The 288,358-nt window shown below is 37.1% G+C and overlaps 2 protein-coding genes across 2 annotated transcripts; both read right to left on the bottom strand.

The window, feature by feature from the left end:
- Window positions 1-9,316: 9,316 nt before the first annotated feature.
- LOC150095963 (fatty-acid amide hydrolase 2-B-like) lies at window positions 9,317-90,729 on the bottom strand. The gene is made up of 8 exons (XM_090408951.1): window positions 90,603-90,729; window positions 70,656-70,897; window positions 56,995-57,214; window positions 36,306-36,515; window positions 27,330-27,449; window positions 19,167-19,321; window positions 18,926-19,027; window positions 9,317-10,544 (listed from the first exon to the last, which is right to left on the bottom strand). The coding sequence occupies exons 2-8, from the start codon at window positions 70,836-70,838 to the stop codon at window positions 9,951-9,953; spliced, it is 1,584 nt and encodes a 527-aa protein (XP_090265077.1). The 5' UTR covers window positions 70,839-70,897; window positions 90,603-90,729; the 3' UTR covers window positions 9,317-9,950.
- Window positions 90,730-127,337: 36,608 nt separating this feature from the next.
- LOC150095962 (fatty-acid amide hydrolase 2-like) lies at window positions 127,338-245,363 on the bottom strand. Its single transcript, XM_090408965.1, has 8 exons — window positions 245,248-245,363; window positions 234,639-234,879; window positions 220,342-220,558; window positions 188,647-188,856; window positions 171,149-171,268; window positions 162,171-162,325; window positions 145,395-145,493; window positions 127,338-128,446 (listed from the first exon to the last, which is right to left on the bottom strand). Exons 2-8 carry the CDS (start codon window positions 234,816-234,818, stop codon window positions 127,853-127,855), a joined length of 1,575 nt encoding a protein of 524 aa, XP_090265091.1. The 5' UTR covers window positions 234,819-234,879; window positions 245,248-245,363; the 3' UTR covers window positions 127,338-127,852.
- Between the last annotated feature and the right edge of the window lie 42,995 nt (window positions 245,364-288,358).

Raw genomic sequence — 288,358 nt, 5'->3', positions numbered from 1 at the left:
CATCAGCTTGTTCGAGGTTCCGAAGCAGAATTGAAGCTGTGATCGATGCTAATGGTGGTTATTTTGAGTAAATCTTGTTGATAGTATTGTAATTAACTCTGCCTGTAATGTTTTTTTGTCAATTCATTAAATTTAATAGATACAAAGAAGATTTTCTTTTTCCTTACGAAACTGTCAAATTTATCCCGAACACCCTGTAATTGCTTGCTACCATAAACAGACACTTTATTTTTCCATAGTGGTTTATCCAGGTAAGTCAATTAAAATTACAAGGGCGATACGCTAGGCCTACTGCCAATAGTATCGCCATTGTTTTATATCTTGTAATCATAAGCAACTGTCTATTTGCTATCGTGACATTTATTGCTGGTAGACACCTAAGAGTGTCTACGGGATTTGCTAGTGGACCCTCAAAAGTCCACAGGATTATCTTTACCTGCTCGGGACACCCGAGCAATCTCTACTCTTTCTCCATCTGTGTCTTAACACATTTCTAAATTATTGTCATGGCAAAACTTCTGAATGAGGCCAAATTCGATGAAGTATACATGGAATTCCTCAGAGGAAAGCTGCTGAGTGAAAATTGGCCAGGAAAAGTCAAGCTCTTTGACACCCCCCCCCCCCCCCACACACACACAGCAGTCACAGAGGACAATATGGATGACATAAGTGAAGAGCCCATAACTCTGACACAATCAGATTCTGCCCACTTCCCAAGTATGGAAGATGCTACATCTCAAGACAGCAGTTATCATACCTTGGAAACAGGTACAGAGTTCCAAATCGTCAAAAAGAAGAGGAAAATCTCCACCAATGTGGTAGAACCCAAAACAACAGGGATAGAAGCACCCAATGGTCCTAAAGAAAAGATACCACCAGTCATATTAAGGGATAAAGAAAAATGGATCCCTGTCTCATCAGCCCTCAGAGAACAAAACATCTCATTCTCATGGGCCAAAAACTCAGATGAGGGAGTTAAAATACAACCCACTACTGTCTCGGATTACAGAGATATGACCAGATTTATGAACAATGCTAACGTCCCATATCACACCTTCACTTTACCCAGCGAAAAGAACCTGAAGGTAGTTCTTCGTGGGATAGCTGAAGGTATCACTCCTGAAGATGTGAGCACTGATCTCTCCAGACAGGGCCTGTCCCCAGTAAAAGTGAGCAGGATGCTCAGATCTGATAAACGACCAATGCCTTTGGAAATAAGCAACACACAAAAGCAGATCTATGAATGAACTGACTGTAGTATGTGGACTCAAGATTGCAAATGAGCCACTTAGGAAAAGAGCATCTGCAGGTCAGTGTCATTGATGCCAAAGGTTTGGACATGCCCAAAAATTATGTAAGGCAGCCTTCAGGTGCTTGAAGTGCGGTGACACCAGACCATCACATGCACCAAACCATGCACAACTCCAGCATGCTGTGCAAACTGCAGAGGACCTCACCCTGCCAACTACAAGGGATGCCTTTCCAATCCAAAAAATCGCGGATCAACAAAAGTCAGTCTTGCTCCTCCACATAACAACGTTTTAAGCAACCAAACAAATTGTCCTCCAGTCCAGAACACCTCACCTTCAACCTCACAGGAAGAAACAACCATGACCAAAACATATGCTAAGGCTGCAAGAACTAAGCCTCCTGCATCTCTCAAGCTAGAAAGCTCCAGCATAACACCCATTTTAACAGCTTCACTTGCCACTATGCTGCAGGAATTCAGCAAGACATGCCCCTCAACATCTTCCAGAAAGATTCCTCCAAGGCACTCAAAACATTATAACAGCCATCTGTCATGAGTAATAAATTCAAACCAAAAGCTCTTAAGATAATTGCATGGAATGCAAATGGATTGATGAACAAGGTTTTGGAACTTCACGAATTTGCAACTCGTCTTAGTGCTGATATCATCTTGATTGGTGAAACACACCTAAGACCAGCTAATAACCCAAAAATCCGTGGATATACTATGTACAGAATCAACAGAAATGGTACAAGAGGTGGAGGCACAGCCATATATATTAAGAGTTATTTGAATCATAATACAATAGACAAGCCCACAACAGTAAACCTGGAGGTGACCAGTGTGGAGGTACATACCTTCAATGCTGGGAGTCTCAAGATCTATGCTGCTTATAACCCACTGAGCATTCCTCTGCTGACAACAGATCTGGACTCCATACTTGGTCCAAATGACTCCATAATAATAGCAGGAGATCTCAACTCAAAACACAGCTTAGTACAGCTCATCTAACACCAAAGGCCACACACTTTTCAACTTTGCAACGCTCAACTCTGTTGTTGTGGCCGGCCCTACCGAGCCCACCCACTTCAGCCCTTAGGTAATTCGGATGTACTAGACATTGTTATCTTTAAAAATTTAAGATACCAATTCAAATTGGAATCAGTCAACGAATTATCTTCTGACCACAGTCCCATAGTGCTTAATTTAGGTTCATCAGATCAATTCTCTTCTCTGCACACATTCATACCATGGGACAAGTTAGCCAAGGTTCTTCCTAATCATATTGGTCCGGTGCCCAATATCAGTAAAAAGGAAGAGATTGACACAGCAATAAATAACTTAATCATACAAATTCAGAAAGCAATAGAATCAATCAGACAATCCACTGTCTTCCACCCAACCAACCATATCCCTGAAGAAATCATGGAGCTAATCAGAGCAAAAAATAAAGCCAGAAAGAGCTACCACAATACCAGAGCCCCACAAGATAAAACAGTATTGAATTATCTAAACAGGCAGGTCCGGGAAGCTCTTCAAAAACTCAGAAACCATCAACGGGAAACCAAATTGGCTAACATCAATACTGAAGATCATTCTGTATGGAAATTCTTAAGAGCAATCCGCACCAAAAAGCAACTCATATCCCCTATACAAACCAAGAAAAAGACAGTTCACAAAGATGAAAAGAAAGCTGAAGCACTAGTAGATAATCTAGAATCTCAGTGCAATCCATCTTATACAAATCTAAATATCAACCTTATGTACAAGATTCATCGTCATAGGACAACGTTAAGACAGAAAACTGTTAACTCCGAACATATCACTCCTACAAATCTGCGAAATGATAAATATCCTCTCCTATCTAAACAGTAAAAATGCTCCAGGACCGGATGGCATAACTAACAGAAGAGTAAAACTACTTCCAGGAAAGGCCATAGTCCATCTCATCAACATTACAAATGCCATCTTTAGATTCCAGCATTTCCCTACTACATGGAAAACATCCACCATCATGCCACTGAAGAAGCCAGGAAAAAATTCTCACCTTCCTGAAAGCTACAGACCCATAAGCCTATTGTCCAGCCTCGGAAAGTGACAGAGAAAGTGATCCTCTCAAGATTTCAAGCAGAAACAGATAAGTTAGGAATTTTGCCTAGTGAACAGTTCGGCTTCCATAAGGCCCATAGTACAGTTCAACAAGTGCACCGACTGGTAGAAATCATTACTAAAGGTTTTAACTGGAAACTCAACATGGCTGCCATCTTCATCGACACAGAGAAGGTGTTTGACAAAGTATGGCATCAAGGCCTTCTCTACAAACTGATAAAATTTAACTTGCCAGTCAAGTTAATAAAAATAATATATTCTTACCTGAGAGACAGATATATGCAGGTCAGGGTCGGCGAAACAGTTTCGACCAGACGCAGGATCTCAGCAGATGTACCTCAGGGATCTCTTCTGGCACCTCTCCTGTTCTCAATCTATGTAGCAGACATCCCTCTGAACCCAAGAACAACATTCACTGCATTATATGCAGATGATACTGCACTGATGGCAAGATCACTGAGCCCAAAACTGGCAACTAAAAGACTACAAACCAGCATACACATTTTAGAAAAGTGGATGGCAGACTCAAGGATCCAAGTTACCCCCCAGAAAAGCTCAGCTATATTCTTTACTAGAAAGAAAATCAATCCATACAATGGAGGATATTTATTTATTGGGAGTAAAGATTCCATGGCACACTGAAGTTAAATATCTTGGAGTGATTCTTGATAGTAAACTCCTATTCAGCAAACATATTAGTTACATTACCTCAAAGACATCCAAAGTCTGAGCACAGCTCTACCCTATGATCAACAGACAAAGTAAACTGGACATGCAAATAAAATTAATAATTTAGAAGATGGTAATTCGACCGGTCATCACTTACGCATCCCAAGCGTGGAGCCACACTGTGAATTCAAACATTCTAAAACTTCAGAGATTACAGAATAAGTGCCTGAGGATGATTCTGGATGCCCCTTGGTTTATAAGAAACACCCAGATCCACAGAAAAGTTAATATCCCTTATATCTCTTCCCTTCTACTAAATCTAGCTGAGAAGACAAGACAAGTAACCATCCAAACCCGTTAATCAAGGAAGCCTCAGAATATAACGAAGCAGAAATTAACAAATATAAAAGACCAAAGTCTATCTTAAGTTTAGCCGAACACAACTAACTTCACTGCCCTCAATGGGCAAGCATATAGCTCACAAACACTCCATTCAAAGTTCTTTCATTACAAGACAAAGAGGAATATGAAAAGCAATTTTGCTTCACCCATCTAGCCAGAAATGTTAATTAATGTCAAGTCCTCTTAGAAGAGGACTTTTCTAAAGTTCATTCCCAAATTAGAATTTGTGATATATAAGTTTTTTTTTTTTAAATGGAGAGAAGACATCCCAGTTATCTAGAAGTGGTACTTTTTGTCATTTCATTGTCTTTTATGGAGAATATCTTTTAACCAGTTTACCCACCATGTCTGAATAATATTAAAGTAATATTACTTTAATATTATTCAGTTAAAACAAACATGTGATCTTCACACTGGGTAGTTCTGGCGAAGTCATTCAGTGTAAAAGAAATATGCCTTGCATATTCAAACAGTGAAGTAGCTAGGGGGGTTGCAGAGGGGAAAGTCCGCCCCAGGCAGCACTTTGAACCTTTTTGAACTTTTGCAGTTAATTCTAAAATACAGTCTCAAGAACTCAGTTCCAAATATTGTAATACTACTACTATGAATTTTCCTCACAATTGCTGTAAGTGTTGCTAGTTGTGAAAGGAGTTTTTCTAAATAAAATTTGATTAAGAATGACCTACATTACTATGAAATAGACTTTGCCAATGTCATCGACGATTTTGCTACCAGAAAAAGCAAGAAAAAAAAATTTTAGAATGTTGAAATTAAAGTTTTCCTTCAAAAATAAACATAGTGTTTTAATTTATTTCTCTATATGTCGTTTTCACTTTTTGTAGTAATTTTGCTATGTACTGAGAAGGGCGGAAAACTCAGGGACTGCCCCGGGAGATAACAGCTCTAGCTACGCCACTGTATTCAAGGCATATTTCTTTTCTTTTCTTTTCTTTTTTTTTTTTTTTTTGCTGAATAGCTTTAATAGAACATGTGTACTAGATATTAAAGTAGGTTTCATGGCTCATACATCTAACAAAATTATGTAGAATTTATTCCATTATTCATATATTTTGTCCGATATCCACGTAATGTTAAATGAAATATATTAGTTTTTGAATAAATTCTATATAATTTTTGTTACATATGTAAGCCAGGAAACTTATTATTTCGTTTTGACATTTGATATATTCTGTTCACCCAAAGATTGTCAGAATAAGTGAGACATGGTTGGAAGAGGATGACATCCTGACAGGAATAGAGATGGAAGGGTATGATGTGTTTCATGAGGACAGAAGGGGTAAAAAGGGAGGGGGGGGGGAGTGCTATTGATGATAGAGAAAGAGTTACTTCCATATAAAGTAGAAATGCAAGAGGGAAATAGTGCCAGTGGTTTTGAGGCAGTATGGTGTGAGATAGAGGTGAATGGAATCAAATACTTGGTGGGATGTTGTTATAGACCAGGTAATGTGGATGGTGGTGATAGTGAAATGTATAGTCAAATTAGCCAAGCAAATAAGAAAAGGGTGATCATTATGGGTGATTTTAATTATGGCAATATAGACTGGAATGATGAGATAGCAACTGGAAGTAAAGAAAATGAGTTTCTTGAGTTTTTGAGGGATAACTACCTCAGACAGTATGTAACAGAGGGCACATGAGGATTGGGGGTCTTGGATTTGGTCATTTCATCAGAGGATGTAATTATCAATGAGGTGTCAAATCATCCACCAATTGGTGAGAGTGACCATGAGGTGATTACCTGGGTGGTTGCCAGCAGTGCGAGGACCTCTGTGAGAAAAGGGTATGTGTGGAACTACAAGGGGGGGGGGTGATTATCAAGAGCTCAGGAGACAGCTTGCGGGTGTAGCGTGGAATGAGGAGTTAGCTGGAAAAGAGATCAATGCAGCTTGGGGGATTTTTAAAAACTATTTAGTAGATGCAATGTCTAAATGTATGCCACGGGTGAGAAGGTTAAATAAGGTAGGTGTGAGATGGATGAATAAAGAGATTAAGCATGCGATACAGAGAAAAAGGGCATTGTGGAGGCAGCATAAGAGAAGTGGAAATAACCAATTCCATGAGGTCTACAAAGACCAAGCAAGGAGGGTGACTTGGTTGCTGAGGGTAGCTAAAGAGAGATATGAACAGCAGTTGGCTAAAGAAGCCAAAAATTGATTGGAGAAAATAGTATAAAGACAACTGATGCAGAATGTGTGGTGGAGATACTTAATGAGCAGTTCATAAAGATCTTTCAGTCTTGTCAATGTGACTTCATGGAGGGATTGAGAGCAGTTGATGATGGGGAGGAGAGACTGATTGTAGGTGAGCAAGAGGTGTATGTGGAGTTGAGTAAACTAGATGTTAATAAGGCTGTGGGACTTGATAATATATCACCACGTATTCTGAAAGAATGTGCCAGGGAGTTGACACCTGCCTTGAGATATTTTTTTAATATGAGTCTTGCACTCGGTCAAGTTCCTAAGGAGCGGAAGGAGGGCAAGATTCTGCCACTTCATAAAGGAGGTGATCGAACTCAAGCATCAAACTATAGGCCTATCTGTGTATCAGGTGTTGTGGTTAAGTTGTTGGAGAAGCTTGTGAGAACTAGGATCCAGAGTTGGGTTGATAACAATGGTATTATCTTTGATGGACAGCATGGATTTGCTAAAGGGAGGTCATGTTTTAGTAATCTACTTACTTACTTATAATAAAGTGACTGCTTCCCTGGACAGAGGAAAAGGATACACAGTAATATATTTGGATTAGCAAAGGCTTTTGATAGAGTACCTCATGATAGGTTGACAGTCAAACTAGAGCAGATGGGGGTTTATTATTAGATTGGTGCATTGGATTGGAGACTGGCTATCTGATAGGCATCAACAAGTTGTATATGGAGGAGTGATATCCAGGAAAAGGAAAGTCACTAGTGGAGTGCCTCAGGGAAGAACTGTTTTAGGTCCATTGCTGTTTAACTTGTATATTAATGATATAGGTGAAGATTTGGATGGAGATATTCAGTTGTTTGCAGATGATGCGAAGTTGGGACGAACCATGAAGTGTAGTGAAGATGTTTTGGCCTTACAGGAAGACTTGAATAGATTGAGTGATTGGGCACAGAAATGGGGATGTGAGTTCAATGTTGCAAAATGTAAGGTTTTAAAATTTGGAAAACAAAGATGGGATGCAGAATTTATGCTTGGTGAGAATATATTGTTGGAGGTAGAGGAAATAAGAGATCTGGGGATGATAATGGATAAGGATCTAAAATTATGGGGACACATCGCCAAAAAAATTGAAGACAACACAAAGGCTTCTGTGAATGATGCAGAGGATGCTGATGTGTAGAAGTAGGGAGATTCTTGTTCCGTTGTATAAGGCTTTGATTAGGCCACACATGGACTATTGTGCCCAGATTTGGTCGTCGGGTTTTCAGAATGTTGGAAAGGGTCCAAAGGCAATTGACTAAGGTAGTTTCTGACCTCTGGAATGTCGAGTATGAGGAAAGATTGAGAAGATGTAATTTGCAGAGTCTGGTGGACAGGAGGAAGAAGGGAGATATGATAGAGACCTACAAGTTGGTAAGGGGTTGTTATAGGATCAATGTTGGAGAAGTTTTTCAGAGAATAGTGGAAGATCAGGGGAGAACCAGAGGTCATCCCTGGAAACTGTATAAAGAGGGTGTGAGTAGGGGAGTGAGAGGCAGGTTTTTTCGTGCAGAGTTGTGAATAATTGGAATGCCTTGCCTGAGAATGTGGTGTCTGCAAAGAGTTTGAATGTGTTTAAAACATGGTATAATGAGCTGTGTGTGTGATAAAAGGACCTCCCAGATGAGTATTTGACTCCATGAGGTGAGGTCTTGGGGTGGTAATAAAAATAATAATATATCTAATACCATAATCGCACATTTTGTCTTCACTTGGAACTTGAAACTTTAAGATGAACCTCTCTACATCGAGTCCTTCCAGTCAGCATTTAAATGCATCTCACTAGGTGCATATCGGACACAGGTGGCATATTGTGTGAGAGTGGAATTGTCATTCTAGAAGGATAATTAATTTTCGTAGCGATCAGTAACATTACCTTATTGTAGTTTTTGTTTTTAACGGATGTAATTGACTGAGTTAGTTAAATGGTAAGTAAGTGTTGTATTTTTTTATTATTGTTATGTTAGGCGAGTGACTAAGACAATATCAAGACTTCGGACTGCTGGCTATGGAGTGAAATTAAAAAAATGTGGATTGCAGAGTTTGGTGGATAGGAGATAAAGAGGTGATATGACAGAGATATTTAAGTTAGTGGGAGGGTTTTATCAGATTAAGTTAGATGAGATTATAAAAACAGTAGAAGGTGTGAGGGGAAAATCCAGAGGTCGTCCCTGGAAGTTATTATTATTATACGGGCACCTCCATGGAGTCTGAAGATTCATCATGGGAGATCCAGTCTATCCACACAATCTATTGTACCTCTTCTTAAACCCATTAACAGACAAAGCACTATAATGTAATATAAAGCATTATGTAAGAGTGTGGTGAAGAAGGATGTGAGGAGTACATTTTTTACATGGAGAATTATCAGTGAATGGAACACATTACCAGAATGTGTTGTTAAACTAAAGAGTGTTAAGGATTTTAATATTCTGTATGATAAATATGTTGTCAGTTGAATGAACATCCTGCAATGCCAGCTCCATAAAGTGTGCAATAATAATATCCTTATGGCTCCTTCATATAGCGATTTCTGACTTACGACCCTTTCAAACTGAAACAGGATCATTATAATGGACCCTGTTGTAAGTCAAAGTAATGGCAAAAGGACTGACTGTATTTGTAAAATTATTGTAGATAGTGTCAATATACATTCAGTAAACTAAATTGACAAAACATCAGATATCAGTAATCATTTAATTTATTTTTGTTCATTCTATAATATGTATATAGACATCTGTAAATGTCTTCAAAAATGCCACACATGCATCACTTTTACATAACTAATATACCTGCTAGTAGTTATTTTGTTAACATAGTAAATGTTAGCAATGCTCTTAAAAAAATGTCTCTTTAAGGGTATTGAAAAATTAATTTTGAATGGTCCACAATTGTTTATTTAATCAACTATAGTTGCTTGCATTAAAAACAACAACCTTAAAAATTTTAAAGAAAGGCAACTGATGAAAATGATTCCAAGACACAAAGTTCTAATAATTTATCCACACACACACACACACACACACACACTAGAATAAAAAAAAATATATGTATTTCATGTTAGTGATTCAAGTAGCCAGGTTAGCACATGTATCGCATTTTATACTAATAAAATAAAGATATGATATATTGCTGCACATGGTCAGTTTGTTGTTTAAAATAGTTTAATGATATTATATTTACAAATCTTTGATAATGGACATGAAATCAATATTCATCCATTTCACCATCTACCTAAAAACCTGATTTAACTTATATAAGAATTTAAATATCAATAGGTATACTTTTTATATTTATTCCTCCCCCTCCCCACATTTTTATAGCACAGGACCAGGAAGAACCCAACCTCCAAATGCTTTCTCTAGTTCCACAGCTACAGCCAATGTCAGGTGATCATTATTCATAGCTGCTATAGCTTGAATGCCAATAGGAAGATTCTTAGAAGAAAGACCTACTGGACAATTAGTTGATGGAAGCCCTAATACATTGAAAATACCTGTAAAACCGACATCTGCAAGTTTATAAAGAGTCTGATTGTGATACAGACCCAAAACTGGCTGAGTAGGATAGAGAAAGATGCTGTTCTCATCAAGCATTTCATTAAATTTTTTTTGTATCTGATCATACATCTCCAGACACTGAACACTGTACTCAGAGTCTTTTGGACTACTAAATCTTTCAAATATTGCAAATAATAGAGCTTGAGGAGAATGATCAGAATAACCAAACAAACATTTTACTATTTCCAAGGGCAGATTTATACTTCTTTTCCCATTTGTAAGTATCATACTAAAAGAACCTTCAGATGCCAAGCATATCTTATGAAGCCAAACACTAAATGCATATTTTAATTCCTTGATATTGACTTTTTGAGTGGTGCATCCATACGTTTCTTGAAAATATTTGGCAGCCTGTAAAAAAATAAATATCTTAACTTGACTTCACAGAATTTTTTCAAATAAATTTTATTAAGTTGAATGGAAAAAAACATATATAGAAATAATAATTACTAATTAAATTTATTTAGCTAATACATTGCTATGCAATATTTTGCCTAGTTTATCAAGGCATCTTCATGAGCACAGAGAATAAAAGTAAACACATACATGCAAGTACACTAGCAGGACGGCAAACATTGATTATGAAAGGCAGAATCCTATAGTCCTAGCTGGCATCATCTATGGGTGCAGTGCTGGACACTCACTGAAGGTCTAGAATAATGGCATCCTATATTTTAGGTAAAGTAAGGCAGCTGAAGTTGTTCAGATTTCATGAATGCTATGGAAAATTATAGGAATAATTTCTCTGATTTATATTTGTTCCTTTATAAAATGGAGGTTCTCCCCCCCCTCCCCATCAGTTCCGGCAATGCATATCTATGGAATGGTCTGCTATTCCAGAGTGATTGTAGTCTAGGTAATGGACATAGTTTCTATATTCTTTCAGATGGATGTTAATGGTTCTTCCTATTTGTCCAAAATAGGATGGCTTGTAGGGAGCAAGGGATGCTGTAAACTCCAGGATAGTTTAGATCAGTGGTCTCCAAAGTGGGGTACGGGAGTCGATACGTGGGGGTACGTCAAAAAAGTTTTATATTGATAGGGAAAAAATTAAGTAATTAATTACAGATAAAGAATATTACTTTCTTTCATCAATTAAACATATATCTAATATAGATAAAGACGTTATAAAGATCCTGTAGACTTAAATTTGCGAGTAGCGCACATTGGGCAACTTTGCACACACAATTGTCCGTGGCAAAGCTGTCATGTTTTTTAAAACTAGGGAGTAAATCTCTTACTTCTTATCATTGCCATTGTTTGTAGAGCATCCTAGTGTTGACAAGCCCAACTAGAGAAGCAAAATTGCTTAGTTATCCTGCTATCTACAGATGACACCACAGTTGTATTAATTATTTGACTATTAGTAGTAAGTTTAACGATTTTTAGTATATATTGTTTCTGTGCAATTCCAACGCCTTTTTGTGCTTACTTTTACGTTTACACTAGAAATAGTGAATTAATATTATCAAAATTTGCTTACATTTTTTAAAAGTGTTTGATATTATCAATAGTAAATGAATTATATTTAAATTTTACAAATTAACCCTCACAAAATGGATAAATGGTTAAAAAAATTTCCTCTAAAGAAACCGCAAATTGAAGATAATTATGATAGTACTTCTACATCAGACGAACAACAAGGAAAAGATAAGATCGATTCTTCTATTCAAACAAGTTCATTATCAGTCAAATTAAGTGATAAAACAGTAATCTGAAACTTAACAAAACCTTGCCCAAAAAGTTCGAAATTATCAAGAAGACTACTTGAAATGGGGATTTACATCGACGATAGTCAACAATGAACCTCGTCCTATGTATTGTGTCATGAGACGCTATGTAATGGAAGTATGAAACTATCATTATTAAAAAACTAAATATCGAAATAAATTAAACTTGGAACCAGACCTTCGTATCGCAGTATCAGAATCCATCAAACCAAAATTTCAAGAAATTATGAAAGAAATGCAAGGCCATTGTTCACATTAAATATTGTAATAAATATGTTTGTAAGCTGTTAATAATAAAAATAATGTGTAAAAATATCTAGCTTGTTTAATTATTATATGATGATACAAGGCATATTTCCTCTTTATAATACTTATTACAATAGATTTTTGCTCAATAAATTGGGGTACGCGCTATTTATTTTTTCTGTCTTGGGGGTACGCAATCAAAAAAGTTTGGAGACCACTGGTCTAGATGATGGAAAAGATCTTTTTGGTAAGCAGGTGAGGGTAAGTATGGCTTGAAGGCAGTTTCTGTGTTGTACCTCTTTAAAACTCCACATTTTTTTTCCTAGGTGCCCTAGATGTAGGAAATGACAACTGATTTGTGTGTGTGTGTGTGTGTGCGTGTGTGCACGTGCGTATTCTGAATTTGGAGGTTGGGTTTGGGGGATGGACAGAAGTGCCATTGTTTGTGAATTGGAAAGGCATTGCTAAAAAGTGTCGCAGATGTAATTGATTTCTGTGGATAGACTAATGTGGTCCAAGCAATTGGTTCTAGCTCAATTAGCTAAGGTTTTGATAATACTAAGTTTCTGGGAGGGATGGAGATATGACAGGTGATGTATGTACCCTCCAATGTGGGTAGGTTTTCTGTAGACAGATGAGAATCTGTCAGGTAGTTCGGGTGTGACCACTGTCATTTTTCTCTTCTATGGTGAAATGGGTCCTTGGGTGTTGGCTGTTGAGATGTGGTAAAAACGTTTATAACATATCCCAGACATGTGGCAAAATGAAGAACACACTGTCTCCATAGAATTACATAGACTTATTGTGGGCTTAAGAGGTGCACTGTTTAGGGCTGTGTTTTCAAAATGTTTCATGAACAGATTGGCGAGGTGGTGGGGAGAGGATCTATAGCTGTGCCTTAAATCTGCTTTCAGATTTTCCCTTGCCACATAAAGTAGCCTGAGTTCATGGTAAAACTGAATTATGCAGCTATCAGAGGTAAAGAGTGTGTCTCAATAAATTCTCAGGTTTCTGTTAAGGGTACGTTTTTGAATAAAGAAACTATGTCAAAACTGACAACATTTCTGTCTTTAATGATCAAGTCTAATAAACAGGATTTATTATTATTATTGTTGTTAGGCCTCCATGGAGTCAAATGACTCATCACAGGGAGGTCTAGTCTTTCTCTCTCTCAATCTCTCTCTCTCACACATACACACACAGCTCATCATAATATGACTAAATGCATTCAATGTATCCACTCACCACACTTTCAGGCAATGTATACCAACTACCTATCACTGTCTATGCAATAAAACCTACTAAAAACAACTTCCAGAGATGACCTTTTGTTCTCCCCTTGTCTACACCCATTCAATGAAAAATCTCATCCACATTAGTCCAGGGAATGCAATTAATCTCTATATATATTACTAATCTCTGTCTACAGTCAACATTCCAGAGACCTGAAACAACCTTAGTCAATCAAGTATCAACCATCTCCAACATGTCTTCTTCCTTTTGAAAACCAGGTGACAAATCTGTAAAAAGTAATCCATATGAAATCTGATCAAAGCCTTGCACAATGAAATAATAACAAATTTACTTATGAAAGATGCCAAGAAATTATATTCTTGGATTAATCCCTTATTCAAGTGTAAGCAAACAAAGTTTGTGCATGAAGTATCTTCACGACTGAGCTACTTGTACATGGAGGTTAATGACTTCATATCCATTGCCATAGTATTCCATAATGTAAACACATTCCTCCTCCACTTCAGACATGTATAATGCTATGCATTGTGGGAAGCTGTTTAAGTAAAGGCCCTCTCCAAAAACTCGGACATCCCTCAGGTCACCCAACTTCAATGCGTGACCCAAAGGATCAAATCTCACTGAGTGACATAAAGAATCACTACTAAACTCATCACTCCAGGACAAGAAACTCAGCGACAGCAAAAACTTGCCACCAAGTAGAACCACTCTACTACTCAGTAAGCAAGCAAATGCAAAGATGAACATTACTGTTCAAGTGTGGGCATTCTTCAAAACTTGGGCAATTCCTCAGATCACCAAATCAATGAGTGACCTGAAGGATCATTTAACTCATTATTCAGCAGTCACAGGTTTACCCTACTACTGAGAAGAACCTTTCTTACTGAGCCATTCTAAAGGATCACTCCTCAAAATTATCACTACTCCCAGGAAGCAAGCAAGTTCCATGACAAGCATTATTAAACATCATCAGTGGAAGCAAGAAGAGATACAAAGTTTGAAGTAATGCAGAAATTATATTTTCTATATACAAGTAGTGAAAAGGTGTATCACCTCATTACTAAAATACTCTGAATCAGAGATAGATGTTTAAAGTTTTTTCACTTGGTTATACTATAAATGAAGAGCCTCCGTAGCTCAGTCAGTATACACAAAGCCCTTTGGTCGGAAAGACCTGGGTCAGTGGCATGACAAATCTTTATCTGCCCTTTTTCGATTCAAGGTTAGTTAGCTGGTCTCATATGGAGGTAAGGGATTTTTTTTTCCACCTGGAAACTCCATTTTTTCATCTCCCAGAACAGGAAAACCAGCCCCGTGAACACACAAGGATTACAGTCATGAATACGTCCCAGCCATAAGCCAGTCGCAAGCTTGGATAAAATTGTGGTATCGAGGAAAGCAATGGTGAGCTACAATGTAAAAAATTTCACCCGGGACACTTTTGTGGGCAATGCCTACAAAGTCACCTAGGGTCGGAAAAGACTGAAGGGGAAAAAACCAACCATACTATAAATGAAAGATGCCAAGAAATTATATTCTTGGTTTAATCCTTTATTTATGCATAAGCAAAGTGCAAAATGCATGTGCATCATCCAGGTTTATAAAGCATAGCATTAGACATTTCTGAAAGTCATTGTGCTTTGCATTATGGGGTACTAAGGCAATTGATGTGAAGTCATTAGCATCTATATACAAGTAGCCAAGTCGTGAAAATATTTCAAGTGCAAACTTTTATTTGCTTAGACTTGGATAAAGGTTTAAACCAAGAATATAATTTCCTGGCATCTTTCATTTATAGTATAACCAAGTAAAAAAACTTCCAACATTACTACATGTGAGTGTCCTCTGTGTCATTGCAGTTATCTGCTATGCCGCTCTCAAAATTTTAGTGAAATTTCCCTGAAATTTCAGGTTGTTATTTACCATCACCCCTGGATCTTTCATCTCCTCCACTTCTGCTAAGATAGGATTTCCTAAACTGTGAGTGTACCTCCATTGGGAAGGTACAGACAGAGTCCAGGGGAGGTGTGTAGAACCTTTTGGTTGTACACTGTTATAATAAATCTGTCTTTTCCAAAACACTAGTTTCAAGTGAGTAATATGGCAGTGGAGGAGGCACAAACATTGCTTTCGCTTAGTGCCAGCCTGTCAAAGTCATAAAACCACAAATCAAATCAATTTGTATTTGATGGATGATGCTGATTGAAGTACAGAGCAAATTTTTGCTCTGTACTTCAAGACGTAGTTTCCTTCTGATTATTTTCTGGATCAGGTATTCTTTTGGTTGTATTTGTCTGTAGATTCCTCATTGTTCACTTTCTGTATCCAGCTTATTCTCAAGATCTTTCTTTAGCACTTCCTCTGAAATGCCAATATCTTCTTTTCAGATTCTCTCAGGAGTACCAAGGCCTCGCATCCATAGAGCATGCTGCTGAAGATACAGGTTTCTACAATGCGCGGTTTAGTTTGCATCTTTATAGCTCGGCTCTTCCATATTTTGTCCATGGCTTTTAAAATAGTTGTTGCTCTGGCTATTCTAATTTTTATCTCTTTTTGGGGTCCTAGTCATGCATCATGTGGCATCCAAGATATGTGAAGTGTTTCACATTTTCCAGTTGAAATCTGTCTATTGTAACTCTGTTCAGAAAACTCCTGTTGTTCAAATATCATTGTTTTAGTTTTTTCGAAGTTGACATTTAGTCCATATCTTTTTCCTTCTGTGTATAGTGTTTGCAATGTCTGTTCTAGCCTTGCTGCGTCTTCTTCAATCAGGATGATGTCATCTGCAAAGCAGAGGTAGTTTATTCTCATGCCATTTATTGAAATGCCTCCACCTTCTTCTTTAATCTTATTTAGTGTTCTTCCCAGATGTATGATGAAGATGATTGGTGATATTTGGTCCCCTTTGTCTTGTGCCTTGACTAGTGGCAAAGCAAGCTACAGTCTCACCTGCTATTCTGATTTTTGCTTGTGCTTGGCTGTTTATATCTTTCAGCAGGCAGATCAATTTATTGTCCACACCATAGGATTCCTAGACAGCCCATGTTATATTTTGGTTAATATTATCAAATGCTTTTTGGAAGTCCACGAAACAGCAATATATCTTTTTGTTCTTTCTTCGAGCTTTCTCTGCTATTAGTCTTAGTGCGAGTATTTGTTGCACTGAACTTCGGTCTTGTTGAAATCTGGCTTGCTCATCCAGAAGATGTGCCTCTATGCCCCTTCAGGCATTCTGTTAGTATTTTCATCAGCACTTTGCCAAGATGACTCATTAATACAAGAATTCTGTAATTGGTGCATTCTAAAGTATTGCCTTTCTTATGAAGAACAACCAAGACCGATTTTTCTCTACTCTTCCGGAGGGGCATACCCTGATATCCATATTTCATTACATAGCTTATGTATTTCTTTTACAACTGATTCTCTCCCCCCCCCCACATTTTAGCATCTTGCCTATTATGTTGTCATTTCCAGGACTTTTATTGTTGTTGAGATATTTTATAGCCTTATTCACCTCCTCTTCCAAGATGTCATTTTCAAAGATCTCTGCTGGTGGAGAGATTGCTTTTAGTTCTTTGATTACTTCTGTTCCAGTATCATTTAGTTGATTTTTATATAGTTCGCTGCAATATCTTGTCCATCAATACTTTACCATTTTCATCTTTGACTGCTACTGATCTTGTTTGTCACTTCATTCACTCTCCTAAACTCAGTATTCATGTCTTCCATCTCCTTTCTTAGCTTGCTTTCAATGGACATTCACATAAACAATTGTGGTCATTAGATAAACTGTCTCCCATTTCCACAGTGCCTAATATCAAATCCATTTCACATTCTTTTTGCTCTCTAACATGCAAAAAAAATCATTCATGACAAGATTTGAACTTGTATGGGAATAGCCCAATGAAGTTTAAGTCCATCGCCTTAACCAATCAGCCATGACTGCACACACATAATCCTATGAAATAATTTCCCCATATCTATCTAATTCTGGTTGGCTTCTTTCATCAACTTATTTGTCTCGATCATATCAAACCATCACATCTCATCTTCTGAGTTCTGAAGAGCATGTTTTTCCTCATATTCAGCAATTTGCAGTCTAAGAGTTTTTGCTGGGTTCAAATATTTCTTCCTTACCTTTTCATCCATCTTTTAGGATGGGTAGAGTCTCCTAAATGAGGGGTTTATGATAAGTTAATGCAGCCAGCTTGTCACTCCTCTGCTGCATTCCCTAAGGGCAAGTATTCATGACTGTAGATTTGTGTGTGTTCACGAAGCCAGTTTTGAGGGACAAAAAATGCAAGTTTCCAGGTGAAAAAACCTCTACCTCCATATGAAACTGGCTAACTCACCTTTAGTCTAAAGAGACAAGATAAAGGTTCCTCATATCATGGATGGGAATCAAACCCAGGTCTTTCTGGCCAAAGGACTCTGTCTATACTGACTGAGCTATGGAGATAACACTACTGATATGTTGGCATATAAGATGATATTTGAAATTAAAATAAAAATTGCTGAAATAAGTGGTTGTCCTACAATTTATTTGTAAAATCTGAACATGTGAATTTGGAAATGGAAAACATTATCAAGTGATCATCTAACTTCTGCAGTAAGTGCCTCCGAAGCACAATTAGAAGAACAGTGGTACATTGTGTCCTTCACTTGGAAAAGAACTGAGGTTGATTCTCGTCAAGATGAGAAAAATCTTTCTACGGACTTGAAGGCGAGTTAACCAATCTCGTATGTAGGTAGTAGGGGATTTTCTCCCAGGAACTCAAATTTTTTTATCCCACATACAGGCAAATGAGCAAGGAGAAATATAGACAATATATACTAGTGGTAGTGAGCAGCAGATAGCACTCTGTGCTGATGATGGTAGTGTTGTGTAGTTGGGGGATTAAGTAAGGGAGACAGTGAATTGTAGTAGAGTAGTGTGAACTCCCACAATGAGTCCTTGGAGTCAGTAGAATGAGCAAGTAGTTTAATGAAACCTTACTGGCATGATCACATGAATTACAATACATAAAAACCAAAGAATCATATAAACATAACAAACAATTTCACTGAAAATGTGATGTGATTTTTATGCCTACATTATATTAAAGTAAAAGTAACGTATAATAGGCAGTCAGCAGAAGTGTAAAATTTGTGGTTGTATTATAGGCAAATATAGCACAAAATAAGGTTATTTTGTGCTATATTTATATTTATAAGGTAGTTGGAAGGGGATCAATCGTTCGATGCTGTTGGCACTCTCCCTCGATGAGTCTTTGGACTCCCTGGAGGTGTCACATAATAATAATAAACATTTTAAAAAGAAATTTTGAGGGCTGTCTTATATACTGAGTTAGCTTGTATGCCAACATATGTGATTACTTCCAGTGGACTCTTCACAATCAGCCTTGTAACATCATGTAAGTCAAGTAATTTTCAAAATAATAATAATATTTATTATTTATCATACTTTAATAATTTGGATCAAATAACATCAACAATTCTCACCTTAATTACTTTTTGATTGATTTCTGGATGAACAGGACTAGAGAATGGATTTTTTGAATCATTGTCATCCATATAATATATTTTTAATTTGCTGTAGTCTACCTAATATTTAAATATGAAAAAAAAATATAAAATTGAAAATCACATATTAGAATAACAGTCTTTTTAAATACACGGGTAAAAAAAAGAATTAATTTATTAATCTTAATAACTATTTTTTTTTTAGAATTTTTATACTGACACTAGAATCCAATTCCAACTTGTTCACATTATTTCCAGCCAGAACTCTCAACATTGGTTTCAAATCAGTAGCGAATCGGCACATTGGTCCCATGGTGCAATAATTCTGAAAATCCCCTTCATTAGGAGGGAAGTGGCCTTCACCAGAAACAATTCCTGACATGAAAACAAAATTCTCACATGATTAGCTAATCAACTATGGTTAAAAATAATAATAATAAAAATAATTATGGAAGTCTAGTAAGTCAGACAGCATCCACATTGCATCAGCAACTTAATATTTGGGTTGTACTCCAGTCATCTATACTATAACTGATCCTGCTAATGACAGCTGTGTTAAACCAATTGGATATTGGTTTAACGCAACTACAGTATATGCAAGGTTTTGAACGTTTGGGATCCATAAATGGAAGACTAAATACTCTGTAAGAAATAAAAGAAGCAAGGGATCTGTAGAAACCGTTATAAAATCAGTTACAGGTCCCATATAAGCTCTGTATGTTGTATAGTTGTATGCACCTACCATGGTTGATGTGAACTCTATTTAGGGAGATCCATATTTTTTGAGGTAGGTCAAACCCTGATGGAGGGATGTTTGGGTTAATGACAGTCCATTCCATCCGCCATGTTATTGGTGGATCCTAGCCCTCAGTGACAATTCAATTGTGCCATTACAATAGGCGAGTGTCTTGACTTAAGTCTCTGTGATGTAAAGCTGTCAATATCAAAGTGTATAGGAAGCACTGGATTCAAGCAAATTTTGTTATATTTGCAAATCAGGTTGTCTTGGCATTGTAGTTGCAGCAGTTGTCTGTGACTCAGAACTGGTAACCAATATGATGGAGTAGTCTTTATTGTTCCAGAAATGACACACATTGTCTGATGGTGTCGATTAGTTTAACGTGTGCACTGTTCAGCCAGACAGTGAAGCAGTATTCAGCAGTTGAGTAAACAAGGCCCAGAGCAGATGTCCTTAATGTGGGAGCACAAGCCCCTCCAGGTTGTTCCAGTAAGTTTATGCAGTATGTTATTTCTAGTCCTGAGTTTGGCAGCAATATTGGAGAGATGTCTATTAAAGGAGAGGGTTATGCCCATATACTTTGGATTAAAATTGTGCGGTAGTATGTTCCCATTTAGTGGCACTCTTAAGATGTCACATGCCATGCTATTGTTCAAATGGAAACAGCATATTTCTGTCTTGGTAGTGCTTAGAATAAGATGCCACTTCTCAAAGAAGTGGTTTAGCTTTTCTAGGTCACTAGTTAGTATATAGTACAGAAGTTCTGGTGTTGGAATGTGATGCATAGATCATCAGCATGTGCAAATTTTTTCTAGATATTGTCCTTGGAAGGTCAGAAATATAATTGAATAGAAGAGGGGCCCCTTGTGGGAGTCCACTGTTAAGTGTTCTTGGCTTGCTTATATCATCATCTATAACTACCTGTATTGTTCTATTAGACAGAATAGCATCGATCAGATGAGTCATTTTTCTACATTTCAGTATTTTAAGGAGTTGAATGGGGATAATGAGGGAGACTAGTGGAGTGCCTCATGGTTCTGTTAGGGCCAAAACTTGATCTCACAGTTGCATCCATGGGAGACACAATTGAGACATAAGTTGGTAAGGGGTAATTACATATTAGTGTAGATGAGGTTCTCACTTTATCTTCAGACTTCAGATAATAGAATATCTGGAGATGGATGAGAACTAGAAGCCATCCCACCATCCCTGGAAGCTGTTTAAGAGGTGGGTGTGAGCAAGAGAATGAGGAGTAGATTTCTTTGCATGGAGAGTGGTGGGTGATTGGAATGCATTGCCTAAGAGTGTGGTGAGTGCAGGGATACTGAATGCATTTAAGTCAAGGTATAATGAGCTGTATATCTGAGAATGGGACCCCCATGATAAGTCTCTTGACTCCATGGAGGCTGTTGATAATAATAGTAGAATGAGGGGAAAGAAGAACAAGGGTCTATCTGTGAATGTAGCAAAAGAAATTGGTAAGTAAGAGGGTAAGAAGTGATTTTTTTTTTGCTTGGAGAGTGGTAGAAGCATGCAGTGCATTGCTTGAGAGGGTATTGAGCTTGTACACAATGAATGAGTTTAAGGAGTAGTATGATAGACTTTGTTATTGTCTAAGATGGGCCTCCCATGGTGAGTGTTATGATTCCACGGAATTTGATAAGGAAAATGGCTACACACACTATGATACTGCTAAATTTTGCAAAGGCATTTGACAGAATATCTCATGGAAAACTATTATAAAAATTGGAGGAAATGGTTATGAAGCTGGTAGGATGGATAGGGGAAGTGGCTGATGGACACCCACCAGAGAGCAGCACTGTATATGGTGGAGTGGAATCTAGAATAATAAGGGAGCCTAGTGAAGTGCCTCACGGTTCTGTACTAGGACTACTACTCCTTAATTTGTATATTAATTTTTTTTGTTGATGATGCAATCAGATGAGTAATAATTGATAAAGATGATATATTCTGCAGGATGATTTAAATAAATTGGCATTGTGGAAGAAGGATAATGATTGTCAGTTTAATGTTCAAAATGTAAGTTTCTGCACTTTGGGTTTAAAAGGTTACATACTGTGTATCACATTAATGGAACTGGATTGCAGGAAACTGTTGAGGCTAGGGACTTTGGAGTAATGGTGGAAGGGAGTTGAAGTTCACAGGGCATACGAGGGTGGTCTGAAAAGTTCTCGGCCTAACAATGAAAAAATGAATTTATAATTTCAAAATTATTTTTAGTTTTCAACATAACCTCCCTTAAGACTAATACCTTATTCCAGTGATGCTCCAGCACCATTATCCCATCCCTGTAATGGTTCTCAGTAAGATCTGCAGAATACCCCATTATACCCTCTCTGCACCCGCAATTCACATCTTGATTTGAAGAAAAACGCTGACCAGCAAGGAAGAGTTTTAGTTTCGGGAAGAGACTGAAGTCAGAGGGAGCCAAATCTCAGGAATAGGGTGGATGTTTCAACAATTCATAGTGCAGATCCCTTAATTTTCCAAAACATCTTTGTGGGCAGGTGCATTGTCCTGATGAAAGATGATTTTTTTCTTCTAGTCTGGTTAAAAGATCTGAATAATATTCCCCAGTTATTGTTTAACCCTTTTCAAGAATTTTCAAGATAATAAGCAAAATGCCTTTAGCATGCCAAAACACTGATGCCATGACCTTTCTTGCTGATCGAACCGACATTGTCTTCTTGGCACTGAACAACCAGCTTCTGTCCACTGTTTTGACTGCTGTTTGAATTCTGGTGTGTAATGGTGAATCCAAGTCTCATCCATAGTAACAAATCGATGCAAAAAATCAGTTTTATTCTTGTTAAAACGCCCCAAGCACTGTTCAGAGATTTTCATGCGAGTGCATTTTTGATCTGCTATGAGCAAGTGCACCTCCCGTCTTGCACAAAGCTTTTCATTTGCAATTCTTCATGCATAATATATCCTACATGTTCTTTTGAAATGCCTATAGTCTCAGCAATTTCAAGCACTTACTGCACTTGATCAATGATTTCTGGTATTGTTCATCTTCAAGCCTTGTATGGCCATGTTTAAACTTGGCAGCCCATTTCTTAATTGTCAAAAATGAAGGAGAAGAGTGCCCATATACTTTTATGAACTTCGAATGAATTTCTTTTACAAAGAATTTTATAACCACACGATACTCAATTTTATCCATTTCAAGGGATACAGACAACATTTTTGCTTCAGACAGTATAAAACAAACTATTTGATAGAATTACTTGCAATTTCACACGGATGCTTATGACAACTGTACCAACTTAGGTAAAAAAAAAACTGGCCGATAGTGTTGCCATCTATAGTCAAGGCCGAGAACTTTTCAGACCACCCTCATATTGCAAAAGTTAATTGTGTAAAATATCTCAAAAGATTGCTCTAAGAAGTAAAGATAAGGAAATTGTTGTCTTTTTCTATAAGGCTATGATTTGGTTGCATTTTGACTACTGTACACATATTTTGTCACCTAGTTTTCTTATGTATCAGAAGTCGAGATGATTCAGAGACAAGTGACTAAGCTGGTGACAGATCTGACTATGAGGATAGGTTGAAGGTGTGTGAGTTGCAAAGTTTAGTTGATAGGTGGAAAAGAGGGGAGATGACAGAAACTTGTCATCTCCCCTCTTTTCCTTGTATGGAAAATCAGTATTCAGAATACATCCTCTTCATTCACTTTTAACACTTCAATCGTGACACTTTTAACACTTGAATCGGAAAATTGTCAATTCATGACAAATAGAGAGAGAGAACTAGAGATCACCCCTGGAATTTGTATAGGAGTGTGTTTAGTAAGGAAGTGCAGAGTAGTTTTGTTGCTTAGAGAGTGGTCAATTAGTGGAATGAGTTGCCAGTATTTGTTGCGAGTGCCCTAATAGTGAGCAAGTTTAAGGAGAGGTATGATAGGTATTGTGTGTATAAAGGTTAGTGTAGATCTCCCACTATGAGTTTTCTGACTCCATGAAGATACTCATGTAATAATAAGTGGATTACAGGATAATGTGCAGTTATTTGTAGATGATGCAAAGCTGGAAAAGAGCTATCAGAAGTTGCACTAATGTAGTGACTCTTCAAGAGGATTTCAGTATGAAAGATGAACAGATGGATAGAGATGTCTGTGTAATATGACAGCATCATATATATATATCACCATGCTGTTTTCAGGAGTGTGCAAAATAGTTGACCATGAAGAAATGTTCCAAAGAAAAGAGAAAAAATAGTGCCTTAATATGAAATTGGCAATATAGACCAGTCTACAATTTTGATGCAATGCTTTATTAGAGTGTTCAATGAAAATTGCAGTATTAGAAGTGAATATATGTGCAATGTCACGATTGAAGTGTTAAAAGTGAATGAAGAGGATGTATTCTGAATACTGAGTACAGCAATCCCTCGATTAATGCGCCCCCGATTAGTGCATTTTTGATTAGTGCGTCATTTTTTTTCGATACCCAAATTCGATTAGTGCGTCTATATACATGTTACAAATAAATGTTACAGATTTAAGAAATTTTCTATCTATACATTTTTATGGCTAACTATTTTAAAAAATCACTCACCAGAATGAAATAATTTAGTTACCGATCTAAAACATTTTACAAAGTTATTTTTAATGGCATACTACACTACTTCCATTTACACTATGTATACTATGTTCCAAATTTTTATCACCAAAATTTATGTCGTCTGCTATAGTACACCCACAGATTCGAGACCCTTCAACACTTCTGCACATGTCACAAAAAGAAGAATTCATTCTGATAATAGGGTAATCAATCCGTCTTTTGGGATGAGTTGTTTATTATTACATGTTGGAAAATTAACTTCTCTTTTATGATCATTATAGTTTTTAAAGTGGTAACTATTTTGCTTGTATAACAGTTGGGAAATTTTATTTATAAAGCACGTGATTTTGAGTGTTGGTGGCGAATTCGTACGTCCTTCATTTTTTTCTCCCCTTCAACGATAACGTCCAAGAGTTAATTAAATCTCATTCTGAAGAATTGAGTGATTCCGAGCTGCTAAATTTAGATGCACAATGGGAAGATCCCGAAGAATATGAAGAAAATTTAACTACTGATAGTCAGCCAAAAGAGATTTCACAGAAACAATTTGAAAATATTTTTCGTACAATCGAAGTTTTTAAGCAGCAATGCTTAGAGGCTGACCCTGATGAAGAGAGAAGTAGATTTTGCAGAATTTTGCAGTAAAATTTGCAGAAGAGGCAATAGGGCCATACCATCGGTTGTATGAAAAAAAGAAACAAAATGCCTGCCAAACTACATTAGTTCAATTCTTTGTTAAGAAGTAGAATAATAAAATTTATATTCAAAATATGTTTTATTGTATTTCAGCCTCATGGTTTTCCTTTAACTAGGCCCTGAGACATACCTTAATTCTTTTATAAAAAAATTAAGGTTCAAAAAATAAATTTGAGGAACGAATTATACTTTTTCCCATAGGTTATTATATTCGATTAGTGCATTTTCGATTAATGCACCTGTTTTAAAGAACGCATTGGATGCACTAATCGAGAGATTGCTGTATGCCACATGTCAGCAAGGAACATGGTAGTTTTCCATGTTTTAAGGGAATGTGTTGTGGAGCTGACTATGCCATTAACCTGTTTAATGAAAGTCATGCAATAGGACATGTTTCTGGAACATGGAAGGAAGGTAAGATAGCAAGTATAAAGCTGGTTGTAGAATGGAGATATCAAACTCCATTCTACATCATTAAAGACCAGTTTACATCATTAAGATTTTGTTAAAACTGGTAATAACTAGTATACAGAATTGCATAGACGAAGGCAATATATGAAGTCCAGCATGGATTTGTAAAGGGACTCTCTTGTTTTTTCAGTTATACAGTTACCTTTTACAATATAGTAACAAGACTTTTGGATGAGTGTAAATGCCTTAGGCATGCACTGTCATTTTTTTGGATTCTGCAAAGGCATTCGACAGACTGGCACACAACAAGTTGATTTTTAAGTTGCAACATATGGATTTGGATAGCATGTTAGTAGAGTAGATTGCTAACTGGCTCTGATATATATCAGAGAGTTATATATGTAAGGTTACAAGTGGAGTTTCACAGGATTCATTCAGTACTGGGACATTTACTGTTCAATCTATATGTTAATGATATTGTCACAGGATTTTAGGGAGATATTCAGTTGTTTGCAGCTGATCTGAAACTTCTTTGGAGGATTATTAGTAATAGTGCCGATATTTTTGCTCTTTAAGAGGATTTGAATAAGCTGGAAAAGGTTACAAATGAATGGGGATATAAGTTTAATCAACTATGTGCCGTGTCTACAGTGTAGTATTCTTCATACTGGAGGAAGTGGGGGATGTGGAGGATATAAAAGATCTTGTGGTGACTGTAGATAGAAATTTGAGAGGTAGTATGTCCTCCTCCTTTGATTAGACCACATCCAGATTTTTGTGCTCAGATCTGATTCACAGGGATTTAAAGGGGATGAAGTAACTTTTGAAATGATGCAAAGCCAGATAACAGAAATTATATCAATTCTGTACAATGTTGGTTATGAGGACAAACTGTGGATATGCAGACTGTAGAGTTTGGTGGATAGAAGACAAAGTGGGGTAGGGGGATATGATTGAGACATTTAAGCTGTTGAATGGTTATCAACTTGACACTGGAGAGATTTTTCTTATGGTAGAACAAGAGGTAGGAACAAGGATAAAGGCCATCAGTGGAAATTACAAAAGGAAGTAATGAGTAAAAGAGGTAAGAAGTAAGTTTTTTTTTTTGCATTGGGATGGTAGCAGCAAGTGCAAACAGTGGATGTGTGAAGGGTGGTACAATACACTTTGTGTTGACTAGTGTTGATCTCCCATGATGAGGTTTGTAATCCCATGGAGGTCAGGAAAATAATAATAATAATAAAAGTTAACACTTTTCAAAAACTGTCATCACTCACTCATCACACAGTCTATTCTAACATATTAGGGGGATAAACTGTTTGGCAACAATATCTACTCTACTTCTCATGGTTCTCTTCAATTTTCCAGCTGCAAATTACTGCATATCCCCATTTAATCTACTTTAAATATAACTAGCATATTAAATGTTAATATAAGTGTCTTAATACGTTAGTATTGTAAGTAATTGTTAGTATTCTAATAAATTAAACTAACATATTAAGATATTGCCCATTTGTACACAGCTTACTTATCTACTTATCAGATAGCACCAATCAACTATTCAACTTGCTAATCTATTTCTGTTATCAAACACCATCTATTTCAGTTTAATTACCAACTTATAATGTGGCAACTTGTCATAGGTCTGTGCAACATTTAAATATACAATTGCATATGCATTTGTGACTTTGTTGTAATAGAGTACCTAAGTACAGTATTAAAAATGCCTCATATTAATTTGTTAAATTTCCCTTTAACAAATAGATGCTGACCATCAATGAACACTACTGTTATCAACAATCTCTCTAGCATCTTTATCACAAGACATAACATGGGCCTATAATTTGAACCCTTAATTTGATAGTGAGGATTTATCTCAACAGTCTTTATGATTCCATCTAGGTCTAGTGATAAGAATAAAATTCAAAAAATTTTAATTGCAACTCACCTGCAGAAGGTTTGTGGCCAAAAATTCCATTAAAGTATGAAGGCAAACGAATGCTACCGCCCAGATCACTACCAATTCCAAATATAGATCCTGCAGCAGTTTGTATGGCACCCTCACCACCTAAAAACATGAAAAAAAAAAAAAAGTTAAAAGTTTAGATATTTTGTAAACATGCATATCTATATGAACACATATATAAATATAATATTTTTGCTCCTATTCTGAAATATAAGATTTGGGTGTTATAGCAGTGAGTGGTGCTTTGTCTTTCAGGCAATTTTATCTTTTAACCTACCTGACTAATTCTGATGAAAATTTTTATACGCAGTCCATACTAAAATTTCTATCAATTGGAAGATAGCACTAACATTGCACATGAGAGTAGTGGCGCTATAAATTGTATATGAACATCTTTTTTTTTCTTTTAGTAAACATGCCAGCCTGGTTGGCCGAGTGGTTAGCGTATCTGCTCTCTAGCCAAAAGGCTGCAGGTTTGAATCCTGCCATGGGCATAGTTGTTTGTGATTGTCTGTGAAAATACCATTGGTGGTAGTTGGTGGTAGATGGCATTGGTGTAGTTGTAGTTCGTTATAGCTGGTGGATTGAGTGGTGGAGATGGAGAGTCCTTGGACTCCCTGGAGGTGTCATGTAATAATAATAATTTTATACTTTATTATTGGTAGTATTTTACTTACTTTAGAGTGTGTAGCTGAGTATGTTTGTTTGCAAATTTTATTATGCAATATGATGGGAAGCAGTCAATGGGTGTTTGAAGAATGCAGTATCTGAATGTATACTTAGTCAGAAGGATAAATCAGGTAGGAGTTAGATGGATGAACAGCTTCATCAAACAGGAGGTGCACGCAAAGAAAAGGTTGTGGAAGGATTATAAAGAAAAGTGTAATCAGCATTACCGTGAGCAATATAAGATGCATGCAAGAAGGGTGACCAGTATGGTAAGGAAGGCTAATGCTAATTATGAGAGAAAATGAGCTGATGAGGCCAAAAGAAACCCTGAAGAGTTCTTTTGCTATGTAGCAAGTAAAAGGAGGAATGATTATGGAAGGATGACTTTAAAAAGTGCTGATGTTGAAGAGATAACAGAACAATACCAAATAGTTGAATTACTGAGTGAGCATTTTGCAGGGGTGTACTATCTACGTGGTGACATTGACATTGCAATGCTAGATGGCATAACAGCCCATGTATTCCAAGAATGTGCAAGGCAGTTATCACCTCCTCTGACCAAGTTGTTTAATTTAAGCCTCAATAATGGGAAGGTGCCAATGGAGTGGAAAGAGGGCAAACTAGTCCCATTGCATAAAGGAGACTCCAAGACAGAGGTAGCAAATTATAGACCAGTCAGCATCTCAGGACTGGTGGTGATATTAGAGAAATTGATGAAAGACAGAATTCAGGATGATAGGGATATGATACTCTATAATGAACAACATGATTTTGTGAAGGCTAGGTCGCCTTAGTAATTTGCTTACTTTCTTTTATGATCAAGTAAAAATGGAGTTTGATAAGGGAAATGGCTATTCAGTAATATTGCTAGACTTTGCAAAAGCATTTGACAAGATTCCACATACTCTATTGCATAAATTTGAGCAAATGGGGATGGATATGAATCTGGTGATTGGGATTAGAGAGTGGTTAATGGGCAGATATCAAAGAGTGGTTTATGGAGGAGCTGAGCCAGGAGAAGGCAAATGACACCAGTTGTGTACTGCAGGCCTCAGTACTTGGTCCTCTGTTGTTTAATTTCTATATCAATGATATAGGAAATGATCTGGCAGAAAATATTCAGTTGTTTGCTGACAATGCTAAACTGGGATGAGCAAATGGTAAATAAAGGTGATGCAGAGATCCTGTAGGAAGATTTAAACAGACTAGGTAAATGGCTGCCAGTTTAATGTGGCCAAGTGTAAGGTGATGCACTTTGGGAAGAGATCAGAAGCTGTGTACTATACTAATAGAACTGAACTGCAGGAAACTGATGATGCTGAGAACTTGGGTGTAATTATGGACAGAGAAAGTTGAAGTACAGAGGGCATATTACAAAGAATAACCAAAACAAAACATCAGATTATGTGGCTGTTTTGAAGAACAACCAGGGATAGAGGTTATTGTTCCCCTATATAAGGCTTTAATAATGCTACATCTGGATTACTGTACACATATCTGGACTCCTGGATTCCATGGCGATAAAGTGATGGAGAAAATCCAGAGGTGAGTGACAAAGATTATGGCAGGTCTGTGGAATACTCCTCATAGGCTTCAAAAATTAGCTGATAGGCAAAAAAAAGGAGACATCATAGAAGCATTTAAGTTATTAAAAGGCTTTTATAGGATTGATGCTGAAGACTTTTTCCAGTACATGGCAAGAAGGAAGAGAATAAGGGGTCACCACAGTGGAAATTGTGTAAGAAAATGGTTAGCAATGGTGCTAGGACTGCATTTTGCTTGGAGGGTAGTGTTATGTCTTTTACTTCTCTTTTATTTTGGTTCTTACTTTTCTATCTAGCGTGTTATCTCTTACTTGTACCAGGAGTTAGTTCCGGCAAATTTATTTAATTTTAAACGACTGTGCCAGCCAGTGACTAATTCCTGATTCTTAAGTCTACTTTAATGACTATCTCTACAATAATGCTTAGTAACGGGGAACACGTGGTATGCAGTCGCGGCTCCCCCCCCCTTTTTTTCTTACACAAATGTTTCCCCCTTCACTTATACAGGTTCGAAAATTTAATAAGTGATAAGTCAGTCTTGTTTAACAGAACACACAAACTTTGATCTAAAACAATGCATTTTAATACTACTAATTATAATATACATGAAATCAAGCAATGGTATATAGTCAAGCAATATACAAGAAATACATTTCTGCACACATGCAATGAGCTCATTCAATCTCTCTTACGTACCTCTTAAAATACAGGGTTATGCAATCATGACTCAGAAGCATTATTTAATCAATGTTACTTCAGTGGTTTGCTCTAAGATTGAATGATACTTCTGTTATTATGTTAGTTCTGACAATATTATGTTATTCAAATTTATACATGATATTTTTGCTCAATCTTATTAATTACAAATCTTATGAGAGTTAATCTCCTTGCTATAAGATTTATGCAATTCACAGGCTCAATGTACAAAGTAGTACCTTCAATCAATGCAAATCAATGCACTTCGTTTCTTGAATTGTTCCATTAAAAGTTCACACATACACACTTTCATAAGTCACAGCAGGAAGGTCCCAACAAGACATTCAGTACTAAACAGATCTCCTAGTCGGGTCAAGCAGGGCTATGCTTAAGGTTTTCCCCTTTCTCTTTGTTCACACTGGTTTATACAGCACTTCTTATGCATATAGGGTAAGAAATATTTGCTTTACCGGTTAATCTCCTTAGCAAAGTTGTTCCTTGGTTTTATGGCTGATCTTTCCTCGGATATGGCAAGACTTCTTGTCGTTTCTGCTGTCTTTCTTTACTCAATCCTTTCGAGGTGTTGAATCCTTTGAAGTAGTCACATTGGCAGCAACTCACCAATGGCCCCGTCTGCTGGTTCCTTGTTGTACAGTTGGATGACTTGTACGTAACGGAACCCACTGCAACGTGGAGGGTTGCTGGAAACCAGCAACAAGCATCCTCAGCCTTCATTGCCTTCTCACTGGCACACAGGAAAAATGCAGGAAACAAGAGAGCATTTGAAGAGCGTGCTGCGCTTATATCATGGCAGCGAGCGCCCTCTCTATCTGTCTGCATCACTCACTCAGCTGTCTTTGATTCGTCTTATACGGTCACGTTCTTTACTCGGCAGCCTTCTTGACGGAACTCTTACTGCAGGAGTTACTGGATGACATCTTGGATTTTTCTGCTGTGTCACAGTCTGATACGTAAAGATGAGACCCTCTGCTGATTGGTTTACAACTCTGAAGTCACTTAACACAACTTTCCCCTGTATTGGGCATGATTTCTAACATAACTTTTGAATTACCTTACAATAATATTATTGATTAAATTGCTATACTCTCAAATTACACTTTATTCATTGCTTCTATGCCTTTGCTCTTGAGAGCTCAAGCATGTCTTTATCTTAAGTGAGTAATTTCTCATGTTGTGGCTGAAACAAATGGCAGTCACAGAGTGGGCCAGTTATTTCCAACACAACAGTAGCGAATGGGTGGAATGGGTTGCTAGAGGTGGTTGTGGGTGCTTCAGTGAATGAGTTTAAGGAGAGGTATGATAGGTAGTGTGTGAATAATGGATCTCCCATGATGAGTCTTCTGACTCCATGGAGATACCAGTATAATAATAATAATAATATTGTTTAAAAAAAGGGTTTTACATGGCACCGACACCGTCCATTAAAATGACAGCCAAAGCTTCCTTATTCACTGAGTTTAACATGAGGGATTTTATGTGATGTAGTGTATGTTCAATGTACTCATTGCCAAGAGTAAATAGTTTATGGCATGAAAGCAAAAATGGGGAAGAGGGTGCATTGGCAATGTTTCATAAGTGAATAAAAGAAATGCAAGTTATTTTCCAAGTGGGAAAGTGAAGTAACTAATATTAATGATGTAACACAGGATAGTGAAATTATTGTAGATAATGTAGTGGAAGGAGTGAACAATAGTGGATAAAATATGAATGAAATTATAAAAGAAGTGGCTGGAGGTAATTGAATGGTGAGATGATAGTGAGGAGACTTACAATGAGGCCTTCGCAGGACAATGTGACCTTGAGTGACTAGAGAAATGATTGGTGTGTGGAGAGAGAGAGAGAGAAAATGAAAGAAAGCGTGAATGGAAGAAGTATCAAAGAGTGAGAAACTCAGAGCAAGGAAAATGTATTGTATAGAAATTCGATGATAAAAAAAGTGTACTTAATGAGAATGTGATGAAAGTATATCTCTCAGATGTAATGACAAGGATGTTAGCTTGCAGAGAGGGAGAAGTGAAAGAGTTGACTGTTTTGGCAGGCACAAATGATTTGAAAGGTGAAAAATATGCAATTATTTTTAATTTTATTTTTAATAACCACCCACCACCACCACCACTAGTATTTGCACAGGCAATCACAAACATCCATGCCCATGGTGGGATTTGAACCTGCAGCCTTTTGGCTGGAGAGCAGATATGCTAACCATTCGGCCAACCAAAGAGAAGATATCAAAGAGTTGCTAATAGATTCAAAAAAGAAGAGAGTGAAGACTGTGTTTGCTGCCTCGGTATAGGGCTAAATGAGAAGACTGTGCAGGAGGAATGGTGTGCAGTTTATACACTTATGGAGTGAATTTGATTGATGAAATTTGTATATGCCTGATGGACTGCATTTGAATGGTTTTGAAGTTTGATGTTTGGTCAAAGTGTTGTTAAGTGAGAAATTGGAAGTGAAAAATCAGGAAAACTAGAGGAGTTAGAGGAGATACAGCAAAGTATAGATCTAGCCACCCTGTGGCAAAAAATTAATATATATACAGAAATGATTATGCAATTCCGAATGCAGTTTCACAGGTTTCTTATCTGCATGGGTGTGATGACAATATGCAAGTGTAACTGTGGGTTCAAGCAGATATTAAAAAGAATGTATATTAATGCATATGAAATCAAAAATAAAGGTAATAGTTTTTGCATAGTTCAGCTCAACTCAGACAAAAATTATCAATATGAGTGGGATGTGGTTGGCAGAAAATGATAAAGTGACAAGGAGAGAATGTAGTGGTAATGTATTTGCAGAGAAGATAGAGGGAATAAAACAGAAAGAGGAAGGGTATTATTATTATTACCTCAAGACCTCATGGAGTCACAGACTCATCTGGAAGGTCCTTTTATCACACACACACAGCTCATCATACCGTGCCTTGAACACATTCAAGCTCCTTGCAGACTTCACACTCTCAGGCAAGGCAGTCCAATCATTCACAACTCTGCACGAAAAAAACCTGCCTCTCACTCCCCTACTCACACCCTCTTTATACAGTTTCCAGGGATGACCTCTGGTTCTCCCCCGATCTCCCACTATTTTCTGTAGAACCTCTCCAGCTTTGATCCTATAACAAAACAACCCTTTAATAACTTGTAGGTCTATATCATATCTCCCCCTCTTCCTTCCACCAGACTCTGCAAGTTGCATCTTCTCAATCTTTCCTCATACTCGACATTCCAAAGGTCAGAAACTACCTTAGTCAATCGCCTTTGGACCCTTTCCAACATCTCTTCATCCTTCTGAAAACCAGGTGACCAAATCTGGGCACAATAGTCCATGTGTGGCCTAATCAAAGCCTTATACAACGGAACAAGAATCTCCCTACTTCTACACGTCAATGTCTTCCGCATCGTTCCCAGAAGCCTTTGTGTTGTCTTCACAATTTGGCTATGTGTCCCCTAAATTTCAGATCCTTATCCACTATCACCCCCAGATCTCTTATTTCATCCACCTCCAACAATACATCCTCACCAAGCATAAATTCTGCATCCCATCTTTGTTTTCCAAATTTTAAAACCTTACATTTTGCAACATTGAACTCGCATCTCCATTTGCGTGCCCAATCACTCAATTTATTCAAGTCTTCTTGTAAGGCCAAACATCTTCACTACTCTTCATGGTTCATCCCAACTTTGCATCATTTGCAAACAACTGAATATCTCCATCCAGATCTTCACCTATATTTTAGTATGTAAGTTAAATGGTAATGGCCCCAAAACAGACCCCTGAGGCACTCCACTAGTGACTTCCCTTTTCCTGGATATCGCTCCCCCATACATAACTTGTTGATACCTATCAGATAGAGTCTCCAATCCAATGCACTAATCTAATATCCAACCCCATCTGCTCTAGTTTGACTATCAATTTATCATAAGGTACTCTATCAAAAGCCTTTGCGAAATCCAAGTATATTACTGTGCATCCTTCTCCTCTGTCCAAGGAAGCAGTCACTTTATTATAATAAGTAAGTAGATTACTAAAACATGACCTTCCTTTAGCAAATCCATGCTGTCCATCAAAGATAATACCATTGTAGTCAACCCAACTCTGGATCCTAGTTCTCACAAACTTCTCCAACAACTTAACCACAACACATGACACACAGATTGGCCTATAGTTTGATGCTCGAGTTCGCTCACCTCCTTTATTAAGTGGCACAATTGCTGATGACAACTGAAGAACTTCAACCAACAAAAATAGAAGTTAGAGAGGATTTTAAGTCTGTGGGATATGATTCATTTGAGGCTATCAGGCATGAGATAGAGACCAACAGGAGAAAATATATTCTTGTTACAACTATAGATCAGGGGTCCACAGAAAGATTTGGATGTCATGCATCAGCAGATTAGCATGAGTGCAGGTTGAGCAGTTATTATTGGGGGGCTTTAACTATGCAGCATAGATTAGAGTAAGGAAAGGGCACATGGCTAGATGAAAATAGAATTTATATAGTTATTAAAGGATAATTACCTGAAACAGTATATCATGGAGAGGACCAGAGGTTTCCGAATGCTGGATCTGGTAACAGCATCAGAAGATGTACCCAAAAATCAGGGAAACTAGAGGAGGTAGTGGAGATACAGCAAAATATAGATCTAGCCATCCTGTGACAAAAAATGAGTGTATATACAGAAATGATTATGCAATTCCGAATGTAGTTTCACAGGTTTCATATCTGCATGGGTGTGATGACAATATGCAAGTGTAACTGTGGGTTCAAGCAGATATTGAAATGAATGTATATGAATGCCAGAATTGAAATGAATGCATATGAAATCATAAATAAAGGTGTACCCAAACTCTGATTGGGGAAAGTGAAGGTGCAGTCTTGTTTTAGGAGGTTGCTAAATATGGAATTCTCAGTCAAGTAAGGGTTCATGTTGAACTAGAAAGCTGGTAATTATAACAGACTTAGGAGGCTTAAGAAGCTTAGCAAAGAATGGGAAATGATCAGAGGCTGTTTGAGAGAAACAGTATCAGACTGCATACTCAGGATTAGGAGATAGACCAAGTGGGATTAAGTAAACAAATAGAAATGAATCTGCCCTAATTAGACCACATTTGGATAATTGTGCTATTTGGTCGCTGGCATTTGAAGGGGATAAATTAACCTCATAGAGGGTGCAAAAGCAGATATCAAAAATTATATCAGGATTGCACAATGTTAGTATGAGTATAGACTGAGGGCATGTTGAGAGGGTTGATACAGGGTTTTACAGGATTGATAGTGGGGAGTTCTTTCACATGGTAGAACAAGGGGCCATCATGGAAGTGATGAATAAAACAGTAAGGAGTGGCTTTTTTTTTTTTTTACATGGAGGGCGGTTGACTGTAGAATACATTGCCTGCTAAGGTAGTGAGAGCATGAACAGTGAATGAGTTTAAGGAATAGTACAATAGACTTTGTGTTGTTTAAGATGGGCCTCCTAATGATGATATTAATAACTTAGCATTATTTTTATATTCTCTAAAGTACATAATAATTTACTAGGACCTTTCTATACAAATTTTATTTTTCTGTAACTTTTCTGTAAATTTTCTTGTGAGAGGAGATTCATTCTGAACATTCAAACCAATGTTCAGAATGAATAGACAGGATAATTAAAAAAAAAAAAAAAAAAGTAAAAGTTCCTTTTACCCCATCCATCCTTTCAGAAAAATAAAACACTTTCTATTAGTGCACATCCCAATGTCATATGAGAGACCCCCCCCCCCCAAATAAAGTCATGTTCACTTTTTTTTAATTCCAAAATTAACTAGTGAAGAAAATTAATCAAAAAAAAAAAAATTCAAGTAGTTCATAATTAGGTGAACAAAACTTTTTATTTCTATAAAAAGATTTCATTAAAATTGATTTACAAGACAGAAATTCCAATCTATTGTATATCTTTAATTTCACACAAATGCAAATTTTGGTAAAAAAAAAAAAAAAAAAATCAATAAAAAGGATTATTTAAAATGAAATCACTGTAAATTAACTTACCACTGCTACCACCTGGAATTTTTGAGGTATCATAAGGATTTTTTGTGCGACCATACAATAGATTTGATGATTCATATGACAGACAAAGTTCAGGAACATTTGTAACAGCTAATGGAATTGCTCCAGCTTTCCTCATTTCTGCAACAACATCTGCATCTTTTTCAGCTCTTATACCTTTTCGAAATAGAGAACCCGATGCAATATATAAACCTGAAATACACAAATAAAACATGTAAGAATGACCTTTTTATTTCAGAAATCCTCTGTTTCTACATAATGAAATTCAAGAACAGTTTTCTGCAGATTTCAGCAAGCATTCTTTAATAATAATAACGACGATGATGGCAGTTACAGTTTGCTATTGTTGGTGGATTGAGTGGTGGAGACGGAGAGCTGTAGAATAGGTACCCTCCCTTGTGAGTCTTTGGACTCCTTGGAAGTGTCACATAATAATAATAATCAGGACAGAATCCCACTGTAAAAGTTGAATAACTAAAAGTTTTGCAAAGTGAGCTGTTCCATTTGTTATATATGAACTAAGATTGCATAAAATCTTTTCAGCAAGGATTATTATTATTATTTTCTTTGGTATGTCCATGAAGTCAGACTCATCGTGGACGGTCCACACTAACCATTATTCACACTACCTACATACTTCTCCATGAACTCATTCATCATGAATGAGCGAGTGCTTCTTCTAACAATCCATTCCACATATTCACCAGTCTTCAAGCACAAAATGTAGTTTTAACACCCTTACTAACAACACTTTTACACATTTCCTGGGATGATCTTCCTCTACATTCCTGCCATGTACTGGAGAAAAAAAAACAAACAAACTTAAATGTCAATCCTATAAAACCCTTTTAATAACTTGCATCCTTCTCTCTTGTCACCTCTTTTTTACATATCAAATAGTCTTTTGTAATCCATCACGTGCTAATTTATACTCATTTTTGAAAGTTTATTTTTCACTTGGTTAGACTATAATAAATTTAGTTTAATCCTTTATCCAAGTGTGAGCAAACAAAGTTTGTGCCTGAAAGTATCTTCAGGACTGGGGTAAGGTGGTACAACACCAGGCAACTCATTGCAAAGGTGGAGCAAGCTAACATCACTCCTATCTCAGTATCTCCCATAATGCAAAACACATCTCCTTGCAGATATGTATAATGTTATGCATTAAGGGAAGGGTCACTACCCAGACTAGTTTCGACCTTTATTGAGGTCTCTTCAGTGGGAGCCAGGCCCAAGTGGAGATACCAGGAGATACATTATACATATCCGCAAGGAGATGTGTTTTGCATTATGGGAGATACTGAGATAGGAGTGATGTTACCTTCCTCCACCTTTGCAACGAGTTGCCCGGTGTTGTACCACCTTACCCCAGTCCTGAAGATACTTTAAGGCGCAAACTTTGTTTGCGCCTTAAAGTATATATCTCCATAGTTGAAGTTCCCCATAATAATTACTCAATCTGTACTCACTGTACTAATTTGCCGATGCATGTCTTCTGGATCATCTGTGGAACCCCCTGACCTATAGCAACAACCAATTATATATTTTGTCTTACTAGCCTTGATCTCACACCAGACTGCTTCAAATGAACAGTGACTCTCTTGCTTATTTCCTATTCTTTTTGACTGCAATTCATCCACTATCAGCAGCAGTAGTCATTCTCCCATCCTGTCATCTCTATCTTCTCTGAAAATACTAAACCCGTCACATTCTGTCTCTGTAATACATCATCTGCTGTTAGTCAAGTCTCACTAATACCTATAACTGTTGGCAAGATTGCTGTAACCAATGCTAAAATCTCCTTGTTCCTGATACTTTTGGCATTAGTATTCAGCCCAACTATATCCTAATACACCTTTACTTCCTGAATTGACAATTCTATTGAATATTTTTGCTTGAGAGACTAGATCTAGTCATTCTCACTTCGCTTGCCTAATAGGTGCCTTCACACAAACTTGCCTGTTTCCATCCTAATTGATTAAGTTTTCCCGAATTTGCTTCAGCATGCTCGCTGAACAAAGCTCTCTAGATACCTAATACCAAAACCATTTAGAAGTAGTCTTTTCTTTTTGTCAAACACAGACCACAGATCCAGAAATTTTATATCATGCTTCTGCACAACCTACATATTGATTCATTTGCTACCAATGCTCTCCTCCTTAGTTCGCCTCTATCATAGCGTGGCAAGTGACTTACATCTTCACCTTCTCGCTCTTCAGTTTTACTTCTTCTAACTACTCCTTTACATCCTCCCTCATACAATACTTCTTGATTTACTTTAATATTTAGAATACTTTATACTGCTCATGAACTTGCTGATAACCTTTCTCTTTATATATTGTTAAATTGTGAATGAAGACATTTTAAATATTATAATACTTCATTCATATTTAACATAATCTACCATGTCATAAGCAAGACTTGTAAATATTATTTGTTGTTAGTCTCTTGCTTATACTATGTTATTCTTATAATTACTTTGAGTTTTGTTTGTTATTAATTAATTAGATAATCATAGGAAATATGTGATAGTAATAAAAAGACTATATAAAAATGTCATTCATTTTATGTAGTGTATTCTGTAAAATTTATTATAAGAAACTGTGTGTATGTAAATTTAAATGTACTTTATGTGAACTGTGATATAATTTTTTTTGTTATTTCTGTAAGTAAAAGTAATTTTATGGAATTCTACTGATGGGATTTGATTGGCTACTGATGGAGAAATGGAGTTTATTTTAGTTAGCTTGTGTTGAGAGCGTGAGCTACTGTGTATAAAGAGAAAAGCCAATTGATATAAGCTGAATGGGTTAAAACCAGATTTTGGCAGGAAAAGGAGAACATAGTTGATTGGAAACAACAGTAAAGAGAGAAGCCCTGGAGAAAGCATAGAGATTGGTAGTGAGAGGCAGAAGGGGAGTTGATATATGCCGAAAATAAACTGGGAAAGGACAAGGAATTAATAGGCAATTACTTCTATAGGAGTTCTGATACTACAATCATTTCCTAATGGTTAGAGGAAGAATAGTGCAGAACTGAAGTTAATACATAGAAGAAAATAAGGAATCAGTAAATAACTTAAACTAAGTGCATCAAGACTTGTGTATTTCTGTGTTTATAATTCAGTTATTATACTGCAAGATTTCTTTTGAATTGTGTTGCCATAAAGTAAAAATCAACAAGAAATTCAAATGTGCCTATGCAAATTCAATGCTTTGAAGCGATAACCCAGTAAGAGTTGTCCTTTCTATAACTTGTGAAGCAATATCAGTTAATTCTGTCGGATATATTTTGACCTTAGCTGTGGTGTTATGTCAATCAATGGTCGGATGTTAGATGTACTGAAGTACTTTCCCCTCGATGCAATAAGTGTTATGTTGTTCTATTAAGTGCTAGCTGACTGAGAAAGAATATAGTGTAGCCTATCATAAGATTAGTTATTGTAACATTTGGAAGCTTAAACTTTTAAGAACCAATCTCAACTTGATAGACTGAGCATAAAGAACTGAGAAATGAATGTTTGATAGTTAATGGATTGTAATTATTCTGAATACTTTAAACTGAGTTAATATATTTATGATATGATTCCTCCAATTGGATAGAGAGAACTATGTGAAGGAAATACTAAAGCTTTAGAATTAAGAAATGTCAACATTAGTCATAATCCACAAACCTAACCTAGAAGTTACTAATATCTGAATATGAATTCTTGTAAATTTTAATTGGATAACTTTTTGCAGATAGTTATGCTTGTATGTTTATGTTGTACCATTCCACATTAAATGTTTTCTTTTGTTGAGTTAAACTTGGTGTTTGTCTGATTTTCTTTCATTGCACCGCTCATAAAATTAATCAGACCTTTGCGGAAGCCTTAAATGCTATTAACAACCTCAGCCTGAAAATAAAGTAATAATATAAACATAGTTGATGATTGGTTCTTCTATATTATTTAGACTAATCTGAATATAGGGTGGCGCAGTATAACATAAATTTCTTTATATTCAGATGAGCATCAATCAACAACTAACGAAGAGAATCGGAAATTAAAGAGGTAAGGATAAGTTTCTTATCCATACCTCTTATTTCTTATCTTAAATATGCCCCTACTGCTGACAAGAGTGATACCGAGATTGAAGAATTTTACGATCAATTAAAAGAACTAATGAAAAACACAAAAAAGCATGATATTAACATAGTCATGGGTGATTTCAATGCTAAAGTTGGGAAAGGTAGAAGTGGAGATGTAGTTAGCAAACATGAACTGGGCACAAGAAATGAGAGAGGTGACCGTCTTTTTCAATTCTGCCAGAAAGAGGAGCTAATAATCACAAACACATGGTTTAAGCTACCACCTCGAAGATTGTATACTTGGCGATCACCACAGGATAATAATAGGAATATAGTCAGAAACCAAATTGATTACTTGCTAATTAATCAACGATTTCAAAGTTCTATAAAGAGTACAAAAACCTATCCTAGTGCAGATATTGCTTCTGATCATAACTTACTGGTGGCAGAGTTATAACTTAGACTGAAAGTTATATACTTAAGAAACATCAACAAAAAAGGTTTGATTTGGGAAAATTAAAAAACACAGAGATAAGAAGCAAATTGAGTCAAGATCTGAATCAAGAGCTAGCACTTATCAAGAATGATGACATCATGAGGGTTGATGAATCGTGGGACAAATTGAAATCTGTCTTCATAGAGAAATGTACCCATACCTTATGTCCTAATAGAGCAGTAAAAAAGAAAGATTGGATGACTGATGAAATTCTTTCTTCATGGATCAATGCAGATCATATAAAAATCATAATCCAACAAAATATACAGAGGTTAGGAAAATTATTAAACACAAGATTAAAGAAACAAAAGAAATCTGGATGAATGAAAAATGTAAAGAAATAGAAATTCTACAGGAAAAGCATGGCAATTTTAATCTACACAAAAAGATGAAAGAGACCTCAGGTATATGTAAGAAAAAACAATTCTGTATCCTTCGAAACAAAAAGGGAGAAATTATATCCAAAAAGGATGACAAAATACAAGAATGGGTGAAATATATAGAAGAACTCTTTACTGATAACAGACAGAACCCAGAAAATACTTATGAACATATGGAAGGTCCATGCATTCTAAAATCAGAAGTAGAATGTGCACTAAACTCAACTAAAAATGGTAAAGCCCTAGGACCAGATAGAATACCAGCAAAAATAGTAAAGTTATTAGAAGGTGACAACATATTAGTAAAGCTATTTAATAAGATCTACGATGCAGGCATAATCCCTCAAGACTGGTTACAGTCGACCTTCATCATGCTACCTAAAAAAGTAAATGCCAAAACTTGTAATGACTATAGAATGATCAGCCTAATGAGTCACATTCTCAAAATGTTTCTGAAAATAATTCAAAAAAGAATATACAGAAAATGTGAAGACACCATCAGTGATACCCAATTCGGCTTTAGAAACAGCTTGGGAACAAGAGAGGCCCTTTTCTGTTCTCAGATCTTATTTCAAAAATGTATTGACCAAAACAAGGTAATATTCATTTGCTTCATCAACTTCGAGAAAGCATTTGACAAAGTCCAACATGATAAAATGATTGTACTATTAAAAAGAATTGGATTAGATGGTAAAGACATCAGGATCATTGAAAACTTATATTGGAACCAAAAGGCATCTGTTCAAGTTGATGACATTATTACAGACTCCATTAACATCAAACGAGGAGTAAGGCAAGGATGTGTGCTGTCACCTATTCTTTTTAACATCTACTCAGAAGCCATATTTCAAAAAGTCTTGGAAGGAAGAAAGGATTAGTGTAAATGGTGAAATCATCAGTAACATCCTATATACCGATGATACAGCTCTTCTGGCTGACAATATTCAGGATCTTCAAAATCTTTTGGAACTAATAAATGAAGAGAGTGAAATAATGGGATTAAAAATAAATATCACCAAAACTAAATTCATGGTCATAAGCAAGAAACCAATTCTTAATTTAACACTTTCTTTAAATAGGAAACAAATAGAAAGAGTGGCAAAGTTTAAATATCTCGGATGGTTAAATGAAGATTGCAATCCAGAAATGGAAATAAAAGTTAGAATTGAAATGGCAAGAAAAAATTTTCTCTTGATGAAATCAACACTGTGTAACCACAGTTTAAACTTAGAGCTTAGAGTACGCATGGTTAAATGCTATGTATGGACTGTACTGCTGTACGGTGCAGAAACTTGGACCTTAAAAACAACATCAATAAAAAGACTTGAAGCCTTTTTATTGGATTTAACAGATGAATGTTAAAAATCCCATGGACAGCAAAAACGTCCAATCAGGAAGTACTGGAACAAATGGAGAAATCATGTGAACTTTTAGATACCATAAAAAGAAGGAAAACTGCATATCTTGGTCACCTACTTCATAATGAAAAATATAAGATACTTCAACTGATTATAAAAGGGAAGATAAATGGAAGAAGAGGACAAGGAAGACGAAGAAAATCTTGGCTGGCAGACATCAGACAGTAGACTGGTATGAACTCTGAGAGACTGCTCAGAGTAGCTGAGAATCGCTCAAAATTTGCCAAGGTGGTCGCCGACCTCCGATAGGAGATGGTACTCAAAGAAGAAGAAGGATAAGTTTAACAAACCAACATAATTGGAACAGTCAGCTATGTAGGACGTTCCAACAATATCCTCGACAATTTTTTTTTCTGCAACTCCTGCTAAATCATGCTGCTCATCCGTCTATCATTTCCTACTTGATTTATCCTTGTAATGCTAGTTATATAGCCTAATCCTGATTTCTTCTAACACTCCTTGATCATTATAAAAAATATCTTTTTGCACACACTAGGTATACAACACAATACAGAAACAACAACAGTAACCTAAGAATTATTGTTGTTATTATTATTATTATTAACATCTAACCTCCACGGAGTCAGAGACTCATTGAGGGAGGTTCACGCTACTTCATACAATGCTCATCTAACCATGCCTTCAACTGATTAAATGTGTCTACATTGACAACACACTTAGGCAAGGCATTCCACTCACCAACCACTCTCCATGCAAAGAATCTGCTCCTCACTCAACTGCTTACACCATCCTTATACAGTTTCCAGCTATGGCCTCTTGTTCTACCCACTCTCCCATTCTATGAAAGATCTCTTCCATTTCAACCTGATAACAATCCCTGACTAACTTATATGTTTCAATCATATCCCCTCCCTTCCTCCTATAACGAGGCTTTGCAACTTACATTCTTTCAATCTGTCCTTGTACTAAACATTCCAAAGACCACTATCCACTTTTGTGAATCTCCTCTGGGCCCTTTCCAACATATATTTGTCCCCATGAAAACCCAGCAAATCTGTGCACAGTGATCCATATGAAGCCTGATCAAGGCCTTATACAATGGCATCATAACCTCTCTATTTCTGCATCGTTGCCATTATCCAATGTGACATCTTTACAACTTGTACACTGTAGCCAGTGAATTTCAGGTACTTGTCAACCATCACTCCTAGATCTCTCATCTCCTCTACTTCCTTTAAAGATTTCCCACCAAGTGTATACGCATCAATGCTTACCAAATTTCAAAACTTTACACTTTGCAACATTGAACTGACAGTTCCACTTACCTGCCCATTCATGCAATTTATTCAAGTCCTCCTGTAAGACTATAACATCTGCTTAACTCATTGCAATGACCAATTTTCATCATCTGCAAACAGCTGCATGTCACTAGTTAAATCCATCCCAATATCATTAACATACAAATTGAACAACAATGGTCCCAAAATTGATCCCTGCAGTGTGCCACTAGCGACCTTCCTCTTTCGAGATACTGCACCCTCGTATACAACTTCTGTTACCTGACAGCTAGGTTACTGATCCAACTCAGAAGTCTGTTATCCAATCCCATCTATTTCAGTTTATTTCACAGCTTGTCGTATAGCAGTCTATCAAAGGCTTCTGCAAAATCCAAGTACACCACTGTATATACATCTTCCCTGTCTGAGGTATTTGTCACCTTCTTACAGTAAGAGCCTACATAGCTCAGTCGGTGTAGACAAAGCCCTTTGGTCAGAAAGACCTGAGTTCGATTCCCATCCATGATATGAGGATGTCAGGGTTTTTTCACCTGGAAGCTTGAACAATGTCAGTTTAATGCAGCAAAATGTAAAGTCTCGAAGTTTGGGATCCATCGATGGGAGGATGCATACTCGATTGGAGGAGCTATACTGAAGGAAGTAGGGGAGACGAGATCTGGGGGGTGATGATTAATAGAAAACTGAAATTCAGGAAGCATATTGCAAAGGTGGTGAAGGTAACCCAGAGGATTGCTGCAATACTAAGAAAGATGCTGACTGACCTGCAGAGATAAAAGAGTTATCATTTCGTTGTATAAGACCCTAATGAGACCACACTTAGACTATTGTTCTCAAATTTGGTCCCCAGGATTTGAAGGGAATAAATTAATTGCGGAAAGGGTACAGAGGCAGATAACAAAGAAGGACTGTTTCAGGACTGTACAATGTCAGTTACAAGGATCGACTGAGGGAATGTAGGCTGCAGAGTTTGGTGGATAGAAGGAGAGATGATATGATCGAGACTTTTAAACTGTTGAGAGGCAGTTACAGGGCAGACATTGGGGAACTCTTTCACTTGGTGGAACAGTGGGAAGGAGCGATGACAAGGGGCCATCACTGGAAGTTAGGAAAGGAGGCTGTGAGGAAGAGGGCGAGGAGTGGTTTCTTTGCATGGAGGATGGTTGAACCATGGAATGCATTGCCTGAGTTAGAGCAAGGTTAGAGCAAGTATGGTATTAGTTCAAGAAGTGGTATGATATGCTTTTTGTTTCCTAAGAAGGATCTCCCACGATGAGTCTTTGGACTCCATGGAGGCCTGAATAATAATAATAATGGGAGACTTTAATTATCCAAATATTGATTGGGTAGTAGTAGAATCTCATGAGAAGAATGAAAATGCATTTGTTGAGCTGTTGTGTGACAACTTCCTCAAGCAGCATGTGACAGAAGGAACTTGAAGTCAAAGAGTATTAGATTTGATTATAGTGTCCGATGGCATTTCAATGAAAGACACATCTATTCTGCCTCTGGTTGATGACAGTAATCTTGCAGTATTCACTTGGAGAGTGACAAAGTTTATTAATGTTCCATTCTGAAAAGGTTACATGCTGAACTGCAAAGCAGGAAATTATGGCCAACTGAGGAGTATACTGAGTTTAGTGGAATGGGATTGGTTGCTGGATGGAAAGAATATCAACAGTGCATGGGAAGCATTTAAACAATACTTATATCAGAATGTGTCCCAAGAGTATAAAGAATAAATAGAGTAGGAGTCAAATGGATGTGTAATCTTATTAAGCAAGAGATTCGTAAGAAAAGGATGATGTGGAAGGAAAACCGTTTACATAAGATGATGTCCGTTATAAACATTATAAGCAGCAGGCTAGAATAGTCACAACTGTTGTAAAGAAAGCAAATTCTGAGCATAAAAAGAAACTGGCTGTGCGTGCTAAAGACAACCCATAAGAATTCTATCGATTTGCTGTAAGTAAAAGTAAGAATGAATATGAAAGAATTACTCTTCTAAATCCACATGTTGTAAGGGTTACAGATGCAGAAGAGGTTGTTCAGTTAATGAGTTGCCATTTGGTTAAAAGCTATCAACCTGGTGAACGCAACATTGAGCTCACTCTTACCTCTTCACTAGATGAAGAAATGCAGGTGTGTGAGGCCGAGCTATTAGAGCTGTTGCACAAATTGAATAAGAATTCAACAATAGGGACTGAGGGAATATCAGCCCATGTGCTAAAAGAGTGTTCAGCTGAAGAATTGGCCATTCCTTTGACCAGGATGTATAAGATTCTGCAGGAATGGAAGGAATGTATGGTAATTCCATTGCACAAGGTTGGTGCAAAGACCGATGTAACCAACTATTGACCAATTAGTATGTCAAGAGTGGTGGTGAAGATTTTGGAAAAATTGGTCAGGGCCCACATTCAGAAATGAGTTGACAGTGAATCTCTACTTTGCAATGAACAAATGAGTTTACTCAAGGAAGGTCATGTTTTAGCAACTTACTCACATTCTATAACTATGTTACCATTGAACTAGACAAGGGGAATGGATACACCATGATACTTTTGGATTTTGTTACGGCTTTTGACAGAATGCAGCATGGTAGATTGTTGCATAAATTGGAGAATATGGGTTTGGGTTATGCAATATTAGCATGGATAAGAGGATGACTGACTGACAGATATCAAAAAGTGGTATATGCGGGAACTGAGTCTGCAAAGTTTAAGGTAACAAGTGGTGTACCACAAGGATCAGTGCTTGGTCCACTGTTATTCAATCTGTACATTAATGATATTGGGAAGGATTTGAGACAAGTGACACACAGCTATTTGCTGATGATGCAAAGATAGGTAGGGTAATCAGGAATGCTGCTGATGCAGTCTTTGCAAAATGATTTGAATAGGCTGGAATTGTCGGCATGGGAAAATGGATGTCAGTAAATGTAAAGTCATTCACTTCGGCATGATTAGATATCTAATGTTGTATTGTATTGGTGGGATTAGGCTAGAAGAAACTGATGATGCTAGGAATCCTGGAGTGTTGTGGGATTAGGCTAGAAGAAACTGATGATGCTAGGAATCCTGGAGTGTTAATAGGAAGTTGAAGTTCAGGGCCATATAGCAAAGATTGCAAATTCTGATCAAAAGATAATAGCAATGCTGAAACGAACGTTCACATGTAAAGATAAGGATGTTATTTTGCCTCTTTACAAGGCCTTGATAAGACTTCACTTGGACTATTGTGCGCAAGTCTGGTTTCTGTTGTGATTCTGATATATTGGAGAGAGAGTACAAAGGAGAGTGTTAAAAATGATATCAGGATTGTGGAATACTGATTATGAAGACTGATTGAGAATTTGTAGACTGCAGACACTAGCAAACAGGAGAAAGAGAGGTGATATGATTGAGACTTACAAACTTCTGAAAGGGTCATACAGGATTTCAATATGAAATTTTTCAATTTATGGAGGGTGGAGAAAGGACGAGAGGGCATTGTTATGTCTTTGGCTCCTCTCTCTGTTACATTATTTCCTTTACTTTCTATCTTATCATTCCTTATATTCTATGCTTTATTTATCTCTCATCCATATCAGAGATTTCGTTGCCGACAAATTTATTTTTTGAGAACGACTATGCCAGCCGGCAACGGATTTCTGATATTCAAATAATTGACATATATTAACATAGGGATCACGTAATGTGCAGTCGTGGTTCCCCCTTCTCTTTCTTACATGAATTGGTTCTCCTCCTCACTTACACAGGTCCGAAAGTTTTATAAGTGGTAAGTCAGTCTCAGAACAACAGAACTCATGAACTTTGAATTAAAAAAATACATTTATTAAAACACTAGTATGGATACATTTTTGAATAATCGTTCAAGATACACTTTAAGTAATAATCTCAATGCTAAGTTACCTTCCTTGAACAAAACTGAGAGTCTGAACTCCCCCCCCCCCCTTTTAGATTAAGATATCCAAAATTTTTATCTTTATGCTTAAGTAATTCAATTATATATCTCTGTCTTATGATTAAGCTCAGACTTGACTTATCCGTACAGGGTTACTCAAAGCTCATTTTCTAAGCACAATTAGATATAAACTTTATACATGGCATATCAAACTCATTCTAACTTATATTCTAACATGGAAAACAAATTTTAATTCTGCAAAGTCTCTATGCCCCACACTTTAAGTGTAAATCAGGCTAATATCTAACACTACAGCAAATAGTTCCTTCCTGACAAACAGTCCAACAGTTAGGTTCCCTTCTCAGCACAAGCTTGGAATTGCACCAGCTTACTTGACACAGACAGTTAGTCCAAACAGTCATTAAGGCACTTTGAGTGAGTAAATGTATGGAGCTTCTCAAATCCTTGGCTCCTTTTCTTCCTTAGGTATACAATTCTAGAATATATATGAAAGGGTTGTACATTACCATCTTGTCTTTTTCCATGGGGCTTTCGTGACTTCCCCCACGCCTTCACTTCTGAGTTCCCTAGCCACGTGTTTTCTATGGCCTCTGCGACTTACTTAAACTTTCTTCAAAGGTTGCCCTTCACTGGCTTTACATTGGCATGGTTCACCAACGGCTCCTTACTGAAATTCTGACTTCATTCCTTAAGTAGCTTTACTCGACTCGGTTACAACAGCAACCGGGAGATTGTTGCTGAGCACTGGCGACAAGCTTCCTCAGCTATCCAGGCTTGGATGGGAACACAGGAACAGAAAACAAGAGAGCGTTTAAGTCTCGTGCCGCGCCTTATATCTCCCTTGCAAGCGCCCTCTCTCGTTGACTACATCATATTCTTAGCTATGGCCGATTGGTCCAACAATCGGACGTAGGAACCTACGGAAAACTCTGAACTGTTTTAACATGGTTCTAAAACATAGATCTCTTAAGCACATTTAATAACAACAATTTTGGTCCTGAAACACAGTTTTCCTTTGCTTATTTTACAAGGACAATATTAGTTCTAAACACAGATTTCCTTAGCTTATTCAATATTGATAATCTCAGTCGATTTGATATACTTTTGAGTGAATATATATATATATATATATATATATATACACAGTACTCCCTTAGGCCTGTTCTTGGAGGTATAAGCATGTCCTTATCGTTAGGTTTTCATTGTCTCTGTGTTGGGTCGGAAACAAATTGGCTTATGGAGTGAGTCAGTCCTTTTTCCAACACAACAGCATCCTTGAAAGCTGAGAATGAAGGCTGCCAAGAAGGGTGTGCTAGATTTTTCTCGGAGAGGGTGGTGCTTGATTGGAATGGATTGCCTTTGGATGTTGTGAGTGCAAGCAGTGCGAATGAATTCAAGAATAAGTATGATAGCCCATCTGTATAGTATGTGGCCTCTCTCGATGAGTCTCTGACTCCCTGGAGATATCTCTTTTTTTTTAAATACACTTTATTATGTCTTGCATACATATGTTAATTACATTATAAAATTATAGAAATTACAAAATTTAAAAATTATAAAAATTAGATACATATAATAATAATAATAGTATTTTTTTAATTCAGTGATTTTTATTATTATATTTATGATTATATATTATGCATTTACAAAATATGTAATTCTAGTTTTTTAACAATGAATTTCATAAAAAGTTTTCTTTTTACAACAGATTCTGGTTGAATGGTGTTAAATATTCTGATAGGAAGATTGGTGTATTGTCTTGCAGTGCATTCAAGTCCTTGGCAACTGGTTTTTTCTGTCTGCTGGCTTTTATGAGATTGTCTCTTGTGGACTTGCTTGTAAGATGAACCATGACTGGTATGGGTTGTGGCAAACCTTGTTTTTTGTTCTTCCTGGGAATCTGATTTATGGTCTGAATGTCATTATGCTGTAGAGGAATGTTGATTGCATGGCCTAATTTTAAAACTACGTCGCTGAGGTTTTCTGTAAGTTCAGTTTCAGGAAGACCGTTCATAACAAGATGTTCTTTATATTGTTGCTGATTTAAACTTTCGTATTGTAGTTTTAGGGAATTAAGTTCTTTACGGAGTTTGATGTCTCTTTTATCAAATCGTATTGCCTGTCAGTTAGTGCATTAATGCTGATTTTAATGTCTTTTACCGTTTGCAAGACTTCTTGCACTGCTAAATTATTATGTTTGACCAAATCCTCATATTTGCTAGTTTTTTTGTTATTTGTTCATTCTGTTTATCAAAGAGTTCTTGCACAAGATCTACTAAGCTGGCTTTTATAGTCTCTGGACTGTTTTCTATTAGTATATTTAAGGAGTTCAAATTATAGGACTCATCTGTATTTTTTTGTCTGTTCAGTTCAGCATCTGATTTTGCATCCAGTATAATCAGCTGCGTCATAGGTGGCTGCCTTACGTGCATTTTTTTTTGTTCTCCCTGCAGAGTAGGCACTTCCATTGCTCATGTGTTGCATTGGATTTACGTTGCCAGGTTGTTTCTGAAAGGCCAGCACATGTAAAGTGAAGAATCCTATGGCATTTCCTACAGGTTATATGATTTCCGTCGGATGATAAATCCTTCAGGCATTTGATGCACTTCATGACTCACCTTTCTTCCCTTGAACAACTGTAGTGTGATTGTAAAGATGGCAACGTCCTTTGTTCTTCGCTCGTTGTTGACCACGGTCCTCTCTGTTCAATTTTCAGTACTTAAAATTTGATTTCTTCTTAGCTGATTTTGGTTAATTTGATATCACTGTCTTCAGCATGATAAGTAGAGTTACTTGGGAACACTTTCAAATTAAAAACAGGAGCTAGAACCACTTTAAAACTATAAGAAACAGGAGCAGCGATATCACCATGTGCCCATTTGTATGCCTACGCAGCATCCTCCTTAATAATAATAATAATAATCAGGGGCAAATTCTCCATGCTAATTAATTGAGAAAAAAGTAATATTTATTTGTTAATAAAAGCATGCATTTATAAGCATTCCATTTAGGCTTTTATTTTTGTAGACAGAAGACGTCTTAAGCTTGCGTGGCAATAATTGAGCTTTGCATTGTGTATCGAAGGCCGATGCTTGCTCGTCTAGTCAAAGCTACCTTGGCTTGCTTGGTTGTAGGAGCGTCCAGGTCCTTGCAGCAGCACTGTGATTTCATGCGGACGCATAGCCATTTCACGTCGTCTCACTCTGTTGCTTAAACACAGGCCATACACAGTCAACGTAGCTCTAGCCAGTGAGCTTCAGCCAGCCTTTACAAGTGTGCATGTTGCTTGGGAAAATGAAGTTACAACCAACTTTTTATGACGATGCTATTGACCAGTTCATAAAGAAGAACTGTAGGGTAGAATTTGTATTCAAGTAGCTAAATTGAAAAAGATAGAATATCATTTGTAAAATAAATGTTATATTTGTATGATTAAATGTACATAAAATTCTAAATATATAGTTTTAAATGGTCAGTAATTCATTATTCCACTAATCAGACTTCAATCACACCTCTCACTCCCTGAATGATAACAAGAGCAAGCATGAATTTGACAAGCATTCGCCCCTGATAATAATAATATCTTTTGCACACTGACAATTAAGCCATCCTCTCCCATGTCTTCTACACTTAATTTCCTCATGATTCCACCCTGATCAGGATGAAACATCCTTATAAATTCATATTTGTAGATTTAGGGACTCAAAAACACACACGTTGAACAGATTATTTTATTAATTACAAATAAAATAAAACTTGACGTTTCGACCTCTATATCGAGGTCATCATCGGAAGAATACAACTGTATACAGAACCAAGCTACATGCTCATGCTTTCCATACCAGTAAACTAAATCTACGTAGTTAATAAATCTTTTTTCTAGACTGACCTCTAGTGATAGAAAAGCAAAGCAAAAATAAATAAAGAAAGAAAGAAAAAAAAAAAAAATATATATATATATATATATATATTTTTTTATATATATATATATATATATATTATAAATAGACCAATTCCTTGAGTGTGGTAGGTCAATCCCCTTCCTACATAAAAAATACACAACATTTCATCGGTAAAATCAAAAACATTACACTCACCGACCAAGATTTATTAGTCAGCTTTGACATAACTTCCCTTTTCACCAATGTCCCAATCAATGACACGATCTTGCTCCTACAGAACATATTTCCACATGACATCACGGCCCTTTTTGCCCACATACTCTGCTCCGGATATTTCGTATGGCAAAACAATTTTTACCTTCAAAAAGAAGGTACAGCCATGGACTCACCACTTTCTCCCCCAATAGCTAACTTTTATATGGAAGACTTTGAGCAACGTGCTCTAGAGACAGCATGTCTAAAGCCCAAAATTTGGCTCAGATACGTCGACGATATTTTCGCCATTTGGCCCCACGGCCGCGAAGCTCTAAATACATTCCTTAGCCACCTAAACAAACAACACAAACGTATCCAATTCACCATTGAAATGGAAAAAAATGACTCTCTTCCTTTCCTAGACACACTTGTCACACGTCTTCCCTCTGGCTGTCTCTCCTTCTCAGTTTACCGCAAACCTACACACACAGGCCAATACATACACAAAAATTCTTACCACCACCCAACACAAAAATTAGGTGTCATAAGCACCCTTAAACACAGAGGCCTAACTATTTGTTCGAATGAACAGGCTCTAAACCAAGAATATAAAATCATCAACCAAACATTTATCAAAAATGGATACAATAAAAAAAACTATTCACAAGATCCTCCATAAAGATACCAGTAAGAACAAAAAAGATTTCAAGAATGCTATTGCCATTCCTTATGTTAGATGCATTTCTGAAAAAATAGACAGAACACTTCGCAAATACAACATTAAAACCACCTTTAAACCCCCAAATAAGCTAAGACACCTACTCAGTTCCTCTAAAGATCCTCTTCCACACCTAGCACACCCAGGGGTATACAAAATACACTGCACGTGTAACATACCATACATAGGGGAAACAGGGCGAACTATCCCAATCAGACAAGACGAACACAAACGACACATTAAATACCTCCACTTTGGTAAAACAGGCCTTTCTGACCATGCACTCCAAACATACCATAGAATTGACTGGAAAAATACCAAGTCCCTACACTGCACCAAAACCTGGTTTGAGAGAAAATTTAAAGAGTCTTGTGAAATGCTCAAACACAACCCAAATCTCAACAAAAATGATGGCCTCACCATTTCAAGAATGTGGAGGACCCATCTACAACCTGTATAACATCCTAAACTAGCATTAGAAAAATTCCCACCACAAGAAGACAACCTGGTGACTTGGTGAAGTGTTTAGAACATTCAATAGCAACTGAAAGAAATCATTTTGTAACCATCCAGAATATTAATACATGAGGACTCTAACAGTTTATTGTAGTTGCATTTATCTATTTATAATATATATATATATATATATTTTTTTTTTTATAATTTTATTTCTTTATTTATTTATTTTTGCTTTTCTTTTCTATCACTAGAGGTCAGGCTAGAAAAAAGATTTATTAACTACGTAGATTTAGTTTACTGGTATAAAAAGCATGAGCATGTAGCTTGGTTCTGTATACAGTTGTATTCTTCCGATGATGACCTTGATATAGAGGTCTAAACGTCAAGTTTTATTTTATTTGTAATTAATAAAATAATCTGTTCAAAACGTGTGTTTTTGAGTCCCTAAATCTACAAATATGAGTGCTGATCACCGTGTAACCCTAAAAGAAAGAATCCTTATAAATTGATCACTGAATACCTCAACAATGTCTTCTGCAGCAGTCTACCATTTGCATCCATTAACATCATCTTACCATGATCATTCTTCCTTCTACTTGCACACATTTAAAATACTCTCTTGGGTTTTTCTTTGCCTGATTTTCCAATTTCTGCTTATACTGCACTGTTGTTTTCCTTACTAACTGAGTCACTCTCCTGGCTTGTTCTGTATACTCTTCATTTAAGATTATTCATCTTGTACTACCTCCAAAGTACCTTCTTCTTCCAGATTTCATGCTTAAGCTCCTCACTCATCCATTTTACACCCACCTTATTCAGAATACATTAACACATTGATGCTGTTATGCATTTCTTGGTCAGTTCTCAAGCTGCATTTATTTCCTTACTGCTCAACTTCTCGTTCCATGCTATAGTTCTAAGCTGTCTCCTAAGGTTATATCACCCTTATAATTTCACATATATCCTTTCCTCGTGAAATTCTGCATATGGCTAGCCACAACCCAGGTGATCACTTCATGATGAAATAATCAGATCTAAAACTCTCTATTCTTGTGTTCCCTCCTTTAATGCTGCCTGAGATAGTCATCTCTCAAGAACTTGAGAAATTCGTTTTCCTTATTCCCAAATTATTATTATTATTATTCCTGACACCTCCAAGGAGTCCGAAGACTCATCGCGAGAGGATACCTACAACTGTCTCAACCACTACATCAAACTTCTACTACAAATGCAATCTCTTCATTTCAATCTATACTGTCGTAATTAAAATCACCCATAATTACCCTTCCTTTGTTCACTAATCTAAGTTGTTTATACATTTCTTCATCACCACCCTTCCATTTCCAGGCCTATAGCACCAGCCAACTAAATTGTTTTCCTGTCAACCTCTAGTTATGCCACACTGCCTGATAACCATTGCCACTATTTCCCTCTTTCATGTCTACTTCATGCGAACATAATTCTCCTGCTCATTAGCAGCACTCACCCTCCCTTCTTGTCCTTTCTATCCTTGCAAAAAATACTGCATCCTTCCATTTTCATTCTGCCTATTCCATATCTCCCTGTCCACCTGGGCTCCCCCTTCCCCATTTCCTCTTGCATTCCTGTTCTTTCTTCATCTCTGGCACTACTACTGTTTTCACTGTTAAGCACTTCTGTCTCTTCAGTACCACTCTTCTGATTTTTCACTTCATCTCTTGCACACATCACACGTTGTACATCTATTCAGCAACACTTTCTCCAGTGCACTCACTCCAAAGCCATTCAAATGCAACCCATCATGCCTGTATAATTTTATTCTTCCCTCAAACACATGCCATACATCCACAAACTGTATTCCCTTCTCCTCACACACACTCCACTAGCTTACTATTCATGATTTTGGCTCTCCATTGCAACTCATCATTGTCATGCCTCAGCAACACACTGACACCCTTTTTCACTACACTGATCTTTCACTCGCTTCTCAATAACCTTCTGATATTCGCCCTCACATGCTCCTTATGTCCAGTTAGATCATCTGTCCCCACATTCACCACTAAATCTCTTGCTTGTGTTTTCCTCATATCCAACCTCTAAATTATTTTACTCATTCTCCCTCCTGGATAACAGACCTTATGGGCTCTCTCATTAACTAATCCTTTAACTATGCAATCTCCATATACTGCTATGATGGAATCATAACCTCTTTTATTGTAGGCAGAAGACTCGATGGGAGGCACACTAACCATTATTTACATGATACCTATCATACCTCTCCTTAAACTCATTTGCTGTCAGAGAACTCAAAACTATCTTTGACAATTAACTACAATCATTTGTCACTCTCCAAGCAAAAAATCTAGTCCTCACACCTTCACTAAGTATACTCATACACATCTAACAGGAGAACCTCTTCTTCTCTCTTTATTAAGTCTTGAAAAAATTCTTTTGTATTTATCTTAAGAACCTCTTTAGTAACCTATAAATTTCAAACATGTTCCCCTTTTCCACCTGTCAACCAAACTTTGCAATTCAGTCTAGCCTCATAGGGAGCATTCCTCAGACTTGTCACATTTTGGTCACTCATCACTGGATCCCCATTCCCCCCCCCACACACACACTTGTTATTCCCAAGAAATCCAGGTGACTAAATCTGTGCACAGTAGTTATGAGGCAACCATACCATATAGCCTTCTAAAGAGGAATAATAACCTCTCAGTCTTTACTTGTCAGTGTGTTCTTGAAGAATCTGAGTAATCCTTTAAGCAATTTTGTCAACTTTGACAATATGCCTTCTGAAATTCAGCTTTCTGTTCCACCATCATTCTCAGATCTCTAGCCTGAGAAATTTTCTGCAATCTGGTACTATCAATGCAATCTTCTTATTATTTATTTATTATTATTACGGGTATCTCCATGGAGTCAGTAGACTCATCGCGGGAGACCCAAACTAGCAAAACAATATCTGTCATATCTCTTCTTGAATTCATTTACAGATGAAGAGCTCACAACAAAGTCAGGCAATGAATTCCACTCATTCACCACCCTCCAGGCAAAAAACCTTGTTCTGACACCTTTGTTAACCACACTCTTCTTTAATTTCCAGAGATGACCTCTTGTTCTTCCATCACTATCACACAGCTGAAACATTTCCCCTGCATCAATCCTATAAAAACCTTTTAGTCATTTGAATGTTTCTATCATATCCCCTCTTCTCAATGTGCATAACCTTACATTTTGTCAAATTAAATGCATTATCAGCAAACAACTGAATACCCCCTATTCTCGATATTATTAATATGCAAATTGAACAGAAATGACCCTAGCACTGAACCTTGAGGCATTCCACCAGTCACCTGTATTCTTCTGGATTCTATAACACACTACTCTCTAGTGTCTGTCTGTTAGCAACTCCCAATCTCTGCATCAGCTTCATATCTATTCCAATTTATGTTTTCTATGCAACTTATGTAATATTATGGTGTAGCCATTTCCTCTTATAAGAATGGATGTGTGCACTCCATAATGTAGTTTGAAGAAAGATTTGTCCTTTGGTTGGAAAAACCTGGATTCATATCCCATATAGGGTGAAAGGAATATTCATAAGGGTTTTTGCAGTTGAAGATAAGTTAAATTATGACAGGTCAGTATTGTTTCCTCCCAGAAACTAGGCTTTCCATTTCCTTCCTGTTCAAAAAAATATGTAAATCAGTTAGAATACATGCAATTGTCAGACAGGAACAATATATTCACCTCATATTCTGGCTTCTTCAGTATAATCCTAAATGGCAATAACATTAGTATGAATAAAAATATATTTATTTTAAATGCCTTCCCCCCCCTACACACACATACAAAAAAAAAAATACAAACCTGACACACTAATGGCTTCTTTGCAGGTAAATGGTACTCCTAGGAAAGGTTTTTCTCTTGCTATTTCTTCTTCAGATTTTTCTCTAGATAAAATAAACTGATCAACTTTTTTGGCTTCTTCAAGGGCTTCAGGAAATCGTGTGTCTACCACAGCATTCAGTATGGGTTGAACTTCTTTGATTCTTTCGATACATGCTTTTATAAGATCTTCACTCTTCAGCTAAACAGAAAAAAAAAGAGTTTAGTCATATAGAAAGATCTCATAATCTAATGAACTAGACAAATGACAGAAAGAATTAAATGCATAATTAGAGTAAATTCTACACAGTTTTTTACAGTAAAATCGTAATCACATGAATGAATTAAGATGCTGTATGATAGACCGAGTGCTAGTTAGTTGGTTGTTATAAATATGCTGAATCAAGTGAAGTTATGACGTGAGCAAATTATGTGAATAAAGTACACAGCTGGTGTGCAACTTATGTGGGATGAAAAACCTTGTATTACCATATGAGGCAGTGAACTCAGGTTTAGTTAAATATGTCCATTTAAATATGTTCCTCTTATGCTACAAGAGAATCAAACTCAGTCTTTCCAAGTTTGGAGCATCATCACAAGTGAATGTGGTAACGAAGCATGACTGACAGTTAGGATAACGTTCCTGCAGTAAGTTGTATGACTCTTTGGAGGAGTAGTTGATGACAATGTTAATGATAATTAACAACCTAGAGAGAGAGATGAGGGTGAGAATAACGAGCAAAACATGAATGAAAAAATAAGATTGGGGAGTGTGGAAGGCTTGAATGATTGTGAAATTTTTCTGAGATTGTCTTGATTGGGAGGATGAATAGTGAGAAAGAGTGGCTAACTTGCAGAGAGAGAGAGAGAGAGAGAAATGAGCTGAAAGAGGAGGTAGAATGTCTCAGGAATGAGATCAGAAGTATGAAAGATGAGATTAGGCGAATGGAAGAGATGAATGCAAGGCAAATCAGGGTAGGAATGAGAGAGAGTTATGAGAATGATAGAAGAGGAGAGAATAAAAACAGTAGAAGAGAGGGAATGAGGGAGAGAGTTATGGGAATGATAGAAGAAGAGAGAATGGAAACTGTTGGAGAGAGGGAATGAGAAGAATGCGAGGGGGTGCTAGAACCAGGGATAGAGTGATGCCAAGGACAGCAGGTAAGTAGGGGAACACAGAGAGAAGGGGTTAGAGAGTGAGGGATGCAGATGAGCAATCAAGGAACAGAGTGATAAGAGGTGTGATATATGGAGACTCGATGATCCATGGTGTGCAAGATAGGATGCCAGAGTAGTGTTTGCCTCGAAGAACAATAGAAAGTGTGGCTTGGCAATTAAGCCAGCGAAAGGGTGGAGGAGATGATTGTGATGGTGGGTAGGCATGATTTGAGAGGCAGTGAAAATCAGGTAGTGAGAGATCTGAGATTCAATGCTTGAGATTGTACAAAAGAAAACAAGAGAGGAAAGATAGTGTGTGTTACCCAGATATGATAATGACGAGCTGAGCAGAAGAGCAGTAATAATGAATAGTATAATAGCCAGAATGTGTCAGAAGAAAGGATTGGAATATGTAGATGCTTGGAAGGCATTTTTTTTATTATTATTATTCATGACACCCCCAAGAAGTCTGAAGACTCATTGCGGGAGGACACCTACTATACAACACCGTCTCCAACACTCCACTGAACCTCTACCACCAATCACCCACATCAATGCCATCTACTGCCCCCACAACCACCACTACAGCTAGTATTTTTGTCTGTAAATTGCTTGTGTTCTAAAAGGCCGATTTGTCTGTATGCGGGATGAAAAACCCGAGTTTCCGGGAGAAAAAACCTTGCTACCTCCGTATGAGATCGGCTAACTCACCATCAATTGAAAAAAGTCCATATAAGGATTCCTCCCGTCATGACGAGAATCGAACTTAGGCCTTTTCTAATCGAAGGGAGCAATGTGACGTCGTTCTTCCAATTTGATGTATGTGAGAGACCACTTGCATTTGAATGAGGAAGAATAGGCATCTGGAGAGAGATTGCTGTTTTCTGAACAAATCGGTGTGTCAGTGCAGGTAAACTAGAATCCCCAGGGTGGATGGTAGCAGGGGTGGTCTCTTGTGGGAATGGGTGCTTGTGAGAAGGGGGCAGGGAAATCAGGTAACACTGAGTCCAGTGGAGTCTGGAGGGGATAATGATAGGTGTAGAAGTCAAATGACATTTTTATGCTTGATACTAATGCCAGGAGTATCTGGAATAAAGGAGATGAATTGATGGCACTGATAGCATCAGCCTGGCCAAAGATTATTGGAATCTCTGAAACGCGGTTGACAGATGAGGATATAATAACAGGAATAGAAGTAGCAGAATACAGCATTTTTCAGCAGCATAGGAAGGGAAGATGGGGGCAGTGGAGTACTGCTTATGATAAGTGACGACTTATGTCCTCTAAGAGTGGAAGTTTTGGAAGGCACTCGCACTAATGGTTTTGAAAGCATATTGTGTGGGGTAGAGATGGACAAGATGGAATATTTAGTGGGTGTTGCTACAAGCCAAGGAGCACAGAGGGTGGGGAGCAGGAGATGTTTAGGCAGTTGCGCTTGGCAAGTGCAAGAAAAATGATTGTTATGGGAGATTTTAACTACAGCAGTATAAGTTGAGAAGAGGAAAATGCATAATGCATGTAGTAATAAGGGTATAGAATTTCTAGAATTCTTGAGGGACAAATGTCTTAGGCAACATGTAACAGAGGGAACAAGAGGTTCAAGAGTTTTGGATTTGGTCATAGCATCAGAAGAGCTGATAATAACTGAGATGACATCTCCCCCCACCCCAGTTGGAGAGAGTGACCATGTGGTTTTGACTTGTATGATGAATAGACATGCAGGAGTCAAAGAAAAGGAGAACATATGTGGAATTATAAGGCAGGTGATTATAATAGTTTTAGATATCAACTTAAGGCAGTTCCATGGAGGGTGGAATTGGAAGGCCTGGATATCATTAGTGCTTGGGAAATTGTGAAGGAATATTTGTTAGCAGCAATAGTAAGCTGTATTCTACGATGAAGAAGAGGACACAATTTAGTGTAAAGTGGATGACAAACAATATCAAATAGGAACTGCAAGTGAAAAAGAGGTTATGGAAAAGATATAAGCAGAGGGGGTGGAGAGCAGATGCATGAAGAATATAAGACTCAGGCTAGGAGAGTGATCAGTATGGTAAGGAAGGCAAAAGTGGAATATGAAAAGAGATTAGCACTAAGATCCAAAGAAAGTCCTAGGGAATTTTTTAGCTATGTGGCCAGTAGGAGGAGAAATGATTGTGGAAGAATGATATTGTGGGATAAAAATGGGAATAGAGTGACTGATGCAGAGGACATTGTGGAGTTGTTCAATGAACACTTTATTGGAGTATTTCATCTTGGAGAAGAAGGTTTTAATACTAGAGGGATAGGAAAGGTTCGAGATTTAGAGGTGCAGGAGGAGAGTGTGTTCCAAATACCGAGTACCCTGAATAACAGTAAAGCTGTGGGATTGGATGGTATATCAGCACAGTTGTGCTAAAGAACTGACAGCTCTGTTGACCTGGCTCTTCAATAAAAGTCTGGCTGCAGGAAAGGTACCCAAGGAATGGAAGCAGATAAGATACTGCTCCTGCACAAGGGCAGTAGCAGACTGGAAGTGTCTAATTATAAGCCATATGTGTGTCATCAGTAGTTGTTAAGGTCTTGGAGAAATTAGTGAGGAACTATATACAGCATTGGCAGATGAGGGTACTGTTATCTGTGAGAATCAACATGGATTTGATTTGTTAAAGGACACTCTTGCTTTAGTAACATGATTGCCTTTTATAATAAAGTGACAAGAGCAGTTGATGAGGGAAAGGCATATGCTGCCATTTTTTGGGGATTTTGCAAAGCCATTTGACAGGGTGCCACATGATAAGCTGATATTTAAGTTGCAGCACATGGGTTTAAATGTTGGGTTAGTCAAATAGGTTTTGAGAGAATGTGTTCAAGAACTGACAGCTTTCTTGACCTGGCTTTTCAATGAAAGTCTGGCTACAGGAAAGTCAAACTAGGATCGGGTTGAATATTAGATTAGTGCATTGGATCAGAGACTGGCTATTTGATAGGTATCAGCAAGTTGTATATGGGGGGAGCAATATCCAGGAAGAGGAAAGTCACTAGTGGTGTGCCTCATGGGTCTGTTTTAGGGCCATTACTGTTTAACTTGTATATTAATGATATTGGCAAAGATGTGGATATTCAATTGTTTGCAGATGATGCCAAGTTGGGATGAACTATGAAGAGTAGAGAAGATGTCGTTGCCTTACAAGAAGACTTGAATAAATTGAGTGAATGGGCAATGAAATGGGAATGCGAGATCAATGTTGCAAAATGCATGGTTTTAAAATTTGGGAAACAAAGATCGGATGTAGAATTTATGCTTGGTGGAGATATATTGTTGGAGGTGGAGGAAATAAGAGATCTTGGGGTGATAGTGGATAAGGATCTGAAATTTACTGAACACATTGCCAAAATTGTGAGGACAATACAAAGAATTCTGGGAATGATGTGGAGGACACTGACATGTATTGTTCCGTTATATAAGGCTTTGATTAGGCCACACATGCACTTTTTTTCACAGATTGAGTCACCTGGTTTTCAAAAGAACGAAGAGATGTTGGAAAGGGTCCAATCTGATCTGATCTCTGAAATGTTGAATATAAGAAAAGGCTGTGAAAATGCAATTTACAGGGTCAAGTGGATAGGAGGAAGAGAGGTGATATGATAGAGACCTACAAGTTAGTAAGGTGTTGTTATACGATCGATGTTGAAGAGGTTTTACAGGCAAATGATGGGAGATCAAGGCAGAAACAGAGGTCATCCCTGGAAGCTGTACAAGGAGTATGTGAGTAGGGGAGTGAGAAGCAGGTTTTTTGCATGCAGAGTTGTGAATGATTGAAATGCCTTTCCTGAGAACATGGTGTGTGCAGAGAATTTGAGTGTGTCTAAGGCATGGTATGATGAGCTGTGTGTATGACCAAAGGACCTCCTAGATGAGTGTTTGACTCCATGGGTTCTTGGGGTAATAATAATAATAATAATAACAATGATAAATTTTTTGGTTGAGTGAACCTCCTACTATGAGTCAGCTAGACTCCATGGAGGTTGATGTAATAATAAAATAATAATAATAATAGTAATAAAATTCTACAGTTTAATGCAGCTAGCATTAAATGGTGAATGGTGAATATGGAAGAATCACTTTAGTTGAAGATGGCATGTGTCACTAAAGATACTAAAAATGTTTTATGAGTAATTTGTAAGTGGATATCATGTTGAGGAATTGTGAGTAGCATTGAATACAATTGGGAAGGATGAATAGAGACTAGCAGATCGGGAATGTGAAGTGTATGAAAATTAATTGCCCTTCAGTAACAGTCTGGCAAAAGGTACATCCTTAAAGAGTGGAAGGAAGGAAAGAAAAATAGTGCTTCTCCATAAGGAAGAATTCAAATTATTGCTAGTAAACTACAGGCCACTTTGTGCATCAAATGTGGAAGCGAATGTATTAGAGAGTGCTAGTAAGAAATTCAATACAAACTTGGGTTGATGAAAATAGGAATCTTTTCAGATAGCACTATGGGTTTGTTAAGCAGAGCTCTTGCTCTAGTAATGTAGTTACATTTTATAATAAAACAAGTATTGGACATAGGAGATTCTTATACTATGAATTTTCTAAGTTTTGAAATGGCATTTGACAGAATACCACATAACCAAAAACTGTTCAGAATGATAGCCGCTGTCTAGGTACAGATAGCTGGATGATAAAAATCAGTGAGTTGTATATGAGGGTGTGGTATCATGGAGGTTGATGTAATAATAAAATAGTAATAATAATAATAACGGTACCATAAGGAGCTGTTATTATTTGATTTATACACTGCCAGTATGTCAGTATAATCCATTAGGAAAAGCATTAGTAGAGAGCTCTGATTTGATGTTGTTACAAGATTTGAATAGGCTATTGATTTGGGCAGATGAATTATGATATTAATTCAATTCTGACAAGTGTAAAATCATGCACATGGTGGAGGTGAGGGATCTGGGGCTATTGGTGGATGGGGAGGTAAGCTTTGGGATATGCACTGCAAAAAAGTTGTAATGATTGTTGCCATAATGTAAATAACACTGAAAATCAGGAATAAGAAGGCAATAGTTTCACAGTGTCAGGCCACTAATTAGGCACATCTGAATTTTGGTGAGCAGATCTGGTCATCACATGGATATCTGTGTAATAAGGAAATGTTAGATAGAGAGAGAGAGAGTACAGAGGTGAATAACTACTTTAGGACTCCAGAATTGAATATGATGGTGTGATATCATAATAGGTTAGGAGCATGAACTTCAGAACATGTCAGTTGTGAAAACAAGCGATATGATTAAGATATATAAGTTGGTGAGAGAAGCTTATTAGATAGATATACAAGGGTAGTCTGAAAAGTTCTCGGCCTCGATTATAGATGGCAACACTATCGACAAGATTTTTTTTCTAAGTTGGTACATCTGTCATAAGCATCTATGTGACATTGCAAGTCATTCTATCAAGTAGTTTGTTTTATACAGCTGTCTGAAGTAAAAGTGTTGTTTGTATCCCTTGAAATGGATAAAATTGAGTATTGTGTGATTATAAAATTCTTTGTAAAAGAAAGTTCAACGCCAAAAGAAATTGATTCGAAGTTCATAAAAGTTTATGGGCACTCTTCTCCTTCGTTTTCAACAATTAAGAAATGGGCTGCCGACTTTAAACGTGGCCGTACCAGCCTTGACGTTGATCCATATGAAGGACGTCCAAAAAAAGTGTAACAACACCAGAAATCATTGATTAAGTGCACAATATAGTATTGGATAACCCGGCGAGTCAAAATGCAGGAAATTGCTGAAACTATAGGCATTTCAAAAGAATGTTTAGGATATATTTTGCATGAAGAATTGAAAATGAAAAAGCTTTGCGCAAGATGGGTGCCGTGCTTGCTTACAGCAGATCAAAAACACACTTGCATGAAAATCTCTTAGTGCTTGGAGCATTTTAACAAGAATAAAACTGATTTTGTGCATTGATTTATTACTATGGATGAGACTAGGACTCACCATTACACACCAGAATCCAAACAGCAGTCAAAACAGTGCTTGAACAAACAGTCGGTTGTTCAGTGCCAAAGAAGACAAAGTGAGTTCCATCAGCAGGAAAGGTCGTGGCATCTGTGTTTGGAATGCTAAAGGCATTTTGTATATTAATTATCTTGAAAAGGGTAAAACAATAACCGGGAAATATTATTCCGATCTTTTAACCAGACTAGATGAAAAAATTTGTGAGAAAAGACCCAGTTTACAGAAGAAAAAAAATCATCTTTCATCGGGACAATGCATCTGACCACAAAGGTGTTTTGGCAATGGGAAAGTTAAGGGATCTGCACTGTGGATTGTTGGAACATCCATCCTATTCCCCAGATTTGGCTCCCTCTGACTTCTATCTCTTCCCAAAATTGAAACTCTTCCTTGCTGGTCAGCATTTTTCTTCGAATCAAGATGTGATTGCAGTAGAGGGGTATTTTGCAGATCTTACTGAGAACCACTACAGGGATGGGATAATGGAGTTGGAATAAATGAATTAGTCCTGATGCTGGAATAAATGCGTTAGTCTTAAGGGAGATTACGTTGAAAAATAAAAATAATTTGAAATTATAAATTTGTTTTTTCATTGTTAGGCCAAGAACTTTTCAGACAACCCTCATAGATGAAATATTGCACAGGGTATGCAAAACTTTAATTGAAAACAAGAAAGGCAATTTATCAAGCAACAACTCACCAAAAGACAGTTCTTAAAAATAATTAATTGAATAAACAATTCAAGGAGTTTCATTAGTGTTGGAGAAAGATTTTCAGCAGAACTGCTCTAGCCAAGAAAATTACATTTTTTATAATACTGACAAAATTCTAAGCATTTCTGTGAAATTTTATTTATAGTGACAGTTGAGAATATATATGTAATGTCTGTTTGAAGTTGTTGCTATATTTGGTCAATTTTTTAGCATAATTGCTGCTTACAGTAAATAAAGCAAAATGATCAGAATGAAAACTGCAAAACACATGGTGCAAAAATCAAATATGGTGAATGGAACAGATTTTTTAAAGATGGTTTCTTGTCATGAGTGTATTATACATTATTATTATTATTATTATTATTATTATTATTATTATTATATGGGCACCTCCATGGAGTCTGAAGACTCATTGTGGGAGACCAATCTATCCACACAATCTATCATACCTCTCCTTGAACCCATTAACATAACAGACAAAACCACACCCAACTAACTCTGGCAACCCATTCCACTCATTAATAACTCTCCAAGCAAACAATCTAGTCCTCATAACCATGCCTTTATTCAACTTACAAGGATGACCCCTTTTTTCTGGTCTCTCTAGCCAAGTGCTGAAACATTTCCCCTGCATCAATCCTATAAAACACTTTATCATCATCAATTCCTGACATGCACCCTCAAGAGATGTACAGGATATGATAGTAGTACATGAAAAATTTACATCATTACTAACTTCCTATCTACAATTTCCTCCAAAGCAATCTGTTACCTGTCAAGACCCCAACCTTATCAGATCTTATATTTCTATCTTCTAAGGCATTTAAGTTGCTTAAAGGATTTTATTTTATTTATTTTACTAAAATAAAACCCTTTAAGAAACTTAGATGTTTCTATTATATCTCCTCTTTTTCTCTTATCAACCAACTTCTGCAATCCACACACCCTCAATCTATCCTCATAGGGAACATTCCACAGGCCACTCACCGTCTTGGTCATTCGACTCTAAATCCTCTCCAATGCTTCCTCATCCCCAAGAAACCCAGGGGACCAGACTTCAGCACAGTAATCCAGATGTGGGTTCATTAAGGCCATATAAATTCCCAAAATGCATAACCTTACATTTCTTCATATTAAACTGACACCCATTATCTTTTGCCCATATTGACAGCCTGTTTAAATCGTTCTGCAGGCTCTCTGCATCACCTTGAATAACTATTACTCTACCTAATTTTGCATCATCAGCAAACAACTGAATATTCAGTGAATTATGCAGGAAGAGTGGTGTGGAATTTGTGAATGTGTGGAGTGAGTTCGATGGGCGAAATGATTTATATAAGATGAATGGTTTACATTTGAATGGATTTGGTGTACGGAGACTTGAAAAGGTGTTGAATGTAGTGGAAATGGATATGCAGAATCAGGGAAACTAGTTATTAAGGGGGGGGGGGAGGTATGCAGACAGTTGAGTGTATGAATGTGAGTAATATGCCCGAGAGAGTACGAAAGACAACAAATCAGAATGGGATAGTTAGTATAAGGCATCAAAATAGGGATGGAACAAATGGGTTTCTGCAATTCATGTATACTAATGCCAGAAGTATTAGGAACAAGAAAGAAGAATTTTTGGCCTTGATTGGCACTCCAGGCCACAGGTTATTGACATTAGTGAAACATGGCTGACAGAAGATGATATAGCTAGTGGGATTGAATGTGAGGGGTATGGTGTGTTCAGGAGTGACAGGGAGAATAAAATGGGGGAGCAGTGTTATTGATGATAGCTGATGAGCTACAGCCAAGGAGAATAGAAGTGGAACTGAAGGATTGAGAAAAGAGCACGTTTGAGGTTATTTGGTGTAAGATTGAAACTAGCAGAAGAAAATACAGTTGGGTGCTTCTATAGACCAGGTGATAAAATAGATGATGGAGATAGTATGCAAATAGAAGAAATGAGTGGAAGGAGGGTAATTATTATGGGAGATTTCAACTATGGTAACATTGATTGGAAAGAGGAGAGGACACATGGGAGGAAGGAATTGGATTTTATGCAGTTATTAAGGGATAACTATTTGCAACAGCATGTAATGGAAAATACTAAGGGGTCAGAGAGTGCTTGACCTAGTAATTGCATCCCAGAATTTGGCTGTAATGAATATGACCACGTTGCTACCAATTGGTGAGAGTAATCATAGGGTCTTGACTTGGGAGGTGGCTAAAGGTGTGGAATATACAATTAAGACAGGGTACATGTGGAATTATTGGGCTGGTAAGTATAACATGCTTAGGAGTTTGATTGGTTTAGTGCCGTGGTATGTAAAACTGCAAGGGCTAGATGTTGATAGTGCATGGGAGGCGGTTAGGAAGTGTTTGCATGAGGCAATGGCTGACTGTATACCTAGAGTCTGAATAATAAATCAAGTAGGGGTTAAATGGATGAATAACACCATTAAGCTTGAGTAGCAAAAAAAGAAACAACTATGGAGGGAATTTAAGGAGAAAGGTGATCAGCAGGCACATGAACGGTATAAAGTGCAGGCCAGAAGGGTAACGAGTGTGGTAAGAAAAGCAAAAACAGATCATGAAATATGGGATTCTCATGAGCCATGCAGGCTAAAGAGAATCCCAAACAGTTTTTTCGATATGTTACAAGTAAAAGAAAAAATGTATATGGCAGAATGATTTTAAAGAATGCGATGGTAGGGAGGTAACTGAATCAGTTGATATAGTTAAATTACTGAGCGAGCACTTTGCAAGAGTATATCATCCAGGTGGTGACATTGCAGGAATGAATGAACCAATAGATTATACGGGAATTGTGGTGAATGAAGTGGAGGTGAATAGTCTATTACGAAACCTCAATGTCAATACATCTGTGGGATTGGATGGTATACCAGCTCATATCGTACATGAAGCGGCTAAAGAATTGTCACTGCCCTTGACCATTTAATTTGAGTCTTGGGTCTGGGTTAGTCCCGAGGGGGTGGAAAGAAAGGAAAATAGTTCCACTACATAAAAGAGGTTCCAAGATTGTTGTTGTAAATTACCGACTGATTAGCATATCAGGAATCGTTGTCAAGGTCTTGGAGAAATTAGTCAAGAGAAAAATACAGGATTGGATAGATGAAAATGGGATACTGTATGGGGAAACAACATGGTTTTGTGAAGGGTAGATCATGCCTCAGTAACTTGCTCAGGTTTTATAACACAGTGACGGCTGAACTGGATAAAGGTAATGGGTTTACAGTGATTCTACCCGACCTTGCTGAGGCCTTTGACAAGATACCACATGGAATTCTAATCAGTAAACTGCAGCATATGGGGATGGATACAGGATTGGTATGATGGATATGAGGGTGGTTGATGGAGAGATACCAGAGAGTGGTTTATTCAGGAGTGGAGTCCAAGAGATGGCTTGTGACTCGCAGTGTGCCACAGGGTTCTGTTCTTGGACCACTACTTTTCAATTTGTTCATTAACGATATAGGAAAGGATCTGAGAGGTTGTAGTATTCTTTGTGTTTAAATAATGGTGGCAGTTTGCTAATGGTTTATCACCAAGTCCGCTCCCATGTAAGCACTACATTTCTAACTGCTGGGATGTGTACATGCCACGAGAACTGCATACCACAAAATCCTGTTTTATGTCATGTAAAATGTAGTGCTTACATGGGAGCGGACTTGGTGATAAACCATTGGCAAACTGCCACCGTTATTTAAACACAAAGAATACTACAACCTCTACAACCTATACTGAAATATTATGTTTAAGTACAAATTCCCCAACTGCAACCTACCCACTGACTATATGTTGTATCTAGCTTAGATTCCCCCATCATTAAATAAAAATGCTAATAAATAATAACAAAAATTTATCTTGCTTTCGCTGCTACCTTGTAACACATCCGACTATAACCTCTATGAACTCTATGAACCATTATGAACTGTATGCTATCAGAGTTGTGTGAGAGAAAGGGGTGCAGCTTGTTGATATGTGAAATGAATCTGAGGAATAAATAGAATTATTTAGAATTCTATTTATTTCTAAATAGAAATAAATAGAATTTGTACTTAAAGGAATGCATTTGTTGGATTTGGTGTTGAAACAATTGGTGTGACTGTTGCTAGACACAAATGTAATGAGTGATGTGCAGAAGAGATCAGAGGAAGCCAGAAGCAATGCAAAAGCACAGGAGAGTGTAATGGGAGAAAGCAAAGTGTTTGTGAATGGAGGAGTGAGTAGCATGAGAAATAAGACCACTGATTCATCTCTGACCTGTAGATAAATTACTGACACAATATGAGTTATTGTAATATAATAAAAAAATAAATAAAATAAGACCTCTAACACCTATTCATTCCCCAAAGGAAATAGATGGAACTATTTTAGTCCTATGTTTTTGGAAATTGATAGTGGCTCTCCACCTATAAACATCATTAGTAGTTTGATGACCAAGGTTTACCACTGCTAATGATTTACAGATTTTTCAGGTGATAAGAACACTGTAGGCCACTACTGCCTTCTTCAACTGGTATTATTGTCTGAAATAGTGTGGGTGTGTTATATGGAGTTACAGGGGGATTTTTTTATGTTGAGCCCATACATGAGAGGTTGGTAAATCAACCCATAGTACTTTAGTACCATGCATGGGTAATGAGTTGGGAAAGGAGAAACTTGTTTACATTTGATTTAAAAGTCTGTGTATTGTATTCCTTGGGAAACACATCGGGGGGGGGGGGGGAGACTGTTCCAAAATACAGCAGTAGTGGGGATGAAGGAGGAGGAAAAGAAACTTGTTCTGTGGGTTTCAAGGTGTACTGTGAAGGGATGTTGGGCAGCAGCTGCACATGTTCCTGCAGGCTTAGTACAAAGTGGGAGAAATATTAATGCTATTTCAGATGAACATTTGCCATGGAAATAGTTATAGAATACACAAATTGCAGAATAAAAAGTGCATGATTAATCCTTAATTAATCTAATTGCTCTTCTTTGTATGGAATCAAGCATTTTGAGGAAGCTTTTAGATATCCCACTCTAAATGTGAGAGAAGTATTCAATAGCTGAGCAGATTTTGATATGTATAAAGTTAACAGCTATTCAGAGGTAAAGTAACGTCTTGAGTGAAAATAAAATCCTAGTTTTTTAGAAGTTGAGGTCACAACAATTGTGATGTGTTTATGCCAGGAAAGGCTTGATGTCAGGGTGATTCCAAGAAGAGAAATCTCATCTTGTTTGGAAATTTGAGCGTTATTAAAAATAATACTGGGGAGAAAATGGTTCTTTTTTGTGAGAAGTAAGATGGAACTAGTTTTACTAGCATTGAAATTGATGAGGTTATCTGAACCCCCATTGGAGGATGACTTGGAGATCAGAATTGAGGACAGTGGTGGTTGATATTCTGTAGGTTGAGATGATGTAGAGTAAGGTTTATCAAATGAAAAATAAGAGTACAATGTGCTGTCATCTGCAAAACTGTATTGGATTAGAGGTCAACTGAAGTAGGTCATTGATATATATAGAAGGAAGAGGGTTGGTGAGAGAACAGAATAAGCTCTACTCACCTGTGCCAAAGGTGAATTAACTCCATCTAAAAAAAAAAAAAGACACAGAAATTGTTGTACCTCTAGTTGCTGACTAAAAAGGAAATGATAGTGGTCTCTCTTCTGTTGATTCAGCATCAAATATGTTATCATGAAGCTTCACAGGCACTTGTAATAATGATAATATGAGGAATAAATAATAATAAAAATAGTAAGAACTTTTTACCTGTCCTTTTCTAATCTTTGTAGCTTGTTCCACAGCAGATTTCAGAAGAACTGGATTTTTAACTGGAGGAAGTTTATCTGACTTTTTATACCAGAAAGTCAATATACAATTCATAATGAAGTGAAAGAAAGAGAAAATAATTCTAGTCAAGAAAAAGGAAATAGAATTTCTGCTGTTTTCCATGTTTTAAGAATAATTTAGTAATGCATTAAGAAAATCTTCAGTAGATTTGAAACTGAAACCTGCAAAAAAAATTAATTAAATTAAATAAATAAATAAAATAAAATAAATAAGTAAATAAAAATACAGTACTATCAAATACTTTTTTCTATTTATTAGGAAATGTTAAAAACTTAAGTGTAAAATTATTTAATGATTATTTTGTTCAATTGTCTTATACTGCTGCTGAGAATGATGTGCTCCAAACTTAACCCGGCATTAATAAGGCGGGGCATCACAGACCCCAAAGATATAGAAAGAAATAACTGTGACACCGCCACCTTACTAATGCCGAGTTAAGGGAAAAGGAAGGAGAGGATGAATGAACTAGTGAGTGAACTCGAAATAGACAAGACATTCAGTAAACATGATGCTAATAATGGCAAGACTAGGTGACATGATGGCAATATTTCCATGTGTTCTGTTCAGCAGAACTGAATCAGTCACATCATTCTGCTATTTGCTGATGAAGCTAAATTGAGAAGAGAAATATCAGGAAACCTGAATAGATTGGTACTTGAGGCAGATGAATGGTAATATCATGAAAGGGAATGACGGCCTGGTTTTCCCAACTCTCCTACCAACAGGTCACAGGTTTGAATTCCACTGTGGGCATGAATGTTTGTGATTATCTTTAGGTGGGAGATGAATTTCATTGCCTGGTGTTGAGACCACCATCCCTGCTAATTGGAGGCCTGAAGTGGCTTGGAAAAAAGTTCCATGTATGGTCTCCAGAGCAGGGTTTTCAGACTATGTAAAAATAAATAAAAAATTACAAAAAATATATAAAATTGATAAAAATTAAAAAAAAAAAAATCCTTAGCATACTCACAGTACATGTGTACTATAGGTTTACTAATAACTTTTCAGGGGCATGAACCACATAAAAATAAATAAATAAAATATCAGTTATATTATATTGTATTGAAGGAACCTTGCTTCAAGAGATGGAGGAGACAAAAGATCTCAGAGTGTTGGTTAACAGAGAGCTGAAGTTTAGGGGACATTGCAAAAGCTGTACAGTTTAGCTACCCAAAAATCAAGCCACATCTGGATTTCTGTGTACAGATCTGATTGCTTGGATATCTGAATGATAAGGAAACATTAGAGATAGATAGATAGACGGATAGAGAGAGAATGCAGAGGTGAGTGACAAAGAATATCTGAGGATTCTGAAATGTTGAATACAAAGACAGATTAAGGGAATGTACAGAGCTTGTCAGAAGAAGGGAATGACTAAGATATGCAGGGATGGTGAAAGGAGTCTATCATATAAATGAAATACTATATAGTATAACAAATGGAGAGTGAATGAGAGGTTATCCCTCAAAATTATATAAGGATCAAGTGAGTATGCAAGTGAAAAATAAATTTTTTTTGCATGGCAATGGTGAATGAGTGGACTGTGTTGCCAGAGTGGGTTATGAATGTCCCAACATTGCATGTTTTCAATGCTAGAGGTGACATGCATCATCAATATATAGTTAAATTTGGTTCCATGGTTGTGAGTCTCGTCCCATGGATGCCCAGAAGGAATACTAACACTATATATTACTATAAATTTTAAGGAAATGTGCTTAGAAATTAACGGTACTCTTGATTGTTTATGACAGCCATGCAACAGAGAATATTCCAAAGCAGCAGAAGAAACATAAAACAGTTAACACAGATAATGCCAAAAATAAAAGAAAAATGCTTCTCAGACATGCAGAGGTTAGTTATCATTCACAAAATTCTGTTTTTTCCCTGGAACAAATATCTAACATTTAGGGATGCTGTTAGGATGCAGAAAGTGAAAAGGATGATTATATTGAAGTTACAAATTATATGGTAGGCAACAGTGCTCTTATTCACTTGTATCACCACATAAGTTGGTGGCACAAGCAAATGAAGAGTAAGGAAGTAAGGATTGTGAATCTGTCTGCTGTGGTAGGATAGAGGCAGTTGAGAAGAAGGACCATGATTGCAAATGACTCATTTCATAGGTTGTGCAGAAAGAATGGTGTGGAATTTGTGGATGTGTAGAGTGAGTTATGTATGAAAGGATTTATATAAGGCTGAATGGTTTACATTTGAATGACTTTGGACTTAAATATCTTGAAAAAAAAATGGTGTTCAGTGAGAGTTTGAAAGAGTCAAGGAAATTAGAGTTTTTTTTTTTTTTTGGTGGGGGATCTAGGCAAATATGTGCATTAGCATCCTGAAGCGTCAAATGAGAGGAAGAATGATCATATGATACTGAATGTTGTGCCTCAAGTTCAAAAATTGAATGGGTAGCAAAACAAGGTGAGAGGGAGGTTGCAGGCCAAAGGAGATATGGCATTTTATGTGTACTAACAGAAAAAGCCTTCTGGAATAAGGGGATGAAAATATTTGGTATTGGTTAGAGACATTGGTGAGACCTGGCTGAGAGAATATGATATAGTTATAGGGATAAAATGCAATGGATATATTTCAGAGAGGACAAAGAGAACCAAATGGTGAGGATAGTTTTATTATTTTATTATTAATGTAATAAATAGCAGAGGAACTGAAGCTTAAAAAGAGAGGGAGTTTAGCAGGAAGGCAAAAATGCAGAATACAGTGCATTTGAGGCTATCAGATGCTATCAGGAGAGAAGCCAACAGAGCGAAATATACTTGCGCCCCTGGGCTTACTATAGCCCAGGGGCGCAAGAATATGGATAGCATGAATTAACTAATTAGTACAATGGGCACAGGGCAAGTAGTTATTATGGGGGGGAGGTCACAGGAAGGGCCAGAAATTATACAGCTGCCAAGAGATAATTACTTGGAACCATGTTACATAGCATCAAAGCACTGGCTGTAACTAAAGTAGTGACATTGCCTCTAACTGGGGAGAGTAATCATGTTGTCTTGACCTGGGAGATTGCCACAACATATAAAATTTCCAGTAAAGGAGTATATGTGGAATTAAAAAAGTAGGTGATTATGACAAACTAAGGAATCAGTTCAGAGCAGTGTCATACCATAAAAATTTGGTTTATCCTCCTGATCTGGAATCACAAGGATAAACCAGGTAGGAATTAGATCAATGAATAGTATCTTTAATTTGGAGTTGCAGAACAAGAAAGTTGTGGAGAATATTATGAAGAGAAAGGCAATCAGCAAAAGGAAGAACAACTCTGAAAAGATAATGTTAATGTGTGCTGATAGTAGAGAAGTAACAGAACGCAAATAAAATAGTTGAGTTACTGAGTGAACAATAATAGTAGGGAACAGAACTGATCTGATTAATGTGAGAACAGAGGTAGATAAACTAGAGATGCTTGGGATATTGCAAAACCTTAATGCCATAAGCATTAATATAGCCATCAGATTACATGGGATATCATTTGTGCACTCTGAGAATGTGCAGAAGAATTGGCAGCAATTCAACTGCAGTAAAACTGAATAAGGCCTCCATGTAGGGGGAGGGAAGAGAGCCTGAATAAGTTCTAAACATAGCTAACCCTCTAAATACCCTGACATAGCAGCCTTATTCAGTTTTACAATAAACCTGGGCTATTTTACATGTCAGAGAAAACCTTCATGCAGACTGAAGGCACAGGTATGAGCCCCCATACCTGTGCCTTTGTCAATCTTATAATGGAGCATTTCCAAAATACAGCACTAAACTCTACCCAATTTGAATCCACAATGTGTCTACACATGAGCAATATGTTCTCCATTAGCTCACATGGTTGGGATATGTTGGAAATATTTTTAGCACACATCAACAGTTTCAGTTGCGAAACATCCAGGGATGTTTCGCAACTGAAAAGGAAAACAGTAACACTCTGCACCAATTTACATGCTGGTCACAAACTGGAGTCTTATCCTTTTTTGGTTCTACATCAAACTTATCCATACTGGAAAACACATCCGTCATCTATCACATTGCTACCACTCCCAGCAATATGGTGTTATCAAAACATAAGTAAATTGAGCTAGACCCATTTCCTCTGACCAGACTGTTCTCTCCAAAGAACTTAATCATAACTAGGACATTTTTAGCCAGTGCCTTTCCCCTTAACAAAATCAACAGAACTCTCCAGACTTCACTCCAAACTCAGCCCCCCAAAATCCTGAAAATATCCATTTCTATTCTCTGCATCTGAGGCATCTCCAGAAAAAATATTGTGTGTTCTCAAAGGTATGACATACAGACCTCCTTGAAGCCATACCAGAAATTAGCTACCCTTATTAAGTCACCAAAAGGTTCTCTCCATCATCTTGACCATTCTGAAGTCTACAACATGCCATATCCCTGCAAACTTTTGTATTTTGGACAAACAGGAAGAACAGATATTATTATGATTACATGACACCTCCAAGGAGGTCAAAGACTCATTGAGGGAGGGCACCTACTCTACAGCCCCCCATCTCCACTTAATCAACCAACTACAGGGAACTGCAACTACCATCATCATCATCTCAATGCCATCCTGCCCACCACTAGTAAACTGTGTCTAATAGCACTACAGATGTTCTTGAGTTGCAAGTCCATTACCTCCAACTCCAGAGCATTACAGACCATGCCATGAATATCAATCACCATATCCCATGGAACAAACCTATTTTCTCTTTCATTTGAACTTGTTCATATTTGGAGAATGTTGGGATGCTGTGGCAGATTCTAGAAATAGTCTCTCTGACACAGCATCCCAACATTCTCCAAATCTGAACAAGTTCAAATGACTCACTTTATATAAAAGTCTGGGAAATCTTTAGTGACTTACAGCAAGATTTCATCACGGCACCCATAGATGGCACTAGTTAGGACTATAGGATCCCACATTTCATGCTACTCAGTCTGTTTGCATTCCTGCTAATGTGTGCACATGCTTAGTTGTATCTTTGTGTCCATGCCAATGCCTTGGTGGCTAAGGTGAAATAATTTAATAGCTCAACTTCAGGTCCCAGTATTTTCACAGCTCAAGTTTTCATTACCATAAATAATTCTAGGATAATGTGGTTAACCCTATGCTTATACTTCCTATGTAAATTTCCCATGTTTTCCTAGCTGTTTTGCCTGATTGTCGGATAAAAACCTACCTGTTTTACTGGGAGAAAAATCCATAATTTAAAACAAAACAAAATCACTACAACAACAACAAAAAAGGGACATCAATTGCAGATGGGCAGGGGAGAGTTCAATATTATCATTATCTGAGACCTCCAAGGAGTCATGGACTCATCAGGAGAAGCTATAAATCACCCAAACCAGCTATCATACCTTCTATTAAATTCATTCACATGCCAAAAAGATCCCTAAAGGCAAACTAATCCACTCATTCACTGCGCTGTGTGAGAAAAACACCTAGCTCTTATCCCTTTCTTGACTGTGAACAAAACTTAACTTCCATGGATGCCCCATGTTCTCTTTCAACCTTCCATATAACAAAAAATTTCATCAATTGAAATCCTATAACACCCATTCTTCAGAAGTTTATAGACCTCTATCATATTACCCCCTCTTTCTCCTGTTAACCAGTTTAATCCACATACAGTCTGTCCTCATAATCTAAATCTTATAATCCAGACATAATCTTTGTCTCTTCTTTGCACTCTTTCCACAACTTCTTCATCCCCTGGGAGACCAAATCTGCACACAATAATCCAGGTGTGGTCTTATCAAGGCCTTATAAAGAGGCAAAATGACCTTCTTCTTACATATCAAGGTTTTATTCAACATCACAACTCTCCTTGGAATCCTTTTTGAAACTTTTGCTATGTGACCTTTGAACTTCAAATTCCTTTCCACCATTACACCAAAATCCCTAGCCTCATCAGTTTCTTGTAGCATAATCCCACTAATATAACATGCTACTAGAAATCTCATCACACCAAAGTGCATACACTTACTAACATTAAGCAGACAGCTATTTTTGTTTGTCCAAATTTCCAGCCTATTCAAATCATTTTGTAAGTGCTGGATATCAGTAGCATCCTTGAATGCCCTGCCTATTTTTGCATCATTGACAAACAATTGCACATCTCCTGTTAGAGCTCTCATAATGTCATTAATATATAAAATGAACAATGGCTCAAGGACTGAACCCTGAGGTACACCACTGATCACCTTAAATCTGGCAGATTCACACCCACTGTATACCACTTTTTGATATCTGTTTGTCAACCATCCGTTGATTCATGTAAAGAGTTTATATTCCAATCCCATATTCTTAAGATTATTCAACAGTCTTTCTTGTGGTATCCTATGAAATACCTTAACAAAATCCAACATTATCATAGTGTATCCATTCCCATTATTCAACTCGGCTGTAACATTGTTATAAAAATATGAGCAAATTGCTAAAACATGACCTTCTTTTAGTAAACCCATGCTGATTGCCAAGTATAGCTTGTTTGTCTACTCAGTTCTGTATGCGAGTTCTTACCAACTTCTCTAAAATCTTCACTATCACACCAAAGATACTGATAGGTCAGTAGATAGACACATCAGTTTTTGCATAGCCTTGTATAGTCTGACCACGAGCGAGAGCTGTCGTTGGCAGACTTCCAAAAAGAGTCAATTCATGTTGAAGGGGAGAAAGAAATAAGGCGATGTACGAATTGGTCACCAACACACGAAATCATGTGCTTTATACGGAAAATTTTCCAACTGTTATACAAACAAAATAGTTACCACTTTAAAAACTACAATGATCATAAAAGAGAAGTTAATTTTCCAACGTTTAATAATAAACACTCATCCCACAATACGGATTGATTACCCTATTATTGGAATGGATTCTCCTTCTTTTGACATGTGCAGAAGTGTCGAAGGGTCTCGAATCTGTGGGCGTACTGTATAATGGAACTATCATACATTACTTCCATTGCTGTAGTATCATTCCTGAACTGAGACTCAAGTTATACAAACATGTGAAAAAGGTCTAGCCATTTTGTTGAACATTCCTTTAGCAAATGTGCTGATATTCCATCTATCCCTATTGACAAATATTTCCTCAAAAAAAATTAAAAATGTATTTTCAATGATTGAAAATTCACTAGTTTGAATACAAAGACTGTTAATGCAAACTGGCACAAAATTAGATGCATTTGAAAGATAAACTTGTTTGCCAGAATTATGATATTTGAAATTAAAAAAAAAAATCACCTAATGCCTTTTATTTTCTTATAGGGCCGTTTCAGCACTATCTAACTCTTGGAAACTGAGGGGACAGTTCAGTCTCCACCGGCAGCCAATCAGTGATAGCCGGGCCAAGACTATCACTAATTATTCATGGCACCTGTGAAGAGATGCTTCTTACAAGTGCTGCCATCTCATGGTTCCTAATCCTAACACTCTGTTTTACTGTCTGAAAACAAGGTGGGTTCTATGGTCAATTTTCTTGAGGCTATGGGATGAAAAACCTGAGTTTCTGGAAGAAAATCCACTTGCCCATGCCAGAGATCAACTAACTTGGGAACCGGTTGAAAAAAAGGCTTAGTAAAAGGTCCTCAAATCTGCTATTAGAATAGAACCTGTGATGCTTTTCCTTTGGGAGGTCTATCACTGTAGATGGCAGACACACACACTGCTTCCACTGAGCCACACAGGTGCTTCTGTTAATTAAGTAATAAATAATTAAGGAATAAATTAGAAAATTGTTAACAAATAAAATATAAATTTGCTAAAGGCATTTATTCTCCTAAGGGATCAGGTAAGGCTAACTTTTGGAGACCAGATGGAGGCCAAACTCTACCCTCAGTCAATCACAGATAGCTGACCCCAAAATTGGAATCTGGCATAAAAATCGTAATGAAGGAATAATAAGTAATTAAGGAGTAAATACACTCGAAAATAAATAAAAAATAAATCCTCCAATGCCTTTTATTCCTTAAAATGAATAGATGAGCCATTTAGCCCTAACATTTGAACAGCCGACCTCTACCATTAGCCAATCAGAGATAACTGGCCCAAGACTATTACTGATTTTAATTAACATCTCGCATAAAAATACAGTAATTAAGTAATAAGAAATTAAGGAATAAATAAAAAATAACTGCTCCAATATCTTTTATTCCCCAAAGGGATTAGACAAAGCCATTTGGAGAGTAACTTTTTGGAGAATAGTGGGCAGCCAAACTCTCCCAGTAGGCAATCGGATACAGCATATCAGTGATTTTAATTGACATCAGAGGATGAGGATACGGCAGATAACTGCCGTGATCTTAGTCCATAATACTAACACTATATATTATTGTCTTCAGCAGTGTGATTTCTATAGTTGATTTTCTTGAATTTAAGAGATGAAAACTCCTACTTGCCGATGCCAGAGATTGACTAACTCAGGCACTGGTTGAAGAAAGGCTTAGAAGAAGTTCCCCCTAGAATTGAACATATCAGAGTCTTTCTGTGGGTGGCCTAGTGTTATGGATGCAAACATTATTTCCACATGGATACATGGCTCTTATATAAAACAAAAGACATTAAATTATAAGATTAATTTTAGTAATAAGTTATAAAAAACACAAAATATTAAACTGGCAGTGTTTTTCTTTAATAATAAAATGAAATTTGAATTAAAATACATAAGTACATCAGAATGTAATTGCTTTTCACACCTGAAGTCACAGCAGTTTCTGTTTCTTAAAATAATGATGCAGCTGGCATGTTTTTGTCTGTTATATACTTTTCAAAAGAATGTATCTCTTAATATTTTTTCTTGTATTATGAAACCCACAGAGTATCCATAACTATAGAATAACACATATGCCAAGGTAAAAATAAATTTATTATGTAAATATTTTATCTTACGTATCATAAGACATAATCAGTACAAACAGCAAAATCTAGCTTGTGAAAATTACACACTTCATTCCCTTGAAACAGGTTTTTATAGTAAACACTGATTTTTTGTATTTGTTTTTCTACTTGCTCAATAATTCACTAAAGGAAAAAACTTGCTACTGAAGAGCCATGGAACCAGGCAATCCCAAAATATTTCTAACAATGTTTTTTTTTTTTATTGAAGTGCTGGAAAGAAAATAAAAATCCAAAAATTTTGAAAATAGAAATAAATCCATATATATGACAAAGTTATCAATAATATCCTTTATTTATCAGCATTTTTTGTTTTCTGAACTTTGTATGTTTGCCATGTATGACATGGCATCCCATGTCTGAGGATGCTGCAAGTTTTTGTGAAAACTGCACAGATGGGTCATCTAGTCTACTAAACGTAACTTGCTATGATAATGATAATGTATTTGTTTCTTTTTGCTGTTGTTTTTCCAGACAAATGTCTGTGTAGCATTGTTGAAATGACATTTGCATCCATAACACAGCATTGGGCAGATGAGAGTAATGTTATCTGTGAGAGTCAACACGGATTTGTGAAAGGGCACTCTTGTTTTAGCAATATGCTAGCCTTTTATAATAAAGTTACAAGAACATTAGATGAGGGAAAGGCATATACTGCAATTTTCTTAGACTTAGCGAAGGCATTTGACAGGGTGCCACATGATAAGCTGATATTTAAGTTGCAGCACATGGGTCTGGATGTCAGATTGGTCAACTGGATTCAGGATTGGCTGTCTGATAGGTATCAGAGAGTTGTGTATGGTGGCAGCAGTTTCAAGGAGGCAGAGGGTTACAAGTGGGGTCCCACAGGGCTCGGTACTAGGACCTATATTGTTTAACCTTTATATCAATGACATTGCCAGTGGATTGCAAGGGGATATTCAGTTGTTTGCGGATGATGCGAGGCTGGGAAGGATTATTAGTAATAGTGCAGATGCGGCAGCCCTGCAAGAGGATTTGAATAAGCTAGATAGATGGGCAAATGAATGGGGGATTTCAGTTTAATGCAGCAAAATGTAAGGTCTTGAGGTTTTGGAGACATCGATGGGATGCTGCATACTCTATGGGAGGAGTTATACTGGAGGAAGTAGGGGAGACAAGAGATCTGGGGTTGATGATTGATAGAAACCTGAAGTTTAGGGGACATATTGCAAAGGTGGTGAAGGTAACACAGAGGATTGCTGCAATTATGAGAGGGACACAGACCTGCAGAGATAAGAGTGTTATCATTCCGTTGTATAAGTCTCTGATCAGACCATACTTGGACTATTGTTCTCAGATTTGGTCCCCAGGATTTGAAGGGAATAAATTAACTGTGGAAAGAATACAAAGACGGATGACAAAGATGGTTTCAGGACTGTACAAGGATAGTTATGAGAATCGGCTGAGGGAATGTGGACTGCAGATTTTGGTGGATAGAAGAAGGAGAGGTGATATGATTGAGACTTTCAAACTGTTGAGAGGTGGTTACAGGGGAGTTCTTTCGCTTGGTTGAACAGCGGGAAGGAGTGACGACAAGAGGCCATCCCTGGAAGTTACAAAAGGAAACTGTGAGCAAGAGGGTGAGGAGTGGTTTCTTTGTGTGGAAGGTGGTTGAACCGTGGAATGCATTGCCTGATGGAGTGGTGAGAGCGAGAACGGTCAATGAATTTAAGGAGTGGTATGATAGACTTTGTGTTTCTTAGGGGGGGACCTCCCCTCGATGAGTCTTGACAGACTTTATGTTCTTAGGAAGGACCTCCCACGATGAGTCTTTTGACTCCATGGAGGCCTGAATAATAATAATAATAATAACACTGGGCTGTCCAAAAAAAAAAAAAGTTGTTTTAAGTTCAAGATCCATCACAGACAAATGTTTTTTTCCTCCCAAAAACTAGTGCTCTTCGTCATGTAAACTCAAAAAAATTAACTGTAGAACAGTATTTCAGACAATATATTGCATTAAGACTAGGGTTACGAGATGCAGAATATGTCTACCTCTTGTCACTGGATGCCTTTTAAAAATAGTGATGATCTTGAGCCAGCTATCTCTGACTGGTCACAGTGAAGATGGACTTCCCCCTGTTCCTAAAAGTTAGGGAAATAGCCTCGCCAACTCCCTATGGGGAAATAAGCTGGAAGATTTTCGAATGCTTTTCATGACAGATATTTGTAATTCTTGTCTGTTCAAAATAGGTAAGTTGCAGGTAACTTGGTACACTCCTGGTATTCAGTCTTTTCACTTTTAGAATGCATTCACACACCGATGCTGCCAAACAGCTCTTGGTCAGTGCCAAGATCTACTGATGTGATAGGACCAAGCCATCTCTTAAACTTTTCATGATCACATCTTGTATTCCACAGTTATCCCTTCCTCAAGGGTTTTCATATGGCTATCCACTACCTAGGATATCATATCATGATCACTTTTATCAAATGGAGAGAAATGCACCAGAGAAATTTCACAATCATATCCTCTGATGATATCTGTCATAGGAAGTAGGAAGTATGTGAATAATGAATTATCAATTATTTCGAGGTGTTATCTTTTCATTTCAATCTATATTCATCATCATCATAATGCTAAATACGAATATAGACTTTATGATCTGTTCTGGCCTGATTTTAATTAATAGCCTCTTTTGAGGTTTATCTGAAGATACAATCAAGTTTAAGACTCTCCATTGTCGTGTCGTATATTCTCACTTCCGAATTCTCTTGTCGCTATCGAATGCATAGTGTATTTCGTAAATACGAATGAAAATATATGCATTTAAACTAAACCAAACTAAATTATGCCAGTAATGGTGCTTACATCCATTATCAAGTGTTGGTTAGATTTGCACTATTTTCAAGTCCTGCATATCACTGAAACCTGCAGTATAAAAGATCACTTGAATGCAATGTATAATTAACGCGGCTTACACTTTTCAGTTAAATTTTTATATTTAGAGTACAATATCACTGGTAGTTGTAAGAAATATTGGTCTGATATATGTCGAGTATGAGGAAAGATTGAGAAGATGTAATTTGCAGAGTCTGGTGGACAGGAGGAAGAGGGAGAGATATGATACAGACCTATAAGTTGGTGAGTGGTTGTTATAGGATCAATGCTGGAGAAGTTTTACAGAGAATAGTGGGAGATCAGGGGAGAACCAGAGGTCATCCCTGGAAACTGTATAAAGAGGGGTGTTAGTAGGGGAGTGAGAGGCAGGTTTTTTTCGTGCAGAGTTGTGAATGATTGAAATGCCTTGCCTGAGAATGTGGTGTCTGCAAAGAGTTTGAATGTGTTTAAAACACGGTATGATGAGCTGTGTGTGTGATAAAAGGACCTCCCAGATGAGTATTTGACTCCATGAGGTCTTGGGGTGGTAATAATAATAATATAATTAATTGAATGAATTCAAAGGAAAAAAATCAGCTAACACCTTTTATTTCCATATAGGGAGCAGGCAACGCTATTTTAGCCCTATATAACTTTTGGAGACTGAGTGGGCAGTTCAATCTCCACTGATAGCCAATCAGAGATAGCTGGCCCAAGACTATCACTAATTAAGTGGCATGCAGTGAAGAGACAGCTCAACAAGTGGTGCTATCTAGTGGTCCATAACCCTAACACAATATTTTTTAATGTCTAAAATAGTGTCGGATCTACGATCGATTTTCTTGAATTTACAGGACGAAAAACCTGAGTCTCTGGGAGAAAAAAAAAAAACTGCTTGCCCGTGCCAGAGATTGACTAAGTTGGGAATCGGTCCAAAAATGTCTTAGAAAAATTCCCTCTAGTCACCAGCCACATTTGAAACAAGTCTTCCTTCATGCAGTCAAGCGTCATGGTGCAAACGCCACACCACTGCACTTAAACACATTTTTATTCTCAACAGGGTTAATGGAAATCTCTTAGCTCTTAAAGTCAGTTGACAATCGATTACACCTAGTATCATCATAATTAGTTGAGTTCATGTCTAGTGATGATTTGTAGATACAAATGTCATGTACGAGTGCAGACAACTATATGAGTTATATAGTTGTCTTAAATTATGTGATAAATCATACTTGTCACTTATTTTATTTAGTAAATTCTCCAGTATCTCCATTCTAATATTACTCTAACCAAATACCTTAATAATCCTCCATTAGTTACTTTTAGCCTGTGGCGTATGGGCAGTCTGACACTGACGTCAACAAATTATAGAGGAATATTGTTTAGTGTCTATTATTACTATTATTATTATTACTATTATTATTATTATTATGTGACACCTGCAGAGTCCAAGGACTCATAACAGGAGAGCACTCTACTCTACTTTGCCAAATACATCTCACCCTCTCCACTCCCACCATCAATTCCATCCACCGCCTATCATCACCAACAACAGTATTTTTTTGTGTGAACATTGAGTATGTTCTGAAGGCTGATTTGTCTGTACACAAAATGAAAAACCCGAGTTTCAAGAAGAAAAACCCTGTCACCTCCGTATGAGATTGGTTAACTCACCTTCAATTGAAAAAGCCCATATAAGGATTCCCCTCGTCACAACGAGATATACAGACTAAGTTCGATTCGAGACAAGAAGAATTTTTATATGGACTTTTTCATTAGAAGATGAGTTAGCCGATTGCATATGGAGATAGTAGGGCTTTTTCTCCCAGAAACTGGTTTTTCATCCCATGTACAGGCAAATTAGCTTTCAGAATCTGTAATTTACAGACAAAAATACTGTTGGTGGTGAAGTAAATGGCATTGATGGTATGAGATTTAAGTACCAGGGGGAGTATATTAGGAGATTTAAGTAATAGGGGAGACAGATGTGTGTACCAGAGCAGATTGGAATAGAGCACCCTCCCGCACTGCGATGAGTCCTTGAACTTCTCAGAGGTGTCACCTTAATAATAATAATTTAGAGATAATATATATACTAGTGGTGGTGGATGGTAGATGGCACTCTGTGTTGATGAAGGTGTCCTTCCACAATGAGTCCTTGGAGGTGTCTCATAATAATAATATCTTATATATAATATATACACTATTGACAAAAGTATTTGGACACCTAGATGTAAAAGAATGCATTTTACATCTAGTATTGAGTGAATCACCTTTGGCCTGAATGAGTGCAACTACTCTTTATGGCATGCTTTCAACCAATTTCTGATACGTTGCAACAGGAACATTCTTTCATTCCTCATGCAAAGCTAACCCCCATTGCAGATGCTGAAGATGGCGGCTATGGTCTGGAGTCTCAGCAGGCCAGACCAACACTTTGATGTTGTTTTGTGGAAACCATCTTGGACAAGTAATGCAGTATGGCACAGAGCATTGTTGTGCTGAAAGCATGCAAGGGTCACTGTCGAAGTATCTTCACAGCTTCGGAAGCGTAAAGTTGTTTAGGATGTCCAGGTAGCCACAAGATGTGATGGTTTGGGCATGTCCATCAATGGACCAAGCCCCATCCAACTGAAATATCCCCCATACCATTACCAAACCTACCCCCCCCAGGTAATCTCCAGATCCAAACACGACCATCAGAGTGAAATATTTGGAAACGCAATTCATTGCTACACAGAACCCTTTTCCAATCATTTACAGTCCAGAAACGATGTGTGAGATACCAGTCCAAGAGTCGTTTGGCATTGAAGGGGGGGGGGTGATGTGGCTTGTTTGCAGCAGCTTGTAGTCTCACTTGGAAGTGGTTACCTAAGGGATGCAACTCTGTAGACAATTCTAGTGCTGATAGATGTCCCTGCAGCATTATTATTATTATTATTATTATTTAACACCTCCAGAGAGTCCAAAGACTCATCGAGGGAGAGTGTGCCAACAGCATCGAACGATTGGCCCCTTCCAACTACTAACCGCGCTCAAACTTACTTAACTGAGCCATTAGTAGCAGAGGCTCTACCAATCGACCAACCTTGACTGCGAGATCCGCCACTCATGACGTACGGGATGCTTGAATATTCCAAGACAGAGCTCGTCGATCTCGGACAGTGCGTGTCGGTGGCTTCCCAGAGCGTTTTCGTGCTGTAGTCGCACAATCAACTGTCCATCTACGAGTGACATAAGCCACAGTGGATTTCGGTATACTGAGATAGGTAGCAATGTCACGGACAGAAAGACCACTGATGTAACACCCAACTACCATCCAACGTTGGAAGTCTGTTAATTCAGTTGAGTATGGCATCTTCACATCGAGTACAATGTAAAACATGCAGTACATCCATTTATTATTACTAGACTTGCGCAGATACTGCCTGAATATTTGCATGTGGTGGATCTGAAATTTGCATGGTACACAAATACTTTTGTCAACGTAGTGTATAATAGTTTACGACATTTTTTCACGATCTCTCGCAGAACCCGTTGAAAAACTCTTGTCTAGATAGTACAGTCACTTGAACTCGTGCAAACGGTGATGAATTTTTTTGCAGCAACGCTGATTTAAGCGAATTACTTTAGTACTCACAATGTGACGAAAATTCAAAATGTGAAGAAATTAAGAAAAATGAGTTAGCAGATCTCATATGGAGATCTGCTAACTCATTTTAACAGAGTCGTCCTGGGGGAAACTCGGGTTTTTTTTCCCATCACTTGCAGGCAACAACAATAGCGATAACAAAAAAAAAGAGGAAAAAAAAGCTGTTTTTATTGATGTGCGGTAGATGGAGTTGATAGCAGTAAGTAGTAGTAGTAATGCCGTTGTGTGTATTTGAGGAATTAAATAGTAGGGAAGACAGTGAGATGTATGTAGCGAACTAGAGTACCCTTCCGCGATGAGCCCTTGGAGATGTCACGTAATAATAATGATGATGACTGCAAATGCGATTTCGACAGAAATGTGTTGAAATCGCATTTGACACGAAGTGCAATTTGCATGTTCCTTGACGGTAATGTCAAAGAACATGCAAATTGTCCTTCGTAAAATATTTAGATATTACGAGGATAGTTAAATATTTGCTGTTATAGAACTTTTAGCACGCAGTGAACAAGATCTTTTAACAAAGATGTTGCCAACGATATTAGGCAACAAATTATATTTGTAGCTTTTGACTTTCGCAACATCGCGAGCACAGACTACAACACACATCGAGTATGAGACGGGAAACATGCGCATGCATGTTTCCCGTCTCATGCATTGTTTTTCATGCATGAGCACGTGCGTGGACAAATATTAGAGGTAATATCGGCCAACATTAGTTGCGGCTGCGGCTAGAGTGGTAAAACAGTGACTAGGTTAATTCCATGACTAGGTCCGTACAATCTTTCATATAGAACTAGTCATGGAATTAACTATTATACTACGTAGGCGTCTGCATAAACATTGCTTTTATTTTGTTTATTCTTGCGTGATGACAGTTCAGTATTCCTATCTCATTTTAATGGATCAGGTTGTTTGACAGTTGGGGAAACACCGAACAAGATCTACCAGTTTGTTCATGATCTTCATCTACCAATATATACGGAAGACTAAGACAGAAGGAATCTGCTCATACTCTTCTTGAATTGCTGGAGATTATAGTCTTTGTCTTTGAGAAATACAGAACAAATGAGAAATTGGAGTGACATGTTGAAAGTTTATTTTTCACTTGGTTAGAGTATCATAAAATTAGGTTAATCCTTTATCCAAGTGTGAGCAAACAAAGTTTGTGCCTTACCCCAGTCCTGAAAGTATCTTCAGGACTGGGGTAAGGTGGTACAACACCAGGGAAACTCGTTGCAAAGGTGGAGCAAGATCCACTGAAGAGACCTCAATAAAGGTCGAAACTAGTCTGGGTAGTGGCCCTTCCCTTAATGCATAACATTAGACATATCCGCAAGGAGATGTGTTTTGCATTATAGGAGATACTGAGATAGGAGTGTTGGTAGCTTGCTCCACCTTTGCAACGAGTTGCCCTGGTGTTGTACCACCTTACCCCAGTCCTGAAGATACTTTCAGGCGCAAACTTTGTTTGCTCACACTTGGATAAAGGATTAAACTAATTTTATGATAGTGGAGTGGCATGTTCGGTGGATTAGCAATTCAACTATAAAATGACGTTAGGTAGCTGTTACTCGTGAAATTGTAAGTTTGGCAGAAATGTAGGGGATGATGAATATAATTTCAGCTGAAGAATACCATGGACATCGGTAGAAAAGATACAATGCCGAACATTGACCGTTTGTGAAACTAGTGGTTGGAGTCAGGCATCAAGAAAAATTAGAGGCATGTTTGGTGCATCATACCAAATATAAGGGCATCATTCCAAAGTTGGGCTGAAGTGAGATTTGTTTACAGGACTGAAAAAAAGTAACGCCTTTTGCAAAGAATGCCAAGGTTTTTTTTTTTTTTTTTTTTTTTTTTTTTGAAGCTCGGAAAACTATAACACGTTTGTAGTGATAAAGGTTAGAACTTCCTGTCATTCCAAAAATAGATCTGGTCTTGACTGATAAGCTGTTATCAAAGGAAAGAGAAGTATCAACGTCTTTTTAGTTAGAAAACAAACAAAGACAGAAACAAACAAACTGTGTTTTAGAAGCATTGAAGGTGACTATCTTTTCATCACCCCACTAAAAGACGGTATGGAGATGGATGTGTTTATGGGCACTAGTTGTAGATCTTGAAACTTGGAACGTTTGAACCCTTCAAGGTATGTCATATGAGTAGGAAGAATTAAGAATGTTGTTATTGGCAAAACTATGAAAAAACTTTGAAGTCAGTGAGAAAAGTTGGTTTTTTTATATGAAGATAAAGTTAATGACTCGAGAGAAAACTCGAGTCATTCCCTGACCTAATTAAAAAAGAGTAGAAAGCAAACTTTGAGGTGGTAATTTGCTAAGCATCCTTCTATTCCAGATTTAACAAATCCCTTGGAAATATGAAGTGCAACTCACAGGATTCTCAAACCTTTCTATGGCATGTGCCCAGAGATGATCGAGGAAGTTGAGATACTATGGATGTTGAATGGTGATATCCATACTATGGTTACTTATTAGCTAGTAGTTCCAGAGGATGAAGTCTGTTGATGACTGTCTCTTACTTTGAATTCCTTACTTACTACATTACTCCATTGCTTTACGGGTACTTCGTGATCACTGCCACACTGAAATCATAGCAACCATCTTTCTTCTGCTCTCTATTGCACCTTTCAAGACAACAGCAACACACCATTTCTTTTCAGTATAACTGCAAATACATTGAAGCTACTTTTCCATTTCCTCAATTATTCCATGTACCTCTTTCCTCCGGAACAGGCTTCCTTATAAAGTTTTCTAACAATACTACAACTTCCAATTTCAAAAAATAAAAATAAAATAAGATAATAAGTTTTCTTCTTTATCAATCTTCACCTGGACTCCCTCCCTCCCCCCCTCCACATGGCACCGATATACTATAGGTCAGTGTGTTTCAAACCGCGGTCGTGACCCTAGAAGGCACAATATAATAGCAAAGATGATATAAGCTACACGCACTTAGCGGCATTCCAAAAATCAGTTTGATATATGGGGGACCGATAGAGCGGATATCAGATTATTATTATTATTACGTGACATCTCCAGGGAGTCCAAGGACTCATCGTGAGAGGGCACACTACTCTACTTCGCTAAATACATCTCATCTTCTCCACTACTACTTAATTCTCCAACTGCGACACTACTACCATCAACGCCATCTATCGCCCATCGTCACCACCAACAATAGTATTTTTTGTCTGTAAACTGCGTGTGTTCTGAAGGACAATTTGTCTGTACGCGGGATGAAAAACCCGTGTTTCCGGATTTTTCATTCCGCGTACAGACAAATTTCATCCTTCAACTGAAAAAGCCCATATAAGGATTCCATCGTCACGATGAGAATCGAACCCAAGTCTTTTCAAATCGAAAGGCGCAATGTTCCGTTGTTCTTCCAATCGCGCTAGGTGGCTTTATTAAATTAATAAGAACAAATACTACACTTCTCGCCCTTTTTAGCTAAGATAAGAATGTAGTATCTTTTCTTTTCAGCTTAACACCAGATACGACTACAAGATATTAAACTGATGTTTAGAAGGTAGTGAAGCACTTGCTCCACTGTTGCTGTGAGTTGCCTAGAACTGTACACCCTCGAGTTATCGTTTCTCGGCCTTATGCATAAGGTGCAAATGGATAGAGAGTGTGCCAAACGGACAATATGAAGAAGTTGGACTGCTAATGTGAGATGTCAATTTTGCTGCATTTAGCTCTTCAAACGCATATTTTCTTAATGTTGTTTTCAAATGATTCAGCGTTGTGGCATTTTGCTAAGGCTCTGTGCAAGAAAAATCCGTCACTAATATTACTACGTGACATTTCTATTTAAAATTTCGCTTAAAAGTTGGCTCACAACTTTCCTATGTGTTATTTACGCAAATCCTATTTAGTTAGCATAGATATGAATAAACATATGGCAGCGCCACTCATGACAAAAGATAGTGAAAGGAGATAAAAAATAAAAATGTAAAAAAAAAAAAAAGAAAAGAAAATCACAACACGTACAAGAATCGCAGTCAGCCTAACAAATATACAGTATGTATCTTAAAATATTGGAAGCGACCTAAAAGAACCAAAGGACAAGTTGCATAATACTTTTTGCCCAGTGCTGATAGTTTAAGTTATATTTTACATGTGCTAGCTGAGATAGAGAATAAGGCCGCAAAAGCGACTGTTTCAATTTATAGTAGGACTAGTTTCCATGTGAACAATCCACGTGTTTCATTGAAAAAATTAATTCACTTGTAAAAAAAAAAAAAAAAAAAAAATATCAGCTAACGCCTTTTCATACCTGTATATAGGGAGTAGGCGAGGCCGTTTATCTTATGAAAGTAGCTCTACAAAATTTTAATCAACAGATTTTAAAATATTAATTTACTTCAAACCAAAAATAATAATAAACTTTCACATATACAGAAATTTGTCTGTTATTACAAGAATGAACAACTTACCTTCCTAGATATACTGTTGTAACAGACTAAACATAGAACAGTTATTTAAGTAACCCATACACACACTCGTTGCCAGGAAGGCGTGTAAGTATGATAGAACGGATACACGTGCCGATTCGTGTTGTACGCATAGATTATATTGTTATATCTAGAGTGTGTACGTGTATCACATTATGAAAGAGGCGTATACACAAATTCGTACTCTGGTTCTCAAGGTTGTTTGCCTGTTGGACAAAACTTGATTAAGAATTAAGGTCGCAATTAATGACAAAGAATTTTTCAGTTCATAACATTTAATCAAGAAGCCATCCCAATTTGAGTGATCAGATCGCATTAAAAGATTATATAAAGTCAGAACAACATCGTAAAGCAAATTACCGTATTTTTCGGACGATAAGAAGCACCGGAAGATAAGACGCACCCCAAATTTATGAGACGATATTTAGGAAAAAACATTTTATTATATAAAAATATTTACAAATTCTTACTTAATTTTTATTTATTGTTACAATAATTTGTATTAGCAATATTCAGTTCATCTTCACTCTCAGTACTATCACTCGTCTCGTTAATGTCACCGTTCGTATTACTTTCGTCTGAAATATTGTTGTCACTCCCTTCAAAAACTGCGCCATCTTCGGTACCATCCATCGCATTACTTATCCCGCATTTCTTAAATGACTTTATAATCGTCTCTTCTTTCACGGCTTCCCATGAATTTTTCACCCAGGTACATCTGAAGTTGTTGGCCGTTTCGTACGTCCTGTTGCTCTAACATCGTGATTTGGCTTTGCCCTCCATTTGTCCCACTCTTCCCGCATAAAAGTTTTGAATGGTTTATTAATAGATCCATCCAAGGGTCGTAATTGACTTGTAAGGCCTCCAGGAATGACAGCTAATTCTGTATTCATTTCTTTTAGAAGCTTCTTGGTTGATTCTGTTTTATGCGCTCTGAATTGATCCCACACTAACATCGCAGGCTTTTTAAACAACGCACCTGGACGTTTTGTCCATATCATATCTTTTGTATCCATAATTTCATTCCTGTTTCGTCCATCCAGCCTTTATCTTGAACGTGGATAATAATGCTACGAGGAATTTCATCTCTCGGTAACGTTTTTCTCTTGAAGATTAACATGGGGGGGGGGGGTAGTTTTGTTCCGTCCGCGCAACAAGCTAAAACTACAGTGTAGTGAGTTTTTTCGTGACTCGTTGTTTTGATCACTATTGATTTGGTGTCTTTTGAATCTACTGTCCGATTTGAAGGAACATCAAAAGTTAGAGGCACTTCATCCGTGTTCGCAATTTGATTAAGCTCAAAGTTAAATTTCCTTCTCGCTGATATGACAAATCTATGGAATTCTATAATTTTAGCTTCATAGTCAGCCGGCATTGTTTGGTCTAGAGTGGTTTTTGTGCGCATGCATAACCCTTGTCTTTTAATAAATCTAAAGCACCAAGACAGTGATCCAGTAAAATCTAAAATTCCATTAGTAGTTGCCCATCGTTTCGCTTCAAAAATTATCATTTTCGTAGAAACAGATATTCCCATGTTTCGATGATTTGTTACCCAATTTTTCATTTGTACTTCTAATTCTGGCCATTTTTCTAGGTGCGAACGGAATGTTTTCTTGTGTTTACATAGCAGTTTTAATTGTTCCTCTTGTTTTCTCCACTCAACGAACCATTTTTTCTGTTGGTGGTGGACCAGAATGTCTTTCTTCTGCTCTGTTTCCATATTGGTTTGCATAAGTTATCACATTTAATTTATAATTCGTTATATGAAAGCCTTTTTTTGTTTTACGCTCATTTTATCTAATTTTAAGATAAAAATTTTAAACTTATAAAAATGAACCGTACAAAAGCGCATATGTTTACATACTAATGACTATTGACGCTCTAAATCGGTGATTCACCCACATGCAGCGAGATACCTACCTTCAGTAGCGTACTTACTAATTTTATTAACATATTGCGCCTGTAAATGAACTTCGCTAACAGCTTCGGTACAGTGTAAAGATTCGTATTTTAATGTTACCTTCGGCCCATAAGACGCATCCCGATTTTAAGTCGATTTTTCTATGTAAAAAGATGCGTCTTATGGTCCGAAAAATACGGTATTTATTATATCATTGTTATTGTTCTTTATCCCAATACATTATTATTAGTATTTATCTCAACACTATTCTTTCAACAGCTCCTGCAATCTCTTTATTACTCATCAAAATTTCATTTTCTTTACATTCCTCGTTCTCGTTAAATACAACTTCTATAGTAATCTAATTTTCTTTTTTGTTATGCAGTAGTCTAACTAATAGGGAGAGGAGATATTGACTTGGGACTCAAATTTCACTTGTCACAAATATTTAATTAAAGCATTTTGATTTTCATTTTCAAATAAATTTTCATAATTGGCTTGAATAAGTGGGTGGCTGACGGACATGTATCAGCAAGTGGGATATGGGGGTGGGGATGTGAATCTGCCAGATTCAAGGTGACCAGTGTTGTGCCCCAGGAATCAACTGTTCATGATATTGAAAAGGAGTTGATAGGAGATCTTCAGTTGTTTGCTGATGATGCCAAGTTAGACAAGGTAATTCGAAGTGTTGCACAGTATTTAAAGTATGATTGAAAGTGGGCAAATGATTACGGCTAGCAAATTCAATTTCGGTAAGTGTAAAATTCTGCACTTTGGAGTGATGCGATATCGAACAGCATATTATATTGGTGGGATTATGCTTCTAGTAACTGACGAGGTTAGAGATCTTGGAATTATCGTGGAGAGAAAATTGAAGTTGATAGGTCGCATAGCAAAAATTGCAAATACAACTCAGAGGATAATTGCGATGTTGAAACGATTATTGACATGACATGTAAGGATATGGAAGTCATTTTGCCTCTTTACAAGGCCGCACCTTGGTCTCTCTCTCTCGGATTCCAAGGGGATAAAGAAGCTGTGAAAAGGCTACAAAGAGAGTTACAGATGATATCGGGATTCAGTGCGTAATTACACTTTTCCCGAGGCAGATGGGGCTCAATGCACTAGAGTGCTTCGGGGCCAACTTCCTTATTGTTTTGGGCCTTAAATCGGTCCTAATTTTTTCTTTCCCAGCTAGAGCTTTGTGCGACTGTGCATAAGTACAGTCCTGTCAAGATTATGGAACGTAGATTGCGAAGATAGAGTGAGAGTATGTGGACTGCAAACACTGCCAGACACAGAAGAAAGAGGTGATAGGACAGACGTCTAAAACATAACCTTTTGGGAAGGTGTTACTGAATACTGGTTGATAAAATTTTTCATTATATTGAAAGTGGGGAGACTACAAAGGGTATCTGTAGAAGTTAAGTTTTCACAAAAACTTCACTTAGGGATAAGAGCTAGATTTTTCTATCATGGGGCCATGAGTAAATGGAACAGTTTGTCTGTTGAAGTAGTGAGTGCATCTGATATGAACGAGTTTAAGCGAAGGTATGACAGTAATATTTTTTTAAAAAAAACTGTAATAACATTTTATTTATCATCATACAGAATATTTACATAAAAAATAAAATAAATCCGCTAATGCCTTTTATTCCCTTATAGGGAGTAGGCAAGGCCTTTATACCCTGTCTAGCTTCTGGAGACTGAGTGGGCAGTTTAATCTCCACTGGTAGCCAATCAGAGATAGCTGGCCCATGTCTGTCACTAATTGTAGCAGCCACCGATGAATAATTGTAGCAGCATATGTCACTGTCTGAAATAATGTGGGTACTGTGGTCGATTTTCTTGAGTTTACTGGATGAAAAACCCGAGTTTCCAGGAGGAAACACCCGCTTGCCTGTGCCAGAGATCGACTAGCTCGGGATCCAGTTGAAGAAAGGATTAGAAAAAGTCCTTCCAGTCGGTGACCACACTTGAACTTAAGTCAAACTTCGAGCGACCAAGTGCAGAGGACGCAAGCGCCACTTCCACTGAGTTACACAGGCCTTAAAGCATATACATATATATACAGGGTGTTCGGGATAAATTTGACAGTTTCGTAAGGAAAAAGAAAATCTTCTTTGTATCTATTAAATTTAATGAATTGACAAAAAAAACATTACAGGCAGAGTTAATTACAATACTATCAACAAGATTTACTCAAAATAACCACCATGAGCATCGATCACAGCTTCAATTCTGCTTAGGAACCTCGAACAAGCTGATGCTACAGTCTCCCTGGGAAGGGCCGCAAAAACTGTTTTAATTTTATCCATTAACTGGGCTTTTGTATTACTGGAAGTGCGATTGGTGTCTTTTTCAACTGCGCCCCATACAAAATAATCCATGGGGTTAAGGTCTGGGGAGTTTGGAGGCCAAACATTTGGACTGGTGAAGTCGTAGAAATTTTCACAACCATTTTTGACTTTTCCCAGAGGTGTGGCAAGGGGCCGAATCCTGCTGCCATACATACGGCCTACCATTGGCTACCCTTGTTATCCAGGGCTTGACTACAGTTAGCAACTCCACGAACAAAGCCCGAATTCTAATGCCAGGGTTCTTCAACACCTGTTCCTGCAGATTTGCGAGGAATTCTGCTGTACGAACGCAATCAGATCGTCTGCTAGGGATCTTTCTTCTTGCTACATCCTCGTAGTCACCATTGCAAGTCTCTAGTTCATGCCTGATTGTTTTTACTGTATTCAGGGAGCATTGGGCAGCAGTCGTAATATCCTTATTTTGATGGCGGGCACGAATCATCATGATACAAGTTATTCTCTTCCATGATTCAGGTGGGTTCCAGCTATCCATCCTTTCTGACATCTTGTATATGAATGTAAAAAATTGTAAAAAAAATATAATTAATTATAAATATGTCAAATTTATCCCGAACACCCTGTATATATATATATCAGTATCTTCAGTATTATTATACACCGTACTGACTGTTTTGTTACATAATGTGCAGTCTTTGATTATGAGGATTACGTGCAGTTGAATGAGGCGGATTAATCCCGCCTACTTCGAAGCTTGGGTTAGCTTTTATGAAGAGAGTGGGATCAGCCTTCACTATTTATGTTGCTGTTACTGTTTATGGATGGGATGTAGGCATTGGATGCTGATGATTTGTGATGTGTATATTAGTGTTAATGGTATATTAACGTTGTTGGTATATTTTCCAGAGTTCATGTTTAATGTTCTGTAGTTGTCTATGTGTTTTAAATTTCTTGGTAGTTGTTGAGTAGCGTGGATATCTGATGTAATCTCACAAAAAACCGTATGAGTTGTTGAAGGTGTTGGGGTGTAGAGAGTTGTTGTGGGTCGTGTTATACGATATGTGTCTCTGTTGTTTCGATAGGTGATGTTGAAGTAATTCCTTAGTAATATTATGTAGTGTTTCAGATTTTTAATTCTCAGGATTCTGTGTATCGCCCTGTGCTGGTCGGATATTGGTTGCGAGTAAGGTGTCCAAATCACTGTTGACACAATTTTCATATGCAATATTTCTAATTTTGTTAGGTGGCTGTTTGATGTGTTTGCATAGACTTCTATACCGTATCTGAGTAGGAATTCGCAGATATAGGAGTTTTTTTTTTGATGTTAGATGGAATAATGTCTTTTACTTGGAAGAGTTTTGCTGCGATGATGTGGAGTTTAGTGTGTAGGTAGTTGTCTATATGTCCATTAAATTTTGCCCATTGAAGGTGGCAATCTATGTAAAGACCAAGGTATTTTGCATGAGTTACAGGTTCGATTTCGGGACATTGGCAGATTTTTTTTTTTTTTTTTTTTGTTAATGCAGCGGTATGTGTGACAGTGTATCGATAGTGGTGCGGGGAGCATGATTCTCGGGTTGTGTATTATTAACATCTGTGTTTTGGTGCAATTGATTACAATTGCGTTTTGGTAGAAGTATGTTGTGATTTCATTTAGGTCTTGTTGTGCTTTAGAGAGAGCCGTGTTGGTGTCTATGTGGATTGCTAGTAGATGCGGTGTCATCTGCGTACTGAAATATTTGCCTTCTTATGACCAGGTTATGAACATCGTTAATGTATATGTTGAATAAAGTGGGTGATAATATGGCGCCTTGAAGGACACCGTGTTTTATTTGTATACCCCGGCTGTAACATGTGCCTATTTTTGTTACTTGTGTGTTTCTGTTTGAGAGATAGTTCCTGAACTAGGTATGCAGTGTTCCTCTTATACCTATTGAGTATAGTTTGGTGAGTAGTATGTCATGATCAAATGTACCAAATGCTTTGGTTTTAAGTCAAGCAGTATAAGGACGGCGTAATTGTTTTTATCGGGAGCTTTGTTTATTGTGTCGGCGATGTCTTCTAATAAAGTGATGGTGCTTTTTGTTTTCTGAAAGCCGTACTGATTTTGTGAGATGATGTTGTACTTCTGTAAATAGTTCTGTAGTCTTGTGCATGTTGTTTTTCTAGAATTTTTGAAATGACTGGTAGGGTAGCTATTGGTCTGTAGTTCTATATCGCTTCTTTTACCATGTTTGTAAATTGGAGTAATTATTGCAGTTTTTAGTTGTTATGGAATACTGCCACTGTAGAATATTATGTTCACGAGTCTCAGAAGTATTGTATATATTTGTTCAAAGTGTGTTGAAAGGTCTGTGAGTCTTATTTTGTCTATTTCTAGAGTGGTCTTTGGTTTTAGCTGTAAAAGTGTTTCTTTCAGTTCCTATTTTGTTACAGGTGAAAAATACATAGTTTTTTTGTTGACTTTGTGCCGGTAGTTTTTTGTTGATCTTTGGTAGATTGTGTTTTTTGAATTGTTGATATTGTTTATGAAGGCATGGTTGAATGAGTCTGCTAGTTCCTCTTGGTTTATATCCTGACCGAAACCTATTTTCAATAAAATCTTGTGCTGAAGTTTTCTTTTTTTTTCAAGTTACTAATTCGTTAAGTGTAGCCATGTTTGCTTCATGTTGTCGTTATATTCCATGAATTTTTGGAAGTAGTAGTGTCCTTTTGCCTTACGAATTTTTGTTGTTAGTTGATTTCTTGTGTTTTTGTATAATGTTTATAAATGTGTGTTACTGGGTGACATTTTTAGTTTTTTTCATAGATTTTCTTTTACAGTAATACTATTTAGTATGTTGCCATTTATCTGTGGATTATTGTCGCCTCGTTTGTGTAGCCTACGTTGCTTTTTTTTTTTGTATATTTCTGTGAACTTTTTGCAAATTCTCATATAATGTTACAGGATCATTTATTTTAAGTAGGCAATTCCAGTCTGTATTTTTTACAAGGTTGTCGACAATGCTCTTTAATATGATCGAGTTTTGTCAACTTTTGTGGTGGTGGGAAAAGGGGGGGGGTAGGTAACGTAATAAAACGAAGTTGAGAGAAAGTTGTGATCGGCAATTTTGACGTTAATTACTGATAATGTTTATGTATGGATGGGAGCCCGTATGTTGATATGATCAATGCATGATTGTGTTAGTGAAATATTGAGTATTTCTTCTCTTGTTGGGGAGTTAATGGTAGGGTTTATGTTGTATTGACTTAGTATATCAAGGTGTGTGTTAGTGGATGAAGAAGCGTGGACAGGAGTATTTATATTAATGTCTCCTATTAGAATGAGCCTATGTGTTGTACTGGATTCGATGTCGCTTAGCCATGCTTCTACCTCATGCAGAAAGCTGAGTGGATTGTTATCTGGGGGTGTGTAAATTATGTTTATTGTGTATTTGATACTATGTTTGTCGCTATTTGCGATTTCCAAAATTAGTGAAATAATAATAATAATCCCTCCCCCCTCCCGAAGACACGGCCTTGTCTTGGTGGGGGGGGGGGGGGCTTGTGTGCTTCACTGATTTTGAGAGCTATTCTGGGCTACCCTTGTTAGACAGGTCTGAACTGAGGAGCCAGATTAACAGTGTTTCATCCCCCCACCTTAATGGTGAAAAGTAAGAAGAGATCCATACCGGATCAATCAACACCTGGGTCATCGTGGACTGCGTCAGATGTTGGGGATCCTAGGCATCAGACAACAAATGGGCTACAAGACCCAGCTCTCCTTGTTGGGCAATCAGGGTTGGAAGCTGAAAAGTGACTGGAAGAAATCAAACTTAAAAAATGGACTGTAGAAGAAAACAAAGAAGTTATGAAAATGTTTTTACAGATCAAAACCAGAAAAACGAGGCTTTAGAAAGCGTATGCATTTAATTTGGAAACAAAACTTCCCAGAATCTGCAATAACAGGACAAAGACTTATGGACCAAAAGAATTTCATTTTTCGCAAAATATTTACTGAACTTGAGCTGCAAGAGTTACGTAATAAATAAACAACTCCACTAAGAGCAAATCATTAGATAGCTATATCAAACTATGGAATTCAATTCAGTAAGCATCAAGCATACCTCAGAATGTTTTGACAGAAGTGCAGTGTAAAATGAAGTCAGGGATATTGGAACATATGAACTCCATAAATGACCGTATAAGATTATCACCATTAAAAGCGTTGCATAAATCTAAGCTAAAACAGCTCCTCTTAGACGCAAGTGCTGTAATTGAAACCATCACAACCAACAGCATAAAGGAAATAAATCAGCTCCAATACAGCACAACCTATATCATTACAGTGAATCTTGATTGCAAACCACAAGAGCAAAAGCCGAGGATGGAGCAATATGCACCATAGAAAATCCGATTGGAACGAAAAGTCAACAAATTTCGAGCTGATTTGAGCAACTTAAAGAATTTTAAAAAAGGAAGGCTGAAAAATAATAACATCAAAAACAAACTGATTAACACATGTAATATGGCCAACAAAACAATTGCTGAAGTTATTGTAGAGCTAAAACAAAAAATTATAGCGACTGCACACAAAATTAAAGATATGAAGCAAGAATAAACCAATATGTGCAAATTACACAATTTTGACAGAACCAACGTCAGTTCTTTCAGTCTTTCCAGAGAAATACAAATGCAAACAATCATTCACAAAAAAAAGAAGAAACAGTCAAATTTTGGAAGACAATCTGAGATAATCTTATTGAATACAATAAAGATGCCTCATGGATTAAGGAAATAGAATCAGAAATGAAACAAAAATAAATGTGAAATGTCATTATCACTAAAGAAATGGTCAACGCACAAGCTAGAAAATTAAAAAACTGGTGTGCACCTGGCAAAGACGAACTACATGGATTTTGGTTGAAGCATCTAACCAGTCTACATGATCGAATGATAGAACAATTTAATTATTTATTGCAGTCAAGCTCAGTGGAAGACTGGATGATATCTGGGTGCACTTTTCTTTTCATGAAAGATAAGGGTGCAGATCCAAGTAACTATCACCCAATAACATGCCTACCAACTATGCTTAAGCTGTTCACTGCAATCACAACATATTCCATATACCACTACTTATCAGATAATCAGATTTATCCGATTGAACAAAAAGGCAATTTTCAAAAATCCAGAGGAACAAAAGAGCGGATCCTTATTAATAAAATGATTCTTAGAAATTCAAAAAGACAAAAAACTAACTTAATCATGGCATGGATAGACTATGAGAAAGCATTCGATCCTCCCCCTCCAACACACACTCCTTGATCCTAAAATCGCTACAAATATTTGGAATTAGCAAAAACATACGTTCCTTTCTGTCTGTTGCTATGAAATCATGGAAAACAACTTTAATAGTGAATAATGAATGATTCGAAGATATCTCCATCAAACGTGGAATTTTCCAAGGTCCTTGTCACCATTGCTCTACAACATTTCTTTGATACTTTTGTCTATGATTCTGAAGAAACCAACCTTGGATATGAAATTCCTAAATGTAATAATAAAATTTCCCATCTGTTGTATATGGATGACTTGAAGTTATATGGAAAATCAGCTGAGTAAATAGACTCTTTACTGAACACAGTTCGTATTTTCCGTCAGGACATTAAAATGGAATTTAGTTTAGATAAATGCGCAATTTTATCAATTAAACGAGGAAAAATTAATGACACTAGCAATTTTAATTTTGATCATGAGAAATGTATAAAACAGCTGGCATAATAGACTGGACCAAAGAAGACCTGAACAAATTGGACCACAAAACTAGAAAATTAAAGACTATACATCATGCATTACATCCACGAAGTATTGTTGACCGGTTGTATCTACCAAGGAGAATAGGTGGACGGGGTCTGCTGCAAGTGAGACAGACGGTGGAAGAAGTAGAAATTAGCTTAAAAAGTTACATCGACAATAGCTCCGAGCAAATGCTTCAAGCAGTTACACAAGAGGGTCTTCTAAAAGCAACAGGAAATAAACGCGATTACAAAAAGGAACAAAAAAATAACCGATATGTGCGCTGAAAAAATAAACCTTTGCAATAAACCAATTTCTTTGAGATACTAAGGGCAAAATTGACTTGAACAAGACGTGGCAATGGCTACAATATGGATATGTTAAAAAATAAACAGAAGGATTTATTCTAGCAGCTCAAGAACAGGCATTACAAACTAATGCAATGAAAGCAAAAATCTTGAACATCAATAGTAACAGCAACTGCTGATTATGCGACCAGAAATATGAGACTGTAGAACACAGGCGTAGCTAGGACGGGGCGGTCAGCCCTGGGCGGCACTTTGAATCTTTTTGAACTTTTGCAGTTAATTCTAAAACACAGTCTCGAGAACTCAGTTCCAAATATTGTAATACTGCTGTGAATTTTCCTCACAATTGCTGTAAGTGTTGCTAGTTGTGAGAGGAGTTTTTCTAAATAGAATTGATTAAGAATTACCTACATTACTAAGAAGTAGACTTCGCCAATGTGATCGACGATTTTGATAACAGAAAAGCAAGAAAAATAACATTTTAGAACGTTGAAATTAAAAGTTTTACTTCAAAAACAAACATAGTGTTTTAATTTATTTCCCTATACGTCGTTTTGACTTTTTGTAGTATCTTCAGTGTGTATTGAGAGGGGCGGCAAACTGAGGGACCGCCCCAGGCAGCAAAAGCTCTAGTTGCACCACTGCTGTAGAGCATCTAATCTGTGCCTGCAGCAAGATAGCTCAAACTGACTATAAATAGAGCCATGATCAAGTGGTGACCAAAATAATTCATTGGCATGGATGCAAAAAATATAGCTTCCTACTTCTGATAACTGATGGCAGCATAAAATAGAGACTGTATTGGAAAACGAAACAGCAAAAATTCTCTGGGACTTTCGAATACAAACTGACCGGCATTTGGAACACAATAGATCTGACATCACAATTATCGAACATCGACAGGTTTGGATTATCGATATCACAGTACCCAATGGTAACAACATTAACAACAGAGAACTGGAAAAAATTACTAAATATCGAGATCTGGCAATCGAAGTTGGCCGACTCTGGCTTAAACACACCAAAGTCATCCCAATAGTTATCAGTGCACTTGGTGCAACTTCAAAGAAGCTATCCAAGTATTTACAGTAATTAAACATCAACGAAGTGACCCCGTATGACCTAAAAAAACAGCATTACTTAGGACTGTCCATATTTTACAACGCTACCTGAAAGACTATTCTTAGATTCATGGGTAGAATCTGAATTGTTCTGTATCACCAGTCAAATTGTTGTTTAAATAATGTTGTTTAAGTCGTGTTTTGACTGTGTATCAATTATGTGAATAAGTAATAATAATAAAGCAACAAGTGAAGCAATAATGCATTATTATCTAGGAATTCTTGAGGCAGACGACGTTTTAAGATCAGAAGTCAAAAAGCAAGTAGTGTCTGAATATCTGAAAATAGTTAGAACTTTTCTAAAGTCCATGTTGAACGCTGTAATAGCAATCAATACCACTCAATACATGAGCCATTCCTATAAGCAGATACAGAGCAGGGATAATGGACTGGACACAAGCCGATTTAGATGCACGTAATCGTAAAACACAAAAATTAATGATAGTGAATGAATGCCTTGCACCCACTCAGTGAAGTGGATCGGTTATACATAGCCAGGAAAAGTGGAGGACGTAGTCTTTTGCAAGTGAAGCAAACAGTAGAAGAAGCAAAGCGAGCGTTGAATAATAACATCGAATATTCAACGCTTGTTCTTGAGTGAAAAGATGTAATCTTGCCACTCAAGAACAAGCACTACAAACGAATGCAATGAAGGCGAAGATTGAAAAGATCTGTAGAGATAGCAAATCCCATTTCGCAGAGATAAAGAAGAGACGGTCGACCATCTAATCAGTTCTTGGAGCAAGATTGCTCATACAGACTATAAACAAAGGCATGGTTGGGTAGCATCTCACATTTTACAACGAATAATTATTCTACGAGAATAATTATTCTAAATTATTCTCATATTTCATGTTTCTTGTTACTCTTCGGCTGTGACTTCTGTTATTTGCATATAATAATAATAATAATTTCTGATAACAGGACAATGACAAGAGGTTTATTATCATATATATATATATATATATATATATATATATATATATATATATATATAAAGTTTTTATTTTATTTTTTTATTTTACTAGGACTTTTTTGTTGCACCACCTTTAGACTTGAACTACGTTCAGGCCAAAACTTAACTGTTTGCTTACTTGGGATTAGGAGTAAAATAACCAAGTTTATAAAATTACTTGGTAACCCTAATATATCAAAAAAAAAATCAGCTAACGCCTTTTTTATTCCCGTATACAGGGAGTAGGCGAGGCCATTTAGCCCTATCTAACTTTTTTTTTTTGGAGACTGAGTGGGCAGTTCAATCTCCACTGGTACCCATTATACTATATCCAAGGACAACTATATCCAAGACGTCGGAGGAACCAATCAGACTGTGATGAGTTGGTTGGTACTGAGGGGGGGGGGGACAGCCATAGCTGTGCAATTGGAACTTGAGTAGTTAAACAGGATGCGGCCATTCCTATTTATAGACCTACTGCTCCAGGCATGATGTTTTGCGTTTAAATCTCCGGCGATAATGACCGGTACTTTAACTCCGAGGATGGCATCCATATCTGAGGGGGTCAGCAATGTTTTTTGATGATGGGTTTTAAGCAACGTAGATTTTTTGGTTTCTGGCAGAGTTAGTGGTGACATTAATACCTGTGATTTCAAGATTAGTGGTTGTAGGGTTGGCAACAGAATGATGGTTGATTAATTTTTGAAAGATGGCTGCACCACCACCTCTAGATTTGAGTCTATCATTCCTATAAAGCTGGTATCTTCTGATATTGAGGTTGTCAGCAGGTCTCAGGTGAATTTCATTAATTAATAATATATCCATATTATATCTATCATCGAATTCTTGTATTTCTAGTATTTTGTTTTTGAGACCGTTTGCGTTCCAAGCAATAATCTTTAGAGAATCAGGGGTGAGTTTTTTCTTATATATCAGACAGTGCTGATAAAATGGACTGGGTTTGCTGTAGAAACTTTTTTGTTGCTTAGTGATGGATTGGAGTTGCTGAAATGTTGTAGCATGTTTGCAAGAGAGGAGGTGATGAGAGCTGATAGATTTGAATGTGGATTAGGCAGATCCTTGTCATGGATTGTCGTTTCGGAGCGTGCCACGTCGGTATATGTCCTTGCTTGATGTTGAAGGTTCATCTTCTTGGGGGGGGGGGGAAATCAGTTAATGGTGGATCAGCACCTCTCGCCCTGTTCGAACTGGTGGGAGACTGATGAACTTGAGTTTCTGAAGCTCTCGTTTTAGATAATGAGGTAGGTTGACTGACTCAGTCTGCCTGTTTTGGGGGCGGTAAGTACATTCTCTATAGTTAGCAGGGTGAGGGCCGCCGCAATTAGCGCACTTAGCCGGGGTGGTTTTTAGCTTGGCACAGATATGTGTGGGGTGGGTCTCAGCACATTTTAAACATCTGCTGCATTTTGCACAACTTCTGGGCATGACCAAATTTTTGGCACCTGTGACACTGCCCAGAAGAAGCTCTTTTCCTCAGTGGTTCTGGCAATATTTTAAGTCTACAGATTGACTTCAAGTTGTATATGTTTTTATAAATATTATGGATCTCCACAAGAACTAGAGTCGTAGGGGTCTTATTTGATCTATACATTCTGCTGACCTTTATAGGAGGCAGATCCTGTAGGTTGAGGTCAGCAGCTATTTCATGTGGGTCAATGTCTTCAGTACCCTTCGGAGCACCACTTTCAAATTTTTTTCTGAGGTAAGTGAGAAGGTATGATACTGAATACCTCTAACGTCCATCTCCTTTGTTAAGTTTCTGTAGTGTGTCACTGTAGCGGGCTGAATTTTGATGCCCTCGTCTATGTTTTTGGCAGTGGAATAGTTTATCTGCAGCTTAGCCATAAGGTTTTTAAGGCTGTCCATCTCTGATTTTCCCCTTAAGATGACTGGGGTACCTTTTCATTGGGGGAGGCAGAGGAGTCTGTATTGGGAGCATCTTCATCCATGCCAATATCATTTGTTGGCTCTAAGGCGAGAGTTTTGCGCTTCTTGCACGCGTGCATCTCTCCTTGATCAGAGGGAGTAGAGGCGGAGACCACCAGATTAAGTTTTCCTCCATTTCAGGAGTGTCTCCATTTTCATCATCGTTAGTTCCGGTAATGAATAGAAATTTAGGAAGCCGGGCCATTCAAGCTCGAATTTTTGAGAAGTTTTTTTTATGAAGCTGAATGCTAGCCCTTTATTGAGCGAGTCAATGATGATCTCAGGATCGACCATACTTCGGGCCATTTAAGCTTGAACTTGTTTTGAAGCTTATTTATGAAGATAAGTGCCTGCTCTTCATCGAGCGAGTCTATGATGGCGTCAAAATCTGACACGTTCATCTTGATTGATTTGTGTATAAACGCAAGTAAATCCTGCAAGTCTAGGGACGTGTTAGCAACAGTTCTGTAGACTGAGATGGTATACTAGTAAAGTTTGTGAGAAAAAGTTAATGGGTGTTGTAGTGTTGTGAGAAGATGCCGTGAAGTTGCTTGGCTCAGCTCGAAACACCTACCTCTCTAAGAACCATACATCCACAACTGGTTCTCATATCGGGTGGGACCTATATGAAATTTTTGTGAGAAAAAGTTAATGCGTGTTGTACTGTTGTGAGAAGATTCCGTGAAGTTGCTTGGCTCAGCTCGAAACACCTACCTCCCTAAGAACCATACATCCACAACTGGCTCTCATATCGGGTGGGGCCTATGCGGCCATTGACCTCATGCACGTTTCGGGCAGAAGGGGGGGGGTGAGAGACAGTAGGAATTCGAGCAGTGCTACAGCAAGTGCAATGCAAGATTCACGAAATGCCTCCGTAAATAGTGAAGTACAGCCTAAAAACGCGCAGTGACCAGCAGTAGAAAATAAGCACGTCCGCCCAGATTCACAATCGTCAAACTTGCTCTCTCGTCATCACGTGCGTGTGGACGAACATATGTGTCGAGCCCTGTAACGATTTTACATATATACAAGCAGTCTCTGGGTTATGAACGAGATACCTTCCTGAGAACGTCTTTAAGTCGGATTTGAACATAACACGGATCCCTGGTGAACAGCGCATATACGGTAATAATAATAATAATAATAATAATAATAATAATAATAATAATAATAATAATAATAATAATAATAATAATAATAATAATAAAACTATAATGGCTAATATACGGCAATAACAATACAGTGTAATAATAATAAAATCCATGTATTCTAATGATAAGTTAAAGAAACTATTGTGCTCTTTCTTTTAATTCAAACAAACAGAACATAAAAACAAACTCATACATGAAAGTTCGAAAGAAAATAGTTCCCAAATTATTAATTTAATTATTTAATTCAGTGGTTTTTTAAATTTTTCGGTTCACAGCGCCCTTAGTATATTGGGATTTTTCTGTAGAGCCGAAAGTTCTACCTAATAGTCAGTGAGGTTATTTCAGTGAAAATATTGGAATATTTCGCTGAGCACAGTTTGGGAACCACTGATTTAATTAATAATTATCCCTGTGGAGAGCCTTCGGGGCCCGTATCTGTATATATATATATAGTTAGATAGCATGGACAAGCGGTTTTTTTCTCCTGGAAACTCGGATTTTCGTCCGTAAACTCAAAAAAATCGACCATAGAACCCACACTATTTCAGACATTAAATATATTGTGTTAGGGTTAGGGACCACGAGATGGCGGCACTTGTTGAGCAATTCTTTTCACTGTTTGCCGCTTAATTAGTGATAGCCGTCGGTCAGCTATCTCTGATCGGGTACCAGTGAAGATTGAACTCCTCACTCAGTCTCCAAAAGTTAGATAGGGCTAAATGGCCTCGCCTTTATATATATATATATATATATATATATATATGTGTGTGTGTGTGTGTGTGTGTGTTAAAGATAGCAAGCTATTCTTAAACCTGCTTTTACTCCATTTCCCAAGTAAGCAAACAGACAAACAAATGAAATTTGCGCCTGCATGTATTGCGAGTCTAGCTGACCCTCAAAGTAGTGCAAGTCAAGGCAACGCATGGTAAAGGTAGAATAAGCTCTGATCACTATTCTTATTTCTAGCCTGGCTCCCACTGATGAGACCTCAATAAAGGTCGAAACCGGTCTGGGTAGTGTCCCCCTTGCCTTTAATACATAGCATCATACATCTCCTCAAGGAGATGGGATGTGCATTAAGGGTAAATATTAAGAATAGTGTTCAGAGCTTATTCTACTTTTACCATGAGTTGCCTTGACTTGCACTACTTTGAGGGTCAGCTAGACTTGCAATACATGCAGGTGCAAACTTGACTTGTTTGTCTGTTTGCTTACTTGGGAAATGGAGTAAAACAAGTGTTAAAAATAGCTTGGTATCTTTAACATTTATTATACCCAAGGTAAAATACTTTCCACACACACACACACACACACACACACACACACACACACACACACACACATATATATATATATATAGAAAATCGACCGTAAAACCTACACTATTTCAGATAGTAAACATAGTTAAGGATTATGGACCGCGAGTGGCAGCATTTGTCAGTCGCCTCTCTTCACTGGATCATGTATAATTAGTGATAGTCTTAGGCCAGCTATGTCTGGTTACCGGTGGAGATTGCACTCTTCCCCTCAGTCTCCAAAAGTTAGATAGGGCTAAAACGGCCTCGTCTACTCCTTATACTGGAACGAAAGGCATTAGCCATAGATTTCAAGTTCTCCGAAATTATTTTTCTATACAACACAAGAAGAGTCTCACAATTTTCATCAAGAGTCCAGAACAGGGAGGAATTTTTCCTTCTTGAACTTTTCACTTTTGTTTAGAAGTATCTCTTCTTCTGTTTCATCGTCCAGTAAGACGTACGCTTTGCTTTTGTTCCCGTTTCTTCACATCGCTATAATGCAAATCTGGATATCTACTCCTGGCCTTCAGTTCAGATTGACTAAATTTTCTCTAATTTCCTGAAGAAACGTTTTCAGAGACTCAAGATGATTCATGGCAACAAGTGAGTCCACATCTTTTGACTACAGGACCGTACTTGTTTTGTTCACTCTTTCGAGAATGTCGTTCTAAAGAATTGTCAGAAATATCGTTTCCACGTTCTCCATTTTCTTGCTCAATCCTTTTGCCTCTTGCCTTGCGTTCACTTCCTGGTCAGTATCAGATGATACAGAATCCAGTGCATGTTTATTTTTCTCAAAATTAAACATGCATTGGACAGCATCAAAATGTGACGACCATCTCATGTCAGACAGAAGTTTGACCACAACATGTTCTTTTCCTAATAATGATCCTATCGCTATCGATATGTAGAAGCCGAAAAAAAGGAACACAGATGCTGAACAAAGTCAAAGAATTTTACACTCTGTCGACAACACTCTGCGCTTTTACTTCCAGAAAGTTCAAGCTGTGTTTAGTACAGGGGACATAGATGGCAAACTCATTCAGTTGACAGATAGTGCTTGAAATTCAGTATAGCGTCCAGACTTATTTGAGGCACTGTCATACCACTAATCAGGGCAGTTTGATAGCGGAAGTTTGTTCTCATTTAGGAAATCCACAACAATGTCTGCTAGATTCTTCGCTCCATGAGAAAAGATGAGGTTGAACTTAATGAAACGCTCCACAGGCTCACGTCCTCGAATGTACCAGACGGTAAGGTCAGTTGATCAATTTGTGAGATGTCTGGAGTGGAATCCACACTTATTGAATAATACTTTGACTATTTCATTTCTTCCAGAATTGCACAAGAACATTTCGCCCCATTAATTGAATAAATTCCTCACAAATGTTTGCCGATAGATACGATGGATTCCCTTATCCAGCATTTCCGTACAGTTTGAGATGCTCTTCCAAAAAAAGGGTAGCTCAATAGCTTTAGAATACATTAAAAAAATAAGCTAACGCCTTTTATTTCCGTATGGGAGTAGTCGAGGCATTTTAACTCTAACTTTTGTAGACTGAGTGGGCAGTTCAGCCTTCACTGGTACCCAATCAGAGATAGTTAGCCCAAGGCTATCATTAATTAAGTGGCATGCAGCGAAGAGAGACGGCTCAGTAAAGTGGCACCATCTCGTGGTCCCTAACCCTAACACAATATATTTAATGTCTGAAATAGTATGGGTTCTACGGTCGATTTTATTGAGCTTACGGGAAGAAAAACCCGAGTTTCCGAAAGAAAAAACCCTCTTGCTCGTGCCAGAGATCGACTAAACCTAGAAATTTTCAAATTTTTGTCGACCCAATAGTTTGATTTTCTTCACGAAATACAAAACCTCTGGAACCAAGAAACCGAATGACATAAACCACACATATCAACACTTTATGCCAGTACTTCTGCTCTGGGCGACGATATTTGATTAATAAATAATCTATTCATGCGATTTCTTTATGCAGAATCAAATATGTCGTCATGCACTTGCGACGATCTTTTTTATTTTCATGTTCTACAATATGATTGCTGTGGATTCAATGACTGTTTCAAGTCATTGAATCCTGGTGTAGCAAAGGGCGATTCTTTCTTGGGCAATAGGCGGCATGCAAAACAGTTCAAACAACCTCGGGATGGTGAATAGTGTAGCCATTCGCAGTTTTACACACTTGCCATTCCATAGTTCACGTTTGAACGCTTTCTTTGATAAATGCCTTCTGTGAGTTCTCTCTCTTCTGGCACCGTCGTCCACTGGGTGTGAGTGTGAAAGGTTGCAATCATGATGCTAACATGATGTCGACCCACTACGAATTCCAGTGATCCACTGTATTAGTATTCTTAATGTCCCATAGCCCAGGATCTGTGACGTGAATCGCACACTCCTTTGCCGTTACCGATTTGTGTATTCCCTCTTGTGGGATGACCCCATCAGCCAGAACAGGTAATGGTATGTCTGGAACTGGATGATTTGATAAAGGAGTAATTGTAGATGGTGATACTGTTTTGGAGGAGCAGTACTAATAGCTGACGTTGAACCTCGATTGAACCAAGATGTTAACTTTGGAAGTTTGCTCATTTTCTCTTTCTCCTCTGCAACTCTTTTCCTCTTCTGTGCTCCACTCATAAAAGTACGTTTCATTTTTGCTCAAACTGTTATCCACTTGGAAAAATAATTTTTTTTTAAATTTGATTTATATTATTATGAAATATTTAAGCTATTGACGTATTGTACACCATATCCAGTTCTCTTTCTTAGCAGAGTGTTCCAGTGAGAGTTTGAGTAATTTATACACTCTGCCAAGAGATCTCTCATGAACAATATGGCAGAATGAGACCCTCGGGCAACTGCCCAGTGTGCCCATGCCTTAAGCGGCCTTGGGATGGCCTGCACTTGAATCTATTTGGTATCGGTGTAGAGGCTATCGGGTGAAAAGACGTGCTGTTAGAAAGCTCCTGAAAGATCTGTGATTTTGTTGATTTATTAAGTGTGTTCTTAGATTTAATTCTGTATTTTTAGTATATTATTGTAGTTTTTTAGTATAATTATTATACTACAGCATTTATAACATAACTGCAGAAATATTATTAGCTTTTACTACTCTTGAGAATAGCGCAGAAAACTCTTTGTAACAAGGCAGTGTCTAAAGCTCAAGTTCTTACTACTGAGGAAAGCCTTTGTCCTGATTAATAAAAGTACTGCTGTAGTGATGATGCTCATTTATTTGAGGATAAGTTGACATTAGAAATATCTCGATTCAAATAAATTATTAGAAAATCGACCAGAGAATTGGAAAAACATCTGACTAAACTTAGACATGATAAAAAAAGGATCAGAACAAAAATAGGCAGGAAAGTACTGAACTTGGTAATCATAATATTAATAACAACAAGGTAAGACAGTTAACATCTAAGAAAAAAGAGGTGATATGTTATAGTGACTCAATCTTAAAATTTGCGCTTGCTGAGGGAGTCACCACTTCTAGTTTCCGAGAGACGAAAATTAAAAATATGACAAATGTAATTGAAAAGCAAATAAGAAAAGTAAAAGATCTTTAATTAGTGACAAATATAGTATGAGAGAAGATATGAAAGGTGTGTTGGAAGAAGCGAGAAAGAAATGTGAGAGAATAAAAATCGTATAATTGCTAGCCAGATATGACAGTACTGATTAAGAAGGGCGATGATAGCTGATTTCATCCGCTGGCTGTGTAGAAGAAATGAATGCGAGTTTTTAGATGTGTGGAGTGTTTTTGATGGCAGAAAAAACTTGTATAAGAAGGATGGCCTGCACTTGAATTCATCTAGCATCATGAGCCTGGAGAAATTAATTCTTGGTATGACACTTAATGCAGAGTCAGGGAAACTAGATCATCACTGGAGGAATGGGAAAAATGTGTGTGAAAGTTCAACTATGGTATGTAAACGTGATAAAGATATGAATATCTTCGAAAATGGTTATGTATGTGGCAAAGGGGTGGAAAAATATGCTTCGGGTTTGGACCTTTTTTAAGCAGGTCTGGAGAGGGAAAAGAGAAAATTCTATAACATAAAATGGATTGCATATCTAATTATAAGAATAGGCTAGGTAGTCTATTATGTCTATTTATTATGTGTAGGTAGTCTATATATTATATACTAGGTAGTCTATTTATTATGTCTATACACAAATGCTAGGAGCATTAGAAACAAAGAGATTCAGTTCGTTGCTTTATTGAATACGATGTGGCTAAGATTGTTGGCATTAGTGAAACTGGCTATCAGAATCAGATATGTGTTTTTTTATTACTAATTTCAGGAATGACAGAAGAAATAAGAGAGAAGGATGAGTATTATTATTAATGATATCAGATGATTTAAGTGGAGTTAGGTTAGAAACACCAGAAAACAATAATGGTAACAATGTTCCATGCAGCAGTGAGTTTGAATCAGTCTGGTGTGAAGTGGAGGTTAGCAGAATGAAATATATGGTGGGGTTGCTACAGACTTGGTGGCTCAGTTGCAGGGTACGAAGCAATGCATTGCCAATTTAGCCTTATGGGTACCAAACGAATGATCATTATGGGTGAATTTAATGTTCCACACATTAATTGGGTTAAAGAGAAATCTCATGATAAGAAAGAAGAGGTATTTATTGAATTGTTGCAAGACTACTTTTTCAAGTATCATGTGAAAGAAGGAACTCGAGGCAAAGAGTGTTGGATTTACTCATAGTGACAGAAGGGACCTCTATTAGGATTATGCCTATTTTACCACCAGTTGGTGACAGTGATCACGCTGTGCTTTCTTGGGAAGTATCTTATTGTATTGATGGTCCAATTAAAACAGGTTACATGCTGAACTACAAAGCTGGAAATTATGATCAACTTAGGAGAATACTATCCTTGGTTCTATGGTATCAGTTACTGAATGGGAAAAATGTCAGCAATGGATGGGAATCTTCGAAAAAGTGCTTAAATGAGACAGTATCTGAATGTATCCCTAGCAAAAGATCCACAAGAAGAAGATGAGGAAAGAATGTGGATAGAAGAAGAAGATGAGGAAAGAATGTGGATAGAAGAAGAAGATGAGGAAAGAATGTGGATAGAATATTGTGAGAATATGAATATGAGGAGTTATGAAATATATAAAGCTCAGGTCAGAAAAGTAACGAGTATTGTGCAGAAAGCTAAATCGAAGTATGAAGAGAAATTAGCTATGCAAGCGGAAGGCAATCCAAAAGAATTTTATCGTTATGCCGCAACCGAAAGAAAGATTGAATGAATGGGGAAGAATAACCTTATGGAATGCAGATGGTACTCGAGTATCGGAAACTAATGAAATTGTTCAGTTAATGAGTGTTTACTTTGCTAAGATATATCAAATATGTGTAGGTAACATTTTGCATATTGCTACTGCTACATTGGATTAAGAGTTAGAGGTTCCTGAAAATAAGTTTGAAGAGCTCTTGCATAACCTGGATAAAAATTTGTCTATAGGGACAGACGGAATATTAGCTCGTTTGTTAAAGGAACGTTCAGCCGAATTGGCTGGCCTTTCACATGGTTGTATAACTTGAGTCTCAGCTCAGAAATGGTACCATAGGAATGTATGATAGTTCCATTGTACATGGGTGGGGCAAAAACAGACGTGGCTAACTACCGCCCTATCAGTATCTTTGATGTAGTAGTGAAGATTAGAGCAGTTGGTAAGAACTCACATGCAGAACTGGGTAGACAAAAAAAAAAGCTAAACTCGGCAAGCAGCATGGGGTTTACTAAAAGAACGTCATGTTTTAGCAATTCGATAAAACTTTATAACAATGTTACAGCCGAGTTGGGATACACTATGATGCTGTTGGTTTTTTCTAAGGCATTTCATACTATACCATACAAAAAGACTGTTGCATAAACTGGAGAATTTACAGGCAAAAAATACTACTTGTGGTGGTACGGGTGGATGGAGATGATTGGTAGTAGAGGTTCAGTGTAGTGGTGGAGACGGTTGTATAGTGGGTGTCCTCCCGCGATGAGTCTTCGGACTCCTTGCAGGTGTTACGATAATAATAATAATAATAATACGGGAAATGTCCCGTATTTTACGACGAATTTTGCTGTACCGTACTGTACTTGTAGAGATAGCCTAATGTCCGTATTTTAATGAAAAGATAAAATTATAAGTATTATGTTAAGCAATTATAATTTTCAATATTATTTTCTAATAATCCAACTTAAATTGATTTGTAATCCGTAAAAACTGACAATTCGAGGAAATTAATTGTGTTTACAGTTTACACCGGCGGCATGGCGGCGACGGTCCCTTTCATTGTTTTTTTTTTTTTTTAGTATAATAATTTTATTTATAATTCTGTACAGATATATTACATTTGCTTATTTTCAAACAGTTCTTATTTGGATATTGTGCGGTGAGATATCCGTACAGTACGTGGATGTTGTGTCAGTAATTATTAAAAAATAATATCTCACCTTTTTCGAATGTCCGATATTTGGTTAATATGTAAAATATATAATTAAAGGTAAATAAATTAATTTTTTTTATTAATTATACAAAAATAATTTCAGTTTTGTTTCTTTCCTTAAGCCCTTACCAATGCTAAAAACGAAAGTGAGTTTTTAATGATGATTATTCGAAAGAATGAGCCTGTGTTTATTATTATTATTATTATTTTAACGGTGTCTCCATGGAGTCAAAAGACTCATCGCGGGAGACCCGCCATTGACACACTAACCATTATTTACACAAAACCTGTCATACCTCTCCTTAAATTCATTCACAGTTGCAGCATTCACAACCACCTCTGGCAAAGCATTCCACCTATTCACAACCCTCCAAGTAAAAAATCTAATCCTAACACCCTTGTTAACCACACTCCTACACAATCTCCAGGGATGGCCCCTCGTTCTCTCATATCCTGCACTGGTCTTAAGAATATCATCAGTATCAATCCTGTAAAATCCCTTTAACAATTTAAATACCTCTATCATATCTCCTCTCCTACATCTATCAGCTAGTTTTTGGAGCCACAGATCGTCAATCTGTCCTCATAGGGAACATCCCACAGACCTGCAACAATCTTTGTAACCCACCTCTGAATCCTCTCCACCACTTCCGCATCACCAAGAAATCCTGGCGACCAGATCTGTGCACAATAGCCCAAATGCGGCCTTATTAATGCCTTATAGAGTGGAACAATAACTTCCCTATCCCTGCTTGTTAGTGTGTTCCTTGAAAACCATGTAATTTGATGTGATGTTTTGGCAATCTTTGCAATATGCCCTTTAAACTTAAGTTCTCTGTCCACAATAACTCCCAAGTCTCTTGTCTCATCAACTTCCTGCAGTTCAGTTCCGTTAATATAGTAAACAGCATGCGATGTCATCCTCCCGAAATGCATCACCTTACACTTAGCCAGATTGAACTGACAGCCATTTACCTCAGTCCATACTGACAGCCATTTACCTCAGTCCATACCGTCAGCCTATTTAAGTAATCCTGTAAAATATCCACATCATTTGAATTGATTATTGCTCTTCCTAATTTTGCATCATCAGCAAACAAGTGGATATTTCCATTCAAGGTATTTCCAATATCATTGATGTACAAATTAAACAATAGAGGACCAAGAACTGAGCCCTGAGGTACACCACTAGTCACTTGCCTTTTCCTGGACTCAGCTCCTCCGTAAACCACTCTTTGATATCTGTCCACCAGCCATCCTTTAATCCAAATCACCATCTTCAGATCCAAACCCATTTGCTCTAATTTATGTAACAGAGTTCCATGTGGAATCCTGTCAAAAGCCTTTGCAAAGTCAAGCAGTATCACTGAGTAAGGATTTCCTTTATCCAACTCCACTGTTACTTTATTATAGAAAGTAAGCAAATTACTTAGGCAAGACCTACGCTTCACAAAACCATGTTGCCCCTTATAAAGTATCATATTGCTGTCCACCCAGTCCTGAATTTTAATTTTAACCAATTTCTCCAAAATCTTAACCACCACTCCAGATATATTGATTGATCTATAATTTGCAACCTCAGTCTTAGAGCCTCCCTTGTGCAATGGAACTATTTCCTCCTCTTTCCACTCTATTGGCACTTTACCAGAACTGAGGCTTAAATTAAACATTCTGGTTAGAGGAGTTGCTAATTCTCTTGCACATTCTCGTAACACATGGGCCGATATGCCATCTAACCCAATGGCAGTGTTGGCATTAAGGTTCTTTAATATATTAAGCACCTCAATTTCATCTATCTCTATACTCTCATCAGTCAATGGCACATCTGACACTGCACTATCACTACGAAGATGGTACACTTTTGCGAAATGATCACTAAGCAACTCAACTATTTGATTAGCTTCAGTAATTTCCCTACCATCAACACTTTTTAAAGTAATCTTTCCATGGATATTCTTCCTTTTACTAGCCACATAGCGAAAGAACTCTTTAGGGTTTCTTTTGGATTCATCAGCTAGCTTCCTCTCATAATTAGCTTTGGCTTTCCTTACCATACAGGTTACTCTCTTTGCCTGTACTTTATATTGCTCATTGGAACACTCATCACCTTTTTCTTTATACATCCTCCACAACCTTTTCTTTATCTGCAACTCCTGTTTAATAGTATTATTCATCCATTTTACTCCTACTTGATTTCTCCTTCTGACTCTGGGAATACAGTCTGATACAGCTTTCTTCAAATACTCCTTGAGAATCTCCGACGCACCATCAACATCTCTCCCCTTGAATTTCTCATGCCATAGTACAGCTGAAAGCTAACTTCTCAGCTTGCCATAATCACCAGCCTTGTAATTCCACATATACCCATTCTTAATAGAATATTCAGCACATCTTTCAATCTCCCAGGTGAAGACCACATGATTGCTTTCCCCAAGTGGAGACATTATAATTAAATTACTTCTTGATATATTCTCCGATGTTATGACCAGATCTAGCACTCTAGAATCTCTTCTCCCTTCCATCACATGCTGTCTCAGGTAATTATCTCTTAACAACTGTATAAACTCCATTTCCTTTGTTCCTTGTGACCATTCCTTCCCCCAATCTATGTCCCCAAAGTTAAAATCCCCCATAATAATTACTTGACCTTCACTCGTCGTGCTAATTTGCCAATACATGCTATCTACATTCTCCCTTATTCCCCTTGGATTATAGCAACAACGAATTACATATTTCGCCTTGTTAATCTCTAACTCACACCAAACAGCCTCTAATGAACTGCCCTCTACATACCTGTGACAGCGAGGTACTTCTATCTTTTTTGGCTTTAATGTTATGTCTATCATTAATACCCCCCTCCCCCATTCTGTCATCTCTGTCCTGCCTGAAAATACTGTAACCCTTACATTCAATCCCAATAACTATATCATTCTTGGTTAACCAAGTTTCGCTAATTCCTATAATTTTTGGCCATGTTGTACTAAGTAATGACAAAAATTCTTCACACTTATTCCTAATACTTTGAGCATTAGTATACATAAACTGCAATACTCCCTTCCTCCCATAATCTCCCTGTGTGCGAATTACCCCACTCTGTATACTGTTAACATTCTGCGAACAATTAATCCCAATTTCACAGCGATTAATGACCTTAGTACTATTTACAGCTGACTCTATCCCCTGCCTCCCTAGCAAATCCCATTTTCTTGTTTATGACCCTTTACTCTGTCCTTTATCAATAAATGTTCTAAATGCCAAGCTCCTAATCCATTTACGTGCAAACCATCTCTCTTAAAATACTCCTTCCTTTTATCAAACTCATCCCAGACATTCATAAAATGAATATTCAGTTTCATTTCTTTGCAAAACCTTTTACACAATCTTGACACCATTCCATTTACTATAATTGCTCTTCTGTTCATTTCATCACAATCAAATCGTGGTAGCACACTCATGATCTTTCCACTCTCACTCTTTGCATTCATTGCTATCATTAAATCCTTCAAATCTTGTCTTACAGAAAATCTTTCGCTACGTAGATCATTCGTCCCTATATCTTCAATAATCTCACTCACTCTATCTTTCTGCAATTTCGCAGCCCCAGTTATATCCTTAATCTTTGATCCTGGATAACACGCTTTAATTACTCTACCATCCTTCACACCCTTAATTATAGAATTCCCATACAGCACAACATCTTTTTTGCTTCTTCTTAACTTGACATCGTTTACTCCCACTGATGCTTGTTTTTGTCCTGAACCTCTCTCACATTCTTTAGTATATCACTCAGCAATATGTGTGTATCTATTTCTGCACTATTTATTCCATGCACATATTCACTTCTGTCATTCTCATACTTTGTCATTCTTAATCCCCCCATACTTCCTATTCCATAAAAAACATTAGAACATATTGGAATTCTAAAAGATAGATTATACAATTTGGTCCGATCAAAATTATAAAATATATTACAGTCATTTAAAAATGTCTGTTCATTTGTTTCAGGAGAACTTGCACAACACAGTCTACTCCACATGCTTCTATCCGATACATTGGGATATGGCTGTATAAAACATGTATGTTCCCTATGTGACTGATGGTAGCTAACTGCAAAATCTTGATGATCACTTAAACTTGGGATATTAGTCAAACCAGATGTATCATCGTATATTACATTAAAACTTCTGCGATCATACGTATCAATTAATACAGGCAAAACATTTGATATATTAGAAGATGTGGAATGGACTACACAATCTTTTGTTTCTACCTTGACATCAGATTCAAGAGGGGATACTATAGAAACACAAGATAATAAAGATGTTAAGTAATCCGGATTGACATCCCCAGCAACCACAGAAGAAATGGCTGACTCAGATAATACCTAAGATTGTGACTGGCAGGTGAGAATCAACCATAGCATCAGAAACCGACAACACACTGCCATGCACACATTCACCTGAATTGATGAAAGGACCGTCATCACCGCTAAAGACTGTGACTGGAAGTCGAGAATCAACTGCAGCATCAGAAACCGACAACACACCGTTATGCACACATTCACCTGAATTGATGAAAGGACTGTTGTCATCACTACCCAAGGTTGTGACTGGTAGGTGAGAATCGAATGTAGCATCAGACACTGAACAAGACAATACACCCATATGCACACTTTCACCTGACAGTTGGCCCTCAGCAACCAAGTGAACAATGATCGGTTCTCTGCTTTGTGACGATCATAATCTAAAGCTCTTTGCTGTATGCCTTCCACAGAATCATTGTACTTATTAGCAACTTCCAAAAAATCTTTCATTTTTAGGAACTCTGCAGATTTTAACAATGATGGAAGCATATCCCATGAAATATTGGGATATTTCATGGGATATCCCATGAAATGTTGCTCAGTGGTTGTTGCATTTGCACACCACTGCGCTTGTCCGCACGAAGGAAGACTTGATTTCAAATCTAGTTGGCAACTAGAGGAATTATTTCTAAAGCCTTTTTCCGAGTTGGTCTATCTCTGGCATGGGCAACGTGTTTTTTCTCCTAGAAACTCGGATTTTTCGTCCCGTAAACTCAAGAAATCGGCCGTAGAACCCACACTATTTCAGACATTAAATATATTGTGTTAGGGTTAGGGACCACAAGATGGGGCCACTTTACTGAGCCGTCTCTCTCTTCGCTGCATGCCACTTAATTAGTGATAGCCTTGGGCCAGCTATCTCTGATCGAGTACCAGTGTAGATTGAACTGCCCACTCAATCTCCAAAAGTTAGATAGGGCTAAATGGCCTCGCCCACTCCCTATACAGGAATGAAAAAAGCGTTAGCGGATTTTCTTTTCTTTTTTTTGAATTTTACTGCAAAAAGAAAACATGAAGTTGAATGCAAAATCTGTAGATGAACGTTTAGTATCGCACATGGGGATGATGGATATTACACAACACATTAGCACTCAGAAACACAAATTGTGCATTTCGAGTTCCAGTTCCAAAAGCATTGATACTTATTTTGTAAAACCAAATACCAGCAATGAAAGAAAAGTTATTGCTGCAGAAATAACTGTGCCATTTCATGGCATAAAGCATCATCGTTCTTTTGGCTACCTATATCCCATATTTGGTTTTCCAAAATCCGGCAACCCAAGATTTGAATATAAACTCTTGACTTTGATAAGGGAATGGTTAGCAGACAGATATCAAAATGTTCTATACAGTGAGTGTGAATGTGCCAGATTTAAGGTGGCTAGGGGTGTACCTTAGGCAGTAGCAACAGGGTGTAGCATAGATAATAAGGGTGCTTGTTCACGGCTTAATAAGGGCGCTTGTTCAGCCATATTGCGGTGGGTGCCATCACTATGCTAACAATCCCTGTTAAAGTGCAGAAAGAAGTTTTTCCAAGCTTAAACTGATTAAAAATTATTTGCGAACAGCACTGACCCAAGAAAGATTGGTTGACCTAGCAGCTATATTGATAGAGGCAGACATAGCTTATAATTGAAATTTAGAAGGGCTTATAAACAGTTGTATTATGCTCCCTGTAGAGCAAACATGTAATTAATATTATTATGTAATCTTTTTGCATTAATGTTTCTCTTGTAATAAAAACAAAATAGCAATTGGAGATTTACTTATATACTCGTCTTATAATTCATCAAGGGTGATATTTAATTCTTGCCTCAGGGCATGATCTAATCTGGCGACGACCCTTACCTCAGGGTTCAATCCTTGGGCCATTATCCTTCAATCTGTACGTTGATGACATCATGCAGGGACTAACATCAGATGTGCAATTGTTTGCCGATGATGCAAAGATAGGTAGTGTAATCAGGGATGCTACGCTGCTGTTATTCAGCACTTACAAAATGATTTGAATAAGCTGGAAATTTGGACAGACAAAAATGGCTGTCAGTTTAATGTTAGTAGGTGCAAAGTTATACACTTTGGCATGATTAGAGTTCCAGCAGCATATTATATTAGTGGGATTATGCTACAAGAAGCTGCTGAGGTTAGGGGTCTTAGCATAATGGGGGATAGGAATTTGAAGTTCAAAAGTCACATACCAGTAGCAAAAGTTGCAAATACAGCTCATTGATAATTGTGATGATGAATCCATCCTTGACATGCAAGATAAGGAAGTCATTTTATGTCTTTATTAAGGCCTTGATAAGACCACACCTGGATTGTTGTGTACAGATTTGGTCTCCTGGGTTCCAAGGGGATAAAGAAGCTGTGGAAAGGGTGCAAAGAAGAGTTACAAAGATTATATCCAGATTATGGGATTTGGATTATGAGGACAGATTGCGAGTACCATATGTCGTTTGCAGACTCTGGTTAACAGGAGAAAGAAGGGTGATATGATAGAGGTCTATAAACTTTTGAATGGGTGCTATAGGATATCATCTGATGAAATTTTTTGTTAATATGGAAGGTGGGGGAAAGAACACAGGGGCATTCATGGAAGTTAAATTTATTTGCAGTCAAGAAAGGGGTAAGAGCTAGGTTTTCTCACAGACAGCAGTGAGTGAGTGGAATAGTTTGTCTTTAGGCATAGTGAGTGCATCTAGTGTGAATGAATTTAAGTGAAGGTATGACAGTTTGGGTGATTCATTGCCTCCCTCGATGAGTCCTTGACTCCCTGTAGGTCTCATATAATAATAATAATAATAAAAAGAGGCCCAGTGCTGAAACTGTCTGTGATATAATGGTCAGACAGAGTTAGTGAGAGAATGGTCATCAATTAGATGAACCGCCTCTTTTGGACAGCATTAAGAATTCTTGACTGTTGGGTTTTTGTTCAAGAGAAGACAAAATTTTTTTTTGAAAGCAATGAAGGTTACTAGGTTGTCATCCCCTCACACCCCCCCCCCTGTAGAAGAATTATGCAGATCAGAATTTGACTGATTGTAGATGATCTTGAAGCCTGAGATGTTTGAACACTGGAAGGTTTGTCTCATGAGAAGATTGAGGTTAGTGAGAGAAGGTTGTTTGAGTATATGAGGAAGAGAGTAGGTGAGATAATAGAGTCATGATTAATACTTGTAACAGGAACATCTGAAGTGATAACACTCTCTCAGTACATATAGTGTGCAGTGAGAGAGAGCTATCAATCCAATTGCCAAGCTTGGAACACAAATTAGAGGATAGAAATTTGCTGAGTAGCCCTCCAGGTGAAACCCTCTGAAAGGCTTTGGAAATATCAAGTTGGAATTGGCTGTATATGGACTTGCTTCGATGCTGTGGGGCAGAAGCCATGTGAGTATAATATAGCATATAGGTGATAGAACAGGTATGAGATAAGTAGTGTTTCTCTTGAGCACAGTTTGTAGGATGTTATCAGGACCAGAAGCCTTTTTGATGTAAAAGTTGTTCAAGATCTGATATTTTTCTGGTGGAAGGCTACAGAAGATTCCTTTCAGTCATCTCTGCAGAATAAGAAGATCGACACAGGAGATCAGTTTTAAGTACTGTTATCAGATTTCCATCTTGGTGAGATAGAAATTTCATCTACAGCTTTTACAAAGATGTAGAAAACAAGACTACCATTGTTGTAGGAGGGAAATTTTCTACCTTTAGACTTTTCAGTGTCATACTAAACAATGTTAATAATTGTCTAAATGGAGTTTTTGTCTCAAATCACTTATGATATGATTTGGAAGAATGGAAACCAGTTGGAGTTGGAGTTGTAGACATTAAAACAACCAAGGAAGATGGCTTTATTATTGCACTAGTTGGATGAAAATCAAGCTTTAAAGATAACATGTCAAAGTGGTCACAGTACTTTTCAGAAGAGGAGATGCGGTAAAGTTAGCAGATGAATGATATTTAATGAAGCTAGGCAGTCTTAAGCCCCTGTCAAAAAAGATGCTATTCAGGATCGAACATCCTCTGGCAAGGAATATCTGACAGCATAGATATAGTTCGCCCACCGATTAGAGATCCTTCGACACTTCTGCGCATGTCGGAAAAAGGAGAAATAGGGTAATCAGTCCGTATTGTGGAATGAGTTGTTTATTATTACAAGTCGGAAAATTAACTTCTCTTTTATGATTATTGTAGTTAACTATGTTGCTTGTATAACAGTTGGAAAATTTTACCTATAAAGCACGTGATTTCGCATGTTGGCGACCAATTCGTACGTCCTTCATTTCTTTCTCCCCTTCAGCATGAATCGACTATTCTTGGCAAGACGCCAGGCAGAGACCTACAAATGGTGGGAGAACTATACCATTCTTTTTTTTGATGGATGGAATTATACACAGTGTAATTTGAACTGTGGTTTTTGTATCATTTACTTGGAGTTTTGTCAAAATATGACATCAGGTTTGGGTCTGTAGGTAATGGTGGACATTTCTTGGTGTAAGGTTTTTAATTTAAAAAAATGGGGGGGGGGGTTGAGGAAGGTTTTATTTATATTAACTGCAGCAGCACTGTACCTTAGGATGCTGCCATGTTTGGTGCTAAGAGTCTATCTCCTTAAATTGTGTTCCCTGCTCTTTTTCTCTTCGCCTCTTATTACCCATATAGACAGCATCGTCTCCCCTTCCCAATGTGCTGCTACATATCTCCCTCTAGGAACGAAGTAACAGTTAAAGGGCAGCAATATTATGTGCTCTTGACTGTAAAGCCTCTTAAACATCTTAACATCAGGTTCCCATATACTATCTGGTGATTAGCCTGCGTAACAACTTTACTGCTGTAGCTTCAAGATCAAATATAGCATAACTACTTCATGCCCCAATAAGTAAAGGTGGTCTGCTCTAGGCAGTGAAGATCATCTATCACATTGTAGGACTAATTGGTATTTTCTACAGCTAAGAAAGGTATCCTTTAACAGCAGGATTGTACACTGATGACGATGCAGCCTTTTTGGTAGAAATAACTTTAGGACAGGGTATATAATGTTCACCAATTGTCCATTCCTGTTCAATCAAATGAATTGGAAGTAGGATTTTTAGTATGCACCGTGAGGTAGCTGCACAGTCTAGGATGAGGACAGCACATGTGGTAGATGTTCATGTATGAGTTGTGTAGCTGCTTTCAGCAGTCTAAAATGGTGAGCATGCTCTAGGTGTGTACAACTGTTGAACAGCATGCTGTTGTACTCTTTTTTTGTGGGCAAAAGGACTTCCTCCAAAAGACTTTGATAAAGATGGTGGACAGTTGATGGCGTTGGTGTAGATGAGGCGGTTTGTGGATGAGGTTGAGTGGTGGAGACGGAGAGGTGTAGAGTAGGTGCCCTCCCTCGATGAGTCTTAGGACTCCCTGGAGGTATCAAATAATAATAATAATAATAATAATAATAGAAAGAGATGTACCTTATTTATGCTTCATTGCAATGGAAACAATGGCAAGCAAGAGTTCAAGGTTACTTCATCAGTGGATAGGTTATGCTTATGGTCTTTTGGAATTTTCACTACTGCTTGCCCATTTTCAGAAGCATGGTGAAAATATCAATGCCATATCATATTGTGAAATTTTTATTAAAGCTTCTGGGTGTAATTCACTGAAAACATCAAGGTCTACTGGAGGAATATTGCTCCTTCATAACAATGTAAGGAACACCAGAGAGAATTCAAATATTTTATTGGGAACTCGTTCAACATCCATTTTACAGCTCCAATCACTCCCAAAGCTACTTTTTAATGTTTGGACCGCTGAAACAGTACCTTGGTTGCAAACATTTGTCTGTGGATCAGGAAATTGAAAATGCAATGCAGAGTTGGCAAAGACAACAGACAGACAAAAGAATTCTGTGCTGCTGGTTTTGAAGGACTGATAAAGCAATGAGACAAGTGTATAAATGTTGATGGGGTTATGTACAGAAATAAATGCTTTTCCAAGGTTAGTATTTCACTTGTTTTATTTTTTTTTATTACTCTATGTAATTTACTTACTGACTATCCCTTTTGTATATAATTTTCCCCTTTTAGCTTGCAAAGAATGTAAATTTGTTGAACTAAACGTTTTTGAACAAATTCTGTATATTTCAGATTATGCAAAACTGATGCCAAAATCATCAGTTCAAAAAAAGTATACATCTATAAAGCTTCAATCATTTGGTCTGTCCCAATCATATTGGGTTTAACTAGTGATATACAGCTGTTTGCAGATGATGCAAACTGGGGAGACCAATGCAGAGTCAAGTGGATGTTATGGCCTTACGGGAGGACTTAAATAGATTGCATGAAAGGGTAGGTAAGTGGAACTGTCAGTTCAATGTTGCAAAGTTAAAGTTTTGAGATTTGGCAAGCAATGATGGAATGCAAAGTATACACTTGGTGGGGAAACTTTAAAGGAAGTAGAGGAAATGAGAGAATTAGGAGTGATGGTGGACAAAGACTTGAAATTCAGGGGTCACAACTTGTTCAAAGTTGTGAAGATGTCACATCAGATAAGAGCAATGATGTGACATCTTCACAACTTCATAAGTTGCAAAGCCTCATTAATAGGAGGAAGGGGGGGGGAATATAATTGAGACATATAAGCTAGTCAGGGATTGTTATGAGGTTGACATGGAAGAGATTTTTCATAGAATGAGAGAGAGAGGGGGGAATAGAACAAGAGGCCATTGCTGGAAGCCATATAACAAGGGTGTGAGCAGAGGAGTGAGGAGAAGGTTCTTTGCATGGAGAGTGGTTGGTGAGTGGAATGCATTGCCTGAGTGTGTTCTGAATGTAGACACATTGAATCAATTTAAGGAAGTTGGATGAGCACTGTGTGCAATAGTGTGTACCTCCCATGATGAGTATCTGCTCCATGGAGGTCAGATGTTAATAACATATTTTCTTGTACTTTTACTTATTTTTCACATAGTCCAGGAATCCCTCTCTAGAGACCAAACATGGAGCTTTTTAAGCCACTTTAGGCTTCCAATAAGCAGGGTGTTATTGGAAATTCATCTTCCATCTAAAGACAATCACAAACATCCATACCCGTCGAATCCTCACAGCAGGATTTGAACCCACAGCCTGTTGGCTGGAGAGTGGCTATGCTAACTTCTTGGCCAACCAGGCAGGCATGTTATGAGTGCTTTGTCATTGAATGAGTTACTGTGTGAATAGAATGTGAATTGTGGGCCTCCTGTGTTAAGTCTCTGATCTTCTTGGAGATGCCATTGTGATAATAATAATCGACAGAGAAAAAATCTGTGTAGCATAGCAGAGTATAGATGGTGGATCATGTATTTTTATGTAATGTTGAATGGCCTCTCATGATACATCTTGGGACTTATGAAGGTTCCATGAAATAATAATCAACAACGTTTGAAGAAAAAATATTCTAAGTTCATAAAACAGTTGATTATTATTATTATTTTTTTTAAGTAACATATAGTTGATTCAGTACAGATCCATGAGTCTATTCTCAGGAAACCCACCATAATCACCTATTTTTATTATCATTATGGGTCTGATAGAGTGAGAGTTGACCGTACTATTAACTTGACTATTTCCTTCTTATTTGTTATTCATATGATAGAACTATAACATCTTTTAATATAAGAACATAATTCTAAACTTCATTATAACTATTATTATTATTATTATTAATTCAGACCTCCATGCAGTCATAAGACTCATTATGGAAAATTAGCCCTAGAGAGGACAGTGACCTGAGAAATCCTCTCAACACTGAATTGAGGAAGGTGATGTGAGAGATTCTCATGCATCACACTCATCAATTCAGTTGATGAGTGTGATGCATCAAGGCACAATCAAGGCAATCTCTCAAAGCACCTCTCTCTCCCTCTCTCTCTCTCTCTGTCATACTATCTAAGGTCATAACCAGTGATGCCTCTTTTCCATTCTTCTCCTCTCAAACATGCTATTTGTATCTGTATGTTAGTACTGATCTGTTTCCAACTGACTACTTTGGTTACTACCAAGCCTGAGATGGCAGTAACACTTGCATCACCCAGTACTTACCACTACCTACATCTTTAAAATTTGTATAGAATAGATGAAATTTTTTGTGGAAATTTTGAACTCACATAGACTCTTTCAGATTGAGAAACTCAGTTCCAAAATATCACATCATGTGAGTTTGCATACGAAATTTCATATAAGCTTGCATGTGAAAGTAATCATTAAAAATTATATTTTGACCTTACTTTTTACCCCTTTTTATTGTTTAAAACAGTAAAGTTTTTACATAACTGTTAAAAACTCTTCCTTCTCTTCTACCATTCAAATACTCAGAGCTGCAGAATTCTTGAAAGGGCATAGAGACTAATGCCGGCCTGGCTGGCCGAGTGGTTAGCGTATCCGCTCTCCAGCCAAAAAAAAACAGCTGCAGGTTCAAATCCTGCCGTGGGCATGGATGTTAGTGATTGTCGGTGGAAATACTAGTGGTATTTACTAGTGTATATACTAGAATATACTAGTGGTGGTTAGCGATAGATGGCGTTGGCATAGTTAGTGGATTGAGTGGTGGAGACAGAGTTGTACAGCAGGTGCTCTCCCTTGATGAGTCTTTGGACTCCCTGGAGGTGTTCAAATAATAATAATACATATTTGGTACAAAAATGAAAATTTTCAATTCTTGAACCTTGTACATAATTACCTAATGCTAGTGTTATATATAACACGAGGCTACTAAAACATCAACTCCCTGCAAAAAAACATTGTAATTTACTAAAATCCTTTTTTGCAAAATTATGATAATTAATACTTCAGATATATCAAGGATAAATTCATTGTGAAGGATTTATGGAGACAAAAACACAATGTTGGAGTAATTACTTTACTTCTAATTATGAAAATAACACTCCATGTTTGCTTTTGTCTCCATAAATTCTTCACAAATGAATGCTGAATAGCAGAACTTTATCAAGGATAAAGTTCTGCTATTATTTACTTTTCATAAATCCATAAACAATGGGCTTTAACACCCAGGGTTTTTGAGACTCATAAGGTGTTTTGGCTGTGCCTACAGCTACAGTAGTATGTATGTTATGAACAGCTACAACAGTATGAATTTTATTATTTCTTGATCTACATGAAATATGTCAGTCTGTTATTACATTCTGTATATGCAGCTTCTTAACATTAATAGTAATATGTATTTAGTTATATACTAAAATCAGATTTTTTTCAGTTTTGAAATAAGATTAAACAGTTATTCCTAAATTAATTCTCATATTTTTTTTTTTTTGTATTCCTTTAGAATGGAATTAACACTTAACAAATATTGTTTATAAATATTATGTCAATAGTAAAAGTGCAGACCCAGTAATTTACATATGTTGAAATTTGGCTTTTACTTAAAAAAAACTAAAAGGTTTTTTTTGTAAAAAAAAAAAAAAAATTGGTTCAAAAAATTAAAAGCCACACAGCTCTGCTTTAAACTGATCAGTAACAAAGGTGTAAAATTTAATATTTACAAGCAATGTAGCTACTACAGGTTTTTGATCTAAATTATATTACTATAATGTTTCCTGAACAGTCATAGTTCCAATATACAAAAATTAATTTTTGTTTATGATAAAGTGTTGGGATTCACCCATCCACCAAATGCCTTTTCCAAATCTCTTGCTACTGCTAGAGTAAGATGATCTTTATTTAAAGCTGATATAACTTGAATCCCAATAGGAAGACCTTCTTTTGATAATCCAAGTGGACAATGAGTTGATGGAAACCCCAATACATTAAAAATTCCAGTATAGCCATAATTTGAAAATTTATAGACACTTTGGTTAAAGTATGGAGCAGGAACTGGCTGAGTCGGATACAGAAATACACCATCACTACCAAGATGTTGTTCAAACTCAGCTTTTAATTGGTCATACTTTTTAAGTCCTTCCTTAAATTTTTTGGATCCTTTCTCAGGCATCAATTTTTCATAAACTGCTAAAGCCAGTGCATGGAGTGTGTGATTAGAAATTCCAATACACCATTTGAAAAGTTCAGAAGCCAAAGAGATCTCACCTCTTCTTCCTGTCAACTCTACTGTAAAGTCAGGTGCTTCAGCTGCTTTCACTTTACAACCCCAAATGAACATGGAATACTTTAGATTTTCTAAATGAAGTCTTTGAGGTTTACATCCATAAGTATCTTGTAAATGTTTAAGAACCTGAAATGATAATAAATATTTCATTAATTATTATTATGATGATTTTGTGTGCACCTTTGGAGTTCAAAGACTGATCATGGGAGATCCAAACTATCAACACAATATACAATATCATCATTATTATTATTATTCAGGCCTCCATGGAGTCAAATGACTCATCACAGGAGGTCCTTCCTAGGAACACAAAGTCTATCAAGACTCATCGCAGGAGGTCCTTCATAGGGAACACAAAGTCTATCAGTACTCATCACAAGAGGTCCCTCCTAGGAAACACAAAGTCTATCATACTACTCCTTAAACTCATTGACTGTTCTTGCTCTCACCACTCTATCAGGCAATGCATTTCACAGTTCACCCACCCTCCTCTCTCATTCCCTCTCTTCTACTGTTTCTATTCTCTCCTCTTCTACCATTCTCATAACTCTCTCTCTCTCATTCCCTCTCTTCTACTGTTCGTATTCTCTCCTATTCATTCCCATAACTCTCTCTCATTCCCTCTCTTCTGCTGTTCCTATTCTTTCCTCTTCTACCATTCCCATAACTCTCTCTCATTCTCTCTCTCTCTTCTACTGTTCCTATTCTCTCCTCTTCTATCACTCTCATAACTCTCTCTAACTCCTACTCTGATTCGCCTTGCATTCATCTCTTCCATTTGCCTAATCTTATCTTTCGCACTTCTCATCTCATTCCCTAGACATTCCACCTGCTTGTTCAGTTCATCTCTCTCTCTCTCTCTCTGCAAGTCAGCCACTCTTGTTTGCCATTCATCCTACCAATTGAGACCATGTTTGAAAACTTTACAATCATTCAACCTTTCCACATTCCCCACCAGTGGCACACCCAGAGGGGGGACCAAGGGGCCCAGGTACCTCCCAAAGAAAAGGAAAAAACACTAGAAAAATTTCCCAAAATCTTTTCCTAATTAAAATTCATTTTTTTTATTTATGTTGTGTGCTGCTTATGAATTAGCGATCACTGCAGATGCCCAGTTATAGGTCGTATGCGATGTGTAGTGTGTATTCGCAAAACGTCTATTCAACTCGGCTTCCCCCAAAGGTTAAATCCTGAGTGCTTGGCCCCCTCCAAGATTAAATCCTAAGTGCGCCACTGCTCCCCACTCTCATTTTTTCATTCATATTTCCTTAGCTATTCTCGCCCTCTATCATACCACTCATCTCTCTACATGGAAAATCCCCTGCCTCTGACTCAACGATGTCCGTTATAGTCAACTTTAACTCATATCAGCACTTTAGCACCCGCGGCCTTACAAATATCTTTGGATTTCCTAACCATCTTTCCTAACCATCATATCTTTGAAACAATTAACAAAGCACTCCCAAATGACTCAGGCAACCCATTCCATTCATTCACCACTCTCCAAGCAAAAAATTTAGTATTCATGCCCTTGCTAACCATGCTGTTACCCAATTTCCAGGATGATTTTTTGTTTCCTCCTCTAGCCAAGTGTTGAAACATTTCTCCTGCATCAATCCTATAAAAATCTTTAAGTAACTTAAAAGTTTCAATCATATTCACCCCCTTTTTTTTTCCCTGTCAACCAACATTTGTTAAGTATTATTTAAGATAAGTATTATTTTCAGTTATCGTTGATAAAATTAGTTAATATTGCTTAGTTTTGTTTGCCTTGCGTATTTTAGTGCGTCTGTTTGTGTGTTTTTGGTGTGTATAACTTATTATTTGATAAAACACGTTGCAATAATTATGGCACCTGTACAAAGGAAAATGGCGGCCAGTAATGATGGTTCGCCATCGTTATCAAAGAACAGTAGTATAAAAGAAATGAGTCAGTGTACTAGCTGTGAAATGTACGCTTTACGGAGTGCAGTCGGAGTGTGGATAGATGATAATAAAGGATTGAATGTGTGTAGAAAATGTAGGGAGAATGAGGAATTGAAGTGTATTTCAGATCATGAAATGAAGAAAATAGCGATATGACAAGAAACAGCAAGGTTGTACATGAGAATTATGAGAGTGTGAATTTAGAAAGTGTGAATGATAGTATTAATGTTTTCTCAGAGAATAAAAAAGATGAGATAGATGCATTGAATGAGATCGCATTGTTGAATGGTGCGATAGAAAGGGCAAAACAGCAGCTAGAGTGCATGAACAAAAGTTCAACTGAATGAACCAACCAATAATAAAAGGTATGACAGGAAAAATAGGTGTATGAATGTGAACATGAACAAAATGAAGGATAGAGTGCTGTATGGAGACTCGGTAGTAAGAGGTGTGTTAGTAGAGGATTTGACAAAATCGTACCAACCTGGTGCGACCATAAAGGATGTAACTGAGTCTATTAGAGAGCAAAAGGAAAGGGTGAAAGAAATGATTGTTGTGGCAGGTACGAATGATTTGAAAGGAGATAAAATGGAAATGATAGAAGACCTGAATGAATTGTTTGAGGTAGCAAAAGAAAAGAGTGAGAGAGTTAGAATGATTAGTCTATTGCCACGGTATGACAGTGAAATGTTTAAAAGGAGGGCCATGATTGCGAATGACTTTATGCGTGGGTTATTTATGACGAGTGGTGTGGAATTTGTGGACGTGTGGAGTGAGTTTGATGGGCGAAAGGATCTATATAAGATGGATGGCTTGCATTTGAATGGTTATGGTGTAAGAAGACTTGAGAAAGTGTTGCTGAATGTAGTGGATGTGCAAATTCAGGGAAACTAGATTCGTTAAGGGGGGGGAGTAGATATACAGTCCTTAGGGAGGCAGTTGAATGTAAGAATGAATATAACATGCTAGAGCAAATAATGACAACAAACCAGAGTGGGATAGTTAATATAAGGTATCAAGGTAGGGTTGGGGCTAATGGGGGTCTTAAATTCATGTTCACTAATACTAGGAGTATTAGGAACAAGAAGGAAGAGTTTTTGGCCATGGTTGGCACTTCCAGACCACAGGTTATTGGTATTAGTGAAACATGGCTGACTGTAGATGATATAGCTAGTGGGATTGAATGTGATGGGTATAGTGTGTTCAGGAATGACAGAGAGAATAAAATGGGGGGAGGAGTATTGTTGATGATAGCTGATGAGCTACAGCCAAGGAGAATAGAAGTTGAATTGCAGGATAGAGAAAAGAGCACATTTGAGGCCATTTGGTGTGAGATTGTGGCTAGCAGAACTAAATATACAATTGGGTGCTGCTATAGACCAGGTGATGGAAAAGATGGTGGTGACAGTATGCACGAGCAAATAGAAGAAATGAGTGGAAGGAGGGTGATTATTATGGGAGATTTCAACTATGGTTGCATTGATTGGAGTGAGGAGAGGACACATGGGAGGAAGGAATTGGATTTTATGCGGTTATTAAGGGATAACTATCTGCGACAGCATGTAATGGAAAATACTAGGGGTCAGAGAGTGCTTGACCTAGTAATTACATCTGAGGATTTGGCTGTAACAAAAATGACCACATTACCGCCAATCGGTGAGAGTGATCATAGGGTCTTGACTTGGGAGGTGGCTAAAAGTGTAGTATTTTCAATTAAGACAGGGTACATGTGTAATTATTGGGCTGGAAAGTATGACAAGCTTAGGAGTTTGATTGGCTTAGTGCCATGGCATGTACAACTGCAAGGACTAGAAGTTGATAGTGCATGGGAGGTGGTTAAGAAGTGCTTGCATGAAGCAATGGCTGACTGTATACCTAGAGTCCGAATAATAAATCAAGTAGAGGTTAAATGGATGAATAACACCATTAAGCTTGAGCTGCAAAAAAAGAAACAACTATGGAGGGAATTTAAGGAGAAAGGTGACCGGCAGGCACATGAACAGTATAAAGCGCAGGCCAAAAGGGTGACAAGTGTGGTAAGAAAAGCAAAAAAGGATTACGAAAGAACATTGGCCATGCGGGCTAAAGAGAATCCTAAACAGTTTTTTAGATATGTAGCAAGTAAAAGGAAAAATGTACATGGCAGAATGATTTTAAAGAATGGCGATGGTAGGAAGGTAACTGAATCAGTTGAGATAGCTGAGTTACTGAGTGAGCACTTTGCAAGAATATATCATCCAGGTGGTGACATTGCAGAAACGAATAAACCAGTAGATTATACAGGAATTGTGGTGAATGAAGTGGAGGTGAGTAGTCTATTGCATAGCCTCAATGTCAATACATCTGTGGGGTTGGATGGTATACCAGCTTGTGTAGTATGAGAAGCAGCTAATGAATTGTCAGTACCCTTGACCATTTTGTTTAATTTGAGTCTCGGGTCTGGGTTAGTCCCGAGCGGGTGGAAGGAGGGGAAAATAGTTCCACTGCATAAAGGTGGTTCCAAGACTGCTGTTGTAAATTACTGACCGATTAGCACATCAGGAATCATTGTCAAGGTCTTAGAGAAATTAGTCAAGAAAAGAATACAGGATTGGATAGATGAAAATGGGATATTGTATGGGGGACAACATGGTTTTGTGAAGGGTAGATCATGCCTCAGTAACTTGCTCACGTTTTATAACACAGTGAAAGCTGAACTGGATAGGGGTAATGGGTTTACAGTGATACTACTGGACCTTGCCAAGGCCTTTGACAGGATATCACATGGAACCCTAATCAGTAAACTGGAGCAGATGGGGATAGATATAGGGTTGGTAAGATGGATAGGAGGGTGGTTGAAGGAGAGATACCAGAGAGTGGTTTATTCAGGAGTGGAGTTTAAATGACAGCTTGTGACTAGTGGAGTGCCACAGGGCTCTGTTCTTGGACCACTGCTTTTCAATTTGTTCATCAATGATATTGGAAAGGATTTGAGAGGAAGTGTTCACTTGTTTGCTGATGATGCAAAGTTGGGTAGAGCAATTGTGAGTGCACAGAATGTCAAAATGTTACAGGATGATTTGGATAGTTTGGAGGACTGGGCTAGGACAAATGGATGTCAGTTTAATGTGGCAAAGTGTAAGGTTATGCACTTTGGGGTGAAAAGAATAGCAGCAGTATATTGCATAGGTGGAACCGTACTCCAGGAGATTGATGAGGCCAGGGATTTGGGAGTGCTGGTGGATAGGGAGTTGAAGTTTAGGGGGCACATTGCAAAAGTAACTAAAACAGCTCACCAAATCACTTGGCTTATGAAAAATACTTTAACATGCAGAGAGAAGCAAGTTGTTGTTCCTCTGTATCGAGCCTTGATAAGACCCCATCTGGACTTCTGTGCCCAGTTATGGGCACCAGGGTTTCTTCGTGATGGGGAGGAAGTGGAGAGGGTCCAGAGATGAGTGACCAAGATGATAGCAGGTCTGTGGAATGAACCTTATGAGAATAGGTTGAGGATTTGTGGGTTGCAGAAATTGGACGATAGGCGAAGGAGGGGTGATATGATTGAGACATTCAAATTACTGAAGGGTTTTTATAAGATTGATCCAGAAGATATTTTGAAAATATGACTGGTGGTGGGAGGACTAGGGGCCATGCATGGAAGCTGGGCAAGAGCGTGGTTGACAAGGGTGTTAGAGCTAGGTTTTTTACTTGGAGAGTGGTGAATGAGTGGAATAAGCTTCCAGAGTCTGTTGTGGGTGCTACGACCGTGAATGAGTTCAAGGCAAGATATGATAGATACTGTGTGAATGTTGAATAGTTGTTCCAGACATGATGTTAGGGCCTCCCTCGATGAGTCTGTCGACTCCTTGGAGTTTCCCGGAACAATAATAATAATAATAATAATTCTCATAAGGAGCATTCCACAGACCATCTTGATCATTCACCTATGGAACCTCTCCACCATTTCCTCATTTCAAAGAAACCCAGGTAACCAGACCTGAGCACAGTAATTCACATGTGGTCATATCAAGGTTTTATAAATTGGACAATAACTCCCTTATCTATACTTGTTAGTGTGTTTTTCAATAACCAAGTAATCCTGCAAGCTACTTTAGCAGATGCCCTCTAAACTGCAGCTCTCTATCTACTATGAGTACTTACCCTAAATCCCTGGCTTCATCAATTTCCTGAAGTACAGTTCCATCAAAGTGTTACATACACAGTTTGTATTCTTTGTATCCCAAAACGCATACCTCTACATTTTTCCATATTAAATTGACCATTATGTTTTGACATACTGGTAACCTATTTAAACCAGCTTTCTACATCACCTTGATTAACTATTACCCTACACAACTTTGCATCAGCAAACAACTGAATATCTCTCTTCAAATTATTTCCTATATCATTTATGTACAAATTAAACAGCAGTGGTCCAAGCACATAGCTCTGTGGCATGCCACTAGTCACCTGTCTACTCCTGGATTCTGCTCCTTCATCAGCCGCCCTTTATCCACATCACCAGTTTCCTATTCATTGCCATTTGTTGCAGTTTTAATAACAGAATTCCATGTGGGATCCTGTCAAACACCTCTGAAAAATCCAGCAGTATCATATTTATTATTATTTAGGCCTCCAAGAAGTCAAAAGACTCATCATGGGAGGTCCTTCCTAGCCATTCCTTTTATCCAACTCAGTTGTCACTATTATAAAAAATTAGTAGATTACTAGGGCATGCCTGACCCTTCAAAAAACCATGTTGTTCCTCACAGAGTATCATGTTTTTATCCACCCATTCCTGAATTCTCTTTTTGACCAATTTTTCCAGTACTTTTACCATCCACTCCTGAGATACTAATTGGTCTATAATTTGTTACCACAGGCTTAGATCCTTCTTTATGCAAAGGAATTATTTTGCCCTCCTTCCACTCTCTTGGGACTTTGTCAGAGCTGAGATTTAAATTAAACAGTCTAGTCAAAGGCATTGCCAGTTCCCTTGCACATTCTCATGAAATGCAAGCAGATATCCCTTCCACTCCTACAGTTGTATTTTCATTCAGCTTATGCAATTCTTTAACCTCTATCGCTAAACTCTGCAGTCCACACTCCCTCAGCCGATCCTCATAACTAATATTGTATAGTCCCGACACATTCTTTGTTATCCGCTTTTGTACCCTTTCCACAGTTAATATATCCCCTTCAAATCCTGGGGAACAGATCTGAGAAAGATTACTTACTCTGATCAGACTAAATTGGTCTGATCAGAGTCTTATACAACGGAATGACAACCATTTTATCTCTGCAGGTTAGTGTCCTTCTCATTATTGCAGCAATCCTCTGTGTTACCTTCACTAACTTTGCAATATGTCCCCTAAATTTCAAGTTTCTATCAATCATCAAACCCACATCTCTTGTCTCTCCTACTTCCTCCAGTTTAACTCCTCCTATAGAGTATGCAGCATCCCATCGATGTGTCCCAAACCTCAAGATCTTACATTTTGCTGCATTAAACTGACATCCCCATTGATTTTCCCATCTATCTAGCTTATTCAAATCCTCTTGCAGGGCTACCACATTTGCACTATTACTAATAACCCTTCCCAGCTTCGTATCATCTGCAAACAACTGAATATTCCCTTGCAATCCACGGACAATGTCAGTGATATAAAGGTTAAACAATATAGGTCCCAGTACCGAGACCTGTAAAACTCCACTTGTAACCTTCTACCTCTTTGATATTGGTCCACCATACACAACTCTCTGATACCTATCAGACAACCAATCCTGAATCCAGTTGACCAATCTGACATCCAGACCCATGTGCTGCAACTTGAATATCAGCTTATCATGTGGCCCCCTGTCAAATGCCTTTGCTAAGTCTAGGAAAATGGCAGTATATGCCTTTCCCTCATCTAATGCTCTTGTAACTTTATCATAAAAGGCTAGCATATTGCTAAAACAAGAGCGCCCCTTCACAAATTCATGTTGACTCTCACTATTAACATTACCCTCATCTGCTCAATGCTGTTTATATGGTCCCTCACTACTTTCTCCAAGATCTTACTAACTACTGATGACACACAAACTGGCCTATAATTAGACACTTCCAGTCTGCTACCGCCCTTATGCAGTGGCACTATTTTACCTTCCTCCCATTCCATGGGCACCTTTCCCACAGCCAGACTTTCATTGAAAAGCCAGGTCAAGGGCACTGTCAGTTCCTTAGCACATTCTTTCAAAACTTGTGGTGAAATATCATCAAGTCCACAGCTTTACTAACATCCAGAGTACTCAGTATGTGGAACACACTCTCCTCCTGCACCTCTAAACCTCGAATCTGCTCTATCCCTCTAGTATTCAAATTGACTCCTCCAGGATGAAATACTCCTTTCAAAATCATTAGTGTCACAGCCTTCCAAAGTCTCCACTCTTAGAGGAGATAGGTCATCACTTATCATAAGCAGTACTCCACCACTATGCTTTCCCTTCCTATCCTGCCGAAAAATGCTGTACCCAGCAACTTCTATTCCTGTTATTATATCCTCTTCTGTCAACTACGTCTCTGTGATCCCAAAAATCTTTGGCCAGGCTGACGCTATCAGTGCCACCACTTCCTCTCCCTTATTCCGAATACTCCTGGCATTGGTATAAAGCATAAAAATGCCATTGTTTCTATACTCAGCATTATCCCCTCTAGACTCCACTAGGCTCAGCATTACCTGATGTCATTCCCCCTTCTCCCAAGTACCCATTCCCACAAGAGGCCACCCCTGCTACCATCCACACTGGGACACACTGACTCGTTCAGAACAGCAATCTCTCCAGATGCTACATCCTTCCTCATTCAAATGCAGACAGTCTCTTGCATACAGTTGCTCTCTGCTCTCAAACACACTCCAAGCATCCACATATTCGAATCTTCTCTTCTGACACATTCTCGCTATTATGCCATTCAATATCACCGCTCTTCTGCTCAGCTCGACATTATCATACCTAGGCAACACCCACACACTATCTTTCCTCTCTGTGTCTTCTTTCATACAGCCTCAAGCAAGAATCTCATATCTCTCGCTGCCTTATTTACACCACCACTTAAGTCATTTGTTCTCACCATCACAATCATCTCATCCACCCTTTCACCTCTCTTAATTGCCATAGCCACACTTTCTATCGTTCCTGCTGGTAAACACTCCTCATGCATCCTATCTTGAACACCACGGATCATTGAGTCTCCATACATTACACCTCTTACCACCATATTTCTCGATTGCTCACATGCATCCCTCACTCTCTCTCTCTCTCTCTCTCTCTCTCTCTTGTAATACTTTCTCTCTGTCCTCCCCTACTTACCTGCCTTCCTCACATCGCTCTATCTCTAGTCCCTGTGCTCCCTTGCATTCCTATCATTCTTTCTCTCCTGCTGTTTCCATTCTTTCCTCTTCTATCATTCCTATATCTGACACTCATTCCCTCTCTTCCACTTATCCTATTCTCACCTCATCTATCATTCATACAACTCTCTCTCATTCCCTCTCTTCTAATGTTCCCATTCTCTCTTCTTCTGCCATTCCCATAACTCCCTTACAATCCCTCTCCTCTACTTTTGTTCCTATTCTCTCCTCTTGTCTCATTCCTATAACTCTCTCTCTCACTCCTCCTCTGATTCGCCTTGCATTTGTCTCTTCCATTCGCTTAATTTCATTTTTCGCACTTCTCATCTCATTCCCCAGACATTCCACCTGCTCTTTCAGCTCATCTATCTCTCTCTCTGTATGCCAGCCATTCTTGTTTGCCATTCATCCTCCCAATTGAGACTATCTCCTAAAACTTCAGAATCATTCAACCTTTCCATATTCCCCACTCTTATTATTTTATTCATACTTCTCTCGCCCTCTAACATACCAGTCATCTCTCTACGTGGAGAATCTCCCGTCTCCGACTCAACGAGGTCAGTTATGGTCATTTCTAAATCACCAAGTTCCTCCCATTGCCTGCATTTTGTGCATATATGTTTCCCTCCCCTTCTTTCTCCTGCCACATATATACAGTTGACAGGACGCATACATTCCGCACGTCCTGCATTCTACAAAATCCTGTATGATATCGTGCAAAAAGGAGTCCTTAAATGGGGGGGGGAACTTGGCGATAAGCCATTTGTAATTTTAACTGCCGCTGCTGCCATTATTTAAAATAGTTATGGTGGAAAAGAATCTAAAATTTAGAGGACACATGCCAAAATTATTAGGACAACACATTAAGGAGATTCTTCTTCCATTGTATAAGGCTCTGATTAGACAATTATTATTATTATTATTTCGGGCAACTCCAAGGAGTAGACAGACTCACCGAGGGAGGCCCTAACATCATGTGAAGCACCATTATTCGACATTCACACAGTATCTATCATACCTCGCCATAAACTCATTCACGATCATAGCACCCACAACAGACTCTGGCAGCTTATTCCACTTATTCACCACTCTCCAAGTATAAAAACCTAGCTCTAACAACCCTGCTAACCACATTCTTGACCAGCTTCCATGTATGGCCCCTAGTCCACCCACCACCAGTCCTATTCTCAAAAATATCTTCTCAATTAATCTTATAGAAACCCTTCAGTAATTTGAATGTCTCAATCATATCGCCCCTTTTCTGCCTATCAACTATTTTTTGCAACCCACAAATCTTCAACCTGTTCTCATAAGGTTCATTCCACAGACCCGCTATAATCTTGGTCACTCGTCTCTGGATCCTCTCCACCTCCTCCCCATCAAGAAGAAACCCTGGCGCCCGTATCTGGGCATAGTAGTCTAAATGGGGTCTTATCAAGGTTCGATATAGAGGAACAATAACTTGTTTGTCTCTGCTTGTTAAAGTATTTCTCAGCAACCAAGTGATTTGATGAACTGATTTAGCCTTTTGCAATGTGCCCCCTAAACTTCAACTCCCTATCCACCAACACTCCCAAATCCCTGGCCTCATCAATCTCCTGGAGTATGGTTCCACCAATGTGATATACTGCTGCTAATCTTTTCACTCCAAAATGCATAACCTTACACTTTGCCACATTAAATCGACATCCATTTTCCGTAGCCCAGTCCTCCAAACTATCCAAATCATCTTGCAAAATTTTGACATCCTGTGCACTCATAATTGCTCTACCCAACTTTGCATCATCAGCAAACAAGTGCACACTTCCTCTCATATCCTTTCCTATATCGTTAATGAACAAATCGAAAAGTAGTGGTCCAAGAACAGAACCCTGTGGCACACCACTAGTCACAAACTGTCTTGTGGACTCCACTCCTGAATAAACCACTCTCTGGTATCTCTCCATCAACCACCCTCCTATCGATCTCATTAACCCTATATCCATCCCTATCTGCTCCAGTTTACTGATTATAGTTCCATGTGGTATCCTGTCAAAAGCCTTGGCAAGGTCCAGTAGAACCACTGTAAACCCATTATCCTTATCCAGCTCAGCCATCACCGGGTTATAAAACATGAGCAAGTTACTGAGGCATGATCTACCTTTCAAAAAACCATGTTGTTCCCCATACAGTATCCCATTTTCATCTATCCAATTCTGTATTCTTCTCTTGACTAATTTCTCAAAGACCTTGACAACGATTCCTGATATGCTAATTGGTCGGTAATTTACAACAGCAGTCTTGGAACCTCCTTTATGCAGTGGAACTATTTTCCCCTCTTTCCACCCCCTCGGGACTAACCCACACCCGAGACTCAAATTAAACAAAATGATCAGGTGTACTGACAATTCTTTAGCCGCTTCACGTACGACACGAGCTTGTATACCATCCAATTCCACAGATGTATAGACATTCACGTTTTGCAATAGACTACTCACCTCCACTTCATTCACCACAATTCCCATATAATCTATTGGTTCATTCATTTCTGCAATGTCACCACCTGGAAGATATATTCTTGCAAAGTGCTCGCTCAGTAATTCAACTATATCATCTGATTCAGTTACCTCCCTACCACCGGCATTCTTTTAAATCATTCTGCCATTTACATTTTTTCTTTTACTTGCAACATATCAAAAAAGCTGTTTAGGAGTCTCATTAGCCTGCATGGCATGTTCTTTCATAATCCTTTGTTGCTTTTCTTGCCACACTTGTTACCCCTCTGGCCTGCACTTTATACCGTTCGTGTGCCTGCCGGTCACCTTTCTCCTTAAATTCCCTCCATAGTTGTTTCTTTTTTTGCAGCTCAAGCTTAATGGTGTTATTCATTCATTTAACCCCTACTTGATTTATTATTCAGACTCTAGGTATACAGTCAGCCATTGCTTCATGCAAACACTTCTTAACCGCCTCCCATGCACTATCAACCTCTAGCCCTGGCAGTTGTACATGCCATGGCACCGAACCAATCAATTCCTAAGCTTGTCATACTTACCAGCCTGATAATTCCACATGTATCCTGTCTTAATTGTAAATTCCACACCTTTAGCCACCTCCCAAGTCAAGATTCTATGATCACTCTCACCAATTGGTGGCAACATGGTCATATTCGTTACAGCCAAATTCTCAGATGCAATTATTAGGTCTAGCACTCTCTGACTCCTAGTATTTTCCATTACATGCTGTCTCAGATAGTTATCCCTTATTTTCTTCTAGCAGCACCCAACTGTATATTTTGTTCTGCTAGTTTCACTCTCGCACCAAATAGCCTCAAATGTGCTATTTTCTCTATCCTGCAGTTCCACTTCTATTCTCCTTGGCTGTAGCTCATCAGCTATCATCAATAACACACCTCCCCCCATTTTATTCTCCCTGTCACTCTGAACACACCATACCCCTCACATTCAATTCCACTAGCTGTGTCATCTTCTGTCAGCCATGTTTCACTAATGCCAATAACCTGTGGTCTGGAAGTGCCAACCAAGGCCAAAAATTCTTCCTTCTTGTTCCTAATACTTCTGGCGTTTGTATACATGAATTTCAGAAGCCGATTTGTCCCATCCTTATTTTGATGACTTATACTAACTATCCCATTCTGATTCGTGGTCTTATACATGAACTACTGTACAAAGATTTGGTCACCTGGTTTTCTAAAGGAAGAGATGTTGGAAAGGATCCAGAGGCAACTGACTAAGGTAGTTTCTGATCTCTGGAATATTGAATATGAGGAAAAGTTGCGAAGCTGCAATTTACAGAGTCTAGTGGATAGGAGCAAGATGGGTAATATGATAGAGATGTACAAATTGTTAAGGGATTGTCATAGGATCAATGTTGGAGAGGTTTTTCATAAAATGGTGGAAGATAAGAGGAGAACAAAAGGTTCATCCCTAGAAGCTGTATAAGTAAGATGTGAATAAGAGAGTGAGAAGGAGGTTTTTTGCATGCAGAGTTGTGAATGATTGGAATGACTTTCCTGAGTGTGGTGTCTGTAGAGAATTTGAATATGCTTAAGGCATGTTATGATGAGTTGTGTGTATGATATAGGGACATTCTAGATTACTCTTTGACTCCATTGGGTCTTAGGGTAATAATAATATCCACTTTTGTTTGTATTTGCTTATGTAATTTAATGGTTAGACATTCTTCTTTTCTTTAAATTTATTCTTTAAAGTATTTATATTTTTTACATGTCCAAACTAGTTCAGACGAGAATTTACAAGCATTCCTTCAATAATATCAAATGACTATTGAACCCAGAATTTAATCATTAAACTTGTAATCATAAAAATCTCATAACATTGTTTCTTATTCTGCTTTTTCATTTTATTTGGCAGCATTCTCCTCAAAGCCTTCAATTCTACTTGTCTAGAAATGAAAGTTTCTGTTTGTAATGAGACTTTATGACTACAAGTTTACAGATTAAATTCTGGGTTCAATAGTCATTTGATATTATTAATAACCAATGGCGTCGACACAGTGGCAGATAAAAAAAGAATTACATTAAAAAACTCAGATAAACTATCAGAACAGTAACAATAAAAAAAAAGCACCAGTGATATGTGACACGAGTCAGCTGTCTTTCAAGATTGTATTATTTGGAGGGGATTTGTAAAACCTAAATTGAGATCTGATCAGTAACTTATAGATCATTTAAGATGAAACCCTGATTTCTGTTGAGGAAGCTATATGAGTGAATGATGGAAATGGATTCCTTTTCCAAAATCAACTCCAAACAATCCTAAAAGACATATGATGCATGCCATGCATCAGTGGTGTCTTGTTTGGGTTGTTACTGTTCTAATGGTTTATCTGAGTTTTGATTTTTAATTTATAATTCTTAAATCACACTGAAGAAGCCACTGGTCCTAAGTGCACCAGTCTAGTCAATATATTATGATGATGATGATGATGATTCAGGCCTCAACAGAGTCACAAGACTCATCATGGGAGGCCCACCCCAGAAAACACAAAGTCTATCATACCACTTGATGAACCCATTGACCGTTGGTACTCTCACTCTATCAGACAATGTATTTCATGGTTCTACCATCCTCAGTGCAAAGAAACCACTCATTACCCTCTTGCTCACAATTTCCTTCGTAACTTCCAGGGATGACCTCTTGTCATTGCTCCTCTCACCCTGTTCCACCAAATCAAACCAAACGAAAGAACTCCCCAGTGTCAACCCCATGACTACTTCTCAACAGTTTAAAAGTCTCAATCATATCACCTCTCCTTCTTCTATCTACCAAACTCTGCAGTTCATATTCCCTCAGCCTATTCCTTCATAACCAACATTTTTCAGTCCTGATATCATCTTTATTATCTGCCTCTGCCATCTTTCCACAGGTAATTTATCCCCTTCAAATCCTGGGGACCAAATTTGAGCACAAAAGTCCAGGTTTGGTCTGATCAGGACTTTATACAATGGAAGGACAACTCTTTTATCTCTGCATGTCAGTGTCCTACACAGTATTGCAGCAATCTTCTGGGTTACCTTCACCATCTTTTCAATATGTTCCCTGAATATCTGATCACTTTTCTCTCACAACTTCCTCCAGTACAGTTCCTCCAGCAGAGTATGCAGCCTCCCATCAATGTATCCCAAACTTCAAGACTTTACATTTAGCTGCATTAAACTGATATCCCCATTTCCCTACCATTTTGCCCATCATTTGCCCATCTGACCAGTTTATTCAAATTCTCTTGCAGGGCTACCACATCTGCACTATTATTAATAACTCTTCCCAGCTTCACATCATCTGCAAGCAATTGAATATCCCCCTGCAATTCATTCACAGTGTCATTGATATAAAGGTTAAACAATACAGATCCCAATACTGAGCCCTCTGGAACACCACTTATAACGCAACTGCCTGATGCCTATCAGATAGCCAATCCCAAATCCAGTTCACTAACCTGACATCTGAACCCACGTGCTGCAACTTAAATATCAGCTTATCATGTGGTACCCTGTCAAATGCCTTTGAAAAATCCAAAAAAAATGGCAGCGTATGCCTCTCCCTCATCAATTGCTCTTGTAACTTTATTATAAAAGGCAATCATATTACTAAAGCAAGAGTACCCCTTAATAAATCCCTGTTGACTCTCACAGATAACATTACCCTCATCTGCCCAATGCTGTATATGTTCCCTCACTAATTTCTCCAAGTACTTTGTGTTTCATCAGTAGTATTTACAACTACTGATGAAACACAAACTGGCCTATAGTTAGACATATCCAGTTAGCCAAACTTTCATTGAAAAGCTAGGTCAACAGAACTGTCAGCACATTCAAAACCTGTGGTGAAATACCATCCAGTTCTGCAGCTTTATTTAGTGCATTCCGAATACCGAGTACAGCCAGGGTACTCGGTATTCGGAATGCACTCTCCTCTTGCACCTCTAAACCTCAAATCTGCCTTTCCCTCATCCCTGCTCTTCTCACTTTTTTATAAAAGGCAATCATATTACTAAAACAAGAGCACCCCTTAACAAATACAAATCCATGGTGACTATAATAGAGAGCATTACCCTCATATGCCCAATGCTGTATATGATCGATGACTAATTTGCCAAAATCTTAACTACTGATGAAATACTAATTGGTCTATAGTTGGACACTTCCAGTCTGCTACCACCCTTATGCAATGGCACTATCTTATCTTCCTTCCACTCATTGGGCACTTTTCCCATGGCCAGACTTTCAATGAAAAGCCAGGTCAACAGAGCTGTCAGTTCTTTAGCACATTTTTTTGAAACCATGGTGAAATTTCATCTAGTCCCACTACTTTATTGACATCCAGAGTTCTCAGTATTTGAAACACACTCTCCTCTTGCACTTCTAAACCTCGAACCTGCCCTATCCCTCTAGTATTAAAAACGTACTTCTCCAGGATGAAATACCCCAATGAAGTAAATTAAAGATGCCAAGAAATTATATTCTTGGTTTAATCCTTTATCCAAGTGTAAGCAAACAAAGTTTGCACCTGAAGTAATTTCAGGACAGGGCAACTTGTGACTTCACATCACTTGCCTTAGTATCCCAGGATGGAAAGCACACATCCGTACAGACATGCAGAATTCTATGCATTATGGGAAGGGTCACTACCCAGACTGGTTTCAACCTTTGTTCAGGTCTCATCAGTGGGAGCCAGACCCAGACATGATACCAAGACATGATAATGCAAATAGAACTTCTGCATTACTAGTCTCTATAAATTTTCAAAATATTTAATTTTTTGACTTGTCTACTTCTTTAACTCACTCATTCCACTAAAGTGTTTCTTTTCCTTTTCTATTTCCATTTGTCCTTCCATGCTTGTCACAACATTCCTAGAGATCTGTTAGAATGTTTAGGGGTTCCAGATGACTTTTCATCCATCAGGTGTCCCATTACAATCTCTTCACATGTACCATTTTGGTGAGATGTCAGACTTTGTCAGGCTACTCCAACTTCATATTGTTAACATTAGCTTGATCAGTAGCTATATGATATCTACCAGATAGCAATCCCAATCCATTTCCACTAACAAGTTATCTAAAACCATTGAATGAAATTTAAATGTCAGTTGACATGAAGCAATGAGTATAGTGTCTTTGCAAGATTAGAAAAATTACAGCTACTCTTGTTATGAAATGTAAGTGGATTACTAACATCTAATATTTAAAATTTAAACAAACAGCAGTTTGCTTTTAACATTCTAACCCATCATAAATAAGTGATTTTTTTTTTTTACCTTTTGCATTCTTTTTTTCAAATCTGGGTGAACAGAATCACAAAGAACACTTCCTCCATTATCTTCCATGTAGAAGACCTTCACATTTCTCAAGTCTACCTGAATAAATAAAAGAGAGAGCGAGATCAGTTTATTATTAAAAATAAAACATATCAGTATATGTTATAATGTTGCTGAATAACTCAAGACCAAAGATTGCTACTTCAAGTATAAGAAGAATTTTATTTTATACAAAAATATACATATTCAGTTAAATTTATAAACATGAACTAATAAATTAAATGATGAGATCAAATGGTTTCAAACAACAAAGTTAATTTTATTATTATTATTATTCAGGACCTCCATGGACTTGAATATTATTATTCTGGACCTCCAGTCAAGCAGGGGAAAATGCTGGTCTAGAAATTCACACTTGCTCTTGTTATCATTCAGGTAACCACAGAAATGGCACATTATATAAATTGCATTATGCGAGTCCCAGATCACATAGAAAAAGTAGGGTTATGTTCCGAAATCGTTTTTTTTTTAAATTTTATAAGCAACAATGATATATCCAACAAAAAATATTTTTTTATTTAATTCAGGTAATTCATGTAAGTTCAGAAAACATATAAACTATGAAACAAATACATAGTATAAAAATTACAAATTGTACTTGAACTTCATTGCACATAATGCATAAATGTTTTAGGCAAAATAAAATAGTGCATATTTTAATCTTTCATAGCACGAGGATTTGAGGATTGGTTAATAAACACTGGTTTTGTCATGTAATCACCTGATGTTACTACAAAACAGTAGAGTAATTCTATTTTTGGAAACTTTGAATCCAGCAGCTGATCTTTCATTTTTCGGAATATAGGTGCGTTTTTGCACTTTTTTCCAATATAACCCAGATTCATCTGCATTGAACATCTGGTTTGCACTATAAATGTTTATAAACCTTGAGAGATTTTTGTTTAATAAGATTTCCATCCATAGGAATTTTCTTTTGAGGTGCAATCTTCTATCGAAATCATTAGAGATTTCTCTATTTTTCCATTAGAATATCGGGTGCACGAGCGAGCAACGTGCTTTGCACTTATCGTTGACCCAGCAATAAACACTTTCTCGGATTTTATGTTCATTTTGTTTGATTGTTCGAATTGTTGATTCATTTAAATTCAAAGTCCCTGCAAAAACTCCTGGTTTTTTTCCATATTTCAACTGATTCAAGATTTTGAATTTTTTCTTCGAGAGAAATTAATTTTGTTTTCAATGTTGGTTTTTCCCTTTCGTTGCAATTTGTGACCATTACTATAAAAATATTTTTTTACGCAAAAAAGCAAGCATTACACATTGTATGTAACTCACCAGGAAATAAAGTGCTCAGCTTGAGATTATTATTATTATTATTATTTGATACCTCCAGGGTGTCCAAAGACTCATCGAGGGATGAGTGTGCCAACAGCATCGAACGATAGGTTCCTTTCCAACTACTAACCGCGCTCAAACTTACTTAACTGAGCCATTAGTAGCAGAGGCTCTACCAATCGACCAACCTTTGCCGGCAGAACACACTTATGATTTTTAATGCACTTCCCTGGCAGAAACGAGGACAATTTTCAACAATAAACATTTTATACGGTAAACAGTTGAGGTGTGTGGATCCGTCGAGTCGTTTTCAACTCCTGACGACTCCATGAACTTACACTCTCCATTCCAATCTGTCCCTGACCATGTCTTTCAGAACCTCCAAATGCCAGTTGCTTCTTTAACTCCATCCATCCATCTAATTCTTGGTCTTCCTCTTATCCCGCTTCCATCAACTTTCGCAAGCATCATCATCTTCTCCAGACTGTCATTTGCACACATAATATGTCCAAAGTATGACAATTTTTGCTTGACGATCATAGCTTCAAGGGAGCAATCTGGCTTTATTCTGTCTATCACTGATTTATTGGTTTGCTTTGCAGTCCATGATATTCTTAGTAAGCATCTTCAAACCCATAATTCAAATGCATCTATCTTCCTTCTTTCACTCCTTCTCATGGTCTAACTTTCACATCCATACAGCACCACAGGGAATTCCATTGCGTTCACGATTCTGATTTTTGTTGTGAGGCTAATATCTTTATCTTTAAAGATCTTGCTTAAATTTGTCATTGCTTTTTTTCCGAGTAATAATCTTCTTCTAACTTCTTCGGTACAATAACGATCTTTATCAATTCGGGATCCTAGGAACACAAAATTGTTAACTGCTTCCATTTTCTCCCCATCTACTTCAAAACAATTGAGGTACACGCGTGCTAAAGAGTATTTCCCCTAATATAAATTCGCTACTTATAATTACATGTGGGATACAGACACAAATTTAATGAAGATAAAATTTGATTTTAAGTCACGCGGTGAAAAACATATGAAAAGATAAAGGGTTACTACAATTTTAGAGCGCGTTATAAAATTGTATAAGTACCGCATTATATGAGGGTTTGTATTTAGAAATTCATATACATTTAATCATACAAATACAACATTTATTTTACAAATGATATTCTATCTCTTTTTCAATTTAGCTACTGAATACAAATTCTACCCTACAGTTCTTCTTTATGAACTGGTCAATAACATCGTCATAAAAAGTTGGTCGTAACTTACTTTTCCGAAGCAACATGCACACTTGTAAAGGCTGGCTGAAGCTCATTAGCTAGAGCTACGTTGACTGCGTATGGTCTGTGTTTAAGCAACAGTGTGAGATGACATGGAGGGAGCATGAAATCACAGTGCTGAAGCGAGGACTTGGATGCTCCCACAACCGAGCAAGTCAAGGTAGCTTGACTGGTGTCGGCCTTCAATACACAACGCAAAGCTCAATTATTGCTGCGCAAGCTTAAAACGTATTCTGTCTAAAAAAATAAAAGCCTAAATGGAATGCTTATAAATGCATGCATTTATTAAAAAATAAATATTACTTCTTTCTCAATTAATGAGCTTGCACAACAAGCATAGCAAGCATGGAGAATTCGCTACTGCAGTCAAGACTCATTGTGGGAGGTCCATCTTAGACAACATTATCATATCCATTGTTAAACTTGTTCACCATTTGCAGAGCTGTAGAATAGGTGCCTTCCCTCGATGAGTCTTTGGACTCCTTGGAGGTGTCACATAATAATAATTTGTAATCTCACCGCCCTATTAGGCAGCACATTCCAAACAATCTCCATGACAAAATGCCACATCTCATCATCTTATTCATCATCTCCATCTGCAACTTGGGGTTCCAGATGACTTTTCATCCATCAGGTGTGTCCCATTACAATCTCTTCACATGTATCATTTTAGCGAGATGTCGGACTTTGTCAGGCTACTCAAACTTCATATTATTAACATAAGCTTGAACAGTAACATAATCATGCCACTCTTTGATATCTGACAACACTGTACTTATGTGGCTTGTAAGTACAGTGTTGACGGTTGACCTGATGTCATCCCCCTTCCTTCAGTTATCTAAAACTGAAGGAAGGGGGATGACATCAGGTAACACTAAGTCCATTGGAGTCTGGAGGGAATAATGATAGGTATAGAAGAAGTGACATTTTTATGCTTTATACTAATGCCAGGAGTATCCAGAATAAAGGAGATGAATTGGTGACATTGATAGCATCAGCCTGGCCAAAGATTATTGGGATCTCTGAGACATGGTTGACGGAAGATCAGTTGCTGCTCGTGGCTTGAAATCATGGGGGTGCTGAAACTTTTGAAATATACATACACACTGTAAGTACAGTGTATACGTGTTTGGATAAAATATCAAAATTATGGTAAAAATTTTTAAAAAAAATTAAACATAAAAAAATATTGTTTATTATCGATAAAATAATACAGTTTAGTATAATTCAATTACTTAAAAATAAAATCCATTCCTTTAATTGTAATTAAAGGAATGGATTTACAATTTTTGGACATTACAATTAATTCCTTTAATTGTAACGTTTCAAATATTTAAAGAGACATAGTAAACACGATAAGCAGTACGAACTCTCTACTACTGGCACAAACTTCATATAAACAACAGTGGAACTGCGCGATGTACAGTGCCACATTACGCTGATAGCTCACATCTCACTATGTCGTGCATATGCTTGAGTGTGTAGCAATATGACGCTGTGGTAAACACAGTGCTGCTAGCATCTTTTGCCTTCCTAAGTGCTACAATATGGATTTTTATTATTTTTTATATAAAATAAGAGAATTGTATAAGATTGTTGATGATAAAATGAAACATTACAAGCAAATATAAATAAATTAATAAATATATTTATATATCAAGAAAAATTGGAGATGCTGCAGTTCTGCAATGCCTATGCATGAGCCGCCCCTGCGGAAGATGATATAATAACAGGAATAGATGTAGCAGGGTACAGCATTTTTCAGCATTATAGGAAGGGAAAATGCGGTGGTGGAGTACTACTGCTTATGATATAATAATAATAATAATAATCGTATAATGATACACAGCCGTGAGTCCTCTTTATGGGGAGGTACAGCACCATCTCAGTCCCCCCAAATTTTATCCAGTCTCTGGAACCGGCATAGCTGACGAATCAGACCTATGGCTGGGTAAGTATTCCTGACTGTAATCTGTGTGTGTTCACTGGACTGGTTTGCCTGCTTGTGGGATGAAAAACTCCAGATAAACTGGTGGAAAAAACCCTGCCATCCACTCCCAAGACCCGCTAACTTGGCTATGGCTGAGGAAGATCTTTAAGCTCCTCGCGTCGTCGACGGGAATCGAACCTAGGACACTCCTTTCCCAGGCATATGGTTGCAAAGCGCATAGCCACTAGGCTAACCGCGCAGACACTGCTTATGATAAGTAATGACTTATGTCCTCTAAGAGTGAAGGTTTTGAAGGCAGTGACACTAATGGTTTTGAAATCATACGGTGTGAGGTAGAGGTGGGCAAGATAGGATATTTAGTTTGATGTTGCCACAAGCCAAGGAGCAGAGAGGGTGGGGACCAGAAGATGTTTAGGCAGTTGAGCTTGGAAGGTGCAAGAAGAATAATTGTTATGGGAGATTTTAACTACAGCAGTATAAGTTGGAAAGAGGAAAATGCATGTAGTAATAAGGGAATGGAATTTCTGGAATTCTTGAGGGACAGATGTCTTAGGCAACATGTAATAGAGGAAACAAGAGATCCAAGAGTTTTGGATTTGGTAATAGCATCATAAGAGCTGATAATAACTGAGATAACATCTCTACTCCTTGTTGGAGAGAGAGATCATGTGGTTTTGACTTGGAAGATGAATAGACATGCAGGAGGTATCAAAGAAAAGTGACGTATGTGCAGGTGATTATAATACTCTTAGATATCAACTTGGGGCTGTTCCATGGAGGGCAGAATTGGAAGGCCAGGATATCATTAATGCATGGGTAATTGTGAAGGAATATTTGTTGGCAGCAATAAGCTGTATTCCACGAGTGAAGAAGAGGACACAATTTGGTGTAAAGTGGATGACAAACAATATCAAACAGGAACTGCAGGTAAAAAGGAGGTTATGGAAGATATAAAGAAAGCAGTGGAGAGCAGATGCATGAAGAATATAAGACTCAGGCCAGGAGAGTGACTAATGGTAACGAAGGCGAAACTGGAAGAAGAGACTGGCACTAAGATCCAAAGAAAGACTAGGGAATTTTTTAGCTATGTGGCCAGTAGGAGGAGAAATGATTGTGGAAGAATGATATTGTGGGATAAAAATGGGAATAGAGTGACTGATGCAGAAGGCATAGTGAAGTTGCTCAATAAACACTTTATTGGAGTATATCATCCTGTAGAAGTAAGTTTTAATACTTGAGGGATAGGACAGGTTCGAGGTTTAGATGTGCAAGAGGAAAGTGTGTTCCACATACCGAGTACCCTGGATCTCAGTAAAGCTATGGGACTAGATGGTATTTCACCACGGGTTTTGAGAAAAATGTGCTAAAGAACTGACAGCTCCGTTGACCTGGCTTTTGAATGAAATTCTGGATATGGAAAAAGGTACGTAAGGAATGGAAGGAAGGTAAGATAGTGCCATTGCTTAAGGGCGGTAGCAGACTGGATGTGTCTAACTATAGGCCAGTTTGTGTTTCATCAGTTGTTTTAAAGATCTTGAAGAGATTAGTGAGGGACCATATACAGCGTTGGGTAGATGAGGATAATTTTATCTGTGAGAGTCAACATGGATTTATTAAGGGGTGCTCTTTAGTAATATAATTGGCTTTTATAATAAAGTGACAGGAGCAATTGATGAGGGAAGGCATATACAGTGGTACTTCGACGTACTAAACACTCAAGATACCAACTTTTCGAGATATGAACTTTTTTCATATCCCATTTTGGCCTCTAGATACAAATGTAGTTGCTTTTCAAATGAATTAAAGCCTCTTTTACATTATACTTTTTTTTCACTTTTCCCACTAGTACTAGTGTTGTGACCTATTCTTCTTATTCTATTCTATTAACTTTCTTATACTTTATATCCTACCGGCTGCGCCATTTATGTTGTGTCCCATTTTACGATTTTTATTCTATTTTATAATTTCCTCTTATCAATGTTCTTCTATTATCTACGCACGAGATATCACCAAAACTTATACTAATATCTAAGTTATTTCTCCCCTTAGTACCCCTAACATTTGTATTTATACTGCGCCTTTTGAGATATTTAGTTTGAGATATTATATTCAAAAACAAGGAGAAAGAACTCAAATATGTCTGAAAGTGTAACTATATTGCAGTCGTGACACTTTATCTCGTTTCTTAACATTAATTTCCTGTGTGATTAGGTTCGTATTTTTCAAGTGGTGCATTGGACAGCAATTTCAGACAACTCTTTTATCATTTGAACAAAGGTTTATTAAATTCCCTAACATGGTACAATTCAATTTTTATGATTACTCAATTTAATGCTAAACTAAATACTTACAAACTAACATTAGCTTATTACAAGTAATTAGGCTGTGATCCTATAATGAGTATTACGATCATGCCGCCATAACAATTCAACACATAAATTCACTTGACATGGACAAATAAGATTAATTCACGCTATTTAACAATTTTAACTTAAGTAGATTAACTAAACCATTTACTGCACTAACACACAACTATGACATTTTAAATTTCCAATAAACAACAACAGACATGCAAAATTCTCGGGACACTTAATTTTTCACATAAAATTAACACTAGCCAGCTTACTTTTAATATATTCTGGTTAGATACTAAAGTTCTAGTATAAATTTTCCTTGGTCACTTCAACAGTTCCGTATTAGAATAATGATACTTATCACAGACAAATTTTAGTTAACATTAGATATATTTTACAGTACCTTTCTTTCTTGGGTTTTTCAAATGGACCTTTACCTTCTTCTGATTGAACTTTCTTGGTATGACCTCTTCGATAATCTGCTACTCCTACGTTTCTTTTTGAGTTGAACTATGCTTAGACACACTTTGAATCATCTATATATTGGCTGTGCAACCTGCCACGTGGACATTGATTTCTTTATTTCTTTCCCCTTCTCGTAGTTGTCACTGAAGTCGAAACACAAAGAATGAATATGCTTTCTTTTCCTCGACTATGGCATTCTTCGCTTCTCGCATAGGAAATACGGAACCAAAATTCCGCTCACTTTTGTTTCCGTGTTGTGACATCAGAGATATAACTCCAATCTCACCACTCAGGAAAACACTGTGAAATCCCTACGAAAGAGCTCGCGAAGGACTCTCCTGGAACAGAATCAAAACCAAGAAAAGCCTTGTGGGGGGGGGGTTCCAACCCTTTTATACCTGTTTTCCTAACCACTTTTTCTAACTTCTTTTCTCCGCCCCCTACTTGTTTTTACTTCACTGACCAATTAGGGTGGCATTTTTCTGCCAAACGTCATTTGATCGGCGGGCCCGTAACGATGTCTCGATCCGGGAATCGGCCCTGAGCGATAGTCTGTTGTTTTTCTTTTGCTAGCCTCTAATTTAATCCCCCTTCCAAATTTTTTCTATGAACTTACTTAATAACTTAATCTCTAGCCTCTCACATACCATCTTTTATGACTAATCCTTTTCTGTCTTATTTATTTAACTTTTCTCATTTAATTCATATCACAATATTAATATTGTGATATGAATTAAATGAGATTAATTTTGTTAGTTAGTTTAACAAAACCTTTATGTTTTATATATTTTATTGGATGCAAGAATCTTTCTTTTTCTTTTAATTAATTCGACTATTATCTTTTATGCAGGGTTTTTAATTTATTTTATTTATTCTTCATGTAACACCATGATAACTGAGAATTTTACATTCTTAAGATAACAGGGTGTAACACTAGAAACAGGCTTAATGCAGAGTACAGCACCAGCATATATGTTTGCACATTTAGCTAAGTGTGTGTTGAACCATCTGTACTGTAACAATTGTTGTTACTATGTCGTATTTATTTGAAATACAATGAACACTGCACATATTTGCTTTTTTGTGTATCTATTTCAGTATTTGTGTAAACAAACAATACATTTTGTGAAGTTTTTTTAGGTTTGTATTTATTACATGTACTGTATGTATTTCTTTTTATAAGTGACGTACATTATTGTAGCTTCACGTTTATTTTCTTGAATAATCTACCAGATAAGCGTAATTTCACTGATCAGTATATTATTTTCAACATGGGGCCAAAGAAAACTAAGAAAGAAGAGAAGAACAAAATTACAATAGAAATTAAGAAAGATTTTGGGAAAATATGAGAAAGGAGTCAGGCAAAGTGATCTCTGCAAACAGTGTGACTTGTCCAAACCCACCATAGCTACAATTGTCAAGAAAGCAGATTTTTATAAAGAACTGGATATGGCCAAAGTAGTATCTATCATGTCATCTTGAAGAAATAAAGTTATGCAAGAAATGGAAACTTTACTACTCATCTGGATCAATGGCATGCAACTGAAAGGAGATAGTGTATCTCAAAACATGATCTGTTTACAAGCTCAAACTATTTACAAAGATCTTTCGCAGAACTTGCCATCCACTAGCTGTAGCAAAGACATTGGCAAAGAGTTTAAAGCTGGCAAAGGATGGTTTGAGGAATTCAAGAATAGAACCGGTATCCATAATTTTGTTAGAAATGGAGAAGATGCCAGTGCTAACAAAGAAGCTGCTGAAAGGTTTGTGAAGGAATTTCAGAAACTGATGGAGTCAGAAGGTTACAGACCAGAACAAGTTTTCAACTCCGACGAAACTGGGCTTTTCTCGAAGAAAATGTCTAAGAGAATTTTCATCACTAAGGAGAAAAGGAATTGCCAGTACACAAGCCAATGAAAGACAGACTAACTTTGCTTTTTTGTGCCAATGCCAGTGGTGACCTGAAGATAAAACCTCTGTTGGTTTACCACTCTGAAAATCCTTGAGTCTTTAAAAAGCAGAAAGTTAAGAGGCACAAACTCAGCATAATGTGGAGAGGTAACAGCAGAGCCTGGGTAACCAGGCAATTCTTCTGTGAGTGGATGACAGAGGTCTTTGCTCCCACAATGAAACGGTATCTACAAGAAATGGGTCTACCTGAGAAAGTTCTTCTTATAATGGACAATGCTCCAGCACATCTACCACAGTTGGAAGAAGATTTGGATGAAGAGTTTAATTTCATCAAAATTAAGTTCTTGTCTCCTAATACCACACCACTTCTACAAGATATTTTGAAGTTATCACCGACACAAAATTAACCCTCAGGGAATTCTGGAAGAATCACTTCAATATTTTTCATTATTTGCGTCTTATTAGTCAGGCATGGGAAGATGTTTCTGTGAAAACTCTAAAATCAGCCTGGAAAAAAAAGTTATGGCCCAACTGTGTCTGAGAAACTGCATTGGAAGGTCCTGAAAGTGAAACTGACATTGTGGATACAGTTGCCTCCCTGAGCAAGACCATGCATTTGGAAGTTGATGAAGCAGGTGTAGAGGAGCACAACATTGAGCTGACCACTACAGAGAGCTACAGGAGTTAAGAAGAGAGCAGGAAAAAGAAAGGGATGAGGAGGAAAAGCAAATGTCTTCAGAGGACGAAGAAGACAGCAACAAAAAGAGAGCAATTCCAAGAAGTGACGTAAAAAAAATCTTGCAGCACTGGGGTGAATGGCAAGAATTGGTTAACAAGTGGCATTGAAATCAAGGTATTATTTCTAGAGCCACCAATATCTTCAATGACAATGTCATTAATCATTTTAGAAGGGTGTTAAGGAAACAACAGATTCAGTCAACATTGGATAGGTTTTTTAAACCTCCCTCACCTAAGAGACAAAAAGAAGCAACTAATGACAACAAATCAAAAACTCCTGAACCACAAAACCAGCTACAAGAAAATTGATTTTTTTTTTTACAATTTAATGGAAGATAATTTTCATACTGATCATGTAAAACCAAAGATTTAATAAATAAAAATTAATATGTAACGGTATACAAAATGCATATTTATAGTGTAAAAATGCACCTTCTCACTCCTTCTCCATTTCTTTGCATTTTCTTCATTTAGTTGAGAATAGTATTTTTATTTTTTTGGATTTTTTTCTTAATTTTTGAATCTAAGAATGGATTAATTGATTTCCCTTAAGATATAATGGAAAAATGGGTTTTTGAGATACGAACTATGGTCAGGAACGAATTAAGTTCGTAAGTCGAAGTACCACTGTACTGCCATTTTTTTGGACTTTGCAAAGGCATTTGACAGGATACTACATGATAAGCTGATATTTAAGTTGCAGCACATGGGTTTAGATGTCGGGTTAGTCAACTGAATTCAGGATATATATATATCAGAGAGTTGTATATGGTGGGGCAATATCAAGGAGGTTACAAGTGGGGTCCCCCACAGGGCTCGGTACTTGGAGCTGTATTGTTTGACCTTTATATATGGCATTATCAGTGGACTGTAGGAGGATATTCAGTTGTTTCTGATGATGTGAAGTTGGGAAGGATTATTAGTAATAGTGCAGATGTGGCAGCTCTTCAAGAGGACTTGAATAAATTGTACAGATGGGTAGATGAATGGGAGTATCGGTTTAATGCAGCAAAATGTTAAGTCTTGAAGTTTGGGATACATCAAAGGGAGGCTGCATACTTGATTGGAGGAAGTAGGGGAGACAAGAGATCTGGGGGGTGATGATTGATAGAAAACTGAAATTCAGGGAACATATTGCAAAATTGGTGAAGGTAACCCAGAGAATTGCTGCAATACTGAGAAGGACCTGCAGAGATATAAAAGAGCTATCATTCCATTGTATGAGACCCTGATCAAACCACATTTAAGACTATTGTTCAATTCCTCATACAGCTCAGCTCACTCACCATCAGTGCCCCTTTCCTCCCTTCCCATTGCTCTCAAGTTCTGCATTATGTCACATTCAAGAATACCTTAATGAACTGCTCATTTAATATTTCTACTGTATCCTCATCAGTGGTTATCATTTTACCATTATCACTAACCAACATATTCCTTCCATAATCATTCATCTTTCTACTGGCCACATATTGATTTGCTAACTACCTGATGCTCATACTGTACTTTTGTTACCCTTACTAAGTGAGTCATCTTCCTTGCTTGCAATTTGTACTCCTCATGTAACCAGGGCCATCTTAACAAGTTTGAGCACCCTGGGCTAAAAATATTTGGCACCTTAATCACATTGGATTGAACAATAATTAAATAATACATATAATAACTTTCATTGCGAAAAATTTATTTTAAAATATATGAACATTGCACATTTTTATTTAATTCAACAATATCTATAATATAATAAAGTTTATTTGTATTTATTAATAAAGTATATTTTCTATTGTGTGTATTTATAAAAATACACACAATGGAAAAAAGCTTAAAAAATTCTAATTAATTTTTTTGCAGCATTTACTTTCTGCAAATCTATTTATAATTTCACTATGATCTATCCTTTCTAATATATTTCATATATTTTATTCTATGGATAGAATATACTTAAATTGTTTAATTTGGATTGTCCTAACGATGATCGCAGATAATTTTTAATTCATTTCAAAGTAGAAAATGATCTTTCCCCTTCGTACCCCATTATTGCCACCCATCTTGTGCTGCCTCCACAATGTTTCTTCCTTCCAGATTGCATGCTTCACTTCTCCAGTCATCCATCGTCCTAAAGTAATAGATAATAGAAACCTCGAATATAAAAATAACTTAAAAGGGAAGAAGCAAAGACGTAACAATGGTGCAGCAGTCGACAGGATATGCTTGAAAAAAAGAAATTATAGTGCACGATAAGTTGGTCTCAATCTCAGAAACAGAACTCATTTAAGATTGAAAGTATAATAGTGAAATTTTGAGTTAAAAATAAAGTGTATTAATCTGAAAGGGTAAGTATGTCCCTACCAACATCAACTGAGATGAGCGACCCAGAGTTTTTTAAAAGCATAAACCCCCAACAAATTTTTTCTCAGTTCTCTGGCGAAGAATCAGACAATGTGGGGGCATTTTTTGATTACATAGAGGAACTTAGGAAAATAGGGCGATGGAGTGACTTCCAGTTACTTATTCTGCTCCGCAGCAGCAAGTTAACTGGAAGGGCAAAAAGTTTCTTCTACTCCTCTCCACTATTGAAAAATACAATGGACTACCAGAGGTTTAGACAGATCCTAACCTCCCAGTTTTCTAAGACAAAAAGCATAGGGCCTAACCTATGGAAGCTCCAGAGAATAACCCAAAAAGGAAAAGGAAAGTGTCTCTGACTTTCACAACAGGCTGCTCACCTTTGCAAACACATTAAGTGTGCCTGATGAAGAAAAACGACATCTGGAATGGACTATATTCCAGATCTTTAGAGTTGGTTTGAGGCAGGAGCTAAGGGAGACTGCATTTGGGAAGGAAATACAAAATTTAAAGGAATGCTATGATGCTGTGCTTGAAAGAGAACAGTTGTTAGGAGACATTTATCCCAGAACCTCTGTCAGTCATATTAATGTTAATTAGAGAGAACAAGGACATTGACAGGAATCCAAACCCTGTGAGAGACGAAATAGAAAGGAAAGAGAAACAAAAAAGGGTACTGAAAGACTCTGAAGAAAGCAACTCTGAGTCAGTCTACAGTGTCGCAATAGGTGCTTGTAATTTCAACGAAGTTCGATCCATAGTCAGGCAAGAGGTAGAGAAGCTACAAAAACCACTTGTGGAACATCTTGATGCCGTGATCAACCAGCGAACAATTGATCCAGCCAAAAATCAAATGCTCACCCTCTTTGCAAGAAGAGAAAATAAAGAAAATTGTCAGCGACAAAGTTGAAAGACTACAGCAACCTATGCTAGAGAAAATGGATCACATGATGAGGAAGCTGCAAGAAATGTCTGCAAGCTGTAGAACTGAAACCCTTTTGTCCTCAGCGAGAGAGAGAGAGAGAGTGGGAAAAACTACCACTGAGAAATTCCTAGGTGCTTCAACTGTAGCAAGTTAGGGCATATTGCTCGTGATTGCTTTATAGCACCAAAAGACGTTAGAACCAGATACCGACCAGAGACAACATCACTCACGTGTGCCAGATTACCTACTAAAAAGGGGGGACAGGGCAATGAAAATTTCCCTGGAATGGTGGTGAAAGGAAAAATCTTCAGAAGGAATTTTGAAGCACTAATTGACACTGGTTCCCAAGCATCTATAATATCTGAAAAACACATCAATGAACTTGGGCTTTGTGTAAAGAGTAGAATCAGACATTTGAGGAAATCAATTGGGATCTTAGGGATATCCTCCCCCCTCCCCAACACATGCTACTAAAGTAGTGAGACTGAAGATGGGACTACCTGAGTTTGGATTGTATGCACGGCAAAATTTTTTGATTTTACCTAAGAGCTCCCTCTCCCACATAGGGCTAATTTTAGGGGAGGATTTTCTGTGGAAGAATGGATTCTCGTACGACTACCCCAAAAAGGAAGATTAAGTTCCTTTGAGCAAAGGATTCAAACAATGCCAATCAGAACGTTGAAAAAAGAAAAGGGAGGGACAAACCTTTGCATGACAATCCTCAGTGCACTGAAAATGGTGAGATTGAGAGAAAAAGGAAAGACGTGTCATTGCACAAAGGTAGAGAACCGAATACAAGATCCATTCTTAGGATCGAGGAGATACATGGTGATCTTGTCACGTGTAAAAAGCTGACCAGTACCTGTAAAAGGGCAGAAAATGGAGACCAAGCTAGTGATAAATGCACAATTCCAAGTAAACAGGGTGGGGAGCAAAGCCACTCACATGTGTTAAGAAACTAATGAAAACTGATGAAAAGGAAAAAAAAAGGAAGGGGGAGCGGATAAAATGTACAAAATTTTTCTGTAACTTCGTTAAAGTAAAATTTTAGATAAAGGGTGGGCCTTTGTTGTGTCGGAAAAAGTGCTGATTCACTATTGGTGAGTCATCCTACTTCCGCCCCAACATACGGTAACGATTAGATCTAAGGATAAGGACATACTTATGCCTCCAGAAGAAAAGCTAAAAAGATAGTGTACATATGCTCACTCAGAAGTATGTCTAACCATTTTTAGTTGTAGATATTAAGTGATTTTGAGAATCCCATAATTAAAGTTCATAATGTCTGTGTAAAAATTAACAAGGGAAAATTATGTATCAGTACTGAAATGTTATTATTAGATGTATATAAGATGATATATGTATTAGAGCCATGTCAAAACTGTTTGGAGTTGCGGTGACCAATCGGCCGCCGCTATGAGCATGACGTAGTCATTGAGAGAGGGCGCTCGCATTTACAACATAAGGTCTGGCGGGAGATTGAATCTCTCTCTTGTTTTCTGTTCCTGTGTTCCTGATCCAATTCCTGGATAGCTGTGAAAGCTTACCGCCGGTACCCAGCAACAATCTCCCAGTTGCTGTACGTGCTGCTCCGAGTGCACTAACCGAAGGAATGAGGTCGGAATTCTAGTAAAGAGCCGTTGGTTAGTTCTGCCAACATGTAGTCAGCGAAAGGTGAACCTTTCGAAGAAAATAGAAGTAAGTTGCAGATGCCATGAGAATACGTGGTGAGAAAACGCGAAAGTGTAATCAAGGAAGTCTCAGCAACTCTGCGAAAAGACAAGAATGGTAATGTACAAGTTTTCATACTCATTTTGAATAGTAACCAAAGAAGGAATAGGAACCAGGGAATTAAGGAGCTCTACACAATTAACTTTCATATAGTGCCTAAAGGACTGTTTTTGGACTAATCTGTCTATGTCTAATAAGCTAGTGCCACTCTAAGCTTATGCTGAGAAGGGAACCAAACTTTCGAACTGTTTATTTTGGAAAAACCACTTATGATATTATGTCAGAAATTAGCTTGAATATTAACTAAGTTGGGGGGGGGGATAAAGCCTGAGCATAAATAAGAATATTATCCCATGTTAAAAATGCAAGACGGAATACGTCTGATATGCTCTACTCTGGATTGTATATAACTATGTGCATGTATTGTTTTTATATGTGGGAACTGAGTAACTCTGTGTGAATTAACCAAGTCTGAACATAGTAACACAAAAGAAAGTGTGGGACTGTTAGAATAAATTTAGGAGTGGATATTTTGGATATCCTAACATAAAAAAAGGGGGGGGGAGTTCATACTCTTTAGTATTGAAATTACCATTTAAAGTTTAAAGTATATATATGTAAGTGTTTCAAATAAATGTATTTCTTTAACCCAAAGTTCATGAGTCTGTCGTTTTCTGAGATTTGAATTACCACTTATTAAACTTTCGGACCTGCACGAGTAAAGGAGGAATCCCATTAACATAAAGAAAAAGGGGAGAACCACGACTGCAAATCGCGTGATCCCTTTAATATTTTGAGTTGCTGAATTGCGTATCAGAATTCAGTTACCGGCTGGCTCAGTCGTTTTAAACAATTATAAATTTGTCGTTTTTTATAAATTTATAAATATATATGATCAATTCTGGTCATTCCTGTCTTAAATCCTGCTTGCTCTTTACTACTATTTTCATATAATAATGAGTAAGTATAGAGTAATAAAATGTATATCGAGAGCAATAGTATATAAAGTATTGGTTCTGATATCTTGCAGAAAGCAGAGATAATGTGATCTGGGAGTGATGGTGGAAAAGGACCTAAAATATATGGGACACATTACTAAAATTGTGATGATATCACAACAGATTATGGCAATGATGTAGAGAACCATGACATGCAAAAATGATATGGTTCTCTGATATGACTTTGATCAGGCTACATATGAATTACTGTGTGCTACTTTGGGCATCTTTAGTTTTCAAAATGATGATGATATATTGAAAAGGATCCATAAATGACTGACTAAGGTGGTATCCCATTTAGAATATTGATGAAATGCAATTTGCAGAGCGTCTTGTGGATAAGGAACAGGAGGTGGGGGGGAAATTGATTGGACATATAAATTAGTGGGGTTAATGGATTAATGTGAAAGAGATTTTTCATAGTATGGTAGGAAACAGGAAAAGAAAGAGGCCTAGCTTTAACAGGTTTTTATATGGTGAGTGTTATTGAGCAGAATGCATTCCTGAGAGTGTAGATGCAGGCAATGAAAGAGTTTAAGGCATATTTAATGAGCTGTGTGTGTGTGTGTGTGTGTGTGTGTGTGTGTGTGTGTGTGTGTGTGTGTGTGTGTGTGTGTGTGTGTGTGTAAGGTCTATTGATGATCATAACAACAACAGAAAATAATTTGAAATAAAATTCAATAATTAAATATTTTTCATTGAAAATACTGACATGAGTATCTAGCCTGAGCTTATGCACATTGTTTCCTGCTAGAACTTTCAGCATTGGCAACAAGTCAACAGCATATCGACACATTGGTCCAGTAGAGACGTATAATTGAAGTTCTTTCTCAGCCACAGGAAACCCGCCTTCATTAGACACAATTGCTGGAAAAAAAAAAAAAAAACTGAAGTAAAAATCTCATATATGCTTTATACTAATGCCAGGAGTATCCGGAATAAAGGACAGGAATTGGTGGCACAGATAGCATCAGCCTGGCCAAAAATTATTGGGATCACTGAGACGTGGTTCACAGAAGAAGATATAATGACAGAAATAGAAGTTGCTGGGTACAGCATTTTTCAGCAGGATAGGAAGGGAAAGCGTGGTGGTGGAGTACTGCTTATGATAAGTGACGACCGATGTCCTCTAAGAGTGGAGACTTTGGAAGGCAGTGGCACTAATGATTTTGAAAACATATGGTGTGAGGTAGAGGTGGGAAAGACAGGATATTTAGTGGGGTGTTGCTATAGACCCAGGAGCAAAGAGGGTGGGGACCAGGAAATGTTTTGCCAATTGAGTTTGGCAAGTGCAAGAAGAATGATTGTTATGAGAGATTTTAACTACAGTAGTATAAACTGGGGAGAGGAAGATGCATGTAGCAATAAGGTAATGGAATTTCTAGAATTCTTGAGGGACAAATGTCTTAGGCAACATGTAATAGAGGGAACAAGAAGTTCAAGAGTTTGGGATTTGGTTATAGCAGTGGCGCACCCAGGGAGGGGGCCAAGGGGCCCTGCCCCCCCCCCCCAAAAAAAAAAGAAAAAGTTAAAAAACACTAAAAAATTTTCCAAAATACTTATCCTAATTAAAATTCATTTTTTATTTATGTTGTGTCATATCTTCTATTTCAAAAATGCTTATGAATTAGGGGTCACATAAGGTGAGAGAACCCTATAGCATGTTTCTCAACCTATGGTTCGCGGACCACCTGTGGTCTGCGACGATGGGACAGGTGGTCTACAGACTTAAATTAACCAAATAAATTATATTTTTTAATTATTCAAACAAAACAAATTAAAATTGAATAAGTAAGTAAAAATTATTAAAATAAAATGAATACTTAAAAAAAAAATTTAAAAAAAACCGGCAGAATGTTCATTCCATGAACATTTTGCCACTATTTTAATTTGTAGCAGCAGAATGATGAGTAATAAAAGAGGGGTGAAGTGAAAAACAGTATGGTTTTATTGCTTCCACCTTCCCTTGCTGTTTTGTCAGATTTTAAGTGAACATGTGTTATCCACATGACCACATTTTAACCAATTGCTTGTTGTTTATTGATTTTTATTGTTGAAGGTTTTCCTCCTTCAACCAAGGCTCAGTATATCTTCAGAAGTGTTAAGTAATACTTAGACAAAATGTGTTGTGAGTTAACTCCAGTATTTATATATTTTTCGGAAATCACGCAAAAAGCTAGCTGACAATTGAGTTGAAATGCTAACTCGCTTCAACCGAATTCCAATAATATGTGAAACTGCCATAACAGCATTCACTATATATACAGGTAACCCTCGTATAATGCGGTACTTATACAACATGGTTTTGATATAATGCGGTCTACGATTTCTAGTAACCCCCTTATTTTTTCATATATTTTCCACCGTGGGACTTAAAATTCAGATTTTTTCTTCATTAAATTTGTGTCTGCCCATATCGCACAAGTAGTTATAAGTATCGAATTTGGTTTTATTGTATCCCTGAATAAGGTACTGTACAGAGGCTTTTGAAGTATGTGTAATATATTTCTCAGCAAATAGTGCAATTTCAGACAGCTGGAATAAAAATGGTACTAACTAATGAGTCACATGTCCCCTCTCACAAAAACTATGCTTCTCTCTTTTTTAAAATTTGGCTTCTGAGTATGTTAAAAAGAAGAGGTGACAACATACATCCTTGCCTTACTCCCCGTTTGATGTTAATGGTGTCTAATAATGTCATCAACTTGAACAGATGCCTTTTGGTTCCAGTATAAGTTTTCAGTGATCCTGATGTCTTTACCATCTAATCCAATTCTTTTTAATAGTGCAGTCATTTTAGTATGTTGGACTTTGTCAAATGCTTTCTCGAAGTCAATGAAGCAAATGAATACTTCCTTGTTTTGGTCACTACATTTTTGGAATAAGATTTGAGAACGGGAAAGCGCCTCTCTCATTCCCAAACTGTTTCTAAAGCCAAATTGGGTATCACTGGTGGTGTCTTCACATTTTTTGTATATTCTTTTTTGAATTATTTTCAGAAAAAGTTTGAAAACATGATCATTCTATAGTCATTACAAGTTTTGGCATTTGCTTTTTTAGGTAGCATGATGAAGGTTGACTGTAACCAGTCTTGAGGTATTATGCCTGTATCATAGACCTTATCAAACAGCTAATAGAGTAATGTTGTCACCTTCTAATAACTTTACTATTTCTGCTGGTATTCTATCAGGGCCTAAGGCTTTACCATTTTTAGCTGAATTTAGCACCCATTCAACCTCGGATCTTAGAATGCATGGATCTTCCATCCGTTCACAAGTATTTTCTGGGTTCTGTTTGTTATCAGTAAAGAGTTCTTCTACATATTTCACTTCTATATTCTTGTATTTTGTCATCCTTTTTGGATATTATTTCAGCCTTTTTGTTTCAAAGAACACACACATAGTTGTTTTTTCTTAAATATACCAGAGGTCTCTTTCAGCTTTTTATGTAGATCAAAACTGTCATGCTTTTTCTGTAGAATTTCTATTTCTTTACATTTTTCATTCATCTAGATTTCTTTTGCTTCTTTGATCTTGCCTTTAATAACTTTCTGAACTTCTTTATATTTTGTTAGACCATGATTTTTATATGATGTGAGTTGATCCATGAGAGAAAGAATTTTGTCAGTTATCCAATCTTTCTTTTTTTTACTACTCTATCAGAACACAAGGTATGGTACATTTTTCTATGAAGACAGGTTTTAATTTATCCAATGATTCATAAACCTTCATGATGTCATCATTCTTGATAAGTGTGATCTCTTGATTCAGATCTTGACTCAATTTATTTATTTTCTCTGTTTTTTTTAACTTTCCTAGATCAAACTTTTTTTGCTAATGTCTCTAAGTATAGCTTTTAGTCTAAGTTTTAACCATGTCATCAGTAGATTATGACCAGAAGCAATATCCGCACTAGAATAGGTTTTTGTACTCTTTATGGAACTTTGAAATTGTTGATTAATTAGCAAGTAATCAATTTAGTTTCTGACTATATTTGCAATTATCCTGTGGTAATCACCATGTATATAGCCTTTAGGATGGTAGCTTAAACCATGTGTTTGTAATTATTACTTCCTCTTGGCAGAATTGAATAAGACGGTCTCCTCTCTTATTTCTTGTTCCCAGTCCATGTTTGCCTACTATATCTTCACTTCTACCTTTTTCAACTTTAGCATTTCACCCATAACAATGTTAATATCATGTTTCTTTGTGTTTTTCATTAGTTGTTTTAATTGATCATAAAATTCTTTGATCTCGGTATCCTACTTGTCAGCAGCAGGGGCTTAGACCTGTATAAGATTAACATCTAGTGGTTGACCTTTCAGTTTTAATAACATCATCCTATCTGAGTAGGAGATGAAGCTCAACAGTGATTTATTGGCATCTTTGTTTAATATTATTCCAACTCCATTTTGATGGCTGTTTTCACTACTTCCAGAGTGGTACATTGTCATGTCATTAACTTGAGTTTTTCCTGATCCTGGCCACCTGACTTTGCCCATTCCTAAAATCTCAATTTCAAATCTTTTCATTTCCTGGATAGCATTTCTTAGCTTACCTGCTTCATACTAGATTCTGACATTCAAGGGTCCTAGTTTTAGTGGACACACCATTGTGAGCCCGGAGATGCTTCGTACCCCTGTCCCATTTAAGGAACGCTGGGAACTCAGGGCCATTTGTGTAGATATTCTCATCATGGTGGTTATATAGAGCAGTGGAGAGAATGCAGCAGTAGTTTCTCCATTTGCTTTCTGCTCTGGTATTACAGACATACGCAATAAACTGTATTGCCATCTGCAATTTTCTAATCACAAGCTTTACCATCATCATGAGACTTCAACCTTGTGTCATTACTGACAAAGCTGCTTCCCTTTGTCAGAGGACTGAATCTGGTAATTTTCCTTTTAACTCTAGGTTGGGGCCCTAACGAGGTACTGACAGCTGGAGCCAGCTGAGCCCAGGTTGTTTATAGATGTCTGCTCCTCTGAAGATTCTTCTGCATATTTCACTGTTGGTATATGAATCTTCTTTTGCTGATTTGTCAGTTGTTCTTCACAGAGGTCCATTAGCTTCATTGTAGAGAGTGTACTATCCTATATAAGATCCCAGGGAGCACGACAGGGACGTGGACTTGCCTCACTTCCCTAATAAGTTCATTAATTGGCTTAGGCATGGACTCTACCAACATAGAACACATTTTTCTTTTTTTGCATTGAAACCATACTTTTATAACTGGGTTGTATTAAGTTATCTTTTGTATCATAATTTAATTTTCAAAGTCTCTTTTCAGTATGGTCCACAAATTTTCTTTTGGGTTAATGTCAGGAGAGTTACCTGGCCACTGAGGCAATTGGATGTTGAGATTTTTGAGAAAGTCTTTCACTTTTTTTTTAAGTGTGGCATGGAGCAAGATTCCTGTTGGAAGATGAGTTTTTGGTCTTTCTGGATTTGTGGTACCACTCTTTTCTCCAATATTTTTGTGTATTAGTCACTTTTCATCATAACTGTCAACAGGCACAAGTGATTCTGGGCCGTCATGTGTAAAACAACCCCAAAAAAAGTTTTAGCTGGGTGTTTAGGAGCTTGTTGAAGGTAGGTGGGAGAAGTCTTCAGCCGCTAATTTGTAAACATAGGATACTCGCTCTCCTTGGACAAAGAAATGGCTCTCATCCGAGAATATGACCTTCTTCCCCTTCTCAACAGTCTAATCTTTGTACACTTTTGCTCACTGGAGCCTCTTTTTCTGCATAGTTGTCGTCAACAGTTGTTTCTTTTTTTATTTTTGGTCTGTGGGCATTTCTCCCAGCTTCTAACAATCTTTAACAGACTGTCATGTTAGAAACATTAACAAGTTTCCAAGTCTCTATTTAAGTCTACAGCAGACAATGTTGGATTCATTTTGCTTTTCCTAACAAGTAAACAATCTTGAGTAAGTGTAGTTTTTCCTTTCTCACCCACATTTTCCTTTTCTGTTAGTAGAAAAGGTACGTATCTCCTTAAACCTCTGTAAAATCTCATTAACAGTACCCAAACCAACACCATTTGAGCTATGACTCAAAGACAAATTGCTGGGCAATTTGTCTTTGAGTCATAGCTGAGAAAAAAGTACATATTTTTGAACACTTTCTTGGAGAAGTAACCATTTTATGTCTACACAAAATGAATAAAACACTACGAATGTCAACTTATTTATGCTTTTAAAAATGCACAACACTATTAATAAACCCCTCATGAAGATAGTTATAACCATACAGCACTCAACCAAAATAGTGAACTAGAACCAAAATTATTGTTAAATGAAACAAAACCAAAAACTTCATGACAGTTTGGCTTGTTCGGATTAATTTGTTCACTACTATATACTCTATGTGTTGTACTTTAAATATCAACTTGTCATGTAGCACCTAATTAAATGCCATAACATCAAGTGGATGTTATGGCCTTACAAGAGGACTTGAATAGATCGCATGAATGGGCAGGTAATGGAACTGTCAGTTTAGTTGCAAAGTGTAAGGTTTTAAGATTTAATAAGCAACAATGGGATGTGAAGTATCTTTAAAAAAATCTTTAAAGGGAAAGAACTCTCATCTCCTCTACTTCCTTTAAAGGAAGTAGAGGAGATGAGACCTGAATTTCAGGGACCACACTTTGCAAGTTGTGATGATGTCACATCAGATAATAGCAATGATGTGGAGGACCCTGACATGCAGAAATAGAGAGGTTATGATGCTATTGTATAAGGCCTTGATCAGGCCTCATATGGATTATTGTGTACAGATTTGGTCGCTGGGTTTTCATGGTAATGAGGATATGTTGGAACAGGTCCAGAGAAGATTCAAAAAGGTGGTCAGTGATTTTTGGAATGTGGAGTATGAGGACAGATTGAGATGTAAGTTGCAAAGGCTTGTTAATAGGAGGAAGAGGGAGGAAATATGATTGAGACATAAGCTAGTCAGGGGTTGTTATTGAGGTTGACAAGGAAGAGATTTTTCATAGAACATAGAATGAGAGAGGGGCATAGAACATGAGGCTATTGCTGGAAACTATAAGGAGGATGTGAGCAGAGGTGTGAGGACCAGGTTTTTTGCATGGAGAGTGGTTGGTGAGTGGAATGCATTGCCTGAGTGTGTTGTGAATGTAGACACATTGAATTATTATTATTAAACAAGACCTCATGGAGTCAAAGACTCATTAAGGCATGGTTGGATGAGCATTGTGTGCAATAGTGTGTACCTCCCACAATGAGTTTCTGACTCCATGGAGATCAGATGTTAATAATAATAATAATAATAATAATAATAATAATAATAATAATAATCTTTGCCAGTTTCTATATGGGACATTTTGAAAAACATATTTTTGCTACTGTCATTCTCAAACCTTCTATTTTGGTAAGATACACTGATGTTGTGTTCTTACATTTGGATACATGGTTTAAAAAAAAAAAAGAAAATAGCAATAGTTTCACATGAAATTAATTTCTCACCTAAAGCCAATCACAAACATCCATTACCATGGTCCAATTTGAACGCACAACCTGTTGATTGGAGAGCAGGCAAGTTAACCATTTATCCTACCAGGCTACCAAATATATCCTTTTATAAGGATTTGATTTGACACCCATTTGGGCTAATGTGCATGGATCTGGTCATCTGGGTTTCTTCAGGATGAGGAAGAGGCAGAAAGGATCTAGAGGCAAGTGACTAAGATGATGGTTAAGTCCTTGGAATGCTCTTTAGATAGATTGAAGATTCATTTGTACAGAAATTGAGTTATAGGTAGAAAAGAGAGAATATGTAGAAATATTAAGTTACTTAAATTGTTTTTTGTTGACTGTGTTCAAAGCCACATATTGTGTAAACAATTTAGTGCTTGGTGAAACATTTGGTGGACTTCCCACAAGAATCTACAAACTCTATGTAATAACTAAAATAAAGAACAATAGGCTACAATTTATATAATTTTGCCAGTAGGCAAAATTATATAAATCAAGTGGATATTAAATTAAATCCAGCATTATTTCAAAACTGAATGTAGAAACTATGACAGTTTCGTAAGGTGCTAGGGCATCTCGTGAATGCCAGCGAGTATATTACAAAACTTTCATAGTTTCTACATTCGGCTTTGAAATAATGCTGGATTTAATATCCATGTGATTTATATAAAAATCCATGTAATAATAATAATGATAATAAATAATAGAATTGTGGTTGTTCTCAATTTATATGTTGGATAAAGTTCTATTTCAAGTTGGATGTTCAACAAATCATGTAGAATTTCATTTTTAATTTTTGTTGGTTGCAGATTCCCTCTCTCTGTGGGCTGCAGTGCATCTAATTTGGTATGTATGTTTGGACATTATCACTCATGTTTATGTTTAGTGGAGAAGACACACACACACACATACACATCTAGATAATAATTACTAACTAAATTTATTTAGCTAATAAATTAAGACAATGTTTCACCATGGTCACAAATTCAAAATATGGGCTTAATGGATGAAGAAATACAACTAAGAATGTGCACACAGGCCGCTAGCAAGAAGGCAAGCAGACACTGAGTATGAAAGAATCCTACAGTCCTCATCTTCAAGTTGGATGTACAACAATGTAAAAGGGAGATTTTTGTTACATTGGATATAGTTTATACTATGGTATGGTGACCTGCTACTCCAGAGCAGCTGGAATAGCAGATACTGGCAATTCTTCCTGTTTGTTCAAAATGCAAAAGTCTGCAGGAGCAAGAATGCTGCAGATCTTAGGATGGTCAAAGATGGTGGAGAGGATCTTTTGGTAGGTGGATAAGGATAGCTAATTTTTAACATGACTTGAATGAAATCTGTATATCATACTTTTTAAGAATACGTGAGTTATTTTTTTTAGGTTCCTCAGTTATAGAGAATGACAATGGATTATTTGTGTTCTGGATTTTTTTTTTTTTTTGGATGGGCGGGTGAGTTTTGGGATGGAAAGAGAGTGTTGAAAGATCCTCTCCATTCATCATCTTGACCATCCTAGGTCTACAGCTTCCTCCATTACCTTCAGTACAGCTGTTCTGGAGTAGTAGACCATGACATAGATATGAATCACTGGATCCAATGGAACAAAACCTTTCTTTTATACAGGTACAAATGCAAATTGGAGAGATTATTTTTAGAATTTTCCATGGCTTTATATCCAAATCTGAACAAACCACCACTCCATTGGAGGCCTGAAGTGGCTTTAAAAAAGTTTCATGCTTGGTCTCTAGAGGAGTTTCCAGACTATATAAAAAATAAATCAGAAATACAAGAAATATATAAAATTGATAAAAATAGAAAAAAAAATCCTTAGCTCACAAAGGGTACAAAATGTACTATATGTTTGCAAATAGCCTTTTATGGGTGGAAGCATCATAAAAAAATTAAAAAAAATTAGCTGTCTCACTTTACTAGATATCTGGGAAACAGTTATCTTGGAATTCGGAAAAATTTCATCACTGTATCCTTATAACGTGCCAAATTAGGACTGCAGGATTCTTTCATACTCAGGTTATGTTGCCTTCCTGTTAACATGCCTGCATGCTTCTGTTATGCTACAAAATTAAAATAATGGGGTAGAAGAGTATTAACATTTAAAGTTCACCAGAGTATCTAAATCTCCTGATAAAAGAAATTTCTAATATCTGATTAAAAAAAAAAAAAACTTACATCGAGATGTTTTATGACCAAAAATTCCTGCACTAAATGATGGGACACGGATACTTCCAGCAATATCATTACCAATACCAATCACTGATCCTGCTGATGCTATAAGCGCTGATTCTCCTCCTGGAACATATGCAAAATACAAACTACTAAAAGTTATCATTAAATTTAAGGTTCAGTTTTAATACATTTTTAATTATTACCATTAATTTAATATTAGTATAGTAGTAGCAAATCTTTAAGGAGTCAACAGTCATTTCAAGAGGTCTCACTGAACTAGCAACATATCATCATGCTGAACCTATATACGATAGAGTAGTGTGCTAAAATATATGTAAATCTTACTGTTTGTTCTGTTATAGTTAATTGGGTTCTGTAGAACTTGTGCCGCTTCCAGGAACAATCTTTCCAATTTAAACTGGGATTTGTGAAGTAGCCTGGCATTCTTCCATCTTATGAAGTGGTCTTTCTCTTGGGTACATTGAGATAGTCTACTTTTCGAGTACTCAAAATATACACAATGCCTAGCCTATCTCTATGTAAGAAGCAAATAGAAACATCTGCAGATACTTAGTGCAATTAATGCAAAGTGTTATGATCTTCACCTAAAGCTTTCTAAGCTGTTCAGGCCTGATATTTAGGCATTCATAGAGCATTTATCAGCCAAAAATGAACTTAGAATATTTAAAGAAGATAAGAAAAGTTTAACAAGGAAGTTCAACAATCTTTCAAGGAAGAAAAATCTTCAGCAACTTCTGGAAGACAAAGTGATTCATAACTTGTCAAATTATACACTTTCAGGCAATTAAATCAAAATTCTAAGCAAAGGATTTAATTTTGCTATCTCCAGTAAAAATCCTATGTGCAGAGATAGTGACAAATTGAATTTGTCATCACAAAACTGCCATGTTACTGTAGCTACCTTACTTTAAAATGCAACCCCAAAAAAAGCAACATTGCCAATGGAGAAAAAGCAGCACTGAAAAAATTTAAAACTAAACCAAAACATAGTAATTATTATTATTATTATTATTATGTGACACCTCCAGGGAATCCAAAGACTCATCGAGGGAGAGTGTGCCAACAGCATCAAACGATTGATCTCCTTCCAGCTACTAACTGCACTTAAACTTATTTAAATTTTTGAGTGAGGCATTAGTAGCAGAAGCTCTACCAATCGACCAACCTTTGCTGGCATAGTAATAGTGAATGCAGACAAGTGAAATGTTACATAAGTTTTGTGATGACAGATGATGACTACAATAATAAATTGAAAGAATTGATATTTGTTACATCAACTTATTTGTCTATAGTAATCAGAACAAGGAGAGTCATTTAGTAGCAGAAAAGCTTCTCCAGCAGCTTTTAGCAGCAGCTCCAGCTCTTCAAGAATAATTCAAAATCGATTTCTTCTTTCTCAATCCTTACCTGCATCCTATACACAGCACCAATGCTATAGGTTCTTGTGCCAGTCTCTAACTTCAGTTAAGCATTCTGAAATGCTCATCAAAGCTGTGTGAGATTTGTGCCTTTTTTTTTTTTTTTTTTTTTTTTTTTTTATCCCACACATGACTGGCACAGGAATCTATAGCATCAGTGATGTGGAGGTAAGATTGAGAAATAAAAAATCTATTTGCATTTTTATTGAAGAGCATAAGGTTGAAGTTGTTGGGAAACAACTTCAACATTATGAGGAAGGCTATTCCAGAGGACAGAGGTAGATGGAATAAATTATTATTATTATTATCCCCATGGAGTCAAAGACTCATAGTGGGAGGTTCCCATCATACACACAGCTCAATATACCATCCCTTAAATACATTCACATTCTCTGCACACCACACTCTCAGGAAGTGCATTCTAATCATTCACCACTCTCCATGCAAAAATCCTGCTTTTCACACTCTCCTTATAGAGCCTCCAGGGATGACCTCTTGTTCACCATTCTGTGAAAAGCCTCTTCAACATTAATCTGATAAATAATAAATTGCATGATAACCACAGCAATTAACTTGAATGAAATGAAAGTACAGATATTTCATACTGAAAATAATAGTAAATCATCAGTGTGTCGAAACCAGCAATAAAAGGAACTGGATTATAAAGTACATACAGCTGTCAGTGGTTTACCAATTAAAAACTGTTGCCACATGCTGGAAATTAGTATTAATAATAATATTATTTATTTTTTTATTTATTTATTTTTAATAATATTATATTATTTATTTATGTGGTGTTCAAGATAGGATGCATGAGGAGTGTTTGCCAGGAAGAACAATAGAAAGGGTAGCTATGGCAATTAAGAGAGGTGAAAGGGTGGATGAGATGATTGTGATGGTAGGAACAAATGACTTGAGTGGTAATGTAAGTCGGGCAGTGAGAAATATGAGATTTTTGCTTGAGGCTGTATGGAAGAAGACAGAGAGAGGAAAAATAGTGTGCATGTTGTCTAGGTATGATAATGATGAGCTGAGCAGAAGAGCAGCAATATTGAATGACATAATAGCTAGAATATGTGAAAAGAGAGGACTGGTATATGTGGATGCTGGAGTGCGTTTCAGGAAAGAGAGGAATTGTATGCCAGAGACCACTTACATTTGAATGAGGAAGGACGTGGGCATCTGGAGAGATTGCTGTTCTGAACAAGTCAGTGTGTCGCAGGGAGAATGATAGCAGGGATGGCCTCTTGTGGGAATGGATACTTGGGAAAAGGGAGATGACATCAGGTAACACTGAGCCCATTGGAGAAGAGAGGGGATAATGCTGGGTATAGAAACAATGGCATTTATATGCTTTATACTAATGCCAGGAGTATCTGGAATAAGGGAGAGGAATTGGTGGCACAGATAGCAACAGCCTGGCCAAAAATTATTGGGACTGAGACGTGGTTGACAGAAGAGGATATAATAACAGGAATAGAAGTCGCTGGGTACAGCATTTTTCGGCAGGATGGGAGGAGAAAGCGTGGTGGTGGGGTACTGCTTATGATAAGTGACGACTTGTCCTCTAAGAGTGGAGGCTTTGGAAGGCAGTGAGACAAATGATTTTGAGAGCATATGATGTGAGGTAGAGGTGGGCAAGACAGGATATTTAGTGGGGTGTTGCTACAGACCCAGGAGCACAGAGGATGGGGACCAGGAGATGTTTGGACAGTTGGGTTTGGCGAGTGCAGGAAGAGTGATTGTTATGGGAGATTTTAACTACAGTAGTATAAATTGGGGAGAGGAAGATGCATGTAGCAATGGGGAATGGAGTTTCTAGAATTCTTGGGGGACAAATGTCTTGGGCAACATGTAACAGAGGGAACAAGAGGTTCAGGAGTTTTGGATTTGGTTATGGCATCAGAGGAATTTATGATAACTGAGATGGCATCTCTCCCACCAGTTAGAGAGAGTCACCATGTGGTTTTGACTTGGAGGGTGGGTGGACATGCAGGGGTATCGAGGAGACGGAAACTTATGTATAATTGTAGGGCGGGTGATTATAATGGTCTTAGACGTCGACTTCGGGAAGTTATATGGAGGGAGGAATTGGGGGCTGGGATATCGTTGGTGCATGGGAAATTGTGAGGGAATGTTTATTGGCAGCAATGGTGGGTTGTATACCACGAGTGAGGAAGTGGACACAATTGTGACACCACCACAGTGTTAAACAGGAATCGCATGTGAAAAAGAAACTATGGGGGAGATATGGGGAGACAGGTGGAGAAGGGATGCATGGAGGGTATGACATAGGCCAGGGGGGGTGACTAGTGTGGTGGGGAGGGCAAAACTGGAATGTGAGAGGAGATTGGCCCTAAGATCCAAAGACAATCCTAGGGAATTTTTTAGCTATTTGGCCAGTAAGAGGAGAAATGATTGTGGAAGAATGATACTGTGGGATAAAAATGGGAATAGAGTGACTGATGCAGAGGACATAGTGGAATAGTTCAATGAACACTTTATTGGAATATTTCATCCTAGAGGAGTCAGTTTTAATGCTAGAGGGATAGGGCAGGTTCGAGGTTTAGGGGTACAGGAGGAGAGTGTGTTTCAGCTACTGAGTACTCTGGATGTCAGTAAAGCTTTTGGACTGGATGGTATTTCACCACTAGTTTTGAGAGAATGTGCTAGGGAACTGACAGTGCCTTTAACCTGGCTTTTCAATGAAAGCTGGCTGCGGGAAAGGTGCTCAGGGAATGGAAAGTAGGTAAGATAGTGCCATTGCATAAGGGTGGTAACAGACTGGAAGTGTCTAATTATAGGCCAGTTTGTGTGTCATCAGTAGTTGTTAAGATTTTGGAGAAAGTAGTGAGGGACCGTATACAGCATTGGGCAGATGAGAGTAATGTTAATAGTGAGGGTCAACATGGATTTGCGAAGGGGCACTCTTGTTTTAGCTATATGCTAGCCTTTTATAATAAAGTTACAAGAACATTAGATGAGGGAAAGGCATATACTGCAATTTTCTTAGACTTAGCGAAGGCATTTGACAGGGTGCCACATGATAAGCTGATATTTAAGTTGCAGCACATGAGTCTGGATGTCAGATTGGTCAACTGGATTCAAGATTGACTGTCTGATAGGTATCAGAGAGTTGTGTATGGTGGAGCAGTTTCAAGGAGGCAGAGGGTTACAAGTGGGGTCCCACAGGGCTCAGTACTAGGACCTATATTGTTAACCTTCATATCAATGACATTGCCAGTGAATTGCAAGGGATATTCAGTTGTTTACGGATGATGCGAAGCTGGGAAGGATTATTAGTAATAGTGCAGATGTGGTAGCGCTGCAAGAGGATTTGAATAAGCTAGATAGATGGGCAAATGAATGGGGTATCATTTTAATGCAACAAAATGTAAAGTCTTGAGGTTTGGGAAACATCGATGGGATGCTGCATACTCTATAGGAGGAGTTATACTGGAGGAATTAGGGGAGACAAGAGATCTGGGGTTGATGATTGATAGAAACTTGAAGTTTAGGGGACATATTGCATAGTTGGTGAAGGTAACACAGAGGATTGCTGCAATTATGAGGACACTACTGACCTGCAGAGATAAAAGGGTTATCATTCCGTTGTATAAGTCTCTGATCAGATCACACTTGGACTATTGTTCTCAGATTTGGTCCCCAGGATTTGAAGGAAATAAATTAACTGTGGAAAGGGTACAGAGAGACGGATGACAAAGATGGTTTCATGACTGTACAATTTCGGTTATGAGGATTGGCTGAGTGAATGTGAACTGCAGAGTTTGGTGGATAGAAGAAGGAGAAGTGATATGATTGAGACTTTTAAACTGCTGAGAGGTGGTTACAGGGTTGACACTGGGGAGTTCTTTCGTTTGGTTGAACAGTGGGAGGGAGTGGTGACAAGAGGCCATCCCTGGAAGTTACGAAAGGAAACTGTGAGCAAGAAGGTGAGTGGTTTCTTTGCATGGAGGGTGGTTGAACCGTGGAATGCATTGCCTGATGGAGTGGTGAGAGCGAGAACGGTCAATGAGTTTAAGGAGTGGTATGATAAACTTTGTGTTTCTTAGGGAGGGACCTCCCCTTGATGAGTCTTGACAGACTTTATGTTCCTAGGAAGGACCTCCCACGATGAGTCTTTTGACTCCATGGAGGCCTGAATAATAATAATAATAATAATTTTTAGATGGTTACATAAGATAAGGATCTCCCAAACTGGGAGAGAGAGAGAGAAAAACAATCATTCTGATTCAGATTTGGCCAATGTAAAAGAACTTCGCAACTTTCTTTGAAAAGGTGCTTATATTTAACACATTGACTGCCACACTAGAATAAAAAAAAATTTTCCCTTGGGACCACAGTGTTTTATTACGAAAATAGAAAAAAACTTTGAAAACAAAATGATCCTTTCTAATAAAGATGATGTATTGTGTGCTATGAAAAAACACAAGCTGAGAAAGGATGAATTTGCCATGAAAAGACATAAACAGACAGGATGGAAATGCAGCAAATGTAATGTGTACTTTTGTTTAGAATTTTTTTCCTAAAACATACATCAATAAAAAAATAATATAAAAACTTGAAAATTAGTAATATAAAAAAGTAATATAAAAATTCGAAAATTAGTAATATAAAAAGTAATGTGAAAACTTGAAAAATAGTTCATAAGGGTAAAGTGTTTTTCATGACTTGTCATGCTTAAGTGTAAAATTTAGGTAAAAATAAATAGAAAAACAAAATTTATTGACTGCTATTCATTTGATCCATGCTTTTAAAATTAAATCGTCAATATTAATTATAACAATAAGAACATCGACAAGTAAGATTTTCACAGACCAACTGCAGGGTTTTTGCCCGGGGGACACCCATCATGTAACATGTATGTTACAGCATGGCAGCATGAGTTGCTTGTGCACCATGTGGCTCCCAAGGTAAAAATAACTTGTGAGTTATTTTTACACAAGTCTCTTTACCTTGGCTCCCAAGGTAAAGAGACTTGTGAGTTATATATGCTTCACGAGGCCCCGGGCTCAAAATTAGCATGAGTTAAACACAACTCACATGGCAGTTAATGTGTTAAACCTGCATCTATGGAGAAGATGAGCTTTATCCCACTGGATATTGTGTTTAGTATCAATACTATGTTGTGCTAGACTAGACTTTTGAGGCTTCATGTATTCAATATAATATTGATGCTCATTAATTCTTTTTTCTACAAAACGTTTGTCCTAAGGATGTTAGATTATTCACACGATAAATGCCAGCTAATGATAGAGGTACCAATTTGTCTTCTGTATGGCAACTGATGAGAAATTTTGTTGATCGGAAAATATGTGGGAACGAGATGATACCTCTTCAAAATTCTGCCAATCAGTTCTGAGATGCCAGAAATTTATGGGATTGGAACTCTACAGTCTGTTGAAGAATCCAGAGGTGTTGGAACATTGGAGTCAATTATCTTCTAGATTTTATTAGGGTTGTAACTATTAAATTCCATTAACGTTTTGATAGTGAGAAATTCTTGTTGTAAGTTTGAGGGAGAGGAGCACATCTTATGTGCTCTATTAATTTATGCAGGAGGAGTGGTGTGGAGTTTGTGGATGTGTTGAGTGAGTTTGATGGGCAAAAGGACTTATACAAGATGGATGGTTTGCATATGAATGGATTTGGTGTGCAGAGACTAGAAAAAGTGTTGCTGAATGAAGAAAAAGTGAATGTGCGGAATCAGGGAAACTAGAGCTATGTGGGGGCGGGGGGAGAGTGGATATGCAGACATCAGTGAGGCAGTTGAGTGTAAGAATGCGTATAATATGCCCGAGTAAGTACGAAGGACAACAGATCAGAATGGGATAGTTAGTATGAGGCATCAAGATGAGGATGAAACTAACAGGCTTTTGCACTTCATGTGTACTAATGCCAGGAGCATTAGGAACAAGAAGGAATAATTTTTGGCCTTGGTTGGCTCTTCCTGGCCACAGGTTATTGGCATTAGCGAGACATGGCTGACAGAAGATGATATAGCTAGTGGGATAGAATTATTATTATTATTATTCAGGCCTCCAAGGAGTCAAAAGACTCATCGAGGGAGGTCCTTCCTAAGACATAAAGTCTGTCAAGACTCACTGAGGGGAGGTCTCCCCCTGAGAAACACAAAGTCCATCATACCACTCTTTGTGAAGGGTATAGTGTGTTCAGGAGGGACAGAGAGAAAAAAACGGGGGGAGGAGTGTTATTGATGATAGCTGATGAACTGCAGCCAAGGAGAATAGAAGTTGAACTGCAGGATATTGAAAAGAGCACATTTGAGGCTATTTAGTGTGAGATTGAGACGCAGAACAAAATATACAGTTGGGTACTGCTATAGACCAGGTGATGGAATAGATGGTAGAGATAGTATGCATAAGCAAATAGATGCAATGAGTGGAAGGAGGGTAATTATTATTACCCTATTAATGGATTTCAACATGGTAACATTGATTGGAAGGAGGAGAGGACATACGGGAGGAAGGAATTGGGTTTTATGCAGTTATTAAGGGATAAATACCTGAGAGAGCATGTAATGGAATATACTAGGGGTTCGAGAGTGCTTGACCTAGTAATTGAATCTGAGAATTTGACTGTATTGAATATGACCACATTGCCACCAATTGGTGAGAGTGATAATAAGGTCTTGACCTTATTATCACTCTCACCAATTGGTGGCAATGTGGTCATATTCAATACAGTCAAATTCTCAGATGGGAGGTGGCTAAATGCATGGAATTTTCAATTAAGACAGAGTACATGTGGAATTACCGGTCTGGTAATTCCACATGTAAGTATGACAATCTTAGGAGATTGCTTGGTTCAGTGCCATGGCATGTAAAACTGCAAGGGCTGGATGTTGATAGTGCATGGGAAGTGGTAAAGGAGCATTTGAAGGGGGTAATGGCTGACTGTATACTTAGAGTCCGAATAATAAATCAAGTAGGGGTTAAATGGATGAAAAACACCATTAAGCTTGATCTGCAAAAAAAGAAACAACTATGGAGAGAATTTAAGGAGAAAGGTGACCGGCAGACACATGAACGGTATAAAGCGCAGGCCAGAAGGGTAACGAGTGTGGTAAGAAAAGCAAAAGCGGATTATAAAAGAACATTAGCCATGCAGGCTAAAGAGAATCCCAAACAGTTTTTTCGATATGTTGCAAGTAAAAGAAAAAATGTATATGGCAGAATGATTTTCAAGAATGCCGATGGTAGGGAAGTAACCGAATCAGTTGATATAGTGGAATTACTGAGTGAGCACTTTGCAAGAGTTTATCATTCAGGTGGTGACATTGCAGAAATGAATGAACCAATAGCTTATACGGGAATTGAGATGAATGAAATGGAGGTGAATAGTATATTACAAAACCTTAATGTGAATACATCTGTGGGATTGGATGGTATACCATCTCTGGTCTTATGTGAAGCGGCTAAAGAATTGTCAGTGCCCTTGACCATTTTGTTTAATTTGAGTCTCGGGTCTGGGTTAGTCCCGAGGGGTGGAAAGATGGGAAAATAGTTCCACTGCATAAAGGAGGTTCCAAGATTGCCGTTGCAAATTACCGATCGATCAGCATATCAGGAGTCATTGTCAAGGTTTTGGAGAAAGTAGTCAAGAGAAAAATACAGGAATGGATAGATGATAATGGGATACTATATGTGGGAACAGCATGGTTTTATGAAGGGAAGATCATGCCTCAGTAATTTGCTCATGTTTTATAACACAGTATGACTGAACTGGATAAGGGTAATGGGTTTACAGTGATACTGCTGGACTTTGAAAGGTCTTTGACAGGATACCACATGGAATTCTAATCAGTAAACTACAGCACATGGGGATGGATATAGGGTTGGTGAGATGGATAGGAGGGTGGTTGATGGAAAGATATCAGAGAGTAGTTTATTCAGGAGTAGATTCCAAAAGAAGGCCTGTGACTAGTGGTGTGCTGCAGGGTTCTGTTCTTGGACCACTGCTATTTAATTTCTTCATTAATGATATAGGAAAGGATCTAAGAGGAACTGTTCAGAGTTATCTGCCAATGATGCGAAGTTGGGTAGAGCAATAGTTAATAAACATATCAAAATTTTGCAGGATGATTTGGATGGATTGGCAGACTGGGCTAAGGAGAATGGATGTCAGTTTTAATATGGCAAAGTGTAAATTTATGCATTTTGGGGTGAAAAAATTATCAGCAGTATACCACATTGTGGAACTGTACTCCAGGAAATTGACGAAGGCAGAGACTTGGGAGTGTTAGCAGATAGGGAATGAAAGTTTAGTGGGGCGCATAGCAAAAGTGGCTAAAGCAGCTCATCAGATCACTTGGTTAGTGAAGGATACTTTGATGAGCAGAGACAAAGATGTTATCTAGCCTTAAGATCCCATCTTGACTACTGCATAAAGATCTGGGTGCCAGGGTTTTCTTGGTGATGGTGAGGTGGTAAAGAGGATCCAGAGGTGAGTGATCAAGATGGTAGCAGGTCTATGGAAACCTTACAAGAACAGGTTGAAGCTTTGTGGGTTACAGAAACTGGCTGATTGGTGGAAAAGGGGGTGATGATTGAGACATTCAAATTACTGAAGGGTTTCTATAAGATTAATTCGGAGGATATTTTTCAGAACAGGACTGGTGGTGGGAGGACTAGGGGCAATCCATGGAAACCCGGCAAGAGTATGGTTAGCAAGGGTGTTAGAACTAGGTTTTTTACTTGGAGAGTGGTGAATGAGTGGAATAAGCTGCCAGAGTCTGTTGTGGATACCATGACTGTGAATGAGAAGGCAAAATATGATAGATATTGTGTGGATGTTGAGTAGTTGTTCTTGACATGATGTTAGGGCCTCCCTCAATGAGTCTAAGGACTCCTTGGAGTTGCCCATAATAATAATAATAATAATAATTAAAGACTTGATAATACCATTTTTTTTTTAAGAGATGTGATGAGCAGACTTTTGATGAATGCATCTCGCAGTAAAGGTAGGATTTCGATAAACACTTGTTGATAAATTATCAGAGGCGGTGTGTTTAAGGCGGATGTCCAAGAATGGTAAACTACCAGCCTTTTCTTTTTCCATGGTGAACTGGATGTGTGGATGAAGGCTATTGATCTGCTGTAGGAAAGTGGAGTTCATTTTCAGAATGAGGCCAAATAGCAAAGATATCATCAACATAACAAAACCCATGAGAGGGTTGGGGATGAATGGATGAGAACAAGGTATCTTCTAGGTTTTTCAAAAAATAGTTTGCCAAAGGTATAGACAGAGGGCTACCCATGGCAGTACCTTCAACTTGTCTATAGATTTTGTTTTCCAGCTGAAATATCCTGATTGTATAACACATTCAAAAATCTTTGTAATATCAGGAGGGTAGTCATCATATAGTGAATTAACACTGTCAGATAATGGAATGTTGGTAAAGAGGGAAACAATGTCAAAACTGACTAACAAATCCAATTCTTGTATTTGAATATCCTTGATTTTCTCAAGAAAATATGTGGAATTTTTGATGAATGATTTCGATTGTCCAGTTAATAAATGTGACAGAAATTTAGCAATTCTGTAGGTGGGCAAGTCAATACAATTCATGATGGGTCTTACCCATCGTGAATGGTAAGATAACCTTCTTTATGAATTTTTGTAAGTCCATGTAAATGAGGAATTCTTCCAAAACGACTGTGCAACTTGTCCATTTTTGTATTTTGATCCCAGCTAACAACTTCATCAAGCAGCTTATTTAATTGTTAATTTGCATTTTGGCAGGTTATAATTAATTTCTTGATAGGCGGAGGTATCCTGTAAAAGGCAGTCTATTTTTCTCTCATAGTCAGCCTTATCCATTACCACTAATGCTTTTCCTTTATCTGGTTTTGAAATAGATAAATTTCAGCACTCAATAAATTACATGGAGGTAATTTGCTTTTAAAAAGTGAGGCAGCAACTTCCTCACTTAGCGTAGTTTATTGACATCTTCACTGGAAAGTTTCGACAGATTGTGTTTGATGTTATGCAAAAATTCAAGATATGGGATGCATTTTGGTACCACCACGAAGTCATGGCCTTTAGCTAATATGGTAGTTTCAGCAATCAGATAATGGGCGACCAGAAATATTCACAATTCATTTATTAGTGGGAGTGTTGTCAAGAGTAATTTTTTGCTTACAGTATAATGGCATTTACCATATACCATGTGAATGTAATCTAGCATACTTTGGACAAACAGACCGTTCTGTAGAAAAAAAGAATTAATGAATATCGATATTATATCGAATACATGAAGCCTCAGAAGTCTAGTCTGGCACAACATAGTATTGACACTAAACACAATATCCAGTGGGATAAAGCTCATCTTCTCCATAGATGCAGGTTTAAATATGAACGCCTTTTCAAAAAAAGTTGCGAAGTCCTTTTATATTGTCCAAATCTGAATCAGAATGATTGTTTCTCTCTCTCTCTCTCTCTCTCTCTCTCTCTCCCTCCCAGTTTGGGAGATCCTTATCTTATGTAACCATCAAGTTTTTAATAATATTTTAATAATACTATTTATTAATACTAATTTCCAGCATGTGGCAGCAGTTTTTAATTGATAAACCACTGACAGCTGTATATACTTTGTAATCTGGTTCCTTTTATTTTTATTAATGTGTTTCTACACACTGGTGATGTACTGTTATTTTCAGTATGAAATATCTGTATTTTCATTTCATTAAAGTTAATTACTGTGGTTATTGTGTAATTTATTATTTATAGTCATGCCACAGATACCTTTAAAGATTAGATTAATATGATAAGAACCCCTTGCCAACTTATGTCTCTATCCTATCGCCTTTCCTCCTCCTATCCGCTAGACTCTTTAAATTGTATCTTCTCAGCCTTTTTTCATGCTCAACACTCCAAAGATCAGAAATGCATGAATGACTTCATTCTTTTGTAAACCAGTAGTCCACATATGGACTACTCTGGGCAGAATAGTCCATATGTTTCCTAACCAAGACTTTATGCAATGGAACCAAAATCTTCCCACTTCTACAAGTCAGTGTTCTCTGTATCATTGTCAGAATTCATTGTGTTGTCCTCACATTTTAGAAATGTTTCCTCTAAATTTTAGATCCCTATCCACCATCACAGTTGGATCCCTTATTTCCTCAACTTCCTCCAATATATACTCTACATCCCATCATTGTCTTCCAAATTTTAAACCTTACACTTTGTAACATTGAGCTATAACCCCACTCATGTGCCCATTCACTCAGCCTATTCAAGTCCTCTTGTAAGACCAGAACATCTGCTATACTCATAGTTTTCCCAACTTTGCATCATCTGCAAACAACTGAATATCCCCATTCAAAATTCCACAATATTAATAACATAAAGGTTAAAGGGCAATGGCCCTCAATATGTCCTTGAGGCAGACTACTAACAAGTTATCATTCTCCCATTCATAACTTGCTGATATCTATCAGACATCCAATCTCCAATCCAGTGTATTAATTTAATATCCAACCCCACCTAATTTGGTTTAACTATCAACTTGTCATGTGGCAATCTATCAAAAGCCTTTGCAAAATTTAAGTATACTACTGTGTGTCCAATGATGTATCAAAGGAGAAAGATGAGAAGCAGATTTGATGTGTTTGCAGTTGTACTGAAAAGGATGATGGGCAGCTGCTGCTGCTCTTTTTTTAAGTCTCTGTCTTCATGCATCTCTGAGATAGAGGCTGAAGTGAGTATGAGGAAAGATTCATCTATAAGCTGAATGCTCTCCTCTGGAAAGCATCAAGAATTTTTAAGACAGTTTTGGGTACATTACTCCAGATGTATAAACAGTATTTTATGGATGGACAGATTTAGTATTGGTATAAGGTTGGTAGCTGGGTGGGTGTAAAATAGCTTTTGAGTTTTTCCAAATGTCTAGTTTTTTAGAGGCTGAGGTAACTATTTATGTGATTTATATCAAGAGAGGCTGGAGGTAAATGCCAATCCAAGAGAGAGAGAGAGAGAGAGAGAGAGAGAGAGATCTCATCCTGTCTGGTGATTTGTATATTGCTGAGCTGAGATCCTTTTTTGCAAGAGAAAAGGCAGGAGTGCATTTTGGTGACACTGAAAGTGACCAAGTTATCATTGTTCCACTGAAGGATGGTATTGAGATCAGTGTTTAAGGCATTGGTTACTGTTGAAAAACTTGAAGAGAGAGTGCCATCCACCATGATATGCAACACATGACCAAAAGAAAGAAAGTTAACTATCCAATTGCAGAGGGTGGCTGTTAAACAGATGGAAGGTAGTGTGCTAAGCAAGCTATGATGCAAAACATGATCAAAAGTGCTTGAGATGTCTAGGGTAAGAGCACATGTTTCTCCAAACCTTTCTGAGGCATGCATCCAGCAGTGGATGATGTTGGCTAAGAGATCAGTCATGGATCTAGATTGGCAGAATCATACTAGTGGTCAATGATTAATGGGCCTCTATTTCCTTTTTTTTGAGAATGGGTTGGATATGTGCTCGCTTCCATGTGTTGGGATAAGTACCAACTGAGTAAAGAAGATTGATGAGACAATAGAGGACAGGTGTTAGTTCTGGAGAACATTTGATTACAGCTGAAGAGATGGGGCCAAAAGATTTTTTTAGCATCCAGATTACTTATTATTCTTCTTATGTCTTTTTTGCAAAAAAACCACAGTAGGCATATGGTGCTTAGTTACTGACATGGAAGGAGGCAATTTACCTTTGTCATCTATGCACGAATTGGAGGAAAAGAGAGATGTCAGGAGGTCAGCTTTATCTCTGGGTGCTGTAACAGTGGTGCCATCTGAATGAGAGAGAGAGAGAGAGAGAGAAATGGAAAAGCAGGTGAGCAGAGGTTGCATCAAAGAGGTTGCAAGGAACCAGAAAGCACAGCTTCCATTTGTACAGGAAGCAAATTTTCTTCTATTGGCTCTTATGGAGATGGATGTTTTACATTTATTACATGCTTCAGCATAGGGCCAAGTATGAAGTTGGGATTCTCATTGCAAGCCACCTGCACTAAGTTGACTTTTTTTTTTTTTCTTCAATTACTTGCATACATTTTTTGTTGAACCCAGGCTTAGAGAATAGATAAGAATTTTGGGTAAAATACAGGATGAAGGCCTTCATGGTAGTGAACATAGTTCCTGAGTCAGAAGAGTGGATGCAAGAATCATACCATGACAAGGAAGAGCAGTATTTGGATGTCTTCCTGCCAGGTACCTTTGTAATGACAAAGGACAAGAGGTTGGGTTTGGTTGGAGAATGGAAACTTGCACAAGACTGTGATCTGAGTTGCCAAGAGAAGAGGTGACCTCTAAATATATAGAAGGGGAACTGGTTAAAAATATATCAAAGGTATTGAAAAAGTGAAGAGGGTTATCAGGAATTTGGGTTAGGTATATGTATGAATTGCATTAGCATATTATGCAGATTTTAGAGAGACAGTGAGTGTGTCAATGTGTGTAATATGCAAAAGCGAGTAGGAAAGACCACAAATCAGAATGAGATAGTTAGTATAAGGCATCAAAATAGGGATGGGACAAATTGGCTTCTTCAGTTCATGTATACAAATGCAGAATTTGTATACTGGTTATTGGCATTAGTGAAACATGGCTGACAGAAGATGACACAGCTAGTGGGATTGAATGTGAGGGGTATGGTGTGTTCAGGAGAGACAGGGAGAATAAAATGGGGGAAGGTGTGTTATTGATGATAGTGGATGAGCTAAAGCCAAGGAGAATAGAAGTGGAACCGCAGGATAGAGATAAGAGCACATTTGAGGCTATTTGATGTGAGATTGAAACTAGCAGACCAAAATATACGGTTGGGTGCTGCTATAGACCAGGTGATGGAATAGATGGTAGAGATAGTATGCATAAGCAAATAGAAGAAATGAGTGGAAGGAGGGTAAATATTATAGGAGATTTCAACTATGGTAACATTGATTGGAAGGAGGAGAGAACACATGGGAGGAAGGAATTGGATTTTATGCGGTTATTAAGGGATAACTATCTGCGACAGCATGTAATGGAAAATACTAGGGGTCAGAGAGTGCTTGACCTAGTAATTGCATCTGAGAATTTGGCTGTAATGAATATGACCATGTTGCCACCAATTGGTGAGAGCGATCATAGGGTCTTGACTTGGGAGGTGGCTAAAGGTGTAGAATTTACAATTAAGACAGGGTACATGTGGAAATTATCGGGCTGGTAAGTATGACAAGCTTAGGAGATTGATTGGTACAGTGCCATGGCATGTAAAACTGCAAGGGCTAGAAGTTGACAGTGCATGGGAGGCGGTTAAGAAGTGTTTGCATGAAGCAATGGCTGATTGTATACCTAGAGTCTGAATAATAAATCAAGTAGGAGTTAAACGGATGAATAACACCATTAAGCTTGAGCTGCAAAAAAAGAAACTGTGGAGGGAATTTAAGGAGAAAGGTGACCAGCAGACACATGAACAGTATAAACCCAGGCCAGAAGGGTAACAAGTGTGGTAAGAAAAGCAAAAAAGGATTACGAAAGAACATTGGCCATGCAGGCTAAAGACAATCCTAAACAGTTTTTTCGATATGTTGCAAGTAGAAGAAAAAATGTATATGGCAGAATGATTTTAAAGAATGCCGATGGTAGGGAGGTAACCAAATCAGTTGATATAGTTGAATTACTGAGCGAGCACTTTGCAAGCGTATATCATCCAGGTGGTGACATTGCAGAAATGAATGAACCATAAGTTTATACAGGAATTGTGGTGAATGAGGTGGAGGTGAGTGGTCCATTGCAAAACCTCGATGTCAATACATCTGTGGGATTGGATGGAATACCAGCTCGTGTCATACGTGAAGCAGCTAAAGAATTGTCAGTACACTTGACCATTCTGTTTAATGTGGTCATCAGTCAGTCGACTTCTTTGTGGTGATTTAACCGCCCTCATAGTTGAAAAAGTGCATTCACATATGTATGTGCTTCCAAACATAGATGCAATTCTCAAGCTGAAATCACTTAATGCAGGATATTACCAGTTTCCAAAATTCAATGCCTATCTCCACCCTTGACTGGAAAAAGGGGTCACTTTGAAGGTCACACAACTCCAATTGAATAGTGGCATGCTGCTCTGAAATGTCGCATTTCATTGGGTTGTTAAATAATGTCAGTTGTGGCTGCATGTCACTGAAGTCAGAAAATCACTTACTGAATTGCTCCAAAAGTTGGTCTAACATTGGCACAGAAAACTTGAAGTCAATGTCATGGCTCTCCACAATCAACTCCCTCAAGCAAGTGACTTTCAATGTTGCGTTACTTTGGGGAGCATAGAAATCTACCATCCAACTACTACAACTTGCACAGAGAAGCAGTAAATTTTATAAAATGAGTAATCTTTTTAAAGCAATTTTGATTCGGTGTTGAGAATATAAATTGTATTCAGAAATAATGAATATAACTAGTATATCAATCAGAAAATCTGCAGTCGAAACTAATAGCTAAATTGATAATACATATAATTTAATGTAGTTTTTATCCTGCCGCGGGCCACACAAAATCACGTTACGGGCCACATGCAGCCCATGGGCCTGCTGTTGGCCACCTATGCTATAAGACATAAGACAATCTATGGGATCTGATTCAGATATAGAAACCTTAGAGCATGTTCAAAGATAGGTGAGAGAAATAATATCAGAATTGTGGAATGCTGGCTATGAGAATAGATTGAAGACATTAATCTGTAGAGATTGATATAGAAGATGGAGGATGATATGATCAAACTACTTTTATTTTTCAAAAATAAAACAAGATGAAGGGACAAGGATCTCTGGAAGTCATGCAAGGGAGTGATGAGTAAGTATTTTTTTTTGCATGGAGAATGGTGGGTGCATGGAATTTGTTGCCTGAGAGGGTGGTGAGAGTGCAGACAGTTTGATTATAATGGGTGGTGTGATACACCCCCAAGATGAATCTCATAACTTCATGGAGTCATGAAGACTGTGATAATTATTGTGCATGTAAATCAAAAGGAGATACTTATATATCATACCAGTACTTCCACCTGGAACTCTTGTAGTATTATAGGGATTTTTTGTACGACCATAAATATTATTTGAAGATTCAAACCACATACACAATTCTGGGATATTTGTAACCACAAGAGGAATTGCTCCAGCTTTTCTCATTGCTGCAACTACATCGGCATCCTTTTCAGCAATGCAGTTTTTTCTAATTACTGATCCTGATGAAAAATGCAAACCTAAAAATAAAAAAAGAAAAAGAAAAAATGTTTCAGAGTAATTTAAAAAAATCAAACTTATCAGAAATATTTATTATTATTATTATTATTATTATTATTATTATTATTATTATTATTATTCAGGCCTTCATGGAGTCAAAAGACTCGTCGTGGGAGACTGACTTCATATTTTATTAAACATTTTTCTAAAAATACCAATACCCTCTCTAAAATAGATTAGGATCATAAAAATCTCTGCAAATAGTAATACAGAATGCAAAGACTGTTTTGATGCCATACATGGACAACATAACTTGTTGCTTTGACTGTAAATCCAAAACACCTCTAGAAAGAAACCCTGCAGCTTAATTTCTTAATTTCAAAGAGCTTCTGATAAAGAAGGAGTTTTACAAGTATATTATTTTAAAAACTTAGTGAAGCATCTGATAAAAGTGTAAGTTGCACTATCCAAGGCATTTGCAGTTAGAAGATAGACCGGAAACTAAGCCGGTACAGATACTTAGACACTTGATAATCACTCATCTGAAAAGTATATGCAACAGGCCATACCAGTAAGGCAGTGATTAAATTCTAAATGAATAAGTTCCGGGGCCCTATACAAAATAACCAATTGTATTTACCTTTGAATGCTATCCGGGGAAGCTCCAAACCTACTCGTCCCTTTCATCACGCGTTCGTAATCAGGTGACTGTTGATATTGACTTTATATGTACACATTCAAAACTGTAAACAATTGTTGAATAATAACACAATAATGTAGGCATAATTACCGTAAAGAAAGAAAAGTCACAAAACAGAAAAATGTTCTTACAAAATAACCAATTATATTTACCTTTGAATGCGATCCACTAGTCGAGTGACCAGCAAGTCAGTAAATCTTTCTTTTCGTTCAACATATTAATATTATCGCATTGCAACTGATGAGAATTCTGTGTTTTGGGGATTCATTACAGACCTCTTTTTCTTCAGAAACTACACATAAACTGTCATTAGAAATCCATTTTGTATTATCACTGTCATCCGAGCTATTTTTCTGTTTAAAGAAGGTACCGATGTACTTATCCATAGTTGAAATACCATACTTAGTCGAATATAACTCGCCCTCGTGTATAACTCGCACCCCTGATTTTACTTTTTGATAAAAGAAATTAAATGGTTTCGCATATACCTCACCTATGGAAAAAAGCTTAAATACATTCATGCCGGGCAATAGTAACTTGCTTGCAGTGATAAACAACACGCCTTCCCCAACAGCCACTATACTGCACAAGATAAGAAAAACAAGTACTTTTATTATGTCAGCGAATAAGGTATGAGCAATCTGTGTAATATATTTCTCAATAAATAGTGCAATTAGAGACAACTGGCATAAAAACAACACTAATTAATGAATCACATGACCCTCATACAGAAACTATGCTGTGTAGACTCAAGTAAAACCATATGTTGCACCTGCAAACACAGTATCTAACTAAAAACTAATGTTATTAATTAGATGTGTGTGTGAGTTCGCCTGCCCCAAAGCAGCAATAAAATTCAACCGGACGTGTTAAAATTCGTAAACGTGTTAAAACTAAGAAACATATATAATGAATGTTGTTATGGCAGTTTCACATATGGAATTCGGCTGAAGAGAGTTAGCATTTCAACTCAATTGTCAGCTATGCTTTTATCTTTTGGTTGTGCTATCTTTTGTTAATACCACACCAATCATATGCACATCTTAATAACCTGCCATTGCTGTCTGTTTCATGTTAGGTTTAATTACTGTAAAGGGAGAAAAGTCACAAAACAGAAAAATGTTCTGGTCCAGTGCACAAAAAGTTCAGTGGCCAGGCCCCAGAGAGCCCCGGCTGAATTTAACCACTGCAGCAAGGGTAATTATACTGCTCAAAAACAATTAGGGGATATTTTGGTTTTTCTTGTAAATTATAAAGTTATAAAAATAATTTACAAATGTAACACAATTTGTAATAAATATCAATTATTTAAACAATATCTCATCAATTACACCCTATTCTTACCATAATAAATATTTCTTACCATAAGTAAGAAATATTTATTCATGTATAAATATTTATAATTATAGTTATAATTATTTCCAGAAATTTATAATTATCTGACAGAAGCTAAGATATTCCCTAATTATTTTGACCAGTGCATTATTTGGGCATCTCCATGGAATTCAAAGGCTCATTGTAAGAAGTTCGCAATAATTATTATTCAGATAATGCCTATTATAATACTCCTAAAACTCATTTATTGTTAATACACTAACATCTGCTTATGGTAACACTTTTCGTTTGTTCCTCACTCTCTATGAAAAATGCCATGAGTGAATGAGTCTAAGGTATAGACGGATGAATAATGTGCATGGCTTGACAAATTATGCAAAATCCTATTTGCTGTGAAAGAAATGTACTCTCTCAAGATCCTCCCCCCCACCTCTATTTTTTTATAGTTTGTCCCAATATGTTAATAGGGGGGTCCCATAAAGTGATCAGTGGTTCTGTATTGTTGTTTGGAGAATATTTCCTTTGTGTGAGAACCATTCCAATAAAGAAGAAGTTAGTAAATAATAAACATCAGAAGTAAAAAAAACATTGTTTTTTTTTTGGATGATATAATTTGCTACATTAATTTTTGTTATTAGAATAGCCCTTTATATTACACATATTTCCTCTGTTTTCTTAAAGTTAAAAAATATTGTGTTCAGAAAAATTTTTTATTACATATAAAAAATATTTCATTTTTATATAAAGAATGCTTTATCTTGCAGCTCTTGTCTGCAGCTACTTGCTAACTGGCAAAATCTACTTGCCACTGGTGATTCTATTTGCCAAGCCCTGGTAATGTGCATGTGACAGTAAGGACCTCCTATGACAAATCTCTTATTCCATGAAGGTCTGATAAGAGTAATAATTTTGCAAGATTGAATTGGTAACCCCTTTAACATACCCACAGAGAGAGGCTAGTCTAATCCTCCTGGAGAACCAAAAATTTAGTTTTGATTCTATTCTACTCAATCTTTCATCATCTATAAACATTTACAGATGATGATGTGTGAATCTCCCAATATGATTAACCATATTGGTAGGAACAGCTCTTCCACGCAACTTACTGATTCCTACAAGATAGATCATCTCCTATTTTACTCACTAATCTATTATCTGACCTCATCTGCCACAATTTAAATACCAGCTTGCCATGTGTCAGTATGTCAAAGATCGTTTTAAAATCTAGGCTCATAATTCAGATAGAAAATCTAGATGCATATGCATTATTGCATACACGTAGCACCTATAAATACACCTATTCCCCCCCCTTCTGAAACTGCTCAAACACAATCTCTCCTGAATAAACTTACTTCTGACATCACAGAGAATCCTGGATCCTAGCCTTTATCAACCTCTTAACCACACCTCAAGATAAACAACTGGATTTTAATTTGAAGCCTGAGTATTGCTATCTCATCAAGTGCCTGTTATTATCTAATCAAGCACCTCCGTAGTGCAATTGGAAAAAGAGCTGAACATTGCACCTTTGATTGGAAAAGACCTGAGTTCGATTCTCATCATATGAGAGGAATCTTTATATGGGCTTTTTCAACTGAATGTGAGTTATCTGATCTCATATGGAAGTAGCAGGGTTTCTTCTCCTAGATCTCATATTTTTCATCCTGTGTACAGGCAAATTGGCCATGAGAACACACACAATTTACAGCAAAATACAGGAAATGGACAAAAAATGGAAACAGTGAGATGTTTGATTAATATGGCATTAGCATCTAGTACAGCCATATTCTTCGAGGGGAGATTCTGTCAGTGCTTAGAACTCAACAGGAGGAATTTTACACCATTCATTCGATGGAAATTGGATCAATTCATGGAGGTGAGAAATGTTGCCTGAGAGCTTGCTCCAAAATATCCCATAAATGTTTTTATAGATATAAGTCTGGTGATAGGGATGGCCATGGAAGACAGGACACCTCACCATCATATTCCACAAAACTACTAGATGACCACATTTGCTTAATGAATGGGAGCATTTCCTGTTGAAAAGTGGCTGGCTGCATAGGAAAAAAGTGTGTCAACATGGGATGAAGATGATTACTTCTGACTGAAAGATAATGTGCAGCATCCACTTTGCCTTCCAGTACAACAAGTGGACTCAAACCATGCCATAAGAATGCACCCTAGACCATTACAGAACCACCAAAACCTTTCAAAGTTGGAAACAAGCACTTTGGCTCGTGAGCTTCCTTCAGCTGATGTCACACACACACACACACATATTTGTCTGTTTGCAGCAAAAAGGGTGAATGTGGATTCATTGGACCATATCACATCCCTCCACTGTTGTGTAGTTCACTGCCTATGATCTTTGCACCATTGGACATGATGACATGTGTTGACAGGAGTGATCAAAGGCTTGCGTAAGGCAACCCAACGATGATATCCGACTGTGTAGTTCCTGGTATAGAATTTTGTTGAAATGTGTTTCTCTCGTGACCATTGTTGAATTTTTCACATAGTTTCTCAGCAGTAGTCTGCCTATTTTTCATGGTACAGTTCACTAATACTCAAATGTCCCTCTCTTGCAGTAAACATTTTCATCCACTATTGCATTTCACTGATGATATTTTCCCCATCAACTTCCATACTAACATAACCTTAGAGACTGTTCCTTGGCTAACATGGGCAATTTCAACTATTCTGGTCACAGATGCATCTGCCAGCCTGGCTCCAACAATCACGTCCTTTTCAAAGTCACTGAGGTCCTTTCTGGATTCCATTCTAGCAATAAATGGGGATGTACCTCCATTTACTTTATATGCCCATCCCTAGGAATGATAGGAGTACATCTGAATATCAACCACATCTGTATTTGATGCATTGCACATGCTGCATTGCAACTATTGATAACACGACCCGATAGCTCAGTGTTTCCATTTTTTTGTCCATTACTTGTATATACTGTTGGTGGTGGTTGATTACTTGTATATACTGTTGGTGGTGGTTGTGGGCCATAGATGGTGTTGATGGCAGTATTGTCATTGTGTTGCAATTGGAGAATTAAGTGGTAAGGGAGATGCTGAGATGCATGTAGCAGTGTATGTATGTATGTATGTATTATTCTTATTATTATTACGGGTATCTCCATGGAGTCAGTAGACTCATCGCGGGAGACCCAAACTAGCAAAACAATATCTGTCATATCTCTTCTTGAATTCATTTACAGATGAAGAGCTCACAACTAAGTCAGGCAATGAATTCCACTCATTCACCACCCTCCAGGCAAAAAACCTCGTTCTGACACCCTTGAGTACAATGTGCACTGTACATGTAGTACAGTACACTTGGACTCCTCAGAGATGTCAAGTTGTAATAATAATAATAATAATAATAATTATTATTATTATTATTAAACAAGACCTCATGGAGTCAACGACTCATCTGGGAGGTCCTTTTATCACACACACATCTCATCATACCGTGTCTGAAACACACTCAACCTCTTTGCAGACACCACACTCTCAGGCAAGGCATTCCAATCATTCACAACTCTGCATGAAAAAAACCTGCCTCTCACTCCCCTACTCACACCCTCTTTATACAGTTTCCAGGGATGACCTCTGGTTCTCCCCTGATCTCCCACTATTCTCTGTAGAACTTCTCCACCATTGATCTTATAACAACCCCTTACCAACTTGTAGGTCTCTATCATATCTCCCCTCTTCCTTCTCTCCACCAGACTCTGCAGATTACATCTTCTCAATCTTTCCTCATGCTCAACATTCCAGAGATCAGAAACTACCTTAGTCAGTCACCTTTGGATCCTTTCCAACATCTCTTCATCCTTCTGAAAACCCGGCGACCTCTGGGCACAATAGTCCATGTGTGGCCTAATCAGAGCCTTATACAATGGAACAAGAATCTCCCTACTTCTACTTGTCAGTGTCCTCCGCATCATTCCCAGAGGTCTTTATGTTGTCTTCACAATTTTGGCGATGTGTCCCCTAAATTTTAGATCCTTATCCACTATCACCCCCAGATCTCTTATTTCCTCTACTTCCAACAATATATTCTCACCAAGCATAAATTCTGCATCCCATCTTTGTTTTCCAAATTTTAAAACCTTACATTTTGCAACATTGAACTCACATCCCCATTTACTTGCCCAATCACTCAATTTATTCAAGTCTTCTTGCAAGGCCACAACATCTTCACTACTCTTTATGGTTCGTCCCAACTTTGCATCATCTGCAAACAACTGAATATTTCAATCCACATCTTCACCAATATCATTAATATACAAGCTAAATAGTAATGCCCTAAAACAGATCCCTGAGGCACTCCGCTAGTGACTTTCCTTTTCCTGGATATTGCACCCCCATACACAACTTGTTGATACCTATCAGATAGCCAGTCTCCTATCCAATGCACTAATCTAATATCCAACCCCATCTACTCTAGTTTGACTGTCAACTTATCATGAGCTACTCTATCAAAAGCTTTTGCGAAATCCAAGTATATTATTGTGTATCCTTCTCCTCTGTCCAAGGAAGCAGTCACTTTATTATAATAAGTAAGTAGATTACTAAAACATGACCTCCCTTTAGCAAATCCATGCTGTCCATCAAAGATTATACCATTGTTGTCAACCCAACTCTGGATCATAGTTCTCACAAGCTTCTCCAACAACTTAACCACAACACTTGACACAGAGATAGGCCTATAGTTTGATGCTTGAGTTCGATCACCTCCTTTATGAAGTGGCACAATCTTACCCTCCTTCCACTCTTTAGGAACTTGACCAAGTGCAAGACTCATATTAAAAAATATGTCAAGGCAGGTGTCAACTCTCTGGCACATTCCTTCAGAATATGCGGTGATATATTATCAAGTCCCACAGCCTTATTTATATCTAGTTTACTCAACTCCCCAAACACCTCTTGCTCACTTACAGTCAGTCTCTCCTCCCCATCATCAACTGCTCTCAATCTCTCCATGAAGTCACATTCACAAGATTGAAAGATCTTTATGAACTGCTCATTAAGTATCTCCACCACACATTCTGCATCAGCTGTCTTTATACCATTTCCTCCAATCAATGTCATCCTTCCATAATCATTCTTTCTTTTGCTGGCTACATATCGAAAGAACTCCCTAGGATTCTTTTTGGCTTCATTAGCTAACTGCTGTTCATACCTCTCTTTAGCGACTCTCACCAACCAAGTCACCCTCCTTGCCTGGTCTTTGTAGACCTCATGAAATTGGTTACTTCCACTTCTCTTATGCTACCTCCACAATGCCCTTTTTCTCTGTATCGCATGCTTAATCTCTTTATTCATCTATCTCACACCTACCTTATTTAACCTTCTCACCTGTGGCATACATTTAGACATTGCATCTACTAAATAGTTTTTAAAAATCCCCCAAGCTGCATTGATCTCTTTTCCAGCTAACTCCTCATTCCATGCTACACCTGCAAGCTGTCTCCTGATCTCTTCATAATCACCCCCCTTGTAGTTCCACATATACCCTTTTTTTTTTCACAGTGGTACTTGCACTGCTGGCAACCACGCTTTTCTTTATTCTAGTGTATTCTGTTTATGTGAATTTACATCATCATCATCATCATCATGTTGGTCAAGGATTTAGACCTAGAGTGGCCTGTTCCAGCCTTAGAAGTCATCACTGAATCTCTTAAGAGGATGATCTGGTTTTCTTTTTCCTAATGGTTTGTAATTTACATACATATACTTCTCTAATAATATCTGCTCTTATTGCAGTGGAGTTATTTTAGTCTCCTATCACTCTTTTGGATCATCCTTTGCTTTTGCAAGGCTTTTGTTAAAAAAACATGTCCAGAGTGCTTACTATGCAGAACATTTTCTTAAAGCATGTGATGATCAGTTATCAGGTCCTGTTGTTTTGTTAACATAACAATTATAAAATTCCTCGTATATCAATCCTCTGTAGCTCAGTTAGTATCAGGAATGCCCATTGATTGGAAAGGGCAATAGAGTCAATAAGGCTTTTCTTCATTCAAGTGTATTCTGTTTATGTGAATTTACATCATCGTCATCATCATGCTAGTCAAGGATTTAGGCCTAGAGTGGCCTGTTCCATCCTTAGAAGTCATCACTGAATCTCTTAAGAGGATGATCTGGTTTTCTTTTTCCTAATGGTTTGTAATTTACATACATATACTTTATATTGGTATACTGTCACCTTTTTCTCGAATTTTCCCAAAACATTTCCCATTCTCCTCTTTAGATCTCAAACAAAAACCAGCTCTTCCTTTATATCATATGCCTTCTCTAATGACTTAAAAAAATCATTAAACTTCTTGATTAGTAAAATCGTTTGTAGGTCATAAGAACAAATAAATCTCACTGTCCACTTACCTATTTTCATGTTTAGCCTCCAAACGCTTGTATGAAAATGCCATTCAAGATTACTTTGAGTTTTGTGGTAAATATTGCAGTTATGTCTTCCTTTAATTTAATCCTAGTTGTCTAGGATGCAAGGATCTTTATGAAAGCTTTTCAACTGAAGGTGAATTAGTCAGTCTTATAGAGAGTTTTCCTCCAAGATGGGTTTTTCATCATTCAAAACATTGGTTCAAAACATTCAAAACACATACATTGGCCTCAGAGACTTAGTTGCTTTGGCTCTAATTCAATGCAGATCAAATAACTGTATACTTTCTGCTGTTGGATCGTCCTTAGTAATACATCTTGTCTTTTGTATTAATAATTTTAATTTCTCTTCATTCAGAATCCAACAAAGGCTCACTGTTCCTCTGAAAAATTTTTCTTTAAGGAAAAATTTTTCACACTAGACTCACGAGTGGAGAAAATCGACTCCTTATCTCCATTCCGAGATCTTAAGTAGTACTTAGTTTGAATATAATTAAATTTCTCATTACAGTCTATGTATTTATTCTCTCCACTTCTCCACTTGAGTTCTTGTTGTTTTTATCATAGGGAGAATTTTGATTGCTATACTTATAATGTGATAATGTCCTTTCAGGGCAGAAGTTCTGTTCTCTGTTACTAATATCTCCTCAGTTGTCTATCGTCTTGGTAATCTGTTCCTTTAGTCCTTCTTCTATGATCACTCATTGCTTTGTATCTCCATTGACTTTCCAAATTTCTAATTCTACTACGTAAGGCAGTTACTTTGACAAAATTTACCTTAACTATTAGTTGATTATTAGTGTCAACATCTGATTTAGGCATGGATATTTGTTGTTGTGATGGCTCATTAATATCTAGTAGTGTTTCAGTCTGATAAAGCACATCAAAATTTACATTACCATCCTTTTTAGTTGATTGACTTACAGATGACCTTTCCTTAGCAGATGGTTCCAATTCATATGGCAATTTAAACTGCTTTGTCTGTTGTCTAGTTCCATCATATTTATGATTTCTATTTCTTCTGATACATCTTTTCTTGTTCATCAGGGATACTTCCTTCTTAGAAAAATCACAGGAGAATTGATACTTTGCTAAGAAATTTGTTCCCAAAATAATGTGTGAGCTTAAGTTGGATGTAGTGGGGACAACAAGCAAATCTTGCCAGACACATAATCCAAATTCTGGTAGGTAAATCCTTGCACGAAGTTTCTCATGAGCTATGAAGCTTGAGTCTGAGAGAGTATTAATCCTTACAGGTTCTCTCAGCTTGGCAGTGCTTTTCCACAATTTGTTTTTTAAAGTTAAGAAATAGCCCATTCTGATGGTAGAGGCATTGCATCCAGTATCTAATAAGATGTTACATTTAGAGCCCAGGATATCTCCTCTAATTCTCATCAATTGTTCACTTAAATTGGGGGGGTTTCTGAATTCTGTTATATTTTCTGTGAAATATGTGTCCAAATTTTGAGTCCCATCTGTTATTAGAGTAGTATGGCCCTTCCCTTAATGTATAACATCAGTCATTATTATTCCATTCTTTGCTATTCCATTCTCACTTAAACTATGTAGTATATCATACTCATCAGCATGACATATCTTAATGAATTTCTTATTAAATACTTCAATAATATCCTCTGTGGTGATTACTTATTATTATTATTATTATTTGGTAACCTCCATGGATTCAACAGACTCATCATGGGAGGCCCACTCAACCAGCAACATGTCCATCATAATGAGCTTTGAAGTTATTTACACTACCTGCACTCACAGTGCACTCAGTGCATTCCACTCACTAACAACTCTCAGCATGAAAAATCTACTCTTCACACCCTTCCTCACCACATCTTTATACAACTTCCAGTGGCTACTTGTTCTTCCCATCTTAACATCCACTCTTTTTATAATTCTTTCTGTATTAATCTGATAGACTCCCTTAACTAACTTGAAGGTCTCTATCATATCTCCTGTTTTTCTCCTATCCACCAACCTCTGTAATCCACATTTTCTCAAATGTTTTTCATAACCAACACTCCAGAGTTCTGATATCACTTGGTCATTCATCTTTGGATGCTCTCTAGTGTTTCCACATCACAATGAAAACTAGGTGACTAAATCTGAGTACAATAGTCCATATGTGGTCTGACCAATGCCTTATATAGAAGCACTACACCACCATTTCCTTATCCCTACATTTCAATGTACTTTTTATCATGACAGCTATACAACGCGCAGTCTTTGCAACACGTTCAATGTGCCCTCGGAACTCCAGGCCACTGTCCATCATCACTCCAAGATCCCAAATCTCATCCACTTTCTGAAGTATAGCTCCACAAATACAGTGCATAGCCTTATATCTCTATATCCCAAAGTGTAACAAATTGCATTTATTAACATTAAAACTGTAATCCCCACTCATTTATTCAAGCTAAAAAGTCTATACAAATCTTCCTGTAGAGAATTAACATCAGTACTACTCCTGATAATTCTACCTAACTTTTCATCATCAGCAAACATTGAAGATCCCCAGTCAATCCATGTGAAATATCATTACCAAACAAGTTAAACAGTAGGAACCTAAGAACAGAACTCTGAGGCATGCCACTGGTCACCTTCCTTTTCTGAGAAACAGTTTCTTCGTATACATAACTTGCTGGTATTGTTCAGAAAGCCAATTTACTTATCTATTCCTATCATCTGTAGCTTGTACACCAGTTTATCATGAGGTAATCTATCAAATGATTTTGCAAATTTCAAGAATATCACTGTATATGATTCTCCCTTATCCGGTAGATTCTTTACCTTATCATAAAACATAATAAGCAGATTGCTAAAACAAGACCTGCTTTTCACAAAGAGATTCTTATGCCCATCTACCCAATACTGAATTCTATTTATAACCACTTTTTCTAACACTCTGATCACAACTGCAGATATACAGACCACTCTATAATTGGAAACTTCTGTTCTCAAACCATGCTTGTGGAGAGTTATTATTTTGCCCTCTTTCCCCTCCTTAGGAACCTTCCCCACTGCAACACGTTCATTAAATAATCAGGAAAAGGGCCTGGCTAACTCTTTTGCATATTCTTTAAAAATACATGGTGATATGTCATCCATTCCCACAGCCTTATTAACATCTGACCTGAGCAACTATTGATACACCTCTGATTCTTTAACCTTTAATTCTCCTAATTCTTGCTTCCCTCCTACATGTTGCACAGCATCATTCACAACACTATGATATACACTGATGAATTGTTCATAGATAATTTTCCTATCCTATCCTTCTCATCCATCCCTTTAGAGGGGTTGAATTCCACACCCCTCTTAAGGGGTGTGGAATTTAACAATTCTTAAGGCTGTGGGAATCCACTACATCAAGAAAATTCTGTTATGCTGATGATATAGCAATAACTATACAGCATAAATCGTACAGAAGAAATTCTAAAAGCTGACTTAACTATACTGGATGAATATTTTAAAAGATGGAGACTTTGTTTAAATAGGAGCAAAACAGTAATATCTTGTTTTCATCTAAATAATAACTTGTCAAATGTGGAATTGAAAATTGAACTGAACAACACTATATTTTCATATAATACATTCCCTAAGTACTTGGGAGTCACACTTGACCATTCTCTCACTTTCAGGCATCATCTTTCAAACTTGACATATAAACTAAGAACACATAATAATATCCTACAAAGACTCCGTGGCATTACTTGGGATTCAAGAGCCTCTACCCTCCAGACACAGCCCTTGCTCTGGTATTCTCAAGTGTTGAATACTGTGCTCCTGTGTGGCTAAATAGCCCTCACACGATTCTCAGTTGAATAATACCTTAAGACTAATTACAGGATCTATTAGATTGACTCCGACTTATTGGTTACCTCTTTTAGCAAGCATTATTCCTAGAATTATGAAGAATGAATACCTTAGTTCATGAATTTCAAAAAATTTCTGGTAATTCAAACCTACCTGTTCATCAGGGCCTCCCAACTCTTAACATCAGTAGATTGAAATCTCGCCATTGATCACTACGTTAGCAGAAGAACTAGTCCTAAATAACTTTAATTCTCTATCAAAATGGAAGGAAAATATGAATGAACACTTGCATCTTTAAAGGTGATCAAATCATAACAGGATTGGATCTACCTCGCAAAATCTCGACAATACTAAATAGGATTCAGACAAACCATGGCCTATGTGGAGATATTCTCTACAAATGGAACAGACAATCATCTCCAATATGTGACTGTGGTGCTCCTCAACAGACTATGCAACACATTGTAAAAGAATGCACCTTATGTGCTTATCGGAATGACTGGAATGACTTTCTACAAGTGGCTGCTGAAGCTGTGACCTGGATACAAATTAAATCTGAATTCATAATGTTATATATACTTTTTTATTATAACATATTAAGATTTTAATTTTAATTTTTTAATTCTTTGGATTAGATCTATGTTTTCTTTTAAAGTTTTTAACTTAAAATATTTTAAACTCTTCAAGCCTGTTATTATTATTATTATTATTGTTATTATTATTATTATTATTATTACGGGCAACTCCAAGGAGTCAATAGACTCATCGAGAGAGGCCCTAACATCACGTCAAGAACAACTATTCTACATTCACACAGTATCTATCATACCTTGCCTTGAATTCATTCACAGTCATGGCACCCACAACAGACTCTGGCAGCTTATTCCACTCATTCACCACTCTCCAAATTAAAAAAACCTAGCTCTAACACTCTTGCTAACCACACTTCTTGCCCAGCTTCCATGTATGGCCTCTAGTCCTCCCACCACCAGTCCTATTCTCAAAAATATCTTCTGAATTAATCTTATAGAACCCTTCAGTAATTTGAATATCTCAATCATATCACCAATTTTCCGCCTATCAACCAATTTCTGCAACCCACAAATCTTCAACTTTAGACCAGTTATCATCTTGGTCACTCATCTCTGGATCCTCTCCACCTCCTCCCTATCAAGAAGAAACCCTGGCACCCATATCTGTGCACAGTAGTCTAGATGGGGTCTTATCAAGGCTCGATACAGAGGAACAATAACCTGTTTTGTCTCTGCTTGTTAAAGTATTTTTCAGCAACAAGGTGATTTGATGAACTGATTTAGCCACTTTTGCGATGTGCCCCCTAAACTTCAACTCCCTATCCACCAACATTCCCAAATCCTTGGCCTCATCAATCTCCTGGAATACAGTTCCACCAATGTGATATACTCATGCTAATCTTTTCACCCCAAAATGCATTACCTTACACTTTGCCATATTAAATTGACATCCATTCTCCTTAGCCCTGTCCTCCAAACTATTCAAATCATCCTGTAAAATTTTGACATCCTATGTACTCACTATTGCTCTACCCAACTTTACATCATCAGCAAACAAATGAACACTTCCTCTCAGATCCTTTTCTATATCGTTAATGAACAAATTGAACAGTAGTGGTCCAAGAACAGAACCCTTCAGCACACCACTAGTCACAGGCCCGTCTTTTGGACTCTTCTCCTGAATAAACAACTCTCTGATATCTCTCCATCAACCACCCTCCTATCCATCTCACCAACCCCATATGCTGCAGTTTACTGATTAGAATTCCATGTGGTATCCTGTCAAAGGCCTTAGCAAGGTCCAGTAGAATCAATATAAACCCATTGCCCATATCCAGTTCAGCTGTCACTGTGTTATAAAACGTGAGCAAGTTGCTGAGGCATGATCTACCCTTCAGAAAACCATGCTGTCCCCCCATACACTATCCCAATTTCATCTATCCAATCCTGTATTTTCCTCTTGTCTATTTTCTCCAAGACCGATATGCTGATCGGTCGGTAATTTACAACAGCAGTCTTGGAACCTCCTTTATGCAACGGAACTATTTTCCCCTCTTTCCACTCCATTGGGACTAATCCAGATCCAAGACTCAAATTAAACAAAATGGTCAAGGGCACTGACAATTATTTAGCCGCTTCACGTATGACACGAGCTGGTATACCATCCAATCCCACAGCTGTATTGACATTGAGGTTTAGTAATAGACTATTCGCCTCCACTTTATTCACCACAATTCCCATATAAGCTATTGGTTCATTCATTCCTGCAATGTCACCACCTGAATGATAAACTCTTGCAAAGTGCTCACTCAGTAATTCCACTATATCAACGGATTCGGTTACTTCCCTACCATCGGCATTCTTTAAAATCATTCTGCCATATACATTTTTTCTTTTACTTGCAACATATCGAAAAAACTGTTTGGGATTCTCTTTAGCCTGCATGGCTAATGTTCTTTTATAATCCGCTTTTGCTTTTCTTACCACACTCGTTACCCTTCTGGCCTGCGCTTTATACCGTTCATGTGTCTGCCGGTCACCTTTCTCCTTAAATTCCCTCCATAGTTGTTTCTTTTTTTGCAGATCAAGCTTAATGGTGTTTTTCATCCATTTAACCCCTACTTGATTTATTATTCAGACTTTAGGTATACAGTCAGCCATTGTCTCCTGCAAACATTTCTTAACTGCCTCCCATGCACTATCAACCAGTGGCAGCCGGGAAAATTTTAAGTGGGGGTGCTGCATATACAAAATAAAATTTTTTGAAAAAATCTTTTTTTTCCTAATCAGTAACCAATTTATTAATAAATAAATTTACATGTTAAAAGATTCCTTTATTAAAAATATTTCACCCTTACTTACAAACACCAATAATAAAAGTTTTGTATCTCACAGAAATAAAGCGTGCAAGCTTCAATGCCCAAACGAGCAGTGTCAAGCGTAAACGAATATTGGCGAGTCTATCTGCAATTGGTGCGATCATTCTCACACTGCGTTAGATTGCAGTGCATTTGTTTCATGTAATGATAATTGAAAAAAATGTAATTATTTTCATAATTTCAACACTGTTCATAATTCAGTCCTGTATCTATAATAAATAAATAATCATATGTTATTTTAACAGAATAAAATAAGATTTGCAAAAAATAGTTCACCCTCACCACGAACACTCACCAATAAAGAATAATGCGTGCAAGCATACACTGCTTAAAGATCACAGTGTATCTATTTCGTAATCTAAAGCATTAATCGATCAATTCCAATTATTAACTACAAATTAAACCACATTGGCTCTGTGCTTGGGCCAATGTGGTTTAATTTGTATATAAATGATATAGGAAACGGCTTAAAGGGAGATATTCAGTTGTTTGCTGATGATGCAAAGTTGTGTAGTGCAATAAAAAATCAAGCTGATGTTGAAAGTTTGCAGGAGGATTTAAATAAGCTGGTAAAATGGGCAAAAGAAAATGGATGTCAGTTCAATGAGGAAAAGTGTAAAGTCATGCATTTTGGGATTAAAAGATTACCAGCTGTGTACTACATCGATGGAAAGGTACTCCAAGAGATTGATGAGGCTAGGGACTTAGGGGTATTGGTAGATAGGGAGATGAAGTTCAGAGGACACATTGCTAAGGTGTCCAAGATTGCACATAGGATTACTTGGTTGTTGAGGAACACACTGACATCCAGAGATAAAGAGGTTATTATTCCCCTTTATAAAGCATTGATACTTCCACATTTGGATTACTGTGCTCAGGTCTGGTCACCTGGATTCCTTGGAGATGAGGAGGCTGTGGAGAGGGTTCAGAGAAGAGTGACCAAGTTGGTGAGTGATATAAAAAATGCTCCCTACATTGATAGATTGAGAGCTTGTGGATTGCAGAGATTGGTTGATAGGCGAAGAAGAGGGGATATGATAGAAACATTCAAATTACTAAAAGGTTTTTATAGGATTGATGCAGGGGAAATGTTTCAGCTGTGTGATAGTGATGGAAGAACAAGAGGTCATCTCTGGAAATTAAAGAAGAGTGTGGTTAACAAAGGTATCAGAACAAGGTTTTTTGCCTGGAGGGTGGTGAATGAGTGGAATTCATTGCCTGACTTAGTTGTGAGCTCTTCGTCTGTAAATGAATTCAAGAAGAGATATGACAGATATTGTTTTGCTAGTTTGGGTCTCCCACGATGAGTCTACTGACTCCATGGAGATACCCGTAATAATAATAATAACTATTCAATCACTGTCGAAACATAAGCTGTAACCTTTAACAGGTTGTATTGCATTTATATAATGTTGCAATTAATAATACATTGTTATTATTTATAAATACAGACAAAATTTAATTTTTTCATTTTTTCCTTGGGGGTGCTGCAGTGTCGCAGTGCTTATGTATACGGGCCACCACTGCTATCAACATCCAGTCCTTGCAGTTTTACATGCCATGGCACTGAGCCAATCAAACTCCTAAGCTTGTCATACTTTCCAGCCCGATAATTCCACATGTACCCTGTCTTAATTGTAAATTCCACACCTTTAGCCACCTCCCATGTCAAGACCTTATGATCACTCTTACCAATTGGTGGCAACATGGTCATATTCGTCAGCCAAATTCTCAGATGCAATTACTAGGTCAAGCACTCTCTGACCCCTAGTATTTTCCATTACATGCTGTCGCAGATAGTTATCCCTTAATAACCACGTAAAATCCAATTCCTTCCTCCTATGTGTCCTCTCCTCCTTCCAATCAATGTTACCATAGTGGAAATCTCCCATAACAATTACCCTCCTTCCACCCATTTCTTCTATTTGCTTATGCATACTATCTCTACCATCTATTCCATCACCTGGTCTATAGCAGTACCCAACTGTATATTTTGTTCTGCTAGTCTCAGTCTCACACCATTTAGCCTCAAATGTGATCTTTTCTCTATGTTGTAGTTCCACTTCTATTTTCCTTGGCTGCAGCTCATCAGCTATCATCAATAACACTCCTCCCCCCATTTTATTCTCCCTGTCACTCCTGCACATATTATACCCCTCACATTCAATCCTACTAGCTATATCATCTTCTGTCAGCCATGTTTCACTAATGCCAATAACCTGTGGCCTGGAAGTGCCCACCGCTATATATGTTATATGGTAAACAACGACATCATGTTTCTCTTTTTTAACATCATGTTTTTGCCATGAGCTATGTATGTATTAGATATACTGTTCTATTGATCTCAACTTCATACCAAACAGCTTCAAAATCTTCACCATGCAACTATTTTCCACTTCTACTCTTGAAGAACACAATTCCTCTGCTATCATTAACAATACTCTCCCTCCTCTCTACATCTTCCTATTGTTTGAGAAAATTCTATATCACACTATTTCAAGTCCTGACAGTATATCATCCTCAGTCAACCAAGTTTCACTTATGCTAATTATCTTTGAACATACTGATTCACTCAATGCTACAAACTCATCCCTTTTATTTCTGATATTCTGTACATTAGTATACAAGCATAACAATTCTCTACTCTTTGAGGCCACCCCATCAGCATAATCACTTCACTTTTTACTCTCTCTCTCTCTCTCTCTCTCTCTCTCTCTCTCTTTCTCTCTCTCTGCTATAGTGCAGTTCTCTCTTCATCCTGACCATCCCCGTTTCCCTGATCCTGACTCTGATTTTTCACTTATATTCTTATCATCCCCACTGTTTTGCACTGAATCGTTTTACTTTGCTATAATCACTTTCTCACCTTTGCATCCAAAGGTGACTCATAGTAATACTAATTTTGTATGAACCCCTGTGTATTCTTAGTAAATAACAACAACAATCGCTCCAAATGACTAACATCAAACCCATTCAAATGCATTCCATCAGCTTTGAACCATTCTAACTGCCCTTTGAATTAATTACATACATTCATAAATTGAACACTCTCTGCCTGACACAATTCAGCCATCTTGTTATTCAGTATCGTTACTTTCCTTCTCAGTTCACTACTGTCATAGCTGTGAAACAAACTAACCACTTTCCCAATGACACTATTATTCTTCACTTCCTTCAACAACTTCAAATTCCTTTCCACATTTTTTTGTCTCACTATTCAAGTTGTTTGTGCCCACCACTACTGCTAACTCTGATGCCCGTTCCTTCCTTCTATGCAAAGCATCTGATATTTATTTTATTGTCTTATTTACCACTTGCATCAACTGATATTGTCATCCAATAATCACACTTTATTTTACTGGCTACATATTGAAAATAGTTTTTTTCCTGCATTTTCTCTTTCCTTATACCCATATCATCTTTCTAGGCTGCTCTTTATAATCCTCTTGATACTCTTTATTATTATTATTATTCAGGCCTCCATAGAGTAAAAAGACTCATCGTGAGAGGTCCTTCCTAAGAACATAAAGTCTGTCAAGACTCATCGAGGGGAGGTCCCCCCTAAGAAACACAAAGTCTATCATACCACTCTTTAAACTCATTGACCGTTCTCGCTCCCACCACTCCATCAGGCAATGCATTCCACGGTTCAACCACCCTCCATGCAAAGAAACCACTCCTTACCCTCTTGCTCACAGTTTCCTTTCGTAACTTCCAGGGATGGCCTCTTGTCATCACTCCTTCCCGCTGTTCAACCAAACGAAAGAACTCCCCAGTGTCAACCCTGTAACCACCTCTCAGCAGTTTAAAAGTCTCAATCATATCACTTCTCCTTCTTCTATCCACCAAACTCTGCAGTTCACATTCACTCAGCCAATCCTCATAACTATCCTTGTACAGTCCTGAAACCATCTTTGTCATCCGTCTCTCTGTACCCTTTCCACAGTTAATTTATCTCCTTCAAATCCTGGGGACCAAATCTGAGAACAATAGTCCAAGTGTGATCTGATCAGAGACTTATACAACGGAATGATAACCCTGTTATCTCTGCAGGTCAGTGTCCTTCTCATAATTGCAGCAATCCTCTGTGTTACCTTTACCACCTTTGCAATATGTCCCCTAAACTTCAGGTTTCTATCAATCATCAACCCCCAGATCTCTTGTCTCCCGTACTTCCTCCAGTATAACTCCTCCCATAGAGGAGTTATACTGGAGGTTTCTTGCTGAGGAGTTATACTCTTCAGCAAGAAAGGTTCTTAAAGAGGAAGAAAGAAACTTGCTGTTGTTTTAAGACAGAATTTTCTAATTATAACCAGTCTGTGTAGCTGTAGTTGCAGTCAAGGTGTTAAAGAGGTTGGTTAAGAATAGAGGAATGGATTGGTATACACATGATTCTCTACAGAGGTCAGTTTGAAAATCTTTTTTTTTAATGTGTGGCCAGAATTTTTTTTTTTTCTGGCCACACATTTTCAGATATTTTTTAACCTGATTGGCCAACTACTGTTTGTAGTATATTTTCTCTTTCCTTACAACCATATCATCTTTCTAGCCTTCTCTTTATAATCCTCAGTAGGAAAGGTTCTTAAAAAAGAAAGAAGACAAAATTACCACTCCACAAGCATGGTTCTAGGATACAAGTTTTTAATTATAAACCAGTCTGTGTAAATGTAGTTGCAGTCAATGTGTTGGAGAGGTATTCTATCCTTTACAAACCGATGATTAAGAACAGAAAAGTATGGGTTTTGTGAAGGATAGGTCTTGTTTTAGCAATCTACTTGTATTTAATGATTAGGTGACAGATGTGCTGGATACAGAAGATTTATATACAGTGAAACTCTTGGACATTGCAGAGAATTACATAAATTACCACATGGTAGTTGGTACAAGCTGCAGAGGAATGGATAACAGATTGATTATATGGAGATTGGTTCTGTGTATGATGAGACAGTGTTTCCAAAGGAAGATAACCAGTTGTGTGCCTCAGGGTTCTGCTCTTAGGCCCCTGCTGTTTAACTTTTTGTTAATGATATTTCATGCAGTTTGATTGAGGATCTTTAGTTGTTCCTGGTGATGCAAGGTGGAAGAATTATAATTATTATTATTAATATTATTATTCAGGCCTTCATGGAGTCAAAAAGACTCATCGTGGGAAGTCCTTTCTAAGAAACACAAGTCTATCAACTATCAAGACTCATTGAGGAGGTCCCTCCTAGGAAACGCAAACTCTATCATACCACTCCTTAAATGCATTGACTGTTATCACTCTCACCACTCCATCAGGCAATGCATTCCATGGTTCAACCACCCTCCATGAAAAGAAACCACTACTCACCCTCTTTCTCACAGTTTCCTTTCATAACTTCCAGGGATGGCCCCTTGTCATGACTCTTTCCCACTGTTCAACCAAGCGAAAGAACTCCCCAGTGTCAACCCTGTGATCACTTCTGAACAGTTTAAAAGTCTCAATCATATCACCCCTCCTTCTTCTATCCACCAAACTCCGCAGTCCACACTCCCTCAGCCAATCCTCATAACTATCCTTGTATAGTCCTGACACCATCTTTGTTATCCGCCTTTGTACCCTTTCCACAGTTAATATATCTCCTTCAAATCCTGGGGACCAGATCTGGGAAAGATTACTTACTCTGATCAGACTAAGTATGGTCTGATCAGAGTCTTATACAACGGAATGACAACCATTTTATCTCTGCAGGTTAGTGTCCTTCTCATTATTGCAGAAATCCTCTGTGTTACCTTCACTAACTTTGCAATATGTCCCCTAAATTTCAGGTTTCTATCAATCATCAAACCCAGATCACTTGTCTCTCCTACTTCCTCCAGTTTAACTCCTCTTATAGAGTATGCAGCGTCCCATCGATATGTCCCAATTTTGCTGCATTAAACTGACATCCCCATTCATTTGCCCATCTATCTAGCTTATTCAAATCCTCTTGCAGGGCTACCACATCTGCACTATTACTAATAACCCTTCCCAGCTTTGAATAAACAACCGAATATCCCCTTGCAATCCACGGACAATATCATTGATATAAAGATTAAACAATATAGGTCCCAGTACTGAGTCCTGTAGAACCCCACTTGTAACCTTCTGCCTCTTTGATATTGGTCCACCATACACAACTCTCTGATACCTATCAGACAGCCAATCCTGAATCCAGTTGACCAATCTGACATCCAGACCCATGTGCTGCAACTTGAATATCTGCGTATCATGTGGCCCCCTGTCAAATGCATTTGCTAAGTCTAGGAAAATGGCAGTATATGCCTTTTCCTCATCTAATGCTCTTGTAACTTTATCATAAAAGGCTAGCATATTGCCAAAACAAGAGCGCCCCTTCACAAATCGATGCTGACTCTCACTGATAACATTACCCTCATCTGCCCAATGCTGTATATGGTCCCTCACTACTTTCTCCAAGATCTTACTAACTACTGATGACACACAAACTGGCTTATAAATAGATACTTCTAGTCTGCTACCGCCCTTATGCAATAGCATTATCTTACCTTCCTCCCATTCCATGGGCACCTTTCCCACAGCCAGACTTTCATTGAAAAGCCAGGTCAAGGGCACTGTCAGTTCCTTAGCACATTCTTTCAAAACTCGTGGTGAAATATCATCCAGTCCACAGCTTTACTAACATCCAGAGTACTCAGTATGTAGAACACACTCTCTTCCTATATCTCTAAACCTTGAACCTGCCCAATCCCTCTAGCATTAAAACTGACTCCTCCAGGATGAAATACTCCAATAGAATGTTCATTGAACAATTCCACTATGTCCTCTGCATCAGTCGCTCTATTCCCATTTTTATCCCACAATGTCATTCTTCCACAGTCATTTCACCTCCCACTGGCCGCATAGCTAAAAAATTCCCTAGGATTTTCCTTGAATCTAAGGGCCAATCTTTTCTCATATTCCAGTTTTGCCTTCCTTACCATACTAGTCACTCTTCTAGCCTTTGTCTTATATTCTTTGTGCATCTTCTCTTCACCTGTCTCCTTATACCTCTTTTTCGCATGTAGCTCCTGTTTAATATTGTTTGTCATCCACTTTACTCCAAATTGTGTCCTCTTCTTCACTCGTGGGATACAGCTTACCATTGCTGCTAACAAATATTCCTTCACAATTTCCCAAGCACTAATGATATTCTGGCAACTGACCTGCAGAGATAGAGGGGTTATCATTCCGTTGTATGGGTCTCTGGTCAGACCACACTTAGACTATTGTTCTCAGATCTGGTCTCCGGGATTTGAAGAGGATAAATTAACTGTGGAAAAGGTACAGAGGCGGATAACAGGGATGGTTTCAGGACTGTGCCATATGAGTTGTGAGGATCGGCTGAGGGAATGTGGACTGCAGAGTTTGGTGAATAGAAGAAGGTGAGGTGATATGATTGAGACTTTTAAACCATTGAGAGGTGGTTTCAGGGTTGACACTGGGGAGTTCTTTCGCTTGGTTGAACAGCGGGAAGGAGTGATGACAAGAGGCCATCCCTGGAAGTTATGAAAGGAAACTGTTTGCAAGAGGGTGAGGAGGGGTTTCTTTGTATGGAGGGTGGAAGGATGGACCTCCCATGATGAGTCTTTGGACTCCGTGGAGGCCTGAATAATAATAATAATAAAGCATTGTTCAGATCACTCATGGACTGTGCATCCAGATTTAGTCACCTACTTTTCAGTGTGTGTGTTTCAGGACTCTGGAATATTGGTTATGGGAAGAGTTGAGGGAACATAAATTGCAGAGTTTGGTGGATAGAGAGAAAAGAGATGATGGTACAAAAGTTTGTCAGTGAGAGAATTTTACCAGATTAATACAGAGGATATTAAAAATGAGTAGAAAAGGACAAAGAACCTACTCCTGCAAGCTATGTAAACTGATGAAGAAGGATGGGAAGAGTAGATTTTTTACAAGAAAAGTGGTGAGTAAGTGAAATTCATCACCAGAAGGCATTTTGAATGCTAAGAGCTAATTCAGTTTAAGATTCACTGTGACAGATATGTTCCTAGTCTGGACCTCCACAATAAGTCTGCTGACTCCATGGAGATTTCTGTAATAATAATAATAATTTCGCTTTTTTTTTCATATTGCTCGTCTCACTATCATCCATTTTATACCTACTCCTTTTAATATCAAAAACTTTGGAATACCTTCTGCATGAATATTCCTTGAGTGCTGCTCAAGCAGCATTGATTTCCTTTTTGCCTAATCTAGTTCCATGCTAGTGCCTAAAGTTGTCTTTGTATCTTGAGCTTTTTACTATCTCTTTAGTTCCACATAATCCTTTAATCAGAGAGTACTACTGGGACATACTCAATGCCTCTTAAATATTTTAATGTAATTTATTATTATTATTGACATCTGACCTCCATGGAGTCAAAGACTCATTGTGGGAGGCATACATTATTGCATACAATGCACATCCAACTGTGCTTTGAACTGTTTCAATGTGTTCACATTCACAGCACACTCACCAACCCACTCTCCATTCAAAGAACCTACTCCTCTGCTCACATCCTCCTTATATAGTTTCCAGCAATGGCCTCTTGTTCTACCCCCCCCCTCCCATTCTATGAAAAATCTCTTCCATGTCAATCCAGTAACAACCCCTGACTAGCTTATATGTCTCAATCATATCTCCTCTCCTCCCTTCTTCCTCCTATTCACAAGTCTCTGCAACTTACATTCTCTCAATCTGTTCTCATACTCCACATTCCAAAGACCACTGACCACCTTTGTGAAGCTTCTCTGGATCCTTTCCAACATATCCTTATCACCATGAAAACTATGGTGATAAGGATATGTTAGACCAAACCTGTACATAATAATCCATATGAGGCCTGATCTGATCGATATGTGGCATTTATATTTTTGCATATTGTGATAGACCTTGCGCATTTATTGCACCGATATTTATAATTTCATAGCCAGAATTCTGTCTTCTACAATTAGTGAAAAGAGACAACTGTTTTATGTTGCAAGTATCATAAGGTTTAAACTTGAGGAGTTCTTTATTTTTTGCTCTTCTCGTGCTGTTGAATCATACCATAACTGAAATTTTGCACTTTTTATCTCCATTGTAAATCTATACACCCTATGTCAATATGAATACAGGTTTTCTTATAATTATGGCATAAGTTCTGTCTTTTTTCTTGAAGATAAATGTCAACAGGAGCAGCTTTGGGATTTGTGAGATCCAATGATGGCTGTATTGGATTTATGGACCTATAGTATTATACAATGATACAATTCAAATAATGGCGTATAGAGCCATGAATGTGCAAAGACCAACACAACTTGCAATCAGTTACAGACTGATTGTTTCATACTTCAATCACAGCAAGCATCTTCTGTGTCTGAATGTTTAGGTAACGTTTTTATAAATTATATTTGCTACTTTTTGATTTTTGTACAATTTTTGATTAATGCTGAACAGAGATCGGCCTCATTGTGCTATTTTAAAATTATTATATTTTTAGATTGCTATCCTTCTTTTTTAAGATTACTGTCTATCTATCTATATATATATACACTGTTTTTTCTTAAATCCCTTATATAAGAAGAAGAATGAAGATTGTTAAGAAGAAACAATCCCTTAAGAAGAAATTGAAGAAATTGGAAATTTCTTCAATACCTTAACTACCACTCTTGAGATACTGACTGGCCTATAATTTGCTACTTCTGTCTTGAAGTTTCCTTTATGCAATGAGACTATTTTACCCTCTTTCCACTCTACTGGCACCTTCCCCTACTGAGGCTTAAATTAAAGACCTTAATCATAGGGGCAATTCCCTTGCACATTCTCGTAACACATGTGCTGATATGCCATCTAATCCCATGGCTGTGTTCGTATTGAGGTTCTGCAATATTTTAAGCATCTCCATTTCATCAACCTCTATTCTTTTATCAGTCAATGTCACATCTGGCATTGCAGTGTCACCACCTAGATGGTACATCCCTGCAAAGTGATCACTTCATGGTCACTTTTACCAACTAGAGGAAGATTAGACACTTATATGCTGTGAATGAAAAAGAGAACCCAGTTTGGTGTAAAGTGAATGACAAACAATATCAAACAGGAACTACAGGTAAAAAAAAAAAAAAAAAGAGGTTATGGAAGAGATATAAGGAGAGGGATGGAGATAAGATGCTTTAAGAATATAAGACTCAGCCAGGAGAGTGACTAGTGGTAAGGAACACAAAACTGGAATATGAGAAGTGATTGGCCCTGAGATCCAAAGAAAATCCTAAGGAATTCTTTTGTTATGTGGCCAGTAGGAGGAGAATTGATTGTGGAAGAATGACATTTTCAGATAAAAATGGGAATAGAGTGACTGATGCAAAGGACATAGTGGAGTTATTCAATGAACACTTTATTGGGGTATTTCATCCTGGAGAAGTAGGTTTTAATACTAGACGGATGGGATAAGTTTGAGATTTAGAAGTGCAAGAACAGAGTGGGTATCAATTACCGAGTACTTTGGATGTCAATAAATCAATTGGACTGGATGAGATTTTGCAATGGATTTTGAAGAACTGACAACTCCATTGATCTGGCTTTTCAATGAGAGTCTGGCCATGGGAAAGGTACCCGAGGAGGGGGGGGGGGGAAAGGTAAGATAGTGCCATTACATAAGGATGGTAGTGGAATGATAGATCAGTTTGTAGTACATCAATAGTTGTTAAGATTTTGGAGAAATTAGTGAGGGATAATTTACCTCCTTGGGCAGATGAGGGTAATGTTAATGTTATTTGTGAGAGTCAGCATGAGTTTGTTAATGTGCAATCTTGTTTTAGCAACCTGATTGCCTTTTATAACCAAGTAGATAAGAGCAGTTAATGAGAGGAAAAGCATATTCTGCCATTTTCTTGGATTCTAGAAAGGCATTTGACAGGGTGCATGATAAGCTGATATTGTATGTGATAAGCTGATATTTAAGTTGCAGCACATATGTTTGGATGACAGATTAGTGAATTAGATTGGGGAGTGGCTGTCTGATAGGTATCAGAGAGTTGTGTATGAGGGATTGTTTTAGTAAATTAATTGACTTTCTACTAAAGTAACAAGAGCAGTTGATGAGGGAAAGGCATATTTTGCCTTTTTTTTTTTATTTTGCAAAGGCATTTGACAGGATGCCACATGACAAACTGATATTTAAGTTGCAGCATATGGGTTTAGATGTCAAGTTAATGAATTGGATTGGTTGCCTGATAGATATCAGAGTTGTGTATGAAGGAGTGGTATCAAGAAAAACAGAAGGTTATAAGTGGGATCCAACAGAGCTCAGTACTGGGAGCTGTATTGTTTGACCTTTATATCAATGACATTGTCAGTGGACTGTAGGAGGATATTCAGTTGTTTGCAGATGATGTGAAGTTGGGAAGGGTTATTAGTAATAGTGCAGATGTGGCAGCTCTTCAAGAGGACTTGAATAAATTGTACAGATAGGCAGATGAATGGGGGTATCTGTTGAATGCAGCAAAATGTCAAGTCTTGAAGTTTGGGATACATCGATGGGAGGGTGCATACCCTGTTGGAGAAACTGTGCAGGAGGAAGTGGGGGGGGGGGGGGATCTGGGAATGATGATGGATAGAAATCTGAATTCAGGGAACATATTGCGAAGGTGGTGAAGGTAACCCAGGGGATTATTATTATTATTTGACACCTCCAGGGAGTCCTAAGACTCATCGAGGGAGGGCACCTACTTTACAACTCCCCGTCTCCATCACTCGACCTCATCCACAAACTGCCTCATCTACACCAACGCCATCTACTGTCCACCATAACCACTACTATTTTCACAGACAATCACAAACATCCATGCCCATGGCAGGATTCGAACCTGCAACCTTTTGACTGGAGAGCGGATACACTAACCACTTGGCCAAGCAGGCCGGCAGTATTGCAATACTGAAAAAGGACACTGACCTGCAGAGATAAAAGCATTATTATTCTATTGTATAAAGCTCTGATCAGACCTCACCTGAACTTTTGTGCTCAAATTTGGTCTCCAGGATTTGAAGGAGATAAATTAACTGTGGAAAGAGTTCAAATGATAACGATGATATCAGTGCTGTACAATGTTAGGTATGAGGATAGGCCGAGGGAATGTGGACTGCAGAGTTCAGATAGAAGAAGGAAAGATGATATGATTGAGACTTTTAAAGTGTTGAGATGTAGTTACAGGGTTGACATTGGAGAGTTCTTTTGTTTGGTAAAACAGGGAGAGGAGAGAAGCAATGACAAGAAGCCATCCCTGGAAGTTATGAAAGGAATTTGTGAACAAGAAAGTAAGGAGTGGTTTCTTTGCATTTAGGGGTTGAATCATGTTTGGATGACAAGATAGCTCTGTCTATAAATCCTGTGTCCTATGGCCAGTCTGCCTGTAATTCTTAATTCTATTTTTAACTAATCTCTCCAATACCTTAACTACCATTGCAAATATACATACTAATCTACAAATGAAAACTTCAATGATTGCACTACTTTTGTGCAGATGTATTATTTTTCTTTCTTTACACTTCTTAGAGATCCTCCTTATGTTACTATTACATAGCAAGAGAAAGAGTACTACTAACTCTTTTACACATTTACTAAAAATGCATGGTGATATGTTATCCATTCCTACAGTCTTATTAACATTTAGCCCACTCAACATGTCACATGCACACTTCTAATTCAATGACTTGTAGTTGTTCTTCTAGTGTTATTTCCCTTCTGGATGTTGTACAGCATCATTCTTGCCAATATGATATATACTTAAAAAGTTCTCATTAAATAATTCCACTACATCCTTTGTCATGGATGACCTAATATCAATATTGCAATCCACCAGCATCACTCTTCTGTAATTATGTTGTTTCTGTTGCTTGCCACAAAAAATTCAAGGAAATTCTCTCATAATGTATTTTCCTCTTTATTCTAGCTAACATGCTATATTCCTCATGGATCTGATAACTATCAACTACCTTATATCTCCTCCATAATAATTTTCAAGAGGGTGCTTACTTTACCACAGTGAATATCATGAATATATTTATGTACATGATTTCTGATGTTGATCACGCATTCCATCTCACTATATATATTCCATCTCACTATAACCAGCCTGGCTCGCCAAGTGGTTAGCGTATCCGCTCTCCAGCCAAAAGGCTGCAGGTTCGAATCCTGCCGTGGGCATGAATGTTTGTGTTTGTCTGTGGAAAAACTAGTGGTGGTCGTCAGTGGTAGATGGCGTTGGTGTAGTTGTGATCAGTTGGTGGATTGAGTGGTGGAGACAGAGTTGTAGAGCAGGTGCCCTCTCTCGATGAGTCTATGGACTCCTTGGAGGTGTCTAATAATAATAATAATAATAATAATAATAATAATAATAATATGTCTGCTTGCTATAACAGTGACATTTTTTTTCTGTTTAAAATTCCTTTCTATCTAAATTACAGACTTACTTCAACTTACTAACTTTAGATAATTATGTCTGTCATGATCCTGTTTACATTGATAGTGTGAGTCCAATAAAATATCGCTAGACAATGTATTCATTAGTTTGTTTTGTATTCTTATGGAGGTGGGAGATAATACTATTAAAGTGCTGTTAAAAATTATGGTTATCATTTACCAGTCCTGGTAACTGATGAAATGGAAAAAGAATCAGGGTAGGTGTGCAGAGTGATACAATATTCATATGAATTCTTATGAAGAGAACGCCTTAATGGCAATTTTTTTTATACATATTGACGAGTGTCAAGATCACTTGTAATAATCCTATATTCAATGTGCTTGGCCATAATAAATGAAATGACAACATTATAGAAAGTCAGCAAAAAAAAAAAAAGATTATGTAAGGATGACATTAATTGGAGAAAATAGTATAAGAACAACTGCTGTGGAAGATATAGTGGTGAAACTTAATGAGCAGTTCATAAAGGTCTTTCATTCTTGTGAAAGTGAGATCATGGAGTCTGAGAGCAGTTGATGATGGGGAGGAGAGACCGATTGTAAGTGAGCAAGAGGTATATGGGGAATTGAGCAAACTTGATGTTCATAAGGCTGTGGGACTCAATAATATATCACCATGTATTCTGAAGGAATGTTCCAGGGAGTTGGCATCTGCCTTGACAAATTTTTTAATATGAGTCTTGCACTGGATCAAGTTCCAAATGAGTGGAAGGAGGGCAAGATTGTGCCCTTCATAAGGGAGGTGATAGAACTCAAGCATCAAATTGTAGGCCTATCTGTATGTCAAGTGTTGTCAGGAGAAGCTGGTGAAAACTAGGATCCAAATTTGGATCATCATCTGAATCATCAGCAGATGATGGAGCATTCACCTTATTGTGATGGGTGGGTGGGTGGACTGCTGGAACATAGCCTTCCTTTGGTAGATCCGTGCTTCCATTATCTTTGATGGAAGCATGGTTTTCTTGAGGTCGTGTTTTGGTAGTCTACTTGCTTGTTGCAATAAGGTGACAGCTTCATTGGACAGAGGGAAGGGATACACAATAGTATACTTAGATTTTGCAAAGGCTTCTGATAGATTACTGCATGATAAGTTAATAGTCCAACTAGAGTGGATGGGGTTGGATATTAGATTAGTGCATTGGATCGGAGACTGGCTATCTGAAAGGTATCAGTGAGTTGTGTATGGTGGAGCAATATTCCAGAAGAAGAAAATCACTAGTGGTTTACCTCAGGAATCTGTTTTAGGATCATTGCTGTTTAACCTGTATGTTAATGATATTGGCAAAGATTTGGAAGGGGATATTCAGTTCTTTTCAGATGATGCAAAGTTGGGATGAACTATGAAGAAACAGAAGATGTTGTGGCCTTACAAGTAGACTTGAATAGATTGAGTGAATGAGCACAGGAATGGGGATGCTAGTTCCATGTTGCAAAATGTAAGGTTTTAAAATTTGGGAAACAAAGTTGAGATGTAGAATTTATGCTTGGTGTGGATATATTGTTGGAGGTGGAGGAAATAAGAGATCTTGGAATGATAGTGGATAAGGATCTGAAATTTAGGGGACACATTGCCAAAATTGTGAGGACAACATAATGAATACTGGAAATGATGAGGAGGACACTGACTTCTGGAAATAAGGAGATTCTTGTTCCATTGTATAAGGCTCTGATTATGCCACACATGGACTACTGTGCACAGATTTGATCACATGGTTTTCAAAAGGATGAAGAGATGTTGAAAAGGGGTTAGAGGCGACTGACTAAGGTAGTTTCTGATCTCTAGAATGTCAAATATGAGAAAAGGTTGAGAATATGCAATTTACAGAGTCTGGGATAGGAGGAAGACAGGTGGTATGATAGAGACCTACAAGTTAGTAAGGGGTTGTTATGGGATCAATGTTGAAAAGATTTTACAGAAAACGGTGGAAGATTAGGGGAGAACCAGAGGTCATCCCTTGAAGCTGTATAAGGAGGATGTGAGCAAGGGAATGAGGAGCAGGTTTTTTGCATGTAGAGTTGTGAATGATTGGAATGCCTTGCCTGAGAGGGTGGTGTTTGCAGAGAATTTGAGTGTGTTTAAGGTGCAGTATGATGAGCTGTGTGTGTATGACAAAAGACCTCCTAGATGTGTTTGATTTCGTGGGGTCTTAGGGTAATAATGATAATAATATACCCATATATTAATAATTCCATAATAACTTCTAATAATAACTTGCTAATTTCTCTTTTATCATTTCGCTCTTACTCTATTTATTCACATAACTCTTAGTAAGCAGTTGTACATTGTTTATATAAGATGTGCCGTAACCTGTTTTCCCTAAAACTCATCATTCCATGGAACTGATGTTAACTGAATTTGGAGCTTTCAATAATCATTCAGCTTAGAGTTCCACATACATTCTCTCAGGATGTGTACTATCCCCTGATAGACTGCTTTCTAAATCAGTATCTCATGATCACTGTCTTTAATTGCTGGCAGTGTTGATTCCTCATTCACAACCATATCCTGTGAGAATATTACCAAATCCAATATACTAAAGCTTTCTGTTCCTTCCATAAGATGATGCCAAATATGCCATGCCTGTCTAGAATTTGTGAAAAATGAAAAACAATATTCTTTATACACGAATTAGTTTATGAAATATCCATTAAAAGTAATCTCATAAAAAATTAATTCCACATTAATGACTATAATCGAAGTATTCAAAATGAATACCTGATCTCATTTCCTGTACCACAAGATAGGATAGAAGATTTAATAAATGTTTTAAAGTAAACAAAGCAGCAACAACAACAACAACAACAAAATATATGTATATATTAAAAAAAAAACACTTGCCTTTAACACCAATTGCCTCTTTAGTAGTAAATGGAATTCCTAAAAATGGTTGGTCTTTAGATAGTTCTTCTGGTTTCTCATGAGAAGAAATTAATTCATCAACTTTTCTTGCATCTTCTAGAGCTTCTTGAAATCGCTGATCAACAACAGCATTTATTACTGTCTGAACTTCTTTTATTCTAATAATGTAAGCCTTTATTAAATCCACACTCTTCAGCTAAAGAAAAGAAGTTTAATGTCAATGTATAAATATACAAGGTATATACATAAAGAGAACAGAATATCTGCATATTTTTTCAAAGAAGTAAATGAAGATTTACATATAAAAGTGTGAGTCATAAAATAAAGACGTTCTAGGAATTTAAATTTATCTTTCTATTCCACCCAATCTGAAAACTTGAAGTGTGTTAGTACTATGGCTAAATCAAGAGTCAAACAGAAAAGAGAAAATAATTGATGGTGCTTTTAAACAATTGCAAATTGAGTTTTTGCAAAGTATGTTTCATAGGACAGAAGCAGTATGATTGAATGAGAAGTAGATGAATGAATAATAAAAACAGAAGCTTGCTGATACGGAGAGGTGATTGGATTGATGACATACCTTGAATTTGCTTTGCAAATAACAAGTTGTGATTTGAATACCACTGAGAAATGGATGTTTGTGGAAACCTATAGACAGATGGACTTGCACAGGATGCTGCAAGTCATCTATCTAAATGTTGGTTGTCAATTAAATTGAAGATGCGAAGAAATTATATTCTTGTTTCATCCTTGATCTAAGCGTAAGCAAACAAAGTATGCATGTGAATTATCTTCATGACTTTGTTTGGTTACACTTGGATCAAGGATGAAACAAGAATATAATTTCTTGGCATCTTCAATTTAATTTATAACCAAGAGAAAACACTTTCAACAAGTAACTCTAATCCAGTGTATTTTATAAGGTGTTATAACTTTTCACTACTTGTATGTGAGAATTATATGACATATATATTACTTCAACCTTGGTGTCTCTTCTGGGTCTGACTCCCACTGATGAGAGTTTGATGAATTTAGTAATGATCTTTTTCGGTCACTCAGTGAGATTTATAGTGACCTAGAGATTATAGAGATTTATAGATATATAGTGACCGAGTGTAAATCACTCAGTTTTTGGAGAAGTACCCTTGCACTTTAACAGTAGCTCAGTAAAGATCAAAAATCAGTCTGGGTAGTGGTCTTTCCCAGAATGCATAGCATTATACACACCTGAAGAGATGCGTGCTCTGCATTATGGAATACTAAGGCAAGTAATGTGAAATCACAGCCTGTATACAAATACACAAGGTAGACACTAGTTGTGAAGATAATTCAGATGCAATTTCTATTTGTTTACACTTGGGTAAAGGATGAAACAAGAATATCATAATTTTTTGGCATCTTTAATTTAATTCATCCATCTGAAGATCTCCACAAACATCCATTTCTCAGGGGTATAATTTCACAATGAATCTTTAGCCTCTGTGAAGGTTTGTAATAATAATAATAATAATAATGGATGCCTGAAGTGATTTTGAAGAAGATGCAGAATTATAGAGTTCAGATAAGCAATGCTTGCAGAAGTATCTGCTGAAGATGTATATAGCATAAATTCAGTATTGTGTATTGGGAAGTGGGAGTTAAATGAATCAATATTGATTCACTTAAATTGATTAATTTCATTCATAACCATCATTTTGTTGACTAATTTGGGATTTTTAAGCAAGTTTCTCCAATGGCTGAAATATTCCCAATAACAGGAGGAGTGTTCCACACATGGATGGACCTAGGATTTTGAAAAGAAGCAGGATAACTCATATATATATATATAAATAATTTAAGAGTAATGGCAGTTCATAGATACTCTTCTGTCAGTCACAATATACAACAGTGAAACTTAAACTTTTAAGTTTTATTGTTGGCTCTGTTTTAAGATGTGAAAGACTCTTAGCTTGATATCATCTGTAGCAGACGTTTGCTAATGGGAGACTGGTTGTCTGATATATACCTGCGTGATGTGTAGGGAGAGGCAATGTCTAGAAGGAAAGGTGAAATACATTGGGAGATACTGGATGGGGATATGCAGTTATTTGCATTAGGAAGGGTTGAAACAAATATCACAGATACAGTGATTTGAATATCATGTCTTGTGTAATCATATGAGTAGAGTGATAAGATGCTGGCAAGAAGCAAGGCTTCTTTGATACAGTCATTTTTTTTCCTGGACTTTGAAAAGACATATAATAGGATGCTGCACACGATAAATTGATAGTTAAGTTGCAGTGTACAAGTTTTGTATACAGGAATAGATGATTAGATTAGAAGACTTTTGGTAGATAGGAGAATTTCCAATATGTAGCAGAGTTGTGTATGGGGAAGCAGTATCAGGGAACAGGAAGATTACAAATAGGGTTCCACAAGGTTCAGTACTAGAACAGTTACAATTTAATCTTTATGTCAAAGTTATTGTCTCACTAGATTACAGAGAGATGTTCAGTTGTTTGCAGATGATGATGTGAATCACAGCAGGGTTCTTAGTTTTAGTGATGATGTATGACTCTTCATGGCATTTAGAAATATTGGAAAATGAATGGATCCTCCGTTTAATGTAGCTAAATGTAAGGTTTGAAATTTGGGATCCACAGGTAGGAGAGTGCATGTTCTGTTGATGGAGATACCTTGAAAAAAGTGAAGGATGCAAGGAATTTTTGAATGATGGTAAATAGGCATTTGAAGTTCAGAGTATATATATATATTGTAAATGTTGTGAAGATAGCCTAGTGAGTGAGTGAGTTTCAGGAGTGTATGATAGACATTGTGTTATCTAGATTAGCATGAATACAGTAGTTGGATTGGATAGCATGTTGGTTCATATGTTATGAGAATGCACAAAAGAACTGCCAGTGCCTCTAACTTCACTGTTTAATCTAAGTTTCAACACTTAGCAAGGTTTCAAGAGAGTGAAAAGAGAATAAAATAGTTTCTTGACATAAAGGAGGATTCAAGACAAAAAAAGTAACAAATTACAGACCAGTTAGTATAACAGGAATGATGATCAGGTTCTTGGGAAAGTGTTGATTAAAGGTAGAATTCAGAAATGGATTATTATTATTATTATTATTATTATTATTATTATTATTATTATTATTATGGGAAACTCCATGGAAGTCCTTAGACTTATCGAGTGAGGCCTTAACATCATGTCACGAACTATTCAGAATATGCACAGTATCTATTATACTTTGCTTTGAACTTTCACCCACAACAGACTCTGGCAACCTATTCCACTCATTCACCACTCTCCAAGTAAAAAACCTAATTCTAACATCCTTACTAACACGCTCTTGCTCAGTTTCCATGGATGGCCCCTAGTTCTCTCATCCCCACACTATTCTGAAAAACTTCCTCTGAATCAATCTTGTAAAAAATTCAGTAATTTGAATGTCTCAATCATCACCACCCCCCTTTTCCACCAATCAGCCAGTTTCTGTAACCCACAAAACTTCAACCTGTTCTTGTAAGGTTCATTCCATAGACCTGCTACCATCTTGATCACTCACCTCTTGAAGATGGGGTCTTATCAAGGCTAGAGGAACAACAACCTGCTTGTCTCTGCTCATCAAAGTATCCATCAGTAACCAAGTGATCTGATGAGCTGCTTTAGTCACTTTTGCTATGCGCCCCCCCTAAACTTTCACTCCCTATCCGCTAACACTCCCAAGTCTCTGGTTTCATAAATTTCCTGGATATAAGTTTATTAACTATTGCTTTACTTTGCATCATCAGCAGATAACTGAACAGTTCCTCTCAGATCCTTTCCTATATCATTAATGAAGAAATTAAATAGCAGTGGTCCAAGAACAGAACCCTGCAGCACACCACTAGTCACAGGCTTTCTTTTGGACTACTCCTGAATAAACCAATCTCTGATATCTCTCCATCAACCACCCTCCTCTCCATCTCACCAACCCTATATCCATCCCCATGTGCTGTAGTTTACTGATTAGAATTCCATGTGGTATCCTGTCAAGGGCCTTTCAAAGTCCAGCAGTATCATGTAAACCCATTACCCTTGTCAAATTCAGCTGTCACTGTATTATAAAATGTGAGCAAGTAACAACTGAGGCATTATGTACCCTTCAAAACCATGCTACTCCCATAACAGTATCCCATTTCCATATATCCATTTCTGTATTTTGCTGTTGACCAACTTCTCCAATATTTTGACAATGACTCCTGATATGCTGGAGTGGTCGGCAATTTGCTACATCAGTCTTGGCGTCTCCTTTATGCAATGGAACCATTTTCCCCTCTTTCCAGCCCTCTGGACTAACCCAGAGCTGAGACTTAGATTAAACAATATGGTCAAGGCACTAACAATTGAAATGAAAAGTGTATGCTTAGGAATATGATACTCCATGATGGGCAGCATAATTCTGTAAATGGTTACACCATGATATTGCTGAATTTTGCAAAAGTGTTTTTTGAAAGAATACTACATGAGAAAACTAATACATAAGTAGCAAATCAGAATGGTATGAAACTAGCAGCATGGATGGAGGGAGATATAACTGATAATCAGACACTAGATAGTAGCATATGGTGGAGTGGAATCTAGGAGAACAAGGCTAACTAGTGGTGTGTCTGAAGACTATATTAGGGCTGCTACTGTTTAATTTGTATGTTAATGATACATAGAATGATTTCAGATGAAGTCTTCAGTTGCATAAACCTGGGAAGGTAATAGAGATATCCTGCACGGTGATTTAACTAAATTGGTAGTATGGACAAAGGATAACGGTTCTCAATTTAATGCGACAAAGTGTTTAGGATAATTGTACTTTGTGATGAAAAGATTACATACCATATATTACATTGATAATATTAAATTGTCGGAAATTGATAAGACTAGGTATGATGATTGGGATATTTCCAATATTGATATTCAGGAGAAGAGTGAACATGACTCAAGTAACCAGGCCATTTTACTTGCTGAGGTGCAACCAAAAAAAAAAAAAACACACACACAGAATTGCCACTGTTAATTAAGAGGAAGACCTCGGAGTAGATATCTTCATGGTTCTAATATTAAAGACATGAAGACCAATGTGCCATCAATCAAAAATAAACGAATTAGACACACCAGAAGATACCAACAGGCCAATAATGTCGTTCACTAGTGAAGGAAGGTCAGAATTGTCAGAAACTGATTAGCCATTAAATGAGATTTCTGTTTCTCATTCAAATATATATCCTAGTTCAACTCAGAACTTATTTCCATCTGTACAGAGTCCAATGTTGGTAAAAAGATCACAACAAAGTGAAGATGCAATAATAGAAATGGAGGAATCACAGGCAGTGACAACATCTTTTGACAGTTTGCTCCAAGATCCAATGTTAATCCCAGTAATGAATGCGACGCCTATTCTTAATACTGTTGAGTTAATTGAAACTCACTCAAACAGCATAGAATCAGGGTCAAGTGGAGATGGCCAAATATTAGTTCCTTGTTCTGTGTCACCTGCATTATCTACTTCTTGTCGAGTTGCACAAAGTATGATAAAAGATATTGAACCTGGTGTCTCACTCGTATTACCTAGAGCTGCAGTTTCACCTTTTGCCAGTTCTTCACATCAAGATAGTATTTCCATGATGATGTCTTGGGATACATCCAGGCCTACTGCTGTTAAGTCAATCATTCACTCAGCAACTTCCACTACACGATCAGAATATCTCTCAGGAGAAGAAAAATGAGTCAATTAATTATCCTTGGATTTACTTGTCAGAATATCCATTCTGCTGCAGATGCTGCACAACCAAAAATATCCAGAGACATAATATGAAACTACATGAAAATGTCAGACATGAATATATATTGGATTGGGACATGAAAGCAGAGCAAGAGATGAAGGCAAGATGAGGCAAGAGACTTCATATTGCATGCAGTTCATCTCAGCAGGCGTGAAATAGAACAGTTCAAAGAGTGAAAAAGAGTAGAAGGAAAGATGCCATACGAAAGATGTAACGAATGATTCGAGAGTGACTCTCTATGGAGATTCCATTATAAGAGGTGTGGTGAATGAGAAGGTGCATAAGGTTTGTTTTCCTGGTGGTAGAATGGAGAGAATGATTGAAGCGTTGGATATGAGGAATAAGAGAGCACAAGAGTTGGTGGTTGTGGTAGGGACAAATGATTTGGATAGGAACAAGGAAAATGTAAGATTAGATATAAGGAGAGTAAAAGATAATAGTGTGGTAGGAGAGGTAGTCAGTGTGTTGCCAAAGTATGATAGTGATGAATTGAGGAGGCAAGCAAAGATTATAAATGATATATTAGCACAGTTATATAAGGAGAAGAGAGTGCATTTTGTGAATGCGTGGGGAAAATTTGAGGGATGGATGGAATTGTATGAAGAAAATGGGCTGCATTTAAATGGTTTTGGTGTGAGTCAGCTGGAGAGATTGTTACTGGCAGGAGAGGTAATGACTGTAATGAATAGATCTGAGGTGGTGCGAGGTGACATGAAAGAGCAAAAAAGCAGGGTAGGGAGAGGTACTTGCTCACTTACAAATGGAGAGGTGAATATTATGAATAAAGTAAATGAGAGTGTGGAAGCACAACATAAACAGGGAAATGGGAGGAGTCAGGATGGATGGGGAGACACTTTATGAAACATGCGGATGTTGAATTCAGAGGTGAATGTGTGAGCGGGCAAACACAGATTGAGATGGCACGGGATGGGTTGGAAGAGTTTAGGTGTGAGGAAAGTTGTAGAATTGGTGATAATATGGAAGAAGTGACTGGGAAAGGTATTGAAGAGTCATATCAGAGAAGTGACGTTCGTAGGACTTGTAGAACCAGTAATGATTTCTTATGTTTATTTACTAATGATAGAAGTATTCAAAAGTGGAACGAAATTGTTACTTTGCTTGAGTCTATTCACTTCAAAATTGTTGGTATAAGCGAGATGTGGTTAGATGACAATGAGATCCTGACAGGAATAGAGATGAATGAATATGATATTTTTCGTGAAGACAGACAGGGAAGAAAGGAAAAGGAGGAGTATTGTTGATGGTAGCAGATGAGTTGTGCCCATCTAATGTGGATTTACAAGGTGCAAATAATGGCAGCAGTTTTGAAGCAATATGGTGTGAGGTAGAAGTAAACAGGATGAAATATTTAGTTGGGTGTTGCTATAGACCTGGTAATATGGAGGGCAATGAGAAGGAAATATATAGACAAATTGGTCTGGCTAGCAAGAAATGAGTGGACAACTTTAATTATGGTAATATAGACTGGAACCAAGAAACTGCATCTGGGGGTAAAGAAAATGAATTTTTGGAGATTTTGAAAGACAATTACCTTAGGCAGTACATAACGGTGGGTACATGAAGAGAAAGAGTATTGGATTTCATCATCTCATCAGATGATGTTATTATAAATGAGGTGTCAAATCTTCCACCAGTTGGTGAGAGTGACCACGAAGTGATCACTTGCAGGGTGACCAGTGATTCGAGGACTTTTATTATTATTATTATTATTATTAAACAAGACCTCACGGAGTCAAAGACTCATCTAGGAGATCCTTTTATCTCACACACATCTCATCATACCGTGTCTTAAACATATTCAAACTCCTTGCAGACACCACACTCTCAGGCAAGGCATTCCAATCATTCACAACTCTGCACGAAAAAAACCTGCCTCTCATTCCCCTACTCACACCCTCTTTATACAGTTTCCAGGGATGACCTCTGGTTCTCCCCTGATCTCCCACTATTCTCTGTAGAACTTCTCCACCATTGATCCTATAACAACCCCTTACCAACTTGTAGGTCTCTATCATATCTCCCTTCTTCCTTCTCTCCACTAGACTCTGCAAATTACATCTTTTCAATCTTTCCTCATACTTGACATTCCAGAGGTCAGAAACTACCTTAGTCAGTCGCCTTTCGACCCTTTCCAACATCTCTTCATCCTTCTGAAAACCAGGTGACCAAATCTGGGCACAATAGTCCATGTGTGGCCTAATCAAAGCCTTATATAATGGAACAAGAATTTCCCTACTTCTACATGTCAGTGTCCTCCGCATCATTCCCAGAAGTCTTTGTGTTGTCTTCACAGTTTTTGGCGATGTGTCCCCTAAATTTTAGATCCTTATCCACTATCACCCCCAGATCGCTTATTTCCTCTACTTCCAACAATATATTCTCACCAAGCATAAATTCTGCATCCCATCTTTGTTTTCCAAATTTTAAAACCTTACATTTTGCAACATTGAACTCACATCCCCATTTACTTGCCCAATCACTCAATTTATTCAAGTCTTCTTGCAAGGCAACACAACATCTTCACTACTCTTTATGGTTTGTCCCAACTTTGCATCATCTGCAAACAACTGAATATCTCCATCCAAATCTTCGCCAATATCATTAATATACAAGTTAAATAGTAATGGCTCTAAAACAGACCCCTGAGGCACTCCACTAGTGACTTTACTTTTCCTGGATATTGCACCCCCATACACAACTTGTTGATACCTATCAGAAAGGGATATATGTGGAATTATAAGACTGGTAATTATGAAATACTCAGGAAACAGCTTGCTATAATAATTGGAAAGAGGAACTGGATGGAAAGGATATCAGTGCTGCTTGGACCTTACTCAAGAACTGTTTGGTGAATATCAGAGTGTATAAAAAAAAAGATTAAGAAGGTAAATACAGCAGGTGTGAAATGGATGAATCAAGAGAAGGTATGCAGTGTGGAAGAAGAAGATGAAGGTATTATGGAAGAAACACAAGATGAGTTAGTTATAACACCCATTTGCACGAGAAGTACAAAGAGCAGGCAAGGAAGGTGACTCACTTGATAAGGGTAGCGAAAGTGCAGTATGAACAACAGCCAAAAAAAAAATCCTAAGGAGTTTTTATTGATATGTGGTCAGTAATGATAACCACTGCGGAGAATATAGTTGAGATATTTAATGAGCAATTTATAAAGGTATTTCATTCTTATGAATGTGACATGCAGAACTTGAAAGCAGTGGAAAAGAAGGAAGAAGAGGAACTGTTAGTAAGTGAGAGGTAAAGGAAGAATTGAATAGACTTGGTGTAAGTAAAGCTGTTGGACTTAATGCTATTTCATCACGTATTTTGAGGGAATTTTCCAGAGAGTTAACAACAGCTTTTGCATGTCTTGTCAGCTGAGTCAAGTTACAAAAGAGTGGAAAGAGGGTAAAATTGTTCAAATTCATAAGGGAGGTGATAAGAGTAAGGCTTTGAATTATAGGCCAGTCTATGTGTCTGGAGTTGTGGTATTAGAGAAGTTAGTTAGGACTAAGATTCAGAATTGGGTTGACAACAGAAAAATATGCTTTGGGCCAAGCATGAATTTATTAAAGGAAGATCTGGGTGTTGCATTATTCAGTGGTATATTTAGAGTTTGCAAAGCCGTTTGATAAATTGCCACATGACACATTGGAACGGATGGGGCTGAACAGTAGATTAGTTTGCTAGATTGGAGATTGCCTGTCTGATAAGTATCAGTGAGTTGTCTATGGAGGAGCAGTATCCCAGAAGAGGAAAGTTACTAGTGGTATAACACTAGTGGATGAAGACAGATTGACAAAATGCAATTTGCAGAAATTGGTAGATAGAAGGAGGAGAGGGAATATGATCAAGACATATAAGCTTTTAAGAGGTTATTACCAGATTAATGTCGGGGAGGTTTTGCATAGAATGGGTGAAGATAGGAAGAGAACAAGAGGTCATCCCTGGAAGCTGTATATGGAGGCTGTGGGCAATGGAGAGTGGTGAGTGATTGGAATGAATTGCCTGAAAGTGTGGTGAGCACAGAGACAGTGGATACATTTAAGGCGCAGTATGATAAACTGTGTGTATAACAGTGGGCCTCCCACAATGAGTCTTTGACTCCATGAAGATTTTTTATAATAATAATTATAATATTATTATCTTACATTTTTACATTATTATCTTACATAATGATGGGCCGATTTTGAATAAACAAATACATAAAATGTATTTACATTTTATGTATATACATTAAATACATAAAAAGTTAACTTTTGGTTTTATTATATATGTAAATATTACAATAAATATAAAATGATAAAAGGACCTATGTAGCTCATTGGAAGTGACATTTGCATCCTTTGTGCTAGGCCGCCCGAAGAAAGACTTAAGCCTTTCTTCGACTGGATCCTGAGTCAGTCAGTCTGGCATGAGCAAGTGAATTTTTCATCCGTAAACGCAAGAAAATCGATGGTTGAATCCACACTATTGACAATCATGCAGCAGGGTTCAGGACCATGAGATGGCAGCACTTGCCAATCATCTCTTTGTTGGATTCCACTTATAATTACTGATAATCTAGGGCCAGCTATCTCAGATTGGATACTGGTGGAGATTGAACTGCCTGCTCAGTCTCCAAAAGTTAGATAGGGCTAAAATTGGCCTCTGCTACTCCCTATAAGCGGGGGAGAGAAGGTGTTAGCTGATAGTAAAATAATAATGCATTATTTAGGAAAAGAAATTCCTGTATGGTTATCATCTGTATTTAATTGCAATACTTATTAGTTAAAAGCTCTTACCTCGAATTTAGCTTTTTAATTATGTAAATTTAGCTTTTTAATTCTGACAATTTCACCTTAAAGAACTGCAGTGTTGTTTAGAACAATGAGATATTATTTTTACTTTCATTTTTGCCGCCATGTTATGTGTAGTGCCAACCAGCTTGTGCAAATATTATATTTCTGAAGAGAGAGTTGAGATTGTGTGTGTGAAAGAGAGAGAGAGAGAGCAAAACAGAACATGTTATGTTGATTAGAATACAATATGTTCTGAAAATTGGAAGTTGGGGTGGGAAATATAGCACAAAGGAAAGAGGAAAGGATGGGTTTTTTTTTTGTTATTTTTAAGTCAAAAGGTGGAAAAGAGCATTATGAGGGGGAAACAAATAGTCCTACCAAAATTAATGGATAAATTACTTTGAAAAGTAATTTATCAAATTAGAGCATACAGAAAAGTGATAAGAAGAATTATATAGTTTTATCCTGAAGCAATGGACGGTTCCTTTCGACGTGTTAAGCAGCAAGCATGTTCTAGTTGAACACTGGAAAGAGATGAACTTTTTGTACTCAAGAATAAGGAAGAAATTTCCAGAAGAAGAAAAAAAATAATATCCCCTGACATCCCTTATTCCTTTATATAGGGAGTAAGCGAGGCCATTTTAGCCCTATCTAACTTTTGGAGACTGAGTGGTCAGAGACAAGCAAAGAAATGGAAGAACTGGAGTGCACCAGACAAAGATGAACTGCCTGAATTTTGGTTCACACTTGCCCAGGTTTCATGTTCGATTAGCTCAACAATTTAACAACCTATTACAAACAGGATCAATTGAAGAGTGGATAATAACAGTAAGGGCAATTCTGGTTTTGAAAAACAAAGAAAAAGGAGGCTATTTTCAAGTAATTACTGCCCAATAACTTGCCTGCCAACAACATTTAAGTTACTCGCTGTACTACTAGCAACTTGGGTTAGTCAATATTTATCACGGCACCAACTTCTGCCTATTGAACAAAAGAAGTGTTCTGTAAAATGCAGAGGAATAAAGAACATTTGTTAATTGACAAAATGTGAAAAATTTGAAAAGACAAAATGCAAACTTCTATATGGCATGGATTGGTTTCTAGTAATCAATCCATGTCATATAGTAATCAATCTATATGGCATGGATTGATTACTAGAAAGCATTCAACTCTTTGCCACATAGCTAGATTATAAAATGTTTACATGTTTCTGGAGTGATTAAAAACATAAAAAAATTCCTAACAGCTGTCATGTCCACTTGGATATCTCAGTTAATAGTCAATGGAGATAATCTGGGTACAGTAAATTTTTCAAGAGTTGTATGAAAAATCTGTTGTATGTGGAATTTTTCAAGGTGACTCACTATTCTAGCTCTGATTCCTCTAACATTAATTCTAAAGAAAACTAACTTTGGATATCAAATATCAAAGCAAGTAGGGAAAATATCTAATTTGTTTTACATGTATGACCTTAGGTTATGCAGAAAATCACCCAGAGAAATTGAGTAACTGCTCAATACAGTCCAAATCTTTAGTGAAGACATTTGTTTGGACTTGAAAAATGTGCAACACTCCACATTCAAGGGAAAATAATTGAACAACAAAGGAATCTCATTTATTATTATTATTACGTGACACCTCCAAGGAGTCCAAAGACTCATCGAGGGAGGCACCTACTCTACAACTCTCTGTCTTTACCACTCAGTCCACCAACTACAGCGAACCACATCATCTACACCAACGGCATCTACTGCCCACCACCACTAATATTTTCACAGACAATCACAAACATCCATCATATTGGGATTTGAACTCGCAGCCTTTTGGCTGGAGAGCAGATATGCTACCCACTCATCCACCCAGGCTGGCAAAAGTCAGTGCATCGGCCAGGAAGAAAAAAATCAGCTAACACCTTTTTGTTCCCATATAGGGAGTAGGTGAGGCCGTTTTGGCCCTATCTAACTTTTGGAGACTGAGTAGGCAGTTCAATTTCCACTGGTAGCCAATCAGCATTACTTGGCTCAAAGCTCTCACTAATCAATTGGTAAGCAGTGAAGAAAGTGGCTAGTAACTGCCACCTTCTCGTGGTCCCTAACCCTAACATGATATTTTTAATGTCTGGAAATAGTGTGGGTTCAACAGCCGATTTTCTTGGATTTATGAGACGAAAAACCCAAGTGTCTGGAAGAAAAAACCCACTTGCTAATGCCAGAGTTCGACTAACTCGGAAACCGGTCAAAAAAAAAAGGCTTAGAAAAATGTTCCTCCAATCGGTGACTAGATTCGAACTTATAGGACTTTCTTCGCATGGTCAAACACCGTAGAGGGCAAACACCACTTCTACTGAGCTACACAAGCCACCCCCCCCCCAGCCAGGAATATGGAAGGAAAATTAAAAACTTGCCACAGCATGAGTCCTATAAATATATAGGAATTCTTGAGGCAGATGCCATTTAAGTTCAGAAGTTAAAAAGAAAACAGTGTGTGAATATCTGAAAGGAGTTAGAAAAGTTCTAAAGTCCAAGTTGAATGGAGGCTCTGTAACAACAATCAATACAAGGGCCATCCCTGTAATCAGATACATAGCAGGGATAACTGACTGGACACAAGCCGATTTAGATGCACTATCATAAAAAATGGAAATTAATGACAGTAAAATCATGCCTTCCACATCGCTGCGTGGGTGCAAGGCATGATTTTACTGTCATTAATCAGTTATACATAGCCAGGAAAAGCTGAGGACGTGGTCTTTTGCAAGTGAAGCAACAAGTAGAAGAAAAGCGAACCAAAAGCATTGAATTTTATGAAGAGAAAGTAGTGAATGTAGTAGATTTTTTAAAAAAAAGCAGTATATGGAGAAAGAAATGGCAAAAAGAACAGAAGGTTGGAAAAATAAAGCACTTTACTTCAGCAGGGCAGCATCAAGAAGCTGCATCTCTCCACTATATCAGCAGATTTCTGATATAGCAGAGAGAGTGCAAAGGAGAGTGTTAAAACTTGTATCAGGATTGTGAAATGCTAATTATGAAGACCGATTGAGAATTTGTAGACCGCAGACACTTGCAAACAGGAGAAAGATGGGGGGGGGGGGATATGCCAGCAAAGGTTGGTCGATTGGTAGAGCCTCTGCTACTAATGGCAAGTTTGAGCACGGTTAGTAGTTCGAAGAGGATCAATCATTCGATGCTGTTGGCACACTCTCCCTCAATGAGTCTTTGGACTCCCTGGAGGTGTCACATAATAATAATAATAATGATTGAGACTTACAAACTTTTGAAAGGATAATACAGGATTTCAATCTATGGAATTTTTCAATTTACGGAGGGTGGGGAAAGGACAAGAGCGCATCCTTGGAGGCTGAGAATGAATGTCACTAAGGAGGGCTAGATTTTTCTCTCATAGGATGGTGCATGATTGGAATGGATTACCATTAGATGTTGTGAGTGCAAGCAGTGTGAATGAATTCAAGAATAAGCATGATAGTTGGTGTGTGTGTGTGTGTGTAGTATGTGGCTTCCCTCAATGAGTCCCTGATCCCTGGTGGCTTCTTTTAATAATAATAATAATAATAATAATTCTAAACATTATATTAGATTAGCTTAGTTATTTAATAAAAGTAAAGTATAATTCAAAGGTATAGTACAAATACCAACAACAACCAAATCATACCTGTTTTTTCCTAATCATCTCAGCTAATTCTGTTGCCGGTTTTAAGAGCAAATTATTTTTTATTGGTGGGACTTTTTCTGGTTTTCCATACCAGACACTCAGAACACAATTAGAAATAATATTTAATGCAATGAAAACCATCCTCTGCAGAAGATAACAAACGCCATATATGAAAGCCATCTTTTAAACGCAAGTGATCCAAATATGTTGTATGTGGAATCTTCTAAAATAATATTTAATCCTGAAAAAAAGATACTGAATGATTTTTGATGATAAACTTAAATATTTATACTAATGTTTAAGTGTTACCATATTATGATTCAACTGCAATTTTCCTTGATAAATCTATTCAACAATACAATTATATCACACAATTGGCCCAGTTATTGAGGCCTCAGGGACTTCTGATAGGGCAGTATATAAATACTTATAAAAGACCAAGGTCAGGCTGAGGTGTGAGCTAAGCTTTATTCTAAGTAAGAGAATGTTTAAAAAATGATTGATGAAAATACAGAGGATAAAGATATGGAAAGAGATATGTTAAGAAGTACAGATTAAATAAGAATATGAAAGGAGAAATTACTGGGATCTGTTTATTCTAGGAAAGGGGGGGGTCAAATATCAGAATGATCACTGCTGCTGATAATTTTTTTGATGGAAACATTTACTTCTACAGATTTTAGACATATTAAAGCTATTGAGGTGTAAGTATGAAAGAAATACAAAAAGAAATTTGTTAGAATCTTATTTAACTAGGTGGAGAAAATGCCATTAATAGACAGAAAGCAAACTAATCTGAATAGCTTAAATAAATTTTTCTTAATATATCTGACCCACATAAGAAAAGTCAAAAGACCTATAGCATATCAATGGGCAAGAGGGGAAACAAGAGAGGCGAATCTATTGAAGTGTTTTATGAACAGCTAATATATTATGGTGTTTGGGTAAGACAGAGTGAGAGAAGCTGCTACAAAGAACATAAGTAGATTGGGGAAAGAAACAAAAATCAAAAAACGAGGTTAATTCGGTAATGGAGCTGTACTGTAATGGGTGTAAACTAGCATCTGATCTTGTTCTTACAGTTTTGGAAGAAAGTGGAAGAATGATAGGATGACCAGTTCAACAGAACATTATAGAGCAACCATAAGCAGAAACAGCATATACGGAAGAGAGACTGAAGTGGATTTGTGAAAGAGGGATCGTCAGTTAACAAGATTGTCTTCTGAACAGCAAAACAGTCTTAGAGAAGAATTGGGTGCACCACCCTAAATGTATGTATGTGAGCAGTATTGGGTGGATTGAGCATTTATACAATAAAATTTGTACATGTGAGAAGCAGTGCTTTGAGCGGAAAAGTACACTGTGTGTGTGTGTGTGTGTGTGTGTGTGTGTGTGTGTGTGTGTGTGTGTGTGTGTGTGTGTGTGTGTGTGTGTGTGTGTGTGTGTGTGTGTGTGTGTGTGTGTGTTGAACATTTCCAAAATTGCTATCTCAGATGTAAATAGTTTTAGACAATATTATGAAGCATTATATATATAATGCTTTGTATTACCATAAAATATACACAGAATGTTTCTGAAAGTGTTCTGCTGCTGACTCTGATAGCAAAAGATTACATGAATATAGTGCTGGAAACGTTTTCCTATAAGGCACATTGTCAGATGGCTGCATCACATTATACTGTATGATATAAGGATGCGCTTGTATCATACAGGATCACATTATACTGTATGATACAAGTGCATCCTTACTACATGCAATAGATATTGACACTCATCATCCATCATCAGATCCCCCCCCCTCCCCTCCCTCTCCTTGAGTCAGCTTTGCTTAATCGTTTCTGCAAGGTTTTACAGATTCGGTTTTCTCCATAATGCTTTTTTATTATTTATTTTATGGATGAATCTGAATTCACCTGCAGTGGCATAGTGAACTTTCACAACATGCATCACTCAATGTGAATCAATCCGCATGAAATCTGGCACTGTCAAAAAGACAGGAAAGACTTTCATGTGAATGTTTGGATCACCATTTCTGGACACCAGTTCATTGGTCTGTTGCTCTTGTCACCAATGTTCAAAGGTCAGCAGTACCAGCACTTTTTTGAAGAGGAACTACCAAACTACCAGCATTGTTGGAGGATGTGTTGTTAGCAACACACCGGCACATACTGTTCATATATGATGGAGAGTAAGCCCATTTTTGACGAAGTCTGGGTACATATTGATTATACCAATCCCAGCCATTAGATAAGTAGAGGTGGACCAGTTTAGTGACCACCACGATCTGCCGATATGAATCCACTGGATTTCTTTGAATGTGTCAGCTGAAAGCAGCTGTTTTTGCTACATAGGTGCCTAATGAACAGTCGCCCAGTCAAAAAATCGTAGTCGGTTATATGACAATGAGAAATACTTTGGAACTTCTCGAACATGTTTGGCAATTCCCCAGCTAGTATTGCAGGGCATGTAATGCTACTCACTGGAATACAAACCTGTTACCTTCTTAGCACGTGTGACGTGCAGCTTAACATGTGTTGTATCCAGTGGTGTATTTAGGTATTTGCTGCCCCTCATGACCTGCCCATAGGCAGATCATGATCCCAACCTCCAGTGACTGAAGTTGCTATAGAATTTCACTTGCTTTACATCACGTAACTTTCTTCTGGTTGGTGTCATTTTCAATTTCAGACAAAGTGGAAATTATTTCCATCCATCCCTCACGAAGACTCCGACAGGCATTGTCACAAGCTGACCAACGAGTAGGTGAAGGACGTTTGATTACTTTTGCAAAAGTTTCCAGGTGCATTCTTAGAACACTCCACCAATGTGTTGAAGATGTGAAAAATACGTACAGTTTCTGAAGGACATCAAAAAATGCAGAAGAGTGTGGACAGGATTCAGCAGCTCAAGTACCAATTTGAGACAGAGAATATCCAGTGCACGGGATGAATTCTGCCAATAGATTTATTTAAAGAATTCTTGCTTGCAGTCCTGTGTACTTGCCTGACATGTTTCTAGCATTATCATATGCCTGCCCTCTGCAATTTGCTACATCAATTCCAAGCTCGTTTAGTGTAAATCTTGTAACTCTTCATATTTGTGACTTAGGAATGAAACACAAGAAACGCTCCACAGAAGAGTTCCATGTTCTTTCACACATCGTACAATGAAGGACAGCTAATCAACATGAGACAAGTCTAGTGTTGAGTTAACACTTATGGAATAGTAGTTAGCTATTTTAAGTTCTTCCACAATAAATTTGATTACGTTCTTCCCCGTTATTTTAATAAATTCCTCATGCGTGGCAAAGGAAAGATAGGAAACGAAACATTTTCCTTTTTCACCCGATTTTGGCAATGTGCTCAGCAAGAAAGGGATCAAATTCACTAATCCCTAGTGCCTTTGTGTCAAGTTACCGACAACAATACGGAAGCTTTCCGTGCACGTGTCTCGGTCTGTATAGTTATGCAGAATCTGATTACACCAATATACTTGCATACTTAACTTACAATGAGGAAAAGAAAAATATTTCTCTACTTGTGAGTAGATGCAGCATTTAAGGAACATGTTATAACTAAAAAATGAGAGCCTGGAAATTTCCGCGGCTTCTCAAAATTTGCCGCTCTAGGCCCGGGCCTAAACGGCCTATATCTAAATACGCCACTGGCTGTATCTCGGTAGGAAAGCGGTTCCGGTATATTTATATGATCTTTGCCATCAAAATCGGCCGTAGAACAAAAGTTTGACAAAGATTTTAGAAACATTCAGTTTATAAAGATGAACTCAGGATAATCTATTTGTTTATACAGGGTGTTCGGGATAAATTTGACATATTTATAATTAATTATATTTTTCCGTATATGAAGTTAAAGAACGTGAAGGAAATATAGGAACAAGATTAAATCTAAGAATATTTGTGGGCCACGTGTGTGTGGGAAGGAGGGGGGTGTAACTATGCATGCTAGGTATTCTGTATAACCAGCTAATGCCTTTTTATTCCCGTATACGGGAGTAGGCGAGGCCATTTAGCCCTATCTAACTTTTGGAGACTGAGTGGGCAGTTCAATCTCCACTGGTACCAATCAGAGATAGATGGCCCAAGGCTATCACTAATTAAGCGGTACACAGTGAAGAGAGACGACTCAAATGTGCCGCCATCTCGTGGTCCCTGATCCTAACACAATATATTTAATGTCTGAAGTAATGTGGGTTCTACGGTCGATTTTCTTGAGTTTACGGGACGAAAAACCCGAGTTTACGGGACGAAAAACCCGAGTTTCCGGGAGGAAAAACCCGCTTGCCCGTGCCAGAGATCGACTAACTCGGGAACCAGTCGAAAAAAGGCTTAGAAAAATTTCCTCTAGTCGCCGACTAGACTCGAAACCAAGTCTTACTTCGTGCGGCCAAGCGCCGTGGTATGCAAACGCCACATTCACTGAGCTACACAGGCTCTATTCTGTATAACATGTAATTATAATAAATTTTCATTCAGAAAAAATAAACATGCGATCAGGGGAAATATAGCTAAAAAGGATGCAGGATACTTTTCCTAGAGAAAGTTCCACATTATTAATGTTCCTCGAAAAGACGTAACAGGATTAAATTCATTATATATATAATGAAGCAGGAAAAAAAAATTGTCAGTGAGTTTTATAATTTCACAAATTCCTTTATAATTGTCGCGTAGCTGAATAAAATAAAAGTTGTAGTTTGAAAACTTAGCTGAGAACTACGAATGCTTGGTTATAATCTCAAAACAGAACACGAAGAAATCTGTATTCACATAATACAGAACGTTCCTTAGATAATTTTTATACTATGTTAATCGTGTGCCAGGGCAGTCCAAAGGAAATTGCATTAGTTTCCATGTCGCTAGAATAATAATAATAATTTATTATTCCAGTAGACTTCTCCTGTTTCTTCTAGCTTTCCGTGTATATTAGAGAAGCGTGTAATTCATACAGATAATGCTTCTCAGAGCCTATGGAAGTGGTGTTTGCACTCCTCAGCTAAACCGCCCGCAGATTGACTTAAGTTCAAGTCTAGTCGCCGACCGAAGGAACTTTTTCTACGAGTTTTTTTCGACCGGTTCCCGAGTTAGTCGATGTCTTGCATGGCAAGCGGGTTTTTTTTTTTCCTCCGGGAAACTGGGGTTTTCCATAAACTTAAGAAAATACCCACGACCGTAGAAACCACGCTATTTCAGACATTAAAAATACTGTATTAGGGTAGGTACCACGAGATGGCGGCACATGTTGAGCCGTCTCTTCACTGCCTGTTGCTAATTTAAGCAGCCTGGGAAAATAGGGAATATTCTCATCATTATGGATCCTTCCGTTACGCCATTTAGTACGCTGCGCGATTGATAATGATGAGAAACCGGAAGCATAGAGAGTATAACATATGAAGAGCATTTAAACAAAAAGGGGGTGGAATGTTTTCATTACTATATATGCATTCACATATTCGCATTCCACGAGAGAAAACAAATCTAGGTTCAGAAATAGAGAAATATTTGCAGATTTTGTATATAAAATATTATTATGATTATTATACGAGCACCTCCATGGAGTCCGAAGATCGTGGGAGACCCAGTCTATTCTCACAATCTAACATTACCTCTCCTTGAACCCATTAACAAACAAAGCACTCACAACTTACTCTGACAACCCATTCCACTCATTCACAATTCTCTAAGCAAAAAATCTAGTCCTCACACCTTCATTCAATTCGAGGGATGACCCCTTGTTCAGGTTCCTCTAGCCAAGTGCAGAAACATTTCCCCTGCATCTATCATATAAACTCCGTTAGGCAACTTAAAGTTTTCTATCATATATCCTCTTTTTCTCCTATCAACCAAATTTTGCAATCCACACACCTTCAATCTATCCTCATAAGGAACATTCTACATACCACTCACCATCTTAGTCACTCACCTCTGAATCCTCTCCACTGCTTCTTCATCCTCAAGAAACCCAGGGGACCAGACTTCAGCATATCAAGGCCTTATAAATAGGAATTACAAATTCCTTATCGATACCTGTTAATGTGTTCTTCACTAACCAGGTAATCTTATGGACTAATTTAACACCTTTAGTAATATGTCTTCTAAACTTTAACTCTCTGTCTACCACCATCCCTAAATCTCTAGCTTCATCTATTTCCCGGAGTAGAGTGCCACCAAGTGATACACGGCTTGTAATCTATTTATCCCAAAATGCATAACTTTACATTTCTCGACATTAAACTGCTATCCACGAACTTTTGCTTATACTGCCAGTCTATTTCAATCGTCCTGCAAGCTCTCCACAATGCCTCGATTAACTACTACTCTACCTAATTGCGCATCACCAGCAAACAACTGAATATTTCCTTTCAGGTTATTTACTATACCATCTATGTACAAATTAAACAGCAATGATCCCAGCACTGAACCTTGTGGCCAGAGGCACACCCTGGGAGGAAGGACAAGGGCCCTCCCCCCCTAAAAAAAAAAGAAAGAGGAAAAAAAACACTACAAAATTTTCCAAAAATCTTTTCCTAATTAATTTTTTTTTTTATTTATGTTGTGTCTTATATTTCTATACTACTTATGAATTAGCGGTCACATAAAGTGGGAATACCCTATAGCTCACGGGAATCCCGGCCGCTGTGAACGCAAGGCGAACGACGTAGTGCTCTTTCGGACGAAGCGTTACTTCGTTTGCCCGAGTCGGGCCAGAGGAGATCACGGATATCATGTATTGGCAATCACTGCAGATTCTCAGTCATAGGTCATATGCAATCCAGTGTGCATTCTCAAATCGTCTACTCAACTCGGCCCCCCCAAGATTAAATCTTGAGTGCTCGGCCCCCTCCAAGATTAAATCCTGAGTTCGCTACTGCTTGTGGCACAACACTATTCACCTGTTTTCGCGTCGATCCATGTACCACTTTTTGATGTATGTCCAGCAGCCACACTCTTATCCATTTAAACTGTGTCATATCCATTCCCATTTGTTCTAATTTGCATAAGTGTTCCATGTGGCATTCTGTCAAATCCCTTTGCAAAATTCAGCAAAATCATCGTATAATCATTTCCTTTATCCAGTTCAGTTGGTACTCTATTATAAAAAGTTAGTAAATTACTAAGGCATGGCTGACCCTTCACAAAGCTACCTTGACCCTCATACAGTATCATATTTTTATCTACCCATTCTTCAATTCTCTTTATTACGAATTTTTCTAGTACTTTTACCACTACTCCTGAGATATTGATTGGTCTGTAACTTGCTACTGTAGTCTTACAACCTTCCTTCAGAGCAGAGACTTGAATTAAACAGCTTAGTCAAAGACATTGCCCGTTCCCTTACACATCCTCACAAAACCCAAGCTGATATCTCATCTAATCCCACAACTGTATTTACATTGAGATTCTGCAATATCCTAAGAGCCCCCAATTCATCCACTTCTGTTCCCACATTAGTATCTGTCACATAGGTTAAAGAAGTAACCTCACGAGGACGATATATGCTTACAAAGTGGTCACTCAGTAACATCAACTATTTTTTCTGCTTCTGTCTCCTCATGGCCATCATCACTCATTAAGGTTAATCTTCCATAGTCATTCTTCCTCTTACTTGCCACATAATGAAAGAACTCTTTTTGGATTTCCTTTGGCCTTCTCGGCTAAATTCTTGTCATAATCTGATTTTGCCTTCCTTGCCATGCTGGTCACCTTTCTTATCCGAGCCTTGTACTGGTCACCTTTCTCTTTTATATTCCCTCCACAGCATTTTCTTGTTCTGGAGCTCGTGCTTAATGATATTACTCATCCTAACTCCCATCAGATTAACCTTCCTTACCATTGATATACAATTTAATACTGATTCCTCTAGATGATCCTTAACTATATCGTATGCACTGCTAACATCCTTACCCTGCAGTTTTTTTATGCCTTGATACAGATTTAAGTTTTTCCCGAAGCATGTCATAATTACGTGCCTTGTAGTTCCACAAATATCCCTTCTTGATAGAATATTCCTCATGTCTTACAATCTCTCAATTCAAGACCGTGTGGTCACTTTCACCAATTGGAGGCAGTGTTGTCACCTTGGTTATGGATTAGCTCTTCTGATCCTGTGACTAAGTCCAATACTCTTCTACCCCTAGTCCCCTCCATCACATGCTGCCTTAAGTAATTATCTTTTAGTAGGTATAAATTCTATTTCCTTGCTGCCATGTGATCTGTCTTCCTTCCAGTCTATATCTCCATAGTTGAAGTCACCAGTCACCATAATAATCACTCGACCTGTACTCATTGTACTAATTTGGTGATGCATGTCTTCCGGATCATCTGTAAAATTCCCTGGCCTGTAGCAACAGCCAACTGTATATTTTGTCTTACTGGTCTTAATCTCACACCAGATTAGTTTAAATGAACAGCCACCCTCCCGCCTGTCTCTTATACTTTTTTGGTTGCAATTCATCTGCTATCATCAACAGTACTCCTCCTCCTCCTCCCACCCATCTTCTCTATATTTCCTGAAAACACTAAACCCTTTACATTCAATCCCTGTAACCACATCATCTGCTATTAGCCAAGTCTCACTAGTGCCTGTAACTTTTGGCGAGGTTGCACTAACCAATGCCAATAATTCCTCCCTCTTGTTCCTGATACTTCTGGCATTAGTATATATAAATAACTCTTGTTTCTTAAATATTTATTTTAAATTTCGTTTGTTTCTTTTATGTTTTTTCTCTTTAATTTTAGATTTTCCCAACCTCTAAAAACGAATATACGCCCTCTGTCCAAAAAGAAACCGAAATTTTGACAGAAAATAAAACACGGCTAGTTATAATTATTGAAATCATTTATTTCAATCAATATACTCTCCCTCAGCTTCGATACAGCATTTGGCACGGTCAATTAATTCGTTAAATGAGTTTTTTATATCGGTTTTTTGGGATACCGTTGAGGGTCATGGTTACTGCCGCTTTAAAGTTTTCAGTGGTGTCGTATTGCTTTCCTTTCATCGGCAAATGAAGTCGGGGAAGAGAAAGAAGTCACAGGATGCTAAATCAGGTGAATACGGCGAGTGATCCAACACACAAACTTGGTTTTTGCTCAAAAACTGTCTCACAATGTTCGAACGATGAAATGGCGCATTATCGTGCAAAAGTGACAATTTTCTGCCTGCATCACGATATTCATGCCGTATGCGACGAATTCTTGGTATCAATCGCTTCAAAACTCACCATTGACCGTTTGGCCAGGTGGAACCTTGGAATCGTAGAAACAAATCAGCATTGTCTTTACTTTTGACTTCTCTAAGCGACCTTTTTTTTTTTTTTTTTCGGATGCCCCTCTTCTGGTGGTCTCCACTCTGGCGCTTTGTTTCTGGCTCATACTCAAAACGCCAGTTTCGTCACTAGTAACGATCGTTTCAAGGAAGTTTGAGTCCTTACGAGAGGATTTAATAAGGTCCTTGCAGTGTCCAATTCGATACATTTTTTGATCGTCGGTCAACTTGTGTCAACAAATCGCGAATTCAATTTACGAAGGCCAAATCTCGGTCAAAATGTTGTGCACAATTGATTTTGGAATCCCCAATTCATCTTCAATCAATCTCAAGGACGATTTCGGGTTTTCTTTGATGAAATCACGTACTTTTTGGATGTCAACTTTGCTCAGTCCAGTTTTTGGAAGGCCAGGCTTTTCGTCATCCTCAAGCGTCTCACGACCACTTTGGAATCGCTTAAACTACTCGAAAAATTGAGTACGGGATAAGCATTCATCACCGTATGCTTTTTGAAGCTTTTAATGCGTTTCGGTAAAACTTTTACCGAAGTTTTATACAAGAGTCAATCGCAGCTCTCTGTTTGAAACTATAACTCGGCTTCTAATCAGTCTTTGGACTCCCTGGAGGTGTGATGTAATAATAATAATAAACAGTTGACACAGCACTAATGAAGGTTGCCGCTTTCGACAACAAAAAGATACAACAGGTGGCGCCACTAGTTTCTTCTAATTTCGAGAAGTTCGGTTTCTTTTTGGACAGATGGTGTATAGCATCACTGTTCTCATATGTTTTATTAAGTTACAAATCTTAGTAAACTGAATCATTTTGATAATAAGACTGGTTCGAGATTAACCGCTTTCCTTATGTACATTTCAAACTTAAATGCATATTTAACTCACTTGAATGTATGACAACAATGAATATCATTTGTATGTGATGTGGAAATATCAAAAGTTTTATGTACCGATATTTTCTTTATTTTAAAAGTCGCTTGAGAAGAAAGAAGTGCGCTTTAAAAGAAACGCGTTTCTTTTAAAAAAGTTCTTTCGTGAAGTAGTTAATATGCGCGTGGCTCCTGACTTGCTGTAACTCTCCGTTATTCTCCTTCCTACTCTCCTCAGAGCATGCATAGGTCGAGTGGACGAATTTCTTTTTATGGACAAAATAAAATAGGTGCAAAAATGTTAAGCAAATAAAAAGATATAAAGGTATCATTATTATTTATGTTCTGCATAAAATATTTTTCGCTTGTATTTTTGGCTTGCCATATTATACAAGCTTTCACATATAGATTTAAATAAAACACATGTAAAAAAAATGGTACTTACTTGGAGTGTATGAAACAAACGTTTCAATATTGTTACAGCATGATAAATTAATATCTCACATGGTACATTCAAAATCTAGCATGTCAATTCTAGGATGGACTTCGCCTACTTGAACTCTGGCATGTTTAAGTTCAAAGTTTGAAATGTTTATCAGTTTGATAATTACAGTTAAGTGTGACTTTAACGGAAAGTCTTCTGAGTCTTCACATAGAACAGTTAAATCGATATACTGCATGGTTAGTTTTGCATATAGTTTTAAAATTATGTGCTTATATAATTTATGATATACTGGTAAACCGGGAAAAATATTCATAACATCTCTGAAGTATTTTCTAATATTTTCGGGAAGTACAGCTTTCTCTTATCATTTACATGCAGTTATTATTATTATCATCATCATCATTATTATGTGACACCTCCAGCGAGTCCAAAGACTACGAGGGAAAGTGTGCCAACAGCAGAGAACGATAAATCCCTTCCAACTACTAACCGCGCTCAAACTTGCTTAACTTTTTTTCATGAGCCATTAGTAGCAGAGGCTCTACCAATCGACCAACCTTTGCTGGCTGAGAATGAAGCTTTTAAAAACTACAAGTTTAAATTTTGCTGTATATTAGTAAAAGATGGTGGTTATTAGTAATGATAACAACAATAAGAAGAAGAAATACAGATATGCTTTATAATTTGCACATACCTTTATTCTCATTTTTGTAGCTTCTATAGTTACATGTAATATGGGAAAAAAAAAAAAAAAGCAACAAGTCTCCATCCTTAGTCGTCAACAGTTTCTGAACCATAGTCATCAATGATTCTAAAGCATCGAGGAGAAAGAAAGTACGGTAGACAACGTCCGTCATCTCGTGTTCTTAAATCCTCTTCACACTCATATTGTTATAGTTGTGTGGGATTCCCCCAGTTTTCCTTATCCTTCCCTTAGGACCGGCTGAACCCCCCTCCATGAGGGATTTTAAGTATGCATTTTTGACTGTAGAGCCGTGTATTTACATGGGCCGATTTGCCTGTTCTGACCCGAGTTTCCGGGTGAAAAACCCTCTATCTCTGTATGAGACCGGCTATTCTCACCTTTAGTCGAAAGAGACCAGATAAAGGTTCCTCACGCAACTGATGGGAATCGAACCCAGGTCTTTCCGGCCATATGGCTTCTTCGTCTATATCGACTGAGTTATGGAGGCTCTTCTCATATTATTAACTATAGAATAACACGTATGCCACAGTAAAATAAATTTATTATGTAAATATTTCATGTAACGTATCGTAAGACATCATCAGTTCAAACAGCGAACAACAGTAAGGAATTGAATTAGAAAATAGTACAGTGCATGCATGCTTAAATTCTTGCAGTTGCGTATTCATGGATTAAAAGTACTGGGCTGAAGTTAAAATTAAAAACTTCTAATTAATTAAAAAAAAAAAAAAAAAATATATATATATAAGAGATAAATTCATTTAATACAATTGAGGAAAACAATTTCCCAAACTTTTGGAATAGTGAAGCAGTCGTTACGATTGCGATTACGTCTATGAAGTAGGCCTTCAGCACATTACTCCAGGCCTCCAATAACCACTATTCAGCCAAAAATATGAGTTTCTTCTTTGTACAAGAAACTCGTATTTTTGGCGGAACAGTGCTTATTGGAGGCCTGGAGTAATGAAAAAAATTGAATGTTTATTCTCTAGATCAGTGGTTCTTAACCTTTTCAAAGTCACGGAACACTTTTGATTATAAGAAAAATTTGGGGAACACCAAAAGCATTACGGTCATAAAACTAACAGTAAAAATATGCATGGACTTGCTTTTTATAGAAATGGAACTTATTTTAATGCGATACTTGAGATTGTCGGCTTTTGCAGATTTCGGCAATATCTAGTCTAATATGGGATATAGCTACCCTCATTCTCTTTGTCTATATTAGAAAGTCTTTCACGCTTTTTAGTGTTTATATTGGTTAATATCGAGCTCACACAAATATCATGTTGAAAATTGTAACAAAGTTTTCGTTGACCTTGTGGAGAGAGCTGGGTATTCAGCTTTGACAAAAATCCAAAATTCCTCAAGAGTTATTTCAGAGAATTTCATTTGTAGACTGACAAGGTAACTAATTGTTCTTCTTCTTGTAACGAAAATTCACAACTCGATGTATTAACTGTGCCAAATGGATTTCGTATCCAGTCATAATTGTATTTAAGGAAAGAAAGTAACTTGAAATCGTTTCTTCCAATATTGTTAAATGTTCTGTTATAACGGAAATAATTCCCTCGACATTTTTATTCAGAGTAGCCAACTACACTCAGAACTGTGTCATCTTTCACCGGCGGAACACTTATAACCAGTTCGCGGAGCACAAGTGTTCTGGGGAACACCGGTTAAGAACCACTGTTCTAGATTAAGTCCTTAGGTCCTTAACCTACCTGCAACACAACCTCTCTTAGGCGAGATTCACACGCAAAAATAAAAAAAATAAATAAAAGAAAAAAAAAAGAATAAGTATTATAATAAGAATAGCAAAAAAAAAAAAAAAAAAAGGTACACTGACAAATTGTGGACCATGGATACCGACAATTTTAATTCGACACTACAAATAAGTATGATAAAAATAAATAAATTATTGAATACCTTTTGATTTTTAATGTGTTCTGTTTCCAAAATGAAAACCTTTTGGAAAAAAAAAAAAAAATTGTTACCATTTCCTCCAAGTTCTGGACATTTATACGAATCAGTATTTATTTGCATGTACACCTGAATTTCTCACTGAGAAGTGCTAAAAAAAAAAATCTTCAGAATCTGTTAAAAATATTTTCCTTTAGCAGGTGATCTAAATGGAACTTTATGATGTTCTTTCTTTTGCAGATTAGATAGTGCCCTATTCAATAATAATAATAATAATAATAATATATAATTACATTTTTTTTTGTATTTCAACATTTTTTGTAATTAATACGGTCGTAATTGTAATTTAAAAAGTTGTAATTAAAAAAAAAGAGAGAGATTAGAGGGAAATGAATATGCAACCTTATTAAGCAAGATATCCATAATAATCAGATGAAGAAGGAATATCTTCAGAATAATATTGAGAGGAGCTATGAATTATATAAAACACGCCAAAAAAATTACGAGTATTGTAAGGAAAACTAAATTTGAGTATGAAAAGAAATTGGCTGTGCAGGCTGATGGCGATCCAAAAGAATTTTATCGTTATTCAAATAAAAGAAAGAATAAATGTGCGAAGAATAACTTTACTGAATGCCAATGGTACTCTTGTGTCAGAAGCTAATAAGATTGTTCGATTAATGAGTGCTCACTTTGCTAAGATATATCAATCAGTTGTATGACATAGTGTACAGTTCTATTACTACATTGGATGAAGAGTTGGAGATGCATAAGAATGAGGTTGAAGAGCTGTTACATAACCTAGATAAGAATTCTTCAATGGGGAGACTCAATCGAGAGTCTCAGCTCAGGAAAGATATGACAGGAAAAAAACTGTATGATGGTTCGGTTGTACAAGGTTAATGCAAAACCTGATGTATCTAACTATTGAACTGTCAATGGTTGGTAAGAATGGTGGTGAAGATTTTAGATTAGTTAGTAAGAACTCGCATACAGAAATGGGTTGACAGACAAGCTATATACTGCAAGGAAAAGCATGGCTTTGCTAAAGGGAGGTCATGCTTCAGCAATTTACTCATATTTTATAACAGTGTTAAAGCCAGAATGGGTACTGTTGGATTTTGCTATGGCATTTGATACGATACCACATGAAAGGGTGTTGCATAAACTGGAGAATCGGGTTAGAACATAAACTATTGACTTTGATAAGTGGATGTAGTTTGATAACAGATATCAAAAGTGATATACGGTGGGTGTGAATCTGTCGGATTTAAGGTGACCAAGGTGTATACCACGAATCAGTCCTTGAACCATTGTTATTCAATCTATACATTAATGATATTGGGAAGGATCTGACAAGAGATGTTTATTTGTTTGCTGATAATGCAAAGATAGCAGGGCAATTCAGGGATGCTACTGATATTTAGCACTTACAGAATGATTTGAATAACGTGGAACGGTGATCAGATAATTGCAATGCTGAAACAAACCTTGGCATGTAAAGATAAAGAAGTCGTTTCGCCTCTTTACAAGACCTTGGACTATGTATGCAAGTCTGGTTTCTGTGGTAATTCTGATACAGTGGAGAGAGACAGTGCAAAGGAGAGTTTTAAAATTGATAGTAGGATTGTGGAATAGATTATGAAGACTGATTGAGAATTTGTGGACTGCAGACACTAGCAAACAGGAGAAAGATTGGTGGTATGATTGACAAAAACTTCTGAAAGGGTCATTCAGGATATCAGTAGATGGAAGTTTGCATTTTATGGAGGGATGGGGAAAGGACGAATGGGCATCATTGTAAGTTGAGAATGAATACCGTCAAGAAGGGAGTGCGAGCTCGATTTTTCTCTCCATCGATTAGTCTCTGAACCCTATCGCTGTCAATTCAATGTTAGTAAGTGTAAAGTATGTACTTTGGCATGATGAGATTGCCAACAGGGATACTGATAGGGGTTATGCTTAGGGTTGCCAGATTTTGGAAAACCAAATGCGGGACGTGGGTCACTCATATTCCGTATTTGGTTTTCCGAATATGGGACAATTTTGGTGAGTCCGAAAATATTGTAGGACAAGTTTGCTGCTTCAATCATTAGAATTAAAAGGATGATGATGCTTTCTGCAATAACTTTCTTTCAATGCTAGTATTTGGTTTTACAAAATAAGTATCAATACTTAATAGCAGAACTGGAACTCGAAATGCTCAATTTGTGTTTCTGAGTGTTAATGTGTTGTGTAATATCCGATCGTCCCCCATGTGCAATACTAACCTTTGTCTACAGATTTTGCATTCAACCTCTTCGTTATGATCTCCTTTTGCAATAAAATTCCGCTCTTTCGAATAATATTCGTTAAAAACGCACTTTCGTTTTGGCATTGTCAAAGGGCTTAAGGAAAGAAACAAAATTTAATTTATCTTTGTATAATTAATAAATTAATTTGCCTTTAATTATTTATTTTATGTATAACCATATATCGCACATTCCAAAAAGGCGAGATATTATTGTTTAATAATTATTGAAATAACATCCACGTACTGTACTGATACCGCATCGCACAATGGCCAAACAATAACTGTTTGAAAATATGCAAATGCAACATATCTGTACAGAATTATAAATAAAATGCTTATACTAAATAAAAAGCAACCAATGAAAGGGACCGTCGCCGCCATGCCGTTGTAAACATAATTACTCGTAATTTCCTGGAATTGTCAGCTTTTATGGCTTACAAATCAATTTAAGTTGGATTATTCAAAAAGAATATTGAAAATTATAATTGCTTAACATGATATTTATAATTTTATATAAAAAAAATTAGCTAACGCTTTTTAGTCCCGTATATAGGGAGTAGGCGAGGCCTTTTTGGCCCTGTCTAACTTTTGGAGACTGAGTGGGCAGTTCAATCTCCACTAGTACCCAATCAGAGATAGCTGGCCCAAGGCTATCACTCTAATTAAGTGGCATGCAGTGAAGAGAGACGGCTCAACAAGTGTCGCCATCTCGTGGTCCCTAACCTTAACACTCGTATTTAATGTCTGAACATCCAATCCAATTGAATGTTGTCACGAGTTGAGATATTACTATATCCGATGGCTTTATTACAAACAGGTGTTACACATGTTTTCTGGAACTAAAAATTTGAAATTGGATGTTAGGAGAAAAATGCTAATTATTTTTTTCTTTTGCTTGTGCAGTACAGCATCTGTTGAAGTTGCAAAGTTTTTAACAGTATAGAGACATTTTTATTCTAGTCTTCGGAAATAACAGACAGTAAAAAATATCTATTCCTGAATAAAAATGAATATTCTGTGTATTATAAAAGTTATTGATCTACAACAAAATACCAGCATATGTGAAATTGATAAGACAGAAGAACCACTGATACTTTAAAAAAAAAACAAAAAAACTAATGAATTTAGGATTCCCGAAAGTGTGGATAATTCAGATAATGATCGGATGTTATGTACACTGTGTCTCAGTAAACAGAACAAAATTCTTGGAAAATAGAGCGAAATATACACAAACCAGAGAAATACACATAACACGTGCAACAAATTTTACGAGATGATTTGCTGCTCCATCAAACCATATTTATTCCTGCAATGCTTTCTCTCTCTAAGTTTTTTTTTTTTTAATTATGCCATCATAAATTCACTTATTTAATTTTTATAATTATTTCTTTTTTGCTCTTTTTTATATTTTAATGGAAAAAATCACACATTTGGTGTTGGTTCACAAATTTTGCTTCTTGCGTATTTCGGCGATTAATGAATATTAGTAAATATATGCTTATTCATATGTTTCATTTAAAAGGTATTTATAAGAAACACAAAAAAGATTACAAACGGAAAATCTTAACTATAAATTGTATTGAATATAAATACTATATTACGATTTTGTTTCGATGGGGACCGTGAAATATTTTAATTTTTCCAAAGGGGGCCTTGGCATCCATAAGTTTGGGAAGCACTATTCTAATCAATCATAAAACAGATTGTTCCCCCACTCTACGCAGAAGTATTCAAAGTTATCCTGCAATTAATTGCATTGGACCAATTAAGATGAGTGCTGATGTGCTATGCCCTCTCAAAACTTTCATACATCGATAAAATACAATCCCACGGTCATGGGCGTCCGCAGGGGTGGGAGGACGCACTTTTCCCGGGATCGATTAAAAAATTCCGCAAATTATAATCATAAAATTGATTGAGATATGTAATCTTACACCCTCGACCCTGGGAACGCTTTGTCTGCCTTAAAATTTTATTATGGGTTGGCCTGTTGCGCGGTAGCCATAGAACACGTGTATTATTGGAATAATAAAACACGTGTTCCTATTTTTGGTTCACCTTTTTCTGATTTGTGAACCGGTTAGTTTGCCCTCTATCTAGTAAGTTGCAGAGTGAAGTGCGAATGTAAATTTATAGTGAAACAAATTTAAACAAAAAAAAAAAAAATACATTTTTAAAAGGTAAGTGTATGTAATTTAATATTATTTTACTTGTTAGTTTTATGATTTTTTTTTCTTTTAAACTGAAATAATTGAATTTAAGATTAATTAGTTGCTTTTTAATAAAATATGCCGGTCAATTTGTTAATATATGAAATTGTGCTAAAAACTATTAATTCTGAATACCTTTTTTTCCCCAAGAATTAAAAAAAAAAAAAAAAAAAAATCGGCCAACGCCTTTTTTGTTCCCGTATATTATTATTATTATTTGACACCTCTAGGGAGTCCAAAGACTCATCGAGGGAGAGTGTGCCAACAGCATCGAACGATTGGCCCCTTCCAACTACTAACCACACTCAATAGGGAGTACGCGAGGCTGTTTAGCCCTATGTAACTTTTGGAGACTGAGTAGGCAGTTCAATCTCCACTGGTAACCAATCAGATACCTGGCCCAAGGCTATCACTAATTAAATGGCACACAATGAAGAGGCGTCTTGACAAGTGACGCCATCTCATGGTCCCTAACCCTAACACAATATTTTTAATGTCTGAAAATAGTGTGGGTTCTACGGTCGATTTTCTTGAGTTTACGGGACGAAAAACCCGAGTTTCTGGGAGAAAAAACACGCTTGCCCGTGCCAGAGATCGACTAACTTAGGAACTGGTCGAGAAAAGGCTTAGAAAAATTTCCTCTAGTCGCCGACTAGATTCGAAAGCAAGTCTTCCTTAGTGCAGTCAAGCGCTAACGCCATATCCACTGAGCTACACAGGCTTATTGATGCAAAATGAATATAATGTATTTATAGTTTACATCGACAAATAATTACATAAAAAAGGTAAAAGACGTTTCTTGATGTAATTATTTAATTAAATCAATAATTATAAAAATTTACTGATGTAATGTCTGCACGGCTAGCCTAGAGGCTGTGCGCTTCGCAACCATATGCCTGGGGAAGGATTGTCCTAAGTTCGATTCCCATCAGAGACATGAGGAGCTGAAGGATTTTCCTCAGCCATAGCCAAGTTAGCCGGTCTGGGGTATGGACTGCACAGTGGCGGCCCGTACATAAGCACTGCAACACTGCAGCATCCCCAAGGAAAAAATGAAAAAAATTAAATTTTGTCTGTGTTTATAAATAATAACAATGCTTACAACATTATATAAATGCAATACAACATGTTAAAGGTTACAGCTTATGTTTTGACATTGATTGAATAGTTAATAATTGGAATTGTTCGATTAACGCTTTAGATTACGAAACAAATGCACTGCGATCTAACGCCGATATTCGTTTGCTCGTCATTGCACGTTATGTCACTCCCAACTGTAACTGCTCAAACGGCAGTGTATTTTTAGTATGATTACACGCCTTATTTCTGTGAGATATGAAACGTTTATTATTGGTGCATGTGCGTGGTGAACTATTTTTTGTAAATCTTATTTTATTTTGTTAAAATAACATATAATTATTTATTTATTATAGATACAAGGCTGAATTATGACGAGTGTCACTATTGAAAATATGAAAAGAATTATATTTTTTCATTATCCTTACATGAAACAAATGCACGATCTAACGCCGATATTAGTTTGCACTTTTCATTGCTATTGATACGAAACTCTTATTAATGGTGTTTGTTCGTGGTGAGGATGAAATATTTTTAATATGTAGATTTATTTATTAATAAGTTCGTTACTGATTAGGAAAAAAAAAGTTTTTTTTCTGTGTATATGCAGCACCCCCACCCAAAATTTTCACCGCCACCACTGGACAGCAGTGTTTTTTCCCGTTTATTCTGGGGATTTTCATCCCGCAAACAGGCAAACCGGACCCGTGAACATACAGGATACAACCATAGGACATATAGACGAAGAAAAGAAGAGGAGATGGGCGCCATCTGTCTTAATTCACCGCCCATTCGACATTCATGGGTTAGCCATGAGTGACCCAACGGTCCATTAAGGACTATGGGAGAGATAGAGATAGATGTAATTATTTGTTTCAAAGCTCCCCCCCCCCTCCTGGAAAACATGACAGCACACCCAACTGAAATGTTCATACGACACCACTGATAGATATATATATATATATATGGTACATCAGGGCAACTCGTTGTAAAGGTGGGTAAAGCTCTGATCACTATTCTTAGTATTTTCTCATAATGTAAAGCAGTATACATCTTTTAGTGAGATGCCTGAAACATATAGTTCAAGTCTAAAGATGGTACAACACCAGGGAAACTCATTGTAAAGGTGGGTAAAGCTCTGATCACTATTCTTAGTATTTTCCCATAATGTAAAGCAGTATACATCTTTTAGTGAGATGTGCTTTACATTATGGGAAAATACTAAGAATAGTGATTTTTTGCTAATCTTTCCTCTGCCATTCTGTTTAAGTGACCATACTACCTGAGATTAGCTCTGCTAACACATTCCTGGATGCTAAAAATATCAAATTCTTTCCTAATATTTTTGCTTTTAATATGATATTGCCATTGATGAAATCTGTTCACACCCCTAATCTTTCTCAGGACTATCATATCTGCAGTCTCTAGTCTTCATAATGTGTTTCGTATAGATAATGAATAACAGAGGGGATAATGTACATCCTTCCCTCACACCAGATTGAACATTAAACCATCTTCCTGTACTCCCTTCAATTCTAACTGCTGACTCTGATCAATTGTTTATTTATAACCCAGCTCTCAAATCTATAAGTTAAAATTGGTTTGAGTACTGTCTTGTATACAGCTAATTTAGTGTGTTAACTAATTTCTTTATTATTCCATATAAATTTATTCAGTTGACTTCATACCATACTAGCTTTGTTGATTCAGTTACCTATTTCCATATTTAATTTACCACAGGAAAGCCAATAAAAAATCGTGCCTAAGTAGCTGAAATGTTTTACTTGTTCTATAGGTTCTGAATTCAAGATGCAGTTGATATTTTCAATGTTTCTGCCTACTTTCATTGTATTTGTTTTATTACCGATTTTCATACCACATTTATTACAACAATTATTTAATTTAGTCAGGGAATCTCGCATGCTTGTATGGGATTCGTTTACAAAAGTATAACATCATCTGCATAAAGCAAAGAGCCGAGGTTAACATTTCCAATTTTGATATCAGGATTAAGAACACTATCCTTCATAATGTGTTTCGTATAGATAATGAATAACAGAGGGGATAATGTACATCCTTCCCTCACACCAGATTGAACATTAAACCATCTTCCTGTACTCCCTTCAATTCTAACTGCTGACTGACAACTCAAATAAAGACTAAGTATTGCTTGATATAATGTCCCCACTAGCACCATACAACTATGGTGCTAGTCAATTATACTTGCATAAATCTTACCAGGAACACTCAGTAGGAAAATTCCTTTGTAATTCTCACATTGTTTTATTTCCCTTTTTTTTTTGTATATGGGTACTATCAAAGTTCTACTCCAATAATCTGGAATTCATCCCTCTGTCCAGGCCTTTTGAACTATGCAGTGCAGCTACTGTAAGACTTTTATACCTCCATACTTATTGACTGATGATAGTGTTATTGATGATACCTGATGAGCTACAGCCAAGAAGAATAGAAGTGGAACTGTAGGATAGAGAAAAGAGTACATTTGAGGCTATTTAGTGTGAGATTGAAACTAGCAGAACTAAATATACAGTTGGGTGCTGTTATAGACCAGGTGATGGAATAGATGGCGGAGATAGTATGCATAAGCAAATAGAAGAAATGAGTGGAAGGAGGGTACTTATTATGGGAGATTTCAACTATGGTAACATTGATTGGAAGGAGGAGAGGACACAAGGGAGGAAGGAATTGGATTTTATGCAGTTATTAAGGGATAACTATCTGCGACAGCATGTAATGGAAAATACTAGGTGTCAGAGAGTGCTTGACCTAATAACTGCATCTGAGAATTTGGCTGTAACGAATATGACCACATTGCCACCAATTGATGAGAAATCATAGGATCTTGACTTGGGAGATGGCTAAAGGTGTGGAATTTACAATTAAGACAGGGTACATGTGGAATTATCGCGCTGGTAAGTATGACAAGCATAGGAGATTGATTGGTTCAGTGCCATGGCATGTACAACTGCAAGGGCAAGAAGTTGATAGTGCATGGGAAGTGGTTAAGAAGTGTTTGCATGAAGCAATGGCTGACTGTATACCTAATGGATGAATAACACCATTAAGCTTGAGCTGCAAAAAAAGAAACAACTATGGAGGGAATTTAAGGAGAAAGGTGACCGGCAGGCACACCACCGCGGTATAAAGTGCAGGCCAGAAGGGTAACGAGTGTGGTAAAAAAAAAAAGCAAAAAAGGATTACAAAAGAACATTAGCCATGCAGGCTAAAGAGAATCCTAAACAGTTTTTTTGATATGTTGGCAGAATGATTTTAAAGAATGCCAATGGTAGGGAGGTAACCAAATCAGTTGATATAGTTAAATTACTGAGCAAGCACTTTGCAAGAATATATCTCCCAGGTGGTGACATTGAAGAAATGAATGAACCAATAGATTATATGGGAATTGTGGTGAATGTGAAGTGGAGGTGAGTAGTCTCTTGCAAAAACCTCAATGTCAATACATCTAGGGATTGAATGGTATACCAGCTTGTGTCGTACGTGAAGCGGCTAAATAATTGTCAGTGCGCTTGACCATTTTGTTTAATTTGAGTCTCGGGTCTGGTCGTTGTCAAGGTCTTGGAGAAATTAGTCAAGAGAAGAATACAGAATTGGATAGATGAAAATGGGATACTGTATGGGGGACAACATGGTTTTGTGAAGGGTAGATCATGCCTCAGTAATTTGCTCACGTTTTATAACACAGTGACGGCTGAACTGGATAAGGGGTTTACAGTGATTCTACTGGACCTTGCTAAGGCCTTTGACAGGATACCACATGGAACTGTAATCAATAAACTGGAGCAGATGAGGATGGATATAAAGTTGGTGAGATGGATAGGAGGGTCGTTGATGGAGAGATACCAGAGAGTGGTTTATTGAGGAGTGGAGTCCAAAAGATGGCATGTGACTAGTGGTGTGCCACAGGGTTCTGTTCTTGGACACCACTTTTCAATTTGTTCATTAACGATATAGGAAAGGATCTGAGAGGAAGTGTTCACTTGTTTGCTGATGATGCAAAGTTGAGTAGAGTAATTGTGAGTGCACAGGATGTCAAAATTTGCTGGATGATTTGGATAGTTTGGAGGACTGAGCTACGGAAAATGGATGTCAATTTAATGTGGCAAAGTGTAAAGTTATGCATTTTGGAGTGAAAAGATTAGCAGCAGTATATCACATTGGTGGAACCGTACTCCAGGAGATTGATGAGGCCAGGGATTTGGGAGTGTTGGTGGATAGGGAGTTGAAGTTTATGGGGCACGTTGCAAAAGTGGCTAAATCAGCTCATCAAATCACTTTGTTGCTGAAAAATACTTTAACAAGCAGAGACAAACAATTTATTGTTCCTCTGTATCGAGCCTTGATAAGATCCCATCTAGACTACTGTGCCCAGATATAGGCATCAGGGTTTCTTCTTGATGCGGAGGAGGAGAGGATCCAGAGACGAGTTACCAAGATGATAGCAGGCCTGTGGAATGAACCTTATTAGAACAGGTTGAAGATTTGTGGGTTGCAAAAATTGGTTGATAGGCGGAAAAGGGATGATATGATTGAGACATTCAAATTACTGAAGGGTTTCTATAGGATTAATCCAGAAGATATTTTTGAGAATAGGACTGGTGGTGGTGGGAGGACTAGGGGCCATACATGGATGCTGGAAAAGAATGTGGTTAGCAGGGGTGTTAGAGCTAGGTTTTTTACTTTGAGAGTGGTGAATGAGTGGAATAAGCTTCCAGTCTGTTGTAGGTGCTATGACCATGAATGAGTTCAAGGCAAGGTATGATAGATACTGTGTGAATGTCAAATAGTTGTTCTTGACATGATGTTAGGGCCTCCCTCGATGAGTCTGTCGACTCCTTGTAGTTGCCCGAAATAATAATAATACTTGAGCATTTCTGGTTGAATATAATCTACTTCAGTGTCTTTCTTCATTTCAGGCTTTTGATGGCTTTTTCTATTTCAAGTATGGATACGTATTTCTGATTGCATGTCTGTTTAGTTTCTTACCACTGTACTGTCCAGTGAGATAAAAAAATAATAAAAAATTATTATTTTTATTATTTTTTGGACGCGTAATTGACAACGTGCAAAAGGTTTTCGGTAAAACTTATCTAAAAAATATCTTTATCGAATTGACGTAAATTTAACGTCATTACTTTCATATTCTTTTAGCGTTTTTTTTTTTTTTTTTTTTTACTTTTTAGTGTAAAAGTCTGACCTCAAGTTTGAAAATAGAGAAGATTTCCAATTAATTTTCAACCACCGGTCCGATTAATAAAAACCCCAGAATAAAAACAGACACGACGTAAAAAAATATGGAAATAATGTTGCCAGTTGATGTTTGCGAATCATCTCAAGCTAATCTTGAGGAGTAAGTCCAAACTGAAAATTACTGGATATTAGATTTAAAAAAAAAAAAAAAAACGATTTTTGCTCGAAAAATGAATGGATGTATATTTGCAAAAAGAAACTTGGCTGTACACCTTGCAGAGATGTTAGAACTCTTGGAATTGAAACAAAGATGGGAATGAAAATTTCCAAAGAATGGGCTAACAATGAGATTACATATTCTGGCAATGATAGGAAGCTACAGATGAACTCACTTTGAAAAAAATATTCGATCACACAGAATCTGCTGCACACAAAGCAGCGTTAAAAATTGTTTCTGAAGCTGAAAAAAAGACCCTTGAAAAGGTTTTTTTTTTTAAATCATTATCTCGTGAAAAAGAAATAACCACAAAAATTTTTCGAACTTCATATAATGTAGCAAAGGAAAACCAATCATTCCTTAATTTTGAAAGTCCATTTGATCTGCAAGAACTGAACGGAATTGAAATGGGTCATATTCTTCAACAAATGCATGTATTAATATTGTGAATCATGTAAGACTATAAGTGAAGAAATGAGAAAAAATGTGTTTGAAGAAATCGTTCAATCCAAAAATATAATTTCATTGAAGCAATAAAACCACTCTCATAGTGTATATTCGATGCAGTATCAAAAGTGTTGAATTAATTCACCGATAAATTTATTTTTGGATTTGATCGACTTGAAAACGTAACGGCAAAAAGTGTATTTGATTCTTTACTTCGATGTCTTAACTATTATGGGATGACAGAAGATTATTTAAAAAAATATTTAGTTTCTCTAGCATGAGATGATGCTGATGTAATGTTAAGGTGTAAAAGTGGAGTGAAAAAATTGCTATCAGAAAAATTTCCTTCTATTATAGTTTGGCATTGTGCTAATCACAGACTAGAATTATCAGTAAGTGATGCTGTAAAGGAAATTTCAGGAATCAATAGATTCAAATCATTTATTGATAAACTTTATGTCCTATATCAGTGGTGGCGATCCTTTTTATGTGTGCGTGCCAAAAGTTTACAAATCGAGTTGCTGACGTGCCGGGCAGTTTTTAGTAGGGGAAAAATTAATTTATTTATTTATAATATTATATAATTATTTATAATTTTATAAATATTATTTTATTTTATTTATATTATTCAGTATAAAATTTGATTATTGTATTAAACTGATTTTAATGATGTTGGTTAGAAAAAGAAAAAAAAACAGTAGTGACAAATTATTTATGCATTGTAACTCACCATACAAGTCAGCTGAGCAGGGGAAGCAGCAGAAGGATGTCAACTTTTCACAAAACGCTTACCGTATTTACTCGAATAAAACTTTCATATCGCGTATAACTCGCACCACTCATTTTACTTTATGAAAAAAAGACATTAAAAATTGTTGCATATGCCTCCCACACTAAAAATGTTTAAACATGCTCATGTCGAGGCGATAGTAACTCGCTCCCTGCGGTAACAACACGCCCTCCCCAACAGCCATTATACTCTAGATGCAAGAAAAACAAGTAGTTTTATTGTATTTCTGAATAAGGTACACAGGCTTTTACAGTCTGTGAAATATATTTCTCAACAAATAGTGCGATTCATTAGTTAGCACCGTTTTTATTCCAGCTGTCTCTAATTGCACTATTATTGCCCTCTCACACAGAAACCGCTGTATAGATCCAAGCAAAACCATTTGTTGCACCAGAAACAGTATCTAACTAAAATCTATTGTTCAATTTTTCAATTACACGAATAAGTGTTGTTTTATTAGTACTTGAAGAGAGAGGTATGAGACTGAGTAGAAGTAAGACAGAGTATATGTGTTGCACAGTGGGCGGTGGCCAGGAGACAGATCTGGAGCTGGAAGGAAATGTCACAGGAAGGTGAGGGAATTTAGATACTTAAGTTCAACTGTGGAAGAAGATGGAGGAGCTGAGAAGGAAGTGGGATGCAGGATACAAGCGGGTTGGAGGAAGATGGTTGGAATGTTATGCGATGAGGGTACCGATCAATCTGAAAGGCAAAATCTATAGGACAGTAGTGAGGCCAGCTATGACGTATGTTATAGAAACTGGGGCCCTGAGGAAAAATAACATCAGCAGGATGGAAGTAGCAGAGATGAGAATGCTTAGGTGGAGGTGCAGTGTGACCAGAAAGGATCGTCTGAGAAATGACTATGTGAGGGGAACAGTGAAAGTTTTGAACTTAGGAGCGAAGATACAGGAGGCAAGGTTGAGATGGTTTGGTCATGTGATGAGGAGGGAGGACGAATATGTGGGAGGAAGGGTCATGCAGATGGATGTGCAATGAAGGGGGAAGCGTGGACGGCCAAAGAAGAGATGGAGGGAGCTGGTAGAAGAGGACTTGAGGATGAAGAACTTGGATGTGGTGACAGCCCAAGATAGGAGGATGTGGAGACTCATCAACAGTGACCCCACTTAAGTGGGAGAAGCTGCAGAATTGTTTTATTGCATTTGAAATTCTAGATGTCATTATGACAGATCACATAGGCTAACTTCAAATAAAATTCTACCACGAATTGAAACATGCCATGTAATTACAGTGTCCATATGTCCATTATTTCACTGTTCTCTCCTTTAGATTTATTTTTTTCTAAAATGGCCATTTTGTCCTTTATTTTGTGAATTGAAATAGTAAATTGAATATTGATGCCAACATACAATATTTAAAGATTCAATTCATAAATATGATAGCCACTACACAGACTGGTTTTGATCTTTATTGAGGTCTCGTCAGTGGGGCCAACCCAGAGGTGGTGATACCAAGGTGGAAGCAATGGAGAAGTCATATTTACCTATAATGGTCTTGCTCCCACTGATGGACCTTCTGTGGGACCATAGGTACAAATAAGTCTCATTGTCCAGTTCCCTATTCTGATATTTACCCACATCATCTTTCTTGAGACTGCCTGCCATTGAAGATTAGCCTCGCTCGTATTTAGTGTTGAATATTATGGCTACTCCTTCTTTTCCTTGATTTTCATTGCCTGAATATAACATTTTGTATTTATTGCTCAGATAGATCTCACCAGTTTTTGCCTTTTTATTTTTTTTTTTTTGTTTCAATCGCCCCTATCATGTCAATCTGGTACTTATCCAATTCCTCAGCTAGATCCATTTCTTTGCCATTCAGGCTTCTTAAGTTGATACTACTGATCTTGAACTCTGGTGATGTTGAGTTCAGGTGTGTTTCAGGATTTGTTCCGGCAACTGACTTTTTTGCTTTTTGTCCTAGTTCCCTGGTAAAAACAACAGGGGCCTTCTTTAACCAGGTGAACACCAGCTGGCATGAAATTCTGTCTTGTTCCATCATTTTATATTGTGGTTTAAGCCAATAAGAATACAGTTTGATCGGCTAAATCCAAGATTACCAGCCCATCCTCTTTCATTCAGTATCCAGGTAGATACCTAACAGGGTGCACCATGAAAGGGCATTAGGTCAGAATCCCTAGTCTGTTCTCTGCATTCCTTTAAAAGCTATGTGAAGGTCTCCTATCAGGCTTCTGTATAACTTCCAAATGTTTTCCTTTTTTTAAACAAGATCATTAACCACTTAACCTAGTTGGTCAAGTCGTTAACATAGTTGCTCTCTAATCAATAGTCTGCTAGTTCAAATATGATGGAGGTTTGTGTTGTCTTTAGGTGGAGATGAATTTCATCATATGGTGTGAGACAAGTGCGTTGCTTATTTGTAGGACTGAATTGACTTGAAAGTTTCCTGTTTGGTTTCTAGAAGAGGGTTTCCAGATTATGTAAAAAATAAATTAAAAAATACAAAAAAAATAATAAAAAAACATGCATGGTACCAATCTACTTACTCTAAGTTTACAACCTTTCATGGTTTAAACAAAAAAACTATCTCTGATACCTTAATCTGAATTAATGCTATTAATTCTGAATGAGCATGACAACCAATACTAACCTGTCATTGAAGTGGTGCTTGGTCACTCGAAGTTAGACTTAGATTCAAGTCTAGTCGCCGACTGGAGGAACCTTTTCTAAGCATATCTTCGACCCGTTCCCGAGTTAGTCCATCTCTGGCACAGGCAAGTGGGTTTTTCTCCTGGAAACTCAACAAAATCAACAGCAGTATCCAGACAGTAACATATCCGTTATGGAAGTTTTTTACTTGGCTATGCTACTAATTATATATTGGGTTTTATCCTTTATCCAAGTGTAAGCAAACAAAGTTTGTGCCTGAAGTACTTTCAGGACTGGGGCAACTCGTGGTAAAGGTGGTATAAGTTCTCATCACTTGCCTTAGTATCTCCCATAATGCAAAACACATCACCTTGCGGACATGTATACTGCTATACATTAAAGGAAAGGCATGCTTAATGCACAGCAGTATACATGTCTGCAAGATGTGCTTTGCATTATGGGAGATACTAAGGCAAGTGATGAGAACTTATACCACCTTTACCACGAGTTGCCCCAGTCCTGAAAGTACTTCAGGTGCAAACTTTCTTTGCTTACACATGGATAAAGGATAAAACCCAATATATAATTAGTAACATATCTTGTTAGGGTACTATTAGGGTACTAAGAGATGGCAGCACTTGTTTGCCAGTTCCTTCATCAGTGGCCACTGATGAAGGGACCAGCAAAAGTCATAGTGATAGATAGGCCAGCTGTCTCTGATTGGCTACTGGTGGAAATTGAATTGTCCACTCAGTCTCTAAAAGCTAGATAGGGTATAAAGGCCTCACCTACTCCCTATAAGGGAATAAAAGGCATTAGATGATTTATTTATATTTTATAAGTATGAAAAACTTACGGGTGCTTAAGGGTCAAAGCTGTATAACTGAGAGGAGACCTCCACATAGCCTTTAAAGGAATGCGGAGAACAGACCAGTGCTTCTGACCTAATGTCCAATCCTCACCTTCTCGTGGTGCACCTTGTTGGGTATCTACTTGGAAAATGAACGAACGAGGATGGGCTGGCAATTTGGGATTTAGCTGACCAAATTGTATTCTTATTGGTTAAACCAAAATAAAAAATGATGGTATGACATGACAAAATTTCATGCTGGCTGGGGCGTTTCCCGGCCCTCGTTGTTTTTTCCAGGGAACCAGGGCAAACAGTGAAAAGTCAGCTACTGGAACAAATCTGAAAACAAACCCCAACTCAACATCACCAGAGTTAAAGATCGGTACTATCAACATAAGAAGCCTGAATGGCAAAGAAATGGAGCTAGCTGATGAATTAGATAAGTACCAGATCGACATAATAGGGGTGACTAAAACAAAAAAGACAAAAACTGGTGAGATCTTTCTGAGCAATAAATACAAAATGTTATATTCAGGCAATGACAATCAAGGAAAAGAAGGAGTAGCTAGTATTCAACACAAAATATGAGGCTGAAATCCAACTTTAATTTCTACTCCTTCAAGGAAAAGAAGGAATAGCCATAGTATTCAACACAAAATACAAGGCTAATCTTCTTGAATGGCAGTCAGTCTCAAGTAGAGTAATGTGGGCAAATATCAGAATGGGGAACTGGACAATGAGACTTATGTGTGCCTATGGTCCCACAGAAGGTTCTACTAAGGTAGAAGTGGAGGAATTTTTTGAGGCTTTAGAAAAGCAACTGACACAATGAAAAAGGAAAAGTTGGTCCTTGTTGGGGATCTAAATAGCAGAGTAGGAAATGATTGTCAGACATACAAAAATATTTTGGGAAAATTTGGAGAAAAGAGCAAAGCTAATAATAATGGCAAATATCTGTTGGATTTCTGCTCAGGACATGGACTGGTTATTACTAACACCATGTCCCAACATAAAAATGTGCACAAATTCACATGGAGAAAAGAGGCAAGGAATAAAAAAAGTCTCATTGACTATGTTATTGTTGATAGTGATGTTTTCTCTCTGGTGCAGGACACCAGAATGTACAGAGGATTTGAAATTGGAAGTGATCACTATTTAGTCTTGAGCAGGATAAAATTGAATTTCATATTGATAAGAATAACATGTAAGAAAGTTTTAAAGCGAATAAAAGTTGAACAGCTGTCAGATGTGAACTGTAGACTAAAATACACAAAGATTATTGAAGAAAAAATGAAAGAGTTTGAGAACAGGAATCAAACCTTGGAGATTCAGTGGCAAACTCTGAAGAAAACATTGATTGATTCTACCAGAGAGGCATGTGGTGAGGTTGTCTGCAAGGATTAAAAAAATCAGAACTCCCTGGTGGACACAGGAAGTTAAAGAGGCAGTGAAGGAAAAGAAGAAAGCATATAAAAAGTTCCTGTTACATAAGTCAGCTTGTGCTCTTAGAGAATACAGAGACAAATGCAAGAATGCTACACACTGTGTAAAACTAGCTAAACAAAAGTCATGGGAGGACGATTTTGGCAAGAATATAGAAAATAAATATCAAGAAGGTGGCAAAATATTCTGGAGGTTGTTGAAGAGGCTTAGGAATGGAGGAAAGAGTGCTGTAAAAGGAGTTAGAGATGATAAAGGTGACATGAAAACGGGAGAAAAAGATATCCTTGAAGTATGGAGTAATTACTTTGAAAAACTGCTAAATGAAACAAGCAGAAAAAGTAGAAAAAGCCATCAAAGGCTTGAAATGTGGAAAGGCAGCAGGAGTAGATGATATTTGAACAGAAATGCTGAAGTATGGTGGTATAAGAGTCTTACAGTGGCTGCACTGCATAGTTCAGAAAGCCTGGAGAGAGGGACAAATTCCCGATGATTGGAGTAGAGCTCTCATACTACCCATACATAAAAAGGGAAATAAAACTGAATGTGAGAATTACAGAGGTATTTCCCTACTGAGTGTTCCTGGCAAGATCTATGCAAGTATACTTGAGAAATGGTTGAGAAGAATTGTGGAAGAAAAGCTTGGTGAAGAACAAGCTGGATTCAGGCCAAATAGAGGCTGTCAGGATCAGATCTTCACTTTGCGACAAATAGTGGAGAAATCATCGGAATATAACAAAGATCTCTATTTGAGTTTTGTAGATCTGGAAAAGGCATGTGATATGGTGCCAAGAGAGAAGCTATTCAATACGCTACAGTTATATGGTGTCAATGGGGCATAATATCAAACAATACTCTTTATTTGAGTTGTAAGTCAGCATTTAGAATTGAAGGAAGTACAGAAAGATGGTTTAATGTTAAATCTGGTGTGAGACAAGGATGTACATTATCTCCTCTGTTATTCATTATCTATATGGATCACATTATGAAGGAAAGTGGTATTAAACATGATATCAAAATTGGAGATGTTAATGTCAGCTCTTTGCTTTATGCGGACGATTTTATACTTATCAATAAATCTGCTACGAGTCTGCAAGATTCCTTGACTAAATTGAATAACTGTTGTAATAGATATGGTATGAAGGTCAGCAATAAAAAGACAATAAAATAGGCAGAATCGTTGAAAATGCAAACTGCGCTGAACCTGTGGAACAAGTAAAACATTTCAGCTACTTAGGCACGATTTTTACTGAAGATGGTAAATTAAATATAGAAATAGACAACAGAATCAGCAAAGCTGGTATGGTAGGAAGTCAATTGAATAAATTCATATGGAATAAGAGAGAAATTAATCAGAACACTAAATTAGCTGTATACAAGACAGTGTTCAAACCAGTTTTAACTTATGGATCTGAGAGCTGGGTCAGAAGTAAAACACTTGACCAAAGACTAGAGACCGCAGATATGAGAGTCCTGAGAAAGATTATAGGCATGAACAGATGGCATCAATGGCAATATCATATTAAATGATAGTACACCCCTTGAGGGTACATGGCAGGAATTTGATGATGATGATGATGATGAAGTATGAAAAACCTGAGTGAGACTCTTCCTCTTCTTGGTACATAAAGTATGATTTTTATTTATTGTTATACTGAACAAAAATAAAATCCTGAATGACGATGATAACCATTTTTAAAAGAAAACAAATATACTGACATCTTTTTGTTATCACATTTGAAAATAATTTACTGAAACTCATCTATTCAAATTCTATACAATAAATAGCATTATCAGTTACATAACAATCAAATCCTATATCACTTAAAACTATACCTCTCACATATTATCTATTGGTCGATGTTTTAGCTTGCTGTTTTCATTTTAATAAGAACGAATTAAGATTTCAAACAAAATGTGATTTAATACTTGACTTCCAAAAGGAAACTGTTACAAAATAAAGTGGTCCCTAAAATACATTTTCATAAAATAAATACTACTGTATTGTTTCTTAATTATTTAATAAGCAAAACCCTGTAAAAGTATATAAATTATTAATGATTAAAAAGAAGAAATGGTTATTTTGGGCCAAATGGCTTTTAAGTATCACTAATAATTGAATATTATACATGCTTACACAGGATAATTTTCCAGAATTCACAAATCTCAATTTTACAAAAGATAAATCTCCATATAAAGTAATACAACATATATCATATACATTATGAATCACACTGCTAATTTACAGGAACTGCTTTTAAGTATCAATTGTATAAATGAAACAAAAGTTTGCATGTACTTTTCTAGTCCTAGTTTTGATACACTGAATTTATCAAACTAATAGCAACAAAAAAAAAAAAAAGATAAGATAATACTGTGATGCCCCCCCCCCACACACACACAGTCTTTTACTTGTCATAATACTGAGACAAATGAAAATAAATCTCCATTCCATAATTAAGAATCCCAAAACAGAAATTTTGATAGTAAAAGAAATTACTTTTTTTTTTGGTTTATCTTACCATGAAAGATTATAAATCTATCATACATTAGTGGGTGACTAAGGGTTAAATACTGAACCAAACATGGAACTTTTTCTTGCCACTTCAAATCCCATAAAGTAGGATAATGGCCTCACACTAGGCAATTCACCTAAAGTCACCTTGAAGTGGGATTTGAACCCACATCTGGTTAGTTTGAGGACAGATACGGTATCCAGTTGGCCAACCAGGATGGATAAATGTACTACTGTCATGTATTGTTTTTTTTGTATAAGGTTTGCAAAATTAGTGAGATTAACTTACTTTTATTCTTTATTAAATTTAAACATACAGTGAACCATTAAGTTAATACAAGAACACTGTTTGTACTGTTATTGTAGCTCTTTCATCCTGCCAAATTTTATATGGCTGCATAAATGAAAAACTAAATGAACTTTGGTTACATAGTAGTTTGGATATGGAGAATGTCTAGGAAGGGCAATTCTTATTTACTTTCTCCATAGTAAATTTAATCTGGAGAGTGAAGATTGTTGATTTCTTGAAGGGTTGATTCACTCACATTCTGAATGAGGCCATATGGCAATAATATCATGAACATTACAGATTCAAAGTAATGGGTGAGGTCGTTCATTTGAAAAACAATTGGTCTTTAGGATGTTCTAAATTAATAGTCTGGCCAAGGGAGGAGAAAGTATATTCTCTTATTTTGATTAAACTGTTAAGCTGAGAAGAGAATTGGTAGATAGACACCAAGACTATGCTGTATTGCACAAGTTGAGTAGAGATCACTAAACATGTTTTTACTGTGCATATTGTGTGTATTTATACCACGTCTAAATCCGAGAAAATGGACAGACTACTTGCATGTGGCACATGAATTGAATAATAATTATTTGTTAATTAAATATGCTTCACAACTTCAATGGTATGGACATGTCGAGAGAATGCCATCAAAAAGAATATCCAACCTTGCTCTGTATGCAAGATTAAAAGAAAAAAGAAGACAAGGAAGACCAAGAACTAAATAGATAACATCAATAAAGGTCAACTCTGGATTATAAAAATATAGACAGCTCACTAGCAGCAAGACTCAACCTGTCCCTGACAGAAGAGGGCAGTAAGTAAGTAAATATGCTTCAGCTCTCCTTAACATACTGAAATAAAGATATAAATAAATTGACCACAGAAAATGTTTTAAGCTGAGGATGGAATGAAAGATTATAAGGTGCAAGAAATTAAATACATAGTGCACATTCTAACTATTATGTTGGAATGCTTCAATAATATTTACAAGAGTATTTCTTTCATTTTAACTATGAAACTTATTTCTTTAATTATTCTGAATGAAACAGTTCCATTATTCCTGAAAAAATTCTATTATATTGAAATTATTCAGTAATATTTATGAGTATTTCTTCCATTTTAACTATGAAACTGTTTTCTATAATCATTCTGAATGAAGCAGTCTCTCATTAGTTTCATTATTAATGATAAACATTCTATTATGTTGGAATTATTTAGTAATATTACAAGAGTATTTCTTTCATTTTAACTATGAAATTGTCCTTTCTTTAATCATTCTGAATAAAAGAGTCTCTTTAGTTACATTATTCCTGAAAACATCCTTGGAAACCTAACCTCAACATTATGGCATTGCATATCAATGGGAAATAATTGTAATTTACATAATTTTGAAAGATCAAAACTATTATTCACATAATTAATGTGCCAAAAATTTCTCTTCTTGAAATTTAATGGTAATATAATAGCACAAACTGAAATAAAAATAATTTAATATGAAAGAGGTCATGCCTATATCAGTACGCTCTCTCTCTCTCTATATATATATATATCAGAAATAAGAAAGTTTATTTATGTAAAAACACCTTTCAGGTACTTAAAACTAGCTGGTAATTCTCATTTAATATTAATTTATAGTGTGTAGAGAAAATCATTATATCTGAGAAAACTTAAGCTTTCCAATATTACAGATTAAATATGCAGAAGGATTGAATGCTTTTTTTGTTTTTTGATGCTGTTGTTAGTTATGCAGATACATTTTTATAATATTTAGGTGTTAAAAAAATAAATAATATCAGCTAATGGCAAGGCCGTTTTAGTCCTATCTAATTTTGGAGACTGAGTAGGCAGTTCAATCTCCACTGGTAGCCAACTGGAGATAGCTGGCCCAAAGCTATCACTAATTTAAGTGGCCCACAGTGAAGAGACGGCTCAACAAGTGCCACCATCTTGTGGTCCCTACCCTAACACAATATTTTTAATGTCTGAAACAGTGTGGGTTATACAGTCAATTTTCATGAGTTTATTGGGATGAAAAATCAGAGTTTCGGGAGAAAAAAACCCGCTTGCCCATGCTGGAGATCGACTAACTTGGAAACCAGTCAAAAAAAGGATTAGAAAAAGTTCCTCTAGTCGGAAACTAGAATCAAAGTGAGCATTAACATTTGCAAATGTCTTTAGATGGTAGATACATTCATTCCTCAGTATAAGACTACCACTCAAGCTTATTGGGGACCTAGTCTTTAAACTTATATCTTTGAAACATATTGTATTAAATTTAATGGATTATCCAGAGCAAAATTAGTTAGCATTTATTAATAAACTCACAGCTAATATTTTTCTGTAGTGTTACCACCAGCATCATCAGAGCCATAATGGACAAGATTAAATTAAAGAAGCCAAGAAATTATATTCTTGTCTAATTCTTTATCCAAGTATAAGCAAAGAAAGTTTACATGTGAAGTACCTTCATGACTATGCATGACTTTTGGGTGTGTCTTAAGAATGTGTTAATTACTTCAGAATGCCAAATCCATAATGCTTAGCATTATAGGAAGGGCCTTCTACCCAGACTCGTTTCAACATTTATTGGTCTCATCAGTGGGAGCCAGACCCAGAACAACATTTTTTCAACAATTTGGTGATCTGTGTTGCTACCATGATCTCCCAGTTCCGAATTATCAAGCTATGAAGAAGGATGTAATCCATATGCTCAAGCCCAGCTACAGCACAACGAGTACCAGTCTAACCATAATACCTGGGGCCACAAGCATGGAATTCGGTATACAGATGGTAGTGATGAAGGGTGCATGTATATACACCTTAGTCTTTGGTAGAGGGAAACAAGACTTAATGGTTTGAGTTTAGATGTTACCAAATCCTCTTTAACTCTTAAAATATGAGAATGATGAAGATGAGAATAATGGAATATCAATAAACTGTTTTTTTTTATGTATATTTTATTATTGTTTCTTTTCTTATTACCATTAAACCTCAAGATGAGCCATAACAAGGGTACATTTGAATTTTCATTTAAGGTTTCTTAATTACTTTAGAATACCTAATCCAATCAAAACGGTTAAATAAAATAAAAATCAAAAACTAATAATGTCATCACAAATAAGAATATCTTAAATTAATAAATGTTCCCATTAACAAAAAATGTGGGCTTTACAATAACATCTTATTTCTTAAATATAAATGAGCAAAATGAATAAAGGAAAACAAAAAGATTTACACTGTACTTATATCATGCTAACATTAAATATATTAGTCAACTATGTGGTAAGATTTATAAAAATAAAATCATTAAATATAAAAATTATTTCTACAACAAGAAAAGAAATTTTATAAGAAATTAAATCTAACAGATAAGCTTAGGTGGTGACGGTTATTCATGACTTATTTTTAACAGTATTAACAACACCAAACAATTTTATCAACTGCTTATATTTCACTGAATTTCAAATCAGCATCATCAGAGCACAACACAGCTTGTATATGCAACAGTGAGTAAGTGAAACAATGCAATTGTAATGGACAAAAGATCTAAATTCCTATTTTGGTGCCCTCTAATGTTGTTAAAAAAAACAAAAAACAACCATTACAGTTATGTGGGAGTTGCTCTTAAGATAACAGTCTCCCAAATTTTTGGCAAATTAATTCAACCATATTTGTTCAGGTTAGGAGAATTTTTCAAAACCAAGGCTGACTCAAAAAATAATATTTCGGATCTATAATGACCTCTAAATAGCACATCTGTTTTCATCCATATAATCTTGTGTGAAGGGGTGTCCAAAGTGTGGTCTGCTAGTCCTGACTTGCCATAGTAATAGTAGCAAATATATTTTTTATGTTCTTCCAGGCAGATGTTAACTGATCGAGGAATTGGAAGGCCGGGATATCATTAGTGCTTGGGAGATTGTGAAGGAATATTTGTTAGCAGCAATGGTAAGTTGTATTCCACGAGTAAAGAAGAGGACACAATTTGGAGTAAAGTGGATGACAAACAATATTAAACAGAAGCTACATGCGAAAAAGAGGCTATGGAAGAGATATAAGGAAACAGGTGAAGAGAAGATGCATGAAGAATATAAGACACAGGCCAGAAGAGTGACTAGTATGGTAAGGAAGGCGAAACTGGAATATGAGAAAAGATTGGCCCTTAGATCCAAGGAAAATCCTAGGGAATTTTTTAGCTACGTGGCCAGTAGGAGGAGAAATGACTGTGGAAGAATGATATTGAAGGATAAAAATGGGAATAGAGTGACTGATGCAGAGGACATAGTGGAATTGTTCAATGAACACTTTATTGGAGTATTTCATCCTGGAGGAGTCAATTTGAATACTAGAGGGGATAGAGCAGGTTCAAGGTTTAGAGGTGTAGGAGGAGAGTGTATTCCACATACTGAGTACTCTGGATGTCAGTAAAGCTGTGGGACTGGATGGTATTTCACCACGAATTTTGAGAGAATGTGCTAAGGAACTGACAGTGCCTTTGACCTGGCTTTTCAATGAAAGTCTGGCTGTGGGAAAGGTGCCCATGGAATGGAAGGAAGGTAAGAGAGTGCCACTGCATAAGGGGCATTATCATTATTATAACGATAATAACATATAACATTAGTAGTTAGTAAGATCTTGGAGAAAGTGGTGAGGGACCATAATACAGCACTGGGCAGATGAGGGTTATATTATCAGTGAGTCAACATGGATTTGTGAAAGGGTGCTCTTGTTTTAGCAATATGCTAGCCTTTTATGATAAAGTTATAAGAGCATTAGATGAGGGAAAGGCATATACTGCCATTTTCCTAGACAGCGAAGGCATTTGACAGGGTGCCACATGATAAGCTGATATTCAAGTTATAGCACATGGGTCTGGATGTCAGATTCAACTGGATTCAGGATTAGCTGTCTGATAGGTATCAGAGAGTTGTGTATGGTGGAGCAATATCAAGGAGGCAGAAAGTTACAAGTGGGGTTCCACACAGCTCAGTACTGGGACCTATATTCTTTAACCTTTATATCACTGACATTGTCAGTGGATTGCAAGGGGATATTCAGTTGTTTGCGGATGATACGAAGCTGGGAAGGGTTATTAGTAATAGTGCAGATGTGGTAGCTCTGCAAGAGAATTTGAATAAGCAAGATAGATGAGCAAATAAATGGGGGGTGTCAGTTTAATGCAGCAAAATGTAAGGTCTTGAGGTTTGGAACACATCGATGGGACACTGCATACTCTATGGGAGGAGTTAAACTGCAGGAAGTAGGAGAGACAAGAGATCTGGGTTTGATGATTGATAGAAACCTGAAATTTAGGGGACATATTGCAAAGGTAATGAAGGTAACGCAGAGGATTGCTGCAATAATGAGAAGGACACTGCCCTGCAGAGATAAAATGGTTTTCATTCTGTTGTGTAAGACTCTGATCAGACCACACTTAGACTATTGTTCTCAGACCTGGTCCTCAGGATTTGAAGGGGATAAATTAATTGTGGAAAGGGACTGTACAATGTTAGTTATGAGGATCGGTTGAGGGTGTGTGGACTGCAGAGTTTGGTAGATAGAAGGAGGAAGGGTGATATGATTGAGACTTTTAAATTGTTGAGAGGTGGTTACAGGGTTGACACTGGGGAATTCTTTCGCTTGGTTGAACAGCGGGAAGGAGTCATGACAAGGGGCCATCCCTGGAAGTTACGAAAGGAAACTGTGAGAAAGAGGGTGAGGAGTGGTTTCTTTGCGTGGAGGGTGGTTGAACCATGGAATGCATTGCCTGATGGGGTGGTGAGAGCGAGAACGGTCAATGCATTTAAGGAGTGGTATGGTAGACTTTGTGTTTCCTAGGAGGGACCTCCCTCGATGAGTCTTGATAGACTTGTGTTTCTTAGAAACACAAGTCTACCAAGAAGAGTCTTTTGACTCCATGGAGGCCTGAATAATAATAATAATAATCTTCCTGTTTGCCCATAGTAGGCCACGTCACAGGGAACTTCATACACTCTAGGTCTAGGGCATAACTTTGCCGTCACACTGAAACAAATTCCAAAATTCGAAATCATGATAAAGGTAGAATGGGGCATCTATAATCTTCCATCAGCAATGGCCAATAATGTGTGTTTAGATATAGCAAGCATCCTAAACAAGGTTAATCACCAAAAAAGCAATATACTACATAATGAAATAACTGTCTAAAGAGTTGTATAAGAATAAAAATATTATTATTACAAAAGCCAATAAGGGAAATGCAACAGTTATCATGGATCAAGAAGATTATGACAGAAAAATGCAAGATCTCCTATGTGACGGTTCCATGTGAGAAAATATAGATTGAGACCCCACTATGTCTCAAAGGAAAAAAAAGTCCAAAAATTACTGAAAAAAGTGACTTCCTGGCCAAAAGAAATCATCAAAAAAAATAAAACCAGTTCATGTTAAACCACCACGTATGTATGGATTAACAAAATCCCACAAACCTAATATCTCTCCCCCCCCCACACACACACCCCATAATCGATAGCATAGATCAACGGTAAGCAAACTACGGCTCCCAAAGCTACTCTGTGTGGCTCCTGAGACAATATTGGTTTTCATTGCCATTTTTACCAAACTTTTATATTAATAATCTATAGTAGTATAATATGTACCAATATTAGAATATTTTATTTCATAAATGCTTTAAAGATAAGTATCATCACGAGCTGATGCTGTATCTGCTTTGCGATTAAATTATAAACATATTAAAACTGTTCTTATTAAAATAGGTGAAAATGAACTTGAAAAAACCAGATAATAGATTGCAAGCCAAAACATTGTCAAAATATTTCGATAAATACGAAATTGCAGTGTTAACAATATTATGGGATAGATTATTGCAAAGAATAAATAACACAAGTCTTTCGCTTTAAGAAGTTCAAACACATTTGTTGCGATGTGTAAAACTTTTAAAATCTTTGCATAATTTTAGAATGGATATACGAAATGATTTTGAAACCACAGAACAACAAGCAAATCTATTAACTGATGAAAACAAATTCTGAAATAAACCGGATAAAGAAACAAAAAAGACATTTTGATGAATGCTGCATCAAATAACACGAATGAGATAATTCTAACAGGTCGCAAATTGTTCATCATAGAAACTCATAATATGATTTGTGATAGATTGAGTACCGAAATTTCGACCAAAATTAATATGTATTCTAATGTGTTAAGTCATTTTCAATTATTTTTTGATCACGATATGAGTAAAGATGACATAAACGATTGCATTTCTAAATTGGGAAATATAGATAAGAATGTTATTGAAATTAGCTATTTCAGTACGAAGTAGATCATTTCTTAAAATACATAAAAGAAAAAATCATGTCCATTTCAAATGTACAAAACAATCATTAATCAACTTTTCCAAATGTAGAAAGAATACTAAAAATTTTTTTAACAATGCCTATGCTGCTTCTGCAGAAAGATCTTTTTCCGTCCTTAAGCGTGTCAAGAATTATTTAAGAAATTCATTGGGGCAAGAGCGACTATCAAATTTGTCACTGATGTTTATTGAAAATTCTGTATTACAAGAATTAGAATTTGATGCTGCAAAAAGTAGAAAAGTGCCGGTATAATTTCATAAAATACTTATGTAGAAAATACAGACTGTACCTGAATGTGATTATAATATTATCGAATTGTTCCTATAATATGTAATATACAATTGTTACCTACCTATTTTCATATTTATAGTATACAAAACATTTTATAATTTTTGTTGTGAAGTATTATTATGTATGTATGTGTATGCATTGTGCAATTATACATAAAATATTTTAAAAAAATTAAAATGAATTGTTTGTAACTTAATAATTTAAAGGGCCCAGAAAATCGCAAACGCCTCGTGCCCCTTAATGCCTAAATCCACCACTGATTGAAATACTACCCATAAAATGTCTAGTGTAAGGACTTTTGTAACGAATGCTTGTGAATTCTCTTCAGTTTGTGCACTGGCAGTGAGGAGGCGCGGCTGACGTCATTTGTTTTTGTGGAGGGAAGCGTCGGTGAGAAGGAAAGATAAAAACAGTTAGAGAGTTTCTCTGTAAGAAGTGTGCGGGCTCTGTAGTATGGCGATGTTTAGTTGTGAATGTATTTTCATTTTTTTTTTATCCGTTTGTTCTGTGCTGCTGTGTTTCATGTCAATAAAGGGTTAGCAGCTAATCTCAGCGAGCATTCATTCTGCGTAATGATTAGCACTTTCACCAGCTTTACCACTCACCACGAGTTTTACTGGCACAGTTGGTAGGATCTACAAGGTGAGAGCAATTCGTTATGTAAATGCATGCTCCCATATTTTAAAGTTCTATTTTGATTGTTTGGGCAAAAATCTGTTTTAATACAAAAAAATGGTGTTCGGAGGTTGTTCCATCCTGGAACAGTAGTAGTTTTGATTTCTCGCCAGAGAAAGAATACATCAGTATTCAAGTTTTGTTCCATCCTGGAACAGTAGCACAATAGTTTGGATAAAAGAAAAACATGCCAGTGTTCAAGCTATATTTTCGTCCCAGATAATTCAGAATAGTTGTTTTTTTTTTTTTTTTCATTTTAAATTTATTTTGTTCTGTTTTGCATTTACCATTTTGTCGTGTTTTACATGTTTGTTCCATCTTGGAACAGTCAGTACTTTTGATTTCTTGCCAGAGAAAGAACACGACAGTGTTATCATAGTTCATTTTTGTACTGTTTTGATAGTTCTGTTTTGAGATTTAAGTTATTATATAGTAGTGGTGTAAAATCGAAACTGTTTTTTTTTGGTTTTATATATCCACACACACACACATATATATATATATATATATATATTTGTGTATTTGAAATTGTAGGTAAATTGTGTAGTTGAAGTTTTATCTGATAATACTGTAAGATTTATCTATGTTAAATGATATGTTGAATTTAATTATGAGTCCCATAATTGCCAAATATATACATCTCTATTTGGGCATTTAAAAAAAAAAAATTTTTTTTTTTTTTTTGCAATTGATTTTTTTTTTATTATCAGTATAGAGGGTTATTGTTAAGCACCATGGCTTATTTAACCAAAGGTAGAAAGGAAGATTTAAGTAAATTGGCTGAAGAATTGGGAGAGAAGCCAACTGTTGAAATGAAAGTGATAGATCTTAAAATGATTATTACGGAAAGTAAATTTTATGATGAAGAATTTGTTAAAGGGATGTTAGAGACGATTATTAGTACCAGACTCGAGGAAGAATTGATGAAGGAAGAAGAATTAGAAGCTCAACGGGGGAAAGAAATAGAAGCCCAATGCCGGAAAGATGAATTGGGAGCCCAACAGAAAAGGGAACAAATGGAGTTCGAGTTGAAGAAACTGGAAATTGAAGCGCGTGTTCAACCAACCTCAACTCCAGTATCCAGTGACAATAAACCATATTGCCTTGAACTAATTAAGCTAATACCTAGGTTTAGATTACAAGAGGATGACATTGTGATATACCTATCTCTGTTTGAAAGACAAGCTAAGAGAACCAAAATAGATGTTAAAGACTGGATATCATGTCTCTTGACTTTGTTACCATTTGAGATTGTCCAGTTAATTGGTAGAGAGTCAGAAGAAAATTGCGAAGATTATGAATATATTAAAACAATTCTATTAAAGAGATTTAAACTGAATCCTGAAAGTTTCAGAAAAAAGTTTGTGATGCACCAAATGGTTGCTGAAAAATCTTGGAGGGATTTCTGTTATGAAATAACTAATTATTTCGAAGAGTGGATTGGTGGCCTTGATATCAAGGATTTTGAAGGGTTAAAAGATCTAATTATTACGGATCAACTGAAGAAGAAAGTACCACATGAAGTGAGAGAACATCTCTTAGATGACTGGGCAAAATTCGTTTCTCCAACCAAGTTAGCGGACAGACTGTACAAACATGACAGTGTTCGTAGTACATCGAAGAAGCCCATCGGAGCTATTCCGAAAGACAAAGTTACTGAAAAGTTTAGACCTTATACTCCACCTCCTGAACGAACATTCAAGAATAAATCATTATCTCCCTCTCAAAGTCCACTGAAATGATGATTCATACAAGCCGCACTACAAACCAACTTGTTTTACTTGTAGAAAGGAGGGTCATATTGCCAAGTTTTGTATGAAAAATAGTCGATCAAAAGGTACTCCTGCTACAGCAGCACACAGTAACCTAATCCAGACATGTACCACTGGGGATGACAATAAACCAGGTGTGTTGACTGCCAAAATTCCCGTTCCGGTATCCAAATCAGTGGACATTGATCGAAACATAGATGATTTGAAGGTCGGCAAAATCAAATGTGGAAGTAGGGTTTTAAATGGAATAATAGACACGGGAGTGCACATATCGGTAGTGCGTGAAGATTTAGTGGCAGTATGCTTCATGATGGAGAAAGTAAGATAGAAATATCTTCTGCTTTCGGAGAAAATGAAACAACACCCCTAAGGATTTTTGAAATGAAAATTGATGATAATTTACATGGTAATGTTCCAGTCACCTGTGCCGTCTCAAGAAGACTGGTTACCAATCTGCTACTGTGCTCCTCTGCCTATGAAATGCTGGTCGAAAGTGTCGAGCTACATGAGAGTAGTCACCACTGGGAGACACCGGTTTTGAAATCAAAAGATTTAAGTGATAAACGGTCAGAAGATGAAGACATGCCTTCGAAAATAACCAGTACAGTATTGGCAGTAAGTACAATAGAGTCTCAACCAGGTGCAGAAAATGAGTGTATACCAGATAAATTAAAATTCGAATTCGGCAAACTTCAAAAGGATGATGAGATGCTTCGAAGGTGTTTTGAATGGGCAGAAAGGCAGGAAAATTCTTATACGTTTGACAATGGGATTCTGTTTCATAACGAACATATTTGTGGCGAGAATATTAGACAAGTAGTGCTACCGCATGTGAAACGAGAAAATGTCTTAAAGATGGCACATGAAATCCCGCTTGCTCTCCATCTCGGCGAAAAGAAAACCCATCAGCGAATCAAGTACTCATTCTTTTGGCCTACCATTAAACAAGATGTGAAAAAATACTGTGAAAGTTGCAAAGAATGTTAAATGAGAAGGACTGCTACATATAGAGATAGAATCCCCATACGACCTATCGTCAGACCAGAAACTCCGTTTGAGGTATGGAGCGTGGATTGTATCAGACTGTTAGAACCTCCATCAGGAAGAGGACATCGATTCATATGTGCTGTTGATTTATGCACTAGATGGGCCGAAGCCATACCTGTCAAGGAAATAAGTGCTAAAACTACATGTAACGTTCTGATGAGGATTTTTACTCAGACTGGATTCCCTAAAATGGCCTGTACCAACCAAGGTACGAATTTTACATCTAAACTCACTCAAGCTTTTGAAGATCTGCTAGGCATAGCTCCATGTTTTTCCACTCCAGGACATCCTGAGAGTATGGGCACTGTTGAACGTTGGAACAGAACTTTAAAAGAGATGATGAATAAGAATATACAGGAACATGGAAGAAACTGGGATTTACATCTTCCCTATCTTCTATTCACATACCGAGAAGTACCACATAGCACTACTGGGTTATCACCTTTCCAGTTGGTATATGGAAGATTACCTCCAGGCCCCTTATCTTTGTTAAAGGAAATTTGGACTGGTGAACGAGGCATCCCAACCGCTGCCTCTCGCTTGATTGAAAATTATTTACAAGAGCTTCTTGAAAATCTAAGAAAAGCTCATGAAATTGCATCCGAGAATGCCAAAGGGTCTCAAGAATAATGCTCCTCCAGATATAATTTTTGTTCCAAAGAAAAATCCTTCAACTGAAAAGGTTTTGAAATCAAAACCTTTTGGTGAAAAGGTTTTAGTATTGTTACCTTCATCCTCTCATAAGCTTCTAAATACTTGGACAGGACCTGCTACAGTCGTCCAACTTACTAGACCACATTCTGCAAAGGTTGAGATGGAGGATGGAAGTATCAGGGAGCTCCACATAAATAAGCTTCGACCATATATTCAAAGAATTAATCATGTCAGTCTAGTTTTCGAACTAGATGAAGATTTCGGAACACTCCACTATATACACCCTCTGACAAAATGAATAAATCAGTTGAAGATATTAGGAAGCACCTTAAGGATATGAAAGCTCTCTTGATGGGAGAACAAAAACAAGAACTTTTTGTCCTCCGGAAATATGTAGATGTTTTTAGTTCCAAACCTGGTCATGCCAATGTTGATGGACACTCCATCAAAGTTACAGAGACCTGTTCCCCTAAAAGACTCAAACCCTATAGGGTGCCAATCACTCTACAAAAGGAAGTAGATCGACAAATCAAAGAACTGTTAGATATGGGTCTCATTGAGCCAAGTGTCAGTGAATGGGCTCATCCTGTGGTTTGTGTGGCTAAGAAAAATGGAAGTGTCAGACTATGCATTCACTTTAGATTGCTAAATAGTTTTACTATTCCAGATGCTTATCCAATGAAAATAGCTAGATATATTATTTGAGGTAGGACAAGCAAGATTTATCACTGTAGTTGACCTCACCAAGGGATATTGGCAAATCCCTATGGAAAAGGAAGCAAAGCCCTTCGCTGCATTCGTGATGCATTCTGGTCACTATCAATGGAACGTATTACCATTTGGAATGAAGAACGCTGGAAGCACATTCCAGAAATCATTAGATAAAGCACTAGCTCCTCATAAGGCATACTGCCGATCTTATATCGATGATTTGGATATATTTTCTAAAACATGGTCAGAACATCTCATTCCATATAGATGAAGTCTTCAAAACATTAAGAGAGGTGGGTTTAATAGTAAACCTAGAAAAATGCGAATTCAGGAAAAATCAAGTGAAATTCTTAGGTCATTTGATTGGATCCGGTCAACATTCCCCGGACCCAGAGAAGGTTGAGGTTATAAAAGGTTTAGCGAAACCAGCTACAAAGAAGGAAGTAAGAAGTCTACTTGGGCTGGCTAGCTACTACCGTGACTACATACCATGATTCTCCCAAATTGTATTACTGCTGACAAATCTGATCAAGAAGTGTCCCAAACAATATTCCTTGGACTACTGATGCTGATGAAGTGTTTACGAAACTCGAGGAAGAGCTTATAAAAATGCCTTCTTTGCATACTCCAGATCTCGACAAACCATTCCAGTTGTACATGGATGCATCAGCAACAGCAATTGGTGCATGCTTAGCTCAAAACAACGAACACGGGAAAGAATTGCCCATTGCTTTCTTCAGTAAGAAACTAAATTCCGGTCAAATGAAATGGTCAACCATTGAAAGAGAAGCTTTTTTGTGTCTTGGAAGCGTTGAAACAGTTTGACACATGGGTATTTGGTGCTGAAATACAGATAATTTCGGATCATAACCCTCTGACCTATCTAACTAAAAGTGCCCCTCATGGTGCCAAGTTGTCCCGATGGGCTTTAGCCCTACTACGTTATAACATGACCATTACATATAGAAAAGGTAGTCATCATGGTAACTCAGATGCCCTTTCCAGATTAAAAACTGACATAATTAATGTTATTGACTTGTTTCTTAATAATGATTGTATATTTTCTTGATGTTTAGTTAATGATGATTATATAGTTTTTTTTGGAGTTTGCATTACACCATGAAGCTCTCACCTCATTTCTTGTATTTTAGAGTCAATTACTCGCCCTGAGTTTTCTTTTAGATGCAACATCGACACTCCTGTGACGGATGTGCTTCCCCCAAAGGGAGTTGTAAGGACTTTTGTAACGAATGCTTGTGAATTCTCTTCAAATTGTGCACTGGCAGCGAGGAGGCGCAGCTGATGTCATTTGTTTTTGCAAAGGGGAGCGTCAGTGAGAAGGAAAGATAAAAACAGTTAGAGAGTTTCTCTGTAAGAGAAGAGTGCAGAGTGTGTGGGCTCTGTAGTATGGCAACGTTTAGTTGTGAATGTATTTTCATTTTTTTTATCTGTTTGTTCTGTGCTGCTATGTGTTTCATGTCAATAAAGGGTTAGCAGCTAATCTCAGCGAGCATTCATTCTACGTAATGATTAGCACTTTCACCAGCTTTACCACTCACCATGAGTCCCGAGTTTTACTTCTAGTAAAAGGAAAATGCCTTCATCTACAGATACGCCAGCTAAGAAGTCAAGGAAAACTATTGATTTAGAGTGTAAAATGAAAATTATCCAGAGGTATGAAGGCGGAAAGAAAGTGAATATGATAGCACGTGACTTGAAGTTATCACATTCCACGGTATCGATGATATTTAGGGACAAAGAAAGAATTCAGGAAGCTGTGCAAGGTTCTGCATCTATGAAGTCTACAATTTTAACCAAACAACAATAGGGACCCATCCATGAAATGGAGAAATTGTTGTTTATGTGGATGGAAGATTTAATACAGAAAAATTCACCCATGAGCCTTTGCACAGTGCAAGCAAAGACTAGAAGTCTGTTTCAGAGTTTAAAATCACGTGCCGGGGACGATTACGCAGAAGATTTTCAGGCTAGTACTGGATGGTTTAAGCGTTTTCAAAAAAGATTTGCTTTGCATAATACGTGTCACAGGAGAAGCAGGAAGTGCAGATGAAGATGAAGCCCAAAAAAACATCTCCTACCTCAACCCAAGAACATGACCCTGACGATCCACAACCCAGCACAAGCAAAGATTAAAAATTGATTTTGTAAATTTCATTTGTATTAATTTTTACATTAATTTTAGATTGTATTTTTGTGTTTACAGTACAGTATTATTTATCACATTATGTACAGTATACATAATTATAAATTTAAAAGATTATAAAAATAAATTATAAAGATGATAAAAAGATTAGAAAGGTTAAAGAATACTGTTAATAAATATATGGCCGACATACGACCTGTCAGCCAGAACGGAAGTCAGTCATAAGTTGATGACCAAGTGTAATTAAGTCCATTTCAACACACTAGTTAAAAATCATATCCTTAAAAATTCAGACATAATGGTTAGTTTTGATGTCACATCTTTACCACTTATAGACACCCCTGATTTGATCAAGTCTAAATTTTCCCTTGATATCTTTGAATTATTCAAATTTACTATACATGCAGGTTACTTTACATGGGAAGGGAATAATCTACAAACAGATTAATGGTACTGCCATTGGTCCCCCCCCCCCAGCAAACTTTTACATGGAACACTGAAAACAAAGTACTTACCACCGCTACATACAAGCAACTAGTGTGGTTACGCTATGTGTTTGCCATTTGGTCCCACGGACAAGATACTTTGGATGTGTTTGTCACCTACCTAAACAGTCAACACCCCAAAATCCACTTCACAGTAGAAAAAGAATCTGATAACTGTTTACCATTTTCTTGACACATTAGTCACCTGCCTTTCAGATGGATCACTATTTTTTTCCATTTACAGAAAGATACCTACATAAACAATTACATCATCATCCAGTCCAACAGTATGGTATTTTAAAAACATTTACACACAGAGCCAGAGCCATTTGTTCTAACGATACAGATCTGTCCACAGAACTCAAATATCTGCACCATGCGTTCTTGGTCAATGGCTACAATCCCTAGAAAATAGATACAATACTACATAGCCTCATTATCCCCCCCCCTCCCTTAATACACAGGAACACAACATTATCATTTCTATTCCCTATGTCAGAGGTACATCAGAAAAGATAGTCAAAGTACTGATGAAACATGGCCTTCGCATCACATTCAAACCTCATGTTAAACTAGCAACTCTGATCTGCTCGCCTAAGGATTAACTTCTCCCTCTAAGCACACCCTGGAGTGTATGAAGTTCCTTGTGACGATGACTTGGCCTACTATGGGCAAACAGGAAGATCAGTTAGCATTTGCCTGGAAGAACACATGTATGGAAAAAAAATATATATTCGCTACTATTACTATAGCAAGTCAGGACTAGCAGACCACACTTTTGGACACCCCACACAAGATTACATGAATGAAAACGAATGTGCTATTTAGAAGTCGTTATAGATCTGAAAGATTATTTTTTGAGTCAGCTATGGCTTTGAAGAATTCTCCTAACCTGAACAAATATGGTTGCATTAATTTGCCAAAAATTTACAATTGTATTGTGCTCCGATGATACTGATTTGAAATTCAGTGAAATATAAGCAATTAATAAAACATCTTTTAATAATATTGTTTGGTATTGTTAATACCGTTAAAAATAAGTCACGTATAAGAAATTTACTTTGAACATCTTAACTTCTTGGACAATACATCTAGAGTTTATTAAAAATAAATAAACTTGTTTTGCATTTATAATGATTGCACAGCCCTGTACAGTTTATAAGATTACACAAAATTTAGTTATCAATTAGGAATTCAAGTTCATGAGCAAAAAAAAGACAAGTAAGTTTCATTCTTCCCAAAATCATACTTTACATATTTGAATAAAATCATTAAAATAAAATAACATAAAATAATATATATATATTATGGACTGTGTATGGATGTTGACCATACACAATATTTTCATACATGCTGGTGAAAGTACCTATTAAAAAATGCAGAAATAAAGCAAGTAAAAGGAGTCAGTAAAAGCATGGGAACATATTAGGCTGATTGGCCTCTTTAGCATACAATCAACAATTTTTAGAATAGTTTGAGTACATGATGACCACAAATGTGAGAACATTATTCTAACGCCAGTCAGATTTAAGATTGTTGAGTTGGGCAGGAGATTTTAGTGTCTTTTGAATGAAAAGAATGACAAGTTTTTGGAGGCTGAGAATGCTATAGATGTATGTTTATGCCAGGATAAGCTAGATGTGAAAATTAGCCCCTAGAAATGAAAACTAATCTTGACTGGACATCAGAAGATTACCAAAAGTAAAAAGGAATGAAGTAGGATCCTTCTTCTAGATAATAAGATGGCACTGTGTTTTAACATCATTGAAATACTAGATTATTTTCACCTCATCTGAGAATATTGAGCAGACTAATGTTTAAGACATTGGTTATGAAAGATCTTGAAACATTTGAGCACCACAGGGTTTTTCAAATGAAGAAGAAGAAGAAAAAGTACTGTCATAGCAAATTATGAATAAGACTTAAAGTTAAAGAGAAAAGGACACTGATATATAGGACTGAGTCTGGTTTGAAGCTATTTTAAGTGTGAACATATTGCTTAAGGCTCCTATAAAACATATGATTTTTTTTTTAAAAAAAATTACAGTGTTTTCTTAGATCAATTAGCATATTTTTGGTATATTTGGTTTATTTTGGTTTTTACTGGATTTATTGCTCTGAATGCATTTACTAATATATTTGAGAATTCAAATCTTTAAAAATGGCACCAAAATTCCATCAGAACAATAGAATGGCATCAAAGCAAAGGCTACTCTAGATGCCAAAGATGAGACCTTTTGCCATGCTAGCTGATGATACAAAAAAAGCATATTGATGATACAAATGAAAATGGTTTGACATATGAAATTTCAGATTAAAACAAATTATTAGACAACTGACTGGGTAGTCAGAAAAAGTCAAGAATGTTTAAAAAAACATTAGACAGGATAAGCAGAACAATAAGAGGAAAGTCTGAAAGCTGGCACAATATCAATGAATAATAAGTCAACTACAATGTAAGAAAAAAAGTATCTTGGCATTGGTCATTAAATTTGGGCTTAACAACAGAGTCACTCTTTTAAGCTTCCCAGGGTGAAAATTATAGATGTGATGAATGCAATTGAGATTTAAAAAAAAAAAAAAAATGCCTGTGGGAATAAATGATTTAATGATAAATACATTATGAGAGAAGCTATGAAATGACTGCTGGCAGAAGAGAGAGTGTGAAATGAAAATTGTTAGGCTATTGTTGAGATGATACTAGTGAATTAAGGAGGGTTATGATAGCAAATGATTCAATGCATAAGGTGTGTAGAAGAAACGGGTGTGAATTTTTTAGATGTGCATAGTGAGTTTTGATGGTAGAACATATTGCAAAGAAGTTTATCATTTGACATAGATTTGGGAGCTTGTGCCATTTATCACTTTCAATGGAATGCTTAGATCTGCTTAAGATTTAAGTAAATTTGTAAATAAATCATATTTCATCTATAATAATATAACAAATAACTCCTTTTAACAATATCTACAAAAATATCATTTTTACCTATTTTCTTTGTATTGTATAATTTTATAAGAAAGAAACATTGTGTATAAGCAAAATAAATACTCTCAAAATTGAAACTTTTCTAAGATTCTTTCTTGTGAAATAATAAACATTTTCATTATTTTATAACATAAGACTCAGGTTATGCAATCTCTAAAAATTTCACTCTTCTTCATAAAAATACCTATGAATATGATTAGTGTCAGTTAGTATACTGATTATAAAGCATAATGGCAAATTACTCCTGGTATTCAAAATGGGGGAGTTATTGTTTAGATTTATATTTTGACTCTATGCATTATCATTCTTTTACAAATCTTTGATAAAAAGATAAGGTTTATAATATTGATGAAATTTTAGGGAATGGATTAAAGTTAAACCAATTACAGTATTAGAGAATTTTTTTTTTTCCAATATAGCAGATGCACACTACAGTGAACACTGCTATAACAAAATGATGTACTATAATGAATTATGAGGGGGGGGGGAACTCAACCTAAGTTCCATAAAGACAATACAATATTAAGCTCACTATTACATACAGTAAAAGCACAAAACCTTCACCACAGTGAACTTAATTACTTCACAAGATGTCACAAAATACAGCTGCCAGAAGTGATGTTGTGGGAAGCACTGCATAAAATTATCTGCATTTTGTATTAAAACTAGAAAGTAAAAGAAAGGATGAAACTAGATTTTTTTTTCTTTCCACCTTACAGAGTAATCTCATATTTGATTTTGTATTATTTCAGTAAAAGAAATTAAAATGTATCTTTGTTTTCAATGTCTGCACTGCAGAAGCTAAATCAAATTCATATTGTGAATCAACTGTAAAGTTGACAAAAACATTGATGAAAAAGCAAAAGGTGTTAGCTATACCAAAATTAGAAGGGGGAAAATTGAGCAAGGAAGAAAAGTCAAGGTAAACCAGCATGCCATAGCATACAGATTTTTGGCTATCACATTTTTACAATGTATGCTATCAAAAAAGAAAAAGAACTAAAAAGGAAGGTTAATAAAATAACCAATATTTAATAATCAAAACAACCTTAAATTGCCGACAAACCCCTATAGACTCTTCTGCCTTTCGTGTGTGTGGAAGACATTAAAAAAAAAAAAGTTGAAATGTTACGTTATCTTAAATTAACATCGCATACCTGAAATCTTCATAATGAATTAAATATGTATTAAAATCAAAAAATAACCTGAAATCATAATATTATAGCCAAAACAATGATTTCAATTTTAGGTCTCAAGGTCACATCCAATTACAAAGTTGATTGACTAGATGACAAAATTTGCAGATTATTATTTTTATTTTAATAATATATGCTGCTCATAATTAGTTCATTATAAAGATTTCAGGACAATGACATTAAAGTTAATATTTCAAAATTTAACAATTAATTCTGGATTTTAATCTTTATAGTTTCATATGCTTCTAATTCTCTTCTTTCTATGTCAGCCATAATACTTCGCATTTGTACTTTTTCACATTGTTGCTTGTGTGTGTTTTGTTATTAATGTACAACTTCTTACAATTTACTTTAACTAACCTCAGCTACAATTTTATCCCTATTTTCATCACTGTTCAGTAGGAGATCATGCTCAATGGTCATTCAAAGTTTAAAATACTTAGGTATTGCCAACCACTAATACTTGAAATTCTTCAATGCATGGGGAGAATTAAGGACCAATTTATGTGCTTCTTGTTGTGTGTGTGTGTGTGGCAGGGGGAATATGAGACATGTTAAAGCTTGGTGTGGGATAAGTTCAAGAAGCTATAGTTACTCAACCGAAAGTCAATACCTTCTTGAGTATTTATTTCTTGGGAATGGAGAATGTGATGGGGAGATTCGTAAATTTACTATAGCAAACATTTTACTATAATGAACTATTACTTTTATTTTGCTATAGTAGCATCTACTGTATTTCTCTAAAACCACATATCCATTAATTATGAGAGGAAATAATGAATTTAAAAAAAACTTGAGTGTGACATAATCACGATAAAAAAAATTTAACTTGTAATTCTGCTATTATGAGGTTCACTTATGTACATTACTTGGATAAGTACTTGATTTACAACGGCAAAGCAAATATTCACACTGTAATCAATTAGGAAAGAATAATAACTACAAAAGGAAGGAAACATTATTAGTGATAAAAGACAAATAAACGTGTCTCCTGCTATACTGTATAAGTAAAGTCCTATAGTTTTTTGTTATAGAGCTCAGATCTACAAGGTGGAAAGAATATAATCTAGTCTGTTAATTTTACATATGTGTGATATCTTTAATTATAATTAATAAAATTATATGACCACAAGAAAGCCTCATCCACTTCAATATA

Source organism: Typopeltis vanoorti, chromosome 19, assembly GCF_054136105.1.
Source record: "Typopeltis vanoorti isolate ZY-2024b chromosome 19, IOZ_Tvanoo_1.0, whole genome shotgun sequence".
Taxonomy (NCBI): Eukaryota; Metazoa; Arthropoda; class Arachnida; order Uropygi; family Thelyphonidae; genus Typopeltis; species Typopeltis vanoorti.
The sequence above is the reverse complement of the archived record's forward strand: the minus strand, read 5'-3'. Positions and strand labels throughout refer to the sequence as shown.

What these genes read in the sequence shown, in the direction of transcription:
- LOC150095963 (XM_090408951.1), bottom strand. Translation starts at nt 70,838, where the DNA reads ATGGAAAACAGCAGAAATTCTATTTCCTTTTTCTTGACTAGAATTATT. An exon ending in CAAAGATTAGAAAAGGACAG is followed by an intron (nt 57,215 to 70,655) that starts GTAAAAAGTTCT and finishes TTTTCTGTTTAG; the next exon opens with CTGAAGAGTGAAGATCTTAT. An exon ending in AATTCCAGGTGGTAGCAGTG is followed by an intron (nt 27,450 to 36,305) that starts GTAAGTTAATTT and finishes TCATGTTTTTAG; the next exon opens with GTGGTGAGGGTGCCATACAA.
- LOC150095962 (XM_090408965.1), bottom strand. Translation starts at nt 234,818, where the DNA reads ATGGCTTTCATATATGGCGTTTGTTATCTTCTGCAGAGGATGGTTTTC. An exon ending in AGATGATTAGGAAAAAACAG is followed by an intron (nt 220,559 to 234,638) that starts GTATGATTTGGT and finishes TCTTTTCTTTAG; the next exon opens with CTGAAGAGTGTGGATTTAAT. An exon ending in AGCTCAGGCTAGATACTCAT is followed by an intron (nt 145,494 to 162,170) that starts GTCAGTATTTTC and finishes TTATTTATTCAG; the next exon opens with GTAGACTTGAGAAATGTGAA.